This window comes from Nuphar pumila, chromosome 11 (assembly GCF_984573655.1).
Source record: "Nuphar pumila chromosome 11, dmNupPumi1.hap1.1, whole genome shotgun sequence".
In the NCBI taxonomy this organism is placed as follows: domain Eukaryota; kingdom Viridiplantae; phylum Streptophyta; class Magnoliopsida; order Nymphaeales; family Nymphaeaceae; genus Nuphar; species Nuphar pumila.
Genome location: NC_143259.1, coordinates 44,793,123 through 45,081,480, shown reverse-complemented (window position 1 = coordinate 45,081,480; position 288,358 = coordinate 44,793,123).

Genomic DNA, 288,358 nt, shown 5'->3' with positions numbered 1-288,358 from the left:
CAGTAGCACCAATTATACCCATTCACTCACTTGTGGCAGTATCGGTGTATCTCCTTCAGTCGACCATATCCCCCGCGGCACCCTACAGTTGCACCTTTTGCACAACCACTTGTTAAATCCTTCACATTTCTTCACACCACTTACCCTTGTTACACATACACTTTCACGTTTCCACTGTTCACCTTGTATACAATATAAGCTTTCTGCACCATCATCACTCACCACAACACCCTATCCAGCACCTACTTCATCTCATCAGCCACTTCCAACACTACCTACCTGTGGTACACTAATGCAACACATATCTACATTCCACTGCTCTAGTTCTTGTTGCACTGTCATTTTCCTTTGTATATAGCAGCTGCATCCCTACCCATCTATTTGAATATGTTGTAACATAATATTTCCATTTTTCTTTCCTTTTATCTCTTGTGCCTCTACTGTAATAACACTGTTACAACTTCTGTGATGTCATTCACAATCACCTATAGCCAACAGACCACCACCTGCAGCCGTTTGTCATCCCCATCAGTTCATATCACCCTCTAATGGCTGTGCTGACTGTCTTCACATCAGCCTTACCCGCTTAGTCCACATTCAGCTGACTTCCTGCATTTTTTTTAGCACTCCCCCTGTACCTGCATCCTTATCCCCTTTTCAATACCTCCCAACACTCCATCCTGCACTTTAGTCATATACATCTTCACTCCTCATACTTCAGTTTTTGACCCCATCATCAGTAGTACATTCACAGTGGCATTTAGTATTGCATTTTATCATGTTTCTTGCAAAACCTGCATGTCATCTATGGATCATGTTGACATTCACCTAAATATACTTAATGAGTCATTCAATATAGGCTATTATATGCCTGCGTTTTATCATATTAGCATTTGTCCTTCATAGTCCTCCCCAAAAGTGTTGACTATTAAAAACCCATTTCATTTCCAACACTTTTTTTTTTGTTTCACTCATCTACCTTGAACACATGTCATACTCGGACATATGTGTGTATATAAACTCTCATATCTATACATAGATGTATATATCTCTTTCTATCCTTTTTATCTTAATATATGGGCCTTTTCACTATTGATTTCCATATATATATGATTTTCTTTTTCTTTTTACTAACCCGGTTGTCTTGCAGGAAATATGGAAGATATCATTATTTGGGGTTGTAAACTTGATCCTGCCTGTTGTAATAGCTAGATCTTAATGAAAATTTACATTTCCTGCTTTAGGTAGAATGAATGAGCATTATGAAATATCATGAATTATTTGTTTTCATACATTTTTTTTCTTTATTTCTCAAAATGCTCACAATGGTGAAACACGAATGGCACGTGCACCATTTCGTAAGAGGTGAATTAATTCTAAGTTGATGATTTACATCAACGGCCATAGTCGGGGTGTAAACAAAACTTAGCATTTTTATCTTTTACAAAATAACATTAGATCCACACTGGATCCATTTTCAAAATTCATCATATTTTCCTTAAATATTTTCTTCTTTTATCAGAATTTAACTTAAAATTAACCCAAAATATATACCAATGGCCATAGTCAGGGTATATTGAGGGTTAATTTCATTTTAAATTCTATAAAAGCACCAAAAAGATATTTTATCCTTCATTTGAATTTAGATATGACTATTATATAATACACTCAATGACCATAGTCAGGGGTGTATTATATCATTAGTCTTATTTAAATTCATTTAAAGAATGAAATATGATTTTTCAAACCCAATTTCAACTTATTCAAATTCATTCATCATATAGGATAGAATTACATCATATTTTCAAAATTTCCTTTTCAAAATTCCAAGTGATTCTTCTTCTTATCCAAATTCTATATCATTTCAAGATTCAAAATTTCAATTTCAAAGTCCAATTTGACTTTGAAATTCCAAAATCATTTTATATTCAAACTTCAAATTTCCAAAATCAATTCAAAAATTCAATTTCAAAGTTTAATTCAACTTTGAAGTTACCTTCTGATTTCAAAATCGAAGTTCATCCCCTTATCTTCAATCAAGGTTTGGATTCAAATCTCAAGTTTAAATTTGGGTTTCTAAAACCCATATCCGTCTTTAAAGGTCCTATTTGGACTTTTCATAAACCAAATCCAAAATCAAATCCTAATCTCAACTTGGATCCAGATTTCCAAGCATAAATTCCATTCCACTTTGGATTTCCCATCACCATTTAGGATCCGAAACCTTATTCCACTTTTTTTGATCTCCAATCACAGATCCAAAATTCATCCAGATCCTCATTCTACCCCAGATTCAGATCCAAATTCCAATTCTTAGGATCCAGAATCCAACTCTGCTTTGGATCTCAGATTCAGATCCAAATTCCAAAATTCTTAGGATCCAAATCCTTATCCCATTTTGGATCTCCCATCACAAATCCAAATTCTATCCAAATTCTTATTACACTTTTTGGATCTCCAATTATAGGTCCAAATTTCTTTTAGGATCCAGATCTTCATTCTATCATTGGATCTCAGATTCAGATCCAAATTCCAATTCTTAGGATCCAGAAACCAATTCTACATTGGATCTCAGACTTCAGATCCAAATCCATTCTAGGATCCAGAATCCAATTCTACTTTGGGTCTCAGACTTCAGATCCAATTCTATCTTGGGATCCAGAGTCCAACCCTATCTTGGATCTCAGATTTCGGATCAAAATACCATCTTGGATTCCAAACCTTGGATCCAATTCCATTCAAAATTCCAAAATCCAAATTTCACTTTAATTCCAACTCTTAAAATCAATTCCATTTCATTCCAGATTTCAAGCCAAGTTCTCATTTCAGATCCTAAATTCAAAGCTCAAACTTTGAACTCTATTCAGAATCCAGATCTTGGATTTGGATTACATCTTGAAATTCCAAATCAATTCCATTTCCCAAATTTTATTCGGATTTCCCAATTCTATCTTTTCCTTCTAATTCAATTCCATTTTTTATTTCTATTCTGATTCAAAGTCCATTTATAAACTTTTAAAATTTCCTTTCTTCTCTTTTTATCTCAAAACTTTAAAATCACTTTCCAAAAACCAGATTTATTTTCCCGAGCTCTTGATTATTCTAAAAATTTAGAACTTTAATCTTAAGTTCTAAGTTAGAAAAACATTTCTTCACTTTATCAGATTCACTTGGAAATTCTTCAAAACATTTTTCAAAAAGAGCATACATCTTTGCATATTGCACAAGCATGATTCATTGTGCATTTAGACTTAGGACAAATTCTTAGCAAAGCAAAAGGCATAAAATTCGACCCTTGGTTCGATTACCCCTGGTAAAGGCGCCAGGAACGGTCGAACCTCGTACCGACGAGCGGATCCCGTCTCCCAGTTTTTCCGCAAATATTTCAAAAACGGAGGCGAGTTATTTCAAAAATTTTCAAAATTAAGGTCAAGTGAAAACCCGCAAAAGAATTCCTCTTTTCTCTTTCTTTCTTTTCTCTTCTCTCTTTCTTTTCTTTCTTTTATTTTACTCCCTTCAAAAAGGAGGAAAATAAAGGTTAGAAAAGGGAAGGAGAAGGAAGAGAAAGAAACCACGAGAGGAAAAATTTTGCGATGATCACAGAGTCGAGTTAGGGCTTTTTGAAAACCCTAACCCTCAGCCGCCGCTCTCCATGGCTGAACCCTCCATCTGCAACAACCGTCATCCCCATCTTCAGCCATTCATCCGGAACAACCTCCATTCAGCCACCCATCCGCAACAAACCGCATCTTCAACCACTCTTCTTCCTAAACCTTCCATTTTCTTCCTTAAAAAGGCACGCAGGATGCCCCATGCCATCATCCGTTATCACCTCCCCATTTCCCTTCTTCAGCAATACCGCTTCTTCACCCCTCGATTCCCCTCTTCCTCTTATCTCTTCTCTCAGCTTTCTGTTTCCCGATTCCCTTATCCGGCTGAAGGAAGTCGACTGTTCTAAAACATCTGCAGCCACAGGTAAGTAAATTCCTGCTTTGATCCCTTTCAAAAACTCTTTTCCTTTTCATAGCATTACTTTATTTTGTTCGTTTTGTTTTCCTTTGATCTTTGTTTTCCTCTTACATTTCCCTTTTTTTTTATTATCATAATGCAAGATGGTGGGATCGATCTGCCTGTAGCGGGATCGACCCCCCCCCCCCCCCCCTACAGCTACATCAAAAGGAATTAACATATTCCAACATTTTTTTTTCTTCCTTCCTTTTTATTGATTATCTCATTTTCTTTTGTTTATTCTGTTATTTATATTACCTTCTTATTTGTATATGATTTTAATTTTATTTGGTAGCCCTCAATGCCGTATTTACATGGGAAGTCTAATCTCCTTGGGATAAATCGGTCTGCACCATGATCTTCGTTTTCTTTGATTCCTTTTTGGCTAATCGTGATCATCTGTATGGATTAGATTTCTGGCTACCAGGGTCGTTGTTTTCATGTTTGTTTTACCCTTTATTTCTTTTCTTTTCTTTTTTTAGCATAAGAGTATTACATGACTCTACATCCGAGCATTCCTGCGCATTGTTCATACTTTCTTCTCTGATATTTTTTTTTCTCGCCAGCACTTGCTCTGCTCCTTCTCATTGTAAAATATATCCTATATATTTTAAATCATTCTATGCTCTTGTCTTACTTTCGAGTGCTGCAACTCTAACCATTGTTTTAGCCTAGTAATGCTAGAAATATTCTGTAATATACCCAGTTTTATCAATTTGCTGATGCTATTGAAAGCCGATCATTGTAATGGATTTAATCTGGATAAAGAATGCCTCTTTCTAGCTTATTACTAAATCCTTGACGATGTCTGGAGTTAGTTGTGTGTTGGACAGAACTGGAATCTGCATCACTCCTGTAGATCAAGATCACTGTCGAGTTGGGATGCCAATCGCAGAAGGCAAGATACAGATGAATGACTAAAGCCAAAGCTATGCCTCGCAATAAGACCTCTACCTGAGTGGAGCTAATGGGAATCGTTATCCTGAGGAGGCTCTTGTCAGACTTTTTTTGTTACATGCCGAAAGTTTGAAAACCACATCTTGAGCTTGCTCTTCAGGCTTTGAGGAATTGATTGCAGTCACGACAGGTCTCACATTGACTATGTTAGATTGTTCTAAACCAGGAATAACCGGGCAATTTGAGTTACGCGTGTGCAGCTGCTTTCAAAAGCAAACTATAGGCCTTCAATCAAAGTATAATCCAGCAAATATGGATTGCAACCCTGAACCACTTGATGATTTAGAGTTTCACCAACCGCTGTTCAAAGAATTTCAAAATCATTCAAATCTCGATTCAATAGCATTCACCTTTGTTTGTTTCTTGTAAATTTTGTTTCATTTACATTCAGCATAAGCCATATAAAGCATTGTTGAATATATCATCTTAGTATCTGACTTATGTAATGAGTTTTCAGGGCTTAGCAAGCGTACCACAACTGAGAAGCTTAGGGAAGCATTCTCTAGAATTGATCAAGTAGTCCATGCAAAAGTTGTCACATACATGATCTCTAAGGAATATGGATTCATTGCCTATGGAAGCTGTTGAAGGAATTAAAAGAATAGATGGCAAGTTTCTCGATGGCTGGGCTATATTTGCAGAACATGTGAAACCTAGACAACCTATCCCCTTTCCTGCTAATAAATTGGCATCAGGTCCTTTATAAGGTGAAATTAATGGAAGGAACATGGGTTTGAAATTTACTTATTTATACTGTTTCTAGTTACTGGTTAACTTCGGTATTCATTAGCAGAATGTTTGGTCTATGGAGAGGTTATTGGAATTCAGAAGAACGAAAGAAAATAGTAAGAATTAGGAGGCTTGGCTATATTTATGTCTGATAAGACTGGATATTGATTCATAATTGCAAATGTTGTTTTGAAACTTTCTAGTTGGCTGATACGCAGGCTTAACATCATAGCCAATTTCATTACTCTCATTATATAGTCTATCCTATCGTTTTTGCTAAAACTCAGCATGAGTACCGTGGTCTGTTGATCACATTGTTTCTGCTACCCCTTTACAAAATCCTGTGTCATAACATCTGCAAAATGAAGTTTCCTGCAAGAGCTGGCCATTGGTCATGGCTGTCAGAAAGGACGTTTGCTTGGTTCCTTATACTACAGCGATGGAGATAAATGGCTACAGCACTGGATAAATTGAGAATCCTCGTTCGGGTAACTTCTTTGAGTTGCAATTGATCCCAGCTGGAGGATCACAGTCAAAGGTATTGTGCTCATCTAGATTTGTTAAAAATAATTGTTATAATTGATTATCATGGTTGATTTGTTAGCATGAATCTTTAGTTTGTGAAGGTTTGTTACATTATGGCTAATTGATCATCAGAGATCAAGTTAAGAGGAGTTGCTGCCAAGGTTTGAGATACTATCTTCTTTCCTTTCCATACAGGGGAGGACATTTGCTTTGATACTTCATTGGGTTGATTCAATATTCTGCTGGTCGAATGACCATGTTGTATTGGAACTGGGTCTTTGTCAGATAAAAACCCTTTCATGAGATGAACAGTTTCTTGACTTTGCATCTTTTCTATAATTTCCAGATCTCCTGATGGTGTTGTGGTTGCTATAGCCGATGGAGCTCAAGCAAATCAGTGTTATTTGAGAAGCATAGGATGGGGCCTATGGAGAAGCTGTACAAACAAGCGGTGAAACCGAGTTGGGAATAAACAGAAAAGTTCCCTCTGGTCTCTACTAAAGATAAGAGATTTTCGTGACTAGCCAAACTGGTGGAGCTGAAGGTAATTCGCTAGTGTTACTGAATTTGATCTGCAAGAGAAAATGGTTTGTTGTCAACTTTATGTAAAATCACTTTGCCGTCGCTATCCAATGAATGTTATGGCTCCTTATTTCCTTTCTGCTTCAATTATATTCCTAGAATTAATGCATTCTGATTTGTCTGCATCCATTCACTATATAATGTCATGTATTTCGATTATTTCTTTGGCCCATTTGCTTATCGGCACCTACTGTAATACATATCACCACAGAAATGACATCCATTACATAAATGGTCATTTTGTTTTTCATAACTGGAATGTATATTATTTAGAGATGAGCTACCATTGGACTGAAGCGATGTTATCTCTATTTCCACCTCAATTTGCTTCAAATCAGACTACCTTTCAGGCATTAACAACCCTGGGAATGTTGTCAGCACCAGTGGGATAATTGCCCAATATTCGGCAGACCCCAGTCTCGCTGATGCCACCACCTTTGTAGGATAGCCACGTTTCGTTATAATAGTAGATCCCACCTCCATCGCAGACCATCCTGCAGTATGGAATGCCGAAGAGGTTGCCAGAAGGGAAGTTTCCTATAGCACTTCAGAACCCTTCTATTGTACATTCTCCCGCTCTACTTCAAGATATATCCAGGCAGCCTAGGTTTCAGGTTATGCAGCAAATATCAATCAGGTCCCCACGGCAGTTGGAGTCATTTGCAGGTCTAATAACCTCAGTTCAACCTTTTACCGGTTTGCTAGTCCTATGGTCATCAACTCCCGCGGCAATTTCCAAGTCTTTACAGCAGCTTTATTTTTCCACCACCACTACCTACTGCAAGTCCCATGTATGTTACAGCAATAAGATGATGTTCAATTTTTGTCTATGTTTCATAAACACCACATATCATTCTACTTCCACTTTTGCGCCACTGTACAACATACTTGCTGTAAAGATTCTTTTTGGGGTGTCTTCTTCATATCCTGTATATAGGTTAATATATGTTATATCCTGTAATTCACTATTGTCATCCCATAACACCTCATATATACACATATATTCATCTTTTGCTACATTGGTGACCACCAGATTATTACACACCAATGATCATCACTTGCTTTGCCAAAATAACTTGTTAATGCTATCTTTTACAAACTGTCAGGTGGACATCATTTTGCTAGGTTTGATAATTGAAATGAAAAGTGATCTGTCATTTCTTGACAGTCATACTAGGCTCAGCCTGTTACTTGTCTCCAGCTGCATCATCTCACCATTATAGCTAAAGCATTGCATAATATCCTCTGCATTATCCACTGTCTACAATTGTGCTGTGTGCCACACTTCATCATCAGCATCGGTGCTCCCACATCTTTCCATCATACTAAGGCATTTCCTTCATAAGCATCCTTCATCTACATAAGACATAAATATTTTAGGCAAGTATATATAGATTTGCATATGCCTCTATTAGGCATACATCTTCTCATTGATTATATTTAGATGTATATGCAACTTCCATGCTGGTATGAGTGTAGTAGTTAACATATGTAGATATCTCATCTAATCATAGGCCTCTGGACAATACGTTTTCCTCTATTCAGCACCTTTTTTTTTTTTTATGCTAATCTTGTTTTACAGGAGATGTCCAGAAATTGTTGAATTTCTTTAGATCTAGGATTTTTATCATTTCTTTCCAAAACTTGTAATAACTAGATATAGTGAGAATCTACCTTTCCTGTCTTATGTAGAATGAATGAGCATTGTAAAATCACAAATTGCCTGTTTTCATGCATCTTTTCCTTTATTTCTCAAATTCTCACAAATGGTGAAACACGAATGGCACGTGCACCACTTCGTAAGAGGTAAATGGCCATAGTCAGGGTGTGGAGAAAACTTAAGATTTTTATCTTTTACGAAGTAACACTGGATCCACACTAGATCCATTTTCAAAATTCATCATATTTTCCTTAAATATTTTCTTCTTTTATCAGAATTTAACTTAAAATTAATTCAAAATATATACCAATGGCCATAGTCAGGGTATATTGAGAGTTAACTTCATTTTAAATTCTATAAAAGCACCAAGTGTGTTTCATTCTTCTCTTGAATTTAAATATAGATTATTATATAATACATTCAATGACCATAGTCAAGGATGTATTATATCTTCAATCTTATTTTAAATTCATTTAAAGAATGAAATAGCTTTTCAAAATCCAATTTCAAAAATTTAAATTCATTCATCATTTAGGATAGAATTGCATCATATTTCCGAAATTTCCTCTTCAAAAACTCCAAGTAATGTAAATACTTTCTTCAAATCTATCTTCAATTCTTATCAAATCCAATTCATTCTTTCAATTTTCAAAATTCTATTTCATTTTTAAATCTCAAAGTTCAATCTAACTTTGAGATTTCAAATTCATTTTACATTCAAAATTCAAATCGGATTTCAAAGTTCAATTTGACTTTGAAATTCCAAATTCATTTATATTCAAATACTCCAAATCAAATCCAAAGTTCAATTTAACTTTGAGATTCCCTTCATCTTCTAAATTTCAAATCCAAACTTCAAAAATTCAAGGTCTAAATTTGACTTTGAAATTCATTTGTATATTCAAGATTCAAATTTTAAATTTCATTTTCCAAGTTCGATTCAAAACTTGAAAGTTCTTAATCCATCTTAGGATCCAGTTTTCTAAAATACAAATTCTACTTTTTGGATCTCAGACTTCAGATCCAAATCTATTTTAGGATCCAGAACTCAACTTCCACATTAGATCTCAGACTTCAGATCCAAATCCATCTTAGGATCCAGAGTTCAACTCTACTTTGGAACTTAGACTTCAGATCCGAATCCATTCTAGGATCCAGAACCCAATTCTACATTTTGGATCTTAGACTTTAGATCCGAACCCATTCTAGGACCCAGAACTCAAGTCCATCTTGGACTCCAAATCTCGGATCCCATTCCGTTTAGGATCCAAAATCCAATTCCAAATTCTAGATTTCAATTCCATTGTCGGATCTAATCTAAATCCATTTCTATTCTTAATATACCATCCGGATTTCTCAGATCCATTCCGAATTTCAAACTTCTAAATCCAAATTCAATTCCATCTCAAGTAATTTCCTTTTCTAAATTTAAAAATCCAAATTCAAAGTCGATTTTGACTTTGAAACTTCATTTCCTTTCATTTCAAAGCTTCAAATCATTTCTTTTTTATTTTTCCAAAATCCCGATTTACTTCAAATGCTTAGAACTTCTCTGATCTATCTCAAGTTCTAAGTTAAATTCAAACATTTCTTCACTCCTTTACCAAGTTCATCTCAGAATACTTGGGAATTTCCAAAAACATTCTTTTCAAAAGAGCATACATTCTTGCATTGCACAAGCATGATTTTTTTGTGCATTTAGAGTTAGATTAAATTTCTTAGATTATATTTAGGCAAAGCAAAAGGCATAGATTCGATCCTTGGTTCGATTACCCCTGGTAAAGGTGCCAGGAACGGTCGAACCTCGTACCGACGAGCGAATCCCGTCTCTCCATTTTCCCGCAAATTTTCAAAACGGAGGCGAGTTAAATTTTTAAATATTTTTCAAATAAAGGTCAAGTGAAAACCCGCAAAAGAGTTCCTCTTCTCTCTCTCTTTCTTTTCTCTTCTCTTCTCTCTTTCTTTTCTTTCTTTTATTCTTCTCCCTTCAAAAAGGAGGAAAATAGGGGTTGGAAAAGGAAAAGAGAAGGAAGAGAGAGAAACTACAAGAGAATAGGAAAAATTTTGCGATGATCACATACATATAGGCCATCGGTTCAACCCATGTTCAGTCCATTACTCAGTTTATTCCCTGCACACCATGTATGTCATATAGATACCACATTTTCTGCTGCAGGTACCCAGGTTGGATAATCGGCTAGATTCATGAATGGATTTATCCATATCCATTCATGATTCCTATGCCATCTTTTGTATGTTTTGTTACTAATATATAGGGAAGCTCCATACCCAATTTTACTGAGAAATATGCTATAATTTAAGAATTACAGCTTTGTGAAATCACCTACAGAAATTGTATATACCCTGTATTTTCTGTTTTACCCATTATATATGAAATTCTAATTACTATACTTATTTTCTCATTATACGTATATATACATATATGCATATATCTATGTATATATATATATATATGTGTGTATATATATATGTATATGTATACTTATACATATGTATGTATATCTTCATGTGCACTTGTTTTCATTTACAAATATTCATGTAGATAGTTTTTTTTTTTTGTAAATACTTTTTCATTATCACATGTCATCTTCATAAATTCAAGCATTTAGATATAACCATGTATATCTTTGTTGTATATATTGCATATACATACCCATTTCTTTGGGTATCTTGTATTAACTCTCATTTTGCAGGATAACCTGGAGGATGCTGATTCTTTTATACCATTTTGTTTTTATTTCATTTTGACCTATGTCAGAGATGTAATAATCAATTTGGAATAATATTTATTTTTATTGCTTAGATTAAGATGCATATCATGTAGTTTGATATCATGCAACTGTTTAAGTGATTCATGCATTCTATTCAAAAAAGCAATATGGATGTACACGAATGGCACATGCACCAACTCTTAGGGAGTTGATGAACTCGGTGGAGTCCATATTTACGGCCCTAGTCGGAATATGGACGAGACCCAGATCCATCGTCTCTCTACCAGTCACATTGAGCCTACACTCTTAGGCTATCTTAAAATGCACATCATATTTCCAATTTTGCAAAGTATTGTGCATTAAATCAATTAAGCTCTGAACATGTTCATGGCCACAGTCAGAATATGTGAAAGATTTATTTTGACTTAATACACATTTTCCAACAAATTTCTTAGAAAATCTTTTCAAAGTGCATTCATTCACTCATATCATTTGCATCATGAAATCACTACTTTTCTCAGGATTTTCTCAAGAAAATTCCATTCTCAAGAAAGCGATTTCTCAAGAAACTTTGACAATTTTCAAAGTTGGATTTTCCAAGTCAAGTTTTCCTGGGATTTTCCCTAAAGAACATTCTTTCCTAAGATTTCAGAAAGAATTTCTCACCTTTCTCAAAATCAAAATCGATTTCCAGGTATTTCTAGGACAATATTCTCTGAATTTCAATTTCCTAAGTTTGGATTTTCCTTCTCCCTCAGAGTTTTCTAATGGATTTCAATCACTTCCCTGAGAAACTTTTCAAAGTTGGAATTTTCTCTGACAAGCATTTTTCTTTTCAAATGTTCACCCCTTTCCTAAGAATTACTTACATTTTCTCAGAATTTTCAAACTATTCATGATTTTCCCACATCTTTATGAACTTTCTCGAGATTTCCAATCCTTTCCATCTGAGTTTTCTTGAGAAATTGTTTTCCATCATTTGCCTTAGAACTATTTCCAACTTCAAAGCATTTTCCAAGCATGCATCATGTTTTTCCTACTTCCATTTTCCAAAATCTCATAGCACATGCCTGAATTCTCTGTGCATTTAGGATAGAACACAATTTCGATAATTTCACTAAGTCAAGCACAATTTTGGTCCTTGGTTCGAATACCCCTGTTAAAGGCGGCAGGAACGGTCGAACCTCATACCGACAGGTCGAGCCCCATCCCATGGATTTTCCCACAATTTTCAAAACGGAGGCGAGTATTTCAAAACAAATTTCCAAAATCCGGTCAAGTTTGACTCGCGAAAGCATTTTCCTCTCTCTTTCGCAGGGAAGGGAAGACGAGAAAAATTTTGCGACGATAACAGGTTTGGTGACCGTGATGGGACCTATCCTCGTCTGGTCAAAATTGTGCTTGACTTAGTTCTAATATCGAAATTATGTTCACAAAATGTCAGCTCTTTTACTTTTTATATCATGCGAACCTAGGAGCCTAGATTTTGACCTAGCTGACATTGATGGCATATAGCTTAGGCATCGTTTGGTAGGACTATATTGAGGAGAAATTTTCATGCTCACATAAACTTAGGTCTAAATACAACTCTCCTCAATTTAGGGTATGAATGCAAACAATGTATGCTCCTTTAAAGATTTTTAAAAGTCTATCTCTTTAGGTTTTAGAGCCATCTATTTCTTGCATGTGATCATTTTTCAAACCTCAATTACCTATCATTACCCGGTCTTCACGTTGCTGGGCTCTCTTCTAGAAGCCTAGTTCGGGACAGAGCCTCACAATTGGGCCAATTATTTGGGTTAACGCCCCCTACCACGTACCGCGGGCCACAGTCCGAAGTATATCGGTAGGCGCTCAAGGATGTTGGAAACCTTACCTTAGAACCAGAGTTGAAATTATATGCCACGTACCTCGAATTTCGATTCAGGTATATCAGAATAACTGGATTGGACAAAGATGATCTGAACCTAGAGTTAGGATTAGGGTCCTACAACTGTTTTCAAAATAATGCATCTAGAGTCAGCCTTTTAGGGAGTGCTGAATGTGCATAAATGTTTGTGCAGAATGTGATTGTTTGTATGCTACCTTTATTTCCTTCATATTTTCACCAAAACTATTTTCAAATATCCATATTTTTCACCTTTTCCTTTACTTTCTCAAACCCTGGATGATTTTCAAAACATCCTATTTCTTTCAAAACTCCAGGTGGTTTTTCCATTCTACCTTTCTACTGGATCTCGAATTTCCAGCTACATTTTATATCCTGCCTGCAAAATTTTTCAAAATTTCCCACATTTTCCTAAGTCTCATTCTGAGTCTTTCTCTATTTTCAGTTTGATAACATCCATTTAAGTCGATCCTATCTTTCCTGAAGGTCACATCTCCTACGAGGTGCGACAAGGTCGCCCTAAATATCGATCCCTTAGCATCGGAACCTTTATTCCCCGGTGGTACTATTCTTGGCTCAAAAGTTTTTTCTATATGTTTCCGAACCATTTAAGCGAGTGCGGATTAGAATTGGCATCAGCAGTCGGAAAACAGACCATCAATGGCAACCTGATCCACGCAATGGCGGAGCGATGGAATCCTTGGACATGTACCTTCTGGTTTCCATGGGGAGAGATGACCATTTTAATGGATGAATTTTTAGAAATTATGGGATTACCAAAACCAGCCGGTCGACCAGGAGATCCGTTAGAGCATCAATTCCTAATCAATGTCAAGGGTTTGGACCCCCGAGACTCATTATCTCGTATGACAGGCAGCCGATCCTGGCCTTTGATTCAGTTGGACAGAAATGAATATGTCAACCTTCTCGAGTTGTACCGCCAGTACGGGACCTTCATTGAAGTCAGTTCGCTATCAAGGACAGCTAAAGAAAAAATTCAGAATGCAATGGTCCTGTGCACTGTAGGATTATCCCTCTTTCCAGACAGACAAAACCATATGGACATCAGAATAATCTAGCTTATGAGAAGATGGGGAAGTCGGCAGACCAATCGCCTCTCTATAGCCCTGGCAGCGCTCGCCTTCCTATATCGTAGTCTAACTCGATTCTCACTTGGAGAATCCATTTTAGTTGAAGGTTGCATCTACGCACCTCAATCTTGGTTCTTCCAACACGTTCCAGCATGAGAAAGCTCTTTCAGAGACAATGGTCAAGAACTCCTTCCAGTATCACAATACCGATCCATGATCGACAGCATTCAAGAAGATGACATTGTCTGGGACTATTTTGATCGGCAACTGTCTCCTCCCAGATATACATACGCTTATAGCAAGCGGTTCAAGTTGTTGGGACCATTCTTCTGCACTTACTATCAGCCAGAGCGATGTGTTCGGCAGTTCTCCCAGAGGCAGCAATACATTGAAGCCAGACTACTATCAGAAGCTATGGCAGAGTTCGATCTCACTTTCGCACAATGGTCCGGGGCATATTATTCTGCCCGCTATAGCTAGGATTCCTTTGTCTCTCTTAAAATCTTTCCAGGTCCTAGAGTGTTTGTCGACTATCGTGAATGGTGGCAAATTGTTTGTCCTCCACCTCTTTGTCAAGATCAATAAAATCATATTTTTCTCATTTCAATAAAATTCTCTCTCTTTCTATTGTGGTTTGACGACCTCGCCTAGGTAACAAGGCACATTTTCGTTGTTTTATTTCTCTTGCAAAAAGAATGACAACACAATTGGCGTGATTCCCGCGACGACTCAGTCCCTAGTAATGGGATATCTTTTTCAAATTGTCTACCATATTTTCAGCAAATATTTCTTCCAAAAACCAATTCCTTCAGAATCTAATAAGGTGTTTGCCCTGTAGAGAGCATCCATAACATTTGATGGTTCGGACAAGATCAGGCAAAAGAACAATGACATCTCAGTACTCGTCGGCCTCAGAAGAAGAGATGGGCTCCCCCGATCCGAGAGGAGTCAAGAGCAGCAACAAGAAGACGATAGCATAGACCCTCAAATGTATGCCATGTTCCAGAAAATGATAAATAAAATGATGAATGAACAGCCCGGGACCAACTCAGAAAGAAACCCATTCAGAGAGAAGTTCCATAGTCACAGGGATAAGAAGGCTTCCAAAAGGCAAGTGTGAACACCCCAAATTTTTCAAAATGTTGTAAATATCCCCTTTCTGCCCTTTGTCCCCATTTTCTGGGTAATTGAGTCAGTTTTACATCTAAATCCCCTTTTGTTTCTCAAAATTTGGTTGAAATTAAATTCATTTTCCATGTCTGACTCAATTTCGGATCCGGATCCATTATCAAAATCCAAATCTGAGCTTCATTTTCAGATTTTAAATCAAATCCTCAAAATTATCAAAAATAACTTTTGTAAAGCTCAAACATTTCGTCCGGTATCCACTTGGACCCATTGAATTAAATTTCCTCAATACGAGGTTTAAAACTCGAATGTTTTCTCAAAACTTGGATCCAAACCCATTCTTCTGAAGAAATTTTCCTAAAATAGTTTGAAATTCTCAGGAAAATACTTTTGTAAATATCTCTCAGAAAAATACAAAAAAAAAATGTTTTAGTGACTAGATCTTTGTTTTCTTGTAAAATCTAGGGTTTTTATTCCAAGAAATAACAAAAAAAGAAAAAAATAATAAAATAATAATACATAAAACAAAACAAAAAAGAATTCTAAAGCAAGTGGTTTCGAGCTTTTGAATTGGTTTGCTAAAAAAATCTTTTAAACCACTTTATGGCAAAAATGGTTTTAAAGGAGCCCTCTTTTTGAAGAATGCGGGTTAAAATCTGAAAAACCGGTTAAGAACTTTTTTTTTATTAGGGTTTTCGCAAGGGGTCGCAAGGGGAGGACCTGCTTCATCTTATCGCCCAGCCGCCCTGCTCGATGGCTGAAGAACCCCCATGTGCGACCTTCTTTCTTCCACCCTCCGATCGCCATCCTCTTCCTCAACCCTAGATCCCCGATGATCTCCAGAAGCTTCCAAGGCCAACGGCCTCGCATGCCTTCCTTATCCACCACCCTCGATCGCCATGGCCATGGGCCTTCTCCGTTCATCTTCAACAGCCTTGCAAGCTTTCTTCCTCTCCCCAACCAGCCCCATGTACGAGATCAAGCTCCACCTTCCGATCACTGCCCCCCGGATTCGGACCATCGATCTGCAACAGAAAAGCCCTCCTTCTCGAGGCTTCTTCTTTTCTATAAAGGTAGGCCAGCGAGAAAGGGAGAGGGGGGAGATCGATCCAAAAAAAAAACATTGACCATTCGGGCATTACCTCTCTCCTTCATCACCGAGCTCCCTCCTGCAAAAGCAAATCCCCCTGGTCCTCTCCTCTCCTCCAGCGGCAGTAGGCCTCCAGAGTAGAAGAAAGAAACTGGTTTTATTCCCCCCGCTCGACCAAAGGAGGACGGCTCTACAGCGGAAACTTCACAGAGGTTAGTACCTTCGTTCCCATTATTTCTCAAAATTTATTTTCGGTCTGATCTCTCTCCATTCCAAAGCAAAACAATGCAACGTTAATCTGCTTATGGCAGCATTGGCCTGCATTCTGCAATAAAAATGTTGTCCTCATCGTTGGCTACACTTTCGTAGACTTATCTACTTTGATTTCTACTGTCTTTTATCATATATGTTTGTCGCATATCAGTAATAGTCGATTTTGATTTCCATTTTTTTTTTATTGATTTCCCATTCTGTTTTGCGCTTGATCATTCTTCCATATACATTTCATCCACATAGATTACTGTATCTCATCATCTTCTTATACTTTGTCTCATAACATCTTCAAGACGTTAATTCCTCTTTTGGCTGATTAATCTCCGCCAAAAGATTGCCCTCCTCTGTATTCATTGTACCAGCAGTTTATGATAGAGGCTGATGATCTGGAATCCTGACAAAATGTCGTTGTGGGATCCTACATTTGATCCGGGTTTGCTGGGCGAATGGTCCTATGCCAATGCGCCTTTAGTCTTACCCCTTTTTTTTGTTTTTGTTTACTCCTCACAAAAAAAAAAAAAACAGTTACTGAGAATAATCTCACTCATGATAGCTGAGATTCTCCCAATTTATCATAAGGGTCACCCAACTGATCCTGAATTCCCCTGTTAAGGGAGACGTCCCATTTTGATTCGCAATCATGGTTCTTTGATTCGATCATTCCTGGGATATCGCTTCCCTTCTGTTTCATTCACTTTCCTCAGCATCTAACTTGAGATGTGTCACTGTGGTACATAAACCATCACAGCATAGACTTATGTTTCCTCATAACATGAATCTATACTCTCACATTTTTCGGATTCCCATCATGGTGTGTGTTCATATTCAGGCAGGATATAAGATTACTTCCCCCGAGTCTTGTTACAGTCTGAGTTTATGCCTCATCATGGGATGGACACTTTGTTCTATCCCCCATAACCCACTCCGTGTTAGTGATTCCCCACCTCGGGGCTTCATCATTGATAATCACTTTAATCCATTGCGGTAATTTGTTTTCATCAGCTGTTTTTTTTTGTTCGCTTTGTGTGTTACAAGTTTCTCTGTGGAGAATGATCGATTTCTTTTATCCTGATTGCTCCATACATTTTGCTGGTTGTATTTTCATCAGGATCGATTAAATCCTGTTTGTATTGTTATCATGCGTCGGTTATGTTTTATGCACAACACTACCCATACCTATATCAGATGCCATCATTTCATTAGTAATGACACCTTGTATAAAAAAAAAGGGGATTTCAGGAGGATCTGTTCATATGGTTATTCTCAAATACTCTGGGCTGCGAGTATCTAAAAAAAAATATTTTTGAGTATATTTTGATACTTCCTCTGTATCTCGGTTACCCTCTTATTTACTTCCTTTAGAATTTAATACTTGATTATTCAGGAATTATTTTCTTTACCTTTGCTAATTCATGGTGAAATTTTCATTGCAATATACTTAGAAGATGTCGGTCTTGCTCTAAAATGAGTTCGATCATCAGAAATGTTGTTTGTTGGCCGTGTTATGGTTGATGTTAAATAAATGACTCAATACAGAGGAAACATTCATAGCTGTCATTTTCCACATCGATCCTCTCCACTCCTTAATGTGTGTCAATCACGCATATGATGCTGCGATGTACTGAAATTTTGCAGAAATAAGCATCAGTGTTAATGCTAATCTAGGAAGGATTTTGTGGATCAGTCCTTATTCAGTTTGCCTTGAGGCTGATGGAATGTGATACCTACAACTGGAGCATAATATGATAAGTGGTCGTTAGGTCTTGGTAGCATCCTTGCCAATTTTCATCCCAGATGGGTTTCTACACATGAACCTGTCCTTCACTCCTGTTTCAAAAGGGGCAAAATGTAAATATCAGGGTCTCCCACAATTTCGGCGATATGGTATCCATCAATGTTCAGGTTATGTCTTCTTGAGAAGCATTGTTTACAGGCTACTTCAGTTAGCAACTCGAACTCTCCAGAATTTTTTTTTTTTTTAAATGTGCTTCTGCTAGTTCATTCATTTTGTGCAAATCTTATGCTTTCAGATCACTCGATAAAATAATGATGCATCTCGTATGAAATTTTTTTTTGCTAACTTTCTCTTCGTACATTCATTGTTACATTCCTAGCATCAGGTTAGGAGATAATTTGTTTTGCTCACCCAGTCTTTAATTCTCTTAGTTTATTAGATAGTTAGTTTAGAAATTTCAGTTTCTATGTGGTTCCAGATTAGGTAATATGATCGGGATAGTTTTTCTTCCTTTTAGTCAATTGGAAAATGCTGTAATTAGATGCATAAAGTCCATTCGGTCTTATTCAGTCAGTTCAACATTTGAGTTCTTGCCTTTATGGGTCAGTCAGTCGTCAGTTTGATATTCCAGTGGTCGTTCTGATCAGTCACTCAACTCCATCCATAGTCTTAAATGTGTGATCTCATTATTGAGAAACACAATAACAAATGTGCAGATTATAAAAAAAAAAATTTATCAGAAGGTAATAGTTCCTATCAATGGGTAATAAGGTGTTGGATTGGCTGCGACTATCCAGGGAGTTTGAAGTAGTTGGTTTGTCGATTTGCAGTAGGAAATTCGTTGTATAATACTTTCTCAGGATTGTCTCTTAGAAAGCAATTGTAACAACATGTTATAGTTGATAAGAAATGAAACATCTGAAGGTTCACTACCAATGCATTAATGATGGGTTGTGGTCTCAGCATAACCTTTGTTTTCTGAATCCCTTTGAGTGAATCCATTTCTTTTTTTTATAATTCCCTTTTTGGTGATAAGTTTTATCTGTTACCAACTGTTAAATAGGTCCACTGGGTCATTTACCTCTTCAAACATTTCCTATATATCCCTTTCGTGACAGTCCATAGCTCACTATGTTCACCTTTACCCTCTTTGCACCACTAACCTTTTGAGTGCGTACCATGTGCGATACGTATATATATCCATACACCTATATATGTATATATATATATATACACACATATATATATACTTATATATGTATATACTCATATATATATGTATATACAGGCATGTATGTCCTTTTTCATCATATGTATCCTAACATATGAACGTTTCACCATTGATTTCCATGTGATATGTACGATTTCTTGCCATTTTTCATGTTAATCAAGTGTTTTGCAGGAAATATGTGGAAATATCATCATTGGGAGTTGTAAATTCAATTTTGTGTATTGTAATAGATAGGCTATAATGAGAATTCTACATTTCAAAGCACTAGATTAGAATGTATGAGCATGGTAAAAATCATAAATCATCTACTTACCTGCTTTTTTGCTTTTATCTTCCAAAATCTCACAATGGTGAAACACGAATGGCACGTGCACCATTTCGTAAAAGGTAACTAATCCTAAGTTGATGATTTACATCAATGGCCATAGTCAGGATGTAAACAAAACTTAGGATTTTTATCTTTTATAAAATAACACCGATCCACACTGGATCCTCTTCAGAAATCATCATATTTTCAAATATTTCATCTTTTATTAGAGTTTAACTTAAAATTAATTCAATATATATACCAATGGCCATAGTCATGGTATATTGAGAGTTAATTTCATTTTAAACTCTATAAAAGCACCAAATATGTTTTATTCTTCACCTGAATTTAAATATAGATTATTATATAATACATTCAATGACCATAGTCAAGGATGTATTATATCTTCAATCTTATTTTAATTCATCCAAAGAATGAAATAGCTTTTCAAAATCCAATTTCAAAATTCTTTTAATTCATTCATCATTTAGGATAGAACTGCATCATATTTTCAAAATTACTTTTTCAAAACTCCAAGTGATGTAAATATTTTCTTCAATCAATCTCAAATCCTATTCATCTTTTTCAAATTCTATTTCATTTTCCACCTTAGAGTCCAATTTAGCTTCGAGATTTCAATTTCATTTCATATTCAAAATCTCCAATTCAAATTCATTTTCAAAAGTTCAATTTTATTTTCAAAAGCTCCAATCAAACTCAAAGTTCAATTTAACTTTGAGATTCTTGATTCATTTCAAGCTTCAAATCCTAGGTTTAAATTGACTTTGGGATTCATCTGTATATTCAAAATTCAATGTCTAAAATCCCTTTTTCCCAAAATTCAAGCCAGACTTAGAAATTCTTGATTCCTCTTCTGAATTTAACTCCAAATCCATTTTAAAGATCCAAAATTCAACACTCATATTGGATCTCAGACTTCAGATCCAATTTACTTATAGGATCCAGAACCAAATTCACTTTGGATCTTAGACTTAAGATCCAATTTTTCATTCTAGGATCCAGAGTCCAACTCTACATCGGATCTTAAACTTTAGATCCAAATCCCCTTTAGGATCCAGAATCCAACTCTACATTGGATCTCAGACTTCGGATCCAGTTCCATTTTAGGATCCAGAACTCAATCACATGTTGGATCTTAGACTTCTGATCCAAATCCATCTTAGGATCCAGAACTCAATCACATGTTGGATCTTAGACTTCTGATCCAAATCCATCTTAGGATCCAGAATCTAACTTTATCTCGGATCTCACATCTCAGATCTTAAATCCATCTTTAGATCCAACTCCATTCCCAATTCTAGATTTCAAATCCAATTACATTTTCAGATTTCATCTTCTTCTCCTAAAATCTATGATTAAAATCAAAATCCATTTTTCATTTTCTTTCATTTCAAAGCTTCAAATCTTTCTCTTCAAAATCGATATTTATTTCCCAACTCTGAAAACTTAGAACTTCTCTGATCTATCTCAAGTTCTAAGTTAAATTCAAACATTTCTTCATTTCTTTATCAAGTTCATCTCAGAATAACTTGGAGATTTCCAAAATATCTTTCAAAAAGAACATACATTATTGCATTGCACAAGCATGATTCTTTGTGCATTTAGATCTTTTAGGATAAATTCTTAGATTATATTTAGGCAAAGTAAAAAGGCATAGATTCGACCCTTGGTTCGATTACCCCTGGTAAAGGCGCCAGGAACGGTCGAACCTCGTACCAACGAGCGAATCCCGTCTCTCCATCTTTTTCTCACAAATTTTCAAAACAGAGGCGAGTAATTTTTCTAAATATTTTCAAATAAAGGTCAAGTGAAAATCCGCAAAATAGTTCCTCTTCTCACTCTTTCTTTCTTTCTTTTCTCTTCTCTCTTTCTTTTCTTTCTTTTTATTCTTCTCCCTTCAAAAAGAAGGAGAATAGAGGTTAGAAAAGGAAAAGAGAGGGAAGAAAGAGAAACCACAAGAGAGGAAAAAATTTTGCGATGATCACAGTTTTGGCGACCGAGATGGGACTCGTCTTCGTCCGGTCGAATTTGTGCCTTTGCTTTGCCTTTATATCTAAGTCTTTATTCTAACATATGTCAGCTACATTTTTATGCAAACCTTAGGAAACCTAGATTTTGTCCTAAGCTGACATCATCGCATATAGGATCTAAGTATGGTTTGGTAGGACTATATTGAGGAGATTATTCCATTAGACTTAGGTCTTAAATACAACTCTCCTAAATTCTAGGGATTGAATGCAAACAATGTATGCAAGTGTATGCTTCTTTTCATTTTAATCTATCTCTTTAGGACTTGCATTAGAGCCTTCTGATTTTATTGCATAATTGATCATATTTTGAAAACATCCCTACCTATATTGTCCCGGTCTTCACGTTGCTGGGCTGTCTCACTGAACCATAGTTCGGGAGAGAGCCTCACAACTGGACCACTTATTTGGGTTCGCGGCCCCCTACCACGTACCTAAGGGCCATAGTCCGAGGTATATCGGTAGGTGCTCAAGGATGTTGGGAAGCCCTTACCTTAGAACCGGAGAAATATCTTATATGCCACGTACTTCGAGCTTCGGCTTGAGTATATCGGCATACCTTGATTGGAATCAGATGATCTGAACCATAGAGTTAGGATTAAGGTCCCACAAGCTATTTCAAATATTGCATATAGAGTCAGACTTTAGGGAGTGTTGTGTGCGCATCCTTGTTTGTGCAGCTATGAGTATGCGATGTTTTTCTTGTGTTCTCCTATATCGACCTCTTTTAAAACCTTGGGTGTACTATTTAAAACTTCCTCTATTTTCAAAAACCCCAGGTGCATATTTTTCCCCTTTGCCTATATTCTGTTCCTTTTTTGTTTTTATGTCAAAACTTTTTCTTAAAAACCCTGGAAAGTCTTTTTCAAATCTCATGTTCTTTTCAAAAAAAAAAAAAAAATTCTAGGATTAATGTTTGTCCCCTTCTTTCATCGAAAAGTCTATCCGTAAGTCCTGCATTCTACCTGACTCTCTTCCTCTTTTTTGCCTCAGTATCACTCCGATGGCATCCGAATCTCTCGATGCTATCTTTCCTTGGGATCATGTCTTCTATCAAATAAGGGATGGAACCCCAGATCATCGGGTCATTCAGTCCCGTACCTTCTTCCCTCGGTGGTACTATTCTTGGTTAACCGCCTTTTCGCGTATGTTCCCAGACCACTTAGACGATTGTGGATTGGAGATGGCATCGGCAGTTGGCAAGCGAACCATCAACGGCAGTCTGATTCAAGCTATGGCAGAGCGATGGAATCCGCGTACCTGCACGTTTTGGTTTCCATGGGGAGAGATGACTATGCTAATGGACGAGTTCAATGACATCATGGGATTGCCAGAGCCAGCTGGTCAGCCAGATGATCCAGTCGAGCAGCAATTTTTGATCAATATCAAAGGGGTAGATGTTCGAGAAGCATTGGCCAGAGCTACAGGGAGCAGATCCTGGCCTCTCACAGAGATCAGCGGAAATCAGTTCATCTACTTGTTCGAACTCTATAACAAATATGGGGCCTACGAAGAAGTTGATACCTTTTCTCGAGTAGCGAAAGAAAGGATCCAGCATGCCATGGTCCTATGCACAGTGGGGCTGGCATTCTTTCAGGATGGTCAGAATTTCATCGATATCAGAGTCGCCCAGCTTTTTCGAAGATGGGGAAGCAAGTAGACTCGTCAGCTTTCAGTATCCATGGCAGCTCTAGTGTTTCTCTATAGAGGTTTAGCTCGCTTCTCCCTCGGAGAGACCATTCTGGTGGAAGGATGCACGTATGCCTTGCAGTCATGGTTCCTGCGACATGTACCAACAAGAGCCAGTTCTTTCAAATTCAGCAGCAAGCAGCCGAAGTCAGCCATTCAGTGCCGAGTTTTGATCGAGAAACTGCATCAGGAGGAAATCGTTTGGGACTTCTTCGACAGAAGAGAGACCATTCCTCGTTACACCTATGCTCGTGACAAGCATTACAAACTGCTCGGCCCTTTCTTCTGCGTAGACTATCAGCCAAAGAGATGTCTCAGACAGTTTTCGCAGCGGCAGGTTCGTGCCAACACTCGCTTCCCGACAGGCCGCATGCCAGAGTTCGATCTACGGTCAGATCAGTGGTCTGGAGCATACCACGTCGCCAAATACACTTGGGACTCCTTTATTCCTTTGTCTATATTTCCTGGTCCTAATGTATCATCAGAGTATCGAGAATGGTGGCTAACTGTCTGCCCACCTTCTCTTTGTATTTAAATTTTGTCAATCAATGAAAATGCAAACTTTTATTTTGTGGCCAAATCTTATTTTATTTCATATAGTTACGGATTCATCCCCAGCGATGAGACCCCTTTTTGTCTGTTCTCGCCTAGGTCATAAGGCGCATTTTGTCACCATAAAAGGATGACGCGATCATTGCAAAAATTTGCCGAAATTCCTTCCCTTATGTCTTTTTCTAAAAAATCACATTTCCAAAAAAATTTCTCCAAACCCTAATCATTCTTTTCACAATATTTAAGAGGAATCACTGGCATTGGCAAAATGGTCGTAACAAGGGCAGGAAAAGAAACAGTTCCTCAACACAGCGACAGCGAGGCCGAAGGGATGGATTCTCCCAAATCGGTCAGAGGACAGAATCAAGCAGATGATATAGATCCAGCCATGTATAATCTGTTTAAAAGAATGATGACCAAAATGATGGCTGAGCAGGCCGAGGCCAGTCAGAAAGAAGTTGTTCCAAAAAGCAAGCCAAAGAAGAAGGCCGTGAAGAAGTCAGTCAGGATTGTTAGAAAGCAAGTACAGCCCGACACCACTTCTGAAGAAACGGAATCAGTTGAGGAATCGAACGAGGAAGAGCAGCTCGTTTATCAGAATCCTCCACCACAGTTTGCAAAGACCACTGCAGAGCCCGAATCAATCAACAAAACCGTTCCAACTAATGACCCGATGCAGGAGCAAATGAAAGAAATGAATCGGGCCATCAAGGATATTCAAGCTAAAAGCAAGGGCAAGCAGACCTACTCCGGTAAATACTTCTATCATGGTCTGGACGGGGATGACAATTTGGAGTATCTCCCTCGAAAGTTCCTTAAATTCGATGGAACCAATAACCCCAAGGCTCATTTGGCCACCTTTTATGCCGAATGCGGCCGCTTCAGAAAAGATAATCGGGCGTTATTCATATGCTTTCCTCACAGCCTTGAAGGGGTAGCGGTCAGGTGGTATGCAGACCACATTAATCCTATCGAACTACGAGAGTTCGATAAAGTTGTCAACTTATTCATCGAGCGCTTCATGTTCAATGTTGAAGCCTCACCAACCCTTAATCATCTGTACAATTTAAAACAGATGGAGAATGAGAAAGCCAGTGAGTTCATCCACAGGTGGAGGAGCACCTGTAACAGAATGAAGGTCCCCATCCCGGAGGAGCACGCCCTGCAGATTATTCTGAATAATTTCGCTCAGCCTTTGAGGAACCTCATTTCCACTTCGCCTGCCAAGTCATTCATCAAATTAATTGAGAGAGACGAGTGGCTCGAGACCGGCCTGGACAATGGTCTATACGAAGGATATCCTTTTGTCAGAGGAAATCCTGATCAAAAGAAAAAGGCGCACGTCGCCTATGCCACAGGATTGACAGATCAGGGCAGCAATGGTTCCAGCAAAAAGAAAAGCAAGAAGGGCCGCAACAAGAACTCAGGGCATCCCAGCGCCGAAAGGACGAACTCGGCAGCCCAGAAGGGAAAATTTATTAAGCCTCAGCCTGTTCAGTCAGCACCCCAGCCAGAAACGAGGCAGCCAGAAAAGCCAAAGCACGAAGGTTGGAGTTATGATCGGGAATTCTCAGCCTTAGAACAGTCCCGCGAAGACATCTTAGAATATATGATGTCGAAAGGAATGATTAAGCTCCCCAAGGTGGCGGATCCTCCTGTCGCTATGGGTAAATGGACTGACAAGTTCTGCAAGTTCCATCGGACTGTCGGACATGACACCGAGCATTGTTTTGTCCTCAAAAACATCATTCAGGATTGTATTGACAAGAACATGTTAATTGAGGACGAGGATGAGCAGCAGTCAGAAGTCTTGTCCAAACCATTCCCTAAGCATTCAGCTTCAGTCATCGCAGAGCAAGCATTCTCTTTGCAAGACAGTATCCAACCGTGTTCTAGGCAGGACATTCAGGATCAACATCAGGTCCTAGTCCTTCGCCAAGCACAGTCATCCGTCAAGAGGGCGGATGCCACCCAATTTTCCAATAAATCAACAAAGGCAGCAACAGGAATTGCCAAAGTAGTCCCCAGGATCCCGAAGCGCTTTATCAAGGCAGCTTCGAAGAAAGAAGAGGCTTCAGGGTCAATTCAGAAGCCGATTACTGCATTATCCAACATATCTATTTTTGACTTGACTCACGCTTCATCTGAGCACCAGCAAGTGCTAGAAGATCTTCTTAGAAAGATCAAAGTCAAGCCTAGCACGACCCCGCAAGATATGGCTCAAATCGTCAATCAGGCCATGACGAATGCACCAATCACTTTTTCTGATGAGGATTTTCCAAAGCCTCATTCATTTCATAACAACGCCCTATACATAGTAGTGCGGACCAGGGGCATGACAGTCCCTCATGTGCTCGTTGATGGAGGCAGCAGCCTCAATATCTGTCCAGAGATGACGGCCAAGGCATTGGGCCTAAAAGAAGAGGAATACACCCCAAATCCAATCACTATCTACGGTTTTGATAACCATGGACAGCCAGCCAAGGGGAAGATATTTCTTGAAATCTTCATCAACTATTCGGTGCATACTGTACTCTTCCATGTAGTGAATGTGCCACCTACATACAATTTGCTCCTCGGACGTGCTTGGATCCACAATGCCAATGTGGTCCCATCAACCCTGCACCAGTGCATCAAATGGTCGAAGGGGGGCATGATCACTACGGTCCTAGGAGAGGATCCGGAAGAACGACTCCCGCAGCCGATGATTCCCCGTCCCACTTTCACTGCCGACATCCCGAGCATTAGGGAAGTCGACGAGATCAATCTGAGTGAAAGCCTGGACATGCTAAATCTGAAGGAAATCCAGCCAACAGAAAATGTCACTGCAATTGTTCAGTGGCAGGGACCTCGCTTCTTCAAGCTAGGAGGACGCCTCGATTGCACCTCAATTAAAGATCGCCCTCTGTTTCCTCGATTCTCAAAATCAAGGAAAGGATTTGACCTCCTAATGAAGCACGGGTATCAGCCTTTCAAGGGCCTAGGCAAAGATGAAGACGGCATTCTGGAGCCGATCATCCCTGTTCAGCATGTCACCGGCACAGGCTTGGGTTTTACAGGTCAGTCATCCGGCAGAAAGACCATCTTCGTCAAGGGAGCTCAGTAATGAAGACAATGCCAGTGTTTTCTGTTCTCTTTCCTTTTTGTCATCTTATAAGGGCAAGATCCGCCCCAATTTCTTTCCTTGTCTCAAACAGTCGCTTGTAAAATATCAAAGTTTACTTAATCAATGAAAAGTTTGTTTGCTCTGTTCATCTTGGTGTACACAAATTCTCTGCTTATATCCTTATCTATGTTGTCATTCTCTATCTCTGTACAAAAGGCTATTTTTCAGATATTTTACCTTTTTCTCAAAAGCCTCCTTTTCACTTACAGGATTGCCGTGATCATGGCTCCTAAATCATTCAAAAAGCTCGTTATCAATGCCAACCTTTTTCAAAATAAATCAGCCAAAGCGTGCAAAGCGAAGGCAGGGGCAGAAGTCAGCAAAATGACAGAGCGGATTCAGGAGTTGGCAGAATTCGACTCGACAATTCAAGATTTGCCAGAGTTTGCCAGCATTTAGAAGCAGGATGAACCATCGCCGTTAGTTCAAGATCCAACAGAGGATGTCAATATTGGTTCAGAAGATGATCCAAGAATCCTCAAAATTGGTTCCAGTCTAAGTTTAGATGAGAAGGAAAGGCTCATCTACTTCCTCAAACAGCATCAGGAAGTCTTCGCTTGGACTTATGAAGATATGCCAGGTCTAGACTCCAAGTTAGTCGAGCATCGCCTCGCATTAAAGCCGGATTGCAAACCAATCAAGCAGAAACTCAGAAAAATGGATCCTCGAGTGGCACCACAAGTTAAAGAAGGACTTGAAGAGTTATTAAAAGCAGGGTTCATTCGGACCATTGAATACCCAGATTGGTTGGCGAACATTGTGGCAGTCCTCAAAAAGAATGGCAAAGTTCGAATCTGCATTGACTTCAGAGATCTGAACAAAGCAACCCCGAAAGATGATTATCCACTCCCCAACATCGATCTTCTGATCGATAGCACGGCAGGCCATGCCATGTTCTCCTTCATGGATGGATATTCGGGCTATAATCAAATCAAATTGGCCGCTCGTGACCAATCCAAAACTTCTTTCACTACGCCTTGGGGTACCTTTTGCTATACAGTCATGCCGTTTGGACTCAAGAACGCAGGGGCAACCTATCAGAGGGCTATGGCAGTAATCTTTCATGATCAGATGCACAAGAACATGGATGCCTACGTGGATGACATCCTGGTCAAATCTAAAGAAGGAGAGGATCATCTCGATGCTCTCGGCCAAGTCTTTGAAAGACTTATCCTCTACAAATTACGACTCAATCCGCAGAAATGTGTCTTCGGGGTAGAGTCAGGCAAGCTGCTTGGCTACATGATCAGCAAGAAAGGCATAGAGGTGGATCCTGCCAAAGCAAAGGCAATCATCGACATGCCGCCTCCCACCAACCTCAAAGAATTAAGGAGCCTTCAGGGGCGCATTCAGTCTATTCGACGTTTCATCTCAAATTTGGCCATGAGATGCGAGCCCTTCAATCACTTGCTAAGAAAAGAAGTGAAATTTGAATGGGGATCAGAATGCCAACTCTCATTTGAGCGCATCAAACAGTATCTCCTCAATCCACCAGTTCTGAAGCCACCCGAACTTGGAAAGCCGCTGCTCTTATATATTTCTGTCAACCACAATGCTTGTGGCGGATTTCTTGCGCAGTATGAGGAAGGCAGCCGGATAGAGCATGCCATCTACTACATCAGCAAGACTTTCATCGATTACGAGAAGAGATATTCTCAGATGAAAAAGACATGTCTAGCCTTAGTGCGGATGTGTCAGAAGCTGAGACATTATCTAATGGCATCAGAAATCAAGATCCTGTCGAGACTAAACCCCCTCAAATACATCCTTGAGCAGCCGTTCCTTACAGGACGGATTGCGAAATGGCAAGTCCTCCTGATGCAGTATGATTTGGAGTACGTTTCTCAGAAATCGGTCAAGGGTCAGTCCATCGCAGATCAGTTAGCAGATTTCCCGTTGACAGAAGAGATCAAAGCAGAAGATGATTTTCCTGACGATCGCATCTGCAGCATTCAGGAATCTCCACTCTGGACTCTATTCTTTGATGGAGCCAGAAATATGTCTGGTATAGGAATTGGGATCTTGTTAATCACTCCTGAAAAAGAGATGCTCCCTTATTCCCTCAAGCTCAATTTCCAATGTACTCACAACATGGCTGAGTATGAAGCTCTGATACAAGGCCTCAAAATTTTGCACGACTTTGATGTCAAGAGAGTACACGCCTTCGGCGACTCATTACTTGTTATCAGCCAAGTTAATGCTGAATGGCAAGTCAAGGATTCAAAGTTAATCCCTTATCAGAAGATTGCCTTAGCTCTCATAGGAAACTTTGAAGAATTTCAACTCAATCATGTCAAGAAGGAAAACAATCACATAGCCGATGGTTTAGCCTGCTTGGGCTCTATTTTGTCTTTCAAAGACAGTGAATCCTGACGTTCCTTTGAAATCGGCAGACTTGATCAACCTGCCTACATTCCAGTTGAGCAAGTGAACCAGGCCGCTCAGAAGGAAAAGCCTTGGTATCAAGACATCAAAAGCTTTATTGAAACCGGTGAGTTTCCAGCAGAAATGCCAAGAAAGGAGCAACATGCGATTCAACGCATGTCAGTCCGCTATTTTATCCTTGCCAATACTCTCTACCGTCGTGGGTTCAGTTCTGAGTATGCCAGATGCTTAGACAAAGACGAAGCCATGGAAGTTATCCAAGAGGCGCACGAAGGAATTTGTGGTGGCCACGTCGGCTACCAAACACTCGTCAAGCAGATTATCCGCGCAGGATATTATTGAAAAACCATGCAGCAAGATTGCCATCAATTTGTAAGGAAATGCGTCAAGTGTCAAATGCACGCACCTTCCATTCATGCGCCAGCTGCATACTTGCAGTCAGTGGTCTCTCCTTGGCCCTTTTCAATGTGGGCCTTCGACGTGGTGGGTCCAATCACTCCTTCTGCATCTAATGGCCATAAATACTTCCTTGCAGCTACAGAATACTTCACCAAATGGGTCGAGGTTGTGACTCTGCGAACAGTAGAAGGCCGGCATGTGGTTTTATTTATTCATAAAAACCTTCTCTGTCGCTTCGGCGTCCCACATGACATTGTGTTAGATAATGGTAGCCATTTCAAAAATGAGAAGATAAAGACCTTCTGCTCGAAGTTCGGGATTCATCACCACTTCTCAGCTCCTTACTATCCCCAAGGGAACGGTTAGGCAGAGGCCACCAACAAGATCTTGATCCGCATTCTGGAAAGAACTGTGGAGACGGGCCGTGATTGGCACGAGAAGATGCACGACGCACTTTGGGCATACCGAACCACCATTCGAATCCCAACAAATGCTACGCCTTCAGAGCTTGTTTATGGGACAGAGGTAGTGTTACCTCTACATGTTCAGAAGCCCGCACTCAAGTTTGCGTCGCTCGTTGAACTTCCACTTGATAAGTATCAGCAGCAGAGATTGGTACAGCTTGATCTACTAAACGAGAAAAGACTCAAGGCAGCAGAGCACGCTCAAGCATATCGTCAGAGGATAGCTAGGCACTACGCCAAGTCAGTCATTGAGAGAAGGTTTCGAGTTAATGATCTTGTGCTCAGATCGACAGCTCATCTCAAGCATCGGCCAAAGGGCGAGTGGTCACCCAATTGGGAAGGCCCTTATGTGGTTAAGGAAGCATTGCCCCGTAATTCCTATCGTCTGATCAATGCAGATGGAGCAGAATTGCCAGATTCTATTAATGCTTTACATTTGAAGAGATTTTACACTTAAATTCCTAGCCTTTTGTACTCTTCAAAAGTCTCTCTCAATAAAGCGATGATCTTCTATTAAATTCTCACATCTTCTCCCTGATACTGGGGCATTTTTATTTTTGATCTATATATATCTTCCTTCGTCATATGCAGGCAGGATTAGACGAACTCTCTTTCTGAAAAATTTGTCAATCTTTCAGTTGATCTATTTGTAAATTACATCTATTTCATTTTCTGATTTAATTGAATCTTCATCGATTTGTTATCCATTTTATCATTTTGTCAAGTATTTATCAAGTTTTTATCAAATTTTTAAATTTTATCGATCTTTTATTTTGCATCCCTTTCAGGTTAAGGGTTAAAACCTGAATTACTTCCCATAAACTCTTCAATTCATATTAATCTTTTATTCATTCTCCTCCAGGATAAGGGAAAATCCTGAAGTCATCAAAATTCAGACCATCTTGGGTCAAGAATCTTGAATAAATCTTTGTAATCGTCGGAACCTATTCATGCATTCTGTCAATTCTTCCAAAATCCGACTCTTGGATAAGAATTATCTCCTTCTCATCCAGGTTCCGACTCGGATTTTCCTTTTGTATATTCTTATTTTTGAAGTCTCAAGTTCCGACTTGAACTTCCTTTTGAATCCAACGCTCGTGTTGGATAATTCTTTGCTTTGAGAATTCGAGTTTTCGAACCCGATTCTCACTTTCTTTCTGGTATTTTAAAAACCGGGTTCCGACTCGGATTTTCCTTTTGTATATTCTTATTTTTGAAGTCTCAAGTTCCGACTTGAACTTCCTTTTGAATCCAACGCTCGTGTTGGATAATTCTTTGCTTTGAGAATTCGAGTTTTCGAACCCGATTCTCACTTTCTTTCTGGTATTTTAAAAACCGGGTTCCGACTCCGATTTTCCTTTTGTATATTCTTATTTTTGAAGTCTCAAGTTCCGACTTGAACTTCCTTTTGAATCCAACGCTCGTGTTGGATAATTCTTTGCTTTGAGAATTCGAGTATTCGAACCCGATTCTCACTTTCTTTCTGGTATTTTAAAAAACTGGGTTCCGACTCTGATTTTCCTTTTGTATATTCTTATTTTTGAAGTCTCAAGTTCCGACTTGAACTTCCTTTTGAATCCAACGCTCGTGTTGGATAATTATTTGCTTTGAGAATTCGAGTTTTCGAACCCGATTCTCACTTTCTTTCTTGTATTTAAAAACCGGGTTCCGACTCGGATTTTCTATTTTGTATATTCTTATTTTTGAAGTCTCAAGTTCCGACTTGAACTTCCTTTTGAATCTAACACTCGTGTTAGATAATTCTTTGTTTTGAGAATTCGAGTTTTCGAACCCGATTCTCACTTTCTTTCTGGTATTTAAAAACCGGGTTCCGACTCGGATTTTCCTTTTGTATATTCTTATTTTTGAAGTCTCAAGTTCCGACTTGAACTTCCTTTTGAATCCAACGCTCGTGTTGGATAACTCTTTGTTTTGAGAATTCGAGTTTTCGAACCCGATTCTCACTTTCTGTCTTGTATTTAAAAACCGGGTTCCAACTCGAATTTTCCCTTTTTGTATATTCTTATTTTTGAAGTCTCAAGTCCCGACTTGAACTTCCTTTTGAATCCGATGCTCGTGTTTAGAATTCGAGTTTTCAAACTCAATTCTCACTCATTTCTTATATTTGAAAAAAAACCTAGTTCCGACCAGGATTTTTCATTTTCCCTAAATTTGCATTAAAATGTCCATTCTATTTCCCCTTCAAGATAAGGGATAATCCTGAAAACCCGGCAATCACTCTCGCTCAATTCTCAAATATCTTCGAATGTCAGTCTCATTTTTCAAATCCTCCTTTTGAAAAACCCAGTGCTCGTACTGGTATGTATTTCTAAAAAAACCAGTGCTCGTACTGGTGTGTATTTCGAAAACCCAGTATTCGTGCTGGTGTGCATTTCGAAAATCCAGTGCTCGTACTGGTGTGCATTTTTCAAAAAACCTAGCGCTCGTACGGGGGCATTTTTTTTTCGAAATCCAGCACTCGTGCTGGTACATCTAGTGCTCGTGCTAGTGTTTGGCTGACTAATCAGTTAGCCATCCAGGTTCAGCCTTTGTGCTAACCAAACATCATCATTTCAAGCTATAAATTCTCAATTTCGACCTTCAGGTCATCATTTTATAAAAAATCAATCATTTTCTCTTGCGAAGGACCCTCTTCAGGGAGAGTTCGAGGGAGCTCGTTCCTTTCGCATACAACCATCTTTCGTTCGCAAGAACCCTTTTTCAGGGAGAGTTTGAAGGGACTCGTTTTCTTCGCGAACAGTTTGCAAAACAACAACCAACTTTACACAAGAGAACCCTTTTTCCTGGGAGAGCTTCGACGGAAGCTTGTTTCTTTTGTGGCCCCTGTTTTATCATCTTTGGCCAACTCCTTCACAGAGGACCCTCTTCTAGGGAGAGTGTGATGGACTCGTTCCTCTGTGATACTTTCAACTTTATTTTTCGGCCACCTTTCCATAAGAGAAGCCTAGAGATAGGGAGTTTTGACAAAAACTTAATTTCTCTTCGAAAGTTCCGTTTTGCAAACACCTCCTCTTTCAGGGAAGAGAGGAGTATTTCCAACTTCCCATTCAGGTAAGGGCTTAAGCCTGAGTCTCTCTTTTTGGGGAAAAAGAGAGGAGAATTTTGTCATGGATGTGTCGATTCGATATCAAGCGACCTTCGTCAAGGATTTTCTAGAATACGTTGCCAATTTGCTATCAAAAGTCATTGTTGATCTCAAAATTTTCATCGCACAAAGAATTATCTCAAACTACCTTCAGTATCATTTTCAAAAGAGCAAGACTCTTGCGAAATAAGAGCTAAATTCAAGCTTTTTCTGTTGGTCAATGTGATCATAGCGAAATTTTTCCTCTCGTAATGTTCTCTCTTTTCCCTCTCTTTTCCTTTCTAACCTCTATTCTCTCCTTTTGAAGGGAAAAAAATAAAAGAAAGAAAAGAAAGAGAGAAGAGAAAAGAAAGAAGAGAAGAGAAGTGAGAAGAGGAACTATTTTACGCGGTCTCACTTGACCTTGATTTGAAAAGATTTAAAAGATTACTCGCCTCCGTTTTTGAAATATCTGCGGGAAAACTAAGAGACGGGATCTGCTCGTCGGTACGAGGTTCGACCGTTCCTGGCGCCTTTACCAGGGGTAATCGAACCAAGGGTCGAATCTATGCCTTTTTGTTTTGCCTAAATATAATCTAAGAATTTATTCTAACTCTAAAAATGCACAAAGAATCATACTTGTGCAATGCAAGGATGAATGTTCTTTCGAAAGATGTTTTGAAAACCCCCAAGTATTTTTGAGATGAATTTGATAGGGGAGTGAAGAAATGATTGAATCTAACTTTTAGAACTTTGAGATAGATCAGAGAAGTTCTGAGTCTTTGGAAGAATAAATCTCGACTTTTGGAAAGAGAATGATTTGGAGTTTTGAAAATGAAAGGAATTTGAAGTTTCAAAGTCGAAATGAACTTTGAATTTTGAATTTAGGAAAGGAAATGAATAATTGAGATGGAATTGAATTTGGATTTCTGAAGCTTGGAATGGATCTGAGATAATCAAATGGTATTTAAGAATAGAAATGGACTTAGGGAGTTCAGATGAGATCTGAAAATGGAATTTGATTCGAAATCTAGAATTGGGAATGGAGTTGGATCTAAAGATGGACTTAAGATCTGAGATCTGAGATATGAGATCTGAGATAAAATTGGGTCTTGGATCCTAAGATGGATTTGGATCAGAAGTCTAAGATCCAATATGTGATTGAATTCTGGATCCTAAAATGGAACTGGATTTGAAGTCTGAGATCCAAGGTGAAATTGGTTCTGGATCCTACAAGGAAAATTGGATCTAAAGTCTGAGATCCAATGTAGAGTTAGATTCTGGATCCTAACATGGATTTGGATCTGTGAAATTCAGAAGATGAATTAAGAACTTCCAAGTTTGGATTGAATTTGGGAAAAGGAATTTTTAGAAATTGAATCTTGAATATACAGATGATTTTCAAAGTTACATTGAACTTTGGATTTGAAAAAATGACTTTGGAATCTCAAAGTTTAAATTGGAATTTGAGATCGAAAATAAAATTGAATTTGAAAATGAAAGGATGAATTGGATTTTATAAGAATTGAAGATAGATTGAGGAAGATATTTACATCACTTGGATTTTGGAAAAGAAACTTTTGAAGACATGATGCAGTTCTATCCTAAATGATGAATGAATTTGAAGAATTTTGAATTTGGATTTTGAAAAGCTATTTTATTCTTTAGATGAATTAACATAAGATTGAAGATATAATACATCCTTGACTATGGTCATTGAATGTATTATATAACAATCTATATTTAAATTCAGGTGAAGAATAAAACACATTTGGTGCTTTTATAGAATTTAAAATGAAATTAACTCAATATACCCTGACTATGGTCATTGGTATATATTTTGAATTAATTTTAAGTTAAATTCTGATAAAAGAAGAAAATATTTAAGGAAAATATGATGAATTTTGAAAACGGATCCAATGTGGATCCAGTATTATTTCGTAAAAGATAAAAATCCTAAGTCTTGTTTACATCCCGACTATGGTCGTTGATGTAAATCATCAACTTAGGATTGATTTACCTCTTACGAAATGGTGCACGTGCCATTCGTGTTTCACCATTGTGAAAATTTTCAGAAATAAAGGCCAAAAAAATGTATGAAAACAAACAATTCATGATATTTACAATGCTCATTCATTCTATCTAAAACAGGAAATGTAAATTCTCATTCAATCCTAACTTATTACAACATGTAAAATTGAGTTTACAACTCCAAGTAATGATATTTTCCCCATATGCCCTGCAAAACACTTGGTTAGTGTGAACATAGAAAAGAATTTCTCATATCATATGGATTTCACAGGTGAAATGCTCATATATCCAGATATTTATGATGAAAAGATAAGAAGAAATGATATATATATACTTATATATATGCCTATGTATATATGCACATATACATATATATATATATAGGTGTGTATACATATGTATATATGTACATATATGACATATACAATATCTTATGAAATAAGAAAGATGAGAATTGAATATATACTCATACTATGTTGTTGAATTGAACTGTTCCAGCTTATTGATACTTTGAATAGACTACAACACAGCTTTTCCCAAAAGCATGTCCTAAGCTGATTTTATGACAGGATCGACGTCAACAGATGAAACAACAAACTGCCATCAGCTTATCGCAATAAGGTAAATTAATAAATTTTAGTAATGAACCGATTTGCTGCAAATCTATCTCTATGACTGGATTTCTGCAATTGGTAACATTTATGAATAGGTCTCAATAGCATCAGTGAGTCCATCTTAACAGCATTAACAAGTTGACTCCAATCAGCACATCCGGATGCTTCTGTAATGACATAGAAGATGCATGGCATGGGTACTGAGCATCACTACTCAGCAATAAAAAGAGACAAGGTAAAACCCATATACAAATAAATGATTTAATTAAAACTCAAATGTAAAGTAACATGCTACCTAACACACTTGATTACTGCTAATTATACTAACACAAACTAAGCTAATCTACTGCTAATACTAACATATATCAGCTACTAATGCATATACAGTGCTGATAAATACCATACTAACATACTCTGTTAATTTTCGATACCCAACATTAACACTAATTTATTCACTACTTAAAGGCTAACTTACACTAGCAATTGACGCATACACTAACTGTCAACACACCAACACAGCCTATATTAACTCACATACAGATATTACTGCACTCAATACTAGTGTAAAGGATTTGCAAAGAACCCATGCTGAGCACCTAATATACTAACTATCTTAAATCAACTAAGTCAAACAACTAACAATTATTAATAGCTAATCTAAACAGTTAGGAATTAAAAGAATGACTAAGAATTGTAAACTGAAATAATAAGAGAACAAGAATATGAACTCACAGTCAGGAGATTAGTGAGTGAATATGAGGTCAGAAAAATGAATGTGCTGTATAAATGTAATGAGATGGTGAACGGTATGCTGACGTGCAAAATATACAGGAAATGTGTATATCGAGATGGCCATGAAGGTGTGTGAGTGGGAGAGGGATTTGTAGTGGCTGCTGTGTATATTGTGGGCAGTGAGATGTATGCCATGGGGTAGTACGGATATAGTGCTTAGGTAGTGTTGCTGAGTGACAGGGTAGTGGCTATAACAGGAAATGGTGTGCTCCAACTGATTGCTCAGCAGGTAAGTACAGCTGGAGTGGTGTTGTGTGTGCTGCTAATTGCAGACTGAAGGTGGTGCCTAAGTCCCCAACACAGGGTGCCAGCGCAGTAATGGCTGCTAGAATGCAACCTGAAGGAGAGTGATATGCATTTGGTAAAGTGAAGGTGCAACAGTAGGTACCAATAGTGGTATAGTGTGTATACTTACTAACATGAGATGTGTGAGGGTGTTATGAAGCTGTTACTGATTAGCACTGGGATAAATCTAGTATGAGGTGGGCATGATGATCCGATAGGTGTGTGTCTGCAGAAGATCCCACAGAGCCAAGGGGAACCATATGGTTGCAGATTTTGAGGTAGGTTAAACACAGTTTTATACAAATGAAACTTGATGGATGGAGAATTGATATTGTGCCATAAAGAAGATACAAGTACACCGGTGATACACAGACGATAAGAAAGCAATATCAATTCAATAAGTAGATGCAAATCAATATAAGATTGATGAAGTTGAATCAGGTAACTGTTATAAGAAGCATAAAAAAAATAAAAATAAAAAAAAGCATAGTCACATTACCTGTGGGCATATATATATACCCTGTTAACAAAGTGCATTGGCTTGATATTCCTAGTCATGATGACATACGAGGTCTCAAATCTGTAGCAACTGTGAAATCCTTCAACTGATCAATACCCAAAGATTACAGATGTAATACTCAGGTCTGGGAGAACATCGAGCCGTTGTGCAACCAGGATCTGATCCTCAAAATTCTATAGGTAACGTCAATCGTGGAAGAACAGGAAGAGAGATAAGGTAATAACCAAAGGAAAAGAATTAGCCCTTCATTGTGGAACACAGGTCGATACCGCCATTAGGTAGCTTGTCATTTGATTTTATGCATCGTTGGAGCACGATCATGAGGCATTGCATGTGAAGGAATTTAGAAGACAACAAAAGAAAATGGAATAGATAAAGGGGTATACTGACTATGCTAACATCATCCAATGAAATATGATACGTCTCAAGCAACAAATTCGTTGAACCCAGTGTCCCAGATGCAGAAGAACATACAATCCATTATTATGGGTATATATAAAAAAAAATGCTCAATATCAGCAACAAAGCATACGGGACATGCGACAGAACAAAATTCTGAAGGTGTACACGGGATTGATGTCTGATTGAACTGGACACCCCCCCTTTCTCAATAAAATGCACAAATCTTCAACACTCCCCATTCCATTTTTTTTTTTGGTGAAGGGATCCCATAAACTCGATAACTCACTGACTGGTATGACTATCGTTTAATGAATACACTATGCCCGAGTACCTATCATCTTAGGAGTTAATAACAAGGTACATCAGATGATAAGCCATATCCGATGGGCTTACAGAAAAAGAAAGAAAGAAATTATAGGTCAGTAATAATAAAAAGAAAAAGGAAAAGAAGGCAATACACTGAATTGATATCACGAAATAGGGATGAAAAAGTGGTGCTGAAAATAAGAACATGAACCAAAAGACAATTGAAAAAATAAAAAAAATAAAAAATTCAACTACATATCAATCTAAAATAACGACAATAAGTGTAAATAATGCAGACGCAACGACAAATCTACAGCTGAAGAAAGAGAAAAACATCTTCAAAACAAGAAATCGAGTATGCAAGAAAAAGAAAAAAACAAAAAAAGAACATGGGATCTGAATACAGAGGGATACTGAATCAACCGACGTTCAAATTAACAACAACAAAAAAAAAAGGCAAAAAAAGAAAATAATAATAAAAACAGATGTTGGAATCCGATATTCCTTTGATATTGCAATGGGTGGATCGATCCTGCTATATGCAGATCGATCTCACCGTCGATGCTTTATAGGAGATAAAATCGAAGGAGGGGTCCAAACGAAGGGATACAGTAATAGGGAATGAGGATTTTACAGAAAATCAAACAAGGAAAGGAATGGTTACTCACCCGTAGCCTTGCTAAAAAAATGATCAGCTTTCTTCAACTAGTTGGGGGAAAGCCAGGGAGATTCGAAGAAGCAGAAGAAGAACGATCGCTTGAGATCCCTGCAGCAAGATGGGCCTTCTTCTGTTGTTGCTGCGGGGATTGAAGATCCCTCGGTCTATCAGACAAGAAATTTCAGGGGAGGAGAAAGAAGAAGATGAAGGAGAGAAGAGGCACATGGAGAGGTAGAAGCTAGCTGGTGGTTGGGAGGCTTGCACGCTCTTTTTAAAGAGGAAAAGGGGAAGATTCGAGAGGGTGGTTGGTTAGAGATCGACGGGAGAAGAGGGTCGGGCCATGGAAGGTGGAGGGCGATGGAGGAGAGAGAGAGAGAGGCCAGAGTGAGGGGGACCTTTTTTTTTTTCGCCCTCTTCCTTTCTCACGAAGGGTTTTCAAAACCCTAAAACCTGTTTTTACAGAGGAGCCCCCTTGAATTCCCAAGATTTTACAAAGAGGGACTCCGCTTAAAAGCTTTAATTTTTTTTTTTCGTAGCTTCTCCCATTCTTCTATTTTTTTTTGTTTTTTTTAGAATAAAAACCTATGATTTACGAGAAGTAAAGATTTAAAACTGATTTTTTTGTATTTTTGTAAAAATATTTACAAAAGAGAGTTTTCTGAGAATTTTTTTTCTCAAAGAGGGGATCGGATCCGATTTGGATCAAAATTGGATCAGAGCTAAGACTTTGGGTCCGAGTTCTAACGAATCCAAGGAATGAATGGAGTTTTTGGTTAAAATTTTACCCGGTTATTAAGAAGGCGGAGGTCAGGGGCAAAGAAGGAATTTTTGGATTTTTTGAAAATTTGGGGTGTTCACAGATGCCCCTCTTTGCTGCTAAGCCGGTTGCGAGCCGAGCTTAGCGGCAAAGAAGACACGCCAAATTTTCTCAAAAATGCCCCAGTTAGAAAGTTTGAACTGGGTGTGGAAGAATTGGCTTTGAAAAGCTTTATTACTTTTTTTTTTTAGGTTTTGCACCTTATTCTGAAAGGGTTTTGGGAAGAGAACGAAATCCTTCGAGAAATGAAAATAATTTGGACAGAAGAAAATGAGAAAATCGTGATGGGACTTTGGGATAAAGATCCCGAAATAATAAAAGGAGAGATTTTTAATGAAGTTTCATGGTTGAGACAAAGATAAGGATTTTTGAAAAGACACAGGCTTAGCCCTTAACCTGGATGGGACATTTTTTGAAAAATACCTCGTGGGACGAGGCTCAGGTATAATCTTTATTTGAATGGATATACAAAGCATGTATTCCTTGATGAGGAATACCATGATGGGACTGGGAGAAATACCTCACCCAAATGAGGCAACTCTCGTTTAAAGAATGTACAAACAATGCTAGGTTGTATCAAAATGGATATTGAGCACTTATTTCATCTTTGGAAAACCAGAAAATTTTGTCAACAAGATGAAATTGCAATTGATTCAAATGCTCGAAAGTGTGCACGTATGTGCGAAAGATATTTCCTCTTTTCACCTAGAGTATTTCCTCCAAAATGAGGTTAACTCATTTGATTTTAGAGTTAGATTCAAATTTTAAAGCTGTTGAGTTTCTTCAAGGAAGTTATCCATTTCCTTGATATGAGTAGAGAAGAAATACTCTTAATTTCATAAAAGCAAGCAATGAAAAGACATTGATGAAAGGATTTCGCATAAGAAAAGATGATTCCTGGCAATTTTGGCAGTTTGATATCCTGAGGCTTTTCCCATAATGATCTTTTGGCACTCTTCTTGGAACATTGAGCTTTTTTGGGTTTCTACATCATCCTTCATTTGGATGTTTCCTGACTTTTCTCTCTTTTCCGGGGAAGGGTACGTCACAAACTTCGTCATCTTGGAGATGCTTCGATCCTTCTTTTTCTCAGGGATTATATTGGCTCATTGGTTAAAAATCTCTTGATGATAGCAGCAATCAAATATCTTTTAGGGTTTGTCGGGAGGTTCATCACACTCGCCTTCATCTTGACGATGATCTGAACTTTCCCTGGAAGGATCCGTCACAAACTCCGTCATCTTGGAGATGTTTCAAATCTTCTTTGGCCCTGGGGGTCTACTCGCTTAATTCGCCTTCATCTTGACGATAATTGAGAGACACCTTTTGCGGATATTTGATTGGAGCTTAAATGAATGTATGAGGAGATATGAATTGAGTGGATTCTTTTTAACGCTCAGGATATTTCCACTGCCTGATTGCCAGAAAGTCGACTTAAAACATGTGTCATAGCTATGATCAATATCGATTCGCTTCTAGCTTTTCAACATCATTGAATATTTCTTTTACTAATCATACCAAGGATCTTTCTTGCATCCTCTTGGTTGACCAACAGAGAGAAGATTTGAATTTTCACTCATTTTCGCAAAAAGCTTCACCCTTTTGAAAAGAATACTAGAGGTAATCTGTGGTGATTCTTTTGTGCTGTAAAATATTGGAATCAAGACATATTTTAGCAGATTGGCAAAGTTTTCGAGAATCCTTTGTGAAATAATCACTCAATATAGATTTTGATAGGACCTCGGGCTGAACATTTTTTATTTTTGGCAATTTTGATCAGTAAAACTGGGTTTTTCGAGACCAACTTGAAGAATGAGGTTTAAGTAAAGAATTTTGGTAAAGAATCTTGTAGAAGAATTTGGTAAAGGAACTTTTGATAAAAAGACTTTGGTGAAGGACCAGTGCTAAAATGGAATTTGAGAAGGATTTTGGTAAAGGAATTCTTGGTAAAAGACTTTGGTAAAGGAATTTTTTTTTGGTAAAAAGACTTTGGCAAGGGACCAGCGCTAAACTGGAATTTGAGAAGGATTTTGATAAAGGAAGATTTTGGTAAAGGAAGATTTTGGTAAGGTCCAGTGCTAACTGGAATTTTGAAGGACCAATTTGTGAAAATTGGAATTTTGAAGGACCAATGTAAACATTGGAATTTTGGAAGGACCAATTCGTGAAAATTGGAATTTTGGAAGGACCAATGAAAACATTGGAATTTGATGAAGGACCAATTGGAATTCGAAGGACCAGCGTGAAACTAGAATTTTGAAGGACCAATTTATGAAAATTGGTATTTTGGAAGGACCAATGTAAACATTGGAATTTTGGAAGGACCAATTCATAGAATTGGAATTTGGAAGGACCAATGAAAACATTGGAATTTGATGAAGGACCAATTGGAATTCGAAGGACCAATTTGTGATAATTGGTATTTTGGAAGGACCAATATAAACATTGGAATTTTGGAAGGACCAATTCATAGAATTGGGATTTGGAAGGACCAATGAAAACATTAGAATTTTGGAAGGACCAATTGAAATTTGAAGGACCAGCCTGAAACTGGAATTTTGAAGGACCAATTTGTAAAAATTGGAAATTTTGAAGGACCAATGTAAGCATTGGAATTTTGATGAAGGACCAGTGTAAAACTGGAATTTTGAAGGACCAATTGATGAAAATTGGTATTTTGGAAGGACCAATGTAAACATTGGAATTTTGAAGGACCAGTGTAAAACTGGAATTTTGAAAGACCAACACGAGAATTGGATTTGGTGAAGGATTCTGATGAAGGACCAGTGTTAGACTGGATTTGGAAGGACCAATGTGAGAATTGGATTTTATAAAGGATTTTGACGAAGGATCAGTGTTAGACTGGATTTGGAAGGACCATTATAGAAGGTTGCGCTGCTTCTATGAATGGTTTCAGGATTATCCCTTATCCAGAACGGGAATGAAGGGATAAAATTGACAAATTTAACAAAATTTAATAAAGGGTTGATAAAGAATTAAAAGAATTGATAACAAATGAAAAAGAATAAAAAAGAATCAGTAATAAAGAATTGACAAAGATTGACAAAGATCTAAAAGAATGGCGAAGCTTGGTACAAAAATTAAAGATACTTGGAAGATGATGAAAGATTTCAGGATTATCTCTATTCCTGAAGGAAGAAGGACCTCGCGGGACGAGGTTCAGGTTTATCCCTTAACCTGAGAGGGAAATAAAATGGGGAAGAATTTAAAGGAATTTATTTTGAGCAAGAATTCTCACAGGTAGCATTGGTGCTCCTATGAGGGGTCTCAGGATTATCCCTTATCCTGAATGGGAAAAGAGGAAGGAAAAAAGGAATACCTCATGAGAATGAGGCATCAGGTTTATCCCTTAACCTGAAAGGGTAATTTTTTGAAAATGAGGATTTGACAAGAAAAATTAACAAAACCAATGAAGGATCAATAAAATTGACAAAATTGATAAAGATGAATAAAAATTGGTAAGACTGATAAAATTGACAAACAAATAATAAAAGAGTTGATTGAGAAGAAAAGAATTTTGTTTGATCTTGCCTGCATGTGGGATCTTTTAAGAAGTAGGAGAGGAATACAAGGAAATCTTTTTTTTGAAAAGAGGATTAACTGCGAGAGCTTGATTTTTGAAGGGGGATCATTCACGAGAGATCATCATGAAGGTTAATTTTGAAGCAATGATTTTAAAACCAATTTTTAGAAAATATGACCAAAGCGGTGGTTGATCTTTGAATGTAATGATTCGAAACCAATTTTTAGAAAATATGATCAACACGAGGGTTGATCTTTGAATGCAATGATTCAGAATCAATTTGGAAGATAAGACCAACACAAGGGTTGATCTCTGAATGCAATGATTTGAAATCAATTTTTAGAAAACATAATCAACACCAAGATTGATCTTTGAATGCAATGATTCAGAATCAATTTGGAAGATAAGACCAACACAAGGGTTGATCTCTGAACATAAATGATTTGAAACCCATTTTGGAAGATAAGACCAACACAAGGGTTGATCTTTAGATATAAATGTTTCGGAATCAATCTTGGAAGGTAAGACCAACACAAGGGTTGACCTTTTAATGCGATGGTTCGAAAACTTATTTTTGAAAACATGATCAACTCGAGGGTTGATTTTTTAATGCAATGGTCCGAAAACTTATTTTTGAAAACATGATCAACTCGAGGGTTGATGTTGACAATGGTTGGACCAAAGAGTATTTGAACTCTTTGGTCATCATAATGAAGACTTCCAAAATTTCATGATTTTTGGAAAAACCCTCATAGGTAATATCATTTCTCTCATGAATGATGTCAGGATTTTGTCCCGCATTGCGAAAAAGGACAGGATTATAATGGAAAAAGAATATTTTGAAGTGTAAATGCAATTTTTTAACAAAAGATATCCCAATATGGCGAAGAAAGTAAGAATTGAACACAAGGTATGAAGGAAATTGATATTTCATTTATAAGTAACTACTGAAAACAAAAACTTGACTATTTACAAGCATGTGACCAAAAAGATCACAAAAGACTAGGGCTGACTTGCCCCTACAAAGACGACGGGAAAACGCAAAAGGAAGAAAGCAAGAAAAACTTTGATATCATCAGTTCTTTGAGTGATCTGGGAAAGGCTTGGTTAGGACAGCGGGCTGCTCTTCTTCTTCGTCCTCTATCAGAAGATTTTTATCAATGCAGTCCTGGATGATGTTCTTTAGGACGAAGCAGTGCTCGGTGTCGTGCCCCACTGCCCGGTGGAACTTGCAGAACTTGTCCTTCCATTTTCCCAGGGAGACCGGAGGATCAGCGACTCTCGGGAGTTTAATCATATCTTTGCTCAACATATACTCCAGAATTTTCTCAAGGGACTGTTCAAGAGCAGAGAATTGGCGGTCATAACCCCAACCTTCACGTTTTATCTTTTCCTTCTGCTTGGCCTGAACTGGTTTGTCATTCTGCTTGAAGGGTTCCTTTTGTTGACCCATCTGCTTGGTCTTGTTATCTTTGCTGCCACTGCTCCCAGAATTAGCCGAGAATGTATAATTCACCTTCCTTTTAAGGTCTTGGCCGCCGTTGACGAGAGTGATGCCCTCATAATTTCCATTGTCCATTCCCATTTCGAGCCACTCAGCTCGTTCGATAAGCTCTATGAATGATTTTGATGGGTAAGTGGAGATGAGGCTTCTAAGAGGCTGAGAAAAATTGTTCAGGATAACTTGGAGTGCGTGCTCCTCTGAAATGGGGGTTCTCATCTTGTTGCAGGTATCTCTCCACCGCCGAATGAAGTCTACGGCTTTTTCCTTATCCCCTTGTTTCAGGTTATACAGGTGATTGAGGGTTGGCAGTGCCTCAGTGTTGAACATGAATCTTTCCACGAACAGATTAACAACTTTGTCAAAATTTTGCAGCTCAACGGGGTTGATATGCTCTGCATACCATTTTGCGGCTACGCCTTCTAAGCTGCGAGGAAAGCACAAGAAGAGGGCCCGATTGTCTTCACTGAATCTGGCACATTCGGCAAAGAACATCGCGAGATAGGCCTTTGGGTTGTCGGACCCATCGAACTTAATAAATTTTCGGGGGAGATCTTCCAAGCTGTTGTCCCCATCTAAACCAAGGTAGAAGTCTTGTCTGGTATATACCCTCTTTCCCTTATCTCGGATTTGTAGGTCTTTGACCATCTTTGTCAATATTTGAACTGAGTCTTCTGCTGGGACTCCATCTTTAGGCTTGTTGACTGATTCAGGTTCCTCTGCCACCTTCTTGACTTGTCGCAGATGTTTCGGGACGAACACAAACTGTTCTTCCTCGGAATCCTTATCTTCTGCCTCTGTACCTTCAGAAGTGCTGTCTTGCTGAACCTTCTTCTTGCTGATCCTGACATGCTTTTTCACTGGCTTCTTTTTGACCTTGTTTTTTAGAGGATGTTTTCTTTGAACCTGCCCCAGCTTGTTCGGACATCATTTTTGCCATCATCTTTTGAAAGATTTTATACATCGCTGGGTCGACATCATCCTCATCTGAATCATGTTTTCGGGACAATCTGGATGAGTTCATCTCTTCCACTTCATTGTTATCGCGTTGCTGAGCTGCCCTTCTCTCTGCTCTCGTTTGAATCATGATTGGAACTGTTGGTGTTTTCTGGCGAATAAATGAAAGGTTCAGATCAAAGAAATTTTGGAAGGAAATGAGATAATGAAAGAGAATTTTAAAGAGATCTCTCGATAAAAGGATCTTATATGAAGAAGATGGAATATACTAGGAAGAGTATTTCTGAAGATGACAAGACTTCGAATATTTTTGAAAAATTGCAGGCAGGATCAGAAGGATTTAAATAAATCAGAAAAAGAAGAATACGCCTGGACTTTTGAGGGATAAGGGAAAGAATTTAAAAAAATGTCCAGGGTTTAAGAAATTTATGAGAAAATGAAGAAATAAGAAATATACCATCCTTGATTTTGAGAAAATAAAAGAATTTTTATGAAATAAATATCCAGGGTTTTGAAAGATAAGAATTTTCAAGATAATATCTACAAAAGAATCAATTTATACAAGCAATGATGCACAGAATAGCACTCTCTAGAAGCTGACTCTAAATGTAAATTTTGAAAAGGCTCGTAGGATCTTAATCCTAACTCTAAGGTTTAGATCATCTGATTCCAATCAAGGTATGCCGATATACCCAAGCCGAAGCTCGAAGTACGTGGCATAAAAATTATTTCTCCGGTTCTAAGGTAATGGCTTCCCAACATCCTTGAGCACCTACCGATATACCTCGGACTATGGCCCTTAGGTACGTGGTAGGGGGGTGCGAACCCAAATAAGTGGTCCAGTTGTGAGGCTCTCTCCCGAACTATGGTTCAATGAGACTGCCCAGCAACGTGAAGACTGGGACAATGTAGGTAGGGATGTTTTCAAAATATGATCAACATGCAAGTAAAACCAGAAGGCTCTAAAGCAAGTCCTAAAGAGACAGATTTAAATAAGAAGAAGCATACACTTGCATACATTGTTTTGCATTCAATCCCTAGAATTGAGGAGAGTTGTATTTCAACCTAAATCTAATGTGAACATGGATATAATCTCCTCAATATGGTCCTACCAAACCATACTTAGATCCTATATGCAATGATGTCAGCATAGGACAGAGTCTAGGCTCCTAAGGTTTGCATGGAAATGATAGCTGACCTAGAAAGAATAAAGACTTAGATGATATTAAAGCAAAGCAAAGGCATAGATTCAACCGGACGAAGACGAGGTCCCATCACGGTCGCCAAACCTGTGATCATCGCAAAATTTTTCCTCTCGTAATGTTCTCTCTTTTCCCTCTCTTTTCCTTTCTAACTTCTATTCTCTCCTTTTGAAGGGAAAAAAATAAAAGAAAGAAAAGAAAGAAGAGAAGAGAAGTGAGAAGAGGAACTATTTTACGCGGTCTCACTTGACCTTGATTTGAAAAGATTTAAAAGATTACTCGCCTCCGTTTTTAAAATATCTGCGGGAAAACTGAGAGATGGGATCCGCTCGTCGGTATGAGGTTCGACCGTTCCTGGCGCCTTTACCAGGGGTAATCGAACCAAGGGTCGAATCTATGCCTTTTTTGTTTTGCCTAAATATAATCTAAGAATTTATTCTAACTCTAAAAATGCACAAAGAATCATACTTGTGCAATGCAAGGATGAATGCTCTTTCGAAAGATGTTTTGAAAACCCCCAAGTATTTTTGAGATGAATTTGATAGGGGAGTGAAGAAATGATTGAATCTAACTTTTAGAACTTTGAGATAGATCAGAGAAGTTCTGAGTCTTTGGAAGAATAAATCTCGACTTTTGGAAAGAGAATGATTTGGAGTTTTGAAAATGAAAGGAGTTTGAAGTTTCAAAGTCGAAATGAACTTTGAATTTTGAATTTAGGAAAGGAAATGAATAATTGAGATGGAATTGAATTTGGATTTCTGAAGCTTGGAATGGATCTGAGATAATCAAATGGTATTTAAGAATAGAAATGGACTTAGGGAGTTCAAATGAGATCTGAAAATGGAATTTGATTCGAAATCTAGAATTGGGAATGGAGTTGGATCTAAAGATGGACTTAAGATCTGAGATATGAGATCTGAGATAAAATTGGGTCTTGGATCCTAAGATGGATTTGGATCAGAAGTCTAAGATCCAACATGTGATTGAATTCTGGATCCTAAAATGGAACTGGATCTGAAGTCTGAGATCCAAGGTGAAATTGGTTCTGGATCCTACAAGGAAAATTGGATCTAAAGTCTGAGATCCAATGTAGAGTTAGATTCTGGATCCTAACATGGATTTGGATCTGTGAAATTCAGAAGATGAATTAAGAACTTCCAAGTTTGGATTGAATTTGGGAAAAGGAATTTTTAGAAATTGAATCTTGAATATACAGATGATTTTCAAAGTTACATTGAACTTTGGATTTGAAAAAATGACTTTGGAATCTCAAAGTTTAAATTGGACTTTGAGATCGAAAATAAAATTGAATTTGAAAATGAAAGGATGAATTGGATTTTATAAGAATTGAAGATAGATTGAGGAAGATATTTACATCACTTGGATTTTGGAAAAGAAACTTTTGAAGACATGATGCAGTTCTATCCTAAATGATGAATGAATTTGAAGAATTTTGAATTTGGATTTTGAAAAGCTATTTTATTCTTTAGATGAATTAACATAAGATTGAAGATATAATACATCCTTGACTATGGTCATTGAATGTATTATATAACAATCTATATTTAAATTCAGGTGAAGAATAAAACACATTTGGTGCTTTTATAGAATTTAAAATGAAATTAACTCAATATACCCTGACTATGGTCATTGGTATATATTTTGAATTAATTTTAAGTTAAATTCTGATAAAAGAAGAAAATATTTAAGGAAAATATGATGAATTTTGAAAACGGATCCAATGTGGATCCAGTATTATTTCGTAAAAGATAAAAATCCTAAGTCTTGTTTACATCCCGACTATGGTCGTTGATGTAAATCATCAACTTAGGATTGATTTACCTCTTACGAAATGGTGCACGTGCCATTCGTGTTTCACCATTGTGAAAATTTTCAGAAATAAAGGCCAAAAAAATGTATGAAAACAAACAATTCATGATATTTACAATGCTCATTCATTCTATCTAAAACAGGAAATGTAAATTCTCATTCAATCCTAACTTATTACAACATGTAAAATTGAGTTTACAACTCCAAGTAATGATATTTTCCCCATATGCCCTGCAAAACACTTGGTTAGTGTGAACATAGAAAAGAATTTCTCATATCATATGGATTTCACAGGTGAAATGCTCATATATCCAGATATTTATGATGAAAAGATAAGAAGAAATGATATATATATACTTATATATATGCCTATGTATATATGCACATATACATATATATATATATAGGTGTGTATACATATGTATATGTGTACATATATGACATATACAATATCTTATGAAATAAGAAAGATGAGAATTGAATATATACTCATACTATGTTGTTGAATTGAACTGTTCCAGCTTATTGATACTTTGAATAGACTACAACACAGCTTTTCCCAAAAGCATGTCCTAAGCTGATTTTATGACAGGATCGACGTCAACAGATGAAACAACAAACTACCATCAGCTTATCGCAATAAGGTAAATTAATAAATTTTAGTAATGAACCGATTTGCTGCAAATCTATCTCTATGACTGGATTTCTGCAATTGGTAACATTTATGAATAGGTCTCAATAGCATCAGTGAGTCCATCTTAACAGCATTAACAAGTTGACTCCAATCAGCACATTCGGATGCTTCTGTAATGACATAGAAGATGCATGGCATGGGTACTGAGCATCACTACTCAGCAATAAAAAGAGACAAGGTAAAACCCATATACAAATAAACGATTTAATTGAAACTCAAATGTAAAGTAACATGCTACCTAACACACTTGGTTACTGCTAATTATACTAACACAAACTAAGCTAATCTACTACTAATACTAACATATATCAGCTACTAATGCATATACAGTGCTGATAAATACCATACTAACATACTCTGTTAATTTTCGATACCCAACATTAACACTAATTTATTCATTGCTTAAAGGCTAACTTACACTAGCAATTGACGCATACACTAACTGTCAACACACCAACACAGCCTATATTAACTCACATACAGATATTACTGCACTCAATACTAGTGTAAAGGATTTGCAAAGAACCCATGCTAAGCACCTAATATACTAACTATCTTAAATCAACTAAGTCAAACAACTAACAATTATTAATAGCTAATCTAAACAGTTAGGAATTAAAAGAATGACTAAGAATTGTAAACTGAAATAATGAAATAATAAGAGAACAAGAATATGAACTCACAGTCAGGAGATTAGTGAGTGAATATGACGTCAGAAAAATGAATGTGCTGTATAAATGTAATGAGATGGTGAACGGTATGCTGACGTGCAAAATATACAGGAAATGTGTATATCGAGATGGCCATGAAGGTGTGTGAGTGGGAGAGGGATTTGTAGTGGGTGCTGTGTATATTGTGGGCAGTGAGATGTATGCCATGGGGTAGTACGGATATAGTGCTTAGGTAGTGTTGCTGAGTGACAGGGTAGTGGCTATAACAGGAAATGGTGTGCTCCAACTGATTGCTCAGCAGGTAAGTACAGCTGGAGTGGTGTTGTGTGTGCTGCTAATTGCAGACTGAAGGTGGTGCCTAAGTCCCCAACACAGGGTGCCAGCGCAGTAATGGCTGCTAGAATGCAACCTGAAGGAGAGTGATATGCAATTGGTAAAGTGAAGGTGCAACAGTAGGTACCAATAGTGGTACAGTGTGTATACTTACTAACATGAGATGTGTGAGGGTGTTATGAAGCTGTTACTGATTAGCACTGGGATAAATCTAGTATGAGGTGGGCATGATGATCCGATAGGTGTGTGTCTGCAGAAGATCCCACAGAGCCAAGGGGAACCATATGGTTGCAGATTTTGAGGTAGGTTAAACACAGTTTTATACAAATGAAACTTGATGGATGGAGAATTGATATTGTGCCATAAAGAAGATACAAGTACACCGGTGATACACAGACGATAAGAAAGCAATATCAATTCAATAAGTAGATGCAAATCAATATAAGATTGATGAAGTTGAATCAGGTAACTGTTATAAGAAGCATAAAAAAAATAAAAATAAAAAAAAGCATAGTCACATTACCTGTGGGCATATATATATACCCTGTTAACAAAGTGCATTGGCTTGATATCCCTAGTCATGATGACATACGAGGTCTCAAATCTGTAGCAACTGTGAAATCCTTCAACTGATCAATACCCAAAGATTACAGATGTAATACTCAGGTCTGGGAGAACATCGAGCCGTTGTGCAACCAGGATCTGATCCTCAAAATTCTATAGGTAACGTCAATCGTGGAAGAACAGGAAGAGAGATAAGGTAATAACCAAAGGGAAAGAATTAGCCCTTCATTGTGGAACACAGGTCGATACCGCCATTAGGTAGCTTGTCATTTGATTTTATGCATCGTTGGAGCACGATCATGAGGCATTGCATGTGAAGGAATTTAGAAGACAACAAAAGAAAATGGAATAGATAAAGGGGTATACTGACGATGCTAACATCATCCAATGAAATTTGATACGTCTCAAGCAACAAATTCGTTGAACCCAGTGTCCCAGATGCAGAAGAACATACAATCCATTATTATGGGTATATATAAAAAAAAATGCTCAATATCAGCAACAAAGCATACGGGACATGCGACAGAACAAAATTCTGAAGGTGTACAGGGGATTGATGTCTGATTGAACTGGACACCCCCCCTTTCTCAATAAAATGCACAAATCTTCAACACTCCCCATTCCATTTTTTTTTTGGTGAAGGGATCCCATAAACTCGATAACTCACTGACTGGTATGACTATCGTTTAATGAATACACTATGCCCGAGTACCTATCATCTAAGGAGTTAATAACAAGGTACATCAGATGATAAGCCATATCCGATGGGCTTACAGAAAAAGAAAGAAAGAAATTATAGGTCAGTAATAATAAAAAGAAAAAGGAAAAGAAGGCAATACACTGAATCGATATCACGAAATAGGGATGAAAAAGTGGTGCTGAAAATAAGAACATGAACCAAAAGACAATTGAAAAAAATAAAAAAATAAAAAATTCAACTACATATCAATCCAAAATAACGACAATAAGTGTAAATAATGCAGACGCAACGACAAATCTACAGCTGAAGAAAGAGAAAAACATCTTCAAAACAAGAAATCGAGTATGCAAGAAAAAGAAAAAAACAAAAAAAGAACATGGGATCTGAATACAGAGGGATACTGAATCAACCGACGTTCAAATTAACAACAACAAAAAAAAAAGGCAAAAAAAGAAAATAATAATAAAAACAGATGTTGGAATCCGATATTCCTTTGATATTGCAATGGGTGGATCGATCCTGCTATATGCAGATCGATCTCACCGTCGATGCTTTATAGGAGATAAAATTGAAGGAGGGGTCCAAACGAAGGGATACAGTAATAGGGAATGAGGATTTTACAGAAAATCAAACGAGGAAAGGAATGGTTACTCACCCGTAGCCTTGCTAAAAAAATGATCAGCTTTCTTCAACTAGTTGGGGGAAAGCCAGGGAGATTCGAAGAAGCAGAAGAAGAACGATCACTTGAGATCCCTGCAGCAAGATGGGCCTTCTTCTGTTGTTGTTGCGGGGATTGAAGATCCCTCGGTCTATCAGACGAGAAATTTCAGGGGAGGAGAAAGAAGAAGATGAAGGAGAGAAGAGGCACATGGAGAGGTAGAAGCTGGCTGGTGGTTGGGAGCCCTGCACGCTCTTTTTAAAGAGGAAAAGGGGAAGATTCGAGAGGGTGGTTGGTTAGAGATCGACGGGAGAAGAGGGTCGGGCCATGGAAGGTGGAGGGCGATGGAGGAGAGAGAGAGAGAGGCCAGAGTGAGGGGGACCTTTTTTTTTTTCGCCCTCTTCCTTTCTCATGAAGGGTTTTCAAAACCCTAAAACCTGTTTTTACAGAGGAGCCCCCTTGAATTCCCAAGATTTTACAAAGAGGGACTCCCCTTAAAAGCTTTAATTTTTTTTTTTTCGTAGCTTCTCCCATTCTTCTATTTTTTTTGTTTTTTTTAGAATAAAAACCTATGATTTACGAGAAGTAAAGATTTAAAACTGATTTTTTTGTATTTTTGTAAAAATATTTACAAAAGAGAGTTTTCTGAGAATTTTTTTTTCTCAAAGAGGGGATCGGATCCGATTTGGATCAAAATTGGGTCAGAGCTAAGACTTTGGGTCCGAGTTCTAACGAATCCAAGGAATGAATGGAGTTTTTGGTTAAAATTTTACCCGGTTATTAAGAAGGCGGAGGTCAGGGGCAAAGAAGGAATTTTTGGATTTTTGGAAAATTTGGGGTGTTCACAGTCAACCAAGAGGTTGAAGAAAAATCTTTGATATGACCGGCAAAGGAAAATTCAATGATGTTGAAAAGCCATAAGTGAGCTGATATTGATCATAGCTGTGGCGCATTCTTAAAGATTATTCTTTTGGCAGTAAGGTAGTGGAAATATCCTGGGCAGTAAAAAGAACCTGCCCAATCCATATATCCTCAGTCATCCAAGCTAAGCTGCAATCAAATATCCGCAAAAGGGATCTCTCAATTGTCGTCAAGATGAAGGCGAATTAAGCGAGTGGATCCCCAGGGCCAAAGAAGATTTGAAACATCTCCAAGATGACGGATCCTTCCAGGGAAAGTTCGGATCACCGTCGAGATGAAGGCGGATGCGATGAACCTACCGACAAACCCTAAAAGATATTTGATTTCTGCTATCATTTAGAGATTTCAACCCAAGAACCAATCCCTGAGAAAGGAAAGAAGGATCGGAGCATCTCCAAGATGAAGGAGTTTGTGACGTACCCTTCCTCGAAAAAGAGAGAAAAGTCAGGACATCTCCAAAATAAAGGAGGATGTAAAAGAATCCAGAAAAGATCCATGGTTCAAAAGAGTGCAAAAAGATCATCATGGGAAATGCTCAGGATATCAAACTGCCCGAAACTATCAAAGAATCATCGTTATCTATGTGAAATTCTTTATCAATGTTTTTTCGCTTAATTGCTTTTATGAAGCTAAGAATGTTTCCTCTTCTTTTCATATTAGGGAAATTGATATCCTCCTTGAGGAAATTCAACAGCAATAAATTTGAATTTTAGATCTCAAATTCTATAGAGTTAGCCCAATTGAAGCTAATACTCTAGGTAGAAAGAGGTGATATCTTCACACATGAGCACAATTCAATCATCCTGAATCAACTACAATTTTTTGGCATCTTATTGGCAATATTTTCTAATTATCCCAACATAAAGTGTGAACTTGAGATCGTCTTGACATATCCTGACGTCATCCCTCCTTAGGACTGAAAAGTCCTTTCCTTCCATCTGATCTGAGCGCTCTCAGATTCGCACACTTCCCTGTGCTCCCCACTGTCCCGCCATAGACAGTTCCCGCTCAGGATAAGGGTTAAACCTGAACTTTTTGCAAAAGATCCGTCATTGTCAAAAGCTATTTTCAGTCTCAGCAATGAGGTGCCCAAGAACAATCCCTTTTCAAGCTTTAGGGACCCCCATTTTCATCCTTTTGCAAAACCCCTCTTGGACTTGTTGCGCAAAGTCTAGAGGCCCATCACAGTTTTCCTCGCTCCTCGAGGATTCTGTATCCATTCAGGCTAAGGATTAAACCTGTTACCTCGCTCTTCGAGGCACAAACCAAAACCTTCTGCGAGAGGTCGTCTGTTTTTAGAAAGCTGATTTTAGTCTCAGCAATGAGGCGCCCAAGATCATCCCCTTTCCAAGCTTTAGGGAATCCCTTGATTTTCTCTTCTCGCAAACCCCTTTCGGATTTGTTCGTCCAAATTCTGAAGGTCCCATCATGGTTTCTTCATCCGAGGATTCCGTATCATCATCCCTTTCAGGTTAAGGGTTAAGCCTGAACCTCGCTTCATGAGGTGTCCTTTCCATTCAGGTTATGGTTAAACCTGAGTCCCATTTCCGACTAGATATCCTTTCTAGTCCCATCACGGTTTCTTCATTCAAAGATTCTGCATCATCTCCCACTCAGGTCAAGGGTTAAACCTGAATCTCGCTTCAGCGATGCATTTGTTGTCCCATCACGGCTTCCTCGTTCGAGGATCCCGTATGGTCGTCCCTTTCAAGATAGGAATAAAGCCTGAACCTCGCTCCGCGAGGTACCTTCCTTTCAGGTTTGGGTTAAACCTGAGCTTCGTTTAGACGAGGCAATCCTCCTGTCCCATCATGGCTTTCCCCACAAAGGAATCCGTGCTCGTTGTACATCCATCTAGGAAAGGATCGTCCTTGAGTTTCATCTCATGAGGCATTTCTCTCAAAATGTCCCATCGAGGTCCGTTTATGCTTCCTTTCCCTATCCAAATTATCTCAATCTATTTTTGTCCCATCCAGGTTAAGGGCTAAACCTGAGTCATTCCAAAGGGCTGATCTTGTCTCACCCACGAGACTTGATCAAAATCCTTATCTTTCACCATCCCTGGGATTTTCACCCAAAGTCCCATCACGATTTCCTCACTTCTATCATTCAGTGATATCATTGTCGAGGATTTCATCCCCCCAGGACCATTCGGGATAAGGTCTTAAGCCTGAAAAGTCGTGTTTTAAAAATAAATTCTTCCACACTCAGTTCAGATCGGCTGACTGGGGTATTTTTCAAAATTTGGAGTGTTTCTTTGCCACTAAGCTCGGCTTTCAACCGGCTTAGTAGCAAAGAGGGGCATCTGTGAACACCCCAAATTTTTCAAAATGTTGTAAATATCCCCTTTCTGCCCTTTGTCCCCATTTTCTGGGTAATTGAGTCAGTTTTACATCTAAATCCCCTTTTGTTTCTCAAAATTTGGTTGAAATTAAATTCATTTTCCATGTCTGACTCAATTTCGGATCCGGATCCATTATCAAAATCCAAATCTGAGCTTCATTTTCAGATTTTAAATCAAATCCTCAAAATTATCAAAAATAACTTTTGTAAAGCTCAAACAGTTCGTCCGGTATCCACTTGGACCCATTGAATTAAATTTCCTCAATACGAGGTTTAAAACTCGAATGTTTTCTCAAAACTTGGATCCAAACCCATTCTTCTGAAGAAATTTTCCTGAAATAGTTTGAAATTCTCGGGAAAATACTTTTGTAAATATCTCTCAGAAAAATACAAAAAAAAAAATGTTTTAGTGACTAGATCTTTGTTTTCTCGTAAAATCTAGGGTTTTTATTCCAAGAAATAACAAAAAAAGAAAAAAATAATAAAATAATAATACATAAAACAAAACAAAAAAAAAATTCTAAAGCAAGTGGTTTCGAGCTTTTGAATTGGTATGCTAAAAAAATCTTTTAAACCACTTTATGGCCAAAATGGTTTTAAAGGAGCCCTCTTTTTGAAGAATGCGGGTTAAAATCCGAAAAACCCGGTTAAGAACTTTTTTTTTTATTAGGGTTTTCGCAAGGGGTCGCAAGGGGAGGACCTGCTTCATCTTATCGCCCAGCCGCCCTGCTCGATGGCTGAAGAACCCCCATGTGCGACCTTCTTTCTTCCACCCTCCGATCGCCATCCTCTTCCTCAACCCTAGATCCCCGATGATCTCCAGAAGCTTCCAGGGCCAACGACCTCGCACGCCTTCCTTATCCACCACCCTCGATCGCCATGGCCATGGGCCTTCTTCGTTCATCTTCAACAGCCTTGCAAGCTTTCTTCCTCTCCCCAACCAGCCCCATGTACGAGATCAAGCTCCACCTTCCGATCACTGCCCCCCGGATTCGGACCATCGATCTGCAACAGAAAAGCCCTCCTTCTCGAGGCTTCTTCTTTTCTATAAAGGTAGGCCAGCGAGAAAGGGAGAGGGGGGAGATCGATCAAAAAAAAAAACATTGACCATTCGGGCATTACCTCTCTCCTTCATCACCGAGCTCCCTCCTGCAAAAGCAAATCCCCCTGGTCCTCTCCTCTCCTCCAGCGGCAGTAGGCCTCCAGAGTAGAAGAAATAAACTAGTTTTATTCCCCCCGCTCGACCAAAGGAGGACGGCTCTACAGCGGAAACTTCACAGAGGTTAGTACCTTCGTTCCCATTATTTCTCAAAATTTATTTTCGGTCTGATCTCTCTCCATTCCAAAGCAAAACAATGCAACGTTAATCTGCTTATGGCAGCATTGGCCTGCATTCTGCAATAAAGATGTTGGCCTCATCGTTGGCTACACTTTCGTAGACTTATCTACTTTGATTTCTACTGTCTTTTATCATATATGTTTGTCGCATATCAGTAATAGTCGATTTTGATTTCCATTTTTTTTTATTGATTTCCCATTCTGTTTTGCGCTTGATCATTCTTCCATATACATTTCATCCACATAGATTACTGTATCTCATCATCTTCTTATACTTTGTCTCATAACATCTTCAAGACGTTAATTCCTCTTTTGGCTGATTAATCTCCGCCAAAAGATTGCCCTCCTCTATATTCATTGTACCAGCAGTTTATGATAGAGGCTGATGATCTGGAATCCTGACGAAATGTCGCTGTGGGATCCTACATTTGATCCGGGTTTGCTGGGCGAATGGTCCTATGCCAATGCGCCTTTAGTCTTACCCCTTTTTTTTGTTTTTGTTTACTCCTCACAAAAAAAAAAACCCAGTTACTGAGAATAATCTCACTCATGATAGCTGAGATTCTCCCAATTTATCATAAGGGTCACCCAACTGATCCTGAATTCCCCTGTTAAGGGAGACGTCCCATTTTGATTCGCAATCATGGTTCTTTGATTCAATCATTCCTGGGATATCGCTTCCCTTCTGTTTCATTCACTTTCCTCAGCATCTAACTTGAGATGTGTCACTGTGGTACATAAACCATCACAGCATAGACTTATGTTTCCTCATAACATGAATCTATACTCTCACATTTCTCAGATTCCCATCATGGTGTGTGTTCATATTCAGGCAGGATATAAGATTACTTCCCCCGAGTCTTGTTACAGTCTGAGTTTATGCCTCATCATGGGATGGACACTTTGTTCTATCCCCCATAACCCACTCCGTGTTAGTGATTCCCCACCTCGGGGCTTCATCATTGATAATCACTTTAATCCATTGCGGTAATTTGTTTTCATCAGCTGTTTTTTTTGGTTCGTTTTGTGTGTTACAAGTTTCTCTATGGAGAATGATCGATTTCTTTTATCCTGATTGCTCCATACATTTTGCTGGTTGTATTTTCATCAGGATCGATTAAATCCTGTTTGTATTGTTATCATGCGTCGGTTATGTTTTATGCACAACACTACCCATACCTATATCAGATGCCATCATTTCATTAGTAATGACACCTTGTATAAAAAAAAAAAAAAGGGGATTTCAGGAGGATCTGTTCATATGGTTATTCTCAAATACTTTGGGCTGCGAGTATCTAAAAAAAAAAAATTTTGAGTATATTTTGATACTTCCTCTGTATCTCGGTTACCCTCTTATTTACTTCCTTTAGAATTTAATACTTGATTATTCAGGAATTATTTTCTTTACCTTTGCTAATTCATGGTGAAATTTTCATTGCAATATACTTAGAAGATGTCGGTCTTGCTCTAAAATGAGTTTGATCATCAGAAATGTTGTTTGTTGGCCCTGTTATGGTTGATGTTAAATAAATGACTCAATACAGAGGAAACATTCATAGCTGTCATTTTCCACATCGATCCTCTCCACTCCTTAATGTGTGTCAATCACGCATATGATGCTGCGATGTACTGAAATTTTGCAGAAATAAGCATCAGTGTTAATGCTAATCTAGGAAGGATTTTGTGGATCAGTCCTTATTCAGTTTGCCTTGAGGCTGATGGAATGTGATACCTACAACTGGAGCATAATATGATAAGTGGTCGTTAGGTCTTGGTAGCATCCTTGCCAATTTTCATCCCAGATGTCCTTCACTCCTGTTTCAAAAGGGGCAAAATGTAAATATCAGGGTCTCCCACAATTTCGGCGATATGGTATCCATCAAGGTTCAGGTTATGTCTTCTTGAGAAGCATTGTTTACAGGCTATTTCAGTTAGCAACTCGAACTCTCCAGATATTTTTTTTTTTTTTTGAAATGTGCTTCTGCTAGTTCATTCATTTTGTGCAAATCTTATGCTTTCAGATCACTCGATAAAATAATGATGCATCTCGTATGAAAATTTCTTTTGCTAACTTTCTCTTCGTACATTCATTGTTACATTCCCAGCATCAGGTTAGGAGATAATTTGTTTTGCTCACCCAGTCTTTAATTCTCTTAGTTTATTAGATAGTTAGTTTAGAAATTTCAGTTTCTATGTGGTTCCAGATTAGGTAATATGATCGGGATAGTTTTTCTTCCTTTTAGTCAATTGGAAAATGTTGTAATTAGATGCATAAAGTCCATTCGGTCTTATTCAGTCAGTTCAACATTTGAGTTCTTGCCTTTATGGGTCAGTCAGTCGTCAGTTTGATATTCCAGTGGTCGTTCTAATCAGTCACTCAACTCCATCCATAGTCTTAAATGTGTGATCTCATTATTGAGAAACACAATAACAAATGTGCAGATTATAAAAAAAAAAAATTATCAGAAGGTAATAGTTCCTATCAATGGGTAATAAGGTGTTGGATTGGCTGCGACTATCCAGGGAGTTTGAAGTAGTTGGTTTGTCGATTTGCAGTAGGAAATTCGCTGTATAATACTTTCCCAGGATTGTCTCTTAGAAAGCAATTGTAACAGCATGTTATAGTTGATAAGAAACGAAACATCTGAAGGTTCACTACCAATGCATTAATGATGGGTTGTGGTCTCAGCATAACCTTTGTTTTCTGAATCCCTTTAAGTGAATCCATTTCTTTTTTTTATAATTCCCTTTTTGGTGATAAGTTTTATCTGTTACCAACTGTTAAATAGGTCCACTGGGTCATTTACCTCTTCAAACATTTCCTATATATCCCTTTCGTGACAGTCCATAGCTCACTATGTTCACCTTTACCCTCTTTGCACCACTAACCTTTTGAGTGCGTACCATGTGCGATACGTATATATATCCATACACCTATATATGTATATATATATATACACATATATATATACTTATATATGTATATACTCATATATATACGTATATACAGGCATGTATGTCCTTTTTCATCATATGTATCCTAACATATGAACGTTTCACCATTGATTTCCATGTGATATGTACGATTTCTTGCCATTTTTCATGTTAATCAAGTGTTTTGCAGGAAATATGTGGAAATATCATTATTGGGAGTTGTAAATTCAATTTTGTGTATTGTAATAGATAGGCTATAATGAGAATTCTACATTTCGAAGCACTAGATTAGAATGTATGAGCATGGTAAAAATCATAAATCATCTACTTACCTGCTTTTTTGCTTTTATCTTCCAAAATCTCACAATGGTGAAACACGAATGGCACGTGCACCATTTCGTAAAAGGTAACTAATCCTAAGTCGATGATTTACATCAATGGCTATAGTCAGGATGTAAACAAAACTTAGGATTTTTATCTTTTATAAAATAACACCGATCCACACTGGATCCTCTTCAAAAATCATCATATTTTCAAATATTTCATCTTTTATTAGAGTTTAACTTAAAATTAATTCAATATATATACCAATGGCCATAGTTAGGGTATATTGAGAGTTAATTTCATTTTAAACTCTATAAAAGCACCAAATATGTTTTATTCTTCACCTGAATTTAAATATAGATTATTATATAATACATTCAATGACCATAGTCAAGGATGTATTATATCTTCAATCTTATTTTAATTCATCCAAAGAATGAAATAGCTTTTCAAAATCCAATTTCAAAATTCTTTTAATTCATTCATCATTTAGGATAGAACTGCATCATATTTTCAAAATTACTTTTTCAAAACTCCAAGTGATGTAAATATTTTCTTCAATCAATCTCAAATCCTATTCATCTTTTTCAAATTCTATTTCATTTTCCACCTCAGAGTCCAATTTAGCTTCGAGATTTCAATTTCATTTCATATTCAAAATCTCCAATTCAAATTCATTTTCAAAAGTTCAATTTTATTTTCAAAAGCTCCAATCAAACTCAAAGTTCAATTTAACTTTGAGATTCTTGATTCATTTCAAGCTTCAAATCCCAGGTTTAAATTGACTTTGGGATTCATCTGTATATTCAAAATTCAATGTCTAAAATCCCTTTTTCCCAAAATTCAAGTCAGACTTAGAAATTCTCAAATCTCAGATCTTAAATCCATCTTTAGATCCAACTCCATTCCCAATTCTAGATTTCAAATCCAATTACATTTTCAGATTTCATCTTCTTCTCCTAAAATCTATGATTAAAATCAAAATCCATTTTTCATTTTCTTTCATTTCAAAGCTTCAAATCTTTCTATTCAAAATCGATATTTATTTCCCAACTCTGAAAACTTAGAACTTCTCTGATCTATCTCAAGTTCTAAGTTAAATTCAAACATTTCTTCATTTCTTTATCAAGTTCATCTCAGAATAACTTGGAGATTTCCAAAATATCTTTCAAAAAGAGCATACATTATTGCATTGCACAAGCATGATTCTTTGTGCATTTAGATCTTTTAGGATAAATTCTTAGATTATATTTAAGCAAAGCAAAAAGGCATAGATTCGATCCTTGGTTCGATTACCCCTGGTAAAGGCGCCAGGAACGGTCGAACCTCGTACCGACGAGCGAATCCCATCTCTCCATCTTTTTCCCGCAAATTTTCAAAACGGAGGCGAGTAATTTTTCTAAATATTTTCAAATAAAGGTCAAGTGAAAATCCGCAAAATAGTTCCTCTTCTTACTCTTTCTTTCTTTCTTTTCTCTTCTCTCTTTCTTTTCTTTCTTTTTATTCTTCTCCCTTCAAAAAGGAGGAGAATAGAGGTTAGAAAAGGAAAAGAGAGGGAAGAAAGAGAAACCACAAGAGAGGAAAAAATTTTGCGATGATCACAGCAAGTTCAGCCGGAAGAGATCTCAGACGAAATAGACTCAATTGAAGATACCAATGAAGAATATAAAGTGCCTCCGGTATTTCAGAAGCGGGGCCAAGAACAAAGAAAAAGCCGCAAATCAAAGAGTCAGGAGGCAGAAAAGCCCCTGCAAGCACAATTCAGAGAAATGGCTAGAGTTGTCATGGATCTGCAAGCCCGCGACAAGGGTAGGAAAGTCTTCACCAACGAAGACTTCTACGACGGCTTAGAAGGGGATGATGATCTGGAGAATCTTCCCTGAAAATTCATCAAGTTCGATGGTTCTGACGACCCAAAAGCTCATCTCGCCACTTTCTTTGTTGAATGCTCGAGGTTCAAGAGGGACAACCGAGCATTGTTTTTATGTTTCCCCCGCAGCTTGGAAGGAGTTGCAGCTAAGTGGTATGCTGAGCATATCAACCCCATCGAGCTCAAGGAGTTCGATAAAGTGGTAAACTTGTTTATTGAACGCTTCTTGTTCAACACAGAGGCGCTTCCTATAGTGAGTCATCTCTGCAATCTAAGGCAGAATGAGAATGAAAAAGCACGGGACTTTATTCACAGATGGAGATCAGCCTGCAACAAAATGAGAGATCCTATCTCACAAAGGCATGCCTTATCCTTAATCCTCAATAATTTCTCACAACCATTAAGAGGATTGATCTCTACTTGTGAACACCCCAAATTTTTCAAAATCTTTTAAATATTCCCTTTCTGCCCCTAAATTCATTTTCTGAGCAAATGGGTCATTTCAAATCTAAATTCCAGTTCATTTCTCTAGTTTTATTGAAATTAAATTCATTTCATTTGTTTAAATTGATTTTGGATCTGGATCCATTGTCCAGATCCAAATTTGAATCTCCTTGTTCAAATTTTAAAATTAAAATTATAGAAAATACCAAAAATAGCCTTTAAATAGCTCGGATAGTCCATTCGACATCCGTTTGGATCCATCATGTTGTATTTCTCGATATAAGTTTTCAAAACTCAAATATTTTCTCAAAACTCGAGTTCGAACTCATTTTCTGAAGAGATTTCCCCAAAAGATAAACCCAAATTCTCATAAAACACTTCTTTGATAGATATTTTTAAATTTTTGCCAAATGAAGAAAACCCTTTAGTTTTCAAAATTTTATATCAAAAACATAAAAAAAAAATAGAAAATGCAAAGGAAAAGAATTAAAAATTTCAAAAATAGAAAAGAAAATCGAGAAAAAATTAGCCTTTAAACACCCCTTTTGAAAAAGAGGGCGAGAGAACCTCTGTTTTGAAATTTTGAAAAGATGAAGGGCCAGCTTTTTGAAAAAAATTGAATTAAGGGGGACCTCCTTTAAAAGAAACCTAACGGCCTCCTGTTATAAAACAGGAGGCGCATCTCCCCGATGAGGCATCCATTATCCATCTCATACCTCGCCATTTGCCTTCTCTCTGACAATCATCCTTTTCCTCTTTCATCTGTTCTTTTCTTTTCAATCGACTGAAGAAGGAGGTCGACCTCATCCTGTAGCAACCGATAGGAATTGAACCCTCTTTCTCTAAATTGAAGCCGGCTACGGTAAGCTCCCTTACTCTTCTATCATTTCCTTTGTTGTTCCTGATTTCTTCCATTCTTTTCATCCAAGCACCTAGTTAGGGATGACTTGCCTATAGCAAGATCAGCCCATATACGTGCAAAATTAATAGGAATGTCTCCATTCCGACATGTTTTTTTTTCTTTCTTCTCCCTTTTGCAATTTACTTTTGAATCTCTCTGGTTTTCCTATTTTATTTTATTTATGTTTTAATCTGATTGCTGATTCATGTTCGATTTCTTGTTCCTTAATTATTTCAGTCTGATCATGATTTCTATTCGGTTATAACTTTTGTTTGTCTTGCTCTTTGCTTTCATTGCTTGATTTTTGCCTCTGTTTGGCTTTTGATTCCCATTTTCTTTATTTTGAAGCATAGTAATTCCTGGTGTTTGGTCGTTTCATTGTCGACCAAACAAATTCCAGTAATCAAATGCGTGGAAACATTTTCGTCATCCACTTTTTGATCTCTGGTAAAGCATCCTTTGACGAGCCTGTCTGGATGCCAGGATCAGAGTTGAATGCCATTAACGGGATCTTACTAAGTTTGACAAAAAAAAAGGGGTTAACAGGGCATTTTACTGGTTTCATTTTCTTCTTTTCCTTATTATCAATATTTTTTTTTTCCTTTTCTTTCTTACTTTTTCCTTCTTTCTTTATTTGATTAAGCATCGATTTCCATCGTGAATTTCATCATCGAGTGGATGATGTGTTTTCATCTTGTGTCCATATATTTATTTCATTTTTTTTTCTTTTCATTTTATTTTCCTTTTGACTGTTTCCTTGTTTAAATTTCACTTCCCTGTTGATATTAGATTTCCATATTTTCGTGTAATCTTCTTCTGATTATTTGTTCATGATCGATCTCTCACCTTGATAGCATCCGATCATCATTTTAGTTGCATATTGATTACTTTGTTCGGTGCACTTGGTTTACTTTGATCATATTCTCTTTTCTTCTGTTTACTTCATTGTATCTCAACCATTCACAACATCAGATTTACCCTGTGTATATTTTCTTTTTATCCTACATCTATCCCCACATTGTATCTTCTGTGACTAATGAGTGTGAAAACACTGATCTCTTGTGTGGATTGAATTCTGTATGTGCTGAGAAAAGTAAATAGTACTGCAACTCCCATTCGTTGATGCAATACTCCTATACCTACGTTATGGGTTTGGCCCAGCATATCGGTTCCACCATCCAGTTGTACATGGAAAATGCTCAGCAAGTGACCTATGATCCTAGCAAAAGATGCCTATTGTAAAGTGGTTGAATTGGTTGTGTTATAGTTGAGGAAATGCTAAATTGATAAAATTGTGCTACCACCATTCAAAGCCAGCAGGTTAGTACAAAATCCTCAGTGTTATAAATAAAGTGTATTACATCAAGCCTGAGGTCGATCCCAAGGTAGTTTATTTCCCCATGCTGGTGGATCAAGCTGTGAAAGTAATCCTCAAAGTATAACTACTATTCATCATCACTGTACAGAGAAACCAGAAGGTCCTCACCAAGAGATCTGTTACTCTGGTTCATCCTAGATCGCACCATCAGTTCCTTATGAAATCAATTTCGATCCATCGATGAAATCACCCGATGTTGAAATTTCTGTTATGATGTTTGTGCAATCAATTGATTTTCATCCATCCCTGCACCCGACCTGCTAGCCAACCTGTTTGAATTTTGAAGGACTAATGTTAGAACTCTATTTGCCGATCAGTTTGAGGTCAGTCTGAATGTCTGAAACTAGTTTATCTGTTAATTATCAATCTGAAAATTTCTCTTTCATTATTCGTAAATATCCATTCCTCACCATTAGAAATTATGATGGATTGTCATGACGTTTCATCTCTTTACTATATAACTGTGTTCTGAAGCTTTTTGATGCCAAGACAACAGGTGTTCGAGCTCCTCGTCTTGCCAAGAATCCTACGAGCTAAGGTCGTTTGAGGGTCCTGGAGGGGGTAGCAAAACGATTTGCTGTTAATAATATTGTAACCATGATGCACGCTGACTTGCCTATGTTCACTGCTAAAGAAAAAAAAAAGGGGCTTCTGTCAAGGTTAATAAGATCTTGCTGAACGCTCCTTGTTCTGGAACGGGTGTTTCTCTCCAAGGTATGCTTTAGAATAAATGCTCTGCTATTAATCTTGAGTCAGGGTCATCTAACATTCTTGTTCAGTAATTGGGTTTAAGCTGTGCAAAAAAAAAAAGAGGGAGGGAACTATCACCAGATCAAGTGAAGTTCATTTCAATTAATAAACCTGTTATGATAATCAAAACATCCATAGGATATTAGGTGACTGTGGAAGCAACATGGGTGTTGCTGAGGGAAGTGTGAAGCAGCTCCTGAAAAGGAAAAGGGCTGCATGTTGGTATTCACGAATTGTATAGAAAGAATATACAATCAGGAAAAGGACTGCACTTTGAGTTCACTTTATTTGCCTCATTTCTTGAATCTGGGTTGCAAGGTAGGTATCACAAATAAAAAAAAGGAAAACATTGGCCTGGATAGGACTGTGCATTCAGTTGAATCATTCATTTAGTAACTTGAACACTTGATGACAAATTCATTGATGGAATAAGCAGTGCCAATCATTTTCTGGCATCTGGGTCACCAAAAATTTGCACTTTTATGATTCATTGAGTGATTTGCACAATGCGTTTATAATCAAGATCCTTAATGAGAAACATGTTCTTCAAGACTCCATGTGTCTTTTGTAATTCTTGATTCAGACTTGAGTATCAATAAAAAATTTTCATTGTATCTTATGGATTTGTTTCTTAGCTGTTTTTTTTTTTTTACCACAGGTGGTTGACAAACTGATATCTAAATTAATGGGTGTGATGCTACCATCTTCCTTCAATCACATTTCCAGCTCTTCAACATCTAGTCTACAGTCACCCCATGTCCAGACTGCTGTAATTTAACGGTAGCTTACAAGCTGTTGTACATTCGTGTCTCCCACTCACCTCAACCTTCACATTAAGGTTTGCTATACCTCGGCACCCCAGCCAATCTCTGTCATGCCAATTACCTTGATTTCCACAGCAATGCTGGCACAATTTTCTGCTGCAACGACACCCCTTCAACAGCCACAAGTTGCCCATTTCTAGAAATTTCACACAAAATTCTTCCTCAGGTTGCTATGTTATTCAAGGGTGGTATGCATCATGTATGATGTGTATAATTTGTTGAATTGAACGTTTTGTTGGATCACCTTCCTGCAACTACATGAGCATTACATTATTTCACAATCCCTTCCTGTAACTACCTTCAGCCACCCTGTTTTACACCTTCATTATAATCAGCAGTTGACCTTCAGCCACCCTACCCTCGCAGCACCATCCATACCAACTGCGTTTCATCTTTTACCCTGTAATTACCATTTTATATCCAGTCCCAGCAAATACCCCCCCGCACCTATGTACTATTACATTCATAACATTTTACTTTGCTTGTCCTTGGTGTTTCATCACCTTGTGCCTGTTTACCTGTCATTATTCATCTTCACAACCTACCCCTTGGAATTTTTTTTACCAATACTTGCTTCACTGCACATGTTATATCTGTTGTACACTCCAACCACTCATATTTCAGCATATTGTTCATTTTATCACTTATTGCTATAATCCCTTACCTCATTACATACCATATATATATATATATATATATATATATATATATATATATATATATATACATATCTATGTATATACGTATATATGCATGTATAGATATATGTATATAGGTACGTATATCATTTCCATCTTTCCATACTTAGATCTTAAATACCTTGGCCCGTGAGTACCTTTATGATATCCATAAGGTATATGCAATTTTCCTCCATTTTTCATACTAATCAGGTGTTTTGCAGGAAATATGTGGAGTATATCATCATTAGGAGTTATAAATTCAATTTTGGTATATTGTAATAGTTAGAGCTTAATGAAAATTTATATTTCCAGCTTTAGATAGAATGAATGAGCATCGTAGATGTCATGAATTACTTGTTCTTCATGCATTTTCCTTTATTTCTCAAAATCTCACAATGGTGAAACACGAATGGCAAGTGCACCACTTCGTAAGAGGTAAATTAATCCTAAGTTGGTGATCCATATGAATGGCCATAGTCAGGGTGTGGACAAAACTTATGATTTTTATCTTTTACGAAATAACACTGGATCCATTTTCAAAATTCATCATATTTCCTTAAATATTTTCTCCTTTTATTAGAATTTAACTTAAAATTGACTCAAAATATATACCAATGGCCATAGTCAGGGTATATTGAGAGTTAATTTCATTTTAAATCCTATAAAAGCACCAAATGTATTTTATTCTTCTCTTGAATTTAAATATAGATTATTATATAATACATTCAATGACCATAGTCAAGGATGTATTATATTTTCAATCTGGTTTTAATTCATTTAAAGAATGGAATAGCTTTTAAAAAATCCAAAATCAAAAATTTAAATTCATTCATCATTTAGATAGAATTGCATCATATTTCTAAATTCTTTTCCATAAAATCCAAGTAATTCTTTCCTTCATTTCTCAGATAAAATCCTATTTATAAATTCAAATTCAATTCTATTTCTCAAAAGGATTCAAGAAATCAATTTCAAAGTCCCATTTGACTTTGGAACTTCAGAATCATCTTGTATTTCAAATTCCAAAATTCTATCTTAAAAATCCAATTTAACTTTGAAATTCATTTGTATTCAAGATTCAATTTCTAAAATTCATTTTCCAAGTTCAAAATTAAACTTGGAAGTTCTTGATTCATCTTCTGAATTTAACTTTAAATCCATTTTAGGATCCAGGATTCAACACTCATATTGGATCTCAGACTTCAGATCCAATCCATCTTAGGATCCAGAGTCCAACTTTACATTGGATCTCAGACTTCAGATCCAAATCCATCTTAGGATCCAGAGTCCAACTCTACCTTGGATCTCAGACTTCAGATCCAAATCCATCTTAGGATCCAGAATCCAATTCCACATTGGATCTCAGACTTCAGATCCAAATCCATCTTAGGATCCAGAACCCAATTTCATCTCAGATCTCGGATCTCAGATCTTAAATCCATCTTTAGATCCAATTCCATTCCCATTTCCAGATTTCAAATCTAAATCCACTTACAGATCATATCTGGAATTCATTCCTACACCATTTAGATTTCTCAGATCCATTCTAAATTTAAGATTTCCAATTTCAAAATCTAGATTCAATTCTATCTCAATTATTCATTTACTTTCCTAAATTCAGAGTTCAAATTCAAAGTCCATTTCTGACTTTGAAACTTCATTTCCTTTCATTTTTCAAAGCTTCAAGTCATTCTCATTTATTCTCCTAACTCTGATTTACTTCAAAGACTTAGAACTTCTCTGATTTATCTCAAGTTCTAAGTTAGATTCAAACATTTCTTCAATCCCTTACCAAATTCATCTCAGACATACTTGGAAATTTCTAAATCAACTTTCAAAAGAGCATACATCTTTGCATTGCACAAGCATGATTCTTTGTGCATTTAGATCTTTTAGGATAAATTCTTAGATTATATTTAGGCAAAGCAAAAGGCATAGATTTGATCCTTGGTTCGATTACCCCTGGTAAAGGCGCCAAGAACGGTCGAACCTCGTACCGACGAGCGAATCCCGTCTCCCCTTTTCCTGCAAATATTTTTAAAACGGAGGCGAGTTAAATTTCTAAATTCTTTTCAAATCAAGGTCAAGTGAAAGCCGCGCAAAATAGTTCCTCTTCTCTCTTTCTTTCCTTCTTTTTTCTTCTCTCCTTTCTGTCTTTTATTCTTCTCCCTTCAAAAAGGAGGAAAATAGAGGTTGGAAAGGGAAAAGAGAAGGAAGAGAGAGAAACCAACGAGAGAATAGGAAAAATTTTGCGATGATCACACTACTGCACCATCCCGTACCTTTATTGAGTTGACTTAACGAGCCGAATGGCTCGAGCTGAGTGTGGAGAATGGAGTCTACGAAGGCTTCACCTTTTCCAAAAACAACCCCCAAGGTGAGCAGAAGAAGAAAGCTCACTTCACCTATTCTGCCAACAACAACAACAACAACAACAACAACAACAGTCAGAATCAGTATAAAGGGCAGAAGAAAGATTACTGCTATGACTCAGGCAGTTCAAACAACAAAGATCAGAAATGAAAGCTTGCTCCTTAATACAGTAAGCCTTCTCAGCAGGATCAAGGGCCGAAACTGCGCGAGAAGACTAAACATGAAGGATGAAGTTACGACAGAAAGTTTATTCCTTTAGACCAATCACTCGAGGATGTGCTCAAGTATATGCTGTCAAAAGAGATGGTTAAGTTGCCTAGATTGGCCGATCCCCCTGTGCTCATGGGGAAATGGAAAGATCAGTTTTGCAAGTTCCACAGGACAGTGGGACACAACACCGAGAACTACTTTGTTCTCAAAAACATTGTGCAAGATCTTATTGATAAAAATCTTTTAGTGGAAGGAGATAAAGAAGAGAAAATGGATATTCTACAACAGCCCTTTCCTTCACACACCACAGCAGTAGTGTCTGCACAGCCATTCCTGCCTCACGAACACATCAAGCTATGTTCTGCACAAGATCTCCGAGTTCAGCAACAGGTTTCAGTGCTACGACAAGCAGCACCAGCCACCAAGAAAGTGGACATAATTTTAGCTTTTGATAAGCTAAAAGTGTCAGCGGAACCAGTTGAAGTATTTCCTACAGCAGCCAGTAAAATTCCAGGGTTCCCAAAGCATTTTCTCAAATCCCTTACAAAAAAGGGAGAAACTTCAACTCAATAGCCTCTAACCGCTCTGTCCAATGTTTCAATTTTGGACTTGGCTAAGAATTCATGCAAGCACCAACAAGTACTGGATGATTTGCTCAGAAAGATCAAAGTTAAGCCCAGTACCACACCTGAAGACATGGCACAAATAGTGAACTCCGCCATGACCAATGCACTGATCACCTTCTCACATGAGGACCTTCCAAAGCCTCACTCATTTCATAATAATGCTTTGTACATCGTCGTTCGAGTTAGAGGAATGACAGTACCCCATGTGTTGGTCGATGGAGGCAGTAGCCTCAATATTTGTCCCGAGGTGACAACAAAAGCATTAAAGATCAAAGATGAAGAATATATTCCAGATCCCATCACTATCTACAAATTTGACAACCATGGTCAAACGGCCAAGGGCAAAATATTTCTGGAAGTATTCATCAACTATTCAGTGCACTCTGTCCTCTTTCATGTGGTTAATGTGCCACCTACCTACAATCTGCTGCTCAGAAGAACATGGATTCATAATGCTAATGCATTGCCTTCCACCCTTCATCAATGCGTGAAATGGTCAAAAGGTGGAATGATTACCACAATACTGGGGGAAGACCCAGAAGAAAGGCTCCCGCAGCCCATGATTCCCCGATCGTCATTCACTGCGGATATTCCCAGCATCAGGGAAAGTGAAGAGATTAATCTCAGAGAAAATCAAGAAATACTCAAGGCATCCTCAGAACCATCTCTGCACACGGTAGCCATGACCCGATGGAAAGGTCCTCAATTCTTCAAGGTTGGAGGCCGAATCAACTACAGCGCTATCAAAGATCACCCGTTGTTTCCGCAATTCATGAAAGCGAGAAAGGGATTTGATTTGCTCCTGAAACATGGTTATCAACCCTTCAAAGGACTCAGCAAAAATGAAGATGGCCGCATCGAGCCAGTGATCCAAAAGCATCATCCCCACAGAGCAGGACTAGGGTTCTCCTGCGGAAGCTCACCAAAGAAGACTATTTTTGTCAAAGGGGCACATTGAAGACCATTTGTTATTTTCTTTCTATTCTTTCCAAAATAAATGTCTCATTTTATCAATGTCTTTGATCAATTCAAAATCAATAAAATTCCAAGTTTCTTTGTCTATCTGGATGCCATCTATCTCCTTTCCGTCTATCTCTTCATTTTATAATTTTAATGCCATTTTATGCATAAGTTCTCTTCAAATGATTGCTTGTCTTACGATGAGCAATTTTATCTGAACCAAATTTCTTATCCAAAATTTCAGAATGACTTCTTGAACAATCAAGAAGCTCGTTCTCAATCCCAAGGCTTTTCAGAAATCGACAACAATTCACCAAGTCAAAGCAAGCACCGAAGATAGCAAGAGTGCAAAGCAGTCCGATGATTGTGCAGAATGTGATCAGTCTCTTCAGGAATTACCAGAGTTCGCCGCAGTTCAGAAGCAGGATGAACCATCTCCTCTAGTACAAGATCCGACTAAAGATGTCAATATCGGTTTAGAGGAAAATCCCAAAATTCTCCAGATCAGAACCAGTCTGAGTCCAGAAGAAAAGAAAAGGCTTACAAATTTCCTCAAGCAACATGAAGAAGTGTTCGCATGGACATATGAAGATATGCCGAACTTAGACCACAAATTAGTCGAACACCGACTCGTTTTGAAGCCGGATGCTAAGCCAGTTAAGCAAAAGCTGAGAAAAATGGATCCTAGAATAGAACAACAAGTCAAGGAAGGACTCGAAGATCTGCTCAAAGCAGGATTTATCCAAACTATTGACTACCCAGATTGGTTAGCCAATATTGTCGTTATTCCAAAGAAGAGCGGCAAAGTAAGGATTTGCATAGACTTCAGAGACCTCAATAAAGCAACTCTGAAGGATGATTATCCACTTCCAAGCATCGATCTTCTAGTCGACAGCACAACAGGACATGCTATGTTCTCTTTCATGGATGGATATTCCGGCTACAATCAGATTAAGTTAGCTGCCCGCGACCAATCCAAAACTTTCATCACTATGCCTTGGGGCACTTTCTGCTATACAGTTATGTCTTTTGGGCTCAAGAATGCTGGAGCAACGTATCAACGGGCAATGACCGTTATCTTTCATGATCAGATATGCAAAATCATGGATGCGTATGTTGACAATATCCTCGTGAAATCTAAAGAGGAAGAAGATCACCTCGAAGCCCTTGTTCAAGTCTTTAAGCGACTCATTCTTTACAAGTTAAGACTTAACCCGCAAAAGTGTGTCTTTGGAGTTGAATCAGGCAAACTGTTGGGTTTTCTGGTCAGCAAAAAGGGAATTGAAGTTGACCCAGCCAAAGCAAAGGCTATCATTGATATGCCACCCCTAAAAAATCTCAAAGAATTGCGTAGCCTTCAAGGACGTATGCAATCAATCCGGCGATTTATTTCCAACTTGGCGATGAGATGCGAACCTTTCAATCATTTGCTCAGAAAAGGAGTGAAGTTCGAATGGGGACCAGAGTGTTAGCAATCGTTCAATCGAATCAAGAAGTATCTTCTCAATCCTCTCATCCTGAAGCCGACAGAATTGGGAAAACCTCTTTTATTATACATCTTAGTCAATCAAGTCGCATGCGGCGGATTCTTGGCGCAGTACAAAGAAGGCAGCTTGATAGAGCATGCCATTTATTATGTGAGTAAGACTTTCATAGACTATGAAAAGAAATACTCTCACATAGAGAAGAACTGCCTAGCTCTGGTATGGATGTGTCAGAAGCTAAGACACTACTTGCTGGCATCTGAAGTCAAAATCTTGTCCAAACTCAATCCTCTCAAATACATCTTGGAGCAACCTTTCCTCAGTGGACGGGTCACAAAATGGCAAGTCTTACTGATGCAGTATAACTTAGAATATATCTCACAGCAATCAATCAAAGGCCAAGCAATTGCAGATTTTCCTCTGACAGAGAGGTGAAAGCCGAAGATGATTTCCCAGATGAGCAAATATGCAACATCCAGCAATACCCAGTCTGGAATTTGTTTTTCGACGGTTCCAAGAACATGGCTGGAATAGGCATTGGAATCTTATTAATCACTCCTGAGAAAGAGATGATTCCATTTTCACTCAAGTTAGATTTTTAATGTACCCACAATATGGCTGAGTATGAAGCCCTAATTCAAGGTCTAAAGATTCTACTAGACTTCAATGTCAAGAGAGTGCATGCCTACGATGACTTATTACTCGTTGTCAATCAAGTCCGAGCCAAATGGCAAGTGAAAGATCAAAAGTTATTTCCTTATCAGAAAATCGTTTCATCTCTTGTCAGCAAGTTTGAAGAATTTCAGCTATTCCATATCAAGAGAGATTTTAATCAAGTGGTCGATAGCCTATCCAGTTTAGGCTCCATTATGGCATTCAAGAATGGAGAATCTTGTCGCTCTTTCGAAATTGACAGACTTGACCAACCTGCTTTCCTTCCAACAGAACAAGTACACCAAGTTGAGCAAAAGAAGAAGCCTTGGTATTACATCATCAAAACTTTCATAGAAATCGGTGAATTTTCTCCAGAACTCTCGAAGAAAGAGCAACGAGCAATCCAGCGTATGTCTACTCGATACTTCATTCTGGCCAATGTCCTCTATCGTCGTGGATTCAGTTCAGAATATTCCAGATGTTTAGACGAAGACGAAGCCAAAGAAGTCGTGCGAGAAGCACACGAAGGCATTTGTGGTGGCCACGTCGGCTACTAGACCCTTGTCAAGCAGATCATCAGAGCAGGTTATTACTGGAAGACCATATAACAAGACTGTTATCATTATGTGAAGAAGTGTGTGCAATGTCAGATACACGCACCTTCTATTCATGCTCCGACAACTTATTTGCAATCTATTATTTCTCCATGGCCGTTCTCTATGTGGGCCTTCGATGTCGTAGGTCCCATCACTCCTCCTGCTTCAAATGGCCACAAATACTTCATGGCTGCAACAGAATATTTCACCAAGTGGGTAGAAGCTATCACTCTTCGCACAGTAGAAGGACGACACGTGGTCTCTTTCATTCACAAGAGGATCCTTTGCCGTTTCGGCATCCCACATGACATCGTGTCAGACAATGACAGTCATTTCAAGAATGAAAAGATGAAGACATTCTGCTCAAAGTTTAAGATCTATCATCATTTTCCGCTCCCTACTATCCTCAAGGGAATGGTCAGGCAGAGGCCACCAATAAGATTTTAATTCGTATCTTGGAACGAACTATGGAAACAGGCCGTGACTGGCATGAGAAGATCCACGATGCATTATGGGCCTACCGGACCACCATTCGTACACCAACGAATGCTACTTCATCAGAATTGGTTTTTGGAACAAAAGTAATATTACCGCTACATGTTCAGAAGCCCGCTTTGAAATTCGCATCGCTTCTAGAATTACCTCTTGATCAATACCAACAGCAACGACTGTTGCAGTTAGACTTGCTCGACGAGAGAAGGCTAAAAGCAGCAGAGCATGCTCAATCTTATCGCTAGAGAGTGGCCAGACAATACGCGAAGTCTGTCATCGAAAGAAGATTCAAAGTCAATGATTTAGTGCTTCGATCCACAACCTATCTCAAGCATCATCCTAGTGGCAAATGGTCGCCAAATTGGGAAGGCCCATATGTCGTCAAAGAAGCATTACCCCGCAACTCATATCGGCTCATCAACGCCGATGGGGTAGAATTGTTGGATCTCATTAATGCTCGACACTTGAAAAAGTTTTATACGTAAAGCAATTATTCCTCCTTTGTAATCCTCCTAATTTTTTCCAAATAATGATCAAACTTTCTTTTCCCAGTTACACTGGGGCATTTTTAAAATTTTGTTCTGTATGCAGGCAGGATAAACAAATTCCTCATTTCATGCACTTGTGCATTCATGTGCATCAATTCATATTCATTTGCATTCAACTGCATTAACAACAATCCGGTCAGTATTAAGATTTCAATAAACAGTCCCATCACAATTCCTAATGATTCAAAATTGAAAAGTAATCACCAATACTGAACCAAAACCCAGCGCTCGAACTGGTATTATTTCAAAATCCAATGTTCAAACTCATACATTTTCAAAATCCAACTGTTTGGAAAACCGAGTTCCGACTCGGGTTTTTATTCAAATTATCCTTCTTTGTTGATCCAGATTCTGACTCGAGATCTCTTTATTCATTCGAGCTCAGATTCAAGCTCTTCATTTTCTTTTATTGATCCGGGTTTCGACTCGAGATCTCTTTATTCATTCGAGCTCAGATTCGAGCTCTTCAGTTCCTTTTGTTGATCCGGGTTCCGACTCGTGGTCTCTTTATCTTATTTGAGCTCTGATTCAAGCTTTTCATTTTCTTTTGTTGATCCGGGTTCCGACTCGTGATCTCTTTATCTCATTTGAGCTCAGATTCGAGCCTTTCATTTTCTTGTGTTGATCCGAGTTCCGACTCATGATCTCTTTATCTCATTCGAGCTCAGATTCGAGCTTGTCATTTTCTTTTGTTAATCTGGGTTTCGACTCGAGATCTCTTTATTCATTCGAGCTCAGATTCGAGCTCTTTATTTTCTTTTGTTGATCCGGGTTCTGACTCGAGATTTCTTTATTTACTCAAGCCCTGACTCGAGCTCTTCATTTTCTTTTGTTGATCCGGGTTCCGACTCATGATCTCTGTATTTTATCCGAGCTCTGACTCGAACTCATCATTCTCCCTTCTTGATCCAAGTCATTTCGATCCTTAGGGTCTGTCAATTGCTTAAATTTGATATTTTGCTCACCAATTTCCAATTTAAATCTTTGGATCATGCAATTCTCCAATTCCGACCCCTGGGTCACCCAATTTCCAATTTCAATTCCAATTCTCAATTCTCAATTCCAAATTCTCAATTTTGACCTCCAGGTCATTTAATTTCAAATTTTTGACTTTCGGGTCACTCAATTCTCAATTTCGACCTTCGGGTCACACAAGTTCGACCTTTGGGTCACACAATTTCGACCTTTCGGTCAACCAATTCTCAATTTCGACTGTTAGGTCATCCTATTTCAACCTTCGGGTTATTCAAATTTCCAACAATCAATTTCCTAATTTCCAATTTCGACCTTTGGGTCAATCAATCTCATATCCAATTTCAATCATTTTCTCTTGCGAGAGATCCTTTTTAGGGAGAGTTCGAGGGAGCTCATTCTTTTCGCATGCTATCCTATTCGTTCACTTAGCCCCTTTTCAGGGAGAGTTTAAAGGGACTCGCGACTTTGTGAACCGTTTGCAAAACAATTTTCAATTTCACACAAGGAACCCTTTTAAAGGGAGAGGCTCGACGGAGACTCGCTTTTCTTGTGGTCCCCCCAATTTTCATACTAGGCCATTTTTGTCATGGAGGACCCTCTTTTTAGGGAGAGTGTGATGGACTCGTTCCTTTAATGACCCGATTTTCTGACCTCACAATTATCGGCCGCTTTCCATAAGAGAAGCCTAATATTAGGGAGCTTTGACGAAAGCTTAATTTCTCTTCGAAAGTTCGTTTTGCAAACACCTCCTCTTCAGGGAAGAGAGGATTATTTCCCATTTCCCATTCAGGTGAGGGCTAAGCCTGAGTCTCTCTTTTTGGGGAAAAAGAGAGGAGAATTTTCGCCACGGATGTGTTAAGCAGGACTTCAAATACTCTCTTTCACCAAGGATTTCAAGAAAATTTTGTCAATTTGTCAATCAAATTATTTGTTGATTTCAGAATCTTTATTGAATCCTTACCTCAGTTTACTTTCAGCATTACTTCCAAAAGAATGAAGCTTTTGCGAAAAGAGATTCAAAATTCAAAGTCTTTCTATTGGCCAACCAAAAGGATGAAGGATAAATTCTCGATATGGCCAGAAAAGAAGATCCAATGTTATTGTAAAGCCATAAATGATTGATATTGATCGCAGTCAATGACACATTTTAAATATCATTCTTGTAAAGATGAGGCAGTGAAAATATCCTGAGCGCTAAAAAAAGAGAGCATTCACCCAAGCCTTTTCCCCTCAAAATCCCCTAAGCTGCAATTAAATATCCGCAAAGAGGATCCCTCAATTGTCATCAAGATGAAGGCGAATTAAGCGAGTAGACCCCCGGGGCCAAAGAAGATTTGAAACATCTCCAAGATGATGGAGTTTGTGACGAATCCTTCCAGGGAAAGTCCAAAGCACTGTCGAAATGAAGGCAGATGCGATGAACCTCCCGACAATCCCCAAAAGATATTTAATTTCAACTATCATCCAAAGATCTCTAACCCATGAGCCAATATCGTCAAAAAAGGATCGAAACATCTCCAAGTTGAAGGAGTTTGTGACGTACCCTTTCCAAAAAGAGAGCAAGAGAGGAAAAAGAAAGAGAGAAAAGTCAAGACATCTCCAAAATGAAGGAGAATGTAGCCAAAACTCAAGAGAGACAAAAGAGTGCAGAAAGATTATCATGAGAGAAGCTCCCAGGATATCAAACTGCCAAATCTATCAAGAATCCTCTTTAATCTTGTGAAATTCTATTATCAATATTCTTTCATCAATTGCTTTTATAATATCAAATTCTCTTTCCTGTTCATATCTAGGAAATTGATAGCTTCCTTGAATAAGGTCAATTGCAAGTAATTTGGATCCCAATCTCGATTCTACGAAGTGAACCTTGTTTGGAGGTAATGCTTCAAGTAGAAAAGAAGGAATATCTTTGCAACAATGTGCATCATTTTCAAATATCTTGAATCAACAACAGAATTCTCAATATTTTGACAATATTTTCTAGCTATCCTGACGTGAAGTGAGAGCTTGATGTCCGTTTTTGATACATCCTGACACCAATTTTAAATCCCTCTTAAGGACTTGATTCCTTCTCTTCTTTGAGAGCGTGAGCTCTCAGATTCGCACACTTCCTTGTGTCCCCACTGTCCCACCATATACAGTCCCATTTCGGTTCGAGGTCGAACCACCAATCATTTTCTCGCAAAAGGCAATTTCAAAAGCTATTTAGTCTCAGCAATGAGACGCCCAAGATCAACCCCTTTTCAAGCTTTAGGGACCCTATTTTCCTTCCTTTTGCAAAACCCCTATCGGATTTACTGTGAAAAATCCGAAGGTTCCATCATATTATTCCATTTTCCGCCCAATCAGGATAAGGGTATAAACCTGAGCCTCATTCAAAGAGGTATTTCATTTTCCTGCCCAATTAGGATAAGGGTACAAACCTGAGCCTCCTTTGATGAGGTATTTCATTCCCCAATTAGGTTAAGGGCGAAACCTGAGCTTCGTTCCATACGAGGTATTTCTGTCTCATCCAGGTTAAGGGCAAAAACCTGAACTTCACCTTCATAGAGTGAATCTTTCCTCTTCATCCTCCATTTCATATCTACCAATCTTCATCGGGCTAATTTCCTCATATCCAGTCAGATCCTTCCGACTGAGGCATTTTATATAGCCCAAAATTGGAGTGTTTTTCTTTGCCACTAAGCTCGGCCATGAGCCGGCTTAGTAGCAAAGAGGGGCATCTGTAAACACCCCAAATTTTCACTCACCTTCTTGACATTTCCACCAATCATTACATTCTGGTTCTCCGAAATCGATGAAGGGCAAAATGGTTATTTTATGAAATAGAACCTTGGAGAAAGTCTAAAATTTTATTCTTGAGTCTCAAAACTTCTCTATTTAGACTCAGAGACATCTTCAAACTGCAAATCTTCAAAATCTCATGCTTAACCAGAAGTCAGAATTTTCAAATTCAAATTCAGAGTGGCAATCTTATAGAACCTATCTTTGCATAGCATTGCATGAGCATTTCATATCATTCCACTGCACAACATGTCATTTTGAGATCCGGAACTCCTCATTTTCGAAATTGTTAGTCCAGATTTGATTTCTAAACTTTTCAAAATTGATTTTAAAAACCCTGGGTTTTCAAAATTATTAATTCTTCCCATTTTACCCCCAAGACCCCAAATTACGAAAAGTCTTCTCAAGAAAACAATCTGGATGGTTTTGACATTTCAAAATTTCTCCAGTTGAAAAGAGGGGGACACAATCTCAAAATTCATAAGACCTTATTTCAAACTTTTACAAAAAGGCTCCGAATTTCCCTACTTCTTTCAAAATTTCGCCCTGAATAACCGTTTTCTTCCAAGTTTTGAAATCAAGCCAAATTTTGCTTCGTGTTTTCGAAAACTAGCCTACTATTATGAAAATTCCAAAAATATCTCATTTGACTTTTATTTCAAATAAGTGACGTGGGACCCGCTTCGAGGCGGTGTCACACTCAAATTTTCAATTATTTCCCGTATTTTCAAAATAGTGCCCATCCGAAAGTGGCACATATTTATAAAATTCTTTTATTTTGATTTAAATTTTGATAAAATAATTAGTGGGCCCACGTAGGTGGTGCCCCACTAAGGCTCCTTGCCAAGAAAGCAAAATTTTTGTTTTCTAAAAAAAAAAAGTTTTCAAATCTAGCTGAGGTGGCACCACCTTAAAAAAAAAAAAAATTTGCTTCTTTTATTTTTCTTTTGTTTTACCTTTTTCAACCCCAAAGGGCGCCACCATGAAACCCCCCCATTTTACCTAAGTTTCAAATATCACCTTAAGAATAGGAGCCGCCCCCTCTCAAAATGGCGAGTTCCCTTTCTCAAAAATTTTTCAAAAAAATTTAAAAGTTTATTTTAAAGAGTTATCAAGATCGGCTAAAGGAAGGGTTTTGGAGGGGCGGCTATTAAAGAAAGGAGGGCAGTCCAGCAAAAGGGGCATCGGATTTTCCCTTAACCTTAGCTATTTCTCGCTCAGCGAATTCCGGCTCTCATCTCCTTCAGCCCATCAACCAGTAGGAGGCCGACTGCATCTCTTACTTTGTTCTTTTTGTTTGCTGGAACCCCCCCCCCCCCTTCATCACGTTGCCTCTTTCTTTCCAGCAAAAGAGAAGACCATCCACCCTCAGTCCAGCCAACAGAAGGTTCAGCTCACCCTGTAAGACGCACTTCTTCAGCATCTGCCAAATCAAGGTAACGATCCCCTTTACACCTACATTTGTGAGAATTAGGCATCACATTATGTCATCTGCAATGCAAAACCCGGAATAATGATGGATGTGGCTTGCAACTTGGGTTTCCCAATGCGTTTGGAATCGATGATGCCCCTTTAATGGCATTCTCATTCCAGCATGATACCCTTAAAATTGTCATTTTCTTTCTTCTTGAAAAGCTTTTGCACGATCCATCTCAGCATTGTCTAAAATCGTCATTTATATATTTCTTTCTTCTTCTTTTTTTAAGCCTTTGCATCATTCATCCCAGCCCCTAAAATGTTTTCAGCTAATCTTCATTGCAATTCGTGACCTGTACATCTGAATCATGTTGTTACACGCCTGTTAACCTTCCAAAAATTTATTTTTTTTATGGAAGTAATATCAGTGGATGTCGTTTTCGTTTGCCTTTAGGCAGTCCGGTTATTCCCCATGTTTTTCCTACATAATAATATCTACCATAATTCCCTTGCATTTCAAAATTTTTTTTTATACAGTTTGTTTTGAAAGCACATGCATGTCATGACCCCATGCGATGCCCTTATGGAGCTATCGTACAGAAAATAGCACCCTGAACCCAAGTGCAACATCAGAGTTCGACATAAGTCCTCATCTCAATTTATTATAATGTTTCATTTACAGATTGTAATAGTAGCTGTGGTTACCTGTGTTTAAGTTTTCTTCTTTTTCTGTTTTGTTCATATCCAGGGCATTGTTTTGATGATAATCAAAACCTTTAATATAATTGATAGATTAGACTGAAAATCCTTCTCAGTAGACTCAACACTAGAAAGTTTCCTGTTTGATTGCTTACCTCTTTTCCTTTTATAAAGGATACTAAAATGCAAGAAGTATAACCCGTTGTTTAAGCATTTATCACCTGTAAACCCAGATCTGGATTTCTGCTGGGTCTTGGTAAAAAAAGAGGAGACGTTGGTTGTAACAGGGGTGATTTACGTTCACCACTATGAGAGGCCATCTCTAAAGATCGGTTGCATCTTTTTGTCCTCTCAATACTTGCCAAGAACTATAAATATCTGTCATATGGGTCTTGTATTCACCATGAGAGGCATGATTTCACTACATGTTACTGTGTTGCCATGGACATAACACTCGGTCCTAAATGCAAAGGATCCAGACAGTCCTCTGTAATTGGACTCTTTCACAACCTAACAGCACCATGGTAATCGGCATCAAGGTAAAACACTCGCTCAGTTCGCATAGCGGATGTGGATTCAGATTGGCAAAGCACAAGTGCTCCAGCATTGACTGTGTCCCGTTGCTCCCCCACCTTTGTGTTATGATTTTTTTTTATATTTCAGCCTTTTAGACCCCTACACACTCTACTATTGCCGTTACATTAAGCACTTGTGATCATCGCAAAAAATTTTCCTCTAGTAATATTCTCTCTCTTCCTTCTCTTTTCCTTTCCAACCTCTTATTTTCCTCCTTTTTAAAGGGAGAAAGATAAAAGACGGAAAGAAAGAGAGAAGAGAAAAGAAAGAAGAGAAGAGGAACTCTTTTGCGGGTCTCACTTGACCTTAATTTTGAAGATATTTTGAAATAACTCACCTCCATTTTTTAAAGATTTGCGGGAAAACTGAGAGACGAGATCCGCTCGTCGGTACGAGGTTCGACCATTCCTGGCGCCTTTACTAGGGGTAATCGAACCAAGGGTCAAATTGCCTTTTGCTTTGCTAAGAAATTATCTAAGTATTTATCCTAAGTCTAAAATGCACAATGAATCATGCTTGTGCAAATGCAAAGATGTATGCTCTTTTTGAAAATGTTTTGAAGAAATCCCAAGTGAATCCGATAAAGTGAAGAAATGTTTTCTAACTTAGAACTTAAGATTAAAAATCAGGAGCTTTGGAAAAATCTGGAATTTTGGAAATTGATCTTGAAGTCTTGAAATAAAAAAGAAAATGAAAGAAATTTTCAAAATCATAAATGGACTTTTGAATTTAGAAGTTTGAACTTTGGATGAATATTTGGAATGGAATTGAATTCCACTTTTGAAGTTTTGATTTTAGAAGGAAATGTGGGAAATCTAAAGGAATTGAGAAGTGGGATTTGTAACAGTTGGAATCTCAAGATGAAATCCGAATCCAAGTTCTGGATTCTGAATAGAGTTTTAAGTTGATTTTTGGATTTGGAATTTTGAAGGGAATTGGATTCAAAACTTGGAATCTGAGATGAAATTGGATCTGAAATATGAGATCCAAGATAGGGTTGGACTCTGGATCCCAAGATGGAATTGGATCTGAAGTCCGAGATCCAATGTAGGATTGGGTTCTGGATCCTATAATGGATTTGGATCTAAAGTCTGAGATTCAATATAGATTTGGTTTCTGGATCTAAGATGGAATTGGATCTGAAGTCTGAGATCCAATGTAGGATTGGTTTCTGGATCCTAAGAATTGGAATTTGGATCTGAATCTGAGATCCAAAGTAGAGTGGGATTCTGGATCCTAAGAATTAGAATTTGGATCTGAATATGAGATCAAAAGTAGAGTTGGGTTCTAGATCCTAAGGATTGGAATTTGGATCTGAATCTGAGATCCAAAGTAGAGTTGGATTCTAGATCCTAAGAGTTGGAATTTGGATCTGAATATGAGATCCAAAGTAGAATGAGAATCTAGATCCTAAATGGAATTTGGATTTGCAATTGGAGATCTAAAGTGGAATGGAGTTTATACTTGGAAATCCGAATCTAAGTTGAGATTAGGATTTTTCTTTGGATTTGGGTTTTGATTGTCCAAATGGGACTTTTGAAGATGGATCTGGATTTTGAAAACCCAGATGGAACTTTAGGAAAGTTTGGATTTTGAGATTCAGAATCAATCTCAACTTTGATTTAAAACTTGAAAAAAAAACTTGATTTTGAATCAGAAGATGGATCAGAAACTTCAAAGTTAAATTGAACTTTGAAATTGGATGTTGAATTGAGTTGGAATTTTGGAATTTCAAAAATTGATTTGAGAATTTTGAAATGAACTTCAAAGTCAATTTGGACTTTGAATTTGGAGCTTGAATTTGGAATGAGTCAAGAATATAAAGATGGAATTTTGAAATTTCAAAATCAAATTGGACTTTGAACTTGGAATTTAAATCTTTGAGATAAGATAGAAGAATGAATTAAACTATAGACTTAAGAAAGATATTTGAGATCACTTGGATTTTGGAAAAGAATTTTGAAAAATATGATGTAATTCTATCCTATATGATGAATGAATTTGAATAAGTTTGAAATTGGATTTTGAAAATCATATCTCATTCTTCAAATGAATTTAAACAAGACTAATGATATAATACATTCCTGACTATGGTCATTGAATGTATTATATAATAGTCATATTTAAATTCAAGTGAAGGATAAAATACCCTTTTGGTGCTTTTATAGAATTTAAAATGAAATTAACCCTCAATATACCCTAACTATGGCCATTGGTATATACTTTGTGTTAATCCTAAGTTAAATTCTGATAAAAGAAAAAAATATTTTGAGAAAATATGATGGATTTTGAAAGTGGATCCAGTGTGGATCCAATGTTATTTCGTAAAAGATAAGAATTCTAAGTTTTGTTCACACCCCGACTATGGTCGTTGATGTAAATCATCAACTTAGAACTAACTTACATACTACGAAATGGTGCACGTGCCATTCATGTTTCACCATTGTGGGGATTTTGAGAAATAAAGGAAAAATGCATGGAATAAACAATTCATGATATTCTATAATGCTCATTCATTCTACCTAAAGCAAGGAATGTAAATTTTCATTAAAGTCTAACTATTACAACATGTAGAATCAAATTTACAACACCAAAGAATAGCCCTTTTCACATATTTCCTACAAAACAACTGGGTTAGTATGAGAAAGAAAATTTTACACATTCATGTGGTTATCTACAAAATGTTCATATGAATAATTATAAGACAGAGAGAATGATACTCATACATATATATATATATATATATATATACAGGTTATATAGGTATATATATAGGTATTTATGTATATGGATATATATGGCTTGAGAAATGAGATGAGTTAGTGGTTTGCAAATGGTGGAGCTGGATGATAGGATGACACAAAGAGTGATGAAAACATATGCCTATAATGCTACAACAATGCTAGGCATTGCTGTAATTTGAGGCAATGATGCTGCGGCATGTAATTATGTGGAAGCATAATGGAGCCTACAACAATTGCAAAATGTAGATGGATGCATACTATAAGGAGATGACAGGGGAAAAAGTGGATGCACACATGTTTAGAGTTATGTACGGTTGATAGACAGACATAATTAATGATTTAGAATTTATCACACACAAAATAAGTCATGCAGATTTAGCTAGCTTGCCTCAAATAATTTCCTGCTAAATAGGAAGGAGAAAGAGAATCTTTACATAGAAATGTTTAGTAGCCCCAACTCAGATTTACAACGAAGGACACCTTGTATGGCACAAGTAACTGCCAATTTTCATGGCTGAAACTCTGCCATTGAAACCATTGCTCATAAGAGGACTTTTTCTCCTTGAACCGATGATCATGAACTGCCAATTTCCATGGCGAATGAGGTATGGGGATCTTCATGGTGCATAGGTAGCCAAATTGCCAAATGCTCCTATCAAAGTACAGGATGAGGACTGAAATGGGGATTCATTTTCGATAGAGACTGTATTAAAACATCTTTCTTTTACCAATATCGTCCTCCCGTACTGAGTGTTGGGAGACAGGCCTGCAGGAAGGAGAAAACACAGCTCCGACTAGAGAGCTTTAAATGCTGATGGTAGGGTTTGGTCAAACCCATAAATGGGAAAATGGTCATAGGGGATGACTAAATCCATCTTCTCCATGACATAGCTTATTAATCTTAGTTGAAAGGCTGGATGTATTTGTGAAGGAGGGTATAAGAAGCTATAATGTCATTGTTAGCAAAGAAGTTATATTGGAACATGCAGGTGGTGTAGGCTGAGGTACAAAAAAAAAAATGAATCCAAAAACTAATGACTCTGAAATCTCATGATGCAGTCTAGAAAAGATATTTCTAAAGGGGAGTTGCGATAAACATATATAACAAACTTTATTCTTTGCGCAAGCAGCTATTACAGGAATAGCTCTTGCCTTTTAACTGAAAGACGACCCCCTTCAGGGTTGGTTATCACTGAGATTCGACCTATTCTGTTGATGTAAGGTGATATAAAACATAACAAGTATACCTATTTTATCTAGAAATCAGAGATTAAAAAAAAAAAAACTCCAGAAGGAATGATGGGTGTACCGTGAACTAACTAATGAAGGTTAGTGCTGCTGTTATTTCCAGTCTTGAGCAATGGTTCACACAGCTCCAGGATTATTTCCATTGAGGATGTTAATAACAACGCAAGAGGGCGCAAACATGGTGGGGTTATACTCAGAAAGGAAATGCAGCAGGGAAATTTAATTAAAAAAAAAAGCAGGAAATGACGGAATCCATCACTCCATAGAACATGGCAACCGATAGATATGAGGTGAAGAGTGTAGCATATGGGGAAACACAATCAGCGCAGGGTGCCATACGAACAAAATTTGCATAGATTCTAACTTTTTTTTTTTTTAACCCTGAATCAAAATGAACATAGACCAAAGCAAAAGGAAATTAAGATGAAAAATGATGGTCGAAATAGAAGGAATAACTTAAAACAGGAATTGGAGTATATTAAACAGGGACAGGTGATGCATTGTATTAGTGAATGAGATGTTTCAAACGGTGACCATTTGCTAACAGCAAAAGATAGAATTCCAAAGTGTGAAGGACATTAAAATACGAAGGAAGGATAACATACTACCATAATCATAAGTTGCAGTAAAGAAAATATTGAGTATCAACAGATGATAGCATATCAACAAGTGAAATTTGATGAATATAAAAGAGGGTGTTGGGTCAAATGATCCATTACTGTTGCACAGAGGTAGTTTGACGTTCATAGGCAACTCAAGCACCACCCATAGTGCGTTAACGAGGCAAAATAAATGGAGAGGAAAACTTTAAAAAGAAATCAATTAAGAAGAAATGAAGAGAGAGAAGAATATTGGCCTTACCAGAAGTGCGGAGGATCGACTTTTCTTACGGGCGACTACAAGGAAAAATGTCTCGCGGAGGCGTTCTTCTTCTTCTCCTTGCCGGGACCTCGATGTCTCATGATGAAAGGATGTCGATGAGGGGTGAAGGTAGAAAGATGGATTGTTGTATGCGATGCTAAGAGAGGGGTGGATGATCAACACCAGAGGGAAAAAGGGGGAGATGCCTGAGAGTGAGTGTTGAGCGTAGGGGGTGGTTTTGTTATCTGAAAGCCGATGGTAGAGAAAAAAAAATCCGATCCCCTCAAGGAGATGGGGTGTCTCTTCTTAAAGGGAGCTTGGATGGTTCGAGAATGGAGGTTGTTAAGGATCGAAGGTTGAGGAGAGGGGAGGCTGTTGGAAGATCAACGCTGGAGAGAGAAGGAAAGAGGCGTGCGGGAGAGGGGTTGTTACATATTTTTAAGTTTTCCAGAAGGAGGACCCCTTTTTAGGATTTTTTTGAAAAATGGTTAAGAAATGAGGTTTTTGGCAAAAGGGCTTCAAGAAGCTTGGAAATCCTTCATTTTTCTTGTAGCTTTTTTGTAATTTTTGGGTTTTTCATGTTATTTTTCTATTTTTTTGTATTTTTAGAATAAAATCCTAAAGCTTTACAAGAAATCAAAGATTAAAACTAATATTTTTGTGTTTTTATAAAATATTCACAAAAGGGAGTTTCTCTGAGAAAAAGCTATTTTGAGAAAATTTCTTCAGAAATGGGTTTATGTCCGAATTTTTGAGAAATAATCGAGGTTTATAACTTCGGATTGAGAAATATAGGGTCGAGGATCCAACAGAGTGCCGGATGAGTTGCCCGAGCCTTTAAAAATCATTTTTTTGGTTTTTTTGTGATTTTATTTTGGAACTCGGACAACGGGGCTCAAATTTGGATTTAAAATACTGAGTTCAGACCCGGAGCTAAATTTGAATATATTAATGTGGAATTTAATCCAGAAATCTGAAGAAAGACTGAAATTTAGCTTTTAAATCACTTTGATCTTCTCAGAAAATAGAGTCAGGGGCAAAAAGGTCATTTTTACAAGACTTTGAAAAATTTGGGGTGTTCACAGATGCCCCTCTTTGCTACTAAGCCGGTTGAGAGCCGAGCTTAGTGGCAAAGACAACACTCCAAATTTTGAAAATACCCCAGTCAGCAGGTCTGAACTGGGTGTGGAAGAATTATTTTGAAAATATGATTTTTCCAGCTTGAAACCTTACCCTGAATGGTTTTGGGGAGACGAAATCCTCGAAGATGATATGATTGAGTGTAAAATGAGGAAATCGTGATGGGACTTTTAGATGGAAGTTCTGAAATGGTGGGAAATGAAAATTTTGATCAGGTCTCATGGGTGAGACAAGATACTCTTTTTGGAATAGTTCAGGTTTAGCCCTTAACCTGGATGGGACGAAAATACATCAAGATGAATTTGAACTGAGGAAAGGGATACACGGGGACCTTGATGGGACATTTTGGAAAATGCCTTGTGAAATGAAGCCCGAGTATGATCCTTTCTTTGAATAAATGTATGAAGTATGGGTTCCTTGATGGGAGAAGCCATGATGGGACTGGAAGAAAACATCTCGTCAAAAACGAGGAATCTCATTGGAATGTGACTCAGGTTTAACCCAAACCTGCAAGGAAGATACCTCGCGAATCGAGGTTCCAGGTTAACTCTTAATCTGGATAGGAAATCTACCATACGAGCTTCTCAAAAATGGAGAAAGCAGGATGGGACCTTCGGAATTTGGACGAACAAATCCGTGAGGGGTTTTTGCGAAAGGAGGAAATATAAAGTCCCTAAAGCTTTGAAAAGGGGAAGAAATTGGGTGTCTCATTTGCTGAGACTGAAATGGCTTTTGAAATCAAAGAATCTTTCGCAAATGGTTCGGGTTTGACCCTTATCCATGAGTGGGGGCATCCATACGGAATTCGTTAATGAGAAAAACCGTGATGGGACAGGAAGAGATACTTTCTTCAGAGGTAACTCTTCTTGGAAATATAAACAACGCTAGGTTGCATCAAAATGGATATTGAATGTTTATTTTATTCTTGGAATAGCTAGAAAATTTTGTCAATAAGATAAAATTGTAGTTGATTCAAATGTTTGGAAGGGTGCACGTATGAGCAAAAGATATTCTCTCTTTTACCTAGAGTATTTCCTCAAATGAGGTTAACTCCTCAGTTATAAGAGTCAAGTTCAAAATTTTGGCACTGGTGATTTTCTTCAAGGAAGCTATCCATTTCACTGATATGAGAATAGAAGAAATATTCTTAATTTCATAAAAGCAGAAAACGAAGAGATATTTGATAAAAGAATTTTGCATGAGAAAAGATGACTTCTGGCAACTTCGGCAGTTTGATATCTGGGTGTTTTCCCACGATGATCTGTTTGCACTCTTTTTGAGTCATTGGGCTTTCTCGGGTTTTTCTCATCATCTTTCATTTGGATGTCCTGACTTTTTTTTTCTTTTTCAGGGAAGGGCACGTCACAAACTCCTTCATCTTGGAGATGCTCCGATCCTTCTTTTATCTCAGGGGTTCTATTGATCTCACTGGCTCAAAAGGTCTTTAGATGATAGCAGAAATCAAATATCTTTTAGGGTTTGTCGGTAGGTCTAGCGCATCTGCCTTCATCTCGACAGTGATCCGAACTTTTCCTGGAAGGATCCGTCACAAACTCCGTCATCTTGGAGATGTTTCAAATCTTCTTTGGCCCCGGGGGTCTACTCGCTTAATTCGTCTTCATCTTGACGACAATTGAGAGATCCCTTTTGCGGATATTTGATTGCAACTTTTAAACGAAAATGAGAAGATATTGAGTTGAGTGGATTCTTTTTATATCTCGAGATATTTCCACTGCCTGATTGTCAGAAGTCATTTTAAAACATGCGCCATAGCCAGGATCAATATCAATTCGCTTCTGGCTTTTCTACGTCATTGAAGATTTCTTTCAGTGATCATATCGAGGACATTTCTTACATCCTTTTGGTTGATCAACAGGAAAAGATTTGAATTTTACCTCTTTTCGCAAAAAGTTTCACCTTTTGGAAGGAAATACAGGAGGTAATCTAAGAAAATTATTTTTGTGCAGTAAGAATATTTAGAATCAACAAATGCTTTTAGCAAATTGGCAAAGTTTTCATGAATTCTTTGTAAAATAATCACTCAATATAGATTTTGATGAGACCTTAGTTGAAATTTAAAGAAATGGTGTAAGAAATCAAACTTTAGAAAACTGGACTGATGAAATACACTAGGTTTTGGAAATCCCGACCAGTTTCAAAAACTGGATTTGAAAATCCCGACCAGTTATAAAAACTGGATTTGAAAATCCCGACCAGTTATAAAAACTGGATTTGAAATCCCGACCAGTGAAAGACACTGGATTTGAAAATCCCGACCAATTATAGAAACTGGATTTGAAAATCCCGACCAGTTATGAAAACTGGATTTGAAATCCCGACCAGTTATGAAAACTGGATTTGAAATCCCGACCAGTTATGAAAACTGGATTTGAAAATCCCGACCAGTTATAGAAACTGGATTTGAAAATCCTGACCAGTTATAAAAACTGGATTTGAAAATCCCGACCAGTTATTTTAACTGAATTTGAAAATCCTGACCAGTTATAGAAACTGGATTTGAAATCCCGACCAGTTATGAAAACTGGATTTGAAAATCCCGACCAGTTATAGAAACTGGATTTGAAAATCCTGACCAGTTATAAAAACTGGATTTGAAAATCCCGACCAGTTATTTTAACTGAATTTGAAAATCCTGACCAGTTATAGAAACTGGATTTGAAATCCCGACCAGTTATGAAAACTGGATTTGAAAATCCCGACCAGTTATAGAAACTGGATTTGAAAATCCCGACCAGTTATAAAAACTGGTTTTGAAAATCCCGACCAGTTATGAAAACTGGATTTGAAAATCTCGACCAGTTATGAAAACTGGATTTGAAAATCCCGACCAGTTATAGAAACTGGATTTGAAAATCCCGACCAGTTATAAAAACTGGATTTGAAAATCCCGACCAGTTATTTTAACTGGATTTGAAAATCCCGACCAGTTATAGAAACTGGATTTGAAATCCCGACCAGTTATGAAAACTGGATTTGAAAATCCGGACCAGTTATAGAAACTGGATTTGAAAATCCCGATCAGTTATAAAAACTGGATTTGAAAATCCCGACCAGTTATAGAAACTGGATTTGAAAATCCCGACCAGTTATAAAAACTGGATCTGAAAATCCCGACCAGTTATTTTAACTGGATTTGAAAATCCCGACCAGTTATAGAAACTGAATTTGAAAATGAAGGATTTAATCTGATGATTTGCAAAGTGACTGAATTAGGGAGGTTATAACCCGAGGGTTGAGAGAATGATGAGTTTTTGAAGATATTGTAACCAAAGGTTGGCAAACTGATAGAATTTTAAAAGATTGAAGATCTTGAAGGTTTTGGAAATGATAGGATTGAGAATTCGCACCCTAAGGGTTTGATCTTGTGGAATACATGACCAGCTGGAGCTGGATCTTTTGGAATTACATGACCAGCGAGATGCTGGATCTTTTGGAAATACATGACCAGCGAGATGTTGGATCCTTTGGAAATACATGACCAGCGAGATGCTGGATCTTTTTGGAAATATATGAAATTTTGAGAGATTTAAGTCAGAACTTGAATTTTAGAAGGAGAAAGGTCTTTGGTCAGAAGACTGATTTTAAAAGGTTACCGGTGTGAGAACCGGATTTTCCAAATGAGCTCAATTTTGAGAAATAACCAGTGTGAGAGCTGGGTTTTAAAGATGAGCTAGATTTTCAAAATGAGTTTTTAGAAGATAATTCAGGATTTATCCCCTTATCCTGAACGGGGGAAATAATAAAAAAGAATACCTCATTGAAAGGAGGCATCAGGTTTATCCCTTAACCTGAAAGGGTGTTTTGAAGATAAAAGTAGAGGAAATTTTAATAAGATTGGAAAATTTGTTAAAATTTGACATAAACGAGCGTTAGCTTGATGTAAATCTGATCAAAGCAAAATGAAGCAAATGAAAATAAAGATCACAAGATCAATTAAGAATTAACAAAATTTTGAGGAAAAGAACTTTCGTCTAATCCTGCCTGCATATGATAAGAAAGATTTTTATGAATTAAAATAAAATGCCCCAGTATCATGGAGAAGAATGTAAGAATTGATAGAAGATCATTGTTTTTATTGAAATGGCTCTTTGAATAGTACAAAAGGTTTAGAATGAACATTTCAGGTATAAAACTTCTTCAAATGCAAAGCATTAATGGGATCTGGCATCTCCATTCCATCTGCGTTGATTAGACGATACGAATTGCGAGGCAAAGCTTCCTTAACCACATAAGGGCCTTCCCAATTGGGTGACCATTTGCCTTGTGGTCGATGCTTGAGATGAGTCGTTGATCTGAGTACCAAATCATTAACTCGAAATTTTCTCTCAATGACAGACTTGGCATAATGTCGAGATATCCTCTACCGATAAGCTTGAGCGTGCTCTGCTGCTTTGAGCCTCTTTTCATCCAGTAAATCTAGCTGCACCAATCTCTGCTGCTGATACTGATCAAGTGGTAATTCTATAAGTGAAGCAAATTTGAGAGCGGGCTTTTGGATATGGAGAGGTAGCACCACTTCAATCCCGTAAACAAGTTCTGAAGGAGTGGCGTTAGTCGGAGTCCGAATGGTGGTCCGATATGCCCAAAGTGCGTCATGAATTTTCTCATGCCAATCTCGACCTGTCTTCACAGTCCTTTCCAAAATACGAATCAAAATCTTATTGGTAGCCTCTGCTTGGCCGTTCCCTTGAGGATAATAGGGAGATGAGAAATGATGGGAAATTCTGAATTTAGAACAGAAGGTTTTCATCCTCTCATTTTTGAAATGGGTTCCATTATCTGAGACAATATCATGTGGTATGCCGAAGCGGCAAAGAATGTTCTTATGAATGAAAGAAACCACATGGCGGCCTTCTACAGTGCGTAGAGTAACAGCTTCAACCCATTTCGTGAAGTACTCTGTTGCAGCCAGGAAATACTTGTGGCCGTTAGAAGCAGAAGGAGTAATCGGGCCGACGACATCGAATGCCCACATAGAAAATGGCCAAGGAGAAACAACTGATTGTAGATATGCGGCCGGAGCATGAATATAAGGTGCGTGCAATTGGCACTTGACGCACTTCTTCACAAATCTATGACAGTCCTACTGCATGGTATTCCAATAGTACCCTGCTCGAACGATCTGTTTGACGAGAGTTTGATAGCCGACATGGCCACCACAAATCCCTTCATGCGCCTCTTGGATAACTTCCAAAGCTTCTTCTTTGTCTAAGCATCTTGAATACTCAGAACTGAATCCACGGCGGTAGAGGATATTGGCAAGAATGAAATATCGGGTAGACATACGCTGAATTGCACGTTGCTCCCTTTTTGGCATCTCTGGTAGAAATTCACCAGTCTCAATGAAATTCTTGATATCTTGATACCAAGGCTTCTCCTTCTGATTGACCTGGTTTACTTGCATATTTGAATCGAACGCGGGGTGTTCAAGTCTGCCAATTTCAAAAGACCGACATGATTCACCACTTTTGAAGGACAGAATGGAGCCCAGACTGGCTAAACTATCAGCTATCTGATTATGCTCTCTTCTGATGTGACTGAGTTGAAATTCTTCGAAGTTGTCCACAAGAGCTAAGACGATCTTCTGATACAGAATCAATTTTGGATCTTTTACTTGCCATTCAGTGTTAACTTGACTGACAACAAGTAGGGAATCACCAAAGGCATGTACTCTTTTGACATCAAAATTTTGCAAGATTTTGAGGCCTTGTATTAGAGCTTCATACTCGGCCATGTTATGAGTGCATTGGAAACCAAGCTTGAGAGAATAAGGGATCATTTCTTTTTCTGGAGTGATCAACAAGACTCCAATCTCGATGCCAGACATGTTTTTAGAGCCATCGAAGAACAAGTTCCAAACTGGGGGCTGTTGGACATTACAGATGTGCTCGTCAGGAAAATCATCTTTTGTTTTAATTTCTTCTGTGAGAGGGAAATCTGCCAACTGATCTGCGATCGCTTGGCCCTTAATCGACTTTTGAGAAACATACTCTAAGTCATATTGCATCAACAGGACTTGCCACTTTGCGATTCGTCCAGTGAGAAAAGGTTGTTCAAGAATGTATCTAGGCGGATTGAGCTTTGAAAGAAACTTAATTTCAGAAGCCAACAAGTAATGTCTCAATTTCTGGAACATCCAGACCAGAGCTAGACAAGTATTCTCCATCTGAGAATACTTCTTTTCATAATCAATGAATGTTTTGCTCACGTAGTAGATGGCGTGCTCTATCAGGCTGCCTTCTTCATACTGAGCGAGGAATCCACCACAGGCATTCTGATTGACTGAAATATATAGTAGAAGAGGCTTTCCCAGCTTTGGCGGCTTCAAAACTAGTGGATTAAGGAGATACTGCTTGATGCGCTCAAACGAGAGTTAGCATTCTGATCCCCATTCGAATTTAACTCCTTTTCTTAGTAAATGGTTAAAAGGCTCACATCTCATAGCCAAATTGGAGATGAACCTGCGAAGAGACTGAATACGCCCTTGAAGGCTTCGCAGTTCTCTCAGATTAGTTGGAGGCAGCATGTCAATAATGGCTTTTGCTTTGGTCGGATCCACTTCGATCCCTTTCTTGCTGATGATGAAGTCGAGCAGTTTGCCAGACTCTACTCCAAAAACGCATTTCTGAGGGTTAAGTCTTAACTTGTAAAGAATGATTCTTTCAAAAACTTGACTAAGAGCATCGAGGTGATCCTCTTCCTCTTTAGACTTAACCAAAATGTCATCCACATATGCATCCATATTCTTGTGCATTTGATCGTGGAAAATAACGGCCATCGCCCTTTGATAAGTTGCCCCGGCGTTTTTGAGCCCAAATGGCATAACTGTATAGCAGAAGGTTCCCCATGGAGTAGTAAATGAGGTCTTCGACTGATCACGAACGGCCAACTTGATCTGATTATAACCTGAATATCCGTCCATGAAAGAAAACATGGCATGACCTGTTGTGCTATCGATCAAGAGGTCAATATTAGGAAGCGGATAATCATCTTTCGGGGTGGCCTTATTGAGATCCCTGAAATCAATGCAAATCCAAACTTTTCCGTTCTTTTTAGGGACTGCTACAATATTTGCCAACCAATCTGGGTAATCAATGGCCCGGATGAAGCCTGCTTTTAATAAATCTTCAAGTCCTTCCTTGACTTGTTGCTCAATTCGAGGATCTAACTTCCTCAGTTTTTGCTTGATTGGTCTGGCTTCTGGCTTCAATTTGAGTCGATGCTCAACCAGCTTGATATCCAATCCTGGCATATCTTCATAAGTCCAGGCAAATACTTCCTGATGCTTTTTGAGGAATTGGATGAGTCTAGCTTTTTCAACTTCGCTTAGACTCGACCCGATTTTGAGAATCTTCGGATCATCTTCCGACCCAATGTTAATATCCTCAGTTGGATCTTGAACCGAAGATGATGGTTCATCCTGCTTCTGAATGTGAGCAAATTCTGGCAAATCCTGAATAGTGGAATCAAATTCAGCTGGCTCTTCAGTCTGTTCCGCTGTCTGACTGAGCTCTGCTTTGTCTTTCATCTCAGAAAACCTTGCTAATTTTAGATACTTGGGATTGATAACAAATCTTGTCATTGATTTAAGAATTAAGGGTCCTGTAAATGCCAAAAAGAGGTTGTTTTTGAGAGAAAGTACGAGCCAAATCAAATTTTTGTATAAGTAAAGAACAATGACATAGACAAAATATAAGAAGAAATGATAGATGCTCAAAATGTGAAGAGAAAGTTGATCTTTCATTGATTGGAAATGAAGTATTTACAAGATATTGACAAAAGATGGGATCGTGTTGTCCCTACAAGTTTCAACAAAAGATAAGAAAAGAAAGCAGGAAAACTAAGGCATCATCTCTTTATTGGCTTCCTCTGACAAAAATGGTCTTCTTGCTGGAATCCTGGTCGGTGAACCCCAACCCTGAACTGTCTGCATGTCGAACTGGAATGATGGGCTCTATCATGCCATCTTCATCTTTCCCCATGCCTCGGTATGGCTGGTATCCATGTTTTATCAGCAAATCAAATCCCTTTCTAGCTTTGGAGAACTGAGGAAATAAGGGATGATCTTTGAAGGAAGTGTAATTGATGCATCCTCCTAGCTTGAAGAAACAAGGTCCCTGCCATTGGACCGTGGCTGCGACATTTTCCTCTTCCATGACATCTTTTAGCTTCAGCATCTCTAGACTGTCACTGAGATTAATTTCCTCTACCTCCCGAATGCTAGGAATGTCTGTTGTAAATGTGGGACGAGGAATCATAGGCTGTGGCAGCCTTTCTTCAGGGTTTTCGCCCAAAACAGTGGTAATCATTCTGCCCTTAGACCACTTTATGCATTGGTGGAGGGTCGACGGAACTGCATTGGCGTTGTGGATCCATGTTCGTCCCAACAACAGATTGTAAGTTGGTGGCACATTGACAACATGAAATAGCACCGTGTGTACTGAGTAGTTGATAAAAATCTCTAAGAAAATCTTGCCCTTGGCCGTCTGCCCGTGATTGTCAAAACCGTAAATGGTGATGGGGTCAGGCACGTACTCTTCTTCTTTTAATCCCAATGCTTTCGCTGTCATTTCTGGGCAAATATTCAGACTGCTTCCCCCGTCCACAAGTACGTGCGGGACAGTCATGCCCCTGGTCCTGACCACTATATATAATGCATTGTTGTGGAATGAATGAGGCTTAGGCAAGTCCTCATCTGAAAAGGTAATAGGCGCGTTAGTCATTGCTTGGTTTACTATCTGCTCCATGTCTTCGGGCGTGGTGCCCGGCTTTACTTTGATCTTTCTTAATAGATCATTGAGCTTTTCCTGATGCTGGGGAGAATCATGAGTCAATTCGAAAATGGAGATGTTGGAGAGCGCTGTAATAGGCTTCTGAAGACTTCTGGCCCGCTCTTCTGCTGCTTCTGAGGTTTCTGCTTCCTCTGTACCAGCTTCCTTTTTCAGAAATCTTTTTGGAAAAACTTGGGTTTTCCCATTCTCCACTGACGTGTTTCTGATGTTTAAAAATGAGAGGATATCCCCTCTCCGAGATGCAGGCTGGTCCTGGCGTAGAACCATTACCTGATGCTGCAGACTCACCTCCTCTTCGGAACAAGGATGTATGTGACTCTGCGGGAGAAAAGAACCTTCTGAAACGGTTGACACTGAATGTTTTGGGAATGGGGCGGACAGAATGTCCATTTTGCCCTCTTCTTCATCCTCGATGAGGATGCTTTTATCAATACAATCCTGAATCAGATGCTTCAGGACGAAGCAATACTCAGTGTCGTGGCCCATCGCTCTATGGAACTTGCAGTACTGTTCCTTAAATCTTCCCATGAGTACTGGTGGATCTGCCACCTTAGGAAGTTTTACCATCCCGTGAGACAGCAAGTATTCCAGAATTTTCTCCAAAGGCTGGTCAAGGGGAGTGAATTTCTGATCCCTGCTCCAGTTTATATGTTTGGGTTTTTCTTGAAGGTCCCCCTTTTGTTGAGGACCTGTCGGGAGAGGCTTGTCATTGTTCTTGAAGAATTTGCCCTTTCTTCCCCTGTTCTGTTTGGGCTTTGCGCCACTGCCACTGCCCTGTTTACTGCTACTGCCCTGATCATCCCCTGGAACCTCAGCGGAGTAGGCGAAGTGTGCCTTCTTCTTTGGGTCTTGCACATTTTTGGCTAAGTTGACACCTTCATACATCCCGTTCTCTACCCCCATCTCGAGCCATTCTGCTCGCTCCGTCAGTTCAATAAACGATTTGGAGGGATATGGGAAGAGGAGGCTTTTTAGAGGCTGGGAGAAGTTGTTGAGGATGACTTGGAGGGCATGTTCCTCAGAAATAGGGTTTCTCATTTTGTTGCACAGGCTTCTCCATTTGTGAATGAAATCCCTAGCCTTCTCATTGGGCTCCTGTTTCAGGTTGCACAGGTGGTTCAAGGTGGGCAGAGCTTCCGTGTTGAATAGGAAGCGTTCCACAAACATATTAACGACTTTGTCAAAATCCCTTAACTCGATGGGATTGACATGCTCGGCATACCATTTGGCGGCTATTCCCTCCAAACTGCGGGAAAAACAGAGGAAGAGGGCACGGTTGTCTTCGCTGAACCGGGCGCATTCTGCGAAGAACATGGCAAGGTGGGCCTTGGGGTCTCCGGATCCATCGAATTTAATGAATTTTCGGGGGAGATTCTCCAAATTGATGTCTCCTTCCAAACCAAGGTAGAAATCCTGTCTGGTGTATGACCTTTTTCCCTTATCCCGGACTTGCAGGTCTTTGACGATTTTGGTCAGTGCCTGGATCGAGTCTTCTGCGGGGGCCCCATGCTTGGGCTTGTTCATTGATACTGGCTCTTCTACCGGCCTCTTGGACTGCCGCAGATGTTTCGGGATGTAAATCAACTGCTCTTCTTCAGAATTCTCTTCCGCTGACTCAGAATCTTCAGAGGTACTGTCACGCTGTACCTTTTGCTTGCTGATCTTGATTGGCTTTTTCATGGGCTTCTTCTTAGCCTTGGTCTTAGAAGCCGCCTTCTTTGGAGCCGCCTTAGCCTGCTCGGCCATCATTTTAGTCATCATTTTCTGAAAAACCCGGTACATGGCCGGATCAACATCGCTTTCATCTCCGGAGTCATGCTTCTTGGACAATCTAGGAGAATTCATCTCCTCTGACTCGTTGTCACTGTGTTGTTGAGCAGCCCTCTTGTCAGCCCTTGTCTGAACCATTTTTCAGATGCCAAAGCTTTTTTGCAGAATATGGGAATGGTTAGAGTATGGAGAAGCTTTTTTGAAAATAATAATTCCTTTGAGAGAAGTCAAGAAATGAAGGGATTTGGTAGACAATTTCAAGAGATTATCCCATTACCCGGGATTGGGTCATCACACGATTTGTGATAATTGTGTTACCATTTGATGATAACAGAGAAATGTGCCTTGTTACCTAGGCGAGGTCGTCAACCATGATAGGATTTGAAGAAATGCGGAAGGAATATCCCTTTTACCCGGGATTAGGTCGTCACTCAAGTTTTTGTGACTTTTATTTGTGCTATAAAAAAAAAATATAGAGAACAACATTTTTGGCCAAAAAGTAAATTTTTATTTGATATTTTTAACTTTCAAAGACAAAGAGAGGGTGGACAGACAGTTTGCCACCACTCCTGATATTCAGATGATACATTTGGCCCAGGAAATATAGACAGAGAAATAAAGGAATTCCAGGTATATTTTGCGACATGATATGCCCCAGACCAATGATCCGACTGCAGGTTGAATTCTGACACGTTGCCTGTCGGGAAACGGGTGTTGGCACGAACTTGCCGCTGCGAAAACTGCCTCAGACATCGTTCCGGCTGATAATCAACACAAAAGAAAGGGCCCATCAACTTGTAGCGCTTGTCATGAGCATAAGTGTATCGAGGAGCAGTCTCTCTTCTGTCAAAGAAATCCCAGGTGATCTCCTCTTGATGCAGCTTCTCGATCAGAGCTTGGCATTGGATGACCGTCTTCGGCTGCTTACTGTTGAACCTGAAAGAATTGGCCTTCGAAGGGACGTGTCGCAGGAACCACGACTGCAAAGCGTAAGTGCATCCTTCTACTAGAATGGTCTCCCCAAGAGCAAATCGGGCCAAGCCTCTGTAAAGGAAGGCTAATGCGGCCATGGAGACTGAGAGCTGACGGGTCTGCTTGCTTCCCCATCTTCGAAAGAGCTGAGCGACTCTGATATATATGAAATTCTGACCATCTTGGAAGAAAGCTAACCCCACTGTACACAAGATCATGGCATGCAGAATCCTGTCCTTCGCTGCTCGAGACAGAGTGTCAACCTCTTTGTAGGCTCCATACTTTTGATATAGTTCAAATAGGTTGATGAACTGATTTCCACCGATCTTAGTGAGAGGCCAAGATCTGCTCCCTGTTGCTCTTGCTAAGGCTTCTCAAACATCTACCCCTTTGATGTTGATCAAAAACTGTTGCTCGACAGGATCATCTGGTTGACCAGCTGGTTCGGGCAATCCCATAATATCATTGAACTCATCCATCAGTAGAGTCATTTCCCCCCAAGGAAACCAGAATGTGCAGGTACGTGGATTCCACCGTTCTGCCATGGCCTGAATCAACGCTCCATTGATGGTTTGCTTGCCTACTGCTGATGCCATTTCCAACCCACAGTCATCCAAGTGGTCTGGGAACATACGTGAGAAGGTGGCGAACCAAGAATAATACCACCGAGGGAAGAAAGGACGAGACTGGATGACCCGCAGATCCGGAGATCCATCCTGAATCTGATAGAAGACATGATCTCGGGGAAAGACAGCATTGAGAGAATTTGACGCCATTAAAGTGATACTGGGGTAAAGAAAATAAGAGGAATTAGATAGAATGCAGGACTTATGGATAGACTCTTTAAAGAATCAAACCTGGAAATTTCGAAAAGGTTGATAAAATTTTAAACGAATTTTCCAGGGTTTTGAAGAAAATTTAATCAAAAAGAAATGTAGGTAGATAGAAATATACACCTAGGGTTTTTAAAAATAAGGGTAAGTTTTGAATAATACACCCAGGGTTTTTGAAAAAGGGTCTGATACCTATATATGAGAGAATAAGAGAAATGTCACACAACCAAAGCTGCACAAACAAGGATGCGCATACAGCACTCCCTAAAGGCTGACTCTAAATGCAAAAGTTGAAATGGCTTGTAGGACCTTAATCCTAACTCTAAGGTTTAAATTATCTGATTCCGATCAAGATACGCCGATATACCCAAGCCGAAGCTCGAAGTACGTGGCATAGAAATATCTCCCCGGTTCTAAGGTAAATGGCTTCCCAACATCCTTGAGCACCTACCGATATACCTCGGACTATGGCCCTTAGGTACGTGGTAGGGGGGCGTGAACCCAAATAATTGGTCCAGTTGTGAGGCTCTCTCCCGAACTATGGTTCAGTGAGACAGCCCAGCAACGTGAAGACCGGGACAATATAGGTAAGGGATGTTTTCAAAATATGATCAACATGCAATAAAATCAGAAGGCTCTAATGCGAGTTCTAAAGAGATAGATTAAAATGAGAAGAAGCATACACTTGTATACATTGTTTACATTCAATCCCTAAAAATTGAGGAGAGTTGTATTTCAGGCCTAAGTCTAATGTGAGCATGGAATAATATCCTCAATATGGTCCTACCAAACCATACTTAAATCCTATATACAATGATGTCAGCTTTAGGACAGAGTCTAGGCTCCTAAGGTTTGCATGAAAATGTAGCTGACATATGTAGAATAAAGACTTAGATAATATCAAAGCAAAAGAAAAGGCATAATTCGACAGGATGGAGACGAGTCCCATCTCGGTCGCCAAACCTGTGATCATCGCAAAAATTTTTCCTCTCGTAATATTCTCTCTCTTCCTTCTCTTTTCCTTTCCAACCTCTTATTTTCCTCCTTTTTAAAGGGAGAAAGATAAAAGACGGAAAGAAAGAGAGAAGAGAAAAGAAAGAAGAGAAGAGAAACTCTTTTGCGGGTCTCACTTGACCTTAATTTTGAAGATATTTTGAAATAACTCGCCTCCATTTTTTAAAGATTTGCGGGAAAACTGGGAGACGGGATCTGCTCATCGGTACGAGGTTCGACCATTCCTGGCGCCTTTACCAGGGGTAATCGAACCAAGGGTCGAATTAATGCCTTTTGCTTTGCTAAGAAATTATCTAAGTATTTATCCTAAGTCTAAAATGCACAATGAATCATGCTTGTGCAAATGCAAAGATGTATGCTCTTTTTGAAAATGTTTTGAAGAAATCCCAAGTGAATCCGATAAAGTGAAGAAATGTTTTCTAACTTAGAACTTAAGATTAAAAATCAGGAGCTTTGGAAAAATATGGAATTTTGGAAATTGATCTTGAAGTCTTGAAATAAAAAAGAAAATGAAAGAAATTTTCAAAGTCATAAATGGACTTTTGAATTTAGAAGTTTGAACTTTGGATGAATATTTGGAATGGAATTGAATTCCACTTTTGAAGTTTTGATTTTAGAAGGAAATGTGGGAAATCTAAAGGAATTGAGAAATGGGATTTGTAACAGTTGGAATCTCAAGATGAAATCCGAATCCAAGTTCTGGATTCTGAATAGAGTTTTGAGTTGATTTTTGGATTTGGAATTTTGAAGGGAATTGGATTCAAAACTTGGAATCTGAGATGAAATTGGATCTGAAATGTGAGATCCAAGATAGGGTTGGACTCTGGATCCCAAGATGGAATTGAATCTGAAGTCCGAGATCCAATGTAGGATTGAGTTCTGGATCCTAGAATGGATTTGGATCTAAAGTCTAAGATCCAATATAGAATTGGTTTCTGGATCTAAGATGAAATTGGATCTGAAGTCTGAGATCCAATGTAGGATTGATTTCTGGATCCTAAGAATTGGAATTTGGATCTGAATCTGAGATCCAAAGTAGAGTGGGATTCTGGATCCTAAGAATTGGAATTTGGATCTGAATATGAGATCAAAAGTAGAGTTGGGTTCTAGATCCTAAGGATTGGAATTTGGATCTGAATCTGAGATCCAAAGTAGAGTGGGATTCTGGATCCTAAGAATTGGAATTTGGATCTGAATATGAGATCAAAAGTAGAGTTGGGTTCTAGATCCTAAGGATTGGAATTTGGATCTGAATCTGAGATCCAAAGTAGAGTTGGATTCTAGATCCTAAGAGTTGGAATTTGGATCTGAATATGAGATCCAAAGTAGAATGAGGATCTAGATCCTAAATGGAATTTGGATCTGCAATTGAAGATCTAAAGTGGAATGGAGTTTATACTTGGAAATCCGAATCTAAGTTGAGATTAGGATTTGTCTTTGGATTTGGGTTTTGATTGTCCAAATGGGACCTTTGAAGATGGATCTGGATTTTGAAAACCCAGATGGAACTTTAGGAAAGTTTGGATTTTGAGATTCAGAATCAATCTCAACTTTGATTTAAAACTTGAAAAAAAAACTTGATTTTGAATCAGAAGATGGATCAGAAACTTCAAAGTTAAATTGAACTTTGAAATTGGATGTTGAATTGAGTTGGAATTTTGGAATTTCAAAAATTGATTTGAGAATTTTGAAATGAACTTCAAAGTCAATTTGGACTTTGAATTTGGAGCTTGAATTTGGAATGAGTCAAGAATATAAAGATGGAATTTTGAAATTTCAAAATCAAATTGGACTTTGAACTTGGAATTTAAATCTTTGAGATAAGATAGAAGAATGAATTAAACTATAGACTTAAGAAAGATATTTGAGATCACTTGGATTTTGGAAAAGAATTTTGAAAAATATGATGTAATTCTATCCTATATGATGAATGAATTTGAATAAGTTTGAAATTGGCTTTTGAAAATCATATCTCATTCTTCAAATAAATTTAAACAAGACTAATGATATAATACATTCCTGACTATGGTCATTGAATGTATTATATAATAGTCATATCTAAATTCAAGTGAAGGATAAAATACCCTTTTGGTGCTTTTATAGAATTTAAAATGAAATTAACCCTCAATATACCCTGACTATGGCCATTGGTATATACTTTGTGTTAATCCTAAGTTAAATTCTGATAAAAGAAAAAAATATTTTGAGAAAATATGATGGATTTTGAAAGTGGATCCAGTGTGGATCCAATGTTATTTCGTAAAAGATAAGAATTCTAAGTTTTGTTCACACCCCGACTATGGTCGTTGATGTAAATCATCAACTTAGAACTAACTTACCTCCTACGAAATGGTGCACGTGTCATTCGTGTTTCACCATTGTGGGGATTTTGAGAAATAAAGGAAAAATGCATGGAATAAACAATTCATGATATTCTATAATGCTCATTCATTCTACCTAAAGCAAGGAATGTAAATTTTCATTAAAGTCTAACTATTACAACATGTAGAATCAAATTTACAACACCAAAGAATAGCCCTTTTCACATATTTCCTACAAAACAACTGGGTTAGTATGAGAAAGAAAATTTTGCACATTCATGTGGTTATCTACAAAATGTTCATATGAATAATTATAAGACAGAGAGTGTAAGACCCGCAATTTTTCAGAAAATATCTGAATAAAATTCATGAGGCATTTACCGGTAAAAATAGCATTTCTTCTCAGAATGCGAAACGAATCAATTCCTGCGAGCCAGTTATACTTAGGATATTCGTCGAATTGCGAATATATGCTCAAACACTCTGGAAGCCATAACTTCCTAACTAAACGAAATCAATAGATTCGTACGAGCCAACTTTCTTAGTTACGTCAATACGAAGAAAATGGCGTACTCAGAATTTTTCGGAAAAAATCGCCGGAAACCCGAAATTCTTGCGGGACCCACGGAAATATTGGTGGGACCCACAGAAATATTCCTCAGAAAATATCTGGTGGGACCCACAAAAATATCCCATGGAATATCCAAGTGGGCCCCACACCAAGGAACCTCTTGGAATTAAAAAGAAGCCAAGGGGGTAGAAGGGGCATGAGAAAATCCAAGAGGAGGTGGGCCTGGACTATAAATAGCCCTCCCCACTCTCTCTCTTCTCATAAAAATCGACCCCCTCTCTCTCTTGCCTTCTCTCTCTCTCTCCTAAACCTCCCCTACCTAGCCTAGCCCACCTGAGCCCACCTGACCTGGTCTGAGCCTGCCTGACCTGGTCCTAACCCACCTGACCTGGGTCTGAACCCACTTGACCTGGTCCAAACCCAGTTGACTTGACTTGAACCTAGTTGGGTTTAAAGTCAAAGTCAAAGTCCTTTTTGGTCCAGATTCCGGTTTGGATTTCTGAACCCAGACTTAGCCTACTTGAGCTGAGTTCGAACCTGCTGAACCCAGTTGACTTGGATCGAACCCTGTTTGGTTCAAACCACTTAGGTTGAGTAGCTTGACCTACTCTACCTCTTTCTCAACTAAGTCAGCTTCATCTGACTTAGTCTGACCTCTCGAAGGAAGGCTCGAAGCCAAAGAAGCAACCCGGAGCCGTTTCTTCCACGATTTGAAGTAAGTTCGCTTCGTTGATCCATCTCTCTCAAGTATTTGACTGTTTGTATATAGAATATACTTTCTGAAGTAGTATCTTGCTTTAGTTCTTGATTGAGCCCTTTTTGGACACTTCGGTGTTCACCCGCTCGTCTCGTAACTATCGTCGGATATATCTATGTTCAAACACGCAGTATTTGCGTTCTTCAAAATGGTATCTCGCTTTAGTTCTTGGTTGAGCCCTTTAGGACACTTTGTTCACCCGCTCGCCTCGTAACTATCGTTGGATGCGGATCTAGGTGTATATCTGCTGATTCTGCCGACGCGTCTTATATCGCACAGGCTATGTAATTTACCTTTGCCGTCGCGTCGTATGATGCCAAGGCTCCTGCTTTCTGCAATGTATTTACTTACGCCGTCGCGTCGAACGATGCCAAGGCTTCTGCTTTGTTATATATGTAGAATATTTCGTTCAGTTACACACCCTGAACAATAGTATATGCATTTCTTTACGCCGCCGCTGTATAAAGCACAGGCTTCTGCTTATACTACATATATAGCGCATAAATGAGCGTTCAAATGGAGATCAAACTCCAAATCACCCATGCGATTCCTTGACCGCTCCTCGTTCAAGATTCTGCTTGACGAATGAAGCCCCTATTGGAAAGGCTTCGGTTTTTTGGCAAAATGCTCTTTACGTAATGACTAAGTCAATTTCATATGGCCTGGCTATGGCCAAGGGTTCCTGCAACCTTGATGGATGCAAAGTACGCACAACGGTGCGCATCCATTTCCCGAATTAAGCATGGCGATTTCCTACCAAAGAGGGGAGATGCCGCTGAAATGGATAAAAGAAACGCACGCTTTCTCCGTAAAAGAGAGGAAGTGCTGCTGAAATTTCTGAAGAAGCTAAGAATAGCTCAGAAAGAACGTAGCAGGATACTCTGACATATAGCAGAGTGCTACCCAGTTCATGGTTTGCCCTCTACAACGTAGAAGGGTTCGTCGCACCACTGCCGGTAGAGCAGGGGAGGTGCTGACGAAATGGTTGGCAGAAGAGCTGCCGGAACCAATGGAACGGCATAATGATGTCCGTTGATGGAACAATGCCAGATCGGCTTGTATCCTTGTGCCTGCAAGAGCACCTTGCTCGTAAGGGCCGCTGAGCCGGAGTAGAGGTTGCGCCTTGGCTAGGTTTGGACTCGTTGCGTAAAAATACGCCGAGTAGCCGATCTATTTAGATCGAGTCATATGCATGCTCATTGAGAACGGTTACACAACCAGACTCGTAAGGGCCGAAGAGCCAGAGTGTGTTGTTTCCACCCAAAGAGGTGTGATGCTCGTGGTGGCCGAAGTGCCAAAGAGCGGTGTTCTGCATGCATATGAATAAGACTTAAGGTCGCACATACCCCGCGGTTGAAGATCGTGTTAGGGGTACCCCCTCAGTAATGACTGTGTTGGGGAAGACTGAATGGGGTCGGGTACATACTCCCGTAGTGCTGAAAGCACGGGCTGCCTAAATGGCATGCAGATTCTGTCCAAGTAATTGTAAGACTGGCAGACCCCTTCAGGAATTATGCTCACTGTGGAATGACAGTGATGGTACAGCCTTGAGTGACATGTATTTTACTTTGGACCTGATAGAGTCCACGATGTCCTCAGTCACTCATGGGTTTTGGGGTCGTGGTTATCCTTAAGATCTAAGGATTGAACCCAACTACTGCAAGTAGAGGATGCATCCGAATATGGGCCTAGTAGGATTCTCCCAGTTGAAACACACTGCCCTACTATGGATAGGGTCAACAGGCCTCTGGGGTATCTAAAATACATAGAATAATCAACCCCCAGAACGTCGCGTTGATGCCCGGACAATAGCTCTACCTGCGTACCAAAGGCGGGAGCGGTTAATTATCAAACAATGCATTAGTTCTAGGTACAGTGATGCTTTGAATGTATGAGTGGATGACGTGTTGAGTCAGTCCTGCATAACCTTTGTGAAGGTATCATGTTCGGTATACTACTGGACCGACTGGGCAAGGACCCGTGTTGTATCTGCACGACTAAGCGAAGCTCGAGGAGTTGTCCTTAGATGCGTGGGATACAGATGTGCCAAGTATGAAGACTTGAGCTAGACATCACTTTGAGACCCGGAAGAGGTCATGGCTAAGTCGTGGAGACTTATGCGGCTATTCAAATCACAACCTTGAAAAGGCTTGCTCTAAGTCATGAAGACTCGAGCGGATGTTCAACTCATAGCCCTGAGGAGGCTCCTGCGATATACGCTAAGTCTTGGAGGCTTGAGCGTCGTTATTGCGCATTGCGACCCTGAGTGGTCATTATCGTGCTTGAGTTGAATGGTTACATGATTGCATGCTTACCAGACCATGAGTGGTTCTGACCCCGTTTTATGGGGATTTCAGGTGTTGGACCTGCGTGGCGATATGCGGAGCAAGGCGGCATCGAGTTCCAGGGTTTCTCTAGACAGAGTTGTACTGCTTCCTTTTTATTGAACCTACACTGCTCTCCTAAGCAGTAGTGTTGTAATAAACATATGTTTTCGATAAAATGGAACACTTTGGTGGTCAATGAGTTGCTTGGCCACATACCTGCAACGTGCTCAGAGTTTTCTAAAACTGACGACTTATTATCGTCTGATTCCGCTGCTAAAAGCTTTTCTAAGTTCCGCTGCAAAGAAAAAAAAAAAGAAATTCATGAAAATTTTAACTTAGCTTTGTTTTGGAAATCCGGGGCGTTACAGAATTGGTATCAGAGCATGAGTCTGAGAAACCTGGTTCAAGATCCGTCATGGTCCCGATATCGCACTGTAAGTATATGTTTTTATACTTTTGTTCTGATCTGGGTGCATCTTTGTATAGATGGCAACTCATGACTCGCGTGGATATTGCTGTCGCTGCAAGGTCATGCACGATGAGTGGATATGCCCGTATGAAGTCCAAGACTGCCAATATTGTGGCGAAGATGGGCATTCCGCCAACGAATGCCAAAGGAAATATACCGCCGATATAGGTCGGCGGGCTTCAAAGGGTCTCAGGGATGAGACTTCGCGTGTCAGTGGACCGCATCACTCTAGTGTTGGGAGCAACCATACCCCAACATCTTTTGATGAATTACCAAGGCTGAGGGATTTTGATTTAAACTTCCCTGCAGAAGTCTATCACTCGCCAAGCTACCATCCGGCATCACATATGCCGAGCGTAAATGGCAGGAACAAAAGAGGGGATTCTTTCTGTTCGCCAATCATTATTCCAGACTCCCAGAGTCTTGATCTTGCTGACTGGGAAAGTGGACTGGAGTCTCTCATATATCCCCAGTATTCGCTTGCTAGTGCGGAAGTGCCGCCCAAGCCAAAGCTAGTAGTACCTGCACCAAGGCCATGTGGCAATAGATGGACCTTTTGGAGTTCGTCTTCATCAAAGAAATCCAAGTCTTAAAGAGACTGGTGATGTTTTGGAGTCAGTAGACTCATGTATATAGTTTCTCAACGCCTAAAGTCTGCCAGTGCGGCATGACGTTATGTTTAAGGCGATGCTTGTGTAAATGTGATGTATATTAAGTAAATAAAGCTTTTTACTTCCTCATATACATCGAGAAACTAAAAACAAGTGCTTGTGTGTGCATAGATAAATGGCTCCTACGACGAGGAGAACCATACCAAGCGAGGAGTCCCATACGCAAGGATTCCTGTTGGAGACACTCAACAACCTGGTTACCGCCATCCGTGAAACGAGGCCAGAACCAGTCGCACCACGAAACGAGCACCTGGGAGGAGTGACTTATGAGAAGTTCCTCAAGCTTGACCTGCCAGTTTTCATTGGCAGAGCCAATCCTGAGCTCGCGGAGAGTTGGATCGAAGAGACAGAACGTGCCTTCTCAGTACTGGGAGTACCAGAAGAGAAGAAGACCAACTTTGGCACGTATCGATTAAAAGATAATGCACGGAAGTGGTGGGATACCACTAAACTTATCCAGTTCTCACAAGTCGAAGTCATTCCTTGGACTGACTTTCGGAGGACTTTTATGGATAACTACTTCCCGTTGCATTCCAGAAACAAGAAAAAGATGGAGTTTCTGGAGTTGGAACAGGGCGGTATGAGTCTAATGGACTATACCACCAAATTTCAGAATCTAGAGCGCTACTGCTCTCGATTGTTCGAAACAGACCAAGAAAGGGCCGACAAATATGTGAATGGTCTGCGCGAAGGGCTGCGATCTCGAGTGATAACAAACATGCCTTCGACTTTTCAGGCTGCGGTAGCAGCAGCTTCAAAAATCCAAGAGGATTGGGCGCGATCTAAAGTGATCATAGCAAAGAAGCCCATAGTGAATGGTGGGAATCGTAAAAGGACATTCCCAAGTGGCCAGGGTTCACGACAACCCTTTCAAAAGAAGAAGTTCCAAGGAGGGAACAACACTCAGCAAGTCGTGAGGCCAAGACAGAACACAACTCTGAATGGTCAGTCGTTCAACTTCAGCTGCCCAAGGTGTCGTATGAACCACCCCGGAAAGCCATGTCCTCGTGACATTGGTGGGTGCTTGTATTGTGGCAAGATGGGCCACTTTATAAGGGATTGCGCCAAGAAGGCTGCAGATGAACAGAGGAGTAGTGCCGGATCTGCCGGACCCTCTCGACCAGCACCACAACGTTCTCAGTTTCAACGACCTCCACCTAGAGTAGAACAAAGGCCTGCTGCAGGTCGTGTATATGCTGTAACGACTGAACAAGTCGAAAATGGTGACCTGATTGAAGGCACCGTACCTGTTAATGGACATGCAGCTTACGTCTTGTTTGATTGTGGTGCTACTCATACGTTTATCTCTGACGATTTCACCGAACAACTCCACGCTTCTGTGCAACCGATTGATAAAATGATCGAAGTATATAACCCGTTGGGTTCACGCACCAAATGTATCCGGTGTGTGAAAAATTTGGATATTGAGATAGCAGGGCAACACTTGCCTACTGACGCCATCCTGATCGATATGGTACAGTACGATGTCATTCTGGGAATGAATTGGTTGGCTCAGAATAATGCCAAGATTCTGTGCCGCGAGGGTAGAGTGATTCTATCTCGACCCGGATTGCCTAAGATGGAGTACCGGTTATCCAAACCAGTTCCACAGAAAAGGCTCATATCAGCACTTAAGGTACAAAAATACCTTAGGAAGGGTTGTGTGGCCTTCCTGTTGAGTCTCTCGGTGGAAAAATCCAATGACCAACCCCTTGAGAGTTTGGAAGTGGTGCGGGAGTTTCCCGATGTGTTTCCTGAGGAATTGCCAGGACTTCCGCCACTTCGTGAGGTTGAATTTGGAATTCAATCCTTACCTGGAACAGCGCCGATATCCAAAGCCCCGTATCGAATGGCGCCAGCTGAACTCAGTGAGTTGAAGTGTCAGTTGGAAGAACTGATGGAACAAGGGTTCATCCGACCGAGTGTGTCACCGTGGGGAGCCCCGGTACTATTTGTAAAGAAGAAGGATGGATCCCTTCGGTTATGCATCGATTATCGGATGCTTAACTAGGCAACTGTTAAAAATAAGTACCCGTTGCCTCGGATTGAGGACTTATTCGATCAACTCAGAACAGCGAGGGTGTTCTCCAAGATCGACCTCAGGTCTGGGTACCATCAGCTCAGAGTAAAGGAAGAGGATATACCCAAGACAGCCTTCAGAACGAGATACGGCCATTATGAGTTCGTAGTAATGCCCTTCGGACTCACTAATGCGCCTGCTGCCTTTATGGATCTAATGAACCGGATATTCAGACCATATTTGGATAGCTTTGTCATCGTCTTTATTGATGACATTCTCGTGTATTCTGAGAACAAGGAACAACACGTGGAGCACTTGAAAATCGTCTTGAAAACCCTTCAAGATAACCAACTCTATGCTAAGTTTTCAAAATGTGAATTCTGGCTAGACAAAGTGATGTTCCTTGGTCATGTGATCTCAAAAGATGGAATCGTAGTGGATCCTGCGAAGGTGGAAGCTGTGATGGACTGGAAGCAGCCAGAAAATATCACTGAGGTCCGTAGCTTCCTTGGACTTGCCGGATATTATCGGAAGTTCATACAAGACTTCTCCCGAATCGCCGTACCGATGACGAAATTACTTAAAAAGGGAGTCAAGTTTGAATGGACTGACCAGTGTAAGGAGTGCTTTGAGGTTCTCAAACAGAGGCTTACCACTGCCCCTGTCCTTACCTTACCTTCTGGTCAGGGAGGCTTCGTTGCTTATACCGATGCCTCGGGAACAGGTCTGGGTTGTGTGTTGATGCAGCATGGCAAAGTAATCGCCTATGCATCACGACAGTTGAGGGTCCATGAGAAAAACTATCCAACCCACGACTTGGAGCTTGCCGCGGTAGTGTTCGCGCTTAAAATCTGGCGACACTACCTGTATGGAGAGAAATTTGAGGTCATGTCGGACCATAAAAGCCTAAAATACCTCTTTTCTCAAAAAGAACTCAATATGCGGCAACGGCGATGGCTGGAATTCCTCAAAGACTATGAATTCACGCTTTCCTATCACCCTGGAAAGGCGAATGTTGTAGCAGATGCCCTTAGTCGTAAGACTGTTGGCACTCTGGCCAGCCTAACCGGACAATGGAAGTTGATGGAGGATTTCGTCAAGTGGAAGCCATTTTTGGCTGATTCAGGTAGAATCCAAATGTCATGTTTGACGATCCACATTGAGTTCCTCGATCGCATCGTAGCCGAACAGTTCAAGGATCCCCAGTACTTGGAATTGAAAGCTCGTGCTGAAAAAGATAACACTTTCTTCAATTTAAAAAAAGGTGGAGGAATATGGATGGAAGAAAGAATTTGGGTTCCAAATAACCCTGAGCTAAGACAGGAAGTACTCCAGGAGGCTCATAATAGCAAGTACACCATTCACCCTGGAGGTACGAAGATGTTCAGAGATTTATAGAGAAAGTACTGGTGGAGGGGTATGAAACGTGATGTGGCTACGTTTGTCTCGAAGTGTTTGATCTGCCAGCAAGTTAAGATCGAACATCAGCGCCCTGGTGGAAAGATGCAACGGATCGAGATTCCAGAATGGAAATGGGAAGGCATTACGATGGATTTCATCGTTGGATTGCCTCGATCCAAGAGACAACATGACTCAATATGGGTGATCGTGGACAGACTCACCAAGTCTGCTCACTTCCTGCCAATCAACACTTGATACTCAACTGAACGATTGGCAGGGATCTACATTCGGGAAATCGTTAGACTCCATGGAGTGCCGATTTCGATCATATCCGATCGTGACCCGAAGTTCACCTCTCACTTTTGGGAGCAGCTTCAGAGAGCCCTGGGGACGAAACTCAAGTTCAGTACAACATTCCATCCCCAAACAGATGGGCAATCAGAACGAACCATACAAACTCTTGAAGATATGCTAAGAGCCTGTATGCTGGAATGGAAAGGTGATTGGGATTCCCACCTAGCGTTGGCTGAATTTGCTTATAATAATAGCCACCACGCTAGCATTGGGATTGCACCGTATGAAGCCTTGTATGGACGACCCTGTAGATCACCAATCCATTGGGGTGAAGTGGGTGAGCGAACCTTGGACTCGCCCATTGTGTTGCAGCATTATACTGAGCAAGTCCACATGATCAGAAAGAAGCTAATGACTGCTCAGAGTCGACAGAAGAGCTACGCCGATCAGCGGCGTAGGGAACTCACTTTTGCGGTTGGAGATAAGGTTTTTATCAAGGTCTCTCCAACCAAGAGTGTGTTTCGTTTTGGAAAGAAGGGGAAGCTCAGCCCAAGATTCGTTGGTCCCTTCGAAGTTTTGAGCCGGATCGGAGAGACTGCCTACCGAGTAGCATTGCCACCACAATACGCGCAAATACATGATGTATTTCACGTATCAATGCTTAGAAAGTACGTTCATGATCCTTCTCACGTCATTCAACATGAAGACATTGACATCCGAGAAGATATGACGGTAGAAGAAAGGCCAGTGGAGATCATGGACCGACGGGAGCAAGTGCTAAGAACGAAGGTCATTCCACTTGTTAAAGTGAGGTGGCAGCATCATGGAATCGATGATTGCACTTGGGAGCCTGAATCGGATATGCGGGATAAATATCCTGAACTCTTCACCTTGTACTCTTAGCTGAATTTCGCGGACGAAATTCCTTTAAGGGGGTAATGATGTAAGACCCGCAATTTTTCAGAAAATATCTGAATAAAATTCATGAGGCATTTACCGGTAAAAATAGCATTTCTTCTCAGAATGCGAAACGAATCAATTCCTGCGAGCCAGTTATACTTAGGATATTCGTCGAATTGCGAATATATGCTCAAACACTCTGGAAGCCATAACTTCCTAACTAAACGAAATCAATAGATTCGTACGAGCCAACTTTCTTAGTTACGTCAATACGAAGAAAATGGCGTACTCAGAATTTTTCGGAAAAAAATCGCCGAAAACCCGAAATTCTTGCGGGACCCACGGAAATATTGGTGGGACCCACAGAAATATTCCTCAGAAAATATCTGGTGGGACCCACAAAAATATCCCATGGAATATCCAAGTGGGCCCCACACCAAGGAACCTCTTGGAATTAAAAAGAAGCCAAGGGGGTAGAAGGGGCATGAGAAAATCCAAGAGGAGGTGGGCTTGGACTATAAATAGCCCTCCCCACTCTCTCTGTTCTCATAAAAATCGACCCCCTCTCTCTCTTGCCTTCTCTCTCTCTCTCCTAAACCTCCCCTACCTAGCCTAGCCCACCTGAGCCCACCTGACCTGGTCTGAGCCTGCCTGACCTGGTCCTAACCCACCTGACCTGGGTCTGAACCCACTTGACCTGGTCCAAACCCAGTTGACTTGACTTGAACCTAGTTGGGTTTAAAGTCAAAGTCAAAGTCCTTTTTGGTCCAGATTCCGGTTTAGATTTCTGAACCCAAACTTAGCCTACTTGAGCTGAGTTCGAACCTGCTGAACCCAGTTGACTTGGATCGAACCCTGTTTGGTTCAAACCACTTAGGTTGAGTAGCTTGACCTACTCTACCTCTTTCTCAACTAAGTCAGCTTCATCTGACTTAGTCTGACCTCTCGAAGGAAGGCTCGAAGCCAAAGAAGCAACCCGGAGCCGTTTCTTCCACGATTTGAAGTAAGTTCGCTTCGTTGATCCATCTCTCTCAAGTATTTGACTGTTTGTATATAGAATATACTTTCTGAATTAGTTCTTGATTGAGCCCTTTTTGGAAACTTCGGTGTTCACCCGCTCGTCTCATAACTATCGTCGGATATATCTATGTTCAAACACGCAGTATTTGCGTTCTTCAAAATGGTATCTCGCTTTAGTTCTTGGTTGAGCCCTTTAGGACACTTCGGTGTTCACCCGCTCGCCTCGTAACTATCGTTGGATGCGGATCTAGGTGTATATCTGCTGATTCTGCCGACGCGTCTTATATCGCACAGGCTATGTAATTTACCTTTGCCGTCGCGTCGTATGATGCCAAGGCTCCTGCTTTGTTATATATGTAGAATATTTCGTTCAGTTACACACCCTAAACAATAGTATATGCATTTCTTTACGCTGCCGTTGTATAAAGCACAGGCTTCTGCTTATACTACATATATAGCGCATAAATGAGCGTTCAAATGGAGATCAAACTCCAAATCGCCCATGCGATTCCTTGACCGCTCCTCGTTCAAGATTCTGCTTGACGAATGAAGCCCCTATTGGAAAGGCTTCGGTTTTTTGGCAAAATGCTCTTTACGTAATGACTAAGTCAATTTCGTATGGCCTGGCTATGGCCAAGGGTTCCTGCAACCTTGATGGATGCAAAGTACGCACAACGGTGCGCATCCATTTCCCGAATTAAGCGTGGCGATTTCCTACCAAAGAGGGGAGATGCCGCTGAAATGGATAAAAGAAACGCACGCTTTCTCCGTAAAAGAGAGGAAGTGCTGCTGAAATTTCTGAAGAAGCTAAGAATAGCTCAGAAAGAACGTAGCAGGATACTCTGACATATAGCAGAGTGCTACCCAGTTCATGGTTTGCCCTCTACAACGTAGAAGGGTTCGTCGCACCATTGCCGGTAGAGCAGGGGAGGTGATGACGAAATGGTTGGCAGAAGAGCTGCCGGAACCAATGGAACGGCATAATGATGTCCGTTGATGGAACGATGCCAGATCGGCTCGTATCCTTGTGCCTGCAAGGGCACCTTGCTCGTAAGGGCCGCTGAGCCGGAGTAGAGGTTGCGCCTTGGCTAGGTTTGGACTCGTTGCGTAAAAATACGCCGAGTAGCCGATCTATTTAGATCAAGTCATATGCATGCTCATTGAGAACGGTTACACAACCAGACTCGTAAGGGCCAAAGAGCCAGAGTGTGTTGTTTCCACCCAAAGAGGTGTGATGCTCGTGGTGGCCGAAGTGCCAAAGAGCGGTGTTCTGCATGCATATGAATAAGACTTAAGGTCGCACATACCCCGCGGTTGAAGATCGTGTTAGGGGTACCCCCTCAGTAATGACTGTGTTGGGGAAGACTGAATGGGGTAGGGTACATACTCCCGTAGTGCTGAAAGCACGGGCTGCCTAAATGGCATGCAGATTCTGTCCAAGTAATTGTAAGACTGGCAGACCCCTTCAGGAATTATGCTCACTGTGGAATGACAGTGATGGTACAGCCTTGAGTGACATGTATTTTACTTTGGACCTGATAGAGTCCACGATGGCCTCAGTCACTCATGGGTTTTGGGGTCGTGGTTATCCTTAAGATCTAAGGATTCAACCCAACTACTGCAAGTAGAGGATGCATCCGAATATGGGCCTAGTAGGATTCTCCCAGTTGAAACACACTGCCCTACTATGGATAGGGTCAACAGGCCTCTGGGGTATCTAAAATACATAGAATAATCAACCCCCAGAACGTCGCGTTGATGCCCGGACAATAGCTCTACCTGCGTACCAAAGGCGGGAGCGGTTAATTATCAAACAATGCATTAGTTCTAGGTACAGCGATGCTTTGAATGTATGAGTGGATGACGTGTTGAGTCAGTCCTGCATAACCTTTGTGAAGGTATCATGTTCGGTATACTACTGGACCGACTGGGCAAGGACCCGTGTTGTATCTGCACGACTAAGCGAAGCTCGAGGAGTTGTCCTTAGATGCGTGGGATACAGATGTGCCAAGTATGAAGACTTGAGCTAGACATCACTTTGAGACCCGGAAGAGGTCATGGCTAAGTCGTGGAGACTTATGCGGCTATTCAAATCACAACCCTGAAAAGGCTTGCTCTATGTCATGAAGACTCGAGCGGATGTTCAACTCATAGCCCTGAGGAGGCTCCTGCGATATACGCTAAGTCTTGGAGGCTTGATCGTCGTTATTGCGCATTGCGACCCTGAGTGGTCATTATCGTGCTTGAGTTGAATGGTTACATGATTGCATGCTTACCAGACCATCAGTGGTTCTGACCCCGTTTTATGGGGATTTCAGGTGTTGGACCTGCGTGGCGATATGCGGAGCAAGGCGGCATCGAGTTCCAGGGTTTCTCTAGACAGAGTTGTACTGCTTCCTTTTTATTGAACCTACACTGCTCTCCTAAGCAGTAGTGTTGTAATAAACATATGTTTTCGATAAAATGGAACACTTTGGTGGTCAATGAGTTGCTTGGCCACATACCTGCAACGTGCTCGGAGTTTTCTAAAACTGACGACTCATTATCGTCTGATTCCGCTGCTAAAAGCTTTTCTAAGTTCCGCTGCAAAGAAAAAAAAAAAGAAATTCATGAAAATTTTAACTTAGCTTTGTTTTGGAAATCCGGGGCGTTACAGAGAGAATGATACTCATACATATATATATATATATATATATATATATATATATATATATATATATATATATATATATATATACAGGTTATATAGGTATATATATAGGTATTTATGTATATGGATATATATGGCTTGAGAAATGAGATGAGTTAGTGGTTTGCAAATGGTGGAGCTGGATGATAGGATGACACAAAGAGTGATAAAAACATATGCCTATAATGCTACAACAATGCTAGGCATTGCTGTAATTTGAGGCAATGATGCTGCGGCATGTAATTATGTGGAAGCATAATGGAGCCTACAACAATTGCAAAATGTAGATGGATGCATACTATAAGGAGATGACAGGGGAAAAAGTGGATGCACACATGTTTAGAGTTATGTACGGTTGGTAGACAGACATAATTAATGATTTAGAATTTATCACACACAAAATAAGTCATGCAGATTTAGCTAGCTTGCCTCAAATAATTTCCTGCTAAATAGGAAGGAGAAAGAGAATCTTTACATAGAAATGTTTAGTAGCCCCAACTCAGATTTACAACGAAGGACACCTTGTATGGCACAAGTAACTGCCAATTTTCATGGCTGAAACTCTGCCATTGAAACCATTGCTCATAAGAGGACTTTTTCTCCTTGAACCGATGATCATGAACTGCCAATTTCCATGGCGAATGAGGTATGGGGATCTTCATGGTGCATAGGTAGCCAAATTGCCAAATGCTCCTATCAAAGTACAGGATGAGGACTGAAATGGGGATTCATTTTCGATAGAGACTGTATTAAAACATCTTTCTTTTACCAATATCGTCCTCCCATACTGAGTGTTGGGAGACAGGCCTACAGGAAGGAGAAAACACAGCTCCGACTAGAGAGCTTTAATTGCTGATGGTTGGGTTTGGTCAAACCCATAAATGGGAAAATGGTCATAGGGGACGACTAAATCCATCTTCTCCATGACATAGCTTATTAATCTTAGTTGAAAGGCTGGATGTATTTGTGAAGGAGGGTATAAGAAGCTATAATGTCATTGTTAGCAAAGAAGTTATATTGGAACATGCAGGGTGGTGTAGGCTGAGGTACAAAAAAAAAAAAATGAATCCAAAAACTAATGACTCTGAAATCTCATGATGCAGTCTAGAAAAGATATTTCTAAAGGGGAGTTGCGATAAACATATATAACAAACAATTCTTTTCCACAAGTTTTAGCCAAGTACAGAGTCTAAACAGATCTATTTACAATGCATTGACATTTAGCAATTTTGAGTTAATACTATCATGTTTTTTTTTATTCTATATTCCAAGTAAAAAAAAAAAATTTAGCAGGAAACAAAGTTTTACAGTAAGGGAAAGAGAAGCCTACAACTGACCATACATGAATGAGGGTCTCTTATGACAATCATAAAGAAAACAGAAGATTATCATAGCTGTATCAGATAAACCTGGCCCCTGTGAATACCCTCGTGCAAGGAATTTGGGACCTGAAGAAGACCACTCCTGCTATAGCTCTATTGCTTTGCCGATTTCAACCTTACTCAAAAGACATACATCAGTTAAAGCTTCAACGATATCAACTATACATTCTAGCTTTGAAAACCTCTTATCCTTGATCCCTCACAATGGAAGCTTTATAACAAAAGAAAAAGAAAATGTTGTTTATGAAATACTCTGGTCCTATAGCATGATTACCATCTACTTGATTCTACATCTTTGATCATGAAGTCTGACCTAGTTGCCGAAAATGTTAAACAACTAAATACTGATGAATGACACACTACAGAAATGTTAAATCGTGAATAGGACAGTGGATCTGTAAATACCTCTTCAGGCCATCATCCGAATGTACATGGACTTTGTCAAATTATTTTGACAGTTCCTTCTTGACAGTCCACATACATTCAATATGATTTTCTAAATTCGCCTATCACATTATGTCTATTTCTTGAATTTCATGAGCTTCACCAAAATGATTCCAGTTTGTTGGGTCAATTTTGGCAACTGACCCTTATGGAAGGACGCAACGCAAAACTGATCTCATGGCACATCATTATACAAAGAATATACCAGAAACATGGATTTATGGGGACTGAACCAAACATCCCACAAAACAAAAGGAAAATAAGTAAAAGCTAAACATGATGTGGATATAACACGCTGATCAGAATGATACAAATGTAATTATTAATTTGACTCATGCAGCAAAATAGGCACACGATTCAATCAACAAGCAAGCTGAAGCACAGTGGTTACCACTATCTAATCTCCAGGAATTGCCCCAGATGATCAAGGGACATTTTTTTTTTTTGTCGGAGGACGCTCTTGATGGACCAACAGGAATTATATATACTCTTTAGAAGATTGAGAACGTCAGCCAATGCCTACACCTAACTTTATTCTTTGCGCAAGCAGCTATTACAGGAATAGCTCTTGCCTTTTAACTGAAAGACGACCCCCTTCAGGGTTGGTTATCACTGAGATTCGACCTATTTTTTTTATGTAAGGTGATATAAAACATAACAAGTATACCTATTTTATCTAGAAATCAGAGATTAAAAAAAAAGAAAACTCCAGAAGGAATGATGGGTGTACCGTGAACTAACTAATGAAGGTTAGTGCTGCTGTTATTTCCAATCTTGAGCAATGGTTCACACAGCTCCAGGATTATTTCCATTGAGGATGTTAATAACAACGCAGGAGGGCGCAAAGATGGTGGGGTTATACTCAGAAAGGAAATGCAGCAGGGAAATTTAATTAAAAAAAAAAGCAGGAAATGACGGAATCCATCACTCCATAGAACATGGCAACCGACAGATATGAGGTGAAGAGTGTAGCATATGGGGAAACACAATCAGCGCAGGGTGCCATACGAACAAAATTTGCATAGATTCTAACTATTTTTTTTTTAACCCTTAATCAAAATGAACATAGACCAAAGCAAAAGGAAATTAAGATGAAAAATGATGGTCGAAATAGAAGGAATAACTTAAAACAGGAATTGGAGTATATTAAACAGGGACAGGCGATGCATTGTATTAGTGAATGAGATGTTTCAAACGGTGACCATTTGCTAACAGCAAAAGATAGAATTCCAAAGTGTGAAGGACATTAAAATACGAAGGAAGGATAACATACTACCATAATCATAAGTTGCAGTAAAGAAAATATTGAGTATCAACAAATGATAGCATATCAACAAGTGAAATTTGATGAATATAAAAGAGGGTGTTGGGTCAAATGATCCATTACTGTTGCACATAGGTAGTTTGACGTTGCATAGGCAACTCAAGCACCACCCATAGTGCGTTAACGAGGCAAAATAAATCGAGAGGAAAACTTTAAAAAGAAATCAAAAGAAAAAGAAATCAATTAAGAAGAAATGAAGAGAGAGAAGAATATTGGCCTTACCAGAAGTGCGAAGGATCGACTTTTCTTACGGGCGACTACAAGGAAAAATGTCTCGCGGAGGCGTTCTTCTTCTTCTCCTTGCCGGGACCTCGATGTCTTGTGATGAAAGGATGCCGATGAGGGGTGAAGGTAGAAAGATGGATTGTTGTATGCGATGCTAAGAGAGGGGTGGATGATCAACACCAGAGGGAAAAAGGGGGAGATGCCTGAGAGTGAGTGTTGAGCGTAGGGGGTGGTTTTGTTATCTGAAAGCCGATGGTAGAGAAAAAGAATCCGATCCCCTCAAGGAGATGGGGTGTCTCTTCTTAAAGGGAGATTGGATGGTTCGAGAATGGAGGCTGTTAAGGATCGAAGGTTGAGGAGAGGGGAGGCTGTTGGAAGATCAACGGTGGAGAGAGAAGGAAAGAGGCGTGCGGGAGAAGGGTTGTTACATATTTTTAAGTTTTCCAGAAAGAGAACCCCTTTTTAGGATTTTTTTGAAAAATGGTTAAGAAATGAGGTTTTTGGCAAAAGGGCTTCAAGAAGCTTGGAAATCCTTCGTTTTTCTTGTAGCTTTTTCTCAATTTTTGGGTTTTTCATGTTATTTTTCTATTTTTTTGTATTTTTAGAATAAAATCCTAAAGCTTTACAAGAAATCAAAGATTAAAACTAATCTTTTTGTGTTTTTATAAAATATTCACAAAAGGGAGTTTCTCTGAGAAAAAGCTATTTTGAGAAAATTTCTTCAGAAATGGGTTTATGTCCGAATTTTTGAGAAATAATCGAGGTTTATAACTTCGGATTGAGAAATATAGGGTCGAGGATCCAACAGAGTGCCGGATGAGCTGCCCGAGCCTTTAAAATTCATTTTTTTGGTATTTTTGTGATTTTATTTTGGAACTCGGACAACGGGGCTCAGATTTGGATTTAAAATACTGAGTTCAGACCCGGAGCTGAATTTGAATATATTAATGTGGAATTTAATCCAGAAATCTGAAGAAAGACTGAAATTTAGCTTTTAAATCACTTTGATCTTCTCAGAAAATAGAGTCAGGGGCAAAAAGGTCATTTTTACAAGACTTTGAAAAATTTGGGGTGTTCACAGCACTTCACTATTGCTTGTATATCTATCATTAGGTATAACACCATTCTAGTAAATTGATGCATAGTTCTTGCACATTAGATCTATACCTTATATGTCCCACTGTGTTACAACTGCAACTTCAGTATATTTTTTTTTTCTTCTTTGTTTTGTGTTATTTCATGATGCTTGCCTCAGCCACCTGTGGTGTTCTACAAAACCCTTTATAACAACTTCTAGTCCAGATAAGATTGATTTGTAAGTCGGTGCTATAGGAATTTATTTTCATGGCATGCCATTCGGTACATATAGGCCATCGGTTCAACCCATGTTCAGTCCATTACCCAGTTTATTCCCTGCACACCATGTATGTCATATAGTTACCACCTTTTCTGCTGCAGGTACCCAGGTTAGATAATCGGCTAGATTCATGAATGGATATATCCATATCCATTCATGATTCCTATGCCATCTTTTGTATGTTTTGTTACTAATATATAGGGAAGCTCCATACCCAATTTTACTGAGAAATATGCTATAATTTAAGAATTACAGCTTTGTGAAATCACCTACAGAAATTGTATATACCCTGTATTTTCTGTTTTACCCATTATATATGAAATTCTAATTACTATACTTATTTTCTCATTATACGTATATATACATATATGCATATATCTATGTATATACATATATCTATCTATATGTGTATATATATATATGTATGTATATGTATACTTATACATATGTATGTATATCTTCATGTGCACTTGTTTTCATTTACAAATATTCATGTAGATAGTTTTTTTTTTTTGTAAATACTTTTTCATTATCACATGTCATCTTCATAAATTCAAGCATTTAGATATAACCATGTATATCTTCGTTGTATATATTGCATATACATACCCATTTCTTTGGGTATCTTGTATTAACTCTCATTTTGCAGGATAACCTGGAGGATGTTGATTCTTTTATACCATTTTATTTTTATTTCATTTTGAACTATGTCAGAGATGTAATAATCAATTTGGAATAATATTTATTTTTATTGCTTAGATTAGGATGCATATCATGTAGTTTGATATCATGTAACTGTTTAAGTGATTCATGCATTCTATTCCAAAAAGCAATATGGATGTACACGAATGGCACGTGCACCAACTCTTAGGGAGTTGATGAACTCGGTGGAGTCCATATTTACGGCCCTAGTCGGAATATGGACGAGACCCAGATCCATCATCTCTCTACCAGTCACATTGAGCCTACACTCTTAGGCTATCTTAAAATGCACATCATATTTTCAATTTTGCAAAGTATTGTGCATTAAATCAATTAAGCTCTGAACATGTTCATGGCCACAGTCAGAATATGTGAAGGATTTATTTTGACTTAATACACATTTTTCCAACAAATTTCTTAGAAAATCTTTTCAAAGTGCATTCATTCACTCATATCATTCGCATCATGAAATCACTACTTTTTTCAGGATTCGCTCAAGAAAATTTCATTCTCAAGAAAGCGATTTCTCAAGAAACTTTGAAAATTTTCAAAGTTGGATTTTCCAAGTCAAGTTTTCCTGGGATTTTCCCTAAAGAACATTCTTTCCTAAGATTTCAGAAGGAATTTCTCACCTTTCTTAAAATCAAAATCAATTTCCAGGTATTTCTAGGACAATATTCTCTGAATTTCAATTTTCTATGTTTGGATTTTTCTTCTCCCTCAAAGTTTTCTAATGGATTTCAATCACTTCCCTGAGAAACTTTTCAAAGTTGGAATTTTTCCTGACAAGCATTTTTCTTTTCAAATGTTCACCCCTTTCCTAAGAATTACTTACATTTTCTCAGGATTTTCAAACTATTCATGATTTTCCCACATCTTTATGAACTTTCTCGAGATTTTCAATCCTTTCCATCTGAGTTTTCTTGAGAAATTGTTTTCCATCATTTGCCTTAGAACTATTTCCACCTTCAAAGCATTTTCCAAGCATGCATCATGTTTTTCCTACTTCCATTTTCCAAAATCTCATAGCACATGTCTGAATTCTCTATGCATTTAGGATAGAACACAATTTCGATAATTTCACTAAGTCAAGCACAATTTTGGTCCTTGGTTCAATTACCCCTGTTAAAGGCGGCAGGAACGGTTGAACCTCGTACCGACAGGTCGAGCCCCATCCCATGGATTTTCCCACAATTTTCAAAATGGAGGTGAGTATTTCAAATCAAATTTCCAAAATCCGGTCAAGTTTGACTCGCAAAAGCATTTTCCTCTCTCTTTTGCAAGGGAAGACGGGAAAAATTTTGCAACGATAATAGGCTCCCAAAAGTCACGAATCCTCCCCCCATCATGGGAAGATCCAGTTCTGCAAATTCCATCGGGCGGTAGGGCATGCCACTGATCGTTGTTTCGTCTTCAAAAACATTATGCAAGACTACATTGATAAGAACCTCTTTGTTGAAGACAGAGAAGAAGAACATCCAGTAGCCCTAACCAAGCAAATTCAGTTCAGTTCCCAGAAATAAGTCAGCACTCAACAAAAATCAAGCAATCCGAAGAAGATAAAGCATGATGGTTGGGGTTATGATCGCGAGTTTACTCCTTTAGGTCAGCCAATTGAAGAAATTCTTGGATATCTGCTCACGAAGAAGATGATCAAACTTCCATGGATCGTGGATCCTCCCGTCACTATAGGGAAATGGAAAGACTATTTTTGCAAATTTCATCGTTCAATGGGGCACGACACCGAACGCTGCTTCATTCTCAAAAATATTATACAGGACCACATCGAGGAAAAGCTTTTGCTGCCAGAAGAAAGAGAGGGACGAGTTGCAGTCCTGACCAAGCCTTTCCCAGATTACTCGGAAGAATGACAATGCCAATGCCAATGCTAATGCCTTCCCATTTTGTCATATTTATTTTTGTCAGGACGATATAGTCCTAGTTGTTTTCCTTTTTTTTTTAAGTTGTCATCCCTTTTAAGGCATCAATAAAATCATCAACTTTTCTCTTTTAACTATGATGTTCTTCTTTTATCGTTATGTTTCTTTTCAAGAGCCCTCTTTTAATATTATTCTCTCTTCCCCATTACACTGGGGCATCTTTTTGAAAATTTATTTTCAAACATTCTGTATGCAGGCAGGATCAAATAAAAATCCCTCACCATTCATTTGCATTTTCATGTGCAAGTGCATTTCATTTGCATTAATTATGCACCCAATTCACTTCCCATTCAGGATAAGGGATAAATCCTGAGACTATGAATGATTTCCCATCTTAATCATCAATCTCTAACTCCAGTTTACAATCTTTGTTGATTTCTTCTCAAAATTCTTCAGATAGAATCCTCTTTCCAAAATCCAGTCCCCGCCCTGACAATTTGCAAAATTTTGATCCCCTAACCGGGATCTCCTCTGAAGATCTGAATTCCGATTCAGGCTTCTTTTTCTTTCAAAATCCAACTTTCAAGTTGGTCCATATATTTTCTTTGAAAAACCGAGTTCTGACTCGGGTTTTCCTTTAAATCATTTTTCCTTTGAAGATCTGAGTTCCGACTCGGGTTTTCCTTCAAATTATATTTCTTCTTTGAAAATTCAAGTCCCGACTCGGGTTTTCCTTTAAATCATTCTTTTCTTTGAAGATCTGAGTTCCGACTTGGATTCTCCTTCAAATTATTTTTCCTTTGGAAATCTGAGTTCCGACTCAGGTTCTCCCTTTAAATTATTTTCTTTAAAAAAACCGAGTTCCGACTCGAGTTTTCCTTTAAATCATTCTTTTCTTTGAAGATCCGAGTTCCGAATCGGGTTTTCTTTCAAATTATTTTCTTTGAAAAAACCGAGTTCTGACTCGGATTCTCCTTCAAATTATTTTTCCTTTGGAAATCTGAGTTCCGACTCAGGTTCTCCCTTTAAATTATTTTTTAAAAAAAAACCAAATTCCGACTCGGATTTTCCTTCAAATTATTTCTCCTTTGAGATCCGAGTTCCGACTCGGGTTCTCCTTTAAATTATTCTCTTGAAAAAAACCGAGTTCCGACTCGGATTTTTTTTTCAAATTATTTCTCCTTTAAGATCCGAGTTCCAACTCGGGTTCTCCTTTAAATTATTTTCTTTGAAAAACCGAGTTCTGACTCGGGTTTTCCTTCAGATTATTTCTCCTTTGTTGATCCGGCATCTGACTCGTGGTCTATTTACTTTATTCGAGCTCTGTTTTGAGCTATTCATTTTCTTTTGTTGATCCGGGTTCCGACTCGTGATCTCTCAACCTCATTCTAGCTCTGATTCGAGCTCTTCATTTTCTTTTGTTGATCCAGGTTCCGACTCGTGATCTCTTTACTTTATTCGAGCTCTTCATTTTCTTTTGTTGATCCAGGTTCTGACTCGTGATCTCTCAACCTGGTTCGAGCTCTGATTCGAGCTCTTCATTTTCTTTTGTTGATCCGGGTTCCGACTCGTGATCTCTTTACTTTATTCGAGCTCTGATTCGAGCTCTTCATTTTCTTTTGTTGATCCGGCAACTCGTGATCTCGCAACCTCATTCGAGCCTTGATTCGAGCTCTTCATTTTCTTTTGTTGATCCGGGTTCCGACTCGTGATCTCTCAACCTCATTCGAGCTCTGATTCAAGCTCTTCATTTTCTTTTGTTGATCCGGGTTCCGACTCGTGATCTGTCAACCTCATTCGAGCTCTTCATTTTCTTTTGTTGATCCGAGTTCCGACTCGTGATCTCTCTATATCATTCGAGCTCTGATTCGAGCTCTTCATTTTCTTTTGTTGATCCGGGTTCCGACTCGTGATCTCTGTATTTTATTCGAGCTCTGACTCGAACTTATTATTCTCCTTTGTTAATCCAAGTCATTTCAATCCTCAGGGTCTGCCAATTGCTCAAATTTGATATTTTGCCCACCAAATTCCAATTTAAATCCTTGGATCATGCAATTCTCCGATTCCGACCTCTGGGTCACCCAATTTCCAATTTCAAATTCTAATTCTCAATTCCAATTACCAAATTCTCAATTTCGACCTTCGGGTCACTCAATTCTCAATTTCAACCTTCGGGTCACACAATTTCGACCTTTTGGTCAAACCAATTCTCAATTTCGACCGTCAGGTCATCCAATTTCAACCTCCAGGTCATTCAATTTCCAACAACCAATTTTCCAATTTCCAATTTCCAATTTCGACCTTTGGGTCAATCAATCTCAATATCCAATTTCAATCATTTTCTCTTGTGAGAGACCCTTTTTAGGGAGAGTTCGAGGGAGCTCGTTCTTTTCGCATGCTATCCAATTCGTTCACTTAGCCCCTTTTCAAGAGAGAGTTTGAAGGGACTCGCGTCTTTGTGAACAGTTTGCAAAACAATTCCCAATTTCACACAAGGAACCCTTTGATAGGGAGAGACTCGACGGAGACTCGCTTTCCTTGTGACCACCCCAATTTTCATACTAGGCCATTTTCGTCATGGAGGACCCTCTTGTCTGGGAGAGTGTGATGGACTCGTTTCTTCATGACCCAAATTTTTTGACCTCACTATTATCGGGCCCCTTTCCATAAGAGAAGCCTAATATTAGGAAGCTTTGACGAAAGCTTAATTTCTCTTCGAAAGTTTGTTTTGCAAACACCTCCTCTTCAGGGAAGATAGGAGTATTTCCCATTTCCCATTCAGGTAAGGGCTAAGCCTGAGTCTCTCTTTTTGCGGAAAAAGAGAGGAGAATTTTCGTCACGAATGTGTTGAGCCGGACCTCAAACGCTCCCTTTCACCCAGGATTTCAAGAACAATTTGTCAATTTGTCAATCAAATTATTTGTTGATTTCAGTGTCTTTTTTGCACAAATTCTTACCTCAGTTACCTTTAGCATTACTTCCAAAAGAGTGAAGCTTTTGCGAAAAGAGATTCAAAATTCAAATTCCTTTTATTGGCCAACCAAAAGGATGAAGGATAAATCCTCGATATGGCCAGAAAAGAAGATCCAATGTTATTGCAAAGCCATAAATGATTGATATTGATCGCAGTCAATGACACATTTTTAAAGACTATTCTTGTAAAGATAAGGCAATGGAAATATCCTGAGCGCTAGAAAAAGAGAGAATTCATCCAAGCCCTGTCTCCTCAGAATCACCTAAGCTGCAATTAAATATCCGCAAAAGGGATCTCTCACTTGTCGTCAAGATGAAGGCAAATTAAGCGAGTGGACCCCTGGGGCCAAAGAAGATTTGAAACATCTCCAAGATGACAGAGTTTGTGACGGATCCTTCCAAGGAAAGTCCAAAGCACTGTCGAGATGAAGGAAGATGCGATGAACCTCTCGACAATCCCCAAAAGATATTTAATTTCAGCTATCATCCAAAGATCTCTAACCCATGAGCCAATATCGTCAAAGAAGGATCGAAACATCTCCAAGTTGAAGGAGTTTGTGACGTACCCTTCCCAAAAGAGAGCAAGAGAGGAAAAAGAAAGAGAGAAAAAGTCAAAACATCTCCAAAATGAAGGAGAATGTAGCAAAAATCCAAGAGAGCCAAAAGAGTGCAGAAAGATTATCATGAGAGAAGCTCCCAGGATATCAAACTACCAAATCTATCAAGATTTTTCTTTAAATTTGTGAAATTCTATTATCAATACTCTTTCATCAATTGCTTTCATAATATCGAATTCTCTTTCTTGTTTATATCAAGGAAATCAATAGCTTTCTTGAAGAAGGTCAATCACAAGTAATTTGGATTTCAAATCTTGATTCTACGAAGTGAAGCTTGTTTGAAGGTAATGCTTCAGGTAGAAAAGAAAGAATATTTTGCAACAATGCGTATCATTTTCAAATATTTTGAATCAACAACAAAATTTCCAAGATTTTGACAATATTTTCTAGCTATCCTGACGTGAAGTAAGAGCTTGATGTCCATTTTTTATACATCCTGACACCAATTTTAAATCCCTCTTAAGGACTTGATTCCTTCCCTTCTTTGAGAGCGTGAGCTCTCAGATTCGCACACTTCCCTGTGTCCCCACTGTTGTTATCGTCGCAAAATTTTCCCGTCTTCCCTTCCTTGCGAAAGAGAGAGGGAAATGCTTTCGCGATTCAAACTTGACCGAATTTTGGAAAATGTTTTGAAATACTCGCCTCCGTTTTGAAAATTGCGGGAAAATCCATGGGATGGAGCTCGACCTGTCGGTACGAGGTTCGACCGTTCCTGCCGCCTTTAACAGGGGTAATCGAACCAAGGACCAAAATTGTGCTTGACTTAGTAAAATCATCGAAATGGTGTTCTATCCTAAATGCACAGAGAATTCAGGCATGTGCTATGCAATTTTGTAAAATGCAAGTTGGAAAATATGATGTATGCTTAGAAAACATTTGGAGTTGAAAAGCATTTCTCAGGAAAAAGATGGAAATCAATCTCTCAGAAAAACTCAGACGAAGAAGGTTTGAAATCTCGAGAAAGTTTATAAAGAGTTGGAAAATCTTGAAGAAGAGAGAATCTCGAGAAAATCTTGAGAAAGTTTATAAGGACTTGGAAAATCATGAAAAAAATGAGAATCTCGAGAAAATCTTGAGAAAGTTTGTCAGATTTGAAAATCATGAAGAAATGGGAATCTCAGGAAAATTTTGAGAAAGTTTAGAAAGACTTGGAAATCCATGAGGAAATAAGAATCTCGGGAAAATTTTAAGAAAGCTTGGAAAGACTTGGAAAACCATGAAGAAATGAGAATCTCAGGAAAAGTTTGAGAAAGTTATAAAGACTTGGAAAATTATGAAGAAATGAGAATCTCGGGAAAATTGGAAGGAATTCTTGAGAAAAGATGAATACTTGAAAGGAAAGAACTTCTCAGGAAAACTCGAACTTTGAGAATTTTCTTAGGAAAATGATGGAAAATTTGTAGGAAAACTCTTTGGAGAAGGAAATTCAGAACTTGGGAAATTGGAATCCTGAGAATCTGGTTTTTTGAAATATCTGAAAATCAATTTGGATTTTTTAGAAAATGAGAAACTCCTTTGAAAAGAATCTTAAGGAAATAACTTTTTAAGGAAAATCACAGGAAAACATTTGATTTGGGAAATCCAACTCCGAATATCATCATAGTCTCTTGAGAAAATCGATTCCATGAAGTGAAAATCTTTTGAGAAAATCATGAGAAAAAAAAACAAATGATTCAGATGATGTGAATGAATGAATGCACTTTTGAAAATATTTCTGAAAATTTTATTGGAAAAATGTGGATTAAGCCAAAGTAAATCCTTCATATATTCTGACTGTGGCCATGAATATATTCAGGGTTTATTTGAGTTAATTCACAATATTTTGAAAACATTGGAAATATGAGGTGCATTTTCAAGATAGCCTAAGAGTGTAGGCCCAATGTGACTGGTAGAGAGATGATGGATCTGGGTCTCGTCCATATTCCGACTAGGGCCGTAAATATGGACTCCACCGAGTTCATCAACTCTCTAAGAGTTGGTGCACGTGCCATTCGTGTTCATCCACGGTGGGTTTTGAAAATTGAGATATATACATCATAGAATCAGGATATTACTGAAATCAAACTATATGAGATGCGACCTAATCTAAGCAGTAAAAATAAATCTTATTCCAAGGTTTACATTAGATTGTTACATTGCATAACATAAAGTAACATAAAATTGAAATGGATCCAAGGAATCTGCATCTTTTAGATTTTCCTGCAAAATGAGAGTTAGTACAAAATAAACAAGGAAATGGACATATATATATAATATATACAACGAAGAGACATATACATATATCAAAATGCTAAAATAGGTGCTAAATGTCATGTAACGATGGAGGTGTAACTATATGAGAAAATATATGGATGTTCATACATGGAAATAAGAGCACATGAAGATATATATATATATAAGTATATATCTATGTATATATATATACATATATATATATATATACATATATACGTATACATATAGATAAATATATATAGATATATATATATATAGATATATATATATATATACATATAATAAGAAAATATGTACATACTAATGGAAATTACATATAATAGGTAAAACCAGAAATTACAGGTATATACAGTTTCTATAGGTGATTTTACACAACTATACTTTTCAAATTATAATGCAATTTTCAGCAAAAATGGGTATGGAGCCTCCCTATATATCCATAATGATGCACACCAAAGATGGTTGGGAGATCACGATTGGATATAGAGATATCCGTTCATGAATATGGCTAAATATCAAGACTGCACACTTGCAGCAGAAAATGAATATGTGCATGAAATGGGTTGTAGAAGCATCATGGGCTATTTCAAAGATATCATGAAAAAGAGATGAAAGCTTGGTGAATAGGTGAAAATGTCATGGAAAATGATGAAATTATATGTAGAATTAGTGCTGCAAATGGAGTGATATAGTAAACAAGAATTTAGCACTAAGCTAAGCAAAATTTCATAAAACCAAGGGTGATGTTCCAGCCATAGCTTCATAAAACAGAAATTTTGAACATCAAATGAGAAAGTTCCAGCCATAACTTCATAAAACCAGAATTTTAAACATCAAGCTAAACAAAAATTTCATAAATTAAATGATGATGTATTTACAAGAGTAAGAGAAAAGAAAAATACATGTAATAGCAAATACTCATGAAGGGATATATATATATATATATATATATATATATATATATATATAAGTATATCTATACATATATATATCCATATATACATATACACGTATACATATAGGTAGATATACAATAGATATATATATATATGTATAAATATATATACATGTAATGGGAAACATATACATATAAATGGAAAATTCATATAATGGGTAAAACCAGAAAATACAGATATATACATTTTCTGTAGGCAATTTTACACAGTCATATTTCACAAATTACAACATATTTCGCAACAAAATCGGGTATAGAGCTTCTCCATATATCAGTAATGAAGCACGCCAAAGAGGGCAGATAGATCATGAACGGATATGGATATATCCGTTCATGAACATAGCCGATTATCAAGACTGCATACCTGCAGAAGATGATAAATACCACACATAATGTGATGTGTAAAAAAAATTTGCATTGTGGGAACAATGGGCTGTCTTCCATAAAATTGTAACAAGGTTGTGTATATAAATGATATATCTAAGTATGGGTATGTGATTCAAATTCTGCAAGAATTTGATGAAGGTTGGTCATGGGCTTTTCATTTGCTACATCACATAATAATTGAACTCATCTGCAGCTTCCTGCATAGCTTCACCTCTCAACTTCACAAGCTTGAGTCCATCTTTGAAGCTAAAAATTTCAGCAACACAAGAGCTGTATATTTTCCCAAACTTAGACCACAGGAGACATCAAATGTATCTACTGTTTGTTGAACTCCATCGTGAGCACAGAGAATCTCAACTGCCACTAAGCTTGTAACATAGAATGCTGGCTGCAAAGACTCTTCTTAAAACTCAAGCATGATAAACAATGTTGATAGCAATATCATTGAAAAATGTTTAGTAAATGCAAGGAAAAACACAAGCATATTCCTGGAATGAAATCATGCCCAGTTCCATTGAACAAATGAATGATGAAATTATGAAAACCAACATGAATCTAGAAGCATGAGACAAGCTGGCATTAGGTGGCTGTAGATGTAATCCATCATCTATTTCCAGTAGAAACATCAAATACAGCTCTTCCTTCAAATAAATACATTAAGGAATTTTTGCTACTGTGCTGAAGATAAAGTCATAAATGGATATTCACCTTACGTTTATTCAAGCTAACCAAATGCAAATAAGATTTTTTTTTTTATTTGATAAAATTGAATGCAAGTATGAAAGAATCAGAACTTTGCATTACCTTGTAAATTCCTGCACTATATGAGCCTTGCAATCAGCCAATGAAGACAAAAAAAAAAAAAAAAACCGTGCTTTACTGCTGGGCTGGAGAAATGAGCAGCAGCTCTGCAGATCTTTCGCTTCCAATGGGTTTGTAAATGGCAGGAAAAGATGGCTCTCTGCTGCTGGAACTAGTGAAGGATGAGACGACCTGTTGTATGAAGGCAATGTCAAGGCTCTGATGGCTAGATTGATATCTGTTGTATACCCTGTTGATAGGCTGAAGAAGAGACTGCAACGTAGGGCTTATTGCTGTCTGAAGGCAACGTGAAGGAGCTAATGGCTGGATTTGAAGGAAAGAGGCAATGCTGGATCGATGCTCTTTGCATCCAACAAGCAGGGATTGATTCCCTGCTGAGGTTGAAGGAAAGAGGGAAACGCTGGCTGGATTAAAGAGGACGGACAACAGTTGGCTGGGCTTGAGACCAGAAAGAAGATGCTTCCTTTGTATGCTGGGATGGATCAAAACTTCCACGAAATCGGCAGAGGAGTCAGGGGACTGAGAAGGGGAAGGAAGAGGGCAGCTTCACGTTTGATAAGAAGACCCGTGCTGGACTGAAAGGTGAATAGTCTTCACACTGGATGGAGGAATCGCCAGCTGGATTTCTTACTGCTGGTGGGCTGAAGGAAAAAGGGCAGCAACGTTCTGCAGTGTGTAACTCTTGTAAACAACAAATGAGAGTCGTTCTTTTCTGTTGGGCGGTTCAAGCTGGCTATAGCTTCTGTTGGCTGGGCTGCAGGATGATGGCAGTCTCTTGGGTTGAAGGAAATGCTCCCCAGCTTTGTGAATCACCTGCAATAAGAACAGAAAATCCCCCAAAATCAATCGGCCCAGCCCCTTTTTCTGCTGGATCTTCTGTCGACTGAAGGATGGTGGGCTGAAGGCTGAATGAAATGAGTTGAAGAAGATGGGAATGAGCTGGGTCTTTGTTGGCTGAAGGGTGATGGCAATCGTTGCCAGGCTTGGTGGCTGGGCTGAATCAAAAAAATCGGGGAAAGCCAGCACACGTCCAGGATGAAATCCCTGCAGAAATCCCCAAAAGAAAAACCGTCAATCCCCCCCCCCCCTTCCATCGGCTACCTCTCCCTTTCTTAAAGAATTTTGAATCCCCTTTCAAAAAGAAAACGCAGCCCCTTTCATTTATGAGGTTCCGTTACCTCATTTTTTTTAAAAAAATTTGAAATGGCCGTTTCAAGAGAGGCGCATTCCCTTTTTTTTCAAATTTTGGTTTTTATTTCCCTAAGTTTTAGGCAAAATCAAATCTATTGCTTTAGGGAAATTCGGCTGTGCCATTTAAGGCTGCCTCTTTCTAAAAAAAAATTTTTATTTAAACAAATAAAAAGAAATAAAAAAAATGAGAGGCTTTTATGGAAATGCCACCTCAACCCACTTTTAAAATCCTTTTGAAAATAAAGTTTTGTTTTGTTTTTGAAAGTCTTTTATTTTCAATTAGGGTGCCACATGTGTGTGTGCCCACTAACTTTTAAAAATAAAAATAAAAAATAAAAAATAAGTAAATAAATAAATAAGTATTGAGAAATGAAAAAGACAATTTTGCAAATTGGTATGAACTCCAGGTGGGCCCCGCTTGAGAATAAACAACTTACCTGAGGGTCTGAGTATGATGCTAGTTCAAAGGCGGGTCCCGCTCCATTTATTTGAAGATGCGAGATAAAACATTATTTGTTTTTCAAGAATTTGGAAAAATTGGGTTTTCAGGGCAAAAATATGGATAAATGTAAAAACAAAATTTGTAAAGAGATTTAAAATCTTTTGCAAAAAGTTTTGAGATAAAATCTTTAAAATCAATATCCAAACATCCAGATTGTTTTCTTGAGAAAATTTTTGTAATTCAAAGTCCTGGGGGTAAAATGGGAAAGATTGGCAATTTTGAAATCCCAGGGTTTTAAAAATCAATTTGAAAAAGTTTAAAAATCAAATCTGGATGGACAATTTTGAAAATCAGGAGTTCTGGATCTCAAACTGATATGCTATGCAGTGAAATGATGCAATGCTATGCACAGACATGTTCTATGAAATGTCACTCTGAGCTTGAATTTGGAAATTCTAACTTTTTGTCTAGAAAGATGATTTTGAAATTTTGCAATTTGAAGATGTCTCTGAACCTAAATATGGAAATTTTGAGGCTCAAGAATGAAATTTTGGACTTTCTGCAAGGTTTAATCTCGAAAAGTGACCATTTTGCCCTTCATTGCTTCTGGAGAACTGAAATGTGCCAATTGAGGGCGATGTAAAGAAGGTGAGTGAAAATTTGGGGTGTTTACAGATGCCCCTCTTTGCTACTAAGCCGGCTTATGGCCGAGCTTAGTGGCAAAGAAAACACACCAAATTTGGGCTATATAAAAAAAATGCCCCAGTTAGAAGGATCTGACTGGGTGTGAGGAAATTAGCCCGAGGAAAATGGTAGATATGAAGCGAAGAATGGAGAGAAAAGACTCACTCTGTGAGAGTGAAATTCAGGTTTATGCCCTTAACCTGGATGGGACAGAAATATCTCGTATGGAACAAAGCTCAGGTTTTAACCCTTGACCTGATTGGGGAATGGAATATCTCATCGAAGTGAGACTCAGGTTCGCACCCTTAACCTGATTGGGCGAAAAATGAAATACCTCTTTGAATGAGGCTCAGGTTTATACCCTTAACCTGATCGGGCGGAAAATGGAATACCTCTTTGAATGAGGCTCAGGTTTATACCCTTATCCTGATCGGGTGGAAAATGGAATACCTCTTTGAATGAGGCTCAGGTTTGTATCCTTAACCTGATCGGGCGGAAAATGGAATACCTCTTTGAATGAGGCTCAGGTTTATACCCTTATCCTGATCGGGTGGAAAATGGAATACCTCTTTGAATGAGGCTCAGGTTTATACCCTTATCCTGATCGGGTGGAAAATGGAATACCTCCTTGAATGAGGCTCAGGTTTATACCCTTATCCTGATCGGGTGGAAAATGGATGGAATCCTCGAAAGAAGAGACCATGATGGAACCTTCGGATTTTGCACAATAAATCCGACAGGGGTTTTGCAAAAGGAAAGAAAATGGGGTCCCTAAAGCTTGAAAAAGGATTGATTTTGGGTGTCTCATTGCTGAGACTAAATAGCTTTTGAAATTACCTTTTGCGACAAATGATTGTTGGTTCGACCTCGAACCGAAATGGGACTGTCTATGATGGGACAGTGGGGACACAGGGAAGTGTGCAATCTGAGAGTTCATGCTCTCAAAGAAGGGAAGGAATCAAGTCCTTCAGAGGGATTAAAATTGGTGTCAGGATGCATCGAAAACGAACATCAAGCTCTCGCTTCACGTCAGGATGACTAGAAAATATTGTCAAAATGTTAGAAATTTTGCTGTTGATTCGAAATTTTTGAAAATGTTGCACATTGTTGCAAAGATATTCTTTCTTTTCTACCCAAAGTATTACCTCCAAACAAGGTTCACTTCGTAGAATCGAGACTTGAAATCCAAATTGCTTGCAATTGACCTTCTTCAAGGAAGCTATCAATTTCCTTGATATGAACAAGAAAGAGAATTTGATATTGTGAAAGCAGTTGATGAAAGAGTATTGATAATAGAATTTCACAAGATTAAAGAGGATTCTTGATAGATTTGGCAGTTTGATATCCTGAGAGCTTCTCTCTTGATAATCTTTCTGCACTCTTTTGGACCTCTTTGGTGTTTTGGCTATATTCTCCTTCATTTTGGAGATGTTCTGACTTTCTCTCTGTCTCTTTTTCCTTTCTTGCTCTCTTTTGGGAAGGGTACGTCACAAACTCCTTCAACTTGGAGATGTTTCGATCCTTCTTTGACGATATTGGCTTCTTGGCTAGAGATCTTTGGATGATAGCTGAAATTAAATATCTTTTAGGGATTGTCGAGAGGTTCATCGCATCTGCCTTCATCTTGACAGTGCTTTGGACCTTCCCTGGAAGGATCTGTCACAAACTCCGTCATCTTGGAGATGTTTCGAATCTTCTTTGGCCCCGGGGGTCTACTCGCCTAATTCGCCTTCATCTTGACGACAGGTGAGAGATCCCTTTTGCGGATACTTAATTGCAGCTTAGATGATTCTGAGGAGACAAGGCTTGGGTAAATGCTCTCTTTTCTAGCACTCAGGATATTTCCACTGCCTTGTCTTTACAAGAATAATCCTTAAAGATGTGCCATAACTGCGATCAATATCAATCATCTATGACTTTTCAATAACATTGAATCTTCTTTTCTGTCCATATCGAGGACTTATCCTTCCTCCTTTTGGTTGGCCAATAGAAAGAATTTGAAGTTTGAATCCCTTTTCGCAAAAGCTTCACTCTTTTGGAAGTGATGCTGAAGGTAAATTGAGATAGAGATTAGTGCAATAAAAGATTCTGAAATCAACAATTGATTGACAAATTGACAAAATTTTCTTGAAATCCTTGGTGAAAGTGAGTATTTGAAATCCGGCTCAACACATCCATGACGAAAATTCTCCTCTCTTTTTCCCCAAAAAGAGAGACTCAGGCTTAGCCCTTACCTGAATGGGAAATGGGAAATACTCCTTTCTTCCCTAAAGAGGAGGTGTTTGCAAAACGAACTTTCGAAGAGAAATTGAGCTTTCGTCAAAGCTCCCTAATATTAGGCTTCTCTTATGGAAAGGGGGCCGATAATAGTGAGGTCTGAAAATTGGGTCATGAAAGGAACGAGTCCATCACACTCTCCCTGCAAAGAGGGTCTTTCATGACGAAGATGGCCTAGTATGAAATTGGGGGGTCACAAGAAAAGCGAGTCTCCGTCAAGCCTCTCCCTTTAAAAGGGTTTCTTGTGTGAAATTGGAAATTGTTTTGCAAACGGTTCACAAAGACGCGAGTCCCTTCAAACTCTCCCTGAAAAGGGGCTAAGTGAACGAGTTGGATAGCATGCAAAAAGAATGAGCTCCCTCGAACTCTCCCTAAAAAGGGTCTCTCGCAAGAGAAAATGATTGAAATTAGATATTGAGATTGATTGACCCAAAGGTCGAAATGGAAAATTGGAAAATTGGTTGCTGGAAATTGAATGACCCGAAGGTCGAAATTGGATGACCTGATGGTCGGAATTGAGAATTGATTTGACCACAAAGGTCGAAATTGAGAATTGGTTGACCGAAAGGTCGAAATTGTGTGACCTGAAGGTCGAAATTGAGAATTGAGTGACCTAAAGGTCGAAATTGTGTGACCCGAAGGTCGAAATTGAGAATCGATTTGACCAGAGGTCGAAATTTGGAAATTGATTGACCCAAAGGTCGAAAATTGGAAATTGGTTGACCCGCAGGTCGAGAATTGGAAATTGGTAATTGAAATTGGGAATCAGAGGTCTAAATTGGAGAATTGCCTGATTTGAGGATTTAAATTGAAATTTGGAGAGCAAAATATCAAATTTGAGCAATTGACAGACCCTGATGATTGAAATGACTTGGATCAATAAAAGAGAATGATGAGTTCGAGTCAGAGCTCGAAAAAAAAAAAAATATAAAGATTACGAGTCGGAACCCGAATCAACAGAGGAAAATAGAAGGCTCGAATCAGAGCTCCAATAAGATAATGAGATCACGAGTCGGAACCTGGATCAACAAAGGAAAATGAAGGACTCGAATTAGAGCTTGGATAAGATAAAGAGAACTCGAGTCGGAACCCGGATTAATAAAAAAAAAAAAAAATGAAGAGCTCGTATATGAGCTCGAATGGATAAAGAGATCTCGAGTCGGAACCCGGATCAATAAAGAAAACGAAGAGCTTGAATGAATAGAGAGATCTCGAGTCGGAACCCGGATCAACAAGAGAAAATGAAGAGTTCGAGTCAAGGCTCGAATAAATAGAGAGATCACGAGTCGGAACCCGGATCAACAAAGAAAATGAAGAGCTCGAATGAATAGAGAGATCTCGAGTCGGAACCCGGATCAACAAGAGAAAATGAAGAGTTCGAATGAATAGAGAGATCTCGAGTCGGAACCCGGATCGACAAGAGAAAATGAAGAGTTCGAGTCAAGGCTCGAATAAAGTAGAGAGATCACGAGTCGGAACCCGGATCGACAAGAGAAAATGAAGAGTTCGAGTCAAGGCTCGAATAAAGTAGAGAGATCACGAGTCGGAACCCGGATCAACAAAGGAAAATGATTTGAATAAAAACCCGAGTCGGAACTCGGTTTTCCAAAAAGTTGAAAATGTACCAGCTTGAATACTGGATTTTGAAATAATACCAGTTCGAGTGCTGGGTTTTGGTTCAGTATTGGCAATGATCTTTGGATCATTAGGAATTGTGATGGGACTGTTTGTTGAAATCCCAATACCGACCGGATTGTTATTAATGCAATTGAATGCAAATGAATATGAGTTGATGCATATGAATGTACAAGTGCATGAAATGAGGAATTTGTTTATCCTGCCTGCATATAGAATGCTTGAAAACAAATTTTCAAAAAGATACCCCAGTGTAATGGGGGAGAGAATAATAACAAAACAGAACAACCAAAAGAAGAATGTCATAATTAAACGAGAAAAGTTGATTTTATTGATGCCTTAAAAAGGGATGACAACTTGAAAAAGGAAAACCACTAGGACTATATCGTCCTGACAAAAATAAATATGACAAAATGAGAAGGCATTGGCATTGGCATTGTCATTCTTCAGAGTGATCTGGGAGAGGCTTGGTCAGGACTGCAACTCGTCCCTCCCTTTCTTCCGGCACCAAAAGCTCTTTGTCGATGTAGTCCTGTATAATATTTTTTAGAACGAAGCAACGTTCAGTATCGTGCCCCATTACCCGATGGAACTCGCAGAAACAATCTTTCCATTTCCCCATGGTGACGGGAGGATCCACAATCCTTGGAAGTTTGATCATATTCTTCGCGAGCAGATATCCAAGAATTTCTTCGATTGGCTGACCTAAAGGAGTAAACCCGCGATCATAACTCCAACCATCATGCTTTATCTTCTTCGGATTGCTGGATTTTTGTTGAATGCTGACTTCTTTGACTTCTTTCTGGGAATTGAACTGAACTTGCTTAGTTAGGGCTACTGGATGTTCTTCTTCTCTGCTTTCAACAAAGAGGTTCTTATCAATGTAGTCCTGCACAATGTTTTTGAAGACAAAACATCGATCAGTGTCATGCCCTACTGCCCGATGGAATTTGCAAAACTGGTTCAAGAATCTTCCCATGATGGTGGGAGGATCTGTGGCTTTTGGGAGCCTGACTAATCCCTTAACCAACATGTATTCAAGGACTTCGTCGAGTGACTTGTCTATAGGAGTGAAATCTCGATCGCCGCTCCAGTTTCTGCGCTTTGGTTTTCCTTGAATTTTTTCCTTTTGCTGAGGGCTGGATTGAAAAGGTCTATTCTGGATTCTAGAATACTTTCCTTTCAAATCTTTAGACTCTTCTAACTTGCTGCTTTGACTGCCTCTGTTTTTGTTGTTGTTGGGTTTAGAACTGGTTGCCCTGTTGTGGTGTCCAATGATGCTCATAGGGATGGTGATGGGTGCCTCTTCTTTAATAGGAACTTTTCTGAGATTGGCTTCAGCTTGCTCGGATAATATCTCCATCATCATTCTTTTGAACAAACGATATATAGCGAGATCAATCTCCTCCTTGATGGTCTGAGCTCCCTCTTTGACAGACTTTATGGAATCCATTTCTCACTCACTGTCTGTAACTAATGTGCTGAAGTAGCGCGGTCTTTGATCTCGTCAGGATCACACAACTATGCCAATGCCCTCTGCAGAACAACATGGGATGTTTTAGCATGATGGGAAAAAGAATTTTGAAAGTGACACTCTTGAGGGAAAACAAATGATGGGATCAGGTAATCTTGGAAGGAAATAACAAACAAAATTTTGGACAAAATTTGGAAGATATACCGAAAACAAGGTTCTTGAAGATATGAGCAAAATTTGAAATTTTGAAAATTTGCAGGCAGGATCGGAATAAGGCTGGAAAATCGAGATCCAGTAGAATGGTAGAATGAAAAATCACCCGGAGTTTTGAAAGAAATGGGATATTTGAGAAAATTATCCAGGGTTTTAGAAAAAGACCTTGTGGAAAATAAGGATATTTTGAAAAAGACCTAATGAGTTGAAAAACAAAGAATTGAGAAAATCATACATACAATCACATCCTGCACAAACATTTATGCGCATACAGCACTCCCTAAAAGGCTGACTCTAGATGCATCAATTTTGAAAACAGCTGTAGGACCTTAATCCTAACTCTAAGTTCAGATCGTCTTTGTCCAATCCAGTTATGCCGATATACCCAAATCGAAATCCAAGGTACGTGGCATAGAGTTTCAACTCCGGTTCTAAGGTAAGGTTTTCCAACATCCTTGAGCGCCTACCGATATACTTCGGACTGTGGCCCGCGGTACGTGGTAGGGGGGTATTAACCCAAATAATTGGCCCAGTTGTGAGGCTCTGTCCCGAACTATGGTTCTGGAAGAGAGCCCAGCAACGTGAAGACCGGGTAATGATAGGTAATGGAGATTTTGAAAAAATGATCCCATGCAAGAAATAGAGGGCTCTAAATCCTAGAGAGATAGATTTTGAAAACTTTAAAGAAGCATACATTGTTTGCATTCAGATCCTAAATTGAGGAGGATTATATTTAGACCTAAGTCTATGTGAGCATGAAAATATCTCCTCAATATGGTCCTACCAAACCATGCCTAAGCTATATGCATTCAATGTCAGCTGGGTCAGAATCTAGGCTCCTAGGCTCACATGATATTGAAAGTAAAAGAGCTGACATTTTATGAACATAATTTTGATAATTGAACTAAGTCAAGCATAATTTAGGTCAGACAAGGACAGGTCCCATCACGGTCGCCAAACCTGTTATCGTCGCAAAATTTTCCCGTCTTCCCTTCCTTGCGAAAGAGAGAGGGAAATGCTTTCGCGATTCAAACTTGACCGAATTTTGGAAAATGTTTTGAAATACTCGCCTCCGTTTTGAAAATTGCGGGAAAATCCATGGGATGGAGCTCGACCTGTCGGTACGAGGTTCGACCGTTCCTGCCGCCTTTAACAGGGGTAATCGAACCAAGGACCAAAATTGTGCTTGACTTAGTAAAATCATCGAAATGGTGTTCTATCCTAAATGCACAGAGAATTCAGGCATGTGCTATGCAATTTTGTAAAATGCAAGTTGGAAAATATGATGTATGCTTAGAAAACATTTGGAGTTGAAAAGCATTTCTCAGGAAAAAGATGGAAATCAATCTCTCAGAAAAACTCAGACGAAGAAGGTTTGAAATCTCGAGAAAGTTTATAAAGAGTTGGAAAATCTTGAAGAAGAGAGAATCTCGAGAAAATCTTGAGAAAGTTTATAAGGACTTGGAAAATCATGAAAAAAATGAGAATCTCGAGAAAATCTTGAGAAAGTTTGTCAGATTTGAAAATCATGAAGAAATGGGAATCTCAGGAAAATTTTGAGAAAGTTTAGAAAGACTTGGAAATCCATGAGGAAATAAGAATCTCGGGAAAATTTTAAGAAAGCTTGGAAAGACTTGGAAAACCATGAAGAAATGAGAATCTCAGGAAAAGTTTGAGAAAGTTATAAAGACTTGGAAAATTATGAAGAAATGAGAATCTCGGGAAAATTGGAAGGAATTCTTGAGAAAAGATGAATACTTGAAAGGAAAGAACTTCTCAGGAAAACTCGAACTTTGAGAATTTTCTTAGGAAAATGATGGAAAATTTGTAGGAAAACTCTTTGGAGAAGGAAATTCAGAACTTGGGAAATTGGAATCCTGAGAATCTGGTTTTTTGAAATATCTGAAAATCAATTTGGATTTTTTAGAAAATGAGAAACTCCTTTGAAAAGAATCTTAAGGAAATAACTTTTTAAGGAAAATCACAGGAAAACATTTGATTTGGGAAATCCAACTCCGAATATCATCATAGTCTCTTGAGAAAATCGATTCCATGAAGTGAAAATCTTTTGAGAAAATCATGAGAAAAAAAAACAAATGATTCAGATGATGTGAATGAATGAATGCACTTTTGAAAATATTTCTGAAAATTTTATTGGAAAAATGTGGATTAAGCCAAAGTAAATCCTTCATATATTCTGACTGTGGCCATGAATATATTCAGGGTTTATTTGAGTTAATTCACAATATTTTGAAAACATTGGAAATATGAGGTGCATTTTCAAGATAGCCTAAGAGTGTAGGCTCAATGTGACTGGTAGAGAGATGATGGATCTGGGTCTCGTCCATATTCCGACTAGGGCCGTAAATATGGACTCCACCGAGTTCATCAACTCTCTAAGAGTTGGTGCACGTGCCATTCGTGTTCATCCACGGTGGGTTTTGAAAATTGAGATATATACATCATAGAATCAGGATATTACTGAAATCAAACTATATGAGATGCGACCTAATCTAAGCAGTAAAAATAAATCTTATTCCAAGGTTTACATTAGATTGTTACATTGCATAACATAAAGTAACATAAAATTGAAATGGATCCAAGGAATCTGCATCTTTTAGATTTTCCTGCAAAATGAGAATTAGTACAAAATAAACAAGGAAATGGACATATATATATAATATATACAACGAAGAGACATATACATATATCAAAATGCTAAAATAGGTGCTAAATGTCATGTAACGATGGAGGTGTAACTATATGAGAAAATATATGGATGTTCATACATGGAAATAAGAGCACATGAAGATATATATATATATAAGTATATATCTATGTATATATATATACATATATATATATATACATATATACGTATACATATAGATAAATATATATAGATATATATATATATATAGATATATATATATATATACATATAATAAGAAAATATGTACATACTAATGGAAATTACATATAATAGGTAAAACCAGAAATTACAGGTATATACAGTTTCTATAGGTGATTTTACACAACTATACTTTTCAAATTATAATGCAATTTTCAGCAAAAATGGGTATGGAGCCTCCCTATATATCCATAATGATGCACACCAAAGATGGTTGGGAGATCACGATTGGATATAGAGATATCCGTTCATGAATATGGCTAAATATCAAGACTGCACACTTGCAGCAGAAAATGAATATGTGCATGAAATGGGTTGTAGAAGCATCATGGGCTATTTCAAAGATATCATGAAAAAGAGATGAAAGCTTGGTGAATAGGTGAAAATGTCATGGAAAATGATGAAATTATATGTAGAATTAGTGCTGCAAATGGAGTGATATATTAAACAAGAATTTAGCACTAAGCTAAGCAAAATTTCATAAAACCAAGGGTGATGTTCCAGCCATAGCTTCATAAAACAGAAATTTTGAACATCAAATGAGAAAGTTCCAGCCATAACTTCATAAAATCAGAATTTTAAACATCAAGCTAAACAAAAATTTCATAAATTAAATGATGATGTATTTACAAGAGTAAGAGAAAAGAAAAATACATGTAATAGCAAATACTCATGAAGGGATATATATATATATATATATATATATATAAGTATATCTATACATATATATATCCATATATACATATACACGTATACATATAGGTAGATATACAATAGATATATATATATATATGTATAAATATATATACATGTAATGGGAAACATATACATATAAATGGAAAATTCATATAATGGGTAAAACCAGAAAATACAGATATATACATTTTCTGTAGGCAATTTTACACAGTCATATTTCACAAATTACAACATATTTCGCAACAAAATCGGGTATAGAGCTTCTCCATATATCAGTAATGAAGCACGCCAAAGAGGGCAGATAGATCATGAACGGATATGGATATATCCGTTCATGAACATAGCCGATTATCAAGACTGCATACCTGCAGAAGATGATAAATACCACACATAATGTGATGTGTAAAAAAAATTTGCATTGTGGGAACAATGGGCTGTCTTCCATAAAATTGTAACAAGGTTGTGTATATAAATGATATATCTAAGTATGGGTATGTGATTCAAATTCTGCAAGAATTTGATGAAGGTTGGTCATGGGCTTTTCATTTGCTACATCACATAATAATTGAACTCATCTGCAGCTTCCTGCATAGCTTCACCTCTCAACTTCACAAGCTTGAGTCCATCTTTGAAGCTAAAAATTTCAGCAACACAAGAGCTGTATATTTTCCCAAACTTAGACCACAGGAGACATCAAATGTATCTACTGTTTGTTGAACTCCATCGTGAGCACAGAGAATCTCAACTGCCACTAAGCTTGTAACATAGAATGCTGGCTGCAAAGACTCTTCTTAAAACTCAAGCATGATAAACAATGTTGATAGCAATATCATTGAAAAATGTTTAGTAAATGCAAGGAAAAACACAAGCATATTCCTGGAATGAAATCATGCCCAGTTCCATTGAACAAATGAATGATGAAATTATGAAAACCAACATGAATCTAGAAGCATGAGACAAGCTGGCATTAGGTGGCTGTAGATGTAATCCATCATCTATTTCCAGTAGAAACATCAAATACAGCTCTTCCTTCAAATAAATACATTAAGGAATTTTTGCTACTGTGCTGAAGATAAAGTCATAAATGGATATTCACCTTACGTTTATTCAAGCTAACCAAATGCAAATAAGATTTTTTTTTTTTATTTGATAAAATTGAATGCAAGTATGAAAGAATCAGAACTTTGCATTACCTTGTAAATTCCTGCACTATATGAGCCTTGCAATCAGCCAATGAAGACAAAAAAAAAAAAAAAAACCGTGCTTTACTGCTGGGCTGGAGAAATGAGCAGCAGCTCTGCAGATCTTTCGCTTCCAATGGGTTTGTAAATGGCAGGAAAAGATGGCTCTCTGCTGCTGGAACTAGTGAAGGATGAGACGACCTGTTGTATGAAGGCAATGTCAAGGCTCTGATGGCTAGATTGATATCTGTTGTATACCCTGTTGATAGGCTGAAGAAGAGACTGCAACGTAGGGCTTATTGCTGTCTGAAGGCAACGTGAAGGAGCTAATGGCTGGATTTGAAGGAAAGAGGCAATGCTGGATCGATGCTCTTTGCATCCAACAAGCAGGGATTGATTCCCTGCTGAGGTTGAAGGAAAGAGGGAAACGCTGGCTGGATTAAAGAGGACGGACAACAGTTGGCTGGGCTTGAGACCAGAAAGAAGATGCTTCCTTTGTATGCTGGGATGGATCAAAACTTCCACGAAATCGGCAGAGGAGTCAGGGGACTGAGAAGGGGAAGGAAGAGGGCAGCTTCACGTTTGATAAGAAGACCCGTGCTGGACTGAAAGGTGAATAGTCTTCACACTGGATGGAGGAATCGCCAGCTGGATTTCTTACTGCTGGTGGGCTGAAGGAAAAAGGGCAGCAACGTTCTGCAGTGTGTAACTCTTGTAAACAACAAATGAGAGTCGTTCTTTTCTGTTGGGCGGTTCAAGCTGGCTATAGCTTCTGTTGGCTGGGCTGCAGGATGATGGCAGTCTCTTGGGTTGAAGGAAATGCTCCCCAGCTTTGTGAATCACCTGCAATAAGAACAGAAAATCCCCCAAAATCAATCGGCCCAGCCCCTTTTTCTGCTGGATCTTCTGTCGACTGAAGGATGGTGGGCTGAAGGCTGAATGAAATGAGTTGAAGAAGATGGGAATGAGCTGGGTCTTTGTTGGCTGAAGGGTGATGGCAATCGTTGCCAGGCTTGGTGGCTGGGCTGAATCAAAAAAATCGGGGAAAGCCAGCACACGTCCAGGATGAAATCCCTGCAGAAATCCCCAAAAGAAAAACCGTCAATCCCCCCCCCCCCTTCCATCGGCTACCTCTCCCTTTCTTAAAGAATTTTGAATCCCCTTTCAAAAAGAAAACGCAGCCCCTTTCATTTATGAGGTTCCGTTACCTCATTTTTTTTAAAAAAATTTGAAATGGCCGTTTCAAGAGAGGCGCATTCCCTTTTTTTTCAAATTTTGGTTTTTATTTCCCTAAGTTTTAGGCAAAATCAAATCTATTGCTTTAGGGAAATTCGGCTGTGCCATTTAAGGCTGCCTCTTTCTAAAAAAAAATTTTTATTTAAACAAATAAAAAGAAATAAAAAAAATGAGAGGCTTTTATGGAAATGCCACCTCAACCCACTTTTAAAATCCTTTTGAAAATAAAGTTTTGTTTTGTTTTTGAAAGTCTTTTATTTTCAATTAGGGTGCCACATGTGTGTGTGCCCACTAACTTTTAAAAATAAAAATAAAAAATAAAAAATAAGTAAATAAATAAATAAGTATTGAGAAATGAAAAAGACAATTTTGCAAATTGGTATGAACTCCAGGTGGGCCCCGCTTGAGAATAAACAACTTACCTGAGGGTCTGAGTATGATGCTAGTTCAAAGGCGGGTCCCGCTCCATTTATTTGAAGATGCGAGATAAAACATTATTTGTTTTTCAAGAATTTGGAAAAATTGGGTTTTCAGGGCAAAAATATGGATAAATGTAAAAACAAAATTTGTAAAGAGATTTAAAATCTTTTGCAAAAAGTTTTGAGATAAAATCTTTAAAATCAATATCCAAACATCCAGATTGTTTTCTTGAGAAAATTTTTGTAATTCAAAGTCCTGGGGGTAAAATGGGAAAGATTGGCAATTTTGAAATCCCAGGGTTTTAAAAATCAATTTGAAAAAGTTTAAAAATCAAATCTGGATGGACAATTTTGAAAATCAGGAGTTCTGGATCTCAAACTGATATGCTATGCAGTGAAATGATGCAATGCTATGCACAGACATGTTCTATGAAATGTCACTCTGAGCTTGAATTTGGAAATTCTAACTTTTTGTCTAGAAAGATGATTTTGAAATTTTGCAATTTGAAGATGTCTCTGAACCTAAATATGGAAATTTTGAGGCTCAAGAATGAAATTTTGGACTTTCTGCAAGGTTTAATCTCGAAAAGTGACCATTTTGCCCTTCATTGCTTCTGGAGAACTGAAATGTGCCAATTGAGGGCGATGTAAAGAAGGTGAGTGAAAATTTGGGGTGTTTACAACTGTCCCACCATAGACAGTCCCATTTCGGTTCGAGGTCGAACCACCAATCATTTTCTCGCAAAAGGCCAGTTCAAAAGCTAATTTAGTCTCAGAAATGAGGCACCCAAGATAAATCCCTTTTCAAGCTTTAGGGACCCCATTTTCCTTCCTTTTGCAAAAAACCCTGTCGGATTTATTGTGCAAAATTCGAAGGTTCCATCATGGTATCTTCTTTCGAGGATTCTGTCCATTTTCCGCCCGATCAGGATAAGGGTACAAACTTGAGCCTCCTTTGAAGAGGTATTCCATTTTCCGCCCGATCAGGATAAGGGTACAAACCTAAGCCTCATTTGATGAGGCATTCCATTTCTTGCCCGATCAGGTTAAGGGTACAAACCTGAGTCTCTTTTCCCTGAGATATTTCATTCCCCAATCAGGTTAAGGGTCAAACCTGAGCTTCGTTCCATGCGAGGTATTTCTGTCCCATCCAGGTTAAGGGCAAAAACCTGAACTTCGCTATCAAAGAGTGAATCTTTCCTCTTCGTTCTCCACTTCATATCTACCATCTTTCTCGGGCTAATTTCCTCACAACCAGTCAGATCCTTCTTACTGGGGCATTTTATATGGCCCAAATTTGGTGTGTTTTCTTTGCCACTAAGCTCGGCCACGAGCCGGCTTAGTAGCAAAGAGGGGCATCTGTAAACACCCCAAATTTTCACTCACCTTCCTTATATATCCATCAATCATCACATTTCGGTTCTCCGGAACCAATGAAGGGCAAAATGGTCATTTTTCAAGATTGAACCTTGCAGAAAGTCCTAAATTCCATTCTCGAGTCTCAAAACTTCTCTATTTAAACTCAGAGACATCTTCAAACTGCAAATTTTCAAAATCTCATGCTTAACCAGAAGTCAGAATTTTTGAATTCAAATTCAGGGTGGCGATTTTGTAAGACATGTCTTTGCATAACATCGCATGAGCATTTCATATCATTTCACTTAACAACATGTCATTTTGAGATCCGGAACTCCTGATTTTCAAAAATGTCAATCCAGATTCGAGTTTTAAATATTTCAAAATTAATTTCAAACTCCTGGGTTTTTAAAATTACCAATTCTTCCCATTTTACCTCTAGGACCTCGAATTACAAAAAAGTCTTCTCAAGAAAACGATCTCGATAGTTTTGGACATTGATTTTCAAAAATTTTGTCAGTTGAAAAGAGGGGGACACAATTTCAAAATTCATAAGACCTTATTTCAAACTTTTACAAAAAGGCTCTGAATTTCCCTACTTCTTTCAAAATTTTGCCCTGAAGAACCATTTTCTTCTAAGTTTTCAAATCAAGCCAAATTTTGCTTCGTGTTTTATAAAACTAGCCTACTATTATGAAAATTCCAAAAATCTCAGTTGGCTTTTATTTCAAATAAGTGACGTGGGACCCACCCTGAGGCGGTGTCACACTCAAGTTCTGAAAATTTTCTCTTATTTTCAAAACAGTGCCCATCCGAAAGTGACACCGATTTATAAAAAAAAAATTATTTTAAACAAAAAATTAGTAGGCCCACGCATAGGTGGCACCTCACTAAAGATTTTATTCTCAAAAGAGTTTCAAATCAGGATGAGGTGGCATCACCCTGAAATACCCATTTTTTTATTTTTTTATCATTTTTTTATTATTTTTTTTCCTTCACTCATTTTCTTAAACAACCCTGAAAGGTGCCACAGTCAAATCTTCCTAAAAAGACTGTTTACTTTACCTAAACATTAGGTAAAATAAACCAAAAAAAAATTTGTTCAAATGGCTAAGAGCCGCCCCCTTCCAAATGGCAACATTTTTAAAAAATTTTAAAAGTTAGTTTTTTAAGTTTATCAAAACCTTTCAAAATTGAAATTCAAAGGTTCTGATCTTTTGGCTGAAAGGACGAATATTTTTTAAAAAGGGGGCTTAGACCACCCGAAAGAAGGATCTTTTTTTTTTCCTAACTCTTCATGCCCCCCTCTTCACGGCTTCCCCTCTCGGCTAGCAGGCGAGAGCTTTTGGAGATCCTCTTGGCAAAAAACCCTCTGACCCCCCCCCCTAAAGATTTGATTCCCCTTGAAGGAAGCACCCTCCTCAGCCTCTGTAAAACTCAGCTTACACCGATCCTGTGGAAGGCAAGGATCCATCCTAGCACACAAAGAAGGCATTCAGTCCGGCGATTAGGTGAGAACTCCCAGCTATACCTTCATGTTTGTGAATCAGTCAGCATATCCATCTCACGCATATAGTGAATCCATTTTGGGGTAATGCGATTTACATTCATGGTTGCTTCATCTGTCCAAGATCAACGATGCTTCACAATAGCACCTTTGATCTCCATGAAGAAGGGATTTTTACCAATCACCATTTTTTTTATATTGTCTTTATTGGGCTGTTCCAATACCATGAATCTCATGATACAGCGTATTGTTCAGTGCAATGTTTTTCAAACTATCATCCAGATCATCTCACATCGCATATCATATTTCAGGAAGGTTGTTAAAATTTTTTAGAAATATCATTTTCATTCAGTCTTTGCATATGCAGAAAATAAAATTTCAGGTAGCATCATTTTTTTTCTCTTCAAAATGTTCTCTTTGTTTTCCTCTCTGCTTTTGCGATTAATGACAATATTTTCTAATTTGGCGGCATTTTACTGGTTTTTACCTACATTCACATTCTTTTGATCAGTCATTGGCAAAACCGCATAATCGATACCCGAGAGGGTTTATCGTATAGCAAATGATGCCCTTAACCATGGCATTACATCCTTTACTATATTGCACAGATTTCTTCTTGCAGGCTTAATTCATAATACGAAACATTTCTGCCAATGTCGTCCAAATTTCAGTCTTTACCATCCTAAGATAAATGCTTTTTTTTGTTAAGAAATCTTCATGATTAACGTCTTAGTAGTTTTGGGTGCAAAATTGCTTTTTTTCCTTTTTTTGTACTTAAGTTTAATTGTTGTATCATATGCTTACTGTGTCAGTCATGTGATCTTAATGTCTGACCATCCTTTGCATGCCATCGATAACATGTGATACCCCTGCGCAAGGCATTTACAAATCATTCTTTCCAGCCATTAGCATGGTTTCAGCCATTGGCATTGTTTCAGCCACTAGTGTAGCCTCAGTTATTAGTATCGTTTCAGCCATCAGCTTCATGCCATCTCAAATCGGTAAAATCAGCTTGTCCTTAGCATTATTTCCAGAAGTTAAGTAAATAACCCTTGAAAACAACATAGTCAAGCTGTGTTACAGCTTGAGTATTGCTTTACAGTGTAAGGCAACTGATTATGGCAGCGTTAGGCAAGGGCCACTTGAGGGTTGTTTTGCAATGTTGGTCTACTAATTTTGGGTGCAAATGCTTTATGCTTTGTAGTAACTATGGTTGCATTAGTTGGCAGATTAAAGAGCCAATTGTTGGTATAGCAAAATGAATAATGATGGGTTTTTTTTTTTTTGTCATGATTGTTATTTTTCTTGAGAAGAAGTCATTACTACTTCCATGTGATTGTTACAGCAGAATGAATCATTATTGGTCTTATTGTTGTTATTACTATGTTTGCTAATGTTGTCCTTGTCATCATCAATGGTTCTGTGATGTTAGTGAGATAACTATTTCGGAATCGCTTCAGGTAGATGTGGGCTAGATGGGAGTGAGCCATTTCTTGGCAAAATAATTGTTATAACAAGAGAGGTTATCATTTGTTTTGTCGTTGTGACTGGTACTATTGTTGTTAAGGGTGCTATTTTGCTTTGTTCCCATCATCATTTGCCACTGCTGTGTTATAAGGGGCACATGAATGAATTATATGCCAAAATGTATTATTTTTGTGTGAAGGACTAAGTAAAATAGTGCTGGAAATATTATTGAAGAGTGTAAAAGACCCCTGTGCCCTTATGGAACTAAGGCCACGGTGCTTCCACAATACATTTCCTGCCCATTGTATATGTTATGTATTTACCCATCTTTTCTGCTGCAGGTACCCAGTCTTGATAATCGGCTATATTCATGAATGGATATATCCATATCCATTCATGATCCCTATGCCATCTTTTGTATACTTTGTTATTGATATATAGGGAATCTCCATACCCAATTTTATTGAGAAATATGTTATAATTTGTGAATTACGGCTTTGTGAAATCACCTACAGAAACTGTATATACCCTGTACTTTCTGATTTTACCCATTATATATGAACTTCTACTTATTACATATATTTTCTCATTATACGTATATATATCCATATATATATATATATATATATATATAGAGAGAGAGAGAGAGAGAGATTTTCATGTGCACTTGTTATCACATATATTTTTATTTTTTATTTTTTTTTCTTTCTTTTTGTAAATACATCTTCATCCTCACATGTCATTTAGCATAAATTCAAGCATTTAGATATAACCATGTATATCTTCATTGTACATATCATGTGTATACTCATTTCCTTGGCTATTTGGTACTAACTCTCATTTTGCAGGAAAATTTGGGGGATGTTGATTCTTTTATACTATGTATTTTTTTTCATTTATTTTGACTTATGTCAGAGATGTAATAATCAAACTTGGAATAATATTTACTTTTACTGCTTAGATTAGGATGCATCTCATGTAGTTTGATTCCTGCAATATCCTGATTCTATGATTCATATATCTCAATTTTCAAAATTCACTGTGGATGAACACGAATGGCACGTGCACCAACTCTTAGAGAGTTGATGAACTCGGTGGAGACCATATTTACGGCTGTAGTCGGAATATGGACGAGACCCAGATCCATCATCTCTCTACCAGTCACATTAAGCCTACACTCTTAGGCTATCTTAAAAATGCACATCATATTTCCCATTTTCAAAATATTGTGAATTAACTCAAATAAACTCTGAACATATTCATGGCCACAGTCAGAATATGTGAGGAATTTACTTTGGCTTAATACACATTTTTTCAACAAATTTCTTAGAAAATCTTTTCAAAGTGCATTCATTCATTCAAGTCATCTGCATCATGGCATTATCTATTTTTCTCATGATTTTCTCAAGAAAATTTCTTTCTCAAGAAAATCAATTTCTCTAGAAACTCTGAAAATTTTCAAAGCTGGATTTCCCAAGTCAAGTTTTTCCGTGATTTTCCCTGGAAAATATTCTTTTCTTATGTTTTTCGGAAGAAATTTCTCATTTTTCTCAAGAATCAAAATCAATTCCCAAGTGTTTCAAGGGTAAGATTCTCAGGATTTCAGTTTCCCGAGTTTCAATTTTCCTCCTCTAAAGAGTTTTTCAATGAGTTTTGCTCATTTTTCTGAGAAACTTTTCAAAAGCTAGAATTTTCCCGATTAACATTTTCTCTTCCAGTGTTCACCTTTTTCTCAAGAATCACTTCTATTTTCCCAGGATTTTCAACCATTCATGATTTTCCAAATCTTTATAAACTTTCCCGAGATTTCAAATCTTCTTCGTCTGAGTTTTCTGAGAGATTGATTTCCATCTTTTTCCTGAGAAATGTTTTTCAACTCCAAATGTTTTCTAAGCATACATCATATTTTTCCAACTTACATTTTTCAAAAATCTCATAGCACATGCCTGAATTCGCTGTGCATTTAGGATAGAACACAATTTCGATGATTTGATCAAGTCAAGCATAATTTTGGTCCTTGGTTCGATTACCCCTATTAAAGGCAGCAGGAATGATCGAACCTCGTACCGACAGGTCGAGCCCCATCCCATGGATTTTCCCGCTATTTTTAAAACAAAGGCGAGTATTTCATAAACAATTTTCAAAAATCCGGTCAAGTTTGAATCGCGAAAGCATTTTCCTCTCTTTCGTAAGGTTGGGAAGATGGGGAAAATTTTGCGACGCTAACAGTGGTGGAGTTCAAATATAGCTGAGTGCAAGTGAGCATGTAAGGTGATATACAATGAAAGCTCAGTTAACATGCTATGGGCGCTTGTGTGATCAATGTACATGTGCAGAGGGTGCCAACATTAAATTCACTATATGCCTGATGTAGGTGTTGAGTAACACCTATCTTAGCGCCTAGTGATGTAGTGGTGCATACGAACTAAAACAGAAATGCAATTAATATACACAAACTGGTATGTACAATATAGTTAACATGTGCACATTAATGTGGTTAATGTGTAACAACCTGTTGCTAATACATGAGAGTCGCAACAGCCATAAGCTGCAACGAAAATTCAAAGAGGATGTCAAGCCAGAGTGATCATAACAATGCAAACGAATGATATACAACCAAACTTTGATAATGCAGGGAATAAACTGAAAGCATGCTGAGACATATAAGGTTTTCAATAAGCTGGGGTATTGAAAAGAGTTCCCGAACAAGCAATGGCAATGCTCATCAAATTCACTTTAGCTGGAAAGAGATCTTACACCATTGCTCGCACAGATGAAATGATGGTGGGTAATAGTTTCTCAGGCCTTCATGTATGTGACACAGGATGAACTAAAGGCCTAAAGGTTTTGAATTAGAACAAAAGAAAACACAGTAAACATTGGGTGAGCATGATGGAGTGGGTGCAAATGCTAAATGCTGATGCCCTACCTAGTGTAGGTGGAATCCCATTTTAACTCAACAGGGTTTGGGATTTACAACAGATTATAACCAGATTGTGAATCAGATAAATCATTTTAAAACAAATTGGGAATCTGATTTCAAATGGAATGAGGTACGGGTAAATGTCAATGGATTTGCATGAGCAAATCGATCCCCTCAAATCGCTTTCAACGAGATTTTAGTGGGTTGAGTCCCTTCTTTGAACCAAACCAGATATCCAGTATTACAGTAGGATATGACATCTTCCCTAACTGGTTCCTTGATCACGCAAGACCGAAGCAAAAAGGCTGGTCAACCAAGGGGGATCCAACACCAAAACCTCCAAGAGCAGCCATTGCTCAATTTCAAGAAATACAGATTGCGACAAGATAAGTTGAGTTTTTTTAGGAGGAAAAAGGCTTAGCAGCAAGCAGATTAAGGAATAACAATTTTAAAGGTACTCTTACCTCCAGTGATGATTTATCCACTGCATCAGTAAGCTGGTCACCCCTTTGGGATTCCCTTGGCAGGGAATCTGATTGCTTTGTCAAGCGGAAAATGAAAAGCATATCATCTACCAATATTTTTTGCATTTTCACGCTAAATGGGGGGGGGACGAGGGTGAAATGCAAATAAAAAAAATAAAAAAAATTTGACCCATATAATTAGGTACAGATCCGCCGAGATTGCTGGAATTCGCAGCAACATCAATTTGCAGGCCACCAAGCTCTATTGTTCTATGGACACAGGATAAAGTCTCGATGTACAGAGGAAACTCGCCTATCACAGAAACTGTTTTTTTCCTTTGATTGGATAACCAACCATTACAACATCTTATATGGCCGACAAATAACCAAACTTCAGTGATGAAACTCCATCCTAGGGCCTCACCAATATCCATAATTAGCATAATCCTACCTCATACAGTGGCCATGGCCAACATTATTTGATGCAATGAGAGGCAGAACAGGCAGATTTGAAAAACTGAAGCAGACCGAAATGCATGGAAGATAGAGAAAAGGCATTCGATCTAACACATTGATATTATGGTGCTATGAATCCATTTATGAATCAATGACATCCATCACCCTCAAGTTAGTCAGCAAATGGGCCTCCTACGTTCAAACTAGTGCTTATAGTAAATCGTACCAGCATATGGACCCTGCTATTCAGATGATAAATCAAATCTATTGTTGTAGCAAGGCAAACTTGGCCATCACATTTACTTTCTCAGAGGATCGGCCATTACGACAGACCAGAAGTTCATTTTATCATCAATTGAAAAAGCCAATGAATGAAACATTGATACTTTGAGGAAAATGATGTTGATGGGATGCAAAGAAACTGATGGGGGTCGTGATAGCATAGGAAATGCAGTCAACGAGACAACCAAAACAAGGACTCAACTACTAAAAATCAAGAAAGCAGAAAAACAAAAAAAAAGAGATTCGTAATAAGAAATCACAACAACATAGAGGGGATACAACCCGAAAAGAAAAGGGGGACGATGATGATAATATATCTTTGAAATAGGAAACTAACTATGCAGAGACCAAAAATAAAAAAATGTCAGAATCAGAAAATTTTGTTAATGTAGCGACGTGATGGGTTGAGTTACCATAAGTAAACCAACGCCACCACTGACGCTTCCATGGGGGAGAAATAAGAAAAATGCAAGAAGAATTGGTAAAACAGATGGAAAGGGGAAAGCAAATTGTGCAGAATCAAAGAAGATACAATAAAGAAATTAAAAGGTAAAATGAAGTAAAAGAGGGAGAAGAACTGAACTGCTTACCTCTTTATTGTTCTTGCTGGATTGGAGGCCCCCCCGTCGATTAAAGGAAAAATGACCTCTTGCGGGGGAAATGCTTTCGAGGGAGAATTGTTCTTCAGCGGCTTGCAGAGGAGAAACCTCAAGAAGGAAATGGGAAGAAGGAGATTGGAGCGACGATGGAAAAACTCGATGCCTTCGGTGAAGGATGGATGTCTGCTTATATAGGCAACGAGAGAGCAAGAGTAGGTTGAAGATGAATGGAAGGAGACGATGAGGAAGACGATGGATGGTGCGAGAGGGAGAGGCGAGCCTGCAAACGGGAGGAGGCCGTTGCAACCTTCTCCCATTTTAAAAAAGGGGGCTCCTTCGAAACTGTTTTTCATAAAGTGGTTTTAAAAAGAGTTTTTTAGTAAAACAAACTTTAAAAAGTTTAAAACTACTCGTTCTTCGCATAGTTTTTCCATTTTGTTTTGGGTTTTTTGTTGTTTTTCCGTTTTTTTTTTATTTTTGGAATAAAACCCTAAAATTTATGAGAAAACCAAAGATTTAAAACTATTTTTTGTATTTTTGAGAAATATTTATAAAAGAGGGGTTTTCTGAGAATTCAAGGCTATTCTTTTGAAAAATTCTTCAGAAAACGAGTTTGGATCCGAAATTTGAGGTGATATTCAAGTTTCAGACTTGGAATCGAGAAATATAAGATAGTGGATCCAAACGGATACCGGATGAGCTATTTGAGCCATTCAGAAAATATTTTTGATATTTCTTATAATCTCATTTTGTAAATTGAATAACGAGGCTCAGATTTGGATTTTAAACACTAGGTCTGGATCCAAAATCGAGTTAGATGGATAAAGATGGAGCTTATTTCAAAAAATCCGAAAAATAACTGAAATTTATATTGAAATTGACTCAGTTTCTTCAAAAAATGGGGTCAGAGGCAAAAAAGGGAATATTTACCACATTTTGAAAAATTTGGGGTGTTCACAGATGCCCCTCTTTGCTATTAAGCTAGTTGTAAGCCGAGCTTAGTGGTAAATAAAATGCTCCAAATTTTGAAAAATGCCCCAATTAGCAGATCTGAACTGGGTGTGGAAGATATATTTTGAAAAACATGGTTTCTCAGGCTTAATACATTATCCTGAATGGTATTGGGGGGACGGAATCCTCGAAAATGATATGACTGAATAACAAAAATGAGAAAATCGTGAAAGAACTTTGGGTGAAAGTCTTCAAACGGTAGAAAACAAGAAATTTGATCAAGTCTTATGGAGGAGACAAGATCAACTTTTTGGAACGAGTCAGGTTTAGCCCTTAACCTGGATGGGACAAAGATATATCAAGATGAATTGAATGAGGAAAGGAATACATGAGGACCTTGATGGGACATTTTTGAGAAAAATGCCTCGCGAGATGAAACTCAAGTATGATCCTTTCTTGGATGGATATATGAAGCATGGATTCCTTGATGGGAAGAACCATGATGGGACTAGAAGAAAACACCTCGTCAAAACGAGGAACCTTGTTGGAACGAGACTCAGGTTTAACCCAAACCTGAAAAGGAAAATACCTCGTGGAAACACGAGGCAACAGGTTTATCCCTTAGCCTGAAAGGGACGACCATACGGAATCCTCGAAATGAAGAGACCATGATGGGACCTTCGGAGTTTGAACAAACAGATCCGAAAGGGGTTTGCGAAAGGAGGAAAATGAAGTTCCCTAAAGCTTTGGAAAAGGGATGATATGGGCGCCTCAGCTTTTAAAATCGGTGACCTCTTGCAGAAAAAGTACAGGTTTGACCCTTAACCTGAGCGGGTGACCGTACGGAATCCTCAAATGAAGAAACCGTGGTGGGACAGGAAGAGATACCTCTCCTGAATGAGGCAACTCTTTTTGAAAAATGTAAACAACTCTAGGTTGCATCAAAATAGATATTGAATGTTTATTTCATTTTTGAATAACTAGAAAATTTTGCCAATAAGATAAAATCGCAGTTGATTCAAATGTTTGAAAATGTGCACGTATGTGCAAAAGACATTCCCTCTTTTTACCTGGAGTATTTTCTCCAATGAGGTTAACTCCTTGGTCTTAAGAGTCAAATTCAAAATTTTAGCGCTGATGACTTTCTTCAAGGAAGCTATCCATTTCCCCGATATGATAAGAGAAGAAATTTTCTTAGTTTCATAAAAGCAAATAGTGAACAGACATTGATAAAAGAATTTCGCATAAGAAAAGATAACTTCTAGCAATTTTGGCAGTTTGATATCTGGGTGTTTTCCCCTGATGATCTTTTTTTTTGCACTCTTTTTGAGTCATTGAGCTTTCTCGGGTTTTTACATCATCCTTTATTTTGGAGATGTCATGACTTTTCTCTCTTTTCGGGAAAGGGTACGTCACAAACCCCTTCATCTTGGAGATGTTCCGATCCTTTTTTATCTCAGGAATTACATTGATGATATTGGCTAAAAAAGGTCTTTAGATGATAGCATAAATCAAATATCTTTTAGGGTTTGACGGTAGGTTCATCGCATCCGCCTTCATCTTAACGGTGATCTGAACTTTCCCTGGAAGGAACCGTCACAAACTCCTTCATCTTGGAGATGATTCAAATCTTCTTTGGCCCCGGGGGTCTAACTCTCATATTCATCTTCATCTTGACGGCAATTGAGAGATCCCTTTTGCAGATATTTGATTGCAGCTAAAAATAAATGAGGAGATATGGATTGAGTGGATTCTTTTTATAGCTCAAGATATTTCCACTGCCTGATTGTCAGAGAGTCGTTCTTAAACATGCGCCATAGCCATGATCAATATTAATTCGCTTCTGGCTTTTCAACATCATTGAATATTTCTTTCACTAATCATATCGAGGACATTTCTTACATCCCCTTGGTTGATCAACAGAGAGAAGATTTGAATTTTACTTCTTTTCGCAAAAAGCTTCACCCTTTTGAAAAGAATACTAGAGGTAATCTGAGGTGATTTGTATGTGCAATAATAATATTGGAATCAATGCATATTTTTAGCAAATTTGGTAAAGCTTTTGAGAATCTTTTGTGAAATAATCACTCAATATAGATTTTGATGAGACCTTTAGCTGCCATTTTAGAGGAATGGTGTAAGAATCAGACTTTGAAAAACTTGATTAGTGGAAGACACTAAGTTTGGAAATCCCGACCAGTTATAAGAAACTGGATTTTGATAATCCCGACCAGTTATGAGAAACTGTATTTTGATAATCCCGACCAGTGAAAAATACTGGATTTTGAAATCCCGACCAGTCATAAGAAACTAGATTTTGATAATCCCGACTAGTGAAAACACTGGATTTTGAAATCCCAACCAGTTATGAGAAACTGGATTTTGATAATCCGACCAGTTATGAGAAACTGGATTTTGATAATCTCGACCAGTGAAAAATATTGTATTTTAAAATCCCGACCAGTCATAAGAAACTGGATTTTTGAAATCCCGACCAATGAAAAATATTAGATTTGATAATCCCGACCAGTTATGAAAAACTGGATTTTGAAATCCCAACCAGTTATGGAAAAACTGGATTTTGAAATCCTTATCAGTGAAGACACTGGATTTGAAATCCCGACCAGTTATGAAAAACTGGATTTTGATAATCTCGACCAGTTCTGAGAAACTGGATTTTGGTAATCCCGACCAGTGAAAAATACTAGATTTTGATAATCCCGACCAGTGAAAAATACTAGATTTGATAATTTCGACCAGTGAAAAATACTGGATTTTTTATTGAAAAGGTTTTATCTGAAGGTTTTGAAAATGATTGAAATTTGAGAGATTATAACCCAAGGGTTGAGAAAATGATGAAATTTTGAAAATATTGCAACCCAGAGGTTGGGAACTGATAGAATTGAGAAATCGCACCCTGAAGGTTTGATTTGTGAAACAAATTGATTTGGGAGCTCAATTAGCATGAGCTGTGACTTTTGAAATATATGACCAGCGAGAGCTGGATCCTTTTGGAATACATGACCAGCGAGAGCTGAATCCTTTGGAATACATGACCAACGAGTGTTGGATCTTTTGGAATGCATGACCAACGAAGGCTGGATCCTTTGAGATATATGACCAACTAGAGCTAGATCCTTTTGGGATACATGACCAACGAGTATTGGATCTTTTTTTTTTGGAATATATGACCAACGAGAGCTGGATCTTTTGAAATATATCAAATTTTGGGAAGTCCAAGTCAGAACTTGAATTTTGTAGAAGAAAAGACTTTGATCAGAAGGTTGAATTTAGAAAGTTATCGGTGCGAGGACTGGATTTTGAAAATAAGCTTGATGCATAGTTGAAAATTTTGAGAAGTAACTAGTGCGAGGACCGAATTTTTCAAATGACCTCAATATATGATTAAAAAGTTTAAGAAATAACCAGTGCAAGGACCGAGTTTTAAAGATGAGCTCGATTTTCAAAAAGAATTTAGAAAGCAAAGATTCTTGGTGGAAATTCCGAATTCAATGGATCATCATAGTTTAACTGTATGTGGTCTGCTTTCAGGATTTTATCCCCTTATCTTGAATGGAGAAAAGAATAAAGGAGTACCTCATTGAAAGGAGGCATCAGGTTTATCCCTTAACCTGAAAGGGTATTAAAAATAAAGATTGATAAGATTTAATAATAGATTTAAGGAAAAATTGCTAAAACTTGACAAAAAATGACAATAGTTTGATGAAAATTTGATTAATTTGAGAAATGAATAAAATAAATAAAATTAATAAAGATCACAAGATTAATTAAAAATCGGTAGGATTTGAGAAAAGGAGTTTCGTCTAATCCTGCCTGCATATGATGAAGGGAAGACAGATGAATCTAAAATAAAATGCCCCAGTATTATGGAGAAGAATGCGAGAATTGATAGAAGATCACTATTTTATTGAAAACAACTTTTTGAAGAATACAAAAAGGCATTAGAATGAACATTTCAGGTATAAACTTCTTCAGATGCAGAACATTGACAGGATCTGGCATTTCCACACCATCTGCGTTGATCAGACGATATGAATTGCGAGGAAGTGCTTCCTTAACCACATAAGGGCCTTCCCAATTGGGTGACCACTTGCCCCGTGGTCCATGCTTGAGATGAGTTGGCAATCTGAGCACCAAATCGTTAACTCAGAATTTTCTCTTAATGACAGACTTGGCATAGTGTCGAGCTATCCTCTGACGATAAGTTTGAGCATGCTCTACTGCCTTGAGCCTCTTTTCATCTAGCAGATCAAGCTGCACCAATCTTTGCTGCTGATATTGATTAAGTGTCAATTCTATAAGGGAGGTAATTTTGAAAGCGGGCTTCTAGACATGGAGATGCAACACTACTTCAGTTCCGTAAACAAGTTCCGAAGAAGTGGCATTAGTCGGAGTCCGAATGGTGGTTCGGTACGCCCAAAGTGCATCATGAATTTTCTTATGCCAATCTTGACCTGTTCTCACAGTCCTTTCCAAAATACGGATCAGAATCTTATTGGTGGCCTTTGCTTGGCCATTCCCTTGAGGATAATAGGGAGCTGAGAAATGATGGCAAATTTTGAATTTAGAGCAGAAGGTTTTCATCGTCTCATTTTTAAAATGGCTCCCATTGTCTGAAACAATGTCATGTGGTATGCCGAAGCGACAAAGAATATTCTTATGAATGAAAGAAACCACATGGCGGCATTTTACTGTGCGTAGAGTGACAGCTTCAACCCATTTGGTGAAATATTTTGTGGCAGCCAGAAAATATTTGTGGCCATTGGAAGCAGAAGGAGTAATTAGGCCTACGACGTCGAAAGCCCACATAGAAAATGGCCAAGGAGAAACAACTGATTATAGATATGTGGTCGGCGCATGAATGGAAGGTGCGTGCATTTGGCACTTGACGCACTTCTTCACAAATCGATGACAGTCTTGTTGCATGGTATTCCAGTAGTACCCTGCTCGGACGATCTGTTTGACGAGAGTTTGATAGCCAACATGGCCACCACAAATCCCTTCATGTGTCTCTTGGATAATTTTCATAGCTTCATCTTTGTCTAAGCATCTTGCATACTCAGAACTGAACCCACGACGGTAGAGGACATTGGCAAGGATGAAATAATAAGAAAACATGCGCTAAATTGCGTGTTGCTCTCTTTTTAGCATTTCTGGTGGAAATTCACCATTTTTAATGAAATCTTTGATATTTTGGTACCAAGGCTTCTCCTTCTTATTGACCTGGTTTACTTGCATGGTTAAAATGAAAGCAGGTTGCTCAAGCCTACCAACTTCGAAATAACGACACAATTCACTGCCCTTAAAGGATAAGATGGAGCCCAGGCTGGCTAAGCCATCAGCTATTTGATTATGCTCTCTCCTGATGTGATTGAGCTGAAATTCTTCGAAGTTGTCCACCAGAGCTAGGATGATCTTCTGATAGGCGATTAATTTTGAGTCTTTCACCTGCCACTCAGTGTTACCTTGATTGACGACAAGTAACAAATCGCCAAAGGCATGCACTCTCTTGACATTGAAACTTTGCAAAACTTTAAGGCCTTGTATTAGAGCTTTATACTCGGCCATATTATGAGTACATTGAAAACCAAGCTTGAGAGAATAAGGGATCATTTCTTTTTCTGGAGTGATTAACAAGACTCCAATCCCTATGCTAGACATATTTTTAGATCCATCGAAGAATAGGTTCCAAACTGGAGGCTGTTGGATATTACATATATGCTTATCAGGAAATTTATCTTCTGCTTTAATTTCTTCTGTTAGGGGAAAATCTGCCAACTAATCTGCGATGACTTGGCCTTTAATAGACTTTTGAGAAACATACTCTAAGTCATAATGCATTAGAAGGACCTGCCATTTTGCGATCCGTCTGGTGAGAAATACTTGTTCAAGAATGTATCTGAGAGGATTAAGCTCTCATAGGAATTTGATTTCAGATGCCAACAAGTAATATCTCAATTTCTAGCACATCCAAACCAGAGCTAGACAAGTCTTCTCCATCTGAGAATACTTCTTCTCATACTCAATAAAAGTTTTGCTCACATAGTAGATGGCGTGCTCTATCAAACTGCCTTCTTCATACTGTGCGAGGAATCCACAACAGGCATTCTGATTGACAGAAATTTATAATAAGAGAGGCTTCCTCAATTTTGGCGGCTTCAAAATTGGTGGGTTAAGGAGATATTGCTTGATGCGCTCAAATGAGAGTTGGCATTCTGATCCCCATTCAAATTTTACTCATTTTCTAAGCAAATGATTGAAAGGTTCACATCTCATGGCCAAATTGGTGATGAAACATCGAATAGACTGAATACGCCCTTGAAGGCTTCGCAGTTCCTTGAGATTAGTTGGAGGTGTCATATCAATAATTGCTTTTGCTTTAGCTGGATCCACCTCTATTCTTTTTTTGCTGATTATGAATCTGAGCAATTTGCCAGACTCCACTCCGAAAACACATTTATGAGGATTAAGTCTCAACTTGTAAAGAATGAGTCTTTCAAAGACTTGACCAAGGGCATCGAGGTGATCTTCCTCTTCTTTAGACTTGACCAGAATGTCATCCATATATGCATCCATATTTTTGTGCATTTAATCGTGGAAAATAACGGTCATTGCCCTTTGGTAGGTTGCCTTGGCATTTTTTAGCCCAAATTACATTACTGTATAGCAGAAGGTTCCCCATGGTGTAGTAAAGGAAGTTTTTGACTGATCATGAACGGCTAGTTTGATCTGATTATAGCCTGAATATCCATTCATAAAAGAAAACATAGCATGGCCCATTGTGCTATCAATCAAAAGATCAATATTGAGAAGTGGATAATCATCCTTCGGGTTAGCCTTATTGAGATCCCTGAAATCAATGCAAATCTGAACTTTTTCGTTCCTTTTAAGAACAACTATGATATTTGTCAACCAATCTGGATAATCAATGGCTCGGATGAAGCCTGCTTTTAACAAATCTTCAAGTTCTTCCTTGACTTGCTGCTCAACTCGAGGGTCTAATTTTCTCAGTTTCTGCTTGATTGGTCTTGAATCTGGTCTCAATTTGAGTCGATGCTCAACCAGCTTGGGATCTAATCCTGGCATATCTTCATAAGTCTAGGCAAATACTTCTTGATGTTGTTTAAGGAATTGGATGAGTCTTGCTTTTTCAACTGCATTTAGACCCGAACCGATTTTGAGGATTCTCGGATCATCTTCTGAACCAATGTTGATATCCTCAGTTGGGTCTTGAACCAAAGACGATGGTTCATCCTGCTTCTGAATGTGAGCAAATTCTGGCAATTCTTGAATAGTTGAATCAAATTCTGCTAGCTTTTCGGTCTGCTCTGTTGCCTGGATAACCTCTACTCTGACCTTTATCTTATGAATTCTTGCCAGTTTTGATTTCTTTTGGGAATATTTGGGATTGATAATGAACTTCTTCATCGATTCAGGATTTATGTTTCAATGATCTCCTAAAAAGTGCCAAAAAAAGGTTTTTAAGAGAATGTATAAGCCAAAAACAAGTTTTTTGTACAAAGCAAAGAATAATGGCACAGACAAAATATAAGCAAGAATAATAGATGCCCAAATATGAAGAGAAGATCGAGCTTTCATTGATTGAGAATAAAATATTTACAAGACTGACAAAAGGATTGGGACTATGTTGTCCCTACAAGATTAACTAAGAAACAAGAAAAGCAGGAAAACTAAGGCATCATCTTCCTCATTTGGTTCCTTTGACAAATATTGTTCCTTTGCTGGAGACTTGGCCGACGAACCCCAACCCTAAATTATCTGAATGTTGAGCAGGAATGATCGGCTCCACTATACCGTCTTCATTTTTTCTCATGCCTCGAAATGGTTGGTATCCATGTTTTATCAGCAGATCAAATCCCTTTATGGCTTTGGAAAATTGAGGAAATAAGGGATGATCTTTGAAGGAAGTGTAATTGATACATCCTCCCAACTTGAAGAAACAGAGCCCTTGCCATTGGATCGTGGCCGCAACATTTTCTTCATCCTGAACATCTTTCAACTTCAACATCTCTAAGCTCTCGCTGAGGTTGATTTCATCACTCTCTCGGATGCTTGGAATGTCCACTGTAAATGTTGGACGGGGAATCATAGGCCGTGGCAGCCTCTCTTCGGAATCTTCTCCCAGAATGGTGTTGATCATCCATCCCTTAGACCGTTTTATGCATTGGTGGAGGGTTGACGGAACAACATTGGCATTGTGGATCCATGTTCGTCCCAACAGAAGATTGTAGGTTGGTGGCACATTGACGACATGGAACAAAACTATATGTACTGAATAATTAATGAAAATTTCTAAGACGATCTTGCCCTTGGCAGTCTGCTCATGGTTATCGAAGGTGTAGATTATGATGGGATCAGGCACGTATTCTTCCTCTTTCAATCCCAAAGCTTTTGCTGTCATTTCTGGGCAAATATTGAGGTTGTTGCCTCCATCGACAAGCACATGTGGGACAGTCATGCCCCTGGTCCTTACTGTAAACACCCCAAATTTTTACTCACCTCCCCAACATTTCCACCAAACATCATCATCCAGCCTCTGAAATCGCTGGAGGGCAAAATGGTCATTTTCTGAGCCCGGACCTTGCAAAAGTCCAAATTTCATCTGAAACTCTCAAATTTTCTCTATTTTTATCTCAGATGTTCAAGATTTTACTCCTGACAGGAGACAGACATCTCCAAGTCTTGGTTCAAGATTATATTGCATAAGACATGTCATTGCATATCATTGCATGAGCATTTCAAATCACTGCACTGCACAGCATGTCATTTCGAGGTCCAGAACTCTCGATTTCAAAATCTTCAATCCAGATTAGAATTTTAACTCTTTTCAAAATTGATTTCAAAACCATGGGTCTTCAAAATTATCAATTTTTCCCATTTTACCCCCAGGACTCTAAATTTCAAAATATTTCCTCAGGAAAACCATCTGGATAGTTTTCAATGTGGATTTCAGTCACTTCACCTTAGATTTTGCCCTTTTTGACAATTTCAAATATCTTTCTTTTACAAAATCGCCCTACAAGGGCCAACTCTTTCCAAAATTCCTATTTTGCCCATTAGTCCAGATTTTATGAAAATTCCAAAAAAAAAAGAAGTGGTTTTATCCTTATTTCAATAAAAAAGCAAATTGAGACCCACATTGAGGTGGTGTCACACAAGCTTTTCTTTTGAAAATTTGAATTTTGAAAAACCCAAAAATATAGGAGCCTTGTCCCCTGGATTGGTGCCACTTGTCCTTTCTCTCTCCTCCCATTTACATGCCATGTGTCAGCATAGGGTTCACCTAGAGTTGGTGCCACATGTCACCTTCCCTCTCCTGCCACGTGTCAGTGTGGGGCTACCTTCAGAAGCCGCCACATGTCATCCCATTTATTTGCCATGTGTCACCCTATCCATCCTGCGCCATGTGTCATTCCAAGACTGCCAGGAGATGCCAAATGTCATAGGTTGTCCTGTCTAGAAAAAGTGGAGTTTGTCTCCTCTGAGGTGGCACCACTTGAAGTGTGTCTCCTGCAGAGGACACGTGTCAACCTCTCCCTCATTCTAGAAAAGTAGCCTGACACATGTCTCTCCCTACTTTTCTCAAAAAAGTAGGAGACATGTGTCACTCCTAAATTCCTACAAAAAAGGTAGGCTTGTCTCCTCTGAGGTGGCGCCATCTGAGGTGTCTCCTGCAGAGGACACGTGGCAAACTCTCATTTCCTCAGAAAAAGCAAGTGCCATGTGTCATTTCCTGCTTTCTTCAGAAAAACTAGAATTCAAACATTCAAATCTCCTCATAGGTGACGCAAATCCTGAACTTCTACCTTTTTCATCTTGTCTGAGATGGCGCCACATGGCTTGGCCCGCCTTCTCTCCCCTCTGCCACGTGTCATTCTCTGCTTCTTTCAGAAAAAGTAGAGGACACATGTCTTCTCCCTACCTCTTTCAGAAAAGTAGGAGACACATGTCACTCCTGGCCTTCTTCAGAAAAAGCAAACCATTTAAAATTCAAACAAGGCATTAGGTGGCGAAAATCCGGAGCTCTGATTTTTCCAGATGGCCTATGAGGGCGCCACATGTCCCTTCCCTCCTTCTCATCCCTCTGCCACGTGTCATCTTCTGCTTCTTTCAGGAAAAGAAGGTGACACATGTCTCCTTCTCATTCCTTCAGAAAAAGTAGAGGACACATGTCCTCTCCCAACTTTTTTCAGAAAAGTAGGAGACACATGTCATTGCCCTCTTTTTCCTCCCTCTTGCCACATGGCATTGTAGGAGCCACCCTGAGGTGGCGCCACATGTCCATCCTCCATTCCTCCAGGACCAACCTCCATTTGAATTTCAAACTTCCCCCTGAGGTGGCGCCATTTGAGAAAGCCTCTCCAGACAGCTGACACTTGTCCGCCACATGTCCAGATCTCCTTTCTCCAGAAAAGGTAGAATTCAAATTCCTCTGAGGTGGCGCCTTCTGAGCCCACTGCTCTGACCTTCTGACATGTGTCAAACACCTTTTGAGGTGGCACCATTCCAGGACTCCACCTGGCTCCATTTTTATTTTTTATTTTATTTTTAATAAAGGTAGCCCACCATGAGGTGGCGCCACCTGAGGGCTCCCTGCAGAAGATGAATTCGAATTTCAAACCCCTCAGATGACACCCCCTGAGATGGCGCCACATGGAGGGCTCAGATCCAGTCTGTTTGAATTTCAAAAATTTTCAGAAAAGTTATAAAAACAAGGGTTCACGCCCAGCCTAAAGGAGATCATTTTTTTTAGCTCTGGTGAACTTGGAAAATCCGACCTAGCCTTCCTAACATCTGATTTTGAACCTTGGAAATCATGCCCCCTTTGGCGCATTGAAGAAGGTGGAGTAGAGCTCGTGCTGTGGCCAATTCAATTCCAACAGAGGTCGATTTTGGTGGACCATCCGAAGCTCGGAGCGAAGGACGAAGGAAGCTCGTGATAGCTGCCCCTTTCAAGAGATCCTACGCTGCGTAACGAAGCAAGGTGCACTTCTTTTCCCATTGATTGGATTCCATAATTCGAATCGGGGGTCGTTTGAAGAAAGAGCTCATCCGAGGGATGGATTGAGCTATTCTCATAAAACGACATAAAAATATTTCATTATGCTTCCTTGATGATTTTTAACATTCATATAGTTAGCTAGGTTTAATTTGCATTTTATTTCATTCATTTAGTACATTTCATGAATTAATTAGGATTAATTTAGCCTTTATTTCAATTCTGCTTATTTTCAGTAGGTTTCTGTTTTTGTCAGTCAGTCCACACGTCATTTCATGCATTTGTTTTTTATTAAAAATCCCAAAAAAATCATGGAATTCGCCCTTAGGTGTCCCTGAAATTTTGCCAAAAATTCGGAGGCATTTGAATTTGTTTACTACGGTAAACATTCAAAATGGCAAGTCGGGTTTTGTTACCCGGGATACGTTTTGAAAATCATTTTCCGACTTGTAAAATCGAGATATCCCTCATGGGAGATCCGATTTTCGATCCGAAAGATGTTTTGAACTCGAGAGAATGTCTAGTTTTTAATATGATTTTCTCAGATTTTTCGGATTTTTTTTAACTGACAAAAATCCGAGATGTCGCTACACGTGTCAGAACCTAATTTGGGCCTCTGAGATCTTGGATCGACTTAGGGCTATGGTTTCTCTTTGTGTGTTGCTCCAAATCCAAAACTGTAAAACGTGAAAGTGGTGTCCGAGATGTCCTCTGTTTGAATCTGAAAGACTATAATTTTTAGAACAGTGTTGACCCCTACTTCGGATTTTTCTTGTCAGCCCCCTGTTTTGCTACATTTGTCTGTTCTGTTAGTTTAGGCAGGAATAGTTATATTTTTATATGTGTTTCCGTTGATCAAATGCCGAAGTCATAAACATGAAAGTTGTTTATGTAGATGTCGTGCATAGCTCTGATTAATTTCATAAATTTCCATGGCCGTTTTGTATTTTTTTAGCATTTTACATCAGATTAGTGTGATTTTTACCTCTGTCTGAACTAAATCCCTGTTATTGAACTCACCATGGCTCAAATCCCGAAGCTATAAAAATAAAAAATGTTCCATTTCGGGTCTTTTAGCAGTCTGCAAAATATCAGAAATTTCCATGGTGTAAATCTTGCGTTATCATATTAAACATTGCATTTGGTTCGGATCCATAGGCAAAATCCATCATTTTAGGATTTTCCTTGAATTTTAGCATTTAAATCATATCATTTCGTAGTTTTTAGCATTCTAGGCTGTTTATCAGAGTAGGTAGATGCTTCATACCGAATTTGGTGCAATTTAAAATCCATTTGAGGTTCGGATTAGTCACAATACCAAAACAGGGTCCCGTAGGACCCGGATCCAAGCGAAAAACAAGCGAAAATCGTTATTTTTGATAAATTGCAAAATACCAAATTCTGATTTTACAGTCTTAATGTGTCTAGCAGCATGTCATCATATCTCTTACTGCATTTCATCATCATTGGATTCAATTTGAATTTCAAAATCTCAATTTTACCAAGTTTTCCTTCAAAAACCCTGATTTTAAAGGTATAACTTTATAATTAGGGGTATTTTGGTCATTTTAACCTCAATTCCGAATTTCAAATTGTTTTCTACTGAATTTCTAGTATTTTCATCATTTCAAAATATCAAGGAAGCATGAGAATAGGGTTTATATCCAATTAAATCCAATAATTTCATAATATTATTGGAAAATCTTGGAAAAACCCACATATTTGAGCTAACCTTATTTCAAGTTTGGCAGGGACATTCCAAAGAAGGAGCTGAAGTCTGCAAATTTCTTTTATTTCCTTTATTTAGTGATGTAATAATGTAAATTTTGGAATAAAAGATTTAATTTCCTGCTTAGACTAGGATGCATATCATATAGTCTGATTTTATGCAATATCCTGTTTCTATGATTCATGCATTTTATTTCAAAAGCACTATGGATGTTCACGAATGGCACGTGCACCAACTCTTAGGGAGTTGATGGACTCGGTGGGATCCATATTTACGGCCCTAGTCGGAATATGGACGAGACCCAGATCCATCATCTTTCTACTAGTCACATTGAGCCTACACTCTTAGGCTATCTTAAAATGCACATCATATTTCCAAAGTTTTCAAAATCATGTGCATCAAATCAACTAAATTCTGAACATATTCATGGCCACAGTCAGGATATGTGAAGGATTTATCTTGACTTAATGCATATTTTTCCAACAAATCTCTTAGAAAATCTTTTCAAAGTGCATTCATTCACTTATGTCATTTGCATCATAAAATCATTGATTTTCTCAAGATTTTCTCAAGAAAACTTCATTCTCAAGAAATCGATTTCTCAAGAAATTCTAAGGATTTTTCAAAATCGGTTTTCCAAAAGACAAGCTTTTCCACAGTTTTCCCAGGAAAATGATATTTTCTTAAGATATTCAAAAGAGTTTTCCAATCTTTCTTCAAGATCCAAAATCGATTTCCGAGTATTTCAAAAAGGTAAAATTCCCAGGATTTCGATTCCCCAAGCTTTGAATTTCCTTCTCCAATGAGTTTTCCTATAAATCTTCCATCATTTTCCTAAGAAAACTCTCAAAGTCCAAGTTTTCCTAAGAAGTGCTTCCCTTTTCAAAAAGTCCATCTTTTCTCAAGAATCACTTCCATTTTCCCAAGATTTTCAACTATTCCTGATTTTCTCACATCTTTATAAGCTTTCTCATGTTTTCAAAAAACCCTTTTTATCTGAGTTTCCTGAGAAATTGACCTCTTTCTGAGAGATTCTTTCCAACTCCAAATGTTTTCTAAGCATACATCATGTTTTCCAACTTGCATTTTCCAAAATCTCATAGCACATGCCTGAATTCTTTGTGCATTTAGGATAGAACATGACTTTGATAATTTCGCTAAGTCAAGCACAATTTTGGTCCTTGGTTCGATTACCCCTGTTAAAGGCGGCAGGAACGGTCGAACCTCGTACCGACAGGTCGAGCCCCATCCCATGGATTTTCCCGCAATTTTCAAAACGGAGGCGAGTATTTCAAAACAATTTCCAAAATCCGGTCAAGTTTGAAGCGCGAAAACGTTTCTCTCTTTCTCTCTTCCGCAAGGAAGGGAAGACGGGGGAAAATTTTCGCGACGATAACAGGTTTGGCGACCGAGATGGGACCTGTCCTTGTCTGACCTAAATTATGCTTGACTTAGTTCAATTATCAAAATTATGTTCATAAAATGTCAGCTCTTTTACTTTCAATATCAGGTGAGCCTAGGAGCCTAGATTCTGACCCAGCTGACATTGAATGCATATAGCTTAGGCATGGTTTGGTAGGACCATATTGAGGAGATATTTTCATGCTCACATAGACTTAGGTCTAAATACAATCCTCCTCAATTTAGGATCTGAATGCAAACAATGTATGCTTCTTCAAAATTTTCAAAATCTATCTCTCTAGGACTTAGAGCCCTCTATTTCTTGCATGTGATCATTTTTTCAAATCTCCATTACCTATCATTACCCGGTCTTCACGTTGCTGGGCTCTCTTCTAGAACCATAGTTCGGGACAGAGCCCCACAACTGGGCCAACTATTTGGGTTAACACCCCCCTACCACGTACCGTGGGCCACAGTCCGAAGTATATCGGTAGGCGCTCAAGGATGTTGGAAAACCTTACCTTAGAACCGGAGTTGAAATTCTATGCCACGTACCTCGGATTTCGGTTCGGGTATATCGGCATAACTGGATTGGACAAAGATGATCTGAACCTAGAGTTAGGATTAGGGTCCTACAGCTGTTTTCAAATTGATGCATCTAGAGTCAGCCTTTTAGGGAATGCTGAATGTGCATGAATGTTTGTGCAGGATGAGATTGTATGTATGATTTTCTCAATTCTTTATTTCCCAATGTTTTAACTCATTAGGCCTTTTTCAAAACATCCTTATTTTCCACAAGATGTTTTTCTCAAACCCTGGATGATTTCCTCAAATATCCAATTTCTTCCAAAACTCCAGGAGATTTTACATTCTATCCTTCTACTGGATCTCGAATTTCTAGCTGCATTTTTATCCTGCCTGCAAAATTTTTCAAAATTTCTCATATTTTCCTAAGTCTCATTCTGAGTCTTTCTCTGTTTTCAGTTCGATGGCATCCAGTCAAGTCGATCCTATCTTTCCTGAAGGTCACATCTCCTTCGAGGTGCGACAAGGTCGTCCTGAACATCGAGCCCTTAGCACCGGAACTTTCATTCCCCAGTGGTATTATTCCTGGCTAAAGAGCTTTTCCCGAATGTTCCCGGACCATTTGAGCGAGTGTGGATTAGAGCTTACATCAGCAGTCGGAAAGCAGACCATCAATGGCAACCTGATCCATGCAATGGCGGAGCGATGGAATCCTCGAACGTGTACCTTCTGGTTCCCGTGGGGAGAGATGACTGTTTTAATGGATGAATTTTCAGAAATCATGGGGTTGCCAGAACCAGCTGGTCGACCAAGCGACCCATTAGAGCATCAATTCCTTATCAATGTCAAGGGTTTGGACCCCCGAGACTTCTTAGCTCGTATGACAGACCGCCGATCTTGTCCCCTGATCCAGTTAGAAGGAGATGAATATGTTGACCTACTTGAGTTGTACCGCCAGTACGGGACCTTCGTCGAAGTCAGCTCGCTTTCAAGAACAGCCAAAGAAAAGATTCAGAATGCAATGGTTCTATGCACTGTAGGACTGTCCCTTTTCCCAGATGGACAGAACTACATGGACATCAGGATAATCCAACTTATGAGAAGATGGGGAAGTCGGCAAACCAATCGCCTCTCCATAGCCATGGCAGCGCTCGCCTTCCTTTATCGAGGTCTGACTCGATTCTCACTCGGAGAGTCCATTTTAGTTGAAGGATGCATCTACGCACTTCAGTCCTGGTTTTTCCAGCACGTTCCAGCCCGAGCAAGCTCTTTCAGATACAATGGTCAAGAACTCCTTCCAGTGGCGCAGTACCGGTCTATGATCAACAACATTCAAGAAGATGACGTTGTTTGGGACTATTTTGATCGGCAAATATCTCCTCCCAGATATACCTACGCTTATGGCAAGCGGTTCAAGTTGCTGGGACCATTCTTCTGCACTTATTATCAACCAGAGAGATGTGTTCGACAGTTCTCTCAAAGGCAGCAGTACGTTGAAGCCCGACTATTATCAGGAGCTATGGCAGAGTTCGATCTCACCTCCGCACAATGGTCCGGGGCATATCATTCTGCCCGCTACGGCTGGGATTCCTTTGTCTCTCTCAAAATCTTTCCAGGTCCTAGAGTGTCTGCCGACTATCGTGAATGGTGGCAAATTGTTTGTCCCCCACCTCTTTGCCAAGATCAATAAAATCTTATTCTTCTCATTTTAAATAAAATTCTCTTTCTTTCCATTGTGGTTTGACGACCTCGCCTAGGTAACAAGGCATATTTTCGTTGTTTATTTCTTTTGCAGAAGGAATGACAACACAATTGTCGTGATTCCCACGACGACTCAGTCCCTAGTAATGGGACATCTTTTCCAAATTGTCTACCATATTTTCAGCAAATATTTCCTCCAAAAGCTAATTCCCTCAAAATCTAATCAAGTCTTTTGCCCTGTAGAGAGCATCCATATCATTTGATGGTTGAGACAAGATCAGGCAAAAGAACCACAGCATCCCAGTACTCGTCAGCCTCGGAAGAAGAAATGGGTTCCCCTCGATCCGAGAAGAGTCAAGAACAGCAGCAAGAAGACGATGGCATAGACCCTCAAATGTATGCCATGTTCAGAAAAATGATGAACAAAATGATGAATGAGCAGCCCGAGACCAGCTCAGAAAGGAACCCATTCAGAGAAAAGTTCCATGGTCACAGGGGTAAGAAGGCTCCCAAGAAGCAAATCCAGCTAGAAGAGATTTCAGATGAATCAGATTCCACTGAAGATACAGATGAAGAATATGAGGTGCCTCCGGCATTTCAGAAGCGTGGCCAAAGTAAAAGCCGCAGATCAAAGAGCAGAGATAAAGAAGAGCCTTTGCAAGCGCAATTCAAGGAAATGGCCCGAGTTGTCAAGGATCTGCAAGCCCGCGACAAGGGCAAGAAAGTCTTCACCAGTGAGGACTTCTATGACGGCTTAGAAGGGGATGATGATCTGGAGAATCTCCCCCGTAAATTCATCAAATTCGATGGTTCCGGCGACCCAAAAGCTCACCTTGCCACTTTCTTTGCTGAATGTTCTCGGTTTAAGAGGGATAACCGAGCATTGTTTCTATGTTTCCCCCGCAGCTTGGAAGGAGTTGCAGCTAAGTGGTATGCTGAGCATATCAACCCCATCGAGCTCAAGGAGTTCGACAAAGTTGTGAATCTCTTTATTGAACGCTTCTTGTTCAACACAGAAGCGCTGCCTACATTAAGTCATCTCTGCAACTTAAGGCAGAATGAGAATGAAAAAGCACGGGACTTTATTCACAGGTGGAGATCAGCCTGTAATAAGATGAGAGATCCTATCTCGGAAAGGCATGCATTGTCCCAGATCATCAACAATTTTTCGCAGCCATTAAGAGGATTAATCTCCACAGCGCCGTCCAGGACCTTCATTGAGCTGACTGAACGAGCCGAATGGCTCGAGCTAAGTATGGAAAATGGAGTCTATGAAAGCTTCACCTTTTCCAAGAACAACTCCCATGGTGAGCAGAAGAAGAAAGCTCACTTCACTTATTCTGCTAACAACAGCAACAAAGGCCGAAATCAGCACAAAGAGCAGAAGAAAGATTACTGCTACAGCTCAAGCAGTTCGAACAACAAGGATCAGAAAGCAAAGCCTGCTCCTCAATACAGCAAGCCTCCTCAGCAGGATCAAGGGCCGAAACTGCGTGAGAAGACCAAACATGAAGGATGGAGTTACGACAGAAAGTTTACTCCTCTTGACCAATCACTCGAGGATGTGCTTGAGTACATGCTATCAAAAGAGATGGTCAAATTGCCCAGATTGGCCGATCCCCCTGTGCCCATGGGGAAATGGAAAGATCAGTTCTGCAAGTTCCACAGGACAGTGGGACACAACACCGAGAACTGCTTTGTTCTTAAAAACATCGTGCAAGATCTCATTGAAAAGAATCTATTGGTAGAAGGAGAAGAGGAAGAGAAGATGGACATTCTCAATCACCCCTTCCCTTCACACACCACAGCGGTAGTGTCTGCACAACCATTTCTGCCGCATGAACATATCAAGCCATGTTCTGCGCAAGATCTTCAAGTTCAGCATCAGGTGACGGTGCTACGACAAGCAGCTCCAGATTCTAAGAAGATGGACTTAATTTCAGCATTCGGTAAAATGAAAGTTGCGGAAGCACCTTTGAAGTCAGTTCCCAAATCAAAAAGAACTCCTGACTTCTTCAAGCAAATCGTTAGACCAAGGCCGGAGAATTCAAGTCAGAAGCCTCTGACCGCTTTATCCAATGTCTCCATCCTTGACTTGGCCAAGAATTCTAACAAGCACCGACAAGTACTGGATGATCTGCTCAGAAAAATCAAAGTTAAGCCCAGTACCATTCCTGAAAACATGGCACAGATTGTGAACTCCGCCATGACCAATGCACCAATCACTTTTTCGGATGAGGACCTTCCAAAGCCTCATTCCTTTCATAATAATGCCTTGTACATTGTCGTTCGAGTCAGAGGAATGATGGTTCCCCATGTGCTGGTCGATGGAGGCAGTAGCCTCAACCTATGTCCTGAAATGACCGCAAAGGCATTAGGGATCAAGGATGAAGAATATATTCCCGATCCCATCACTATCTATGGGTTTGACAATCATGGTTAAACGGCCAAGGGCAAGATATTTCTGGAAGTGTTTATCAATTATTCAGTGCATTCAGTGCTTTTTCACGTGGTTAACGTACCACCAACCTACAACTTGCTACTCGGAAGGACATGGATTCACAATGCTAATGCAGTGCCTTCTACCCTCCATCAATGTGGGAAGTGGTCAAAAGGTGGAATGATTACCACAATACTGGGAGAAGACCCAGAAGAAAGGCTCCTGCAGCCCATGATTCCCCGGCCATCATTCAATGCAGATATTCCCAGCATCAGGGAAAGCGAAGAGATCAATCTCGGAGAGAATCGAGAAATAATTCAGGCACCATCAGAGCCATCTCTGCACACAGTAGCCACGACACGATGGAAAGGTCCTCAATTCTTCAAGGTTGGAGGTCGAATCGACTACAGCACCATTAAGGATCATCCCTTGTTTTCTCAATTCATGAAGTCAAGAAAGGGATTTGATTTACTCCTGAAGCATGGCTATCAACCCTTCAAGGGACTCGGCAAGAATGAAGATGGCCGCATCGAGCCAATGATCCAGAAACATCGTCCCCACAGGGCAGGATTGGGGTTCTCCGGAGGAAGCTCATCAAGGAAGACTGTTTTTGTCAAAGGGGCACAATGAAGACCATTTGTTTTCTATTCTTTTCCAAATAAATGTCTCATTTTACCAATGTCATTGATCAATTCAATCAATAAAATTCCAAGTTTCTTTGTCTATCCGGATGCCATCTACTCCCTTCCTGTCTATCTCTTCATTTTACAATTCGATTTTATGTATGGTTCTCTTCAAATGATTGCTTGTCTTACTATAAGCCGATTTATCTGAACCAGATTTCTTCTCCAAAATTTCAGAATGACTTCTCGGACAATCAAGAAGCTCGTTCTCAATCCCAAGGCCTTTCAAAAGTCGACAGCAATTCACAGAATCAAAGCAAGCACCGGAAATGACAAGAGTGCAAAGCAGTCTGATGATTGTGCAGAATATGATCAGTCTCTTCAGGAATTACCGGAGTTCGCCGCAGTTCAGAAGCACGATGAACCATCCCCTCTAGTACAAGATCCGACTGAAGATGTCAATATCGGTTCAGAGGAAGATCCAAAAATTCTCCAGATCGGAACCAGTCTGAGTCCGAAAGAAAAGAAAAGGCTTACAGATTTTCTCAAGCGGCATGAAGAAGTGTTCGCATGGACATATGAAGACATGCCGGGCTTAGACCCCAAATTGGTCGAACACCGACTCGTCTTGAAGCCGGATGCTAAGCCAGTCAAGCAGAAGCTGAGAAAAATGGATCCCAGAATAGAACAGCAAGTCAAGGAAGGACTTGAAGATCTGCTCAAAGCAGGATTTATTCGAGCTATTGACTACCCAGATTGGTTAGCCAATATCGTCGTCGTCTCAAAGAAAAGTGGCAAAGTAAGGATCTGCATAGACTTCAGAGACCTCAATAAGGCAACTCCGAAGGATGACTATCCACTTCCAAGCATCGATCTTCTAGTCGATAGCACGGCAGGACATGCCATGTTCTCTTTCATGGACGGATATTCCGGCTACAATCAGATTAAGCTGGCCGCCCGCGACCAATCGAAAACTTCATTTACTACACCTTGGGGCACTTTCTGCTACACAGTTATGCCTTTTGGGCTCAAGAATGCTAGAGCAACGTATCAACGGGCAATGGCTGTCATCTTCCACGATCAGATGCGCAAAATCATGGATGCGTATGTTGATGATATTCTCGTGAAATCTAAAGAGGAAGAAGATCACCTCGAAGCACTTGATCAAGTCTTCAAGAGACTCATTCTTTACAAGTTAAGGCTTAACCCGCAAAAGTATGTCTTTGGAGTCGAATCAGGCAAACTGTTGGGTTTTCTGGTAAGCAAAAAGGGAATTGAAGTTGACCCAGCCAAAGCAAAGGCTATCATTGATATGCCACCCCCGAAGAATCTCAAAGAACTACGTAGCCTTCAAGGACGTATGCAGTCAATCCGACGATTCATTTCCAATTTGGCGATAAGATGTGAACCCTTCAACCACTTACTCAGAAAAGGAGTTAAGTTCTAATGGGGACCAGAATGCCAACAATCGTTCGATTGAATCAAGAAGTATCTTTTTAATCCTCCCATCCTGAAGCCGCCAGAATTGGGAAAACCTCTTTTATTATACATCTCAGTTAATCAAGTTGCATGCGGTGGATTCTTGGCGCAATACAAAGAAGGCAGCCTGATAGAGCACGCCATCTATTATGTGAGTAAGACTTTCATAGATTATGAAAAGAGATACTCTCAAATAGAGAAGACCTGCCTAGCTCTGGTATGGATGTGTCAGAAGCTAAGACACTACCTGCTAGCATCAGAAGTCAAAATTTTGTCTAAACTCAATCCCCTCAAGTATATCTTAGAACAACCTTTCCTCAACGGACGAGTTGCCAAATGGCAAGTCTTACTGATGCAGTATGACTTAGAATATGTCTCGTAGCAATCAATCAAAGGCCAAGCAATTGCAGATCAATTGGCGGATTTTCCTCTGACCGAAGAAGTGAAAGCCGAAGATGACTTCCCTGATGAGCAAATTTGCAACATCCAACAATTTCCGGTCTGGAATTTATTTTTTGATGGTTCTAAGAACATGGCCGGAATAGGCATCGGAATCTTATTAATCACTCCTGAGAAGGAGATGATTCCATTTTCTCTCAAGTTAGATTTTCAATGCACTCACAATATGGCTGAATACGAAGCCCTGATTCAAGGTCTAAAGATTCTGCTATACTTCAATGTCAAGAGAGTGCATGCCTACGGCGACTCATTACTTGTTGTCAATCAAGTTCGAGCCGAATGGCAAGTCAAAGATCAGAAGCTATTTCCCTATCAGAAAATTGTTTCAGCTCTTATCAGCGAGTTTGAAGAATTCCAGCTCTTCCATATCAAGAGAGATTTTAATCAAGTGGCCGATAGCCTAGCCAGTTTAGGCTCCATTATGGCATTCAAGAATGGAGAATCTTGTCGCTCTTTTGAAATTGGCAGACTTGACCAACCTGCCTTCATTCCAGCGGAACAGGTAAACCAGGCTGAGCAAAGGAAGAAGCCCTGGTATTACAACATCAAAACTTTCATAGAAACTGGCGAATTTCCTCCAGAACTCTCAAAGAAAGAGCAACGAGCAATCCAGCGTATGTCTACTTGATACTTCATTTTGGCCAATGTCCTCTATCGTCGTGGATTCAGTTCAGAGTATTCCAGATGTTTAGATGAAGACGAAGCCAAAGAAGTCGTGCGAGAAGCACATGAAGGCATTTGTGGCGGCCACGTTGGCTACCAAACCCTTGTCAAGCAAATCATCAGAGCAGGTTACTACTGGAAGACTATGCAACAAGATTGTTATCATTATGTGAAGAAGTGTGTACAATGTCAGATACATGCACCTTCTATCCATGCTCCGGCAACTTATTTACAGTCTGTTGTCTCTCCATGGCCGTTCTCCATGTGGGCCTTCGATGTCGTAGGTTCCATCACTCCTTCAGCTTCAAATGGCCACAAATACTTCCTTGCCGCAACAGAATATTTCACCAAGTGGGTAGAAGCCATCAGTCTCCGCACAGTAGAAGGCCGACATGTGGTCTCTTTCATTCACAAGAACATCCTTTGCCGTTTCGGCATCTCACATGACATTGTGTCAGACAACGGCAGTCATTTCAAGAATGAAAAGATGAAGACATTCTGCTCAAAATTCAAGATCTATCACCATTTTTCCGCTCCATATTATCCTCAAGGGAATGGTCAGGCAGAGGCCACCAACAAGATTTTAATTCGTATCTTGGAGCGAACTGTGGAAACAGGCCGTGACTGGCATGAGAAGATCCACGATGCACTGTGGGTCTATCGGACCACCATTCGTACACCAACGAATGCTACCCCATCAGAACTGGTTTATGGAACAGAAGTAGTATTGCCGCTACATGTTCAGAAGCCCGCTTTGAAATTTGCTTCACTTCTGCAATTACCTCTTGATCAATACAAGCAGCAGCGACTAGTGCAACTAGACTTACTCGACGAGAGAAGGCTAAAAGCAGCAGAGCATGCTCAATCCTATCGTCAGAAAGTAGCCAGGCAATATGCGAAATCTATCATCGAAAGAAGATTCAAAGTCAATGATTTAGTACTTCGATCCACAGCTTATCTCAAGCATCGTCCTGGCAGCAAGTGGTCGCCAAATTGGGAAGGTCCCTATGTTGTCAAAGAAGCATTACCCCGCAACTCATATCGTCTCATCAATGCCGATGGAGTAGAATTGCCAGATCCTATTAATGCTCGACACTTGAAAAAGTTTTATACTTGAAACATTTATCCTTCTCTTGTAATCCTTCCTGTTTCCTTTAAATAATGGTCCAACTTTCTTTCCCAGTTACACTGGGGCATTTTAAAATTTTGTTCTATATGCAGGCAGGATAAACAAATTCCTCATTTCATGCACATGTGCATTCATATGCATCAACCCATATTCATTTGCATTCAATTGCATTAAGTATTGGGATTTCAACAAACAGTCCCATCACAATTCCTAATGATTCAAAGATCATCGCCAATACTGAACCAAAACCCAACGCTCGAACTGGTATTATTTCAAAATTCAGTATTCAAGCTGGTACATTTTTCTAAGATCCAACTTTTTGGAAAACCGAGTTTCGACTCGGGTTTTTATTCAAATCATTTTCCTTTGTTGATCCGGGTTCCGACTCGTGATCTCTCTACTTTATTCGAGCCTTGACTCGAACTCTTCATTTTCCTTTGTTGATCCGAGTTCCGACTCGTGATCTCTCTACCTTATTCGAGCCTTGACTCGATTTCTTCATTTTCCTTTGTTGATCTGGGTTCCGACTCGTGATCTCTCTACTTTATTCGAGCCTTGACTCGAACCAATCATTTTCCTTTGTTGATCCGGGTTCCGACTCGTGATCTCTCTACTTTATTCGAGCCTTGACTTGAACCAATCATTTTCCTTTGTTGATCCGGGTTCCGACTCGTGATCTCTCTACTTTACTCGAGCCTTGACTCGAACTCTTCATTTTCCTTTGTTGATCCGGGTTCCGACTCGTGATCTCTCTACTTTACTCGAGCCTTGACTTGAATTCTTCATTTTCCTTTGTTGATCCGGGTTCCGACTCGTGATCTCTCTACTTTATTCGAGCCTTGACTCGAACCAATCATTTTCCTTTGTTGATCCGGGTTCCGACTCGTGATCTCTCTACTTTACTCAAGCCTTGACTCGAACTCTTCATTTTCCTTTGTTGATCCGGGTTCCGACTCGTGATCTCTCTACTTTACTCGAGCCTTGACTCGAATTCTTCATTTTCCTTTGTTGATCCGGGTTCCGACTCGTGATCTCTCTACTTTACTCGAGCCTTGACTCGAACAAATCATTTTCCTTTGTTGATCCGGGTTCCGACTCGTGATCTCTCTACTTTATTCGAGCCTTGACTCGAACAAATCATTTTCCTTTGTTGATTCGGGTTCCGACTCGAGATCTCTTCGAGCTTGTCATTCTCTTTTGTTGATTCGGGTTCCGACTCGTGATCTCATTACCTTACTCGAACCCTGAATCGAGTTCTTCATTTTCTTTTGTTGATCCGGGTTCCGACTCGAGATCTCCTTATCTTACCCAAGATCTAACTCAAGTCCTTCATTTTCCTTTGTTGATCCGGGTTCCGACTCGTGATCTCATTATCTTATTTGAGCTCTGATTCGAGCCTTCCATTTTCCTCTGTTGATTCGGGTTCCGACTCGTGATCTCTATATTTTATTCGAGCTCTGACTCGAACTCATCATTCTCTTTTATTGATCCAAGTCATTTCAATCATCAGGGTCTGTCAATTGCTCAAATTTGATATTTTGCTCTCCAAATTTCAATTTAAATCCTCAAATCAGGCAATTCTCCAATTTCGACCTCTGGGTCACCCGATTTCCAATTCTCAATTTCAATTACCAATCTCAATTTCGACCTTCGGGTCTATCAATTTCCAATTTTCGACCTTCGGGTCAATCAAACTCCAATTTTCGACCTTCGGGTCAATCAATTTCCAATTTTCGACCTTCGGGTCAATCAATTTCCAAATTTCGACCTTCGGGTAAATCAATTTCCAATCTTTGACCTTCATTTCTCAATTTCGACCTTTAGGTCACTCAATTCTCAATTTCGACCTTTAGGTCACACAATTTCGACCTTTCGGTCAACCAATTCTCAATTTCGACCTTTTTGGTCAAATCAATTCTCAATTTCGACCGTCAGGTCATCCAATTTCGACCTTCGGGTCATTCAATTTTCAGCAACCAATTTTCCAATTTTCAATTTCGACCTTCGGGTCAATCAATCTCAAATCCAATTTCAATCATTTTCTCTTGCGAAAGACCCTTTTAGGGAGAGTTCGAGGGAGCTCGTTCTTTTCGCATGCTATCCAATTTGTTCACTTAGCCCCTTTTCAGGGAGAGTTTGAAGGGACTCGCGTCTTTGTGAACCGTTTGCAAAACAATTTCCAATTTCACATAAGAAACCCTTTCAAAGGGAGAGGCTCGACGGAGACTCGCTTTTCTTGTGACCCCCCAATTTCATACTAGGCCATTTTCGTCATGAAAGACCCTCTTTGCAGGGAGAGTGTGATGAACTTGTTCCTTTCATGACCCAATTTTCAGACCTCACTATTATCGGCCCCCTTTCCATAAGAGAAGCCTAATATTAGGGAGCTTTGACGAAAGCTCAATTTCTCTTCGAAAGTTCGTTTTGCAAACACCTCCTCTTCAGGGAAGAGAGGAATATTTCCCATTTCCCATTCAGGTAAGGGCTAAGCCTGAGTCTCTCTTTTTGGGGAAAAAGAGAGGAGAATTTTTGTCACGGATGCGTTGAGCCGGATTTTAAATACTCACTTTCACTAAGGATTTCAAGAAAATTTTGTCAATTTGTCAAATTATTTGCTGATTTCAGAATCTTTATTGCACTAGTCAGTTTACCCTCAGCATCACTTCCAAAAGAGCGAAGCTTTTGCGAAAAGGGATTCAAAATTCAAATTCTTTCTATTGGCCAACCAAAAGGATGAAGGATAAATCCTCGATATGGCCAGAAAAGAAGATTCAAGGTTATTGAAAAGCCGTAGATGATCGATATTGATCGCAGCCAATGGCGCATTGTTAAAGGCTATTCTTGTAAGGATGAGACAGTGGAAATATCCTGAGTGCTAGAAAAGAGAGAATTCACCCAAACCCTGTCTCCTCAGAATCACCTAAGCTGTAATTAAATATCCGCAAAAGGGATCTCTCACCTGTCGTCAAGATGAAGGCGAATTAGGCGAGTAGACGCCCGGGGCCAAAGAAGATTCGATACATCTCCAAGATGACGGAGTTTGTGACGGGTCCTTCCAGGGAAAGTCCAAAGCACTGTCGAGATGAAAACAGATGCGATGAACCTCCCGACAATCCCTAAAAGATATTTAATTTCAGCTATCAGCCAAAGATCTCCAAACCCATCGCCCAAGAAGGATCGAAACATCTCCAAGTTGAAGAAGTTTGTGACATACCCTTCCCAAAAGAGAGAAAGAGAGGAAAAAGAAAGAGAGAAAAAGTCAGAACATCTCCAAAATGAAGGAGAATGTAGCAAAAACCCAGAGAGCCAAAAGAGTGCAGAAAGATTATCAAGAGAGAAGCTCTCAGGATATCAAACTGCCAGATCTATCAAGAATCCTCTTTAACTTTGTGAAATTCTACTATCAATACTCTTTCATCAATTGCTTTCATAATATCAAATTCTCTTTTCTGCTCATATCAAGGAAATTGATAGCTTCCTAGAAGAAGGTCAATCACAAGCAATTTGGATTTCCAATCTCGATTCCACGAAGTGAACCCTGTTTGGAGGTAATGCTTTGGGTAGAAAAGAAAGAATATCTTTGCAACCATGTGCGACATTTTCAAATATTTTGAATCAACAATAAAATTCTCAATATTTTGATAATATTTTCCAGCTATCTTGATGTGAAGTGAGAGCTTGATGTCCCTTTTTGATACATCCTGACACCAATTTTAAATCCCTCCTAAGGACTTGATTCCTTCCCTTCTTTGAGAGCATGAACTCTCAAATTTGCACACTTCCCTGTGTCCCCACTGTCCCAACATAGACAATCCCATTTCGGTTCAAGGTCGAACCACCAATCATTTCCCGCAAAAGGCAATTTCAAAAGCTGATTTTAGTCTCAGCAATGAGACGCCCAAAACCAATCCCTTTTCAAGCTTGAGGGACCCCATTTTCCTTCCTTTTGCAAAAATCCTATTGGATTTATTGTGCAAAATCCAAAGGTTCCATCATGGTCTCTTCCTTCGAGGATTCTATTTCATTTTCCGCCCGATCAGGATAAGGGTACAAACCTGAGCCTCAATCAAAGAGGTATTCCATTTTCCGCCCGATCAGGATAAGGGTACAAACCTGAGCCTCACTCAAAGAGGTATTTCATTTTCCGCCCGATCAGGATAAGGGTACAAACCTGAGCCTCAATCAAAGAGGTATTTCATTTTCCGCCCGATCAGGATAAGGGTACAAACCTGAGCCTCGATCAAAGAGGTATTCCATTTTCCGCCCGATGAGGATAAGGGTACAAACCTGAGCCTCAATCAAAGAGGTATTTCATCTTCCGCCCGATCAGGTTAAGGGTACAAACCTGAGTCTCATTTCGATGAGATATTCCATTCCCCAATCAGGTCAAGGGTTAAAAGCCTGAGCTTCGTTCCATGCGAGGTATTTTTGTCCCATCCAGGTCAAGGGCATAAACCTGAACTTCGCTCTCATAGAGCAAATCTTTCCTCTTTATTCTTTGCTTCATATCTACCATCTTCCTCGGGCTAATTTCTTCACACCCAGTCAGATCCTTCTAACTGGGGCATTTTTTTCGTATAGCCCAAATTTGGTGTGTTTTCTTTGCCACTAAGCTCGGCCATGAGCCGGCTTAGTAGCAAAGAGGGGCATCTGTAAACACCCCAAATTTTTACTCACCTCCCCAACATTTCCACCAAACATCATCATCCAGCCTCTGAAATCGCTGGAGGGCAAAATGGTCATTTTCTGAGCCCGGACCTTGCAAAAGTCTAAATTTCATCTGAAACTCTCAAATTTTCTCTATTTTTATCTCAGATGTTCAAGATTTTACTCCTGACAGGAGACAGACATCTCCAAGTCTTGGTTCAAGATTATATTGCATAAGACATGTCATTGCATATCATTGCATGAGCATTTCAAATCACTGCACTGCACAGCATGTCATTTCGAGGTCCAGAACTCTCGATTTCAAAATCTTCAATCCAGATTAGAATTTTAACTCTTTTCAAAATTGATTTCAAAACCCTGGGTCTTCAAAATTATCAATTTTTCCCATTTTACCCCCAGGACTCTAAATTTCAAATATTTCCTCAAGAAAACCATCTGGATAGTTTTCAATGTGGATTTCAGTCACTTCACCTTAGATTTTGCCCTTTTTGACAATTTCAAATATCTTTCTTTTACAAAATCGCCCTACAAGGGCCAACTCTTTCAAAAATTCCTATTTTGCCCATTAGTCCAGATTTTATGAAAATTCCAAAAAAAAAAGAAGTGGTTTTATCCTTATTTCAATAAAAAAGCAATGTGGGACCCACATTGAGGTGGTGTCACACAAGCTTTTCTTTTGAAAATTTTAATTTTGAAAAACCCAAAAATATAGGAGCCTTGTCCCCTGGATTGGTGCCACTTGTCCTTTCTCTCTCCTCCCATTTACATGGCATGTGTCAGCATAGGGTTCACCTAGAGTTGGTGCCACATGTCACCTTCCCTCTCCTGCCACGTGTCAGTGTGGGGGCTACCTTCAGAAGCTGCCACATATCATCCCATTTATCTGCCATGTGTCACCCTATCCATCCTGCGCCATGTGTCATTCCAAGACTGCCAGGAGATGCCAAATGTCATAGGTTGTCCTGTCTAGAAAAAGTGGAGTTTGTCTCCTCTGAGGTGGCGCCACTTGAAGTGTGTCTCCTGCAGGGGACACGTGTCAACCTATTCCTCATTCTAGAAAAGTAGCCTGACACATGTCTCTCCCTACTTTTCTCAAAAAAGTAGGAGACATGTGTCACTCCTAAATTCCTACAAAAAAGGTAGGCTTGTCTCCTCTGAGGTGGCGCCATCTGGGGTGTCTCCTGCAGAGGACACGTGGCAAACTCTCATTTCCTCAGAAAAAGCAAGTGCCATGTGTCATTTCCTGCTTTCTTCAGAAAAACTAGAATTCAAACATTCAAATCTCCTCATAGGTGACGCAAATCCTGAACTTCTACCTTTTTCATCTTGTCTGAGATGGCGCCACATGGCTTGGCCCTCCTTCTCTCCCCTCTGCCACGTGTCATTCTCTGCTTCTTTCAGAAAAAGTAGAGGACACATGTCTTCTCCCTACCTCTTTCAGAAAAGTAGGAGACACATGTCACTCCTGGCCTTCTTCAGAAAAAGCAAACCATTTAAAATTCAAACAAGGCATTAGGTGGCGAAAATCCGGAGCTCTGATTTTTCCAGATGGCCTATGAGGGCGCCACATGTCCCTTCCCTCCTTCTCATCCCTCTGCCACGTGTCATCTTCTGCTTCTTTCAGGAAAAGAAGGTGACACATGTCTCCTTCTCATTCCTTCAGAAAAAGTAGAGGACACATGTCCTCTCCCTACTTTTTTCAGAAAAGTAGGAGACACATGTCATTGCCCTCTTTTTCCTCCCTCTTGCCACATGGCATTGTAGGAGCCACCCTGAGGTGGCGCCACATGTCCATCCTCCATTCCTCCAGGACCAACCTCCATTTGAATTTCAAACTTCCCCCTGAGGTGGCGCCATTTGAGAAAGCCTCTCCAGACAGCTGACACTTGTCCGCCACATGTCCAGATCTCCTTTCTCCAGAAAAGGTAGAATTCAAATTCCTCTGAGGTGGCGCCTTCTGAGCCCACTGCTCTGACCTTCTGACATGTGTCAAACACCTTTTGAGGTGGCACCATTCCAGGACTCCACTTGGCTCCATTTTTATTTTTTATTTTATTTTTAATAAAGGTAGCCCACCATGAGGTGGCACCACCTGAGGGCTCCCTGCAGAAGATGAATTCGAATTTCAAACCCCTCAGATGACACCCCCTGAGATGGCGCCACATGGAGGGCTCAGATCCAGTCTGTTTGAATTTCAAAATTTTTCAGAAAAGTTATAAAAACAAGGGTTCACGCCCAGCCTAAAGGAGATCATTTTTTTAGCTCTGGTGAACTTGGAAAATCCGACCTAGCCTTCCTAACATCTGATTTTGAACCTTGGAAATCGTGCCCCCATTTGGCACATTGAAGAAGGTGGAGTAGAGCTCGTGCTGTGGCCAATTCAATTCCAACAGAGGTCGATTTTGGTGGACCATCCGAAGCTCGGAGCGAAGGACGAAGGAAGCTCGTGATAGCTGCCTCTTTCAAGAGATCCTACGCTGCGTAACGAAGCAAGGTGCACTTCTTTTCCCATTGATTGGATTCCATAATTCGAATCGGGGGTCGTTTGAAGAAAGAGCTCATCCGAGGGATGGATTGAGCTATTCTCATAAAACGACATACATAAAAATGTTTCATTATGCTTCCTTGATGATTTTTAACATTCATATAGTTAGCTAGGTTTAATTTGCATTTTATTTCATTCATTTAGTACATTTCAAGAATTAATTAGGATTAATTTAGCCTTTATTTCAATTCTGCTTATTTTCAGTAGGTCTCTGTTTTTGTCAGTCAGTCCACACGTCATTTCATGCATTTGTTTTTTATTAAAAATCCCAAAAAAATCACGGAATGCGCCCTTAGGTGTCCCTGAAATTTTGCCAAAAATTCGGAGGCATTTGAATTTGTTTACTGCGGTAAACATTCAAAATGGCAAGTCGGGTTTTGTTACCCGGGATACATTTTGAAAATCATTTTCCGACTTGTAAAATCGAGATATCCCTCATGGGAGATTCGATTTTCGATCCGAAAGATGTTTTGAACTCGGAAGAATGTCTAGTTTTTAATATGAGTTTCTCAGATTTTTCGGATTTTTTTTAACTGACAAAAATCCGAGATGTCGCTACACGTGTCAGAACCTAATTTGGGCCTCTGAGATCTTGGATCGACTTAGGGCTATGGTTTCTCTTTGTGTGTTGCTCCAAATCCAAAACTGTAAAAAGTGAAAGTGGTGTCCGAGATGTCCTCTATTTGAATCTGAAAGACTATAATTTTTAGAACAGTGTTGACCCCTACTTCGGATTTTTCTTGTCAGCCCCCTGTTTTGCTACATTTGTCTGTTCTGTTAGTTTAGGCAGGAATAGTTATATTTTTATATGTGTTTCCGTTGATCAAATGCCGAAGTCATAAACATGAAAGTTGTTTATGTAGATGTCGTGCATAGCTCTGATTAATTTCATAAATTTCCATGGCCGTTTTGTATTTTTTTAGCATTTTACATCAGATTAGTGTGATTTTTACCTCTGTCTGAACTAAATCCCTGTTATTGAACTCACCATGGCTCAAATCCCGAAGCTATAAAAATAAAAAATGTTCCATTTCGGGTCTTTTAGCAGTCTGAAAAATATCAGAAATTTCCATGGTGTAAATCTTGCGTTATCATATTAAACATTGCATTTGGTTCGGATCCATAGGCAAAATCCATCATTTTAGGATTTTCCTTGAATTTTAGCATTTAAATCATATCATTTCGTAGTTTTTAGCATTCTAGGCTGTTTATCAGAGTAGGTAGATGCTTCATACCGAATTTGGTGCAATTTAAAATCCATTTGAGGTTCGGATTAGTCACAATACCAAAACAGGGTCCCGTAGGACCCGGATCCAAGCGAAAAACAAGCGAAAATCGTTATTTTTGATAAATTGCAAAATACCAAATTCTGATTTTACAGTCTTAATGTGTCTAGCAGCATGTCATCATATCTCTTACTGCATTTCATCATCATTGGATTCAATTTGAATTTCAAAATCTCAATTTTACCAAGTTTTCCTTCAAAAACCCTGATTTTAAAGGTATAACTTTATAATTAGGGGTATTTTGGTCATTTTAACCTCAATTCCGAATTTCAAATTGTTTTCTACTGAATTTCTAGTATTTTCATCATTTCAAAATATCAAGGAAGCATGAGAATAGGGTTTATATCCAATTAAATCCAATAATTTCATAATATTATTGGAAAATCTTGGAAAAACCCACATATTTGAGCTAACCTTATTTCAAGTTTGGCAGGGACATTCCAAAGAAGGAGCTGAAGTCTGCAAATTTCTTTTATTTCCTTTATTTAGTGATGTAATAATGTAAATTTTGGAATAAAAGATTTAATTTCCTGCTTAGACTAGGATGCATATCATATAGTCTGATTTTATGCAATATCCTGTTTCTATGATTCATGCATTTTATTTCAAAAGCACTATGGATGTTCACGAATGGCACGTGCACCAACTCTTAGGGAGTTGATGGACTCGGTGGGATCCATATTTACGGCCCTAGTCGGAATATGGACGAGACCCAGATCCATCATCTTTCTACTAGTCACATTGAGCCTACACTCTTAGGCTATCTTAAAATGCACATCATATTTCCAAAGTTTTCAAAATCATGTGCATCAAATCAACTAAATTCTGAACATATTCATGGCCACAGTCAGGATATGTGAAGGATTTATCTTGACTTAATGCATATTTTTCCAACAAATCTCTTAGAAAATCTTTTCAAAGTGCATTCATTCACTTATGTCATTTGCATCATAAAATCATTGATTTTCTCAAGAAAACTTCATTCTCAAGAAATCGATTTCTCAAGAAATTCTAAGGATTTTTCAAAATCGGTTTTCCAAAGACAAGCTTTTCCACAGTTTTCCCAGGAAAATGATATTTTCTTAAGATATTCAAAAGAGTTTTCCAATCTTTCTTCAAGATCCAAAATCGATTTCCGAGTATTTCAAAAAGGTAAAATTCCCAGGATTTTGATTCCCCAAGCTTTGAATTTCCTTCTCCAATGAGTTTTCCTATAAATCTTTCATTATTTTCCTAAGAAAACTCTCAAAGTCCAAGTTTTCCTAAGAAGTGCTTCCCTTTTCAAAAAGTCCATCTTTTCTCAAGAATCACTTCCATTTTCCCAAGATTTTCAACTATTCCTGATTTTCTCACATCTTTATAAGCTTTCTCATGTTTTCAAAAAAACCTTTTTATCTGAGTTTCCTGAGAAATTGACCTCTTTCCTGAGAGATTCTTTCCAACTCCAAATGTTTTCTAAGCATACATCATGTTTTCCAACTTGCATTTTCCAAAATCTCATAGCACATGCCTGAATTCTTTGTGCATTTAGGATAGAACATGACTTTGATAATTTCGCTAAGTCAAGCACAATTTTGGTCCTTGGTTCGATTACCCCTGTTAAAGGCTGCAGGAACGGTCGAACCTCGTACCGACAGGTCGAGCCCCATCCCATGGATTTTCCCGCAATTTTCAAAACGGAGGCGAGTATTTCAAAACAATTTCCAAAATCCGGTCAAGTTTGAAGCGCGAAAATGTTTCTCTCTTTCTCTCTTCCGCAAGGAAGGGAAGACGGGGGAAAATTTTCGCGACGATAACACTTACCACGATGTACAATGCATTATTATGGAAAGAATGAGGTTTTGGCAAGTCCTCATCAGAAATGGTGATAGGCGCATTGGTCATTGCCTGGTTTACAATCTGTGTCATATCTTCTGGAGTAGTGCCTAGCTTCACCTTAATTTTTCTCAACAAATCATTTAGCATTTCTTGATGCTTTGGGAAATCATGAGTCAATTCCAGGATTGAAATGTTGGAGAGTGTCGTGACTGGCTTCTGGAGCAGATTGGCTCGCTCTTCAGCTGCCTTAGAGGTTTCTGCTTCCTCTGCAAAGACTTGCTTTTTAATGAACTTTTTCGGGAAACCTGGGACCCTTTTGTTCTCAACTAACGAGTTCATCTGACTTAGGATTAAGATGATGTTCATTTTCTTGGATGTAGGCTGGTCCTGATGCAAAACCATGACCTGATGCTGGAGATTCATGTCCTCACTAGAGCATGGACATATATGGTTTTGTGGAAGAAATGAGCATTCTGAGATGATTGATATGGAATGATTTGGGAATGGAACTGATAGGATTTTCATTTTGCCTTCATCTTCTTCTTCTATGAGGATGTTCTTGTCAATACAATCCTGGATCAAGTGCTTCAAAATGAAGCAATATTCTGTATCGTGCCCCATTGCCCTGTGGAATTTGCAAAACTGCTCTTTGAATCTTCCCATGATTACGGGTGGATCTGCAATTTTAGGAAGTTTAACCATTCCATGGGATAATAAGTATTCCAGAACTTTTTCCAGAGGCTGATCCAAAGGAGTAAATTTGCTATCTCTACTCCAATTGATATGTTTGGGCTTTTTCTGAAGATCTTCCTTTTGTTGGCGACCGCTTGAGAGAGGCTTATCATTGTTCTTAAAGAACTGTCCTTTTCTTCCTCTGTTCTGATTAGGCTTTGTGCCACTGCTGTTACCGTTCTTGCTGCTACTGCCATGACTGTCGCCTAGGGCGTCGGCCGAGTAAGTAAAATGTGCCTTTTTCTTTTGATCTTGGGCATTCTTGACCAGAGTAATGCCCTCATACACCCCGTTCTCAAGTCTCATTTTGAGTCATTCTGCTCGTTCTGTCAGCTCAATGAATGATTTGGAGAGATATGTGGAAATGCGGCTTCTCAAAGGCTGCGAGAAGTTGTTGAGGATAATTTTGAGGGCATGCAACTTGGAGATGGGATTCCTCATCTTATTGCAAATACTTCTCCATTTACGAATGAAATCTCTGGCCTTCTCACTGCTTTCTTGCTTGAGGTTGTATAGATGATTGAGCGTAGGCAGAGCTTCTGTATTGAACAAAAAGCTCTCAATAAACATGTTAACAACCTTGTCAAAATCTCTTAATTCAATGGGGTTGACATGCTCGGCATACCATTTGGCAGCTATGCCTTCCAAACAGCGGGGGAAGCATAGGAAGAGAGCACGGTTATCTTCGCTAAACCTGGTGCATTCTGCGAAAAACATTGCAAGATGGGCCTTGGGATCTTCGGATCCGTTAAACTTAATAAATTTTCTAGGGAGGTTTTCCAGATTATTATCCCCTTCTAATCCGAGGTAGAAGTCTTTCCCGGTATATGATTTCCTTCCTTTGTCTCGGATTTGCAGATCCTTAACTATCTTGGTCAGTGCCTGGATTGGATCCTCTGTGGGGGCTCCGTATTTGGGTCTGCTTACTGGTGCGGGATCTTCAACCGCTCTCTTAGACTATCGCAGATGCTTTGGGATATACATCAATTGTTCTTCTTCTTCAGAACCCTCTTCTGCTGACTCTGAGTCCTCAGAGGTGCTGTCATGTTGTATTTTCTGCTTACTGATCTTGACATGCCTTTTTATGGGCTTTCTCTTGATTTTGCTTTTAGCTGCTGCTTTCTTTGGACCAGCACCAGCCTGTTCAGACATCATCTTTGACATCATTTTATGAAATACTTTGTACATGGCAGGGTCAACATCATCTTCCCATTCTGAGCTATGCCTGGACAATCTGGGAGAATTCATTTCTTCTTTCTCGCTGTCACTGTGTTGTTGAACAGTTTGCTTGCCAGTTCTAGTCTGAACCATTTTGAGATGCCAAAGTTCTCCTGCAGAATAAGGGAATGATTAGAGTGCGGAAGAAACTTTTTGAATTTTTTTTTTTGAGAAAAGCAAGAATGAAGGGCTTTGGTAGACAATTTTTAAGAGGTTATCCCATTACCCGGGATCGGGTCATCACAAGACTTGTGATAATTGTGTCACCATTTTTATGATAACGAAAAGATGTGCCTTGTTACCTAGGCGAGGTCGTCGACCATGATAAAAGATATTGAAGAGAAATATGAGGAATGTCTCATTCACCCGGGATGAGGTCGTCACCAAAATTGTGACCATTTATGCTATAAAACAAATAAAAGGAATAAAATTTGGCCCAAAAAGCTTTTCAGTAGAACAAAAGTAAACTTTATTGATGATAAATTCAAAGACAAAGAGAAGGCAGACAGACAGTTTGCCACCATTCTTGATATTCAGAAGATACATTTGATCCAGGAAATACAGACAGAGAAATGAAGGAATCCCAAGTATATTTGGTTACATGGTATGCCCCAGGCCACTGATCCGACTGTAGATTGAATTCTGGCATGTTACCCGTCGAGAAGTGAATGTTGGCATGAACCTGCCGTTGCGAAAATTGTCTGAGACATCTTTCTGGCTGATAATCGACACAGAAGAAGGGGCCAAGCAATCTGTAGTGCTTGCTGCGAGCATAAGTATAGCGAGGAACTAATTCTCTCCTATCAAAGAAATCCCAAATGATCTCCTCCTGATGCAGTTTCTCGATCAAGGCTCGACACTGAATGACAGACTTTGGCTTCTTGCTGTTGAACCTAAAGGAACTGGCTTTTGATGGCACATGTCGCAAGAACCACGACTGCAGAGCATAGGTAGATCCTTCCACCAGAATGGTCTCCCCAAGAGCAAAACGAGCCAAGCCCTGGTAAAGAAAAGCTAAGGCTGCCATAGAGACTGAAAGCTGACGGGTCTGCTTGCTTCCCCATCTTTAAAAGAGTTGGGCGACTCTGACATCGATGAAGTTCTGAACGTGTTGGAAGAAAGCTAATCCTATTGTGCATAGGATCATGGCATGCTGAATTCTGTCTTTTGCTGCTCGAGACAAAGTGTCAACCTCCTCGTAAGCTCCGTATTTGCGATAGAGTCCGAACAGGTCAATGAGCTGACTTCCGTTGATCTCAGTGAGAGACCAAGATCTGCTCCCTGTTGCTCTAGCTAAGGCTTCTTGAACATCCACCCCTTTGATGTTGATTAGGAACTGTTGCTCCACAGGATTATTTGGCTGACCATCTGGTTCGGGCAATCCCATAATGTCATTAAATTCGTCCATTAGTAGAGTCATCTCTCCTCATGGAAACCAAAAGGTGCTGGTACACGGATTCCACCGTTCTGCCATAGCCTGAATCAGACTTCCGTTGATGGTTCGTTTGCCCACTGCTGATGCCATCTCCAATCCACAGTCATCCAAGTGGCCTGGGAACATACGTGAGAAGGTGACGAACCAAGAATAATACCACCGAGGGAAGAAGGGATGAGACTCGATAACCCGATGATCCGAGGATCCATCCTGTATCTGATAGAAGACATGATCTCTAGAAAAGACAACATCGAGGAAATCATATGCCATTGAGATGATACTGGGGCAAAGAAGAACGAGGAAGATCAGATAGAATGCAGGACTTATGGATAGACTTTTGAAGAATAGATATAAACCTGAAAATTTTTGAAAGGTCGGGAAAATTTTAAAAAGAATTTTACAGGGTTTTTTGAAGAAAAATTGATCAAAAAGAGAAAAGAATGTAGGTAAAGAAAGAAATATACACCTGGGGTTTCTAAAAAATAAGGAGAAATTTTGAATAATATACCCAGGGTTTTTTGAAAAGGTTTGATACATATATATAAGAAAATACGAGAAACATCGCATAACCAAAGCTACACCACCAAGGATGCGCTAACAACATTCCCTAAAGGCTGACTCTAAATGCAATATTTTGAAATAGCTTTGTAGGACCTTAATCCTAACTCTAGGGTTCAGATCATCTGATTCCAATCATGGTACACTGATATACTCAAGCTGAAGCTCGAAGTACGTGGCATAGAAATATTTCTCTGGTTCTAAGGTAATGGCTTCCCAACATCCTTCAGCACCTACCGATATACCTCAGACTGTGGCCCTTAGGTACGTGATAGGGGGGCGCAAACTTAAATAAGTGGTCCAGTTGTGAGGCTCTCTCTCGAACTATGGTTCAGTGAAACAACCCAGCAACGTGAAGACTGGGACAATATAGGTAGGGATGTTTTCAAAAACATGTTCAACATGCAAGAAATCAGATAGCTCTAATGCAAGTCCTAAAAAAATAGGATTAAAATGAAGAGAAGCATACACTTGCATACATTGTTTGCATTCAATCCCTAGAATTGAGGAGAGTTGTATTTCAGACCTAAGTCTAATGTGAGCATGAAATAATCTCCTCAATATGGTCCTACCAAACAATACTTAGATCTTATATGCAATGATGTCAGCTAGGACAGAGTCTAGGCTCCTAAGGTTTGCATGGAAATGAAGTTGACATTTGTAGAATAAAGACCTAGAAAATATCAAAAGCAAAGCAAAGGCATAGATTCAACCTAACGAAGACAAGTCCCATCACGGTCGCCAAAGCTGTGATCATCGCAAAATTTTTCCTCTCGTTCCTCTTTTCTTTTCTCTTCGCCTTTCTAACCTCTATTCCCTTTTTGAAGGGGAATAAAAGATAGAAAAGAAGAGAGAATGAGAAAAGGAAGAAGAGAGAAGAATTCTTTTGCGAAGGTCTCACTTGACCTTAATTTTAAAAATATTTAGAAAAATTACTCACCTCCGTTTTTGAAATATTGCGGGAAAATTGGGAGACAGGATTCACTCATCAGTACGAGGTTCAACCGTTCATGGCGCCTTTACCAGGGGTAATCAAACCAAGGATCAAATTTATGCCTTTTTGCTTTGCCTAAATATTTATCTAAGAATTGATTCTAAGTTTAAAATGCATAAAGAATCATGCTTGTGTGAATGCAAAGATGTATGCTCTTTTGAGAAAAATGATTTTGGAAATTTCCAAGTGTTTTTGAGATGAAATGGAGTGAAGAAATGGTTTTTGAATAGTTGAATCTAACTTAGAACTTGAGATAGATCTGAAAAGATGTTTAAAGTTCTAAGTCTTTTAAAATAATCAGAGTTGGGAAAATAAATCTTGAATTTGAAAAGAATGATTTGAAGATGAGAGAAAAAGAAATGAAGTTTCAGAGTCAGAAATGGGCTTTGAATTTGAATTTTGAACCTGAATTTAGGAGAGAAGATGAAATTTGAGGTGGAATTAAATCCCAAATTTAAAGTTTGAAATCAGGATGAAATTTGGATTTGAGAACTCCAAATGGAATTTAAAAATAGAAATGGATTTAAGAAGTTCAGATGGGATCTAAAAATGGAATTGGATTTTGAAATCTGGAAATCAAGATAGATTTGGATTTGAAATCTGGAATTGGGAATAGAATTGGATTTGAAATCTGGAATTCCAGATGGAATTTGATTTTGAAATCTGAATCTTACATGGAATTGGACCCGGAGTCTGGAATCCAAAATGGGGTTGAATCTAAAATCCTAAATGAAACTTGGATCCGAAGTCTAAGATCCAAGATGGAGTTGGATCCGAAATCTGGAATCCTAAAAGGGAATTGGATCTGAAATCTGAGATCCAAGATGAAGTTGGATTCGAAATTTGAAATCCTAAAAGGTAATTGGATCTAAAATCTGAGATCCAAGATGAAGTTGGATTGGAAATCTGGAATCCTAAAAGGGAATTGGATCTGAAATCTGAGATTCAAAATGAAGTTGGATTCTAAATCTGGAATCATAAATGGAATTGGATCTGAAATCTGAGATCTAAAATGAAGTTGGATTTGAAATCTTGAATCCTAAATGGAATTGGGATCTGAAGTCTGAGATCCAAAATGAAGTTGAATTCTGGAATCCTAAATGAAATCTGGATCCGAAGTCTGAGATCCAATATGGAATTGGATTCAAAATCTGGGTCTAAAGTGGAATTGGGTTCTAATTTTGGATTTAGAAAGCCCCAAATGGGACTTTTGAAGATGGATCTGGGTTTTGAAAACCCAGATTGAATTTAAAACTTTAGAAAAGAATCGAATTTTGAGATTCAGAATCAATCTCAAAACTTTTGATTTTGAGTTTGAGAATCAAGACTCAATAAAGGATGAACTTGATTTAAAGATTTAGTTTTGGAATCAAAAGATGAATCAGAAATTTCAAAGTTAAATTGAACTTTGAAATTAGATTTTGAGATGTTGATTTGAATTTTTGAAAATGATTCCTGAAAGTGAATTTGGAATTTCAAAGTCAAATTGAACTTTGAAATTTGATTGGAATTTGAGATAAAACTTTGAATATAAAACAAAATTTGAAATTTCCAAAGTCAAATTGGACTTTGAAATTGAATTTCAAATCTTGAAATGAGATAGAATTGATGAATTGCAATAGAATTTTGAAGAAAAGATGTTCAGGATCACTTGGATTTTGAAAAAGAATTTAGAAAATATGATGTAATTCTATCCTAAATGATGAATGAAGTTAAAGAATTTGAAATTGGATTTTGAAAGTTACATTTCATTCTTTAAGTGAATTTAAAATAAGATTGAAGATATAATACATCCCTGACTATGGTCATTGAATATATTATATAATAATCATATTTGAATTCAGGTGAAGAATAAAACGTAATTTGGTGCCTTTGTAGAGTTTAAAATGAAATTTACTCTCAATATATCCTGACTATGGCCATTGATATATATTTTGAGTTAATTTTAAGTTAAACTCTCATAATGGAAGAAAATATTTGAAAATATGATGATTTTGTAAAAGAGATCCAGTGGGGATCCAATGTTATTCCATAAAAGATGAAAATTCTAAGTTTTGTTCACATCCTGACTATGGCCATTGATGTAAATCATCAACTTATGATTTAATCACCTCTTATAAAACGGTGCATGTGTCATTCGTGTTCCCATTTGTGAATTTTTGAAATAAAATAGGAAAATGATGTGAAAAATGAATAGTTCATGATATTTACATGCTCATTCATTCTAATCTAGTGCAGGAAAGTAAATATTTTCATTAAGATCTAGCTATTACCATGTAGAATTTAAAAATTACAAGAGTCTCTAATTCTAGGGAAGAAAAATAGACATTCTCATGTATTTCCTGCAAATACTGAGTTAGCACAAGGTAAATGAAAGATGTCATATCAAAGTACAAGTAGATAAGTCTATACCTACTCCACTAGAAAATGCACATGCAAATCACTACTCTCATGCCAATTTAGAAATAGATATGAGAGATCCATATGCATGAATCAGTGAGAAAATATGTAGCTATATAATGTATAGCCTAGTAGGGAAATGCAGAGAAAATTTCTAAGTGCCATGCAGCTAGTAAGGAAGTCCATGCAAAATGATATATATGGTGAAAACATCTAAGAAATGTCAAATATGAAGACAGGCAAAACCCGATAGTGGTGGGATACAGTGCGGTAAGGGATGGCTATTAGGTTAGTATTTGGCACTGTTATATACACAGGAGTCACAACAGGGTTAAAACATTGTTGTAGATGCCAAAATAGAAGCCACATCATGGCTGTGGACATATGAGAATCATAACAGTGCTGAACATTGTTGTGGATACCCTGAAAGAACAACCACCATCAACGTTGGACACTATAAACGGGATGAAGGTAAATGGGTGGCGGTAGTGCTAACAACAAATGAAGATGAATGTTGTACAGCGAATCACAGGTATGCAGTAGGTAGCTTAACAGAAACAACCTACAGATAGTGGCTACAGAAAAGGGGGGTTAGCAGCATAAGAAATGGTGGAACATACATGGTTATTAATGGTAATGTGTGTCGAAGTGTGGTGAAACTGAAGGTTATGAAGTAGGTGCAACATACAGGTGATTGTGTGTAAATGCAGGTGAAGAAGAAGGTGAAAGTGGGCTACAACTGATAGGCATGAATGGTTAATGTGGTTTGTGTGTAGTAGGAAGTGAAATGGAGGTGGATGGGCAAAGGTGGGTGAATGAGGATAGGTATGTGTGATGTGAGAGTATTGATGATTATTATATAGTGAAAGTGATGTTTAGCAATGCAACAGAGGTGTGATAGTTGTTGCTGTGTGAGAGGTGGATATGTACTGGTGGTGGAGTGCAAATATAGCTGAGTGCAAGTGAGCATGTAAGGTGATATACAACGAAAGCTAAGTTAACATGCTGTGGGCGCTTGTGTGATGAATATACATGTGCAGAGGGTGCCAACATTAAATTCACCATATGCCTGATGTACGTGTTGAGTAACACCTATCTTAGCGCCTAGTGATGCAGTGGTGCATACGAACTAAAACAGAAATGCAATTAATATACACAAACTGGTATGTACAATATAGTTAACATGTGCACATTAATGTGTAACAACCTGTTGCTAATACATGAGAGTCGCAACAGCCATATGCTGCCACGAAAATTCAAAGAGGATCTCAAGCCACAATGATCATAACAATGCAGACGAATGATATACAACCAAACTTTGATAATGTAGGGAATAAACTGAAAGCATGTTGAGACATATAAGGTTTTCAATAAGTTGGGGTATTGAAAAGAGTTCCCGAACAAGCAATGGCAATGCTCATCGAATTCGCTTTAGCTGGAAAGAGATCTTACACCATTGCTTGCACAAATGAAATGATGGTGGGTAATAGTTTCTCAGGCCTTCACGTATGTGACGCAACATGAACTAAAGACCTAAAGGTTTTAAATTAGAACAAAAGAAAACACAGAAGACATTGGGTGAGCATGATGAAGTGGGTGCAAATGCTAAATGCTGATGCCCTACCTAGTGTAGGTGGAATCCCATTTTAACTCAACAGGGTTTGGGATTTACAACAGATTATAACCAGATTATGAATCATATAATGCATTTTAAAACAAATTGGGAATTTGATTTCAAATGGAATGAGGTACAGGTAAATGTCAATGGATTTGCATGAGCAAATCGATCCCCTTAAATCGCTTTCAGCGAGATTTTAGTGGGTTGAGTCCCTTCTTTGAACCAAACTAGATATCCAGTATTATAGTAGGATATGGCATCTTCCCTAATTTGTTCCTTGATCACGCAAGACCGAAGCAAAAAGGCTGGTCAACCAGGGGGAATCCAACACCAAAACCTCCAAGAGCAGCCATTGCTCAATTTCAAGAAATACAGATTGTGACAAGATAAGTTGAGTATCTTTAGGAGGAAAAAGGCTTAGCAGCAAGCAGATGAAGGAATAACAATTTCAAAGGTCCTCTTACCTCCAGTGATGCTTTATCCACTGCATCAGTAAGCTGGTCACCCCTTTGGGATTCCCTTGGCAGGGAATCTGATTGCTTTGTCATGCGGAAAATGAAACGCATATCATCTATCAATATTTTCTGCATTTTCACGCTAAATGGGGGGGGGGGGGGGGCGAGGGTGAAATGCAAATAAAAAAAATAAGAAAAAATTGACCCCTGTAATTAGGTACAGATTCGCCGAGATTGCTGGAATTCGCAGCAGCATCAATTTGCAGGCCACCAAGCTCTATTGTTCTATGGACACAGGATAAAGTCTCGATGTACAGAGTAAACTCGTCTGTCACAGAAACTGTATTCTTCCCTTGATTGGATAACCAACCATTACAATGTCTTATATGCCCGACGAATAACCAAACTTCAGTGATGAAACTCCATCCTAGGGACTCACCAATATCCATAATTAGCATAATCCTACCTCATACAGTGGCCATGCAATCGGCCATAGCCAACATTATTTGATGCAATGAGAGGCAGAACGGGCAGATTTGAAAAACTGAAGCAGACCCAAATGCATGGAAGACAGAGAAAAGGCATTCGATCTAACATATTGATATCGTGGTGCTATGAATCCATTTATGAATCAATGACATGCATCACCCTCAAGTTAGTCAGCAAATGGGCCTCGTGCCGTTCAAACTAGTGCTTATAGTAAATCGTACCAGCATATGGACCCTGCTATTCAAATGATAAATCAAATCTGTTGTTGCAGCAAGGCAAACTTGGCCATCACATTTACTTTCTCAGAGGATCTGCCATTACGACAGACCAGAAGTTCATTTTATTATCAATTGAAAAAGCCAATGAATGAAACATTGATACTATGAGGGAAATGATGTCGATGGGATGCAGAGAAACCGATGGGGGTCGTGATAGCATAGGAAATGCAGTCAGTGAGACAACCAAAACAAGGACTCAGCTACTAAAAATCAAGAAAGCAGAAAAACAAAAATAAAAGAGAGTCGTAATAAGAAATCACAACACAGAGGGGATACAACCCGAAAAGAAAAGGGGGACGATGATGATAATATATCTTTGAAATAGGAAACTAACTATGCAGAGACCAAAAATAAAAAAATGTCGGAATCAGAAAATTCCGTTAATGTAGCGGCATGATGGGTTGAGTTACCATAAGTAAACCAACACCACCACTAACGCTTCCATGGGAGAGAAATAAGAAAAATGCAAGAAGAATTGGGAAAATAGAAGGAAAGGGGAAAGTAAATTATGCAGAATCAAGGAAGATACGATAAAGAAATTAAAAGGTAAAATGAAGTAAAAGAGGGAGAAGAACTGAACTGCTTACCTCTTTACTGTTCTTGCTGGATTGGAGGCCCTCCCGTTGATTAAAGGAAAAATGGCCTCTTGCGGGGGAAATGCTTTCGAGGGAGAATTGTTCTTCAGCGGCTTGCAGAGGAGAAACCTCAGGATAAAAATGGAAAGAAGGAGATCAGAGCGACGATGAAAAAACTTGATGCCTTCGGTGAAGGATGGATGCCTGCTTATATAGGCAACGAGAGAGGGAGAGTTGGTTGAAGATGAACGGAAGGAGACGATGAGGAAGACGATGGATGGTGAGAGAAGGAGAGGCGAGCCTGCAAACGAGATATGGTCGTTGCAACCTTCTCCCATTTTCAAAAAGGGGGCTTTTTCGAAACCGTTTTTCATAAAGTGGTTTTAAAAAGAGTTTTTTAGTAAAACAAAGTTTAAAAAGTTTAAAACTACTCGTTCTTCGCATAGTTTTTCCATTTTTTTTGTTTTTTTGTTGTTTCTCTGTATTTTTTTGTATTTTTGGAATAAAACCCTAACATTTACGAGAAAACCAAAGATTTAAAACTATTTTTTTATTTTTGAGAAATATTTTTAAAAGAGGGGTTTTATGAGAATTCAAGGCTATTCTTTTGAAAAATTCTTCAGAAAACGAGTTTGGATCCAGAATTTGAGGTGATATTCAAGTTTCGAACTTCGAATCGAGAAATATAAGATAGTGGATCCAAACGGATGCCGGATGAGCTGTTTGTGCCATTCATAAAATATTTTTGATATTTCTTATAATCTCATTTTGTAAATTGAATAACGAGGCTCAGATTTGGATTTTAAACACTGGGTGCAGATCCGAAATCGAGTCAGATGGATAAAGATGGAGCTTATTCCAGAAAATCCGAAGAATAACTTAAATTTATATTGAAATTGACTCAGTTTTTCAGAAAATGGGGTCAAGGGAAAAAAAGGGAATATATACCACATTTTGAAAATTTTGGGGTGTTCACAGAGCCTGAATCTTTAAAATGATGATAAAATGGAAAACCCGAGTTTGAAAACTTGAATCTTCAAAGGAACGATTGGTTCCAACACGAGCGTTGAATCCAATAGAAAGTCCAAGTCGGAACTCGAAACTTCAAACGATATATAAAAAGGAAAAACCTTAGTCGAAACCCGGATCTTTAAAATGATGATAAAATGGAAAACCTGAGTTTGAAAACTCGAATATTCAAAAGGAACGATCGGTTCCAACACGAGCATTGAATCCGATGGGAAGTTTGAGTCAGAACTTGGAACTTTAAATGATATATAAAAAAAGGAAAAACCCGAGTCAGAACTCGGATCTTTAAAATAATGATAAAATGGAAAACCCGAGTTTCAAAACTCGAATCTTCAAAAGGAACGATCAGTTTCAATACGAGCGTTGAATCAGATAGGAAGTCCGAGTCGAAACTCGGAACTTCATACAATATATAAAAGAAGGAAAAACCCGAGTCGGAACTCGGATCTTTAAAATAATGATAAAATGGAAAACCCGAGTTTCAAAACTCGAATCTTCAAAAGGAACGATCAGTTTCAATACGAGCGTTGAATCCGATAGGAAGTCTGAGTCGGCACTCGAAACTTCAAACGATATATAAAAAGGAAAAACCCGAGTCGAAACTCGGATCTTTAAAATAATGATAAAATGGAAAACCTGAGTTTGAAAACTTGAATCTTCAAAGGAACGATCGGTTCCAACATGAGCGTTGAATCCGATAGGAAGTCCAAGTCAAAACTCGGAACTTCAAACGATATATAAAAAAGGAAAAACTCGAGTCGGAACTCGGATCTTTAAAATAATAATAAAATAGAAAACCCGAGTTTGAAAACTCGAATCTTCAAAGGAACGATCGGTTCCAACACGAGCGTTGAATCCAATAGGAAGTCTGAGTCGGAACTCGAAACTTCAAACGATATGTAAAAAGGAAAAACCCGAGTCGAAACTCGGATCTTTAAAATAATGATAAAATGGAAAACCTGAGTTTGAAAACTCGAATCTTCAAAGGAACGATCGGTTCCAACACGAGCGTTGAATTCGATAGGAAGTCCAAGTCGAAACTCGGAACTTCAAACGATATATAAAAAAGGAAAAACCTGAGTCAGAACTCAGATCTTCAAAATAATGATAAAATGGAAAACCCGAGTTTGAAAACTCGAATCTTCAAAGAAACGATCGGTTTCAACACGAGCGTTGAATTCGATAGGAAGTCCGAGTCGGAACTCGGAACTTCAAACAATATATAAAAAAGAAAAACCCGAGTCGGAACCCGGATCTTTTAAAATAAAGAAAATAAAAACAAAAACCTGAGTCAAAACTCAGATGGGAAGGAAGCAATTCCAACCCGGGAGTCAGATTCTGGAAGGATTAACAAAAAGGCATGAATAGATTCCAACGAATATGAAGATTTATTTGAGATCCTTGACCCAAGATGGCCTAAGATTCGAATTTATTTATGACAGCTTCAGGATTTTCCCTTATCCTGAAAGAGTATAGAATTTGATGTGAATTGAGGAATTTAGGGGAAATAATTTAGGTTTATCCCTTAGCCTGAAAGGGGATGTACCTCAAAGGATGAGGTTCAGGTTTATCCCTTAACCTGAAAGGGGAAAAAGAATAAAATTTATAAAAAATGAAGAAGAATTAAAGAAATTTATTGAAAATTTATTTTGGAAAAGAATTCTCACAGGTAGCATTGTTGCTCCCATGAGGAGTCTCAAGATTATCCCTTATCCTGAATGGGAACACCGCGAAGAACGAGGGTCAGGTTTTTCCCTTAACCTGAAAGGGTAAACGAATAAAGGAATACCTCATTGAAAAGAGGCATTAGGTTTATCCTTTAACCTGAAAGGGTAATTAAGAAATAAAGAATAAAATTGATAAAAATTTGATAAAACTTGACAAAATTGATAGTAAATTGATGTAAACTTGATGAAATTTAAAAATGAATAACAATGGATGAAATCAATAAAGATAACAAGATTAACTGAAAATTGATAAGATTTGAGAAAACGAGTTTGTCTGATCCTGCCTGCATATGGGATCTTCAAAGTGAAAGGAAAATGTTCATTTTGAAAGACAAGTGAGAATTCATTTTTGGGAAGAGGATCAATCGTAAGAAGAATGATTAGCGTCAGAACTGATCTTTGAAAGGGAATCAATACGGGGGTCGATTTCTAAAGAGAGATCATCATGAGGGTCAATTTTGAAGGCAAATGGTTCGAACCTATTTTGAAAAAGAAGATCAACACGAGGGTTGATTTTTTGAAGATAATAGCTCAGAACTAGTTTTGGAAATAAAAATTAACACAAGGGTTGATTTTTGAAGACAATGGTTCGAAACCAATAAGATCAACACAGGGGTTGATTTTTGAAGACAATGGTTTGAAAACCAATTTTGAAAAAGAAGATCAACACGAGGGTTGATTCTTGAAGACTGGTTTGAAACCAACTTTGAAAAATAAGATCAACACGAGGGTTGATTCGAAGACAAAAAAAACAAAGATCAACACGAGGGTTGATTTTTGGAGACAATGGTTCGAAGCCACTTTTTGAAAAAAGGATCAACATAAGAGTTGATTTTTGAAGATAATGGTTCAGAACCAATAAGATCAACACAGGGGTTGATTTTTGAAAAAGGTTGGACAAAAAATATTTGAACTTTTTGGTTATCATAACGAAGATTTTGCCAAAACTTTCAAAATTTCATGATTTTTAAAAAACCCTCATAGGTAATATCATTTCTCTCATGAATGATGTCGGGAGTGTCCCGCATCTTTAAAGAGAATAGGAATTTAATGACCCACTATGGCAAAAGAAAGAAGTATTGGACATCAAACATATGAAGAAAATTGACATTTCATTGATAAACAGAAACTGATAACAGTACTGAATATTTACAAGTGCTTTGACCAAAAGGTCATAAAAGACTGGGTTGACTTGCCCCTACAAGGCGACCGACAAAAGTGGATGAAAACAGAAAACTTTGGTGTCATCAATTCTTTGAGTGGTCTGGAAGAGTCTAGGTCGGAACTGCAGGCTACTCCTTTCCTTCCTCTAGTACCAAAATTTCTTTGTCGATATAATCCTGTATGATGTTTTTGAGGACGAAGCAGTGCTCTGTATCATGCCCCCTTGCTTGATGAAATTTGCAGAAACACTCTTTCCATTTTCCCATGGTGACTAAAGGATCAATTCTCCTTGGAAGTTTGATCATATCTTTCGTGAGCAGGTGTCCGAGAACCTCCTCGACTGGCTGACCTAGAGGAGAAAACTTGCGATCATAACTCCAACCATCATGCTTTGTCTCCTTTGGCTTGCCTGATTTTTGTCGAGAGCTGACCCTTTTCTGGGAGCTGGACTCAACATGCTTGGTTAGGGGGATTAGGCACTTTTCTTCTTCGTCTTCAACAAATAGATTCTTATCAATGCAGTCTTGAACAATGTTCTTGAAGACAAAGCAATGATCAGTGTCATGCCCTGTTGTCTGATGCAACCTACAGAATTGGTTTTTGTATTTTCCCATGATAGTGGAAGGACTCGTGGTCTTTGGGAGCTTGACTAATCTCTTGGTCAACATGTATTCAAGAACTTTGTCAAGCGGCTCATCCAAGGGAGTGAAATCTTGGTTATTGCTCCAATCTTTATGTTTTGGCTCTTCTTGATTCTTCTCCTTCTACTGAGGACTGGATTGAAGCGGTTTATCCTGGGCTTTGCTGAACTTTCCCTTCTGGCCTCTAGATTGCTCCAAATTGCTGCTTTGATTGCCTGGGTTGCCTTTGTTGCGGCCCCTGCTAGTTTTAGAACTTTTTGCACTGCTATCATTGTGCTTGTTCATTGGGAAGGTGACAGGTGCCTCTTCCTCGGTGGGAGCTTTTCCGAAATTTGCTTTAGCTTGCTCGGATAATATCTCAACCATCATCTTTTTGAACAACCGATATATAGCAGGATCAATCTCATTCTTGTTATCCTGAACTCCCTCTTTGGCAAACCTCTAAGAGTCCATTTCTCACTTTTTGCTTATGACTGAGGTGCTTAGAGTGGTGTGATTTTTGTTTGAATCACCCGACAATTCCAAATGCTCTCTGTCAGACAGAATGGGACCTTTTTAGAAAGATTTCAGAGGAAATTTTGATAAAAGAAGAAATCAAATTGACAAAAGATACCCCACCACTAGGGATTGAGTCTGCACGAAAGGCACGACAATCGTATCATTTTCCCGTGAGAAGAAATAAACAATTTAGAATGTGATAAAAAAGACATCTCTTGATAAAAGAGTTTTTTATTATAAAAAGGCGAGGAATATATTTAGAAGATACATAGCAGAAAATTTTAAAAACAAATGGGAAATTTTGAAAATTTTGAAAAATTGCAGGCAGGATCAGAAAAGAATTAAAGAAATCAGAAAAAGAGAATAAAAATACACGTGGGTTTTGAAAATAAAGAGGAAAATTTTGAATAATATACCCAGGGTCTTTGGAGAATATAATAAATATCACAGAATCACACTTGTACAAACAAGGATGCATAAACAACACTGCCTAAAAAGCTGACTCTAAATGCAATATTTGAAATGGCTTATAGGGCCTTAATCCTAACTCTAGGGTTTAGATCATCTGATTCCAATCAATGTATGCCGATATACCCAAGCCGAAGCTTGAAGTATGTGGCATATAAAATATTTCTTCGGTTCTAAGGTAATGGCTTCCCAACATCCTTCAACACCTACCGATATACCTCGGATTATGACCCTTAGGTACGTGGTAGGGGGGCGCGAACCCAAATAAGTGGCCCAGTTGTGAGGCTCTCTCCCAAACTATGGTTCAGTGAGACAGCCCAGCAACGTGAAGACCAAGACAATATAGGTAGGGATGTTTTCAAAGACATGCTCAACATGCAATAAAACCAGAAAGCTCTAATGCAAGTCCTAAAAGCGATAAATTTAAAATGAAGAGAAGCATACACTTGCATACATTGTTTTCATTCAATCCCTAGAATTGAGGAGAGTTGTATTTCAGACCTAAGTCTAAGTGAACATGGATAGATCTCCTCAATATGGTCCTACCAAACCATACCTAAATCCTATATGCATTATGTCAGCCAGGACAGAGTCTAGGCTCCTAAGGTTTGCATGGAAATGAAGCTGACATTTGTAGAATAAAGACTTAGATAATATCAAAGCAAAGCAAAAGGCATAATTCGACCGGATGGAGACGGGTCCCATCTCTGTCGCCAAAATTGTGATCATCGCAAAATTTTTCCTCTCTTGTGTTTCCTTCTCTTTGTCTTTCTAGCCTCTATTTCTCTTTTTGAAGGGGAAATAAAAGAAAGAAAAAGAAGAGAGAAGAGAAAAGAAAAGAAGAGAGAGAGGAACTCTTTTGCGAAGGTTTCACTTGACCTTAATTTTGAAAATATTTAGAAAAATTACTCGCCTCCATTTTGAAAATTTGCGGAAAAGCAAGGAGAGACGAGATTCGCTCATCGGTACGAGGTTCGACCATTCCTGGCGCCTTTACCAGGGGTAATCGAACAAAGGATTGAATTTATGCCTTTTGTTTTGCTGAAATATCATCTAAGAATTTATTCTAAGTCTAAAATGCACAAAGAATCATGCTTGTGCAATGCAAATGCAAAAATGTATGCTTTTGAGAAAACACTTCTGAAAATTTAAGATTTTCCAAGGGATTCTGAAATAAATATGATAATGGAGTGAAGAAATGATTTTTGAAAGTTGAATCTAACTTAGAACTTTGAGATAGATCTTGGAAAGATATTCGAAATTCTGAGTTTTGAAATAATCAGAGTTGGGAAAATAAATATTGAATTTTGAAAAGAATGAAGAGAAAGGAGAATTTGAAATTGAGATAGAAAAAGTGAAGTTTCAAAAAGTCGAAATGGACTTTGAATTTGAATTTTGAATTTGGATTTCAAAGTGGAGATGGAATTTGAAATGGAATTGAATTCTGGATTTGAAGTTTGAAATCAGAATGGAATTTGGATTTAAGAAATCCAAGTGGAATTTGAAAATAGAATTAGATTTAAGAAGTCTAGATATGATTTGAGAATGGAATTGGTTTTGAAATCTGGAATCCTAAATGGAATTGGATCAGAAGTCTGAAATCCAAAATGGGATTGGATCCGAAGTCTGAGATCCTAAATGGAATTTGGATCTGAAGTCTGAGATCCAAGATGGAGTTGGATCCGAAATCTAGAATCTGGATCCAAAATCTGAGATCCAAGATGGAGATTGGATCCAAAATGAGAGTTGTTGATGGATCTAGATTTTGACAATCCAGATTTTTTTTTTGAATTTGAAATTTAGGGAAAACCGAATTCTGAGATTTAGAATTAATCTCAAAACTTTGATTTTGAATTGAGAGTCAAGACTCAATTTTTAGATAGAACTTTGAAGATAAAGAATAAACTTGATTTTTAAAGTTTGAATTTGAAATCAGAAGATGAATTAGAAATTTCAAAGTTAAATTGAACTTTGAAATTTAATTTGAAATGTTAAATTGAATTTGAAATTGAATCTTGAAAAATGAATTTGGAATTTCAAAGTTGAATTTGAACTTTGAAATTTGATTTGAATTTGTGATGGAATTTTGAAAAAATGATTTTGAATTTTCAAAGTCAAATTGGACTTTGAAATTGAATTTTGAATCTTGAAATGAGATAGAAAGATGAATTGAAATAGAAATTGAAGATTGGTTTGAGAAATGAAGAAGATATTTAAAGAATTATCTCGGAATCACTCGGATTTTGAAGTAATATGCAAAGAATTTTGAAAATATGATGCAATTCTATCCTAAATGATGAATGAATTTAAAAGAATTTGAAATTGGATTCTTGAAAAGCATATTTCATTCTTTAAATGAATCGAAATAAGATTGAAGATATAATTAATCTCTAACTATGGTCATTGAATGTATTATATAGTAATCGTATTTAAATTCAAGTGGAGAATAAAATACATTTTAGTGTCTTTATAGAGTTTTAAAATAAAATTAACTCTCAATATATCTTGACTATGGCCATTGATATATATCTTGAGTTAATTTTAAATTGAACTTTAAAAAAGAAAGAAAATATTTGAAAATATGATGATTTTTGAAAAGGATCCAGTGTTATTCCATAAAAGATGAAAATCCTAAGTTTTGTTCACACCTTGGCTATGGCCATTGATGCAAATCGTCGACTTAGGATTTAATCACCTCTTATTGAATGATGCACGTGCCATTCGTGTTCCTATTTGTGAAATTTTGCAATAAAAGAGAAAAATGATATGAAAATAAGCACTTTTAGAAAATATATATGATCATACATTCTAATCTAGTGCAAAGAATGTAAACTTCTCATTATAATCTAGCTATTACATTTCTGGGATTTAAAATTTGAAGTTACGATTCTTAAACTAAAAGAAAAGAATGACACTCTTCATACGTTCCCTGCAAAACGGGGTTAACATCAAAAGCATGAAAGATAATGGAAGGTATTGCATCAAAACCCTATATATATATAGGATATTTACATGAAGAGGGTACATATATACATATATTCAAAAAAAAGAAAAGGAAAAGGACATTAACCTCAAGCCCACCGCATAGGGTAGTGCAGGAGTAGGTGAAGGTATGGGTGTAACATGTACATGCATAGTATGCAAGGAGATGAAAGTGCAATGGATGATCAGTGTAGCAGTGTAGAGATGCTACAAAATGTGCAGGAAACAGTGAATACACATACCCAATGATGAAAATAAGATTGTTGTAGATAACACACTATATAGATGCCACTAAGTTAGATCATCATTCACTCAGATACAAACCAATGCATACAGGAAAGTAAATGTGACATAACAACGAAATGTAAGCACAGAAAATTAGTGAATCTATGCACAGTGTATTTCACAGAGAATCCTCAAATGCACAGGTAAAGAAAAAAAAAAGAATTTTTTTTTTACAGATTATGCATGTATAGGTACAGGAAGGTGGGGATACCTGTTGACAGCGAATGTGCTGTGTCATGGAGATGTTGAATAGACATAACTAGAGAACAGATCTCAGCACTTGATCTTACACAGTGAAAACTTCTGAGTGAGACGGAGGGGAAGATCGATGCATTGGAGCATGCTCTATGGATGGGCGACCATTCAGATAGATAGATTCCATTGGCTCAAATGTATGAAAATGCAGAACATCAATTCCTTAATTTCGCAGGTTCATCATATATCTACTGCTATCCTTGATGACCAAATTTAATTGCTTATACCCAATTGTTTTCAGGTATTTCATAACTGACATCCTACCACCAATCATCTTTGATGGCTATTCATCCTCAATACATGAAAATCATTAAGTGTTGTGCAAGTGAATTCAGTTTAGCAGAGCCTGGATTCTGCAGAGGTTATAACTTAACCAAGAATCAGCAGGGCCACTTAACCTCAATGCATATCTTACAGTAAATCAGAAACAAAGCCAGTCACAAGTAAAACTATAAGCCTGATTTTGAATTAATGAACAAATATTCTATATCAAACCAGAAGTTGGATCTTAAACCAGACGATCCCTGCATCACGCATGTGAGGAAGGCACAAAAGGTTGATATAAATCTCTGAATGAAAATGACCTGTTCATTAGTTAATCTGCATGACCCCTAGGTGCATGCTCGCAGACCACTAGGAGCTAAGCCTTATCTAGTTCCCAAACATGCCAACGAATGAACTATATTTTGCCTGATCAGTATGAATCAAAAAGCGAAAAATGGACCCCAAATACAATAATCTACTGACAGTAAATGGAATGAACTTCATGATAATTTGTGATAAATCTTGATTACAAGGAATAAACATTCATAGCAAATGAAAAGGGGACTTACAGGTTGGCAATGAACAGATATATCCATTTTAGATATCAGGCTCAGAGTTCAAATAGTAGATCCATTAGCAGATTGATATCAAGCCTTAAAATTAGTAAATCAAGTTCCAGCATCAGTCCCAGCATAGGTCACTGCAGAGTTCCGTGTATCACCTCTTATAGCACATCATTGCTAAATTATAATAAATGTCGAGGATCCATATCTGACGTTGTTTCTAAATTGCCTTGAATTCCAGATTTCTAAATTGCAGATATTCCCTGGAATTTTTATTAACAACAGGAAACAAGAGCCAGTGTGCCAATGTTCATCAAAGCATAATAACAGATCAGAGTCTATCCAGAATTTCAACTAGCAGCAGTCAAATCTTCAACCAAACTCAGAATCCTGTAATTTTGCTTGACTAATTGTTCAGGATTTTCAGTAATCAATCATGCTTAAACCACAAGCATTTATCAGAGTAAAAAAAATGAGGATCGATCCCGATGATTGGTCGATATTATAAAAAAAGAGAGGCTGAAATCCGATGAATGTAAAGACTGAGTTATGCTAAAAAGAAAGTAAACCTGATGATCTAAGACTGAGTTACGCTAAAACAACAGAACTGCATTTCAATTCAAATTCAGTCGGAGAACTGGTTTCACGGCTACCATATTTTCAAAAGTAACAACGAATCCGTAGCCAAAGAAAGGAAAATGAACAATAGATTTTACCAAAACGAGACACCACACATAAACAGTCTTTTAGAGCAAACAGGAAATCGGAAATCGAAATATGAAAGGGGAACGAGATCTGAATATAGGGGATCAATTAATCACTCAAATCATTTAAAAGAGAAGGAAAAAAAAAAGGGGGGAAAAGTGAACAAATGTTGGAATCATGTATTCCATCGCTATAGCAGATGGTAGATCGGTCCTGCTATGAGCAGGTCGACCTCACCATGGATGCCTAAAAAAAAAAGGGGTAATAAAAGAAAAATTGATGCAGAATTATATCATAAGTTAATTTTCACGAAAAATCAAGAGGAAAAAAAAAGGAATCATTTACCTTCTGTTGCTGCTGCCACCAATGGATTAACCTTCTTCAGGCGATTATAGCCTTACTGCCAAGATGAACCTCCTTCCGCTGTAGTTGGATTTCCTCCAATCGATGGGGAAAGAGACCAGAGAAAGAAAGTGGACGATCATGAAGGAGAAGAGGGATGGAAGAATGGAAGACAATTGACTGCGTGAACCATAAGGAGGTGAGGATCGATGCCTCCCTCCTCGGTGAAGGCGGTGCTCCTTTATCTAGACCCTTGGAGAAGGATCGAGAAAGGTCGAGAGCGCCTTTTTTTTCAGAAAGTTTTGTTAAAGCCCCTTTATCAAAGAACGAGTCTTCGTTTTTAAGGGTTTTAAAAAAGACGGTCCTTTTTAAAAGTTTTCTCAAAAGGTGGTTTTAGCTAAAAGATGTTTTCAAAAGGAGGTTTAAGAGTTATTTTTTTGTATTTTCTTTGCATTTTCTGATTTTTTTGTATTTTTTTTACATAAAAACTTTAAAACCTAAGGGAAAATAAGAGATTTAAAACTATTTTTGGATTTTTGAGAAATATTTACAAAAGAAGGGTTTTCTGAGAATTCGGGTTTGAATTTTGGAATTTTTTTAGAAAACGGGTTCAGATCCAACTTTTGAGGAAATATTCGAGTTTTTAATCTTGAATCAAGAAAGATAGAGCCGTGGATCCAAATGGATACCAGATGGACTGTTTGAGCCTTTTAGAAATTATTTTTGATATTTTTGTAATTTAATTTGAAAATTTGGATAACGAGGCTCAGATTTGGGTTTTGATACTGGATCCAGATCCGAAATTGAGTCAGATATATATAAAAAATAGAGTTTATTCCAGAAAATCCAAAGAATAACTAAAATTTAAATTAGAATTGACTCGATTTACTCAGAAAATGGGGGCCAGGGGCAAAAAGGGAATATTTACAACATTTTGAAAATTTTGGGGTGTTCACAGTGTGCACAACACTGTTGGCATTTATATATACCAGTTATCTGCACAACACCTCATGAACTTGTTATAGTTTCATAAACATTCATTGTAGCCCCATGGGTCCTAACCGTAGCTTCATATACATCTCCGTTGCAAAATGCATTTCCTATTTGATACATTTCCTGCAACCTTACTTACCTCATCATCTCTTGTTATTCTGCATCATATCCACGTCCATTCCATCTCCTGCATTTCATTGTTTATATTACCTTGTGTTGCATACCAGCCTAACACTCCCTTAATGCTATGGTTTCATAAGATATTTACAGCAACTTATGAGCAGTTGTAGCTTCATAGGCATTCACAACATTCAATAAGTTGTTGTGATCCCTTAAAGATTCACAACATCTTGTGAGTCGTTGTTAACTTCATATGCATCTCATAACATTCCCATAGATTGTCATAATTCCATATGCATTTTTCTATTAGCTTATACATTGCATTTAGGCATTGCATGTGCATTTTTCCACTAGCTTATGCATTGTATTTAAGCATTGCATGTGCATTTTTTCCACTAGCTTATGCATTGCATTTGGGCATTGCATGTGCATTTTTTTACTAGCTTATGCATTACATTTGGGCATTACATGTGCATTTTTTTTATTAGCTTATGCATTGCATATGCATTTCTTCGTTGGCATCAGCATTGCATTGAGGCAAATGCATATGCATTTTACTCATGCATTAGGCATTTCATCTTCATTAATATGTGCATTTTCATTGTAGCTTAGGCATAGCCATATGCATATGGGTTTTGATATGACATTTTCCATTTTCTTATATATTTTACATTTTTACTTTGTGCTAATTCAATTTTGCAGGGAAGCTTAGAAGATGCTTATTTCTTTTCTTAGATTAGGAATTTTGATATTTCAATTTAAGACTGTAATAATTTGATATTAATTAGAATTTCTACTTTTCAGTTTAGAATAGAATGTATGAGCATATAATTCTCATAATTGCTTGTAGCATCTCATTTTATTTTTATTTCAAAAGTTCAAAATAGTGAAACACGAATGGCACGTGCACCTTTCTAATAAGAGGTAAATAACTCTATGTAAATGATTCACATTTATGGCCATAGTCAAAATGTGAACAATACTTAGGATTTTTATCTTTTATGGAATAACATTTGATTTTCATCATATTTTCCTAAATATTCTTTTCTTCCTCTATCAGAATTTAAGATGTAAATTAACTTAAGATATATTTGTGGCCATAGTCATGGATATATTAAAAGTTAATTTTATTTTAAATCCTATAAAGGCACAAAAATATATTTTATTCTTTATTAGAATTTAAATAAAGATTATATTATAATATATTTGTGACCATAGTCATGAATGTATTATAATTTAATCTGATTTCAATTCTATTAAAGAATAAAATTTGCTTTTAAATTCTATTCTTTAAATAAATTTCAAAGCATTCATCGTTCAGGATAGAATTATATTCTTTTTCAAATTAGTTCAAATCATGTTCAAAATTCTGAGTGATTTTGAAATAAACTTTCAAAAACCCATTTTTCACTTCTAAAATTCAAAATCATTTTAAACTTCCATTTATAAATTCAGATTTATCCTTTTATTATCAAATCCATTCAGTTTTAAACTTTATTTCTAATTTTCAATTCTCATTTCAGAATTTCACATTTTAACTTCAAATTTCTTTCAAATTCTTTATTTCCATTTGTAAACACCCCAATTTTTTCAAAATCTTGTAAATATCCCCTTTTTGCCCTTGGACCCCATTTTCTAAGTAAATTGAGTCATTTTTTATCTAAATTTCAGTTTATTTCTTGGATTTACTATAATCAAATCCGTTTTCTATATTTGACTCAATTTCGGATCCGGGTTCAGTATCAAAATTCAAAACCAAGTCTCGTTATCCAATTTTGAACCAAATCTACAAAAATAATTTTTGACAGGCTCAGATCAATCCATCCGGTATCCATTTGGATCCACTGTCGTATATTTCTTGATTTGAGGTAAAAAACTTGAATATTTTCTCAAAACCCTGAGCCAAACCCATTTTTTGAAGAAATTTCAAAAGATAGAACCTGAATTCTCAGAAAGCCTCTCTTTTGTAAATATTTTCAAATTTTTATAAAATTAGTTTAAAATCCCCTATGTTCCCTTAGATTTTAGAACTTTATTTCAAAAACACCAAAAAAATATAAAAGTTGGAGAAAAATATGAAAAATATCGGTTTAAAAGTCTTTGAAAACGGTTCGTAGTGAGAACCACCTTTTGAAAAATCTTTTAAGAAAGAACCCGCTTTTTGAAAATTGAGAAAATTTGCAACGGCTTTCGCCGCCCTACTTCACGAACTTTCTCCCTCTCTCTCTCTCTCTCTACCTCTCTCGCTCTCTCTCCGGAAGGATGCCTCCCCCATCTACTTTCTTCCCCTCTCGCTCGCTCGATCCACCACTCGATCAGCATCCATCTTGCCTCAGCCATTGATGTAACGCCCCAAATTTCAAACTTGCGAACCTTTTCAGAAAAACAGGCAAGAGACTAGAAATATCTCTTTCCTTCAGAGTTTGTTTATGAAATCAGCGAAAGATTTTTCTTTGATAAATCATAAGGCAAGCTGACAACTTTGGGCACGTTAACTAAAAGAACCAAAACTGACAAGATTTAGATATCCTAAGGGAAAATCCGATACAAACCCAAGCGTCCAAGACGCGAGCTAAGAGCAGGAAGAAGAAATCTTGAAGCCATCTTGCAATCGCGCCATCGCCCGTAGTGTACCTAATCATCACCTGTACCCATAGAATGGGTTAGTTTCGCGAAAAACTAGTAGGTGCACAAGAGAGACTACAAGGAACTGAATTAAGTACATTTAATTCAGTAGGTTACGCAGTTTAAAGCAGATATGCAGTTAAACAGGCAAGCAATGCAAGCAGGTGAATAGTGTAAACACGTAAACAGTACAAGCAAATAAGGCGTGCGAGCGAGTAAGTAGTGCAAGCGAGTAAGCAGTGTAAATGCGTAAGTAGTGTAAACAGTAAGCAGTTAAACGCAAGTAAGCAGTTCAAAGCAAATAAGCAGTGCAACTGACAAACGCAGCATACGATTCAATTGATCGTAGGCTGTGAACCACCACGCAACTAGCTTGTTCTTGTTCCTAGAACGAGGTCACAACATCTAATCACCATCAGGACATCGTTTGTCGCTCACTACTTCTAACAAATGCGTTGTCCAGAACAACCTTAACCTATTCTCATCTCTCAAAGTCTTACGCGGCTAACCGTCACCGGTTATGACGAACTAAGGCGTCATACCTTCTCAGAAAAGCTCACCCTTCCGTAGAAGGTCCAAAACATGATTGCTAACGCAAATCACTAACGATCTAATTCTCACACCTGAGTCAAGCATGTAATCATGCTTAAACAGAAAGCCGAAACTATGTATTCATAGTTGGCTATCACAAACAATCTCAGAAGGTCGTCACAGCTCACCATAACTTTTTATGGTAAGCAAAAACACAAGATCCACATCGGATCATTTGGTCTGAGAGATATACGACCGGACAAGGAATTACCGCCCTAGAGGGTATACCTGATCTTGGACCCTACACTTCCTCACAGGAGTTCACCGTCTTTGCGGCTACCCATTCGTGGACAGTGTACATCCTCACAGAGATCTCCCACTCTAGCCGGGTCACATGATCTGGGAAAAGTATAGCCTCACAGCGAAATCTTTGGGAGATCAGTCCCCAAAAAATGTCATATCCAATGAAAATGATTGCGATACACGCGTCCACACAAATGACCGCTCTCAGGGTCGATAGCCACTAATACAAACAACAAGATCAACGCCCGGATCACCTGGTCTGGGAAATGTATAACCTCACAAGGAATTCCGCCCTAGATGGTATACCTGGTCTTGGACCATACACTTCCTCACAGGAGTTCATCGTCTTTGTGGCTACCCGTTCGTGGACAGTGTACCTCCTCACAGAGATTTCCCACTCTAGCCGAGTACCTGGTCTTGATCATACACGCCCTCGCAGATAATCCTTTGGAGATCAGGTGCTCGACAAACACATTACTCGGTGATACACGCATCTATACAATCGACTACTTCGAACAGTTGACTGCTCTCGATGTCAGTAGCCACAATATGAGCACAAGCATGTATATCAGCAATATGCATCGTATCACTCCACGCAGAAGCATATAATCCTACGCATCATATGATTGCCACAAGGAATATTGCAATCCTCAAATAGGCCCTCAAAGCATGTGTAAACGACACATGAGAACGCGCAGATATGGAAATTCAGTTTATTCTATGGGCGAAGGGTAACTAACTCTACCCGTCATCCTAACAAAACAATTGAATAAGACAAGCACTCATAACAATGCTCGTAAAGCATATAATTACCATAAAATGGCTCAGTCCATCGACAAGTAATTAAATTAGTTGTAAGGCATAAACCATTACATCACAAGTCATTCATAAGCAATCATACGGTGACCGTTATATCACAATATGTAAGCAGCTTATAAGACAAGTGGCCACATCAATCCTAGTTACCACCAGTTCGAAAATTATGAGCTGTATGAAATCACATCAATCATAAGAGATGCAAGCCAACAAGTGCTACGCTACAATAAGCACCAAACAGTTTGACCAAGGGATAAAGCGAGTCACATGCTAATATGTAGCAACTAGTATAATGCTATTATTATAAGCATTTAACTAATATGCGAAACTTCTTATTACTCCGCAAAGAACTGCGTAAGCAATTTAACTAACTAGAGTAACGCCTTGACAGGCGTGCACAACTCAACGAGTAGCATATTGAACTATCAAGCAAGCAAGTGAATTAGTAGTGCAGGCAAAGCAGTAGTGCAAGCGAATCAGTAGTGTAAGAGAAGCAGTAGTGCAAGCGAATCAGTAGTGCAAGAGAAACAGTAGTGCAAGTGAAGCTCACGACTCAATGATCAGTGTGAACAGACCTTATGTTTTGATAATTACGAACCTGCGGGTACGCGCAGGCAAAACGTAGAACCAACTGAGACTAGTTCGGGCGTCTGTTATTCTATGTATTTTCAATAACCCGAATAGCTAGTTGAGTTCGCTCCAAAGGGACGACTTTAGCCGAGAGAGGATTCCCCAAAGGAGGCTGTGCCACGGACGCATCCAACTTCTGCAGAAGTGTTGAGCTAACTAATGTAGCCCCTTTCTCCTAACTCCAATGACTGGGGAGGCCGGATCGTTGCCCGTAGGGTGGTTGTTAACAACCTATTCATTGGAGTTTGTACTGCTCTGTCCTCTCCCTTGACAGATACAAAGAAGCGAATAGGTACGTTAGGGGTTGCTTAACTAACGACCCATTCTATGTTGTGGTATTTAAATCACTCAAGCATCTTGCCTGTGAAGGCGAATGTGAGGTCATTTATGTGATTACAACAGTTTGCATTTAGCGTTGTTCGAGGTCGCACGATCGTCTCATCCGATCATCGCAGTACTAGACGTGTCGTGCACGACTACAAGTACTCTAGGATGAAGGGGGTAGAGCTCGTTAATAGAAGCCTCAACAAGAGTGTTTCACAAAGATGTAAAGTTTATCAACTTCACTCTATCTTTTGAAACAACAGTACCTTGTGCCAACATGATGCATGTGATTATCTCGAATCACATCCTCTATCGGGGTATCTACATGTCTCGCATGACTCGATACCGGCCTCGATAGACGAGATACGGGTTTCTCAACAGAACACTCGCTAAGAAGTTCGCTTGAACCCCCAATTCGGGATTACCCGAGATATGCCAAAAAGGCGAGCAGAACTGTGATCATTGCAAAAATTTTCCTCTCTTGTGGTTTCTCTCTCTTCCTTTTCTAACCTCTATTTTCCTCCTTTTTGAAGGGAAAGAAATAAAAGAAAGAAAAGAAAAAGAGAAGAGAAAAAAAAGAAAGAAAGAGAGAAGAGGAACCCTTTTGCGCGGTCTCACTTGACCTTGATTTGAAAAATATTTAGAAATTTAACTCGCCTCCATTTTGAAAATTTGCAGGAAAAATGGAGAGACGGGATTCGCTCGTCGGTACGAGGTTCGACCGTTCCTGGCGCCTTTACCAGGGGTAATCGAACAAAGGATCGAATCTATGCCTTTTTGCTTTGCCTAAATATTATCTAAGAATTTATTTTAAATCTAGATGCACAAAGAATCATGCTTGTGCAATGCAAAGATGTATGCTCTTTTGAAAGATGTTTTGAAATTTTTCCAAGTATTCTGAGATGAACTTGATAAAGGAGTGAAGGAATGATTGAATCTAACTTAGAACTTGAGATAGATCAGAGAAGTTCTAAGTCTTTGAAGTAAATCAGGGTTGAAGGAATAAATCTTGATTTTGAGAAAGAATGACTTGAAGCTTTGAAAATGAAAGGAAATGAAGTTTTCAAAGTCAGAAATGGACTTTGAATTTAATCATGGATTTAGGAAGAAAATGAGTATTTGAAATGGAATTTGAATTTCAAATTTAAAATCAAGATGGATCTGAGAAAATCAAATAGAAATGTATTTAGGAAATTCAGATGAGATCTGAAAATGGAGTTGGATTTGAAATATAAAATTAGGAATGGAATTGAATTTTGGATCCTAAGATGGATTTTGGATCTGAAGTCTGAGATCCAAAATAGAATTGAGTTCTGGATCCTAAAATGGAATTGGATCTGAAGTCTAAGATCCAAAGTAGAATTGGGTTCTGGATCCTAGAATGGATTTGGATCTGAAGTCTAAGATCCAAAGTAGAATTGGATTCTAGATCCTAAGTGGATTTGGATCTGAAGTCTAAGATCCAGTGTAGAATTGGAGTCTAGATCCTAAAGTGGAATTGGATCTGAAGTCTGAGATCCAAGGTGAAATTGGATTCTGGGTCCTAAAGGAAATTTTGGATCTGAAGTCTGAGATCCAAGGTGAAATTTGGATTCTGGATCTTAGAATGGATTTTGGGTTTTGAAGGTCCAAATGAGACTTTTGAAAATGGATCTGGGTTTTGAAAACCCAGATTGTATTTAAAATTTAGGAAGGGTCAAGCTTTGAGATTCATAATCAATCTCAAACTTTGATTTTGAAGATAAAAGATAAACTTGGTTTTGAAGATGAATCAGAAATTTCAAAGTTAATTTGAACTTTGAATTTGATTGGAGTTTTGAATATAAGATGAATTTTGGAATTTCAAAGTCAAATTGAACTTTGAAATCTGATTTGAATTTGAATATAAAATGGATTTTTGAAATCTCAAAGTTAAATTGAACTTTTGAGATTGAAAATGAAATAGAATTTGAAAAATGAAAGGATGAATTGGATTTTATAAGAATTGAGGATTGATTGAAGAAGATATTTATATTACTTGGAGTTTTTGAAAAAGGGAATTTTGAAAATATGATACAGTTCTATCCTAAATGATGAATGAATTGAAACTTTTGAAATTGGATTTTAAAAACCATATTTCATTCTTTACATGAATTGAAATAAGATTGAAAATATAATACATTCTTGACTATGGTCATTGAATGTATTTATATAATAATCTATATTTAAATTCATGTGAAGAATAAAACATATTTTGTGCTTTTATAGAGTTTAAAATGAAATTAACTCTCAATATACCCTGACTATGGTCATTGGTATATATATTGAATTAATTTTAAGTTAAACCCTGATAAAAGATGAAATATTTGAAAATATGATGATTTTTTAAAAGGATCCAGTGTGGATCCAATGTTATTTTATAAAAGATAAAAATCCTAAGTTTTGTTTACATCCTGACTATGGCCATTGATGTAAATCATGAACTTAGGATTAATTACCTCTTACGAAATGGTGCACGTGCCATTCGTGTTTCACCATTGTGAAATTTGGAGAAATAAAGGTAAAAAGCATGAAAATAAGCAATTTATGACATTATTATGCTCATTCATTCTATCTAAACCAAGAAATGTAAATTCCCTTTAAGATCTAACTATTACAATACGTGAAAATTGAATTTACAACTCCAACTAATGATATTTTCCACATATTCCCTGCAAAATACTTGGTTAATATGGAAAATAGAAGAGAAATGGCATATATCACATGGATTTCAGAGATGAAAGCGATGAGACACTCATATGCTTACTTTGTACTTAACTCCTAATGAAACAACATGGATGATCTAAGGTATGGAAGGATAGCCAAATGTGCTTTATATGTATATATATATATATATATATATAATGGATATAAAGTAGGTATGGGGCAGATGTATAGATAGTGATAACATAGGTGATGGAATAGGAATGGTATTAATGGAGCTATAGCTAATGGAGGTAAGACTTTAAGGGACTGTTTAGCAGGTGATGGTGAAAATATATGGTCAGTGAGGTTAAGGTTCAGGATGGGAGCTAGAATAAGGTGGTGCTGCAAAGATGCATCTGGGACAAATGCTAAAGGGCCCCTTTGCTCAACTGGTTCAATATTATCCCACCTATCTTTATTGCTCTTATGCCCCTTTATTCCATTTTCTAATTCCCTCCAACCATCTGTGGATGTAGGAGATGAGGGTGCAGCCTGATCAGCCATGTCACTATTGTAACTCAAGCTTCTTGGCATAGAATCTGTCACACCAATAGCTAAGCTTGTGCTCGAGGTTGCAGAAACAATAGGTTTATCAGAATTGGCATCAACAGCAGGTGCTTGCTCGGATGCTTTTCCTTTTTATATCAGGGAATTCGTAACCCACCCAATCAAACTTGTATTTCCTGCTACTGAAGGCACTCTGATGCTTAAAACTCCACTTGGGTCACCTGTATTCATCTTCTCATGATGTTGTTTAGCTATTTGCAGAAATTGATCAACAACATAAAATGTTTTTGACCTTATATTGGTGTTAGGATTAATTGTAAGTACAACAATATTTGGAAGAATGCGAGTCGCAATCTTTGTCATATCATAATATGCATTGATGGCTCACTAAAAGAAAATGTGTCATATATACTTACAGGTAGCTGCCATGATGTTGAGATGGCAGTGGGCGCAGACTAAAAAAAATGTGATGCCATGCATGCAGTGGAAGACATGAGCATAGTGGGATGTGACAATAACCTGTGAATGGTTGAAGTGTCAAACTCAAAATACTGCTGTATATAAGTGGTACACAGGCTCATAACACTATAGAACTAAAAAAAAATTGGAAAAGGAGATGTAAGAAAGCCTTTACAATCTGTTCCTCCAATGATTTGACCAAGTCTGGCAGTCCGTGGGACCAAGCAACAATCAAGCCATTATAACAATGGCTATCCACCAGTGAACTTCATCTGCGAGAATGCTCAAATCCCGCATAAAGAGATCTGATACAGCTCCTCAATCTGTTACAAATATCATGCAAGTTACCCTGTTTATTAGAGATACTGCAAATTTTTGTAGCTGTGAGCTATAGATGTGACGGGGCCACATTCCCCAACCAGCAATTTGCTAACTTTGGTAAGGAAATTTTATAACAGAAGATTGAGTTATAGTCTTTTGGAATCACTTGTATTGGCATTATGACAGACATTCTGTAGGAACGGATTTATCAGACTAGCTGGCTTTTAGCATTCTCCTTAGGCTTGTATGCTTCATGGAGCCTTTCACTTTCTGGGACTTCACCCAGCATAAGTTACATGCAGTAGGTATGCTCTGCTCTATTGCAGCAAACGCCTCTTCGCTACCAGCATCATCACAAAAATTACAAACGCCTGCGTCATTCTTCATTAACTCAGGTTTGGAATGTTCCCTCCCCAAATGGAGGTGATGATAACTGCAATATTCTTTCCTTTTCAGAGACATTGGTTAGGAATAGTGGGCATCAGATTAACTTGCAGACATGAGCAAAAGATTCTTTTTTTTTTAACAATATAAGAGAGTGACATAGGAAATTTCATAAATCTCATTATACTCAAACATAGAAACCCCTAACAGATCTGGAGTTTCTATCATGACATATATATATATATACATTTTGAGAAATCATCGCTTCTTTCACATTATAACCAATGCTTGAAGATGATTTTAAGATCGATGAGTATGATATGTGAGTCCATAATGTAATAAAGATGATGAAGTATGAAATCAAGAGAATCTAATGGGACATGTGATCTTGATATTGCTATATCAATCTGTACAATGTAAAAAAAAAAAGAACAAACGAACCATTGAACTAAGCGCAGGGCGATGACCTGAGATCCAATGAATGAAGAATGCCACCACAAAGAGATGATGATAGTGGTAGGAAATGAATGCCGTAAGAGACAGGGTCGATCTGAACCCACCAATGAAATGAGTGGATCTCATCATGAATTATATCCAATTCAAGGTAAGATCTGAGGGGATTGAGCTATGCCTTCACATAACACACTGTCTCCAAAGCATGATGGCATAATGGGATGCAGAGGGTTAATGATGTTGTAACAAAGAAGAGGGCGAGGATGGACAGAATGTGATGGGGCTAAGTCAGAATGTAGATGATGGAACCAAAATGCATGATGCATAATTCTGTGGGTGTGAAACAGAAATTAATCCACTAAATGGATGATTCATTACCTCAACCGATGAAGAAAGGGAAAAAAAAATATATACATATATGATAGGTAAATAAATACGATCAAGTGATAGAATGTTTTAGTCAACTTGCTAATGGCATGCATGGATTATAGGGAGCTTAAAGGCGTTACAGAAGCAGGTACAGGAAGTTTAAATCTACGTGATAATCAAAACCAGCAAACAGTATTTCACAGGATCAAAGGAAGATCAAAATATTATCAGACCATTGAGATGAGACAGTGCACATAAGCAAATCGTAAAGAGAACAGCAAAGTTAGATGGTCATCAGGAAATCAAAACAAAAAAAGGGGAATTGAAATCAAACAGAATATAAATTGGAATGCAGAATGAAATGGCAAAATATGAAAAAGAACAGAGACACTGAAATGTGGGAACAAAATCGTTCCTTTGCTATAGCACAGGGAGGTTTTGAGGTTGCTACAGGCAACTCACAAACCTTCCATGGTGCGTTATTGGAAGCCCAAAACATAGAAATCGAAGAAAATCAGAAAATTAAGGAGAGAAGGGAAATTCACCGGAATGTTGCAGGGATCCGAAGGGAGCCGATATTCCTTTTGTTTTTGCAAAGTTTTGCTAGAGGATCGAGAGGGAGCTTCCCTTTTCTTTCGTAAAAAAAATTTGATGAAGGAGAGATCGTGGCCTTGCTTTATGGAATGGTCGGCTGAGCCAGGAAGGGTGAGGTATCGATCCGGATTGGAGAAACGTTCTTCATTAGTTCTGTTTTGCTAGATAACACACCTGGTATTCTACTGAAAGTCTGAGGATGGACAATGGGGCTTTCCTTCTACCAAGAGAACTTCTGAGGAAGAAGAAGGCTGGATGAAAATGGGCGACAATGGAGAGGTAGGAGACGAATCCTTTGCTCTATCTGCATGATCTCCTCTTAAAGATAAAGAAGAGCCTTCGAGAGGGGATTTGTTGGAGATGGAGGGAGGAAAACCCAATAGATGGTTGGAGATCGATGGTGGTGGGAAGAGAGGGAGGAGCGTGCGGGAGAATGGCCGTTGCCACTTTCCTCAAATTGCAAAGAGGGGGCTCTTTTTCAAAAAAATTCTAAAAAAGTGGTTTTTTGGATTTTCAAAAAGTGGTTTTTAAGAGAGGGTTTTTAACAAGAAGTTTAAAAGGAGGGTAGATTGCATAGTTTCTGAAATTTTTGGATTTTTGATTTTCTTATTTTTTTGTTCTTTTCTTAAATATATATTTTTTTTGTACTTTTTAAAGACAAAATTCTAAAAACTAAGGATTTTGACTACTTTTTTACAAAATTTCAAAAATATTTACAAAAGCAGAGCTTTTCTGAAAAGTCAGGTTTTATTTTGGGAAAATTTCTTCAAAAGAATGGGTTTGGACCCAAGTTTTGAGAAAATGTTTGAGTTTTTAAAACTCGAATCGAGAAATACAACGTGATGGGTCCAAACGGATGTCGGATGGACTGTCCGAGCTATTTAAAACTATTTTTGGTATTTTCTGTAATTTTAATTTAAAAGTTGAACAATGAGACTCAGATTTGGATCTGGACAATGGATCTGGATCCGAAATCGAGTCAAACATATAAAATAAATTTAATTTCAGTAAAACTTGAGAAATGAACTGGAATTTAAATTTATAAGTGGCTCAATTGCTCAGAAAATGATATCAGGGGCAAAAAGGGAATATTTAAAAGATTTTGAAAAATTTGGGGTGTTCACAAGAACCAGCCAGTCACATCCTTCCAAATGCTTTGATTTGGAGCAGTCTTCGATGCTTTTGGCAGCTCCCTGAAATCTCAAGTCGACTCTGCAGGACTGCGCACACGAAGAATCAGGATCCTTGCGAGGTATCCCTCTCCTTAGACGAAGGTGTATCGCGAGCTTCCAACTGAACTCTTGTCGCAAGAGGGAGAGTGGTAAATGCCCCTTGCATCCTCCACGAGGATGCCTTTAAGGCATACGCAAAGAGCAAGAAACTGCACGTCATCTGCAATATCAAGGCAGAAACAACACATGCAAATGCAAGAGCCTAGCGCAAAGCGCGACGGCAAAGTAAAGACCGTAAACAGGGGTGCAACGCAGAACCTTTGCACGATGCGCGACGGCAAGGTAAAGGACAAGGATTGTGAAACCACGTCCTGGAGTTAAATGCGTACTCATATAAATATATATGATATATATATTTAATTGTCCTTTTTAGTTAATTGAACTCAATTCAATTGTCCAAGTCTTCTGTGCAATCTTCCCCTGCCTTAAGAGGTGACGGTCCTCGTATGTCAGTTGCGTAGGTAAGCACGAGCTCAAGCCATGAAGAGCGAGCAGGATCCACCATTCAACCTGTGATGCTAAAAAGGTCATGCTAAAATACAAATGAGAAGTGGGTCCGATAAGACTTGCAGTAGTACCGGACCCCGATACGAGGTTAGGCAGGGAGATCAACTCCCTGCAGAATACAGAAGAGCACCAAAGGCAGCAAGATCAAGGCAAAGGGGCGAAACCCCCTACCGGAAAACAAACAAGGTGCAGGGGGCAACGGTCCTCGCCAACTTTGAAGAAATGCGAGGCAGGGCCCAACGACCCTTACTGCCGAAGAACAAATGCAGGTGACAGGGGACGTCGCCCTTGTCGACGAAGGACAGGCAGGGCTCCAGCCCCTACCGACCTCCCAGAAACGACAGGCAGGGGCTTTAGCCCCTGCCGATCCAAAAGTGTCAGGCGACAGGGTCAATGCCCCTATCGTCCTGTCAAAAGACGTTAGGTAGGGGCCACAGCCCCTACCAGCCAACGATAACAGAGAGAGAGTGAGGGGCAGGGGCTGCAAACCCTTGCCAGTCGATCAACAACAGGCGGCAGGGGGGGGGGCATCACCACCTGCCAACCAGTCGGACACAGGCGACAGGAGGCGTCGCCCCTGCCAGTCTGTCGACTGAAAAGGAGAGAAGAGGACGATGGTGCAGGGAGGGGGGCTTGACCCCTCCTCTGACCAAAAGAGGCAGCAGGGAGGGCTCAACCCCCCCCTGCCGTCATGAGGCGTAGGGAGCAGGGAGGAGGGGCTTGACCCCTCCCCTGCCGTAACAGAAGCAGGGAGGGGTCGTGCCCCTCCACTGCCAAACAGAGGGAACAGAGAGGAGGGGGCGAGCCCCTCCTCCGCCGGAAGAACCACGAAGAGGCAGGGCTCCACCCCAGCCGAAAAATCCACAAAAAGGCAGGGTGCAAAAGCCCCTGCCGAAAAGATGGGCCGACACAGGGAGCTCCGCTCCCTGCCGGCGAAACAAGAGGGACAGGGGGAGCGGAGCCCCCTGTCGACACGGCAAGTGACAGGGGGTTGAGCCCCCTGCTGAACCAACAAGTGACAGGGGGCAGAGCCCCCTGCCAAAACAGTAAGCGACAGGGGGCGGAGCCCCCTACCGACACAGTAAGTGATAGGGGACGGAGCCCCCTGCCAGCGAATGGCGACGACAGGGGGCTCTGCCCCCCTGTCAGTCGACCCAAAGAGAGAAAGGCTGGGGGGAGTTCCCCTGCCGACGACAGAGGCGCAGCCCCCTGTCGGCCGATCTCTCCCGGAGAAGAAGAAGAGGAGGCAGGAGGAAATAGGGGAGACAAAGAAGAAAAATGGACGAGGAGCGTACATGGAAATCATAGACGGCGGCAGCGACAGCGGCGACGGCGGTGGCAGGTCGCAGGTGGCGGCAGCGTCGGTGTGGTCGTAGAGGAGCGAGAGAGACCGAGAGGCGGTGAGGGAGAGAGACATCGAGAGAGGAAGAAGGGGGGGGGGGTTATCTTTGAAACCCCTGCCTCCCTGTGTTAAAAACACGGGAGGCGGTGCCTCCATTCGGGTCTGGGTCCGGATCAGACCCGAATCCAAACTTAATTTTTTTTTTCGGTTGTTACAATTGATCCTCAACTACCACCTTCCCGATCCTTCTCCTCCCTTTATAAAAGCAGGCATAGGGGAAGGCTGGAGGGAAAAAGCTTCTGCCTATCTAATTCTCCCCTTTGCTTCTCATTCCACCTTTCTTCTTCTTCTTCCCCTTTCTCTCTCATTTTCCCAATTTTTCTCTTCTCGAGTGTGAAAAAGGAATCACCTTGCAGCAGCATACAGGAGCCACACTTCCTTCCCCTCAGTCGAAGCTTGGTCACGGTAAGCATCCCTTGCCACTGTGTCTTCTCTGATTTTCCTAAATTTTTCCTGTTTTCTTTTCTTGACCCCATTAAAGCACCCTTGAGGGGATTGGGTTGCTTATTGCAACATTAATCCCTCTCTTATGCAACAGTAAGAAGGAATTTCCTAATTCCTACATTTCTTTTCGTATTTTGTTTATCTTCTTTGCTTGTTTTGATCATGTTATTGGGTTCAACAATCTGATAATCTCGGTTCAACTTTCTTGTTGATTCTCAATTTCGCTTCCATTTTTTTTTTCAGTTTTGATCCCCGTCTCCTTCTTCATGATCTGTTTGGGCGTGTTATTATCTGTATTTTGGTTTCGTGATTTTATATTCCGAATTACATTGGATTTGTTTGAATCCCCATAATCCGTTATCGATGCCCATTTCATCTACAATTTACTTCCATCATGTTGGTTCGTCACCTAGGTATTTCGTTTGAATGTTTCGCATGTCTGAACATTCAGATCATCACGTTTATCATCTAGAGTGCCTTCATTTGTGTGTTTAGATCATTATCGCATTGATTTTTTTTTACCTATATACAACACCTACACATTGCATTTGTCATTTCATCATCATAATCTTTATTTACACAGTTGTTCTCGATTACAGCATTTTTTGAAATCTATTGCTTCTGTTAAAATAAATTGAGGATCGGATTCACCGTGAATCAGACTGGTCTCACGATGAAGCACTGATTCACCGTGAAGACCTTTATGTCACCCCTTTTGATTTTGATGTAATCATCACAGCCATTGAGTGACTTATGCCTACATCATTTGTGTATTCCTGCATTCATTTTCTTAGCCTTCGTATCTGCATCTCATTCAATGATTCATCTGTTCTTCTTTTTATTCTTATTGCTTGTATTGTGTTTAGATCAGTATTGCAGTACTGATTCTTAATATCATAGGCATCATCGGATTTCTATCCATAGTTGTTGTTCAATTGCGTCGCCCGCCTAGTGCCATCCATTCATCCCCTTTTAGTTGTTTCCATCTGATCAAACACAGATCTGCAAGTTCCCTAGCTTCAGATCTGTGTCAAGATCTTGTTTTATCACAATTCAGCATCCCTGGTTGCCTCATTACATCTCATGTATATCTGTGCATTTTCATATTTCCTTTTATTCTGTGTCCTTTCTATTTCATATTAATTCTTGCGTCATATGCATTTTAGGTTTGAACTGCATTTTCTACATCTCATCTGTGGGTTAACTCACTTGCATTTTGATTTACCCTGTATGTCTCATGCCATGTCTCACTATCCTTCCTGTTTCCTGTTCTTCAATTCATCTCAACATCATCGATCTACTCTGAATTACTAATCATATGTTGAACTTTGTTCAGTATGCATTCATATCTTAGTTCAAATTGCATCTGCGTTTTTTCCAAGTGATTATATTTAGTTTTGTTCAGCATTCCATACCTTATGCCTGAATGTCCTGTATTGCTTCCTTATGTGAGGGTGTTTTACATTATATCTCTTATGTTTTTATCATACCTTGTTATCTCCACTTTATTCATCATATCACCCTCACCTCACATGCACTTTATCAAATTACTGTACTTTCACTTCAGGCACTCACATTCATTCTTTGACATCCTTTGAAAACTATATCCTGGGCATCAGAAAGAGGATATTGAAGCATGTATTTCAAAAGATATTTTTATTTGATGGGTTGCGGCATGAGTCTTGGGATATATGCTTCACTTACAGCATTTGGTTTGAAATCAAAGAAGGCTGGTGGCTGGGGGTGTGCCCTATCAAAATTGAGCGGAGATTTACAAAGAATGTGAATCTATGTTAGCAAAATAACTAGCATCTGGAGTTGGAGTAAACAAAACAAATATATATATATATATATATATATATATATATATATATATATATATATATATATATATATATATATATATATATATATATATATATATATATATATATATATATATTACCTTTCATACCAGGATGAGGTATACTCAAATCTAAAGGAGGAACTATCCACATTTGGTCAATGTAACAGGGGCTACGCTTGCACTGATTGGTGTTGGACAAGTTGAGAAGGATATAAAGCTTCTGGATCGTGCATCAACAGTACTAATTAGTGCTCACAGGGATAATGGTGATTTCCCCTAGCAGAAAGCTATGGGTATTTTAAGCAGAAATTGCATTATAAAGTCATTCCACATATCGGATGTACCTCACCTGTATTCACCCCCCCCCCCCCCCTCCTTTTTCACAGTAGTTCATTTTGAACCACTGTGGCTTTAAGTCTTTCACATCAATTTATTTGAAATACTGTAAGGATGAGCCTTTCATAGTGGTTCATTAGAACTACTGTGATCTTTCATCTTTCACAGCAGTTCATCTTGAATTGTTGTGGCTTTGCCTTTCATAGAAATCCATTAAAATTGTTAAGGTTTTGCATTTTTCATAGTGGCTTATTAAAACCACTACAAACCACACCACTATACCCATATTTCTGCATTTTAACAGTATTTGTGCCTATGTATTGTTGTGTGATCACACACCCTTACTTAGCACTTTCACTAATAGCATCTTTTACCTTCTGCATACAATGCTCATCCCTTCACTTCAAGTTACCCTTATACATATATATATATATATTATATATGTATAAATGCATTTGAAACTTGCGTAGGCTTTCTAGTCATAGGAATATATGTATATATGCTTTCTTCATATACATACTCATGTATATTTAGACAGATCCACTCTCATATGCATATACTTAGTCCTATGCATCTCACATACATTCTTCATTTAGACATATGAGTTTTCCATCATCTTATATATAAAGTGTTGTTTTCTTTCCATATGCATTTTTTTTTTGTTTTTTTTTTACCTTATGCTAACTCGATATTTGCAGGAAATGTGTAAAGAGTGTTGCTTTCCTTTGAGATTAAGAAACTCTGTAATTTCAATTCCACTCAAAACCTGTAATAGTTAGATACTAATAAGAAATTTTACTTTTTCAGTACTAGATTAGAATGTATGAGCATATACATCCTCTAGAATTGCTTGTTTCATGATATTTTCTTCTTTTATTGCAAAATTTCACAAATGGGAACACGAATGGCACGTGCACCATTCTAATGAAAGGTGATTAAATCCTAAGTTGATGATTTGCATCAATGGCCGTAGTCAAGATGTGAACAAAACTTACGATTTTCATCTTTTATGAGATAACACTAGATCCACACTGGATCTCTCTTCAAAAATCATCATATTTTCAAATATTTTCCTCCTTTATTAAAGTTTAACTTAAAATTAACTCAAAATTTATATCAATGGCCATAGTCAGGATATAAATTAAGAATTAATTTCATTTTAAACTCTATAAAGGCACCAAAATATATTTTATTCTTTATTTGAATTTAAATATGATTATTATATAATACATTTTATGGCCTTAGTCAGAGATGTATTACATTTTCAATCTTATTTCAAATTCACTTGAAGAATGAAATATGCTTTTAAATTTCAATTTTCAAATAAATTTCAAAGGCATTCATCATTTAGGATAGAATTGCATTCTTTTCAAATTATTTTCAAGTTACTTCTATTTCCAAGCGAATTTTGAAATAAACTTTCAAAACTCAACTTTTATTTTCTAAATTCAAGATCAATTTTGATTTCCATTTCTAAATTCAGATTTATTCTCTTATTCTTAAATCCAATTTTTAAATTTCAAATTCTCAAATTTTCATTTCTGAATTTCATTCAAACTCTTGATTCTCATATCAAACCTCCGAAAACTCATTTCAAAATCTGAGTTTTATTTGAAATCAAATATGTGGAATAAACTTTGAGATTCTAAATTTAAGATTGATTTTGGACTTCCGAGTTCTTTTCTGATTTTCAAAGTTCAAGTTCAAATTCAAACTTTATTTTTGAGCTTTTCCGAGATTTGATCTTCCATTTTAAAATTCAAATGTTGAGATAAACTTTGAACTTCAAAAATCAAGTTATGTGGATTCAATTCTGATTTCTAGATAAATTTCAAAATCAATTCTAGATTTTCAAAAACAATTCAGATCTCAGATCTAACTTTGATTTCAAGTCTTAAATTCAAATTCAAATTCTAAATCCATTTTCAATTTCAAATTCTAAGTCCAATCTCAAATTCTAAATTCAATCTCAAATTCTAAATTCAATCTCAAATTTCAAATTCATCTTCAAATTCGAATTCTAATTCTAAATTCATTTTCATATTCAAATCTTAAATTCATTTTCAAATTCAAATTCTAAGTTCAATCTCAAATTCTAAATTCAATCTCAAATTTCAAATTCATCTTCAAATTCGAATTCTAATTCCAAATTCATTTTCAAATTTAAATTCTAAATCTCAAATTCATTTTCAAAAATTCAAAGTCTAAAGTTGATTTCACATTTTCTAAGTATAGATTCAAATTTCCATCTTTTCAAAAGTTCAAATCATTTTCTTCAAAATTGTTTTTCAAAACTTATTTCAAAATCACTTGGAGAAACTCAAAATTTCTGAAGCATTTCTCAAAAAGCATATATCTTTGCATTTGCATTGCACAAGCATGATTCTTTGTGCATTTTAGACTTAGAATAATTTCTTAGACATTATTTAGGCAAAGCAAAAGGCATAAATTCAATCCTTGGTTTGATTACCCCTAGTAAAGGCGCCAGGAATGGTCGAACCTCGTACCGACGAGGGAATCCCATCTCTCTATTTTTTCTTGCAAAATTTCAAAACAGAGGCAAGTGATTTTCAAAACATTTCTTTGGTCAAATGAGACCTTGCAAAACAGTTCCTCTCTCTTCTTACTTTTCTATCTTTCTCTTCTTTTCTATCTTTTATTCTCCTTCAAAAAGGGAATAGAGGCTAGAAAGGCAAAAAGAAGGAAAAAGAGGAACGAGAGGAAAAATCTTGCATGATTTCTGCATTTTTTTTAAATCTTTGTCCCATCACGATCGCCACTCCTGTGATCATGCAAAATTTTTCCTCTCGTTCCTCTTTTCCTTCTCTTCGTCTTTCTAGCCTCTATTCCCTTTTTAAAGGAGAATAAAAGAGAGAAAAGAAAAGGAAGAAAAGAGAGGAACTCTTTTGCACGGTCTCACTTGACCTTAATTTTGAAAATATTTTGAAAATCACTCGCCTCCGTTTTGAAATTTTGTGGGAAAAATGGAGAGATGGGATTCGCTTATCGGTACGAGGTTCGACCATTCCTGACGCCTTTATCAGGGGTAATCAAACCAAGGATCAAATGTATGCCTTTTGCTTTGCCTAAATATCATCTAAGAATTTATTCTAAGTCCTAAATGCACAAAGAATCATGCTTATGCAATGCAAATGCAGAAATGTATGCTTTTGAGAAGTGCTTCAGAAATTTTGAGTTTTTCCAGGTGATTTTTAAAATAAGTTTTGAAAAATATTTAAAGAAATTATTTGAATTTGGAAGAGAGCAATCTAGACTTTGAATCTGAAATGAATTTGAAATTTGAGATTGAATTTAAAAAATAATTTTGAATTTAAGACTTGAAATCAAAGTTAGATCTAAGAACTGAATTGGATTTAAAAATCTAGAATTGACTTTGAATTTTATCTGGAAATCAGAATTGAATTTACAAGAAGAATCAATTTTGAAGTTCAAAGTCTATCTCAAAAATATGAATTTTAAAATGAATTAAATGAAAGATCAAACTTAGAATAAAACTTGAAAATGAAGTTTGATTTTTTAATTTGAACTTTGAAATCAGAAAAGAATTCAGAAGTCCAAAATCAATCTCAAATTTAGAATCTCAAAGTTTATTCCACAATTTTGATTTGAAATAAAACTGAGGTTTTAAAATGAGTTCTGAGGGTGAAAATAAAGAGTTTGAATGAAATTAAGAATTTGAGATTTTAAAGCTGGATTTAAGAATAAAAGAATAAATCTGAATTTATAAATGGAAATTGAGTTTAGAAAATAAACGTTGAATTTTTAAAGTTTATTTCAAAAATCACTTGGAATTCAAAAAATGACTTGAAAATAATTTGGAAGTAAATGTAGCAGATTGTAGGTGAAGGGTTACCCTTTTGTTTGAGGTAACCCTGAGCAGACGAAGAAAGCACACGTTGCTTATTCTACAGAATTTTCAAGCTACAGCAGCAGTTCTAGCAGCAAGAAGAACAAGAAAAACCACTGCAAAGACTGAGGAAACTCCAGGGCTAAAAGAATGAACTCTGCAGCCCAGAAAGGGAAATTCGTTAAGCCACAGCCCGTTCAGCCAGTACATCAGCCTGAAACAAGGCAACAAGAGAAACCGAAGCAAGATGAATGGAGTTACGATCGGGAATTCACTGCTTTGGAACAATCCCGGGAAGATATTCTCGAATATATGTTATCAAAGGGGATGGTCAAACTCCCCAAGGTGGCAGATCCTCCAGTTGCTATGAGAAAATGGATGGAAAAATTCTGCAAATTTCACCAGACTGTCGAACATGACACAGAGCATTGTTTCATCTTCAAAAACATCATTCAGGACTGTATCAACAAGAATTTGTTGATCGAGGATGAGGAACAACCCAAAATCTTGTCCAAGCCTTTTCCTAAACATTCAGCTTAGGTGATTTCAGAGCAAACCGTCTTTTCTCAGAACAACATTTAGCCATGTTCCAGCAAAGATATTCAGGATCAACATGAGGTCCTGGTCCTGGTCCTACGTCAGGTACAGTCTTCCGCAAAGAGGGTGGATATCGCCTTATTTTTCAACAGCAAGAAGTCAGTAAAGGAGCCAACAAAGGTGACAGTAGAGGTTGCCAAGCAAATTCTCAGGATTCTGAAGCGCTCCATCAAAGCAGCTTCAAAGAAGGGTGAGACATCAAAATCAATTCAGAAACCGATCACGGCATTGTCAAATATCTCCATTTTGGATTTAACCCATGCTTCCCCGGAACATCAGCAAGTTCTGGAAGACCTGTTGCGAAAAGTCAAGGTCAAACCAAGCACAACTCCGCAAGACATGGCTCAGATTGTCAATGAAGCAATAACGAATGCACCAATTACATTTTGAGATGAGGATTTGCCAAAACCTCATTCATTCCACAACAACGCCTTGTATATAGTGGTGCAGACCACGGGCATGACTGTCCCTCATCTGCTTGTAGATGGAGGCAGCAACCTCAACATCTGTCTGAATATGACAGCCAGGGCCTTGGGCCTGAAAGAAGAAAAATATACCCCAGATTCAATAACGATCTATGGATTCGACAATCACGGGCAGACTGCCAAGGGGAAAGTCTTTCTTGAAATCTTTATCAACTACTCGGTGAACACTGTATTGTTTCACGTGTTTAATGTACCACCCACGTACAACCTTCTTCTGGGTCGCACTTGGATTCATAACGCCAATGCCGTTCCTTCAACCCTTCACCAATGCATCAAATGGTCGAAGGGAGGCATGATTACCACCGTTCTGGGAGAAGATCCGGAAGAGAGACTCCTGCAGCCAATGATTCCTCATCCTACTTTCACTGCCGACATCCCAAGCATTCAGGAAGTCGATGAGATCAATTTAAGTGACAGTTTGGACATGCTGAAGCTGAAGGAAGTCCAGCCAACACAAAATGTCACTGCAGTAATCCAGTGGCAGGGACCTCGCTTCTTCAAACTTGGTGGGTGCCTCAATTACGCTTCTTTTAAAGATCACCCTCTATTTCCTCAGTTCTCAAAAGCCAAGAAAGGGTTCGATCTTTTGATGAAGCATGGCTATCAGCTCTTTAGAGGCCTTGGTAAGAACGATGATGGCATGATGGAGCCGATCGTCCCCGCTCGCTATATTACCGGTACAGGCTTGGGTTATACTGGTCAGTCATCAGGCAGAAGAACAACCTTCATCAAAGGGACAAAATGAAGACAATGCCTTTGTTTTCTTTTTTCTTTTCCTGTTTTCCCTGTCATCCTGTAGGGACAACTCTATCCCAGTTTTTCTTTCTTCATCAAGGTTATCTGTAAATATCGAAGTTGTTGTTTTTAGCCTTAATCAATCAATGAAATTTTGATCTTCTTTTCACATCTTGACGTATATGATTCTTTGCTTGTATCTTTTTCTATGTCATCATTCTTTGTTTTTGTACAAAAGGCTATTTTTTTTAATCTCTTACCTTTTTCTCAAAAACCCTCTCTGCTCTTTTCAGGATTGCCAGAATCATGGCTCCTAAATTGCTCAAAAAGCTCATTGTCAAACCCAATCTTTCTAAAAATAAATCTAAGCCGACCATAATCTGCAAGGCAAAGGCAGGGGCAGAGGTCAGCAAGGTAACAAGGCAGATCGAGGAGTTAGCAGAGTTTGACTCAGCAATTCAAGAATTGCCAGTATTTAGAAGCAGGACGAACCATCGCCATTGGTTCAAGATCCGACAGAGGATGTCAATATCGATTCAAGAGATGACCCGAAAATCCTCAAAATTGGTTCTAGTTTAAGTCTAGATGAGAAAAAAAGGCTCATTCATTTCCTCATACAACATTAAGAAGTCTTCGCTTGGACTTATGAGGATATGCCAGGCTTAGATCCCAAGCTGGTCGAACATTGTCTTGTGCTAAAGACGGACTGCAAGCCAATCAAGCGAAAATTAAGGAAGATGGATCCTTGAGTAGCACCACAAGTTAAAGAAGGTCTTGAGGATTTGTTAAAGGCAGCATTTATCTGAACTATTGACTATCCAGATTGGTTGGCGAACATCGTAGCAGTTCCCAAAAAGAATGGCAAGGTCCAAATTTGCATTGATTTCAAGGATCTAAAATAGGCCACCCCAAAGGATGATTATCCAGTTCCCAACATCGATCTTTTGATCGATAGCACAGCAGGTCATGCCATGTTTTCCTTTATGGATAGATACTCAGGCTACAATCAGATCAAACTGGCCACTCGTGACCAGTCAAAAACTTTTTTTACCATGCCTTGGGGTACATTTTGCTACACAGTCATGCCATTTGGACTCAAGAATGTTGGGGCAACCTATCAAAGAGCAATGGCGGTTATTTTTTATGACCAGATGCACAAGAACATGGATGCTTATGTAGATGACATCCTGGTCAAATCGAAAGAGGGGGAGGATCATCTTGATGCTCTCGACCAAGTCTTTGAAAGACTCATCCTTTACAAGTTGAGACTCAATCCGCAGAAATGTGTCTTCAGAGTAGAGTCAGGCAAACTGGTTGGATTTATGATCAGCAAGAAAGGCATAGAGGTGGATCCTACCAAGGCGAATGCAATCATTGATATGTCGCCTCCCACCAATCTCAGAGAGCTATAGAGTCTTCAAGGTCGCATTCAGTCGATTCGATGCTTCATCTCAAATTTGGCCATGAGATGCGAGTCCTTCAATCACTTGTTAAGAAAAAAAGTGAAATTTGAGTGGGGACTAGAATGTCAGCTCTCATTTGAGAACATCAAGCAGTATCTCCTCAATTCACCAGTTCTAAAGCCACTAGAATTGGGAAAGCCACTTCTCTTATACATTTTTGTCAACCAGAATGCTTGTGGCGGATTTCTTGCACAGTATGAGGAAGGCAGTCGGATAGAGCATGCCATCTACTACGTAAGCAAGACTTTCATCGACTACGAGAAGAGATATTCTCATATAAAAAAGACATGTTTAGCCTTAGTGTGGATGTGTCAGAAGCTGAGACATTATCTGCTGGCCTCAGAAATCAAAATTTTGTCAAGGCTTAATCCTCTCAAGTACATCCTTGAGCAGTCATTTCTTACTGGATGAATTGCAAAATGGCAAGTTCTCCTGATGCAATACGACTTGGAGTATGTATCTCAGAAGTCAGTCAAGGGCCAGTCCATCGCAGATCAGTTGGCGGATTTCCCGCTGACAAGAAGAGATCAAGGCAGAGAACAATTTTCCCTATGATCGGATCTGTAGCATTCAAGAATCTCCAGTCTGGACACTGTTCTTTGATGGATCCAAAAACATGTCTGGTATAGGGATTGGGATCTTGTTAATCACTCCCGAAAAGGTGATGATCCCTTATTCCCTCAAACTCAACTTTTAGTATACTCATAACATGGCCAAGTACAAAGCTTTGATACAAGGCCTCAAAATTTTGCAAGACTTTAATGTCAAGAGAGTACATGCTTTTGGTGATTCTTTGCTCGTTGTCAGTCAAGTTAATGCTGAGTGGCAAGTCAAGGATTCAAAATTGATTCCCTATCAGAAGATTGCCTTAGCTCTCATAGGCAACTTTGAAGAATTTCAGCTCAATCATGTCAAGAGGGAATACAACCATATAGCTGATGGTTTGGCCTGTCTGGGCTCCATTTTGTTATTCAAAGACAGTGAATCCTGTCGTTCCTTCGAGATCGGCAGACTTGATCAACCTGCCTTCATTCCAGCTGAGCAAGTGAACCAAGCCACTCAGAAAGAGAAGCCTTGGTATCAAGACATCAAAGACTTTATCAAAACCGGTGAATTTCTATCAGAAATGCCAAGAAAGGAGCAATGTGCGATCCAACGCATGTCGGCCCGTTATTTCATCCTCGTCGATACTCTCTATCGTCGTGGGTTCAATTCTGAGTACGCCAGATGCTTAGATAAGGATAAAGCCATGGAAGTTGTCCGAGAGGCACACGAGGGAATTTATGGTGGCCATGTCGGCTACCAAACGCTCGTCAAGCAGATCATCTGGGCAGGGTATTACTGGAAAACCATGCAGCAGGATTGCCATCGATCTGTGAGGAAGTGTGTCAAATGCCAATTGCACACACCTTCCATTCATACGCAAGACACATATTTGCAGTCCGTAGTTTCTCCCTGGCCTTTTTCAATGTGGGCCTTCGACGTGGTGAGTTCAATCACTCCTTCTGCATCTAATGGCCATAGATACTTCTTCACAGCTACAAAATACTTCACCAAATGGGTCAAAGTCATGACTCTACGAACAGTAGAAGGCCGACACATGGTTTCTTTCATTCATAATAACCTTTTTTGTCATTTCGGTGTGCCGCACGATATTGTGTCTGACAATGGCAGTCACTTCAAGAATGAGAGGATGAAGACCTTCTGCTCGAAGTTCAGGATTCATCACCACTTCTCAGCTCCTTATTATCCTCAAGGGAATGGTCAGGCAGAGGCCACCAACAAGATTTTGATCCGCATTCTAGAAAGAACTGTGGAGACAGGACGTGATTGGCACGAGAAGATACATGATGCACTTTGGGTGTACCGAACCACCATTCAGACTCCGACCAATGCTACGCCTTCAAAGCTTGTCTATGGGATCGATGTGGTATTACCTCTCCACGTTCAAAAGCCCGCACTCAAGTTTGCATCGCTCATTGAACTTCCGCTTGATCAGTATCAGCAACAGAGGATGGTACAGCTGGATATGCTAGACGAGAGAAGGCTCAAAGCAGTAGAGCATGCTCAAGCTTATCGGCAGAGAATAGCTATGCACTATGCCAAGTCAGTTATTGAAAGAAAATTCTGAGTTAACGATTTGGTGCTCAGATCGGCAGCTCATCTCAAGCATTGGCCACAGGGCAAGTGGTCACCAATTGAGAAGGCCCTTATGTGGTTAAGGAAGCACTGCCTTGCAATTCATGCCGTCTGATCAACGCGGATGGGGTGGAACTGCCAGATCCAATCAATGCTCTGCACTTGAAAAGATTTTATACTTAAAATGTTTGTTATAGCCTTTTGTACTCTTCAAAGAGCCTTTCAATAAAAAAAATTTGAAAATGATGATCTTCTATCAATTCTCACATTCCTCTCCATGATACTGGGGCATTTTATTTTAATCTATACTTGTCTTCTCTTCATCATATGCAAGCAGAATCAAACAAACTCTTTTTCTCAAAATCTTATCAATTTTCAGTTAATCTTGTTATCTTTATTAATTTCATCCATTGTTATTCATTTTTCAATTTGATCAAGTTTACATCAATTTACTATCAATTTTTGTCAAGTTTTATCAATTTTTCATTAATTTTATTCTTTATTTCTTATTACCCCTTTCAGGTTAAGGGATAAACCTGATGCCTCTTTTCAATGAGGTATTCCTTTATTCTTATTATCCTTTCAGGTTAAGGGATAAACCTGATGCCTCTTTCTAATGAGGTATTCCTTTATTCATTTTCCCGCTCAGGTGAAGGGAAAACCTGACCCTCGTTCTTTGAGGTGTTCCCGTTTAGGATAAGGGATAATCCTGAGACCCCTTATAAGAGCACCGATGCTACCTGTGAGAATTCTTTTCCAAAATAAAATTTCAATAAATTTCTTTAAATTCTTCTCCATTTTTATAAATTTTATTCTTTTTCCCCCTTCAGGTTAAGGGATAAACCTGAATTATTTCCCATAAAATTCTTCAATTCATATCAATCTTTATTCATTCTCCTTCAGGATAAGGGAAAATCCTGAAATCACCATAAATAATTCAAATTTTAGACCATCTTGGGTCAAGAATCTTGAATAAATTTTCATAATTGTCAGAATCTATACATGCCTTTTTTGTCAATCCTTCCAGAATCTGACTCCCGGGTTGGAATTATTTCCTTCCCATCTGAGTTCCGACTCGGGTTTTTGTCTTCTTTTATTTTTCTTTTTAAAAAGGTCTGGGTTCCGACTCGGGTCTCATATATTTTTATTTTTGGAATTTTGAATTCCGACTCGGGCTTCCTTTTGGATCCGATGTTCGCATTGGACCAATTATTACATCAAGAATTTGAGTTCTCAAACTCGATTTTCTCATTCATTCTTTTATTTTTGAAAAACTGGGTTCTGACTCGTGTTTTCCCTATTTATATATACATATATTCTTATTTGCAGAGTTTCGAGTTCCGATTCAGGATTCCTTTTGGATTCGATGTTCGCATTGGACCAATTGTTATGTCGAGTTCTCAAACTCGATTTTCTCAATCTTTCTTATATTTTTGAAAAACCGGGTTCCGACTCGGGTTTTCCCTTTTTATATATATATTCTTATTTTTTGAGTTTCGAGTTCTGATTCGGGCTTCCTTTTGGATCCGATCTTTGCATTGGACCAATTGTTACGTCGAGAATTCGAGTTCTCAAACTCGATTTTCTCATTCATTCTTTTATTTTTGAAAAATCGGGTTCCGACTCGAGTTTTTCTTTTATATATATATATATATATATATATATATATATATATATATATATATATATATATATATATATATATATATATATATATTCTTATTTCTGGAGTTTCGAGTTTCGATTCAAGCTTCCTTATAGATCTGATGTTCGCATTGGACCAATTGTTACGTTGAGAATTCGAGTTCTCAAACTTGATTTTCTCATTCATTCTTTTATTTTGAAAAAACGGGTTCCAACTCGGGTTTTCCCTTTTTATATATATATTCTTATTTCCGAAGTTTCAAGTTCCGATTCAGGCTTCCTTTTAGATCTGATGTTCACATTGGACCAATTGTTACGTCGAGAATTCGAGTTCTCAAACTCGATTTTCTCATTCATTCTTTTATTTTGAAAAACTAGGTTCCAACTCGGGTTTTCCCTTTTGTATATATTCTTATTTCTGGAGTTTCGAGTTCCGATTCGGGCTTCCTTTTGGATCTGATATTCTCATTAGGACCAATTGTTACGTCGAGAATTTGAGTTCTCAAACTCGATTTTCTCATTCATTCTTTTATTTTAAAAAATCGGGTTCCGACTTGGGTTTTCCCTTTTGTATATATTCTTATTTCCGGGTTACGAGTTCCAACTCAGACTTCCTATCGGATTCAACGCTCGTGTTGGAACCGATCGTTCCTTTGAAAATTTGAGTTTTCAAAAAACTCAATTTTCTCTTTTATCTTTTATTTTGAAGATACGGGTTCCGACTCGGGTTTTCATTCCCTTTCAGGTTAAGGAAAAAACCTGAACTTCCCCTTCAGGATAAGAGATAATCCTGAAACACCGACAATCATTCTCGCTTCAATTTTCAAACATCTTAGGAGTGTTGGTGTCTTCTTCAAAATCCAGTGCCCATACTAGTGCATTTTCAAAACCAAGTGCTCGTACTGGTGTGTTTTTTAAAATCCAGTACTCGTGCGCATTTTCAAGAACCCGATGCTTGTACTGAGGCATTTTCAAAATCCTGTGCTCGTACTGGTGCTTTTTAAAAATTTAGTGCTCATACTGGTGTGTTTTCAAAACCCAGTGCTCGTACTGGTCCATCTTCAAAATCCAGTGCTCATACTGGTACACCTAGAGCTTGTGCTAGTGTCTGGTTGACCGATCAGTTAGCCCCTCAGGTTCAGTCTTTACACTAACCATTCATCAACATTTAAGCTCTAAATCTCAATTTCAACCTTCGAGTCATCATTTTATCAAAAATTCAACCATTTTCTCTTGTGAAAGACTCTTTTTCTAGGGAGAGTTTGAGCGAGCTCGTTCCTTTCGCATGCAACCATCTTTTGTTCGGAAGAACCCTTTTTCCAGGGAGAGTTTGAAGGGACTCATTTTCTTTGTGAACTGTTTGCAAAACAACAACCAACTTTACATAAAGGACCCCTTTCCTGGGGAGAGCTTCGATGGAAGCCCGTTTCTTTCTGTGGCCCCGGTTTTTCTCATCTTTGGCCAACCCCTTCATAGAGGACCCTCTTCTAGGGAGAGTATGATGGACTCGTTCCTCTGTGATACTTTTTCAACTTTATTGTCAGCCGCCTTTCCATAAGAGAAGCCTAGAGATAGGTGTAAACACCCCAAATTTTCACTCACCTTCTTGACATTTCCACCAATCATCACATTTCGATTCTCCGGAACCAATGAAGGGCAAAATGGTTATTTTCCAAGATTGAACCTTGTAGAAAGTCCTAAATTCCATTCTCCAGTCTCAAAACTTCTCTATTTAGACTCAGAGACACCCTCAAATTGCAAATCCTCAAAATCTCATGCTCAACCAGAAGTCAAAATTTTTAAATTCAAATTCAGAGTGGCAATTTTGTAGGACATGTCTTTTGCATAGCATTGCATGAACATTTCATATCATTTCACTGCACAGCATGTCATTTTGAGATCCAGAACTCTTGATTTTTCAAAATTGTCAATCCAGATTTGATTTTAAAACTTTTCAAAATTGACTTTAAAACCCTGGGTTTTAAAATTATCAATTCTCCCCATTTTACCCCCAGGACCCCGGATTACGAAAAGTTTTCTCAAGAAAACAATCTGGACGGTTTTAATATTTCAAAATTTTGCCAGTTGAAAAGAGGGGGACACAATTCAAAATTCATAAGAACTTATTTCAAACTTTTACAAAAGGCAACGAATTTCCCTACTTCTTTCAAAATTTCGCCCTGAAGAACCATTTTCTTCCAAGTTTTGAAATCAAGCCAAATTTTGCTTCGTGTTTTCCAAAAACTAGCCTACTATTATGAAAATTCCAAAAATATCTCACTTGGCTCTGATTTCAAATAAGTGATGTGGGACCCACCTTGAGGTGGTGTCACACTCAAGTTTTCAAATATTTCTCTTATTTTCAAAACAGTGCCCATCCGGAAGTGGCACCGATTTCTAAAACTTTTTTATTAGATTTAATTTTTGATGAAATAATTAGTGGGCCCACATAGGTGGCACCCCACTAAGACTCTTTGCCAAGAGAAAGAATTTTTCAGTTAAGGTGGCACCACCAAAACAAAATCCGTCTTTTACTCATTTTTTTTATTACTTTTCAGCCCCAAAAAGGAGCCACCATGAAACCCTACCCCAAGACCCCACTTTCACCTAAGCTTCAAATATCGGCTGAAGAATAGGAGTCGCCCCCTTTTCAAAACGGCGAACCCCTTTCTCAAAAGGATTTCAAATTTTTAAAAGTCAGTTTCAAAAGTTTTCAATATCGGCAAAAGGGGAGAAAAAGGAGGAGTTTTGAAGCATCGGCTATTAAAAGAAAGGTGGAAGGCCGAGCAAAGGCATCGAGAATTTCCCTCAACCTCGGCTCTCTCTCCTGTTCACAACGGTGGTTGCTCTCACCTCCTTCAGCCCAACATCCAGCAAAAGAGGACCTGGGATGTGTTTTCTAAAACTTTTCAGCGCCTCCCTCTTCACAGCTTCCCCCTTTGGCTAGCAGGAGGCCAAACCAGACAGCTCTTCTTCCCCTTACCTAATTGCAGCCCTTCCTTCAGCCAAGGGCCAAGGAACTCCAGCAAAAAATCTGAGAGGGAGGACCCAATAGGGCGATTTCCCTTAACCCCAGTTTTCCCCTATTCACGAAAGGGTCCAGCCTCTGCGTTCTCTTCAGCCCATCAGAAGCAGGACATCCAGCAGAAGACGCAGGCTTCCCTCCTCTTCAACTCACCCTATTAGGAAGCGCTTCTTCAACCTCCGCCGAATCAAGGTAAAAGCCCCTTCTTACATCTATGTTTAGGTGAATTAAGCATCAAATTTACCATTTGCAAGGCAAACCCGTTGCAGCAGTCGATGTGGCTTGCATCCTGGGTTATCCAATAAGTCAAGAACCGATGATGCCGTTCAATGGCATCATTGATTCAATTTAGATATCAAAGTTCATCTGATCATTATCCTCCTTTTAAAGTTTTTTTTTTTTTGGTTCATTCCAATATCCCAAGTATTTCAAATAACAATTTCAGATCAAATATTTTTTTACATGGATACTGTTTTCATCCTCTTATATACCCATGATTCACTATTTTGAAAAGATTCTGTTACAAAATATTTCGGTTTTCAATCTTCTTTAAGTACTGTGTTTAAGGTTTTAGAGATCATCTATGTTAATTTCCTCATCTTCACATGTTTTTCTTGTTTAGACTCATTTTTGTTTTAACCATTCATACACCACTGGTCTTTGCAAGTATGCACGGTTTAAAAAAAAAAAATTTTTTTTTTTTTGCACAACACATGTAAAATGATGGCTAGAGAAGCCTATCATACAGAAAAAGCAGTGCTCGACCCAGGCGCTACATATGAATTCACTCTCAATTCCGATTTTTTTTTTCTTTTCTCACAATCTCATAACATCACCCAGGCTCACTTTCAGTTTCCTGTATATCCATATGCATGTCTTATTGCTGTTTTTTTTTTAGTCATTTAAGATAATTCCACTACCTGCAGCATCTTTCAAATTTTTTTTTCTTTTTTCTTCTCACATTCTTATACAACTTAGAGGTTGCTTGTATCTGTGAACTCTTTCTTGCCTGTGTCGTTACTAAGTCTTGTGTATTGTACCATAATCCTGAAGATTTAGATCAGCATTCCTCAGATTATGTAAACCTTTTGTACAAATGACATTCACTGATCGTTTGCTTTACTTACTGTGGAAAATTACTCTGCTGATATACTGTTTTACCCTTTTCCATTGTCGTATCAAATAGTAAATACATAATGTCACTTTTTTTTTCCGTGCTGTGTATAGGTATCTTGTTGTCACAACCATGGTTGCTGGATTCCACGTGTATTAACTCTTTTTGATATCCCATATTTGTTCCTAGCATTTACTGAATGTTCATTTTGTTTTGATATAGAAGTGTTTCTCTATTCTTTAGACCACCTACTATCCATCGACCCTTTCATTTGGCTTCTGCTAGACGCCCTGTCGTGGCTTCACTTGTGGTAGCCAGAGATTAATTGCTTTAAGAGATTAGCACCAGCCTTGTTATTTCTCTAGTAACGATTCAGTTTTCTTCCTTGCATCTGTTACATCACTGTTGTTGTACCAAATTTGCATGTGTAACTGCAAAATGCACCTCCTCACCACGTGCCTATGACCCATTACCGATATACTGCCATCTTATACATATGCGGATATTTCATTAAATCTGTATATCATAAAATTTTGTCACGGGTTATAGCATTTCATAACACACTTGCATATTTCCAACTCCCTATATTCCTATATGTCATTATATATCACCTTCGTGTAAACTTGATTATTATGTATACTTTCAATTATGGGAATATGTCTATATCTGTATATGCATATATATATATATATATATATATATATATATATGTAGGTAAAAAAATATGTCTTCACATACATTATTTTTTTTTCTTTAACATTTAGGTATATGCGCTATCCTACACATTGAGGTAGTTACTTTCTCCTGTATATTCAAGTAGATATATCTCTATAGGTATAAACTTTGGTCATTGTATATACATTTCGTCATTAGCACAGGTTCAACCATGAGCAGTCTGGTATAAATATGATGTTTTCAATCTCTTCGCCTACTTTGCACTTCTATTTCTTGTACTAACCCATTTTGCAGGGAAAATCTGGAGGACGCCGATGCTTTCAACTCCATTTATTTTCTTTTCTTTTCTTTTTTTTTTTGCTTTATGTCAGCAATGTAACAATTAGGTGTAATCTTGGAATAAGAGATTTAATTTCTCGTTTAGATTAGGATGCATATCATATAGTTTGAATTTATGCAATATCCTGCTTATATGATTCATGCATTTTATTTCAAAAGCACTATGGATGTTCACGAATGGCACGTGCACCAACTCTTAGGGAGTTGATGAACTCGGTGGAATCCATATTTACGGCCCTAGTCGGAATATGGACGAGACCCAGATCCATCATCTCTCTACCAGTCACATTAAGCCTACACTCTTAGGCTATCTTAAAATGCACATCATATTTCCAATATTTTCAAAGCATTGTGCATTAAATCAATTAAACTCTGAACATATTCATGGTCACAGTCAGAATATGTGAAGGATTTATTTTGACTTAACACACATTTTCCCACAAATTTCTTAGAAAATCTTTCAAAGTGCATTCATTCACTCATATCATTTGCATAATGAAATCATTGGTTTTCCCATGATTTTCTTAAGAAAACTTCATTCTCAAAGAAATCGATCTCTTAAGAAACTCTGAGGATTTTCCAAAATCAGTTTTTTTTCAAGTTAAGTTTTCACAATTTTCTATGGAAACCAGTCTCTCAAGAAACTTCTAAGTTGGATTTCCAAAATCAAAGTCTTCCCCTGATTTTCCCTGGAAAATGTTATTTTCTTAAGATCTTCAAAAGGAATTTTCCAATCTTTCTCAAGAATCAAAGATCAATTTTCAAGTATTTCAAGGGTTTTAAGGCTAAGATTCCCAGGATTTCAATTTCCCAAGTTCAGTTTTCTTCCTCAATGAGTTTTCCTATAAATTTCCCATCATTTTCCTAAGAAAATTCTCAAAGTCCGAGTTTTCCCGACAAATGCTTTTCTTTTCAAATGTTCATCTTTTCTCAGGAATTCTTCCCATTTTCCTGAGATTGTCATTTCTTCATAGTTTCCCAAGTCTTTATAAAATTTCTCAAAATTTTCATGAGATTCTCATTTCTTCCTAGTTTTCCAAATCTTTATAAACTTTCTCGAGATTTTCCCGAGATTCTCATCTCTTCATGGTTTTCTAAGTCTTTTAAAACTTTCCCGAGATTTCAAACCTTCTTCGTCTGATATTCCTGAGAGATTGACTTCCATCTTTTCCTGAAAAATTTTCAACTCCAAATATTTTCCAAGCATACATCATATTTTCAAGCTGCATTTTCCAAAATCTCATAGCACATGCCTGAATTCTCTGTGCATTTAGGATAGAACATAATTTCGATGATTTAACTAAGTCAAGCACAATTTTGGTCCTTGGTTCAATTACCCCTGTTAAAGGCAGCAGGAACGGTTGAACCTCGTACCGACAGGTCGAGCCCCATCCCATGGATTTTCTCGCAATTTTAAAACGGAGGCGAGTATTTCAAAACAATTTCCAAAATCCGGTCAAGTTTGAATCACGAAAGCATTTCCCTCTCTCTTCCGCAAGGAAAGGGAAGACGGGAAAAATTTTGCGACGATAACAGGTTTGGCGACCGAGATGGGACCTGTCCTTGTCTGACTTAAATTGTGCTTGACTTAGTTCAATTATCGAAATTATGTTCACAAAATGTCAGCTCTTTATTTTTATATCATGCGAACCTAGGAGCCTAGATTCTGACCTAGCTGACATTGATTGCATATAGACTAGGCATGGTTTGGTAGGACCAGATTGAGGAGATATTTTCATGCTTACATAGACTTAGGTCTAAATATAACTCTCCTCAATTTAGGATCTGAATGCAAACAATGTATGCTTCTTCAAAGTTTTCAAAAGCTATCTCTCTAGGATTTAGAGCCCTCTATTTCTTGCATGTGATCATTTTTCAAAATCTCCATTACCTATCATTACCCGGTCTTCACGTTGCTGGGCTCTCTTCCAGAACCCTAGTTCGGGACAGAGCCTCACAACTGGGCCAACTATTTGGGTTAACACCCCCCTACCACGTACCGCGGGCCACAGTCCGAAGTATATCGGTAGGCGCTCAAGGATGTTGGAAAACCTTACCTTAGAACCGGAATTGAAATTCTATGCCACGTACCTCAAATTTCGGTTCGGGTATATCAGCATAACTGGATTGGACAAAGATGATCTGAACCTAGAGTTAGGGTTAGGATCCTACAGCTATTTTCAAAATGATACATCTAGAGTCAGCCTTTTAGGGAGTGCTGTATGTGCATAAATGTTTGTGCAGGATGTGATTGTTTGTATGCTACCTTTATTTTCTTACATTTTCCCAAAATATCTTTCAAATTTCCATATTTCTCATCTTTTCCTTTATTTTCTCAAACCCTGGATGATTTTCTCAAATATCCAATTTCTTTCAAAACTCCAGGCGATTTTTCCATTCTACCTTTCTACTGGATCTCGAATTTCCAACTGCATTTTATCCTGCCTGCAAAATTTTTCAAATTTTTTCACATTTTCCTAAGTCTCATTCTAAGTCTTCCTTTGTTTTCAGTTCAATGACATCCAGTCAAGTCGATCCTATCTTTTCTGAAGGTCACATCTCCTACGAGGTGCGACAAGGTCGTCCCGAACATCGAGCCCTCAGCACCGGAACTTTCATTCCCCGGTGGTACTATTCCTGGCTAAAAAACTTTTCCCGAATGTTCCCGAACCATTTGAGCGAGTGCGGATTAGAATTGACGTCAGCAGTTGGAAAGCAGACCATCAACGACAACCTGATCCATGCAATGGCGGAGCGATGGAATCCATGGACGTGTACCTTCTGGTTCCCATGGGGAGAAATGACCGTTTTAATGGATGATTTTTCAGAAATCATGGGATTACCAGAACCAGCCGGTCAACCAGAAGATTCATTAGAACATCAGTTTTTTATCAATGTCAAGGGTTTGGAACCCCGAGATTCATTAGCTCGTATGACAGGCCGTCGATCCTGGCCCCTGATCCAGTTGGAGGGAAATGAATATGTCGACCTGCTTGAGTTGTACCGCCAGTACGGGACCTTCGTTGAAGTCAGCTCGCTATCAAGAACAACTAAAGAAAGGATTCAAAATGCAATGGTTCTGTGCACCGTAGGATTATCCCTCTTCCCAGATGGACAAAACTACATGGACATCAGAATAATTCAGCTCATGAGAAGATGGGGAAGTCGACAAACCAACCGTCTTTTCATGGCCATGGCAGCGCTCGCCTTCCTATATCGTGGTCTGACCCGTTTCTCACTGGGGGAATCCATCTTAGTTGAAGGTTGCATCTACGCACTTCAATCCTGGTTCTTCCAGCATGTTCCAGACCGAGCAAACTCTTTTAGATACAATGGACTAGAACTCCTTCCAGTGTCGCAGTACCGAACCATGATCAACAACATTCAAGAAGATGACATTGTCTGGGACTATTTTGATCGGCAACTATCTCCTCCCAGATATACGTACGCTTACGGCAAGCGGTTGTTATCATCGCAAAATTTTACTTTTGCAAATCAAACTGACCTTTGAAATAGTTTTTGAAAATAACTCGCCTCCGTTTTAAAATGCGGGAAAATTACGTAGAATGGGACTCGCCTGTCGGTACGAGGTTCAACCGTTCCTGCCACCTTTAACAGGGGTAATTGAACAAGGATCAATCTTATGCTCTACTCTATTCAACTTGTCTAAATCATATTCTAATTTCTAAATGCACATAGAATCAGGCATGTGCTATGAATTTTCTGAAAATGCACATTTGAAAACATGATGTTTGCTTTGAATGATTTAGAATAGATATCACATGGAAAATCGTGAATTGGGATTTGAAATATACTTTTGAGAAAAGTAAAAATCGATTTTGAGGAATCCTTGACATTTGGTAAAAATCGATTCTGAGAAACTTGGTTTCTCTGAATTCAAACTTGGAAATTGAAATTCTAACTTAGGAAATTTGAATTTGGAACTTGGGAAATACTTGAAATATCATTGGCAAATCCATATTTTGAGAAAATCGATTTTTGAATAAGACTTAGAAAGATTTTGATTTCTCTAACTTCAAACTTTGAAATTGACTGCATAACTTGGAAAATTCAGTTTATGAACTTGAGAAACACTTGAAATATTCTTTGAAATTCAATGCTTTTGGGAAAATCGATTTTGCTATAAGACTTAGGGGATTTTGAGGAATTCAATTTCCTTGACTTGGAATTTGAATTGGAATTGGCAAATGCATGAAATGAATGAATATGAATTTGAGAAATACTTTTTTGTATTTTGAGAAATGCAGTGCATTTTGAAGTTAGCCTAAGAGTGTAGGCTGAATGTGGCTAATGTGAAGATCATAAATCTAAGTATCATTCGTACTCTGACTATGGCCATAAATATAAATTCCACCAAGTTTATAAACTTCATAAAAGCTAGTGCATGTGTCATTCGTGTAGACCATAGTGAGTTTGAATATGCATGAATCATCATCCATCACACATTGAAATTATAAAAATAAACTATATGCAATGCTGCCTAAGCTAAGCAGGAAATGTAAATTCTTATTCCAAAGTTTAATTACAAATTACATCACTATTGAAATTTAAATACATGAAAAAAATAAAGTCTTCAATGTAATTGCAAAACTAGAAAACTTGTTAGTGAATATATGTTGGCTTTTCTAGGTTTATCCAGTAATATCTAGAAATTACTGGATTTTGCTAGATATAAGCCTTTTCCTTGATTCCCTTAAATAAAAATGATAAAGATATGAAATCAAATTGAACAAATAATGAATATAAGATATGGAATTTCGAAATTGGGGTCCAAATGACCAAAATACCCCTAATAACAAGACTATGGCCTTGAAATTAGGGTTTTTAGAAAGATATTTTGATAAAATGTAAGTTTTGGAATACAAATAATTATGAATCAAACTAAATATGATGTGACCTGATTAAAAATATGAAAATTAGGGTTAGGGATTTCGAAATTGTGGTCAAATGACCAAATTGCCCCCGATAGCAAGACTATGGCCTTGAAATCAGGGTTTTCTGAAATAGATTTTGGTAAAAACTTAGGTTTTATGCACTAAATGAAATCAAATGAGCATAAAATTAAACCTAAAGCATCCTAATATGATTATGAATATGATTAAACCCTGAAACTATATGCTTATGCACGAAAATCCCATAATATCACAAAAAATATGATTTTAACAGTGTTTTTGGATCTTTCAGGTATCCTGTTTTGCAATTTTATTAATTCAGACATCAAATGGATTCCAAAATCCATAAAAATTGGTACCTGCACTTGTTATAACCTTAATTTTGACTTAGAATTATAAAAATAATTTTTTGACATTAAATTAACCCGAAAATTGCATCAAACCCTAAAAATATGCTATTTTTGACCTAATTTATCAACCAGTTTCAATCCAAGACCCAAACCAGGGGTCAAATCTCCATGAAAATTTATGAAATTTTACAGAGACTAACTGAGAAGGAAAACAGAGATTTCCCAATTTACAGATTGGAAAAAGTATCTCCGGTTAGGGAGAAACCGTTCCGGCAATCTGAGCTAAAATATATCACTTTCAACAGGGATTAAAACGGCTACTTCAGATTGAAAATACAGACATAAATAGAAATCCTAAACAAAAATCTCTAAAATTTTAGTGGTGAATATTAGACAGAAAAATAGCAATACTCATTTTTTACAGATCACAAATCGGATCTGTGGTTTGGGATTTATGACTAACACAAGTCTGATTAGGGTTTTGGTAAACCCTAACGAGTTCTAAATTTAAAAACAGATTCTCTGAAAGGGGGAAAAATACTAAACAGTGATAAAAAAATCCGAAAATTTCACAGCAGACAGATCTATCAATGTGAATCCATAGCACTTTACAGATCTAAAATCAGATATAAGATGAGAGAAATATCATAACAGCACGTTACCTTCTTGATTTTAACCACGATTTTAAAGCTTTAAAAACCCGATTTGATGTCTGATTTTTTTACAGGGTTCCCGAGATCCAAAACCTCTGATTTTTCTACAGTAACTCAATAGCTCATGCATTCATCACATATAAAAAAATAAAAAATAAACAATGAGTACTTTAATCCAAAATAACATTATCTTTACTGTTCTAAACCTAAAACACACAGAAATTTAAGAAACTTGAAAAACCATGCATTAACTAATGTAAATCCATAAAGTAAACCATAAAACAGTAAATAAAATTATTTCTATGGTATATAACGTAAAACAAACATGAATAAACCATGAAAATAAAATAAAAACAGAGAATCAATGGCTGGAATTCAATATCACCTTTAAAACATAGATTTAACCCATTAAAAGGGTAAATCATGTATTTTATTGGTTAATAATGTAAAGAATCATATTAAAATTAATTCTAGTGGATTAAAATCCCTGTAAAATACACCAAACAAGGTTAGATCACCTTCTTGGACCGTTCTTGCTGGTTCTTGATGGTTCTTGAGGTGAAACCATGGTTGAATCCATGAAATAGGAGGTATTAATGGCTAAATTCATGTTTAAATTAACAAAAGTATTAAATAAACTAAAGAATTTAAAAGAAATAAATACCTTGGAGTTGCAGCAATGGAGGAAGGGCTGGAGAGGAGAGAGAAGCTCCAAGAATCCCAAGGAGAGCAAGTTGGGAAAATCGACCCCCCTTATGCTCCTTTTTATAATAAAAAATTAGGTTAAAAATTCAAAGAAATTGAAAATTTTTGGACTCTCTAAAGGGGGGGCGATTTTTGGGTGGAAAGACCTAACTACCCCTAACCTAACTTATCTAAACTAATGACTAATTAACCCCTAGACTTTCCTAAAAAAATCCCTAAATGTAATGCCACTTGGCATTTTCTACATTTGGTTTTTTAAAACACCTTTAAAAACCTTTAAAAACACTAGTTTTAAAAACTAACTTTCAAAATGAGTTTTTCAAAATGGTTTTGACTCTTCTAAACCTCTAACATTAACCAAGACATCAACTAACCCTAGTCTAGCCCTGACTGACTCGAATATGGCGCCACCCCGAGTGGGCCCTACTTGAGTTTTTTTTTCTTTTTTTTCCAAAAAGCGATTTTAAACTTGAAATTGAAGGAGTTTTCAAAAGGATTTTCAAAAGCAAACTTGAAATTCAAAGTTTTGAAATGGCATAGGGTTCTAACTGAGTCAGAACTCCTCTGGATATGGTGCCAACTGAGTGGGCCCACATCGAATTTCGGAAATTTTGAAATAAACACTGAAAATGGCTTTGAAAAAGGGTTAAAATCGACAATTGAAATTCAAGATCTTTGAAAATAGGGTCTTAAGCGAACTGGAACTCCGAGTTAGAGTCCTGAACTCTTAAGACTCTGAGATTTTAAATTTTAGAATTCAAATGAAAGAATTTTCGAAAGATTTTATCGAGAAATGATGAAATAAGTCAGAAAACACAGTCAGGGTTAGACTCCTAACTCGACCGAACTCTAAAATAGAGTCCTGAACTAACTGGACTCTGTAAAATGACCTAAATTTTGAAAACAACCAAAAAAGACTGAAGATGGAAGTAAACAGACTTCAAAACAGATTTTTGACTGGATTTGGACTCTGGGACAGAGTCCTGATCGGACTGAAACTTTCAAAAATTTGAGAAATTTGATGAATAGAGAAATTCAGAAGCGACCCCATCTCAATGGGTCTCATCTGAGAATTGAAATCGATTGAAATTTGAATTTAACATGAATCCATATTGTTTTCTAAGAAAGTATTTCAAAATATAAGGTCCCGGGGGTTGGAAAATGACAAAATGTTGAATAAAAACCCAGGTTTTAAAATTGTTTTTGAAAGAAAAGTTTTAAAACTCAAATCTGGATTGAATGTTTTGAAAACTGGAGTGCTGGATCTCAAGAATGAGATGCAATGACATGCAATGCTATGCAATGCAATGAGATGGTATGCCGAATGCATGCAATGATATGCAATGACACATGAAATGTAAGCACTGGATAAGACTGAAAATTTGGGGTGTTCACAGCGGTTAAAGTTGTTGGGACCTTTTTTCTGCACTTACTACCAACCAGAGCGATGTGTTTGGCAATTCTCCCAGAGGCAGTGGTACGTCGAAGCCCGACTGTTATCAGAAGCTATGGCAGAGTTCGACCTCACTTCTGCACAATGGTCCGGGGCATATCATTCTGCCCGCTACAGCTGGGATTCCTTTGTCTCTCTTAAAATCTTTCCTGGTCCTAGAGTGTCTGCTGATTATCGTGAATGGTGGCAAATTGTTTGTCCTCCACCTCTTTGTCAAGATCAATAAAAGTTTAATTTTCTTATTTGAATAAAGTTTTCTTTCTCTCTATTGTGGTTTGACGACGCGCCTAGGTAACGAGGCGCATTTTCGTTGTTTATTTCTCTTTCTAAGAATGACAACACAATTGTTGTGATTCCCGCGATGACTCAGTCCCTAGTAATGGGATAATTTTTTCAAATTGTCTGCCATATTTCCAGCAAATATTTCTTCCAAAATCCAATTCCTTCATAATCTAATCAGGTCTTTGCTCTGCAGAGAGCATCCATAACATTTGATGGTTCGGACAAGATCAGGCAAAAGAACCACGGCATCCCAGTACTCGTCAGCCTCAGAAGAAGAGATGGGCTCCCCCCAGTCCGAGAGGAGTCAAGAGCAGCAACAAGAGGATGATGGCATAGACCCACAAATGTATGCCATGTTCAGAAAAATGATGAATAAGATGATGAATGAGCAGCCCGGGACCAGCTCAGAGAGGAATCCCTTCAGAGAAAAGTTCCATGGTCACAAGGATAAGAAAGCTTCTAAAAAGCAAGTTCAGCCTGAAGAGATCTCAGACGAAACAGACTCAATTGAAGATACAGATGAAGAATATGAAGTGCCTCCGGTATTTCAGAAGCGAGGCCGAGAACAGAGAAAAGGCCACAAATCAAAGAGCCGAGATAAAGAAGAACCACCCCAAATTCAGGGAAATGGCCCGAGTTGTCAAGCGCAGTTCAGGGAAATGGCCCGAGTTGTCAAGGATTGTAAACACCCCAAATTTTCACTCACCTCCCCAGCATTTCCACCAAACATCATCATTCAACTTTTGAATTGCTAGAGGGCAAAATGGTCATTTTCTGAGCCCGAACCTTGCAAAAGTCTAAATTTCATCTGCAACTCTCAAAATTTCTTTATTTTTATCTCAAATGTTCAAAATTTTACTCTTGACAGGAGACAGGAATCTCCAAGTCTTGGTTCAAGATTCTATTGCATAAGACATGACATTGCATATCATTGCATGAGCATTTCATATCACTGCACTGCACAGCATGTCATTTCGAGGTCCAGAACTCTTGATTTCAAAATTTTCAATCCAGATTCGAGTTTCAACACTTTTCAAAATTGTTTTTAAAACCCTGGGTCTTCAAAATTATCAATTCTTCCCATTTTACCCCCAGGATTCTGAATTTCAAAATATTTTCTCAGGAAAACGATCTGGATAGTTTTCAATATGGATTTCAACCACTTCAACTCAGATTTTGCCTTTTTGTTAGCTATTTCAAGTATCTTCCTTTTACAAAATCGCCCTACAGGGGCCAACTCTTTCCAAAAATTCCTGTTTTACCAATTAGTCCAGATTTTATGAAAATTCCAAAAAGAAGTTTTTGTTTTATCCTTATTTCAATAAAGAAGCAATGTGGGACCCACACTGAGGTGGTGTCACACAAGCTTTTCTTTTGAAAAATTTGAATTTTGAAAACCCAAAAAAATAGGAGCCTTGTCACCTGGATTGGCGCCACTTGTCTTTTCTCTCTCTTCCCATTTCCATGCCAAGTGTCAGTGTGGGGCTACCTTAAGAAGCCGCCACATGTCATCCCATTTATCTGCCATGTGTTAGTATCCTATCATGCGCCATGTGTCATTTCAAAGAACACCAAGAGATGCCAAGTGTCATAGGTTGTCCTGTCTAGAAAAAGTGGAGGCTTGTCTCCACTGAGGTGACGCCACTTAAAGTGTGTCTCTTGCAGAGGACACATGTCAACCTCTCCCTCCTTCAGAAAAAGTAGCCTGACACATGTCTCTCCCTACCTTTCTCAGAAAAGTAGGAGACACATGTCACTCCTAGCTTCCTCCAGAAAAGTAGGCTTGTCTCCTCTGAGGTGGCGCCATTTGGAAAGTGTCTCTTGCAGAGGACACATGTCAATCTCTCATTTCCTCAGAAAAAGCAAATGTCATGTGTCATTCTCTGATCTTCTCAGAAAAAGCAGACTGACACATGTCATTCTCTGCTCTTCTTAGAAAAAGTAGAGGACACATGTCATTTTCTACCTCCTTCAGAGAAAGCTAGAATTCAAATATTCAAACTCCATGCTGAGGTGGCGAAAATCCTGAACTTCACCTTTTCTATTTTGTGTGATATGGTGCCACGTGTCCCTTTCCCTCCTTTTCCTCCCTCTTGCCACATGGCATTGTAGGAGCCACCCTGAGGTGGCGCCACATGGCCACCCTCCATTCCTTCAGGGTCAGCTTCCATTTAAAATTCAAATCCCCCTCTGAGGTGGCCCCATCTGAAGAACCTCCTCCAGCAGGCTGACACTTGTCAGGTATGGAACCATCCTGGACTGCCACATGTCCAGATCTCCTTTCATCAGAAAAAGTAGAATTCAAACTCCTCTGAGGTGGCACCTTCTGAGCCCACTGCTCTGTTCTTCTGACATGTGTCAAACACCTTTTGAGGTGGCGCCATTCCAGAGCTCCCACTTGGCTTCATTTTTATTTTTTATTTTATTTTTAATAAAAGTAGCCCACCATGAGGTGGCGCCACCTGAGGACTCCCTACAAAAAGCAAGTTTGAATTTCAAATTCCAAGAGAGCACCCTCTGAGGTGGCGCCATCTGGGAGCTTCCTGCAGAGAAAATCAAGCAAACCAAATTTTGAAAAATTTCAAATCCTGCTGAGGTGTCTCACCCACAAAAATCTCATTTTTTATTTTCTCAAAAATCAAAATAGCACCCCTGAGATGGCGCCACATGGAGGGCTCAGATTGAGCCTTTTTTAAATTCAAATTTTTTCAGAAAATCTATAAAAACAAGGCTCCACGCCCAGCATAGGGAGACCATTTTTTTTTAGCTCTTGTGAACTTGGAAATTCGACCTAGCCTTCCTGAAAATCCGATTTTTGCACTTTGGAATTCATGCCCCCTTTGGCTCACTAAAGAAGGCATGGTGGATCGATCTTGGTGAATCATTCGAAGCCCGAAGTGAAGGATGAACGAAGCTCGTGATAGCTGTCTCTCTCAAGAGCTTCAACGCTGCCTACCGAAGCAAGGTGCACCTCTTTTCCTCTTCATTTGATCTCATAATTCGATTCGGGAGTCGTTTGAAGAAAGAGCTCATCTGAGAGATGGATTGAGCTATTCTCATAAAATGACATATATAAAAATACATGATTATGATTCCTTGATGATTTTTAGCATTCATGCATTTAGCTAGGTTTAATTTGCATTTTATTTCATTCATTTAGCACGTTTTCATGAATTAATTAGGAGTAATTTAGCATTTATTTCAATTCTGCTCATTTTCAGTAGGTCTTTGTTTTTGTTAGTCAGTCCACATGTCATTTCATGCATTTATTTTTTATTAAAAATCTCAAACAAATCATGGAATGCGCCCTTAGGTATCCCTAGAATTGTGCCAAAAATTCGGAGGCATTTGAATTTGTTTACTACGGTAAACATTCAAAATGGCAAGTCGGGTTTTGTTACCCAAGATGCATTTTGAAAATCATTTTTCGACTTGTAAAATCGAGATCGCCCTCATGAGAGATCTGATTTTCGATCCAAAAGATGTTCTGAACTCGAGAGAATGTCTAGTTTGTAACCTAAGTTTCTCAGATTTTTATGATTTTTTTTATGTCTGACAAAAATCCGAGAGTTCGGGACACGTGTCAGAGCCTGATTTGGGCCTCTGAGATTTTGGATCGACTTAGGGCTATGGTTTCTCTTTATGTGTTGCTCCAAATCCAAAACTGTAAACCGTGAAAGTTATTTTCGAGATGTCCTCTGTCTGCATATGGAATATTGTTATTTTTAGAACAGTTGTGATACCTGTTTTGGATTTTTCTTTTCAGTCCTTTGTTTTCTTACATTTGTCTGTTCTGTCAATTTAGGAATGAAAAGTTATATTTTTACCTGTGTCTATGTTGATCAAATGCCAAAGTCATAAACATAAAAGTTGTTCATGTAGGTGTCTTGAGTATCTCTGATTAATTTCATAAATTTCCATGGCTGTTTTCTAATTTTTAGCATTTTACACCAGATTAGGGTGATTTTTACCTCTGTCAAAACTAAATCCCTGTTGCCGAACTGACAATGGCTCAAATCCCGAGGCTGTAAAAACAAAAAATGTTCCATTTTGGGTCCTTTAGCAGTATGCAAAATATCAAAAGTTTTCATGTTGTAAATCTTGCATTATCATGTTAAGCAGTGCATTTGGTTCGGATCCATAGGCAAAATCCACCATTTTAAGACTTTCTTTAAATTTTAGCATTTAAATCATATCATTTCGTGATTTTTAGAATTCTAGGCTGTTTATCAGAGTAAGTAGATGCTTTATACCAAATTTGGTGCAATTTGGAATCCATTTGAGGTTCGGATTAGCCATAATACCAAAACAGGGTCCCGCAGGACCCGGATCCAAGTGAAAAACAAGCGAAATTCATTATTTTGGATAAATTGCAAAATGTCAAATTCTGATTTTACAGTCCTAATGTGTTTAGCAGCATGTCATACTGCATTTCATCATCATTTGATTCAATTTGAATTTCAAAATCTCAATTTTACCAAGTTTTCCTTCAAAAAACCCTGATTTTAAAGGTATAACTTTAATATTGGGGGTATTTTGGTCATTTTGACCCCAATTCCGAATTTCAAACTATTTTCTACTAAATTCATTGCATTTTCATCATTTCAAATATCAAGGAAGCATGATAATAGGGTTATATCCAATTAAGTCCAATAATTTCATAATATTATTGGAAAATCTTGGAAAAACCCACATATTTGAGCTAACCCTATTTCAAGTTTGGCAAGGACATTCAAATGAAGGAGCTGAAGTCTTCAATTTCCTTTAATTTCATTTATTTAGTGATGTAATAATGTAAATTTTGGAATAAGAGATTTAATTTCCTGCTTAGACTAGGATGCATATCATATAGTTTGAATTCATGCAATATCCTGCTTATATGATTCATGCATTTTTATTTCAAAAGCACTATGGATGTACACGAATGACACGTGCACCAACTCTTAGGGAGTTGATGAACTCGGTGGAATCCATATTTACGGCCCTAGTCGGAATATGGACGAGACCCAGATCCATCATCTTTCTACTAGTCACATTGAGCCTACACTCTTAGGCTATCTTAAAATGCATATCATATTTCCAATGTTTTCAAAGCATTGTGCATTAAATCAATTAAACTCTGAACATATTCATGGCCACAGTCAGAATATGTGAAGGATTTATTTTGACTTAATACACATTTTTCCAACAAATTTCTTAGAAAATCTTCCAAGATGCATTCATTCACTCATATCATTTGCACCATGAAATCATTGGTTTTCTCATGATCTTCTTAAGAAAATGTCATTTTCAAGAAAATCGATTTCTCAAAAAACTCTAAGAATTTTCCAAAATTGGTTTTCCAAAGACAAGTTTTTCCACAGTTTTCCCTGGAAAATGATATTTTCTTAAGAGCTTCAAAAGAGTTTTCCAATCTTTATCCAAGATCAAAATCGATTTCCAAGTATTTCAAGGGTAAGATTCCCAGGATTTCAATTTCCCAAGTTCAGTTTTCTTCTCCAATGAGTTTTCCTATGAATTTTCAATCATTTTCCTAAGAAAATTCTCAAAGCCCGAGTTTTCATGAGAAGTGTTCCCCTTTTTCAAATGTTCACCTTTTCTCAAGAATCACTTCTGTTTTCCCAGGATTTTCAACCATTCATGATTTTCCCAAGTCTTTATAAACTTTCTCGAGATTTCAAGTCTTTTCATCAGAGTTTCCTGAGAAATCAATTTCCACCTTTTCCTGAGAAATGTTTTTCAACTCCAAATGTTTTCCAAGCATACATCATGTTTTCCCAAGCTGCACTTTACAAAGTCTCATAGCATATGCCGGAATTCTCTGTGCATCTAGGATAGAACACGATTTTGATGATTTAACTAAGTCAAGCACAATTTTGGTCCTTGGTTCGATTACCCCTGTTAAAGGCGGCAGGAACGGTCGAACCTCGTACCGACAGGTCGAGCCCCATCCCATGGATTTTCCCGCAATTTTCAAAAACGGAGGCGAGTATTTCAAAACAAATTTCCAAAATCCGGTCAAGTTTGAAGCAAGGAATGGAAGACGGGGAAAAATTTTCGCGACGATAACAGGTTTGGCGACCGTGATGGGACCTGTCCTTGTCTGACCTAAATTGTGTTTGACTTAGTTCAATTATCAAAATTGTGTTCACAAAATGTCAGCTCTTTACTTTTTTGCTATCATGTGAGCCTAAGAGCCTAGATTCTGACCTAGCTGACATTGACTGCATATAGACTAGGCATGGTTTGGTAGGACCAGATTGAGGAGAAATTTTCATGTTCACATAGACTTAGGTCTAAATACAACTCTCCTTAATTTAGGATCTGAATGCAAACAATGTATGCTTCTTCAAAGTTTTCAAAAGCTATCTCTCTAGGATTTAGAGCCCTCTATTTCTTGCATGTGATCATTTTTCAAAACCTCAATTACCTATTATTACCCGGTCTTCACGTTGCTGGGCTCTCTTTCAGAACCCTAGTTCGGGACAGAGCCTCACAACTGGGCCAACTATTTGGGTTAACACCCCCCTACCACGTACCGCGGGCCACAGTCCGAAGTATATCGGTAGGCGCTCAAGGATGTTGGAAAACCTTACCTTAGAACCGGAGTTGAAACTCTATGCCACGTACCTCGGATTTTGATTCAAGTATATCGGCATAACTGGATTGGACAAAGATGATCTGAACCTAGAGTTAGGATTAAGGTCCTACAGCTGTTTTCAAATTGATGCATCTAGAGTCAGCCTTTTAGGGAGTGCTGAATGTGCATAAATGTTTGTGCAGGATGTGATTGTATGTATGATTTTCTCAATTCTTTGTGTTTCCCAATGTTTTTCAACTCATTAGGTCTTTTTCCAAATATCCTTATTTTCCACAAGGTCTTTTTCTTAAACCCTGGATAATTTTCTCAAATATACCATTTCTTTCAAAACTCCAGGTGATTTTTTTTCATTCTACCATTCTACTGGATCTCGAATTTCCAGTTGCATTTTATCCTGCCTGCAAAAATTTTTTTTCAAAAAATTCCTACATTTTCCTAAGTCTCATTCTGAGTCTTTCTCTGTTTTCAGTTCGATGGCGTTCAATCAAGTCGATCCTATCTTTCCTGAAGGTCACATCTTCTACGAGGTGCGACAAGGTCGTCCTGAACATCGAGCCCTTAGCACCGGAACTTTCATTCCTCGGTGGTACTATTCCTGGCTAAAAAGCTTTTCCCGAATGTTCCCGGACCATTTGAGCGAGTGCGGATTAGAACTGGCGTCAGCAGTCGGAAAGCAGACCATCAATGGCAACCTGATCCATGCAATGGCGGAGCGATGGAATCCTCGAACGTGTACCTTCTGGTTCCCATGGGGAGAAATGACCGTCTTAATGGATGAATTTTCAGAAATCATGGGGTTACCAGAACCAGCCGGTCAACCAGGAGACCCATTAGAGCATCAATTCCTTATCAATGTCAAGGGTTTGGACCCCCGAGACTCCTTAGCTCGTATGACAGGCCGTCGATCTTGGCCTCTGATCCAGTTGGAAGGAAATGAATATGTTGACCTACTTGAGTTGTACCGCCAGTACGAGACCTTCGTCGAAGTCAGCTCGCTATCAAGAACAGCCAAAGAAAGGATTCAGAATGCAATAGTTCTATGCACTGTAGGATTATCCCTCTTTCCAAACGGACAAAACTACATGGACATTAGAATAATTCAGCTTATGAGAAGATGGGGAAGTCGGCAAACCAATTGCCTCTCCATAGCCATGGCAGCGCTCGCCTTCCTATATCGAGGACTGACTCGATTCTCACTTGGAGAATCCATTTTAGTTGAAGGTTGCATCTACGCACTTCAGTCCTGGTTTTTCCAACATGTTCCAGCCCGAGCAAGCTCTTTCAGATACAATGGTCAAGAACTCCTTCCAGTAGCGCAGTACCGAACCATGATCAACAACATTCAAGAAGATGACGTTGTTTGGGACTATTTTGATCGGCAACTATCCCCTCCCATATATACGTACGCTTATGGCAAGCGGTTCAAGTTGTTGGGACCATTCTTCTGCACTTATTACCAACCAGAGAGATGTGTTCGACAGTTCTCCCAAAGGCAGCAATACGTCGAAGCCCGACTGTTATCAGAAGCTATGGCAGAGTTCGACCTCACTTTCGCACAATGGTCCAGGGCATATCATTCTGCCCGCTACAACTGGGATTCCTTTGTCTCTCTTAAAATCTTTCCAAGTCCTAGAGTGTCTGTCGACTATCATGAATGGTGGCAAATTGTTTGTCCCCCACCTCTTTGTCAAGATCAATAAAGTCATGTTTCCTCATTTCTGTAAAATTGTCTCTCTTTCCTTTGTGGTTTGACGACCTCGCCTAGGTAACAAGGCATATTTTCGTTGTTTATTTCTTTTGCAGAAGGAATGACAACACAATTGTCGTGATTCTCGCGACGACTCAGTCCCTAGTAATGGGACATCTTTTCCAAATTGTATACCATATTTTCAGCAAATATTTCTTCCAAAAAATCAATTTCTACAAAATCTAATCAGGTCTTTGCCCTACAGAGAGCATCCACAACATTTGATGGTGCAAACAAGATCAGGCAAATGGACAGCAACACCGCAGTACTCGTCAGCCTCGGAAGAAGAAATGGGTTCCCCCCGATCTGAGAAGAGTCAAGAGCAGCAACAAGAAGATGATGGCATAGACCCTCAAATGTATGCCATGTTTCGCAAGATGATGAACAAAATGATGAAAGAGCAGCCCGGGACCAGCTCAGAAAGGAACCCATTCAGAGAAAAGTTCCATGGTCACAGGGGTAAGAAGGCTTCCAAGAAGCAAATCCAGCCAGAAGAGATTTCAGATGAATCAGACTCAACTGAAAATACTGATGAAGAATATGAGGTGCCTCCGGCATTTCAGAAACGTGGCCAAAGTAAAAGCCGCAGATCAAAGAGCAGAGAGGCAGAAGAGCCTTTGCAAGCACAGTTCAAGGAAATGGCCCGAGTTGTCAAGGATCTGCAAGCCCGCGACAAGGGCAGGAAAGTCTTCACCAGCGAGGACTTCTACGACGGCCTAGAAGGGGATGATGATCTGGAGAATCTTCCCCGAAAATTTATCAAGTTCGATGGTTCTGGCGACCCAAAAGCTCATCTTGCCACATTCTTCGCAGAATGCTCTCGGTTCAAAAAGGACAACAGAGCACTATTTCTATGCTTCCCCCGCAGCTTGGAAGGAGTTGCAGCCAAGTGGTATGCTGAGCATATCAACCCAATCGAGCTTAAGGAGTTCGACAAAGTTGTGAATCTGTTTATTGAACGCTTCTTGTTCAACACAGAAGCGCTGCCTACATTAAGCCATCTCTGCAATTTGAGGCAGAACGAGAATGAAAAGGCGCGGGACTTCATTCACAGATGGAGATCGGCCTGCAACAAAATGAGAAATTCTATCTCGGAAAGGCACGCCCTGTCCTTAATCCTCAACAACTTTTTGCAGCCGTTAAGAGGATTGATCTCCACAGCACCATCCAGGACCTTCATTGAGCTGACAGAATGAGCCGAATGCCTCGAACTAAGTGTGGAAAATGGAGTCTATGAAGGCTTCACCTTTTCCAAGAACAACTCCCATGGTGAGCAGAAGAAGAAAGCTCACTTCACTTATTCTGCCAACAACAACAACAAAGGCCGAAATCAGCACAAAGGGCAGAAGAAAGATTACTGCTACAGCTCAGACAGTTCGAACCACAAAGATCAGAAAGCAAAGCATGCCCCTCAATACAGCAAGCCTCCTCAGCAGGATCAAGGGCCGAAAATGCGTGAGAAGACTAGACATGAAGGATGGAGTTACGATAGAAAATTTACTCCTCTTGACCAATCACTCGAAGATGTGCTAGAATATATGCTGTCAAAAGAAATGGTCAAGTTGCCCAGATTGGCCGATCCCCCTGTGCCCATGGGGAAATGGAAAAATCAGTTCTGCAAGTTCCATAGGACAGTGGGACACAACACTGAGAATTGCTTTGTTCTCAAAAACATCGTGCAAGACCTCATTGAAAAAAATCTTCTAGTGGAAGGAGAAGAAGAAGAGAAAATGGACATTCTCAATCACCCCTTCCCTTCGCACACCACAGCAGTAGTGTTTGCACAACCATTTCTACCGCATGAGCATATCAAGCCATGTTCTGCGCAAGATCTCCAAGTTCAGCATCAGGTGACGGTGCTACGACAAGTAGCTCCTGATTCTAAGAAGATGGACTTAATCTCAACATTCGACAAAATGAAAGTTTCGGAAGCATCTATGAAGTCAGCCCCCAAGTCAAAAGGAACTCCTGACTTCTTCAAGCAAATTATCAAACCCAGGCTGGAGAATTCAAGTCAGAAGCCTCTGACCGCTCTATCCAATATCTCCATCCTTGACTTGGCCAAGAATTCTAGCAAGCACCAGCAAGTACTGGATGATTTACTCAGGAAAATCAAGGTTAAGCCCAGTACCATTCTTGAAGACATGGCACAGATTGTGAACTCCGCCATGACCAATGCACCAATTACCTTCTCGGATGAGGACCTTCCAAAGCCTCATTCCTTTCACAATAATGCTCTTTACATAGTTGTTCGGGTAAGGGAAATGACAGTACCGCATGTGCTAGTCGATGGAGGCAGTAGCCTCAATATTTGCCCTGAGATGACCGCAAAAGCATTAGGGATCAAAGATGAAGAATATATTCCAGATCCCATCACTATCTATGGATTTGACAACCATGGTCAAACGGCAAGAGGGAAGATATTTCTGGAGATATTCATCAACTATTCGGTAAACTCCGTCCTTTTCCATGTGGTTAACGTACCACCCACCTACAACTTGCTGCTCGGAAGTACGTGGATTCACAATGCAAATGCAGTGCCTTCCACCCTACATCAATGTGTGAAGTGGTCAAAAGGTGGAATGATTACCACAATACTGGGAGAAGACCCAGAAGAAAGGCTCCCGCAGCAGACAGATCTACTCAATGTGAATCCATAGCACTTTACAGATCTAAAATCTGATATAAGATGAGAGAAATATCATAACAGCAAGTTACCTTCTTGATTTTAACCACGATTTTAAAGATTTAAAAACCCGATTTGATGTCTGATTTTTTTTACAGGGTTCCCGAGATCCAAAACCTCTTATTTTTCTATAGTAACTCTTAACCTGACCGGAAAATGAAATACCTCATCAAAATGAGGCTCAGGTTTGTACCCTTATCCTGATTGAGCGGAAAATGAAATACCTCATCAAAGGAGGCTCAGGTTTGTACCCTTATCCTGATTGGGCAAAAAATGAAATGATGGGATTCTCGAAATAAGAACCCATGATGGAACCTTCGGACTTCCGCATAATGAATCCGATAGGGGTTTTGCAAAAGGTTGAAATTGGGGTCCCTAAAGCTTGAAAAGGGGTTTGATTTTGGGTGCCTCATTGCTGAGACTAAATAACTTTTGAAATTGATGACCTTTTTCGAGAAAATGATTGATGGCTTAACCTCAAGTCGAAATTGGACTGTCTATGGTGGGACAGTGGGGACACAGGGAAGTGTGCGAATCTGAGAGCCCATGCGCTCAGATTATACCAACAGAAGGGAAGGAATCTTGAAAACTCCCATTATCAAGTCCTTAAAAGGGATAACAACTGATGTCAGGATGCGCCAAAGATGAACCTCAAGCTCTCGCTTCATGCCAGGATAGCTAGAAAATATTGTCAAAATGTTGAAAATTGTTGTTGATTCAAAATAATTGAAACTGATGCACATCGTTTTGAAAGTATTCCCTCTTTTCTACCTGAAGTATTATCTCCGACTGGGCTTAACTCCGTAGAATCAAGATTCGAATTCAAATTGCTTGCGATTGGCTTTCTTTCAAAGAAGCTATCAATTTCCTTGATATGGATGAAAAAAAAAGTATTCTTGATATTGCGAGAGCTATTGGTGAAAGAATATTGATAAAAGAATTTCACAAAATTAAAGAAGATTCTTGATAGATTTGGAAGTCTGATATCCTGGGATTCTTTTCTCATGATGATCTTTCTGCCCTCTTTTTTTAGCAGATTGGAGCTCTCTTGGATTTTTCGGGAATTACATCATCCTTCATTTTGGAGATGTCCTGACTTGTCTCTCTCTCTTTTTTTTTTTGGAAGGGTACGTCACAAACTCCTTCATCTCAGAGATGCTCCGATCCTTCTTTTCTCTCAGGGGTTATCATGATGATTATTGGCTCTTTGGTAGGAAATCTCTTGATGATAGCTGGAATTAAATATCTTTTAGGGTTTGTCGGTAGGCTCATCACACTCGCCTTCATCTAGACGGTGATCTGAACTTTCCTTGGAAGGATCCGTCACAAACTCTGTCATCTTGGAGATGATCCAAATCTTCTTTGGCCCCGGGGGTCGACTCGCTTAATTCGCCTTCATCTTGACGACAATTGAGAGATCCCTTTTGCAGATATTTAATTGCAGCTTAGGTGATTGAGCAGATATGGAAATTGAGTGGATTTTTCTGTATCACCCAGGATATTTCGACTGCTTTATTCTTCAAGAATGGTCTTTAAAAATGTGCCATTGACTGCGATCAATATCGATCACTCATGGCTTTGCAACAACATTGAATTCTCTTTGCTGGCCATATCGCGGATTTATTCTTCATCCTTTTGGTTGACCAATAGAAAGATTTTGAATTTTGAATCCTTTTTCGCGAAAGCATTGCCCTTTCGGAAGTAATAGTGGAGGTATTCTGAAGTAATAATTTTGTGCAATAAAGATTTTTGAAATCAACAAATATTTAATGACAAATTGGCAAAATTTTCTTGAAATCCTTTTGTGAAAGCGAGCATTTGAAGCACAACGCAACACATCCATGACATAAATTCTCTTCTCCTTTCCCCAAAGGAGAAGATTCAGAAATTGGAATTTGGGAATTACTCCTCTCTTCCCTGAAGAGGAGGTGTTTGCAAAACGAACTTTCGAAGAGAAATTAAGCTTTCGTCAAAACTTCCTAATATTAGGCTTCTCTTATGGAAAGGGGGCCGGAATTGGTGAGGTTGGTAAATTGGTCATGAAGGAACGAGTTCATCACACTCTCCCTGAAAAGAGGATCCTTCATGATGAAATGGCCTAGTCTGAAATTATGGTTACAAGGAAAACAAACTTCCGTCGAAGCTCTCCCTGACCTAAGGGTTCCTTGTATGAAATTGGAATTTTGTTTTGCAAACGGTTCACAAAGGCACGAGTCCCTTCAAACTCTCCCTATAAATAGGCTAAGTGAACGAATTGGATAGCATGCGAAAAGAGCGAGCTCCCTCGAACTCTTCCTATACAAAGGGTCTCTCGCAAGATAAATTTTTTTGGAATTGGGTATTGGGTGACCAAAAGGTCGAAATTTGGAATTTTGAATTTTGAATTTTTGAAATTGGAATTTTGATATTTGAAATTAGAAATTGGAAGTTTGGAATTTGATATTCGAAAATTGGAAATTAGAAATTGGGAATTTTGGAATTTGGAAATTGATATTTGGAAATTGGAAATTAGAAATTTGGAATTTTGGAATTTGGAAATTGATATTTGGAAATTGGAAATTAGAAATTGGGAATTTTGGAATTTGGAAATTGATATTTGGAAATTGGAAATTAGAAATTGGGAATTGGATGAGTGATCAGCACGAAGACTGAACTCGAGAGGTCGACTGACATGACCATTCAGTGGAACACTAACACGAGTGCTCGATTTTGAAAGGATACCGGTAAGCATACCGGTTTAAAAATATACCAGTTTGGATACTGGATTCTGGTTCAGTTCTGGTGATTGTCTTTCAATCTTGAATCGTTAGGAATTGTGATGGGATTGATAGTTGAAATCTCAATACTGACCTGATCGTTATTAATGCGATTGAATGCAAATGAATGCAAATTGATGCACATAAATGCACAAGTGCGTGAAATGAGAGATTTGTTTATCCTGCCTGCATACAGGATACTTGTAGATAAAAACAAAATTTTAAAATGCCCCAGTGTAACTGGAAAAAAGAATTTTGATCATTATTGAAGAAAATTTGGAAGAATTACAAAGAATAGGAAATTGTTCAAGTATAGAATTTTTTCAAATGTCGAGCATTGATGGGATCTGGTAATTCTATTCCATCAGCATTGATGAGCCAATATGAATTGCGAGGTAGTGCCTCTTTGACAACATAAGGACCCTCCCAATTTGGCGACCATTTGCCACCCGGGCGGTGCCTGAGATAAGCTGTTGATCTGAGCACTAGATCATTGACCCAAAATTTTCTCTTAATGACAGATTTTGCATATTGTCGGGCTATCCTCTGGCGATAGGATTGAGCATGCTCTGCTACTCTGAGCCTTCTTTCATCGAGCAAATCAAGTTGTACCAGTCGCTGTTGATGATACTGATCAAGAGGTAATTCTAGAAGTGATGCAAATTTCAGAGCAGGTTTCTGAACATGTAGAGGTAGTACTACTTGAGTTTCGTAGACAAGTTCTGACGGAGTAGCATTCGTTGGAGTTTGAATGGTGGTTCTATATGCCCATAATGCATCATGAATCTTTTCATGCCAACCACGACCCGTTTCTAAAGTTCGCTCCAGGATTCGAATCAGAATCTTGTTGGTGGCCTCTGCCTGACCATTCCCTTGAGGATAATAAGGAGCGGAAAAATGATGATGAATTGTGAACTTTGAGCAGAATGTCCTCATTCTCTCATTCTTGAAATGACTGCCATTATCCGACACAATATCATGCGGTATACCGAAACAGCAAAGGATATTCTTATGGATGAAAGAAACCATGTGTCGACCTTCTACTGTGCGTAGAGTGACTGCTTCTACCCATTTAGTAAAATATTCTGTTGCGGCAAGAAAATATTTATGACCATTGGAGGTTAAAGGAGTGATGGGGCCTACAACATCGAAAGCCCACATGGAAAATGGCCATGGCGAGACGACAGATTGCAAGTATGTCGCTGGCGCATGAATGGAAGGCGCATGCATCTGACATTGAACGCACTTCTTTATAAAACAATAGCAATCTTGTTGCATAGTTCTCCAATAATATCCTGCTCGGATGATTTGTTTGACGAGAGTCTGATAGCCAACATGACCACCGCAAATGCCTTCATGTGCTTCCTCCACAACTTCTTCGGCTTCTTCTTCGTCCAAACATCTGAAATACTCAGAACTGAATCCACGACGATAAAGGACGTCGGCAAGAATAAAATATCGAGCAGATATGCGTTGAATTGCTCGCTGCTCTCTCTTTGATAATTTTGGAGGAAATTCGCCAGTTTTAATGAAATTCTTGATATCATGATACCAAGGCTTCTTCTTTTGCTCAGCCTGGTTTATCTGCTCTACTGGGACGAAAGTGGGTTGATCAAGTCTGCAAATTTCAAATGAGCGACAAGATTCTCCACTCCTGAAAGACATGATGTATCCCAGATTAGCTAAACTGTCTGCAACTTTATTGAAATCTCTCTTGATATGGAAAAGTTGGAATTCTTCGAATTTGTTGGCAAGAGTTGAGACAATCTTCTGGTAAGGAAGTAATTTCTGATCTTTCACTTGCCATTTGGCTAGGACTTGATTGACGATGAGCAAGGAGTTCGCCATAAGCATGCACTCTTTTGACATTGAAGTCTTGTAGAATTTCCAGACCTTGTATCAAAGCTTCATACTCGGCCATATTGTGAGTGCATTGAAAATCCAGTTTAAGAGAAAAGGGAATCATCTCTTTCTCTGGTGTGATTAGCAGAATTCCGATTCCTATGCCTGCCATATTCTTGGAACCGTCGAAGAATAAATTCCAAATTGGGGATTGTTGAATATTGCAGATCCGCTCATCGGGAAAATCATCCTCAGCTTTAACATCCTCTGCTAGAGGAAAATCTGCTAATTGGTCTGCAATTGCTTGGCCTTTGATAGATTGCTGAGAGACATATTTCAAGTCGTATTGCATTAATAGGACTTGCCATTTGGCGATTTGTCCGCTGAGAAATGGTTGTTCAAGAACGTACTTGAGAGGATTTAATTTAGATAGAATCTTGACTTCAGACGCCAATAGATAATGTCTCAATTTCTGACACATTCATACCAGAGCTAAACACGTCTTCTCTATCTGAGAGTATTTCTTCTCGTAATCAATAAAGGTCTTGCTCACATAGTAAATGGCATGTTCTATCAAGCTGCCTTCTTTGTATTGCGCCAAGAATTCGCCGCAAGCAATTCGATTAACTGAAATGTATAGCAATAGGGTTTCCCTAATTCTAGCGGCTTTAAAACAGGAGGATTGAGAAGATATTTCTTGATGCATTCGAACGACTGCTGACACTCTGGTCCCCATTCGAACCTCACTCCTTTTCTGAGCAAATGATTGAAAGGTTCACATCTCATGGCCAAATTAGAAATGAATCGCCGAATTGATTGCATGCATCCTTGAAGGCTACGCAATTCTTTGAGATTAGTCGGGGTCGGCATGCCAATGATAGCTTTGGCCTTAGCGGGATCCATTTCTATCCCTTTCTTGCTGACCAAGAAGCCTAGCAACTTGCCTGATTCGACTCCAAAGACACATTTTTGTGGATTGAGTCTTAGCTTGTAAAGAATGAGTCGCTTGAAAACTTGATTGAGAGCTTCGATGTGATCTTCCTCTTCTTTGGATTTCACCAGAATATCATCGACATATGCATCCATAGTCTTGTGCATCTGATCATGGAAAATAACGGCCATAGCGCGCTGATAAGTGGCTCCAGCATTCTTGAGCCCAAAAGGCATAACCATGTAACAGAAAGTGCCCCATGGCGTGGTAAAGGATGTTTTGGATTGGTCACGAGCGGCCAACTTGATTTGATTATATCCGGAGTATCCGTTCATAAAGGAAAACATAGCATGCCCGGCTGTGCTATCGACTAGGAGATCAATGTTTGGGAGAGGATAGTCATCCTTCGGAGTGGCTTTATTGAGATCACGGGAGTCGATACAGATTCGCACTTTACCATTCTTCTTAGGAACTGCTACGATATTCGCCAACCAATCCGGGTAATCAATTGCTCGAATGAATCCTGCTTTAAGCAGATCCTCAAGTCCTTCCTTGACCTGTTGCTAGATTCGAGGATCTATTTTTCTCAACTTCTGCTTGACTGGTTTCGCCTCAGGCTTCAGAACGAGGCGATGTTTCACCAATTTCGGATCTAAACCTGGCATATCCTTATAAGTCGATGCGAATACTTCTTCATGCTGCTTGAGGAAATTAGTGAGCCTTTCTTTCTCTCCTGGACTCAAACCACTGCCAATCTTGAGAATTCTAGGATCGTCTTCTGATCCGATATTGATATCCTCAGTCGGATCTTGAACTAAGGATGATGGCTCATCTTGCTTCTGAACCGATGCAAATTCTGGCAGTTCTTGAAGAGCTGAATCGAACTTTGCGGATTCTTCTGACTGCTTTGCAGTCTGACTACATTCTGTTCTTATTCTGACCTGATGAATTATTGCTGATTTCGAACAGGCTTTTGGATTAAAGACGAGCTTCTTGATAGATCGGGAAGACATTCTGAAAATTAGAGGATAAATTGATTTAGGGAAATTGCTCATCATGGAATAAATTGCTTTTATTGAAAATAATTGGAAAGATAAAAGAGCAAAATAATTTCAATTTTGTGAAGATTTAATATTGAGAAGTAAAGAGACAAATGGCACCAAGATAGACAAAGAAAACTTGCAACTTTATTGAAAGATAGAATTAATCAAAATGACAATGATGAGAATGAAATGGGATATCATCCCGACAAAAGAATAGAAAAGGAAAGACAAATGAATTCTTCTAATGCGTTCCCTTAATGAAAACAGTGTCCTTCCGAGATCTTCGACCATTAAAGCCCAATCCGGTCCTTTTAGGGCAATGCTGAGGAATCAGTGGTTCAAGACGACCATCTTCATTTTTGCCTAGGCCTTGAAAAGGCTGGTAGCCGTGCTTCACTAGTAAATCAAATCCCTTTTTAGCTTTCATAAATTCGGAGAATAGAGGATGACCCTTAAGTGCGCTATAATCAATTCGTCCTCCAATCTTGAAGAACTGTGGGCCTCCCCATCGGATCACAGCCACTGTATGCTCGGGTTGCTCTGCCGTCTGTATTATTCCTGAATCCTCTTCGAAGCTGACCTCTTCAATACCCCTAATGCTAGGGATATCAGTAGTGAAAGAGGGCCTGGGAACCATGGGCTGTGCTAGCCTCTGCTCCGGATCTTTGCCTAAGATTGTCGTGATCATACCACCTTTTGACCACTTGATGCACTGATGCAGAGTAGACGGTACTGCATTTGTGTTGTGGATCCATGGTCTCCCGAGAAGCATATTATAAGTGGGCGGCACATTGACCACGTGAAAGAGAATTGAATGGACCGAGTAGTCAATGAAGATCTCCAGGAAGATTTTTCCTTTCGCTGTTTGGCCATGATTGTCGAACCCATAAATGGTGATTGGATATGGAATGTATTCTTCTTTTTTAATGCCCAAAGCTTTGGCGGTCATTTTCGGACATATATTGAGGTTGCTGCCTCCATCGATCCGCACATGAGGAACTGTCATCCCTCTGGTTCGAACCACAACATACAAGGCATTGTTGTGAAATACATGAGGTTTAGGGAGATCCTCCTCGGAGAAAGTAACTGGAGCATTAGTCATGGCCTGATTGACTATGTGGGCCATGTCTTCCGGAGTTATGCTTGGTTTCACCTTGATTTTCTGCAACAGATTATTTAATACTTGCTGATGTTTAGCGGAAGCTTGGGTTAAGTCCAAAATTGAGACATTGGATAATGATGTAATAGGCTTTAGAGTGGATGTCCCGCTTTTCTTTGGGGTGGACTTAATGAGATGCTTAGGGAGCCATGGCATACTTCTGGCTACCTCGGGAGATACCCCAGCGGGCTTGTCAGATACTTTCATTTTGCCGAAAGTTGAAATAAGGTCCATCTTCTGGGCCTTGGACTGAGCCTGTTGCAATACCAGGACCTGATGTCGAGCTTGCATATCATTTTCAGAGCACGGCCTGATATGCTCCTGTGGTTGAAACGACTGTTCGGTGATGACTACTGTAGAATGACGAGGAAATGGCTCTTTTAGAATATCTATATTTTCATCTTCTGCACCTTCTACCAGAAGATTTTTATCAATAAGGTCCTGAACAATGTTCTTCAGAATGAAGCAATTCTCAGTGTTATGCCCCACTATTCGATGAAATTTGCAGAATTGGTCTTTGAATTTTCCCAATTTTCCCATAGGAGCGGAAGGATCGACCAGCCTGGGCAATTTGACCATCTCCTTGGTCAACAGGTACTCGAGCACAGTCTCGAGTGATTGATCTAATGGTGTGAACTTCCTCTCATAGCTCCATCCTTCGTGCTTCACTTTCTCTTGGGGTTTTGGTCCCTTCTCTAGCTGAAGCGGCTTGCTGAATTGCGGGATCGACTTTCCTTTCTGGTCATTCTTGTTTGAACCTCCTGCCCCATAACAGAAGTCTCTATTCTGCCCCTTGCGATGATTCTGTTTATCATTTCTGGCAGAGTGGGCGAAATGAGTCTTCTTTTTTGACTCATTCTGATTGTTGTTCTTAGCAAAAGTGAAGCCTTCATAAAACCGTTTTCCATGCTTAACTCGAATCATTTGGCCCTCTCTGTTAACTCAATAAATGATCTGGATGGCGCAGTAGAGATGAGGCCTTTTAGAGGCTGCGAGAAATTGCTTAGAATCAAGGACAAAGCATGCCCTTCTGATATGGGGTCTCTCATCTTATTGCAAGCTGACCTCCAGCGGTGGATAAAATCTCGGGCCTTTTCATTTTCTCTCTGTTTCAGGCCACAGAGGTGGCTGAGGGTCGGGAGCGCCTCAGCATTGAATAAAAAGCGCTCAATGAACATATTCACCACCTTATCAAATTCTTTCAGCTCTATGGGGTTGATGTGCTCCGAGTACCATTTAGCTGTCGTTCCCTCCAGACTGCGAGGGAAGCAAAGGAAGAGTGCCCGATTGTCACGCTTGAATCGTGAACATTCAGCGAAAAACATGGCGAGGTGAGCTTTAGGGTCGCCAGAACCATCAAACTTGATAAATTTTCTAGGGAGATTATCCAGATTGTCGTCTCCATCTAAACCATCATAGAAGTCTTCGCTGGTGAAGACTTTCTTGCCCTTGTCGCGGGCCTGCAGATCTTTGACCATTCTCATCATATCTTTTAATTGTGACTGGGTAGGGTCGTCAACAGACTGATTTTTGGATTTGTAAGCCGACCCCTGGCCCTGAGTCGACCTTTTGAATTCATGTTTATTTTCACATTCCTTGTCAGCATCGTCAGCTGATTCTGACTTATCAAATACTTCCTCATGACGACTCTGCTTTTTGCTGATTTTCGCATTTCTGGCTGCATGACCCTTATCTTTCTGCTTTGTCTGAATTTGCTCAGTACTAGCTTCAGTTTGCTCTGCCAGCATCTTGCTCATCATTTTCTTGAACATGACGTACATATGGGGATCTACGTCGTCCTCAACCTGCTGTCCTTGACTACGGGGCGAGTCCATCTCTTCTTCTAAAGCTACTGAGTACGCGACACCTTCAACTGATGTGGTTTTCTTTCTGAACCTTGTATGAACCATTGAATGTCACGACAAATCTCTGGAGATTGCTAACGCTCTCTGCAGGGCAGAATTGATGGTTAGGCTTTTGAAGGAAATTTGGTTTGGAGGAAAATATTTAATTAGAATTTTGGTAGACAATTGAAAGAGCATCCCATTACTAGGGATTGAGTCGTCGCTGGGATTACGACAATTGCGTTGCTATTCTTTGCAAAATAAACAACTAGAAATATGCCTTGTTACCTAGGCGAGGTCCTCAAATCAAAGTGAAATGTAAAATAATGGAATTTTATTGAGGGGAAAAACATGATTTTATCAATAATACACTTGACAGAGGGGAGGGGGACAGACAATTTTCCACCACTCCGGATAATCAGAGGACATTCGAGGACCAGGAAAAATAGTGAGAGTAACAAAGGAATCCCAGCCATGTCTGGCAGAATGGTATGCTCCGGACCACTGATCTGATGAGAGGTTGAATTCTGGCAGAACCCCTGCTAGTGGACGAATCTCCACGCGCTTCTGCCTCTGAGAGAACTGCCTGACGCACCGCTCTGGATGATAGTATGCGCAGAAGAACAGGCCAAGTAGCCTGAACCGCTTGCCATAAGCGTAGGTATATCTGGGAGGTGATTCCTGACGATCAAAGTAGTCCCATACGACTTCTTCCTCCTGAAGGTTGTCGATCAAGAACCGGTATCGCGCAACTGGAAGAAGCTTCTCTCCATTGTATCTGAATAAACTGGCTCGGGCTGGCACATGCCGGAGGAACCAAGATTGCAACGCGTAGGTGCACCCTTCGATTAGAATCGATTCTCCGAGTGCGAAACGAGTCAACCCTCGGTATAGAAAAGCGAGTGCGGCCATGGCTATTGAGAGGTGACTGGTTTGTCGACTTCCCCATCTCCTCATAAGCTGAACTATTCTGATATCCATGTAATTCCGTCCATCGGGAAAGAAAGCTAATCCCACCGTGCACAGAACCATCGCGTGCTAAATTCTCTCTCGAGCTGTCCTGGACAACAAACTGACTTCCACAAATGTCTCATACTGTCTGTAGACTTCGAGCAGGTCCACATATTCATTTCCATCTTCTTTAATCAGAGGCCAAGACTTGCGTCCCGTCATGCGAGCTAAGGCATCTTTAGGGTCCAGACCCTTGACATTAATAAAAAATTGTTTCTCTAATGGATCTCCAGGCTGACCGGCTGGCTCGGGCAATCCCATAATCTCTGAAAATTCATCTATCAGCACCATCATCTTGCCCCATGGGAACCAGAAGGTAGAAGTGCTCGGATTCCACCGTTCTGCTAGTGCATGGATTAAGTTGCCGTTGACTGTCTGCTTTCCCACTGCGGACGCCAATTCTAGCCCATAATCGTCCAAGTGGTCCGGAAACATACGAGAGAAATTCTTGAACCATAAATAGTACCACCGGGGAAAGAAGGATCCGGTGCTGAGGACTCGATGTTCAGGAAGACTTTGTCGCACCTCGTAGGAGATGTGACCCTCAGGGAAGACTGAATCAAGCTGACTGGATGCCATCAGACTGTAAAATTGGAATAAGACTTGGGAAAATACAGGAAATTTGAGGAAAATGCAGGCAGGATAAAAATAAAGTAGGAAATTCGAGATCCAGAAGACAGGAAGGATGGGAAATCACCTGGAGTTTTGAGGAAAATGGAGGACTTTTATGAAAATTGTCCAGGGTTTAATGAAATATAAGGAAGTACTTCATAAAATGAAGTGTTTTGAAAATCGTCCAGGATTTAAAACATGGATAATACATGGACATAGATTGGGGAATTTTTTAGAAAATCGTCCAGTATTTTAGAAAATTGGGAAAATATGGAAAATAAAAAGGAAATAACACATTCAATCACATTCTGCATAAACAAGTGTGCACATGCAGCATTCCCTAAAAGCTGACTCTAGATGCACAAATTTTGAAATAGCTGTAGGACCTTAATCCTAACTCTAAGGTTCAGATCAACTGTATTCAATCCAGTTATGCCTATATACTCAAGCCAAGGCTCGATGTACGTGGCATAAAATCAATTTCTCTGGTTCTAGGTTCAAGTTTTCCAACATCCTTGAGCACCTGCCGATATATGTTGGACTATGGCCCTTGGTACGTGGCACGAGGGTTTTTATCCAAATAAGTGGCCCAGTTGTGAGGCTCTGTCTCGAACTATGGTTCTGGAAGAGAGCCCAGCAACGTGAAGACCGAGACAATATAGGTAGGGTGATTTTTGAAATATGAGCACATGCAAGAAAACAGAGGGCTCTAAGTCCTATAGAGATAGATTTTGAAAAAAAATTGAAGAAGCATACATTGTTTTCATACAATTCCTAAATTGAGGAGTGTTGTATTAGACCTAAGTCTATGTGAGCATGAATAATTCTCCTCAATATGGTCCTACCAAACCATACCTAGTCTATATGCATTCCATGTCAACTGGGTTCTAGTCTAGGCTCCTAGGTTCACATGATATCATAAAGCAAAGCTGACATTCCATGGAAATCGATTTTGACAATTTAAACTAAGTAGAGCATTAGATTGATCAGGCGAAGACAGGTCCCATTACGGTCGCCAAACCTGTTATCATCGCAAAATTTTACTTTTGCAAATCAAACTGACCTTTGAAATAGTTTTTGAAAATAACTCGCCTCCGTTTTAAAATACGGGAAAATTCCGTAGAATGGGACTCGCCTGTCGGTACGAGTTTCAACCGTTCCTGCCACCTTTAACAGGGGTAATTGAACCAAGGATCAATCTTATGCTCTACTCTATTCAACTTGTCTAAATCATATTCTAATTTCTAAATGCACATAGAATCAGGCATGTGCTATGAATTTTCTGAAAATGCACATTTGAAAACATGATGTTTGCTTTGAATGATTTAGAATAGATATCACATGGAAAATCGTGAATTGGGATTTGAAATATACTTCTGAGAAAAGTAAAAATCGATTTTGAGGAATCCTTGACATTTGGTGAAAATTGATTCTGAGAAACTTGGTTTCTCTGAATTCAAACTTGGAAATTGAAATTCTAACTTAGGAAATTTGAATTTGGAACTTGGAAAATACTTGAAATATCATTGGCAAATCCATATTTTGAGAAAATCGATTTTTGAATAAGACTTAGAAAGATTTTGATTTCTCTAACTTCAAACTTTGAAATTGACTGCATAACTTGGAAAATTGAGTTTATGAACTTGAGAAACACTTGAAATATTCTTTGAAATTCAATGCTTTTGGGAAAATCGATTTTGCTATAAGACTTAGGGGATTTTGAGGAATTGTAAACACCCCAAATTTTCACCCTCATCCAGTACTTACATTTCATGTGTCATTGCATATCATTGCATGCATTCGGCATACCATTTCATTGCATCGCATAGCATTACATGTCATCCCATCTCATTTTCGAGATCCAGCACTCTTGTTTTCAAAACATTCAATCCAGATTTGAGTTTTAAAACTTTTTTTTCAAAAACAATTTTAAAACTTGGGTTTTTATTCAACATTCTGTCATTTTCCAACCCTCGGGACCTTATATTTTGAAATACTTTCTTAGAAAATGATCTGGATTCATTTCAAACTCAATTTCAATTGATTTTAATTCTCAGATGAGGCCCATTTAGGTGGTGTCGCTTATGGATTCCTTCACTTATCAAAAATCTTAGAGTCCTAATTGGATCAGGACTCTTTTTCCAGAGTCTTAGTCGGATCAAAACTCTATTTTTCACTACCCTTTTACCTGTTTTTAAAGAAAACCTTTCAAAATCTCCTGTTTTGGCCAAAATTTCAGAGTCCTAGTTGGATCAGGATTCTTCTTCGGAGTTTCAATTGGATTGGGACTCTAATCTTTTACAACTATTTTATCTATTTTCAATCAAATCTTTCAAAATGAGTCAGAAACTCAGAGTTTTAGTCAAAACAGGACTCTGTTCAGTGAGTCCTAGTTGGATCAGGACTCTGATCCTGAATTCAATTTTGAGAGAATCTTTTAGAAATCTTTCAATCTACCAAAACTATTACACTTTTATCAAAGAATTTCAAAATTCTGAGATTTTATCTCAGAGTCCTGATCAAATCAGGACTCTACCCCAGAGTCCTGATCGAAGTAGGACTCTATCCAAAATTGATATTCTCACTTCATTTTCACTGGTTTTCAAAAGCTTTGCTTAAATTTCATCATTTGCTTATCAGAAAACTAAAATTCTTAGAGTTCTGATCGAATCAGGACTCTTTCTCAGAGTCCTAATCAGATCAGGACTCTAAACCAAAACTTCAATTTTATCCTGTTTTTAACTGTTTTTCAAAATTCTCTCATTTGTTTTCTCAGAAAATCCAAAAATCTGAGAGTCCTAGTTCAATCAGGACTTTGTCCTCAGAGTCTTAGTTGAATCAAAACTCTGTTTTATTCCAGTATTCGTTATTGTTTTCACTGTTTTGACAAGTTCTTTCATTTGTTTTTCAGAAAATACCAAAAAAAATCTAGAGTTTCAGTCCAATCAGAACTCTGTCCTAGAGTCCTAGTCTAGTCAGAAGTCTGTTTTGAAGTATGTTTTTATTTCATTTTTATTGTTTTTAAAATTTAGGTCATTTTACAGAGTCCAGTAAATTCAGGACTCGATTTTAGAGGTCGGTCGAGTTAGGAGACTACCCCTGACTGTGTTTTCTTGACTTATTTCGTCAGTTTTTGATAAAATCTTTCGAAAACTCTTCCATTTGAATTTTAAAATCTAAATTCTCAAAATCCTAAGAGTTCAGGACTCTAACTCGGAGTTCCAGTTCGCTTGATACCCTATTTTCAAATATCTTGAATTTCAAATACTAATTTTAACCCCTTTTCAAAACCATTTTCAGTGTTTATTTCAAAATTCTTCAAAACTCGATGTGGGCCCACTCAGTTGGCACCATATCCAGAGGAGTTATGACTTGGTTAGAACCCTATGCCATTTCAAAAATTCTAATTTTAAGATTGCTTTTGAAAATCCTTTTGAAAACTCCTTCAATTTCAAGTTTTAAAATCGCTTTTTGAAAAACTCAAGTAGGGCCCACTCGGGGTGGCGCCATATTCGAGTAAGCCAGGGCTAGACTAGGGTTAGTCAGTGTCTTGGTTAGTGTTAGGGGTTTAGAAGAGTTAATATCATTTTGAAAACCCATTTTGAAGTTTAGTTTTTAAAACTAGTGTTTTTAAAGGTTTTTAAAGGTTTTTAAAAAAACCAAATGTGGAAGATGCCAAGTGGCATCACATTTGGGGGTTTTCTAGGTTTAATTAGGGTTTAATTGGGGATTAATTAGAGTCCCACCAAGGCTATAATTCTCCAAAAAATCGTTGCCCTTAGTGGATTTATTAGAAAGAGTCCTGAAAAAATGAAAAACCTCTTAATTAACCCTAATTAAGTGACTTTTTGAAAAACTATAAAAAGGGACCTAAGGGGGGTCAAAAAGGGGCTCTTTTTCTCTCAAATTTTCGTGGCCTCTCTCTCCTCTCCAGCACCTCCACCTTCCTCCATTGCAGCTGCAGCCACAAGGTGAGTTTATTTAATATTATTTTATTAGTTTTTATGATTTTTCAATAGATTTCACCATGGAAAGTCTTGTGTTCATGGATTTAACCATGGATTTCATCCAAGAACCCCAAAATCGACCCAAGAAGATGATCTAACTCAGTTTGAGGGTGATTTAAAGGATTCTAATCCATTAGAATCGATGAGAGGTACGTTTTTCATGTTCTTAACCGACGAAACGTGAGATTTACCCGTTAAATGGGTTAAATGCATGATTTCAAAGGTGAAAGCAAATTACAGCCATGGATTCCCTGTATTTTATTTATTTATTTGCTTATTAATGTTTGTTTTACGTTCTATAGCATAGAAATAATTTTTATTTACTATTTTATGGTTTATTTTATTGTTTTTCATTAGTTATTGCATATTTTCTCAAGTTTCTTAGATTTCTGCGTGTTTTTAGTTTAGAACAGAAAAGAGCATGCTGTTTCGGATTAAAATATTCACTGTTTATTTCTGATTTTTGTATATGTGATGCATGCATATGTTATTGATCTACTATAAAAAAGTCAAAGATTTTGGACTTCGGGAACCCTGTCAGAAAAATCAGACATCAAGTCGGGTTTTTAAATCTTTAAAATCGTTGTTAAAATCAAGAAGGTAACTTGCTGTGATGATATTTTTCTCATCCTATATTTGATTTTAGATCTGTAAAATGCTATGGATTCATATTGATTAGATATACCTACTCTGAAATTTTCAAAATTTTTTATTACTGTTTAGTATTTTTCCTCTGTAAGAGACTCTGATTTTTAATTTAAAACTCGTTAGGGTTTACCAAAACCCCAATCAGACTTGTGTTGTTTATAAATCCCAAACTACAGATCCGATTCATGATCTGTAAAAAGTGAGTATTATTATTTTTCTGTCAACTGTTTACTGTTAAAATCTCAGATATTTTGAATGAGTTCTGCTATTTATCTCGGAATTGTCAATTGAAAGTATCAGTCAGGACCAAAGTTAAAATCAATATATTCAAGTCCGGATTGTCGGATAGGGATCTCCCTGGTTTTAAAAGTTTTTTCAGATCTGTAAAAAGGAAAAGTTCGGTTTTCTTGTCTATTTGTTCTCTGTAAAATTTCATAAATTTTCATGGAGGTTTGACCCCTGGTTCGGGTCTTGGACTGAGACTGGTTGGTGAACTAGGTCAAAATAGCATATTTTTAGGGTTTGATGCTATTTTTGGATTAATTTAATTCCAAAAAAATATTTTTATAATTCTAATTTTATATTAGAGTTATAACAAGTGCAAGTACCAATTTTGAGAATTTTTAGAATCCGTTTGATGCTTGAATGACTTGAATTGCAAAACAGGGTACCCGAAGAATTCCAAAACATTGCAAAAATCACAAAATTTGTGATATTCTTGGATTTTCGTACATAAGCATATACTTTTAGGGTTTAATCATATTCATAATCATATTAGGATGCTTTAGGTTTAATTTGATGCTCATTTGATTTCATTTAGTGCATAAAACCTAAGTTTTTACCAAAATATTTTCTAAAAACCCTGATTTCAAGGACATAGTCTTGCTATCAGAGGCAATTTGGTCATTTGATCTCAATTTCGAAATCTCTAACCCTAATTTTCATATTTTAATCATGTCATAGCATATTTAGTTTAATTTATTTGCATTTGAATTTCAAAACTTGCATTTTATCAAATATCTTTCTAAAAACTCTAATTTCAAAGCCATAGTCTTGTTATTAGGGGTATTTTGGTCATTTTGACCCCAATTTCGAAATTTCATATCTTCTCTTTCATATTTATTCAATTTTATTTCATACTTTATCATTTTTATTTAAGGGAATCATGGCAAAAAGGCTTATATCTAGCAAAATCCAGCAATTTCCTGATATTGCTGGATAAATTTAGAAAAGCCAACATATATTCACTAACCAAGCTTTCTAGTTTTGCAGGTACATTGAAGACTTTATTTTTCATGTATTTAAATTTCAATAGTGATGTAAACTAAATTAAACTTTGGAATAAGAATTTACATTTCCTGCTTAGCTTAGGCAACATTGCATATAGTTTATTTTTTTAAATAATGTTAATGTGTGATGGATGATGATTCATGCATATTCAAACTCACTATGGTCTACACGAATGACACATACACTAGCTTTTATGAAGTTTATAAACTTGGTGGAATTCGTATTTATGGCCATAGTCAGAATATGAAGGATATCTAGATTTATGATCTTCACATTAGCCACATTCAGCCTACACTCTTAGGCTAATTTCAAAAGGTACTGCATTTCTCAAAAATACAAAAAGGATTTTCTCAATTCCTCAAAATCAAGTATTTCAAATCCATATTCATTCATTTCATGCATATGCCAATTCCAATTCAAATTTCAATTCAGAGAAATCAGTTTTCTCAAATTTTTCCAAGTCTTATTCAAAAATCGATTTTCTCAAAATATGGATTTGCCAATGATATTTTAAGTATTTCCCAAGTTCCAAATTCGATTTTCTAAGTTATATTTTCAATTTCAAAGTTTGAATTCAAAGAAATCAAGTTTTCCAAAGTTATTTCACATTTCTCAAAATCGATTTTCACAAAACCTCTAGATTCTTCAGAAATTGATTTTCACTTTCTCAAATACAGTATCTCAACCTTGATTCATGATTTTCAAAGAGTTTATTTTCAATTATTTTCAATTATTTTCAATATTCAAAGCAAACATCATGTTTTCAAATATGCATTTTCAGAAAATTCATAGCACATGCCTGATTCTATGTGCATTTAGAAATTAGAATATGGTTTAGACAAGTTGAATAAAGTAGAGCATAAGATTGATCCTTGGTTCAATTACCCCTGTTAAAGGTGGCAGGAACGGTTGAACCTCGTACCGACAGGCGAGTCCCATTCTACGGAAGTTTCCCGCATTTTAAAACGGAGGCGAGTTATTTTCAAAAACTATTTCAAAGGTCAGTTTGACTCGCAAAAAGTTAAAAATTTTGCGATGATAACAGGAATTCAATTTCCTTGACTTGGAATTTGAATTGGAATTGGCAAATGCATGAAATGAATGAATATGAATTTGAGAAATACTTTTTTGTATTTTGAGAAATGCAGTGCATTTTGAAGTTAGCCTAAGAGTGTAGGCTGAATGTGGCTAATGTGAAGATCATAAATCTAAGTATCATTCGTACTCTGACTATGGCCATAAATACAAATTCCACCAAGTTTATAAACTTCATAAAAGCTAGTGCATGTGCCATTCGTGTAGACCATAGTGAGTTTGAATATGCATGAATCATCATCCATCACACATTGAAATTATAAAAATAAACTATATGCAATGCTGCCTAAGCTAAGCAGGAAATGTAAATTCTTATTCCAAAGTTTAATTACAAATTACATCACTATTGAAATTTAAATACATGAAAAAAATAAAGTCTTCAATGTAATTGCAAAACTAGAAAACTTGTTAGTGAATATATGTTGGCTTTTCTAGGTTTATCCAGTAATATCTAGAAATTACTGGATTTTGCTAGATATAAGCCTTTTCCTTGATTCCCTTAAATAAAAATGATAAAGATATGAAATCAAATTGAACAAATAATGAATATAAGATATGGAATTTCGAAATTGGGGTCCAAATGACCAAAATACCCCTAATAACAAGACTATGGCCTTGAAATTAGGGTTTTTAGAAAGATATTTTGATAAAATGTAAGTTTTGGAATACAAATAATTATGAATCAAACTAAATATGATGTGACCTGATTAAAAATATGAAAATTAGGGTTAGGGATTTCGAAATTGTGGTCAAATGACCAAATTGCCCCCGATAGCAAGACTATGGCCTTGAAATCAGGGTTTTCTGAAATAGATTTTGGTAAAAACTTAGGTTTTATGCACTAAATGAAATCAAATGAGCATAAAATTAAACCTAAAGCATCCTAATATGATTATGAATATGATTAAACCCTGAAACTATATGCTTATGCACGAAAATCCAATAATATCACAAAAAATATGATTTTAACAGTGTTTTTGGATCTTTCAGGTATCCTGTTTTGCAATTTTATTAATTCAGACATCAAATGGATTCCAAAATCCATAAAAATTGGTACCTGCACTTGTTATAACCTTAGTTGTGACTTAGAATTATAAAAATAATTTTTTGACATTAAATTAACCCAAAAATTGCATCAAACCCTAAAAATATGCTATTTTTGACCTAATTTATCAACCAGTTTCAATCCAAGACCCGAACCAAGGGGTCAAATCTCCATGAAAATTTATGAAATTTTACAGACACTAACTGAGAAGAAAAACAAAGATTTCCCAATTTACAGATTGGAAAAAGCATCTCCGGTTAGGGAGAAACCCTTCCTGCGATCTGAGCTAAAATATATCACTTTCAACAGGGATTAAAACGGCTACTTCAGATTGAAAATACAGACATAAATAGAAATCCTAAACAAAAATCTCTAAAATTTTAGTGGTGAATATTAGACAGAAAAATAGCAATACTCACTTTTTATAGATCACAAATCGGATCTGTGGTTTGGGATTTATGACTAACACAAGTCTGATTAGGGTTTTGGTAAACCCTAACGAGTTCTAAATTTAAAAACAGATTCTCTGAAAGAGGGAAAAATACTAAACAGTGATAAAAAAATCCGAAAATTTCACAGCAGTCAGATCTACTCAATGTGAATCCATAGCACTTTACAGATCTAAAATCAGATATAAGATGAGAGAAATATCATAACAGCACGTTACCTTCTTGATTTTAACCACGATTTTAAAGCTTTAAAAACCCGATTTGATGTCTGATTTTTTTACAGGGTTCCCGAGATCCAAAACCTCTGATTTTTCTACAGTAACTCAATATCTCATGCATTCATCACATATAAAAAAATCAAAAATAAACAATGAGTACTTCAATCCGAAATAACATTATCTTTACTGTTCTAAACCTAAAACACACAGAAATTTAAGAAACTTGAAAAACCATGCATTAACTAATGTAAATCCATAAAGTAAACCATAAAACAGTAAATAAAATTATTTCTATGCTATATAACGTAAAACAAACATGAATAAACCATGAAAATAAAATAAAAACAGGGAATCAATGGTTGGAATTCAATATCACCTTTAAAACATAGATTTAACCCATTAAAAGGGTAAATCATGTATTTTATTGGTTAATAATGTAAAGAATCATATTAAAATTAATTCTAGTGGATTAAAATCCCTGTAAAATACACCAAACAAGGTTAGATCACCTTCTTGGACCGTTCTTGCTGGTTCTTGATGGTTCTTGAGGTGAAACCATGGTTGAATCCATGAAATAGGAGGTATTAATGGCTAAATTCATGTTTAAATTAACAAAAGTATTAAATAAACTAAAGAATTTAAAAGAAATAAATACCTTGGAGTTGCAGCAATGGAGGAAGGGCTGCAGAGGAGAGAGAAGCTACAAGAATCCCACGGAGAGCAAGTTGGGAAAATCGACCCCCCTTATGCTCCTTTTTATAATAAAAAATTAGGTTAAAAATTAAAAGAAATTGAAAATTTTTGGACTCTCTAAAGGGGGGGGCGATTTTTGGGTGGAAAGACCTAACTACCCCTAACCTAACTTATCTAAACTAATGCCTAATTAACCCCTAGACTTTCTTAAAAAAATCCCCAAATGTAATGCCACTTGGCATTTTCTACATTTGGTTTTTTAAAACACCTTTAAAAACCTTTAAAAACACTAGTTTTAAAAACTAACTTTCAAAATGAGTTTTTCAAAATGGTTTTGACTCTTCTAAACCTCTAACATTAACCAAGACATCAACTAATCCTAGTCTAGCCCTGACTGACTCGAATATGGCGCCACCCCGAGTGGGCCCTACTTGAGTTTTTTTTCTTTTTTTTTCAAAAAGCGATTTTGAACTTGAAATTGAAGGAGTTTTCAAAAGGATTTTCAAAAGCAAACTTGAAATTCAAAGTTTTGAAATGGCATAGAGTTCTAACTGAGTCAGAACTCCTCTGGATATGGTGCCAACTGAGTGGGCCCACATCGAATTTTGGAAATTTTGAAATAAACACTGAAAATGGCTTTGAAAAAGGGTTAAAATCGACATTTGAAATTCAAGATCTTTGAAAATAGGGTCTCAAGCGAACTGGAACTCTGAGTTAGAGTCCTGAACTCTTAAGACTCTGAGATTTTAAATTTTAGAATTCAAATGAAAGAATTTTCGAAAGATTTTATCGAGAAATTATGAAATAAGTCAGAAAACACAGTCAGGGTTAGACTCCTAACTCGACCGAACTCTAAAATAGAGTCCTGAACTAACTGGACTCTGTAAAATGACCTAAATTTTGAAAACAACCGAAAAAGACTGAAGATGGAAGTAAACAGACTTCAAAACAGATTTTTGACTGGATTTGGACTCTGGGACAGAGTCCTGATCGGACTGAAACTTTCAAAAATTTGAGAAATTTGATGAATAGAGAAATTCAGAAGCGACCCCATCTCAATGGGTCTCATCTGAGAATTGAAATCGATTGAAATTTGAATTTGACATGAATCCATATCGTTTTCTAAGAAAGTATTTCAAAATATAAGGTCCCGGGGGTTCGAAAATGACAAAATGTTGAATAAAAACCCAGGTTTTAAAATTGTTTTTGAAAGAAAAGTTTTAAAACTCAAATCTGGATTGAATGTTTTGAAAACTGGAGTGCTGGATCTCAAGAATGAGATGCAATGACATGCAATGCTATGCAATGCAATGAGATGGTATGCCGAATGCATGCAATGATATGCAATGACACATGAAATGTAAGCACTGGATAAGAGTGGAAATTTGGGGTGTTCACAGCGGTTCAAGTTGTTGGGACCTTTTTTCTGCACTTACTACTAACCAGAGCGATGTGTTCGGCAATTCTCTCAGAGGCAGCGGTACGTCGAAGCCCGACTGTTATCAGGAGCTATGGCAGAGTTCGACCTCACTTCCGCATAATGGTCCGGGGCATATCATTCTGCCCGCTACAGCTGGGATTCCTTTGTCTCTCTTAAAATCTTTCCTGGTCCTAGAGTGTTTGCTGATTATCGTGAATGGTGGCAAATTGTTTGTCCTCCACCTCTTTGTCAAGATCAATAAAAGTTTAATTTTCTTATTTGAATAAAGTTTTCTTTCTCTCTATTGTGGTTTGACGACCTCGCCTAGGTAACGAGGCGCATTTTCGTTGTTTATTTCTCTTTCTAAGAATGACAACACAATTGTCGTGATTCCCGCGATGACTCTTTCTAAGAATGACAACACAATTGTCTAAATTTCATCTGCAACTCTCAAAACTTCTTTATTTTTATCTCAGATGTTCAAAATTTTACTCCTGACAGGAGACAGGAATCTCCAAGTCTTGGTTCAAGATTCTATTGCATAAGACATGACATTGCATATCATTGCATGAGCATTTCATATCACTGCACTGCACAGCATGTCATTTCGAGGTCCAGAACTCTTGATTTCAAAATTTTCAATCCAGATTCGAGTTTCAACTCTTTTCAAAATTGTTTTTAAAACCCTGGGTCTTCAAAATTATCAATTCTTCCCATTTTACCCCCAGGATTCTGAATTTCAAAATATTTCCTCAGGAAAACGATCTGGATAGTTTTCAATATGGATTTCAACCACTTCAACTCAGATTTTGCCTTTTTGTTAGCTATTTCAAGTATCTTCCTTTTACAAAATCGCCCTACAGGGGCCAACTCTTTCCAAAAATTTCTGTTTTACCAATTAGTCCAGATTTTATGAAAATTCCAAAAAGAAGTTGTTGTTTTATCCTTATTTCAATAAAGAAGCAATGTGGGACCCACACTGAGGTGGTGTCACACAAGCTTTTCTTTTGAAAAATTTGAATTTTGAAAACCCAAAAAAATAGGAGCCTTGTCCCCTGGATTGGCACCACTTGTCTTTTCTCTCTCTTCCCATTTCCATGCCAAGTGTCAGTGTGGGGCTACCTTAAGAAGCCGCCACATGTCATCCCATTTATCTGCCATGTGTTAGTATCCTATCATGCGCCATGTGTCATTTCAAAGAACACCAGGAGATGCCAAGTGTCATAGGTTGTCCTATCTAGAAAAAGTGGAGGCTTGTCTCCACTGAGGTGGCGCCACTTAAAGTGTGTCTCTTGCAAAGGACACATGTCAACC